Source organism: Harpia harpyja, chromosome 15 (assembly GCF_026419915.1).
Source record: "Harpia harpyja isolate bHarHar1 chromosome 15, bHarHar1 primary haplotype, whole genome shotgun sequence".
Lineage (NCBI taxonomy): Eukaryota > Metazoa > Chordata > Aves > Accipitriformes > Accipitridae > Harpia > Harpia harpyja.
The window spans coordinates 16,854,142-17,139,637 of record NC_068954.1 but is presented as its reverse complement, the minus strand read 5'-3'; the positions used below and the strand labels follow the sequence as shown (position 1 = coordinate 17,139,637).

General features: G+C 45.3%; 5 protein-coding genes and 1 long non-coding RNA gene across 9 annotated transcripts; 4 read left to right on the top strand and 2 right to left on the bottom strand.

The window, feature by feature from the left end:
• Window positions 1–47,099: 47,099 nt before the first annotated feature.
• Window positions 47,100–59,903, bottom strand: LOC128151728 (uncharacterized). The gene is made up of 2 exons (XR_008238458.1): window positions 59,827–59,903; window positions 47,100–47,323 (listed from the first exon to the last, which is right to left on the bottom strand). It is a non-coding gene; the product is annotated as an uncharacterized LOC128151728 (long non-coding RNA).
• A 14,993-nt stretch (window positions 59,904–74,896) lies between these two features.
• TAF1B (TATA-box binding protein associated factor, RNA polymerase I subunit B) lies at window positions 74,897–126,442 on the top strand. 2 transcript variants are annotated; one of them, XM_052809524.1, is made up of 15 exons: window positions 74,897–75,151; window positions 76,102–76,200; window positions 76,681–76,768; window positions 78,617–78,714; window positions 79,008–79,103; window positions 79,725–79,857; window positions 83,296–83,452; window positions 90,046–90,145; window positions 112,992–113,139; window positions 115,257–115,434; window positions 115,740–115,786; window positions 118,549–118,639; window positions 119,098–119,168; window positions 121,294–121,519; window positions 125,783–126,442. In XM_052809524.1, exons 1-15 carry the CDS (start codon window positions 74,915–74,917, stop codon window positions 125,973–125,975), a joined length of 1,962 nt encoding a protein of 653 aa, XP_052665484.1. In that variant the 5' UTR covers window positions 74,897–74,914; the 3' UTR covers window positions 125,976–126,442. The 2 variants fall into 2 exon arrangements, with proteins under 2 accessions (XP_052665484.1, XP_052665485.1); XM_052809525.1 differs by having other exon boundaries at window positions 75,030–75,117.
• A 7,831-nt stretch (window positions 126,443–134,273) lies between these two features.
• GRHL1 (grainyhead like transcription factor 1) lies at window positions 134,274–179,026 on the top strand. 2 transcript variants are annotated; one of them, XM_052810073.1, is made up of 16 exons: window positions 134,274–134,384; window positions 138,102–138,288; window positions 141,363–141,433; window positions 142,992–143,382; window positions 144,184–144,260; window positions 145,068–145,224; window positions 145,748–145,859; window positions 146,828–146,922; window positions 159,775–159,933; window positions 166,761–166,848; window positions 169,120–169,259; window positions 170,723–170,760; window positions 170,862–170,950; window positions 172,746–172,831; window positions 174,662–174,726; window positions 175,804–179,026. In XM_052810073.1, exons 1-16 carry the CDS (start codon window positions 134,365–134,367, stop codon window positions 175,916–175,918), a joined length of 1,890 nt encoding a protein of 629 aa, XP_052666033.1. In that variant the 5' UTR covers window positions 134,274–134,364; the 3' UTR covers window positions 175,919–179,026. The 2 variants fall into 2 exon arrangements, with proteins under 2 accessions (XP_052666033.1, XP_052666031.1); XM_052810071.1 differs by lacking the exon at window positions 134,274–134,384 and adding an exon at window positions 134,860–135,002.
• A 14,510-nt stretch (window positions 179,027–193,536) lies between these two features.
• On the top strand, window positions 193,537–203,636 carry KLF11 (KLF transcription factor 11). Its single transcript, XM_052809513.1, has 4 exons — window positions 193,537–193,633; window positions 195,965–196,219; window positions 197,573–198,566; window positions 200,594–203,636. Exons 1-4 carry the CDS (start codon window positions 193,592–193,594, stop codon window positions 200,896–200,898), a joined length of 1,596 nt encoding a protein of 531 aa, XP_052665473.1. The 5' UTR covers window positions 193,537–193,591; the 3' UTR covers window positions 200,899–203,636.
• A 6,219-nt stretch (window positions 203,637–209,855) lies between these two features.
• CYS1 (cystin 1) lies at window positions 209,856–225,146 on the bottom strand. Of its 2 annotated transcripts, none has more exons than XM_052809514.1 (3): window positions 224,775–225,146; window positions 216,001–216,053; window positions 209,856–211,234 (listed from the first exon to the last, which is right to left on the bottom strand). In XM_052809514.1, the coding sequence occupies exons 1-3, from the start codon at window positions 225,024–225,026 to the stop codon at window positions 211,126–211,128; spliced, it is 414 nt and encodes a 137-aa protein (XP_052665474.1). In that variant the 5' UTR covers window positions 225,027–225,146; the 3' UTR covers window positions 209,856–211,125. The 2 variants fall into 2 exon arrangements, with proteins under 2 accessions (XP_052665474.1, XP_052665475.1); XM_052809515.1 differs by having other exon boundaries at window positions 209,856–211,231.
• Window positions 225,147–253,821: 28,675 nt separating this feature from the next.
• RRM2 (ribonucleotide reductase regulatory subunit M2) lies at window positions 253,822–259,804 on the top strand. The gene is made up of 10 exons (XM_052810239.1): window positions 253,822–254,048; window positions 254,125–254,202; window positions 254,516–254,653; window positions 254,776–254,892; window positions 255,417–255,550; window positions 256,658–256,752; window positions 257,527–257,660; window positions 258,102–258,206; window positions 258,342–258,455; window positions 258,846–259,804. The coding sequence occupies exons 1-10, from the start codon at window positions 253,938–253,940 to the stop codon at window positions 258,996–258,998; spliced, it is 1,179 nt and encodes a 392-aa protein (XP_052666199.1). The 5' UTR covers window positions 253,822–253,937; the 3' UTR covers window positions 258,999–259,804.
• The last annotated feature ends 25,692 nt before the right edge of the window (window positions 259,805–285,496 follow it).

Genomic DNA, 285,496 nt, shown 5'->3' with positions numbered 1-285,496 from the left:
AAATATTATCCTGAATGATTAACCTCTAGCATGTTTAAAGCAAAATCTTAACTATTGGGTGTGGTTGTTAAGTAAGGAAACTTATCACTTTAAAATCCAGTCTTTTTCTGTACAACAGGATAACAAGATCTTCACATTAAAAAGTTGGCAGTTAAATTACCCTTTACAAAATGAAGTCTGGCAATAGCCAGGCCTGTCACTTACCCGGGAGTCTGGAAGCAGAAGCTAGTAAGAAACGATCCCCCATGCAGAGAACTAGGCATGGCATATTACCTTACTTTTGTCTGTCTCAGGAAGGGAGAGAGGAAGGAGGGAGAAGATCTTCAGACAAGAGAAAGCAGTGCCTGTCTCTGCCTGTGAGACTCCCCACCTAAAACCCTCATACAGCTGCTGGCCTGCAGGGAGCCGCCTGGCTTGCTGACCATGCCAGCCTCCCTCCAGCATCCTCCCAGGGACCAGGGCATGTGCCAGCCTCCCTCCAGCATCCTCCGAGGGCCCGGGACGGGCTCCCAAGGAGTCACAGCTTCATGTGCCACAACAATGTGGTCCAACTTATACAAATAGCAGGATACATGAGCCGGGGCCATGACATTTTTGGCCAGGCTAGAACCTGTCGTGTCCCATGTACTGTAGGGAGGGAAAGCGTGAGAGGCCAGGAGAAGCTCCTGTCTCAGCTGACTCCAAATAATTAGGCTCAGAAGGAAACAGAGCCTTCTCCAGGTTGCCTGAACTCTCCTCCTTATCCTGGCTAATGTCCCAGTGATACACTGGCAGCATTGCTGTACCGTTCAGCATCTCTGTGCTCACTTGTTTTCAGTTACAAAGAAGATTTCCTACATCAGGACCAAATTCAAAGCAATTCCACTTGCTTTTGTACTTAAAACACAGGTTGAAATAAGCCTTTTTTCTCCTCGATATGCCCACATAATGCTTGGTAATACTGCTAGTGCAAACACGTCATAGGTACCTTATCCATCAGACCACAGTAGTCTGTTCAGCCCAGCCCGCTGGATTTACACTGTGTAGTTGCTTATAGGCAGCTATTGCTCATCTAATGTCTCATCACAGTGATTCCCTGATCTATTGCAAATGTCCATTTAGAGAAGACTGTATCAGGTGATACTGGCATCATATTAAATGTAAACATGCTTCGTAACACATCCAAATTTTATAAGTAGTTAAGTAGAGAAAAACACATACTAAATATTTCCAGGCATTTGTTGGGTGAAAATCTGTGTGCTTTGAGCTTTGCTGCAGATAATTTTAATAGCATCCCATTTTAATAAGGTATTTATCAACTGGGAATAGCTAGTAATGACTTCAGTGGAAATGAGGGTTGGTTTTCATACAGCTAAGGGTTTAATATTGAAACACAACCTCTACCTGACTTACAAGATAAGTGCTGCTCTCATCCCAGGACCTCTTGTGGACTCCATTGTCTGTAGGCTTGTTTTCTTGACAATGATTTAACTTTTATTTAGCTTATCTTCCCTATGCTTTAGGAGGGCCTGACAAGAGGCTTTTCTCATTTAAAGAAAGAAAAAAACAAAAGTAACCTGTTGTTTCTGGCTCAGCTCTTTAATACATAGCTTCAGACTTTTTATTAGTTAATAATAATAAATGAAAAGGCAGTATACCTAGAGGGAAAAAAGAGGTTGTTCATGCAAAAGCTGTACCAGCCTAGGTCCACACTAATGAACAAGGAGGTGGATTTGTGGGAGGTGGATGATGCAGGGCACTGGCATCACAACACAGCCCCTCACTCCAGTGCTACTTGTCTGAACCCAGTTTGTGCTGCACGCCTCGAGATGTGGTTCCTCAGTGCAGCCCAGTGGCCAGTGGGTGAGTGATTAAATGCCAAACCAACAGCAGAATGGACTGGATTTTTGTTAGCAGAGTTGAACGCTATGTGGAAAGGCCTGTGAGCACCCTATGGGCAGAGCAGTCCCTGATGGTGGGTCCAAGGGGGCATGTGAGATGCAGAGGATGGGCAGGGACCTCACTGCCACTCACCATCTCCGTCCCACCCTCTCACAGTCAAATCCAATCCCATCTTCAAATTCACAGGTGTTTTTCCCCACTCTGCTCCCCTGGGGAGTCTCTCCAGACCCTCCCTGCTTTAATGGGCCAGAATCACCTTTTCATTTTCAGTCCAAAGCTGTTCCTGAGCAGAGCAGCCCTTTCGCTCTTGCAGCACAACTGCTGACACCAGCCCTGCAGTCCCCTTAATCATCATCCTTGTCCCTATCGTTTGCTGCACTAATGGAGATGACTACCATCCCCACTCTTCCCCCAATTTACTAGGCTAAATCAAGCTTATTTTCCTTGCATCGGACAGGCTTTGCCCCCTCAATCATCCCCAGAGCCCTTCCTTGAGCCTGGTCCACTTCAGACTCCTGTAGGACAGCCTGTCCCTCCACCGGGCTGGCACTGCCTCATCTGTAATGTCATTAGCTCACTCCTGCATTTCGTGCCAAGGTAATTCCTTAATATATTAAATAAGTTTGGCTCCAAGACAGTAAAACTGGAGAAGCCTCATTGCTTGAATTGGGAAGATTTGTAGACCAAGCAAGGACAGAGCCAGCCCTCATACTGTGAATCCAGATAACCTCATTGATTTCAGTAGGTTTATACTTGTTTAAACCTGTGACATTTCACCAAATTTACACATTGCATTTTTAAGAACAAACATTCATGCAAAAATTTTCTGGATGTCTGTGGATATTAAGGTAACCTCCACCGATAAGGTCTCAGGACCTTGAAGTCATAGGACAAATCACTTCTCAGGCAGCAAACAGGGACTGCAACAGTCAAAGGCAGATCTTTCTGTGGTGAAAATCAAGGTAATCTGCTGAAGCTGAGGACACCATACACAGCTCTCGGCTTTTACTGTGAGATTAAATCCAACTGTTCACAAACAATTAGAGTGCAACGAGGAAAAATTAGAAAGAACATGTCTATAAAGTGACAGTAAAAGCTAGCCGAGGATATTCCCCAGGAAGCCAGTCTGAAAGTCTGTATTGGAAAGTTTGTCTGGGCTATTATTCTGCTGACAGCCTTGTTGCAAGATCTGGAAAGATCTTGGATCCAAGCCCTGCGGGAGACCACAGTCCATTCAGTAATGAAAGAAGTTTGCAGTTTAAAACCCTGTAAAATTAAAAAAAGAACTGTTCCATAATCAAAAATTCTTGAGGTACAGGGTGGAAGGTTCAAGTAAAGAGCCTGCTGTGCTGCTTCTCCAAAAAAAAGTTGTTAAACATACTGTAGAATCACTTCTAGCCTGGGCTCAGTTTTCCATACTTTAGTGATTGATTTCCTAATGTGAACAAATATGGGATTTTCCAGGCATGTTGCAGCAGCACAACCCTTTCTCAGGAATTCCTGGCAAATAAGCCTGAAAGGGTTGAGGCCACATTCCCAGATAAAAATTCTAGGTTAGGGTGGTTTGCAGAGGAGATACCACTGATCTGGGTTAGTCTGCCTTAAAATCTCACTCGTGCACTGACAGCTGTGATCTGTTGGGATCTTCCTGGTGACTATCAGTTCCACATGCTTTTGCTAGCTTTGATACCTTGAAAAATAAATGCAGCCAAAAGGGAGTGAATGCCCACCTTGAGGAAGAGACCATGATGCAAACTTCTCTCATACGAGACATCAGTGAATCACAGCGAGGTTGGTTTTGGTGGGGAATACAGGACAACCCTTTGGGACCTAATGTTCTCCAGGAGGTGGCTGCGCTGCTTGCTTTGCCCTCACATCTCATCATGCCACCCCTTGCCTGGGGCACAGGAGTGTGTGTGCACACGCGTGTTCACGTGGTGGAGGTGGTGGGGGTCAGAGCAGGCTGAGCTCCGCTCTGGTGCTGCCCGTTTCTTGTCACAGTCATGATAAACACCTTCCTCTGACTTTCATAGCACAGCTGCATCACAGACCCAAGTTTTGCTCGCAGAAGACAGAAGAGGCCTTTCATATTGAAAAAGACAGAAGGTGCTGTGAAGCTGGGTCTTAAAGGCTGTTAGCCAAACTTCTCTAAACTTGCAATTTTGGCTCGTCGTGGGGTGGTTTATCGCTGCATGTAACCCAGACTGCTCTCTCACTGGTTTCTGGAGAGCATGAGAGAGGTGCTCTCTGCCTCATGACATAAAGCCAGGTGATCTACAAACAAAGCCTTTGGGAGGGGCTACAATCCTTAATTACACTGATTCAGCGAAGCAGTGCTAATAAAGACACAAACGGGAGTTAAATCCGTGCTTGTCTTACACTGCTTACTGAATCACAGCCCAAAGTTATTCTGGACCTACCCTGGGATCATAGAATCATTTAGGTTGGAAAACACCTTTAAGATCATTAAGACCAATCGTAAACCTAACACTGACAAGTCCACCACTAAACCATGTCCCTAAGCACCACATCTACACGTCTTTTAAATACCTCTGGGGATGGAGGCTCCACCACTTCCCTGGGCAGCCTGTTCCAATGTTTGACAACCCTTTCGGTGAAGAAATTTTTCCTAATAACCAATCTAAACCTCCCCTGGTGCCACTTGAGGCCGTTTCCTCTCATCCTATTGCTTGTTACTTGGGAGAAGAGACCGACCCCCACCTCGCTACAACCTCCTTTCAGGTAGTTGTAGAGAGCGATAAGGTCTCCCCTCAGCCTCCTCTTCTCTAGACTGAACAGCCCCAGCTCCCTCAGCCGCTCCTCATCAGACTTGTGCTCCAGGCCCCTCACCAGCTTGGTTGCCCTTCTCTGGACACGCTCCAGCACCTCCATGTCTTTCCTGTAGTGAGGGGCCCAAAACTGAACACAGCACTCGAGGTGCGGCCTCACCAGTGCCAAGTACAGGGGGACGATCACCTCCCTTCTCCTGCTGGCCACACTATTTCTGATACAGGCCAGGATGCCCTTGGCTGCCTTGGCCACCTGGGCACACTGCTGGCTCATACTCAGCCGGCTGTCGACCAATACCCCCAGGTCTTTTTCTGCCGGGCAGCTTTCCAGCCACTCCTCCCCAAGCCTGTAGCGTTGCATGGGGTTGTTGTGACCCAAGTGCAGGACCCGGCACTGAGCCTGGTTGAACCTCATACAGTTATCCTCGGCCCATCAATCCAGCCTGTCCAGATCCCTCTGTAGAGCCTTCTACCCTCCAGCAGATCGACACTCCAGCCCAACCTGGTGTCCTCTGCAAACTTACTGAGGGGGCACTTGATCTCCTCATCCAGATCACTGATAAAGATATTAAACAGAACTGGCCCCAGTACTGAGCCCTGGGGAACACCATTTGTGACCAACTGCCAACTGGATTTAACTCTATTCACCACAACTCTTCAGGCCCGGCCATCCAGTCAGGTTTTACCCAGCAAAGAGTGCACCTGTCCAAGCCATGAGCAGCCAGTTTCTCCAGGAGAATGCTGTGGGAAACGGTGTCAAAGGCTTCACTAAAGTCTAGGTAGACAACAACCACAGCCTTTCCCTCATCCACTAAGCTCTCTTAAGAGATCCTTTCTAAGAGGATTTAACTTCCTTTCCCTACCAAGATTTTAATTTTCTTTGAGTAGGTTGTCTCCCTGTTTGCCAGGAGAGCGCAGGCCACCAACCAGCTCAGACACACAGAATAATGGTTAAAACCATTGCTTCAAATTGGACGTTTGAAAAAGTGTTCTCAGAAACATGTAATCCTGATATTGTGAAACTGTAAGACACACAGGGCTCTGCATACATGGGGATGTTCACACTGGAAATTTAGCAGATGTGTAATTATGAGCAGTGCCTGGCGTATTATCTGGAGATGGTGGGAGAAGAACTAAATCCTCTGTCTGATATCTGAAAAGCAGAGCAAGAATAAAAGCACACCATTGTGGTGTGAACAATTCTGAAATTAGACTTGGTTGAACTACTTATTACAAAATGTATTCAGCACATATTTACTTCTCTTATGGCCAGTATATAGCCCATGAATCAGCTCTGATTTTCCCTAATTGTATCCACCAACCCTTGTTAAGCAGACTGAATGAATGACAAACTTTTAGCCTCCTGGCTTTCCAAAGTGTTTGCCTCAATTACGTCTGGTACAAAGCCATTCCCTAGCGCAGCAGCATATTTACCTGCAATTTAGCGTCTGTCCCTGGTATTTTTACAGCTACAGCAAGAAGATAAACCCTTAATAAGCAGAAAATGTTGTTCTGCTAAAATCAGGGAAACACCAGGACTTGTAAATGTGACATTAATCCTAGCAATTGTTTGAAACTGCTCTGAGCAGTTTTTCTCAAAATCCCTTAAACCCTCTCCACATTACAACTACGTGAGTAGTGTACATGAAATGCATAGATTATTCACGCTGATTATTTACTTGCAAAGCCTCGGCAGCAGCCAGGGAGGGAACCAGAAATGCTCTGCGTCTCTTCCAGCCAAGAATGTGGATTTTCTTGCTGTTCATCCCCAATTCTCCCACTTTATCTAGTGACTCAGCTGCCTGATGCAAAGGTTTGCAATTACAGCTTTGCTGATTAGCTACTGAAGTTGCATGCTGTGGTTTCTAGACATCACTTGCAATTTTGACAAACATGGATTTTACAAATTCACTTTTGAAAAGCACTTTTCTGTCCTATTTTGTGAGTTTTCCTGCTGATAAACCCCAACGACCTAAACATAAAAGCCACCTGGAAGCCAAGACACAAAAGCCAGTGATAGGGCAAACCAAGGCTCAGTTCTCCTCTTAAAAACCATTCGGTTGTTTGCTCAGCACAGGTGATAACGTCCACGCAGAAAGGAGGCTCCAAGCAAGCTACCTCCGAGTGCCAAAGAGCTGGAGACACCATTGCTCCAGCCCCTCTGTTTCCATCAGCTCAGCTCAGAAACAGCCTGCTAGCAGGCTCTGCCTCCTGTCAGGGGGTTAATACTCCACGGATGAAGCAGTAACTAAACAGCAGAGGAAAGTTCCTACTGTTTGTGCCTGCAACCGAAATAATCTCTCCCGGACCACGCCAGCTCAGCTGGAGGAAAGGCCCCGGGGTTGACATGGTCTCTGCTTCCTGTTTTTCTCTTTGCAGAGTAAACGGGTTTCTAAGGTCTCCAGAGACGTGCCTGAACCAAAACCTCTGATCTGAGCATCCTTGAACTTTTGGCAAGTTTGGATTCAGTTCTGGATGCAGAGATTGCAGGTCAGATGTATTTTTAATAATATTTATCCTCAGCAGGAGTACTGCTGTACCTGTGAGCTAACGTGAAATGTTAAAAGGGGAGGATAAATCTCAGCTTACCAAGCAGCTGTGCATTTTTTCTTTGCCATTGTGCATTATATGAACTACAAAAGTGTGTCTGTGTAAGTGAGGTCTGTCAAACCCCGGTTATGCCATGGGGGTAAGCTGGGGAAGGAGCAGCTCCTTCCTGCCTCCTCTTCGTAGCTTCTTCCAGCAGTGGGTGAAGCATCAAGAGCACATTTTAGCATTCAGAAAAGTAATTTCCCCTGAAAGTCTTGGTTTTACTAAATTTCCATTAGTCTTCTCTTTATTTTTAGATGTTTAATTTAGGGGATACAATCTTTATAAATGTAGATATCAAAATTAGTGGTCTGGTCTGAGACAGAAAATTGAACTAAACCACCAGGTTTTTTGTTAGTATTTACTGCTCTCCCAAGAAACAGTGCAAGTCAGTGGAACCAGATTGTTCAGCTGCATACCATAACTTTTCAGCCACAATTCGTACAATTTTCAGTTAGCCTCTTGCTCCCAGTGATCATTAAATACTGATTATTAAAACATGAATTAAGAATTAAGATCATTATTATTATCCTCGGAGCCTCATGGAAAAGGACTGCCTTGAGAAATCCACCCTCATTTTTCAAGCCCTTTAGCCTGAAGAGGGGCACTTTTCCTCTTAGAAATTAGGGCCTGAATAGCCATTTTAAATTTATTTTATTTTATTAGTGGTTTCTGTGAGCTAGGATGATGAGGTTGGTGTCCGGTCTGTGTCCTCACACATGTCCCATTGGGTGCCACTGATGTAGGCATAAACACAGCCCTACAGAGAGCAGTGTGGGCAACTGGGCTACCTGGGGGTTTTGTCTATCCCAGCTAATGTGCTGTGGAAAACTCCTTCCATTTACAATTTAGGCCACACATCCCATAGAAATGTTCAGTGCTGCTTATGCTGATGCCAAACAGTGCTCACAAGTGCTTTGGCAAGGCTACGTGCCAAATCCAGCCAGGACTGCTGGTGTCAGATGATGCTAGCTTGCAGTTTCCTCACGCTTTTCCAATTACAGCCCTAAAGTGTGCAGGTGAGGTTTTGGCATCCCCTTGCCCCCACATGTACAATGTCACTGTGTCTTCCAATAAACTACAGCTACGGGGTAGCCAAAAGGATGTGCAAGTTCTTGGGTGCAATCTCAGCAGTGTTCGTGTTTTCATGCCGACATGATGTCTTCCCACTGAGCTCAGGGAGAAACAGCTTCTGAGCCAAGGGAAAGCAAGGAGCTGAAGCCTCCATCTGCAGCCTCCCTGGGTAAGTGGGGCTTTCTACCTATTAAAACACCAATATTATTCCATTAAAGTAGAAGAGAGTTCCTCCACCAGCTAATGTGCTATTACTTATTCATGTAAAACCACCACCGTGCTGGTTAGTGAATTATCTATCTTCCTGCAACCACTTTTTATTTGTCTCACAGGGGTTACTTGCACTTTAGGATTTGTTGCCTGGGACCCAAAGCAGATACTTCTGGGCACGGCTATGAGCAGCACACCTTGCGGTCGAGCACTATGCCCTGGGGTAGGGACGATGCAGGACCGAGCCTGGACATCTTACCACTGCAAACACTTCCCCATGGGTGAGCTGCAGAGCCTGCAGAGGACACATGAATACAGCTGCAGAAAATCACTTGTGGAAACCCCAGACCAAAATATTTAGGTCTTTTGAAGGAGAGCTGCTTTTCTTCTGAATACATATACTGTGCTGGTGTTCTGTGTCCTAAGACAATTTCACTGCTGGTGAACTCATTGGAGAGATCAAAGGCTGAAGAGATGGATGCAGTTGAGAGAACAGTCATGGCTCAGAATCCTCGACCTAACAGCTGCTACAATGCAGGCTGCTCCTTTTAGTCACTTACTCATCTTTATTAATTTTAACTCAAATATCACTTCTCCCCACCCAAACCTGCAAGTTCTAGGGTGTTCCTATACATCGCATCTTATCTCTTGCCAACAAAATGCTAGCAAAGGTAGTTTCTGTGTTAATGCAAAGGTAGCATTAAAGACAAAAACAGAAGCAGAAAAAAATAGTTTACTCATGAAGAAAAGACTTCTAGTTATAACTACCCAATCTGCCCTCTGATCCAAGGTGGCATTTCCTCCTGGGTAAGAAGAAAGCAGGGATGTGTGTGTGGGGGGGTATTTTTTCTTATGCTTTGTGTGCTTTCACATGCATATTTGGGTATTCTGACTAATGACCCCACGTGAAAAGGGGTGTCATGCTCCCAGCGATACCTGGAAGCTAATAGCATTGTAAGAAGGGAAACTGCCTCCTAAGTAAAGGCATTAGGCGTATAGATAATGGCTTTTAGCTTTCTGTTTCCCAAATACTCTCTGTCCCTATGGGGGTTTCATAAATCACCCTCTCCAGAGCTGCTCTCAGGCTGGTCCTGGCAATCAGACGTGCACAGTGCTTTTGAAAGCGATCATGCGCAGAACTGTCTATCTATCTCACTTGTAGGAGAAATGATGCTGTGGGCTCTCGCTGGGAGTCCATACATGACTGGATGGGGAAGGCTTGTGCCTCCAGCTCAATGCAGCATCCATAGCCTGGGAGATCCCCTCCTGAAGCCCACATCAGCCAATGCTTTTCTGAGCTCAGGAAGCATCCCTAAGGACAAAGCCATTGGTGGACATGAAGTCTGCTGTTGCCAGCAAAGGCCATCTTGCCAAGGAAGAACAGTGGCATGGTAGGGAGCATGTGGCTGCTTTGGTGCTCCCAGAAAGCTCCAATGAAGCCATAGTGTTAATCAACTTTTTGGAATTAATTAACTGAATCTCTTCTGTTTGGTGCCTACCTTAACCTCTCCTCAGCAGAAGTAGAGGGAGACCTAGGTCTGCTCCTGTCTGCTACCACATTAAAGGGCTTCTGCTGGAAGTGCTCCTGCCCATGCCCCAGAGCAACAACCACATCCTCCAGTCATCTTCTCCCACACGTTGTTTAACCTCTTCCTGACCTGCTGCCCTGGATATGTTCTTGCCTCACCCAGGTGCCACTGCTGCTCCAGCACAGCTGTGCTCTCCCAGTATGGAGGTCTGGATCATGCCCAGTTCTGCACTCAGTCCTGCGTGGGTTGTATTGGATTGCTTCTTGTTATTTTTGTTACATACTGGCGTACTGATCCAGCAAAACACCCTGCCGATGTCCCCATAGGAAAGTCTTTAGAAAGTTAGCAATAAATAAAAGTCCCTTCTGTGGGGCAGCTCAAAAAGCTTCCATCATGATGTTGGTACTTTCCCATACAGCGATGCATTTCTTCATGTATATGATGCTAGTATTGCCTTTCTGCAGACTTTTGGAGTAAGCTTATTTGAGTAACCCTGCTCTGCTCTAAGGAAGATGGGAGAAAGTTGGGCAGGTTTCGATGTTGGTACTGATCTTTGTAGAAAATTATGTCACGAGGTGCCCAGAACAGCTCTCCCCTGGTGCCGAAGTCTGTGGACATCCTCCAGCCTGGTGCTGGAGGTATAGAGGGAAAGGAAGAGAGCAGCAGGGAGGACAGAAAGTGATGGCTGATGACATGTTATGTCCACTTGCTGTCATCTCCTTTGGCAAGCAGCAGTCTTTGCAACATGCCACGTATGTGCCAGCAGCTAGCAGGATGGAGAAAATGGACTCACATGTCTGGTGACACTGATACAGGGAATAAGAGATGGTAGATAGATACAGGCTGTACTCTGTCCGTAACAGCCTTATCACATTTCTTAGGTGAAATTGCTTGAGTGACCATAATGGTTCCAGATCGGAAGGTGGCATTTCAGCAGCCATGCCATATCTTAGAGTAGACACTGTGGCTGAAAGCTCCCAAGACCACACTTGCTATTGCTCTTGCCTGTGTTGTTGAAAATAGCACTTTAAGGAAAAATACTTTTGAAATAATATATTCCAGCCACCATAACATGGAAGGGAAGTGACACAGCAGGCTGCACAATAAATAGGAAAGCAGATAAATCCGGGGCCAGATTATCAAGCCACTGTTTTCATTAGTCTAAAAGAAGTGAAAAGCATACGCTAATCAGAGCAACAATATTTCATTTTATATTGTGCAGACTGCTATGCAGTGGATAGACAAGCAAAAGTTGGACTCAGCATGGCCGAAGGTTTTGGGGCACTGCCGTGCTGCAGGGTGGCATGGTCCTCCATGCCTTTTGCAATAGCCCTAATTCCTCCTGGGTCCACTGGTCCATGGGGCTGCCGGGGTCCTGGCATAGATGCAGCCTTGAGGATGCACACAAGCATGTTAAGTGTAAATAGCCTGCTGAGGAAAAAGCATTTGTGCTTGGGCAGATACACTTATAGCGGAGTTGGGCACCTATATGGGATTTTTCCGGGAAGGGCATGGTGCTGCGGGTGGCATGGGGAGCCCTGACGGTCTTATTTCAACAACTGTGATTCCTAATTATAATTTTTTTTTGCCTTTAAATTCTCCCTGTTACTCCATAGTGATCATAATTATTTACCTTGCAAAGGTGATGCGAGGGTTAATTAGCCTGGACATGCAATTTATTTAGGAAATTGAGAATGTTTCTTCATATAAGGGCTAAATATCATTAGCTCTAGTAATTGGAAGAAGGTACCAATTTCTTTCAACTAACTGAAATAAAGAGGAGATGATTTCTTTGACTATTGATTTAGCTCATGATTTTGCAGGGATTAAATTATAGGTGGCTCAGACTGCCACCTATAAAATACAGGTAAAATCCAGGTAAAATCCAGGCTGGTAGCAGGTTACTGCCACCAGAGCTGTACAGCTGCATGGGTGCGACCCTGCCACCACCCGACCCCAGACCAGGAGTCCATGGATTTACAGAGGGCTGGAAATGGAGATGAAAATCGGGATATGCTCCTTCCACAGTGCCTGCTCTTCCTAAAGCCATCGACAGGATGGACTTACATCCCTTATCTAGTCGCTAATAAAACAGTCCTGCTGAAATAATTCTTTAAAAATGTGGTTTTCCCTCTCCCCCTCTCCACTACCGCTGTAAGCGTTATGGCAACCCATTCCCATGGGCTTTTTCCCATCTGCTGGCACCCATTTCAGGGGACAGCCGGGGCACGGTGCAGCAGCCTATGTGCTCATCCCCCAGCAGTGGCTGCAGGGAGCTGGAGGAATCAAATCCTGAATCCTCTTGAGTGGAGACAGAAATACCCATTTCATGCTCTTATTTAAACATTAAATCACCAAATGAATCCTCTCCCAGTTCCTTCCTCTCTTCGGGTGATTTTCAGACAGAGGAGACGCTAAGCTGTAAACAACATTTTTTTTCAGCATCGGCTCACTCCATAAATGGTTATTCTGGCTGCGCTCTGGCAGGTTTTATTGTGTGATTAGGCTGACAACGTGCTAATGCTCTGCCCTAGACCTTCCACATTCCTTAGGCAGAATTTACACATCCAGAAAAAAATCAAACCACAAACTGAGGAAGCACTTTCTGTACTGGAAATTTTGACCCATCTCCATGCCTCAGTTTGCAAGGTCAGTCTCCGAACCTTGCAGCCTTGGTCAGCTGCTGCTCCAGCATCTCCTAAGCCATTTACTTGACCCTGAAGGCCTATGTCATCTGCTTCCCCCATACCTGTGGTCCCAGGTGACAAAAGCAGAGGAGGGCTGTCACCGGAGCAAGGTGAACGTGAAACGCAGCCTCCCCTTCCCAGGACACAATGCAGTCTGAGCGCAGGCACAGCAGTTTTGCATCTCCTGCCACTGGCAGTGGTTCAAAGGCAGAGGTGAGCTAAGGGATGCCGGTACATGGGGATCTCACCACGAACTGGTCCGTGTCTCTGTTCCACTTTGTATCCTCAAGTTTTTCCAGCTATCACAGAACCTAAGGGCTCTTCCACCCACTGAGGCATAAAACACAGACCTAATTTATTTTACCATACTTATTACCCTTTCTGTATCTTATCCCAGTATTCGAGCAACTTTGCACTGGGGTAAGCATGTCCATGCTTGGAGGATGAATGCTTTTCAGTGCACTGATGTGGTTAAGGCAGCGCAGCTCCTCGTGTAGACAAGCCCAGATCTGCCCTTCTCAGGCTGGGCAAGGTTAGACCATCCCTGAGTGTCACTGGAAAGCCTCAGCTGCGAGAGAGATTGTCTCAGCAAAAGACAGAGTTTGCATGGGAGGAGGACCATCACAAAATAACTAAAACTAGAACTTCTTGAAACAGTGAGAAAGAGAATTTTTCTCCCATCTTTTGCCAGTGCAGGAAAGAACGCACCAAGGCTGGTTAGAAAAACCCTCCCTATGCTCCCTTGCAGCTTCCCTTTTGGGCAAACCTTCTGAGTAATGTCTCCCCATTTTTTCTTGTGCAGTTATCATCTGCTGGATGTTTTTGCAGCTGTCAGGCTTGGGGGACAAAAGCCTGAGGGGTTCCCATGGCCACGGGCTCCAGCAAGTCTCAGGTCAGGGGAGACCCTGCAGCTTGTTCTGCACTGGCTGAGGACTGGCATCATTTGAAGACTGGTACAAAGATTGCTCTCCCCAATAGCCTGCAGCTACTGGTGTGGGAAGCATCTCTTTCTCCAGCTGATGATGCTTGTTAGGGTATTTTTTTAGCAATGCTAATTGAAAGTTGCTTGCTTCTGCTTCCCCTTCCACAATTTCCAAGAGGAATGGAAAAGCAGGGGAAGTGCCAAGGAGACCCATAAATACGTTCAGATCTGGAAATCACAGAGGTGCACTCCCTGGGCTGTGACTGGTGTTGGGTAGGGAGCGAGTGGGTGTGTGAGTGTGTTTTGGGGTAGGCAGAAAAGAGCTGGGGGGACCTATGGGGGTTTAGGGAAGGCAAAAGTGGGGGATATCTTTGGCATCGTTACAATGATAAAGCTGCACCTCCTTTCTTGAAGAGCATCTCACAGTCTGGGGTGGTTGCTCAAACCCTGGATGCTGCCATGAAATTTCTAGCTTGTTGATTTGGAAGTCTCTCACGGTGTTCCCAACAAGCCCTCGCTACAGGACTTGCCCCCAGCTCTCTCCAGCCTGGACATGGATCTGTCCGTGCCCGAGCCAGGGTGCCGTGCATCCTCCTCCGAAACTGTGGACCCAGAAAGGGGATCAGTGCCGGTGCAGGCAAAAAATGAATCCACAGATGAAGCCTGACATTACATCTCATGAGGAGGTGGTTTTGACTTATCCATGATTTAATCATAACTCTAGGATGGGAGCAGATCTAATAGGAGACAGCTTATTGCCTCTTATTGCTTCTTTCTTACACACCTCAGGCAACCATCTTTCCTGACAGTTTATTTTTATATTTACCCACACATATGCACTCAAGGGACTCATCTCACTGTAGCATCTCAGCTTCTGGTATGGCAGGTACCACCTTGAAAGCCAGGGACATGGGTAGGCTGTGCTATGTGGGTGTGCAGGATGCTGCCCCGGACCCCAGACCCCCCAGCTCATTGACGGGGCATTCCCCTCCATGTACCTGCCCTCTGCACCAGCATGGAGGGCAAAATCTTCTTCATGTCCTCACACCAGTGTGTCAAGGAGGACATGTCCTGCAGCATTGCAAGCAGCTGAGTACCTTGCGACATTTTTCTAGTCCTATAAAATGAAACACATCTCTGAGGTGGAAGGGAGGTCCTGAGCCCTTGCAAGGAAAAGTCAGCACAAAACAACAGCCCATATCTTGGGCTGCACCAAAAGCAGCGTGGCCAGCAGGTCGAGGGAGGTCATTCTGCCCCTCTGCTCTGCTCTCATGAGACCCCACTGAGAGTACCGCATCCAGCTCTGGGGCCCCCAACATAAGAAGGACATGGACCTGTTGGTGTGAGTCCAGAGGAGGGTCATGAAGATGATCAGGGGGCTGGAGCACCTCTCCTGTGAAGACAGGCTGAGAGAGTTGGGGTTGTTCAGCCTGGAGAAGAGAAGGCTCCAGGGAGACCTTACTGCAGCCTTCCAGTACCTGAAGGGGGCCTACAGGAAAGCTGGAGAGGGACTTTTTACAAAAGCATGTAGTGATAGGACAAGGGGTAATGGCTTTAAGTGGAAAGAGGTTAGATTTAGATTAGATGTAAGGAAGAAGTTCTTCACTGTGAGGTTGCGAGGCACTGGAACAGGTTGCCCAGAGAGGTTGTGGAAGTGTTCAAGATGGCCTTTAAAGATCCCTTCCAACCCAAACCATTCTGTGATTCTATGATTCTGTAACAGCTCAGAGCTGGATAAAAACCCCAAGCCTCCCTCAGCTAAAGCCAGATTTGAGCTTCCTTAGGTATGAAGTGTAAAAAAAGTCAAATACACTGTTGCAAAGAAGCTAGGAAAAGAGAAAGGCATAACATTTTAGCTAGACAACTATTTTTACTTCATTAAAATATTTCTACTTCTATGAATATATGTAGAAAACTTTGCTAAACTCAAATATAAGAAACTATTCTTCAAAATGTTATTGGTTAGTAAACCCATTTAATAGGGGAAAATAAACACTTTTTCTCCGGAGGCATGGCAATTTTATATGTGCATTCCATATTTTCAGGTGGTTTTTTTCCCCAAAATATGTGTGAGCACTTGTGTGCACAGTTATAACTCTGCAGGTGTTAATGGCCATCACTGGGAGGGGAAGGGTCCATAAAATTGCAGGTCTCATTAAGGTAGCGATGGATGTAAGCCAGCAGGAAGAGCAGCCAAATGCCTTTAGGTATTAAAACCAGCTGCAGACAAGGACCTAATGAAGGCATTAGGCTACCTGGCCAGAGCAGAGATAAATCAGGCGGATTAACAAGAGTTTTTCTGATTACAAAAGCAGGGCAGGGGCTGAAGGGGACCTGCCTGCAGGCACAGGGCTGAGCGGCCCCAGAGGGAAGCAGAGCAATGGGGCTCCTTGTAGTGCTCCCTCATACTCAGAGGGAAAAAAGGAAAATGCCTATTTTCTGGTTTGAAGCACATATCCAATTCACACAGGCTGCTCACCTGTCTGGAAAGTCTCCTTCCAGCCCTGAGTTTTGGCTGAGGACGAACCACGGTGCCTGTGCAGGGTGGCACAGGCTGCACGCATGGTGATGAGGATCAACTGCGAAGGCAGGGGAGGAATAAATAACCCCAACCACAGCGCTGGCCTGCAGCCAGCAACTCACTGGAGCCTGCCAAGTCCCAAACCAGTTCAAAGAGCCACCAATTGCATAGACAATCCCATCCACCTGCTGGCTGCTTCCTCTTCCTCCTCCTCCTCCTCTCTGCTGTTCAGGGTTCAGGAGCTGCTGCCCTCCCTCTCCACTGCTCCTGGTCAGAGAAATTTGGCCAACATTGGTTAAATTTAAAAAAAAAAAAATTCCAGTGTTTGGCTGGAAAAGGAGCGCTTATCCACTAGGAATGAGACAATCTGTGGCTTTTCAGTGCACGACAGAGCCCTTAGGGGCTTTGCACGAGCCCAGGATGGAGGACTTGGAAACCGCATGGTTGCAGATGCAGTTTTGCAGTGCTCCACCCATGTGCCTTTTACCGTTTCTCTCTGAATCCTGCAAAACTGCCCTCCAGGTAACCAGGTAACTAATGCATCAGAGTTTATAAACTGCTGTGTTTAAAACATTCCAAAATTAGCTTTTCTGCAGTCCAGATGGTGCATCGTGAATGCTTAATGGCATGGTATAAAGATTTTATTGGCACTCGTGAGGGATGATCCGAACAGCTTACTTGCGCCTCTTTCCTCCATGCGTAATGCATCTGTCGAAGCCCATGCTAGAAAAACTTTGCATCCCACCACTTTGTATTTCATGCATGCGTGTGTGTACATACAATTAGTAAATGACAGTAGATAATATTGAAAGAAAATCTCAGCAAGCCACACTTTACATTGATGCTATCTTGAATATTCAGTTAACTCTCTGTTTCCCTCCCTCGTGCTGACTTCTGCTCATTAAGTGTTTTCATCTCCTGCAAGTCCAGGTCTTCCGCTGGGGTAAAGCAGTGGTGTGGTGGTTGTGTTGTGGATCTGGTCCTTGTTGGGCTTCCCATTTCCCAAGGGACCCCCAGACTGAAGCACTGAGACTGCAGAGCCCTAGGGCGAGCTGCCAGGATTGGAGCAGAAACTCTGGCTTGAACCAGGGCTCAAGGTCCACCAGGTCCTGCTACCTCCTCGCAAAGCTTCTTCCCATCCACCAGAACAATCAAAGCTCCTTCCAACAAAACAGCTGCTCCCAAGGACTATTGAAGTGCTCTCGGAGCATCAATATTCACATCTCTCTTTTTTAACATTAATATACCCCTTCTTTTCTCGTTTTATTTAGCAAATAAAATCACACATGACCAAGACAGGGCACAGCAGTACTGGGAAGACAGTGGCATCGGCCAGCATGTGCTCAGAGCAGGTTTAGCTCTGCACTGGCCAGCAGCCAGCACAATGGAAACCTGGACTTCTCCAGTTCTCTGAACACCTCCACGAGAGACACATTGATGAATAGTGAGGCATGCCTGTTTGGGAAATGGTTTGTAACACCACTGCAAGAAATATCTCTGGGATGGAGTCCGCATGAGGACCCTGAAGCATAAAATAGCCAACCCTCTCTTCGCTGTACCCATCAGCATCAAGGTTGGAAGAATGCAGGTGGAGCATCTTCCTGAAGGAGAAAGAAGAGAGCGGCAAGCAGCCTGGTGCAGAGCAACAGGGCAGAACATGGCTTCTTAAAAGTGTGGGTCATGCTTGGGAACAGCAAGCGAGCAAGTGCAAGGGTGCATAAAGCAGGGACCATTGGATGCTGGCCTTTTCCAGTGGGCAAGGAGCCTGATTTTTGTATCTCTGGTGGAAGGAGAAGCTCAAAGCTGAGCTGCATGGTACTCACAAGTGCTTTGGGGCCAGTCTGATTTGCCTCCCGCCCGCTGCTGCAGCAGCAGCACCGGGGATGTAAAGCAAAGGCACATGGTTGTGCCTACAGCAATGTAATGGAAGATGTGATTCACCATGGCTGGTGCCACTGTGATGGATTGCACAGAGCCTAGCGGCCAGAGATTTACGTGGCTGGCAACAGAGGGAGCATCACTAGTTATGCAATGCCCACAAATTCTTATCTGTTGTTTTATGTTTATTGTGGTTTTTTTTCCAATATGCCACACATTACTGACATTTAAGGATAGATGAAATAAAAGTCTATTTGATCAAACAGCTTGTCAAGGTTGTATAAAAAACATGTACTTGGCCAGATTTAATAGGGAGGGCAGAAAGCAGCACCCCTGTGCTCCTCAGCCTCCCTGGCTCTCAGGGTTTCCATATGACGAGGAGAAGGTGCCTCAACAAATTTTCCAGTCCTGCTCAGCCACAAATGTAGATTTTTCATGGCGATCCTCCGAGGCTAGATGTGGATGGCCAAGGCCATGTCGTGTGACCCTTCATGCCACAGGGGCTGTTTGTCCCTTCCTTGTGCACGAGGACACAGGGGGAGGCTCAGGGAGCCATAACAGAAAGTACGGCTTCAGCTTCATTTTCAGTTCACGTTACATGGTATCCATGGAAACGAGGATGACTTTCCCATCCTTTTCTGGGGAAGGCACAGCATTCACTGCAATACAGTCTCTTCTACTAAAATTTTGCAAAGTAGCTCGACAGGGTTACTGGTTTTTGTCCAAAAAGCCTGTAGTACTGTTGGTTGGAGGAAGCAAGTCCCTTTTAACCCTCCCATGCAACATGGCATTTCTCAGCAGGGCTGAGGATCCTGCTTTCCAGCTGGGTTTCATGGGAAAAATCCCTCCTCACCTGGCTTCATGAGCAGGGTTGGTTTGGGGCCATTGGTGCTAAAGACATCACATCTGGCAGGTGTCACAAATACGTGATGCCAGGGGTTTGACAGGGAAATCTTGTTCTGCCTAGAGATGGAAAATTTCTGGAAGTTTTGAAGGCTTAAGGGGGAAAAATATTTTTCTGAAAAACCACCAAAACAATTTCAGTAGTTATAGTGCTTATCAGAATGATTCTTTTTTAATTTTTTAAGGGTAAAAAATGTTTTATGCTGTTAGCACAGCAAAGGAGCTGATGGATACATTTACAAAGCAGAGTACCAATTTTTTACCTTCAAACAATGAGAGAGGTCATCACTACACACTGAAGTACTTACGCATGTGTTGCCCACTAATACATTTCTAACTTGAGGAAAAATAAAACGCTGAAAATTAAAAGCAGCCATCTAGCTGTCTTTTAAACAAGAAAGAAGGCTGTATCCTACAGCTCAGTAATGGGACATCAACAGTGACTTAAACAGAATAGAGCAAAGGCTTGAAAAATGAACATTTGTTCTCTGTCTCCATAACCTCTGCAGGGTAGCTTACAGAACACCACAGTCAAAACCAGTGTTAAATTAGGTCCACAGTATTGAAGCCTAGAGTCTGTAAGCATTTTAATTGCCTAATACCATTCATTTCTGAAATAAAAGACCTTCGTTTGAAATACTTTAGTTACAGAAAGCATTTTGAAGAGCTGAGAACAGCAGAAGTAATGTCATGCTAAACATCTCTCTAACCTTGCTTTACTGTTCACTCTGAGCAAAATTAATTTACAAGGATGTTTCTTCTACATTTCTTCTCTAAGTATCCAGTTTTCCATATCAGAAAAAATATGGAATAAACAGGTTTTTTTTTTTTTCTTCTAAGTAAGTCCTGCATTTTTCCCAAAGTCTCCTGTCTCTCATTTTGCTTCTGATCCTCCCACATTTGCATGTCTGCACTGGATTTTCCTGGCAATCGAGGGAGTGGGGTCTTGTAACCAGATGTACCAAACCCCAGATTTTCAAAGCCATCAGACACTTTGCTCCCATTAATAACAAAAAGGATTTATGCACCTAAACAACTCGGAGAGATTTGGCCCCATCGTCATTCTGTGCCTGTGTACCATTAATGAATGAAGGAGAAGGACTTGCTTTGGTTCGTTTGCTTTCCTAATGATTTGTTGCTCTGGTTTCTTATGGAAATCTGCCACTGTACCTGCAGATCCTCCTGGTCAGCCGCCGGACCTGGTGGCCACCCTCTCCAGCAGTCGGCATCTGGCTAAAGCCAGCTGGGGGTCTCATAGGCAACAGGGACACAGGGTGCACAGGGGATGTTTCTGGGCATGTGGTGGCTGTAGGGCCTGAGACTTCATGACCCTGACCTCACTCCGCAGTGGCATCAGCCCCGCAAGAGGAGGGTGGGATGGAGAGGCCAGCAGGCTCCATGACCCCATGGCAGGATGCGACCCGCTGGCTCTGGGTGCCTGAGCCTCTGGCAACCCCTTTTGCAGCACTGCTGCCAGCAGCCACCGCAACCGGCTTCTACTGCAGTCCGTCTCGATGGGAATCTGCTTTTCTCTGAAGTATCATGTCCGTTAGCCGTGCAAAAAATAAAGATGCTTAAAAAGAGATCATGTGCTTGGGCTCCTGTGAAACTACCTCTGACGGCAAGTTTCTAGGTGGGACTTTCCTCTCCGATGCTTTGCTTAATTAAACTTTAACCCCGCTGCCCCCAAACCATATTCTCTGAAAACAAAAGACAGGCTGCCTGGGTGTGAACTCCCCTGCTATGCATGACCTTACTTTGCAAACACAGCCACGTGCGCGCCCAGTTCCCAGCTCCAGCAGCACGGCTGGGACTCCCACGACACTCACCGGGGTCTCGGCTCGTCCCAGCCCCTCCGTCACAGGCAGGGAAGGACACGAGGGAAGAGATTCACCATGTCTGATGCTCTTTGTCAGCAGGGCCGTCCCTGGTACATGACATCACACCACAAACCCCGCTGTAAAGTTTTGTCCCACCCTGAAGAAGATTATTTTCTTTCTCTCAGTGGGTCATTTTGGTAGACCTGGTGGCTCAGAACAACAAAGCAAAGCAAGGAATGGGAGACAACACCAAACCCACCGAAATCCCCGCTTCTCTCCAAAGCAGATTGTCCTCTGCAGGCTTTCTTCTGCACAAAACTCCTTTCATCGCGTCTGACATGGGATTCAGCAGCCAGACAGCAGTACAAAGAGGCTAGACTTGATGTTTGTTTGGTGGCTGCGCACAGCCCATGGAAACGTGCTGGAGGATTTTTTTTTTTTCCCCCTGTTCAAAGCTTTACCTGCTGGTGAGTCACTGGAGGGCTGGCTGAAGGAGTGTATTGTGCATAATTATTTGGAAAAGCAATCTGGCATGCTAACTCCTGTCACAAAATGTGCGATTCATAATATACGGAAGGACAAAATGCAACACAAATGCTTTAGAGGATCCCTTAACTCATTTAATTCCCCCATTGCAGTTTTAACCAAGAGGCAAGGAAGACATGGGACTCAACAGGCGCTTCCCAAGCGCAGTCCCTTGTGCTTTCCGAGCACCAGAGGAGCCGTGGCGCACTGGCGGGGAGGGAGCAGACACCTTGGTCCTTCCTCCTCCCCGGTCCCTGGAGCACGTCAGATCTGTCTCTCCCAGCCTTGGCAGCAAGCACCAGGAGGTCTGAAGTGACAGCCACAGAACTCTGGGATCAAAGGTGCTCTGTCTCCATCGATAACCGAGAACATAAATGCAGAAAAGCCTTTGCTTTCTACCTTCCTCTCTCGTGAGGAGCTGCAGGAAGGCAAAGGGTATATGGAGGATGCACAGACTCACCCACGTTTCCCTGTGCCTGGGGCATCTCTACAGCACAAAGCAAACACTCACTTGGTTTTCTCTGGCTGGGAGACTTGTCCCTGCCAGGGCAGCATGGCAGGACAGCATCCCTCAGCAAACCCTCCTTGGCCAGACACTTGCTGCTGTGGTGGTGCTGGTGCTCTAATGAGTGCTAATTTCATAGGAAATAAATGGCATTTTGATTTCAACTGGCGGCAGAGAAATAAAGGCAGGCAATAACACATAAATATAAAACCAAAATAAAATGTCAGCCTTTTGGATTGCCTTTTCTGGTCACATCAGGCTGACCCAACCATTCTCTGATGCCTCTTCTCCTCACACAGGGATCCAGCTGTCTTATGGTACAGCATCTTTTCGGCTGCGGGTGCTCACATGCATTACCTTCCCCAGCTAGAATGTGCTCAGAGTGATAACAGACCTGGTGTGAATTCACCTGTTCTCCTCTCCTCTGATTTATACATCTTACCAAGGCTCCCCCATTCTGAGGCCAGAGATGCCTTTCCCTCCCCTCCACGCTGGGAAAGTCTCTGGTTGTCTGAAAACCAAGCATAGGACTGGTGGCAGACTGAAAACCAAGAAGAGGGATGGGGAAAGGAAAGCAGAAGCTGCAGCTCCAGTGCAGCACAGGCTGGGAAGGTGATGGCCCAGAGCACCATGAAGCTTGATGCAGTTTATGATGATTTTGCATCTCAGGGGTTTTGCTGATGTAGTGAGAGTTAAGATACAGGTGAAAAGAGTTGCTTCCAGGACAAACCAATTTGCTGATAAAAATGCCCATTTTCATAAAAAGCTGGGTGCCTTAAATTTCCTGGGAAGAGATCAGGTTGATAGGATGGCTGGTTCTCTCCCCGTCTCACATGGTTTGTTTGCAGAGTGCTACTCCAAGGGAGGGCAGCTCTCTCGTGGATGCCGAGGTGGGAAAGGCTGGGAGTCACTGTTTGCCTTTCAGACAGTGGGGTGTTGCCAGCTTCACATCAAAAAAGAAGAAAAAGAAAGCAGGAGTCCACTTGTGACAAAGGTTGGTTGCTGGTGGGTTGCGGTGGAGGATGGGTATGGAAGGACGGGGATGGGCAGAAGGAGGTTTTGACAGCATTTGATGGGGAGTAGATGGAGAGCCCACACAACACCATTATTTCTCCCAGATCCTATTGCTGAAACGGGAGGGAGGGATTTTCCTAAGCTTCCCAGGGCATTGCAATCCTAGCACACCAGCTCCACACTACCTGCTGCGGTGCAACACGTGGCTAAAGTGCTGCCAGACACCCCACGTGTGCCTCACTAGTGAGCAAACCCTTGGAGGCTCTTGCCTGATTTGGGCAGCCCTCACCCTTGCGAGGATCCTCATGGCATGGGGAGGATTCCTGGGTAGGAAATCTCGGCTCCAGACAGGAGGGTCCTGCACCCCAGCACATCCCCAGCAAGCAAAATGTTAATGGGGTTTGCTTCCCTCATCGCCACGCAGAGTCTCCATTGCTCGTTAAGGCAAGTTCTTTAACCATACATTTCTTTCACTCGATGCTTTCATAAGTAGCTTCAAGTGGCCTTTTGGCAGGTTGGTGCTGCTCTACATTCGTTGGGAAATGGCTCAGTCCACCTTGTAGGTGTCCTTCAGCCAAGCATCCCTGGGAGGAGGTCAAAGCCCCTGCCCACATACTGCATCGGGGATGTGCACCAGCTGGCTTTGCTCTGGGCCTTTTGGGATGTCCATGGCCCAGCCTGCCAGCCTGCCAGGTCCTGGATGGTATTAGCTGTGTTGAGTTGTGCTCGGCCTCTAAGGGCCTCCAAACTCATGTTGCACAACGGCATCTGCAGCCAAATTAAAGGGCAACTCAACCTGACGCCAGCCGCTGGCCATTAATCGGCAAGGCCTATCAGGATGAAAGGCTGAGAAGCTGTAGCCTAAAGCTGCTTAAGAGAAATTAGGGTGTCTCTGGTTATTTACCGGAATAATAATAGAGAAGAGCAGGAGTGGGTCTTGCAGCAGCAGTGCAAGATTTGCCAGTGCTTGTTTGTCAAAGCCCGACCAGCTGATAGCAGCACACTGTACCGAGCAAAATGCCAATCCTTAGGGCTCCCCTGAGCCCTGGGAAACAAAATAAAATCCCTGTGAGTACAGAACAACGCCCACACCGCAATGAGCAGCTTTGAGTGAGGAGAGAACTCCAAGCGAGCTCGGCTATGAGCGCAGCTGGATGTTTGGCCGCAGCATTGGGAGCTGCCGGAGCTGACAAACATGGCTGCTGCCCGCTTGCCATGCTGGAGTTTCATAGAGTAACAGCCGTGAGTCTTCCTCGCAGGAATGGCAGGGCACCGACAGGAGGGAAGGGTATCATCTGTGCCCTGAGGCAGAGAACTGAGCGGGGATTTCCCTTGGGGTCTCACTGTGTGAAAAACCACTCCCCATCTGTATCACATCCGCCTTTGCTGCCTTTGGTACCCAAGAGGCAATGGGGATCGTGTTCTTCCTATGATGACGAGTTCAAGGACAACCTCCAGGCGGGCTGCTGCCAGTGCTTCCCAGCAAACTATGTCCCATAGTTTGAGGGGCATAGGAGTTTTGATTGATAGAAAACACAAGTCAGTTGTCCAGGCAGTTCAAGTTGCCGTGCTGTAAAATTCACTGGCAGCAGAAGCTGCACCAAGTCTGCATCCCTACAGGCAGGCTCAGGATCACGCAGAGGAAGAGAAGAGCAGAGCGATCTCTGGGTGCTTCCTCCCCGCAGCATCGACTGCATGTCATCTTCAGGAATAAGCAGAAAAATAAACAGGCAGGAGCTGCTAACTGGTGCTGCAACAAAGCTGTGAAATAAAAGGTCTGTGAACCAGAAAGAGAGATTGTTGGAGAAAGAGTTTATTGCAAGTGGCTAAGAAACTCTTGTATACAAGAGAGGGTTCAAATGATAAGCTATCTCCAGCCAGGTAGGTCTGGGGATGTTCCTGTAACCTGCATTAAGGTTTCTTACCCCAGGTATGTATCAAATCACTGTTGAGCACATAAAGAGTAGAAAACAAATAGTAATAAATCATTGTGCTGACCCTGTAATCGATGCCTTAGCAAGGTAATTCCTCAGTGGATTCCCTCCTCCAACCGAAGGTCAGCAACGCCTAGATGCCAGGTCTGCAAATTCCCTATTAACCCCAGGAGTTATGTGCCTGTTGCTCTTCTTAGTTAATGAGGTTATAATTAGAAACTGAAAATCCTACCACTGGTTAAACAAGCCAGTGCTGGATGGTTTGCAGCTCCCAGCAAGTGATGGGTCCGCTTTATTCGGAGGGTTATACACCAAGTCGTTCAGCCAGAAGCAATGCACTGGACTTGTGTCCATCAGAGAGAAGCCCAGTCCTGCTGTTCGAGGGCAAGGCATCTTTTTTTGTTGTTTCTTCATCTACATTTTAGTTTATGTTTCTCTTGCTACAGGGGAGGTGTGCAGGTACATGTGCTGCCATTTTGATGGCAGGCATCCCGTTGCCCATGCACCGGGCTGTCTGAATCTCCTACCTGCGTTCTGTGCATTGCCCTCGGTCTCTCTTCTTCATCATTTTTGCTACCATGAGCTTTTTTTTACCTTTCCCTCCCTTCATGCAAGGAGCTTTCTCCCCTTGGACTTTGAAGGTGACCAGATTTTTTCTGTAAAACTTGAAAACTCGATAGAGACCCCTTCCCACCGAAGAGAGCCGGGTGCCAGAGGGGCTCCCAGGGTGTCAGAGGGGCTCCCATCACGGAGATCCCGGGCTCAGCCTTCCCATGGGACCCCAGACAGCTGCCTGGGGGCTGCTGACTGACCTACACTGCTCAGGGATGTCTTTATCTCTTGCTGTGCACAACCTACGTAGCTGGGCATGGGAGCAGGGTGTGCAGGAGAGGGCAGGGCCCCACCGCTCCCAAAAAGTCTCCAACCGAGCTGTGCTGGCTCATGCCACTTGTGAGTCATCTGGGAACCACTGATGTGAAGGGGATGGTGCAACGTGCTCCTTTCCCAAGCACTAATCGTGGGGTCACTGCTGACTCAGGGACGATGTTTAAGGACTGGGATTCATGCCTGCCACGCAGGAGTACCTGCTGATGGCAGCGGGCAGCCTGCCAGCTCCTGCCCTTCAGATCGAGAGGGTGGTGACATGCAAATAGGGGAATCATGGAGATAGCACCTGCACTGATGTCAAAGGGCTACGTCGGCGATGTTTAAGGGATTGTTGTCTAGGTGACGTAAACAAAAACCACCCTCCCTGTCAGATAATGCAGGTCTGAGTTTAGATCGCAGAGGTGCTGCTCTGCTTCATTGAATTGGTCAAACAATTAACCTAATTTTTCATTTTCCGGACCACACACGTCCCATAAGAATTTAAATACTGCCAAAGAGCTAGTGCTGGATCCAAGGTTTAAATATGGCCTCCTGGTAGCTGATAAGAAAATAGGGGAAATAAATAAATGTAAAAGGCCTGTGTAAGTGAAGGCATTTTTGGAAGACTTAAAACAAGAACAGACCAAAAACAATCTGCGAGCAAAATGAGGAACTCCAGGGTTGATCCTGCAGTGTCTGATCCTGGACCGAGGAGGCTATGGAGGAAAACAAGCGTTTTGCTCTGTACAAAATAAACTTCGTTACAACTGGACCAGAGCAAGTCCCAATCTGCAGCCCTCAGCCTTGCGCCTGTGCTGTGAGCACCCCTTCGGTTCACCGAGCATCAGCTGAGGATCCCAAGCGGGATCTGGTACCCAGCACTGCTGACGCTCTGCACTCGGTGGGATGCTCCTCATACCTGGTGTTATTTCCTAAATCTCCAGTAGCGGGGTGGTGTGAGGGGGGGTCGTACCTCAGTTTCCCCAGAGCTGCCACCCCCAAGCTCCCAGGGAAAAGGCCTGCACACCCAGAGCATCCCCACCTCAGGTCCCTGCAGGAGCAAGTCCTTATGGCTGGACCCAATTTCACCAGGTTTTAACCCAGATCCAGCATTCCCAGAGCCAGCTCCTCCGCTTCCCTGGCTGACGGCGCAGCTCCTAGGCATCCAGCTTCAGTCACGTCGGGTCATGCCTCCGCTGCACATTTCTGGCCAGCCAGGACTTCAGACAAAAATTCTTCCAGCTGCATTATTCTGCCTCTCTCTGTCTCTCCCTCTTCCCTTCCCTCTGCCCTTTCCTGAGGATGTGCCTGGCAGCATATTCGAGTTTTATTACGAAAGAGAGCAGTTACTCTCCGGCATGCTAGCTTGGAAAGGGCTGGAATTTGCATTTTAGCTCGGAGGAAGGAGATTTGCTGCCATCTGCACCTGGTGAGAGAAAGAGCTCCACAGCTGGAGGCAGCTGCCAAACTTCTGCCAAACACCCCGCCTGTGAAATAAAGCAGGCTGCTCAGTTCTGCACTGGGTACAAGTGTTAAGTCTACAAATACATTATCAGGCAAAGTGATTTTAATAACAGAATATATTTGGATTGCATACAGCTGGATCTAGGCATGACAGAAAATGGCCATACACATGCAGAAAGAGGTTTTTTTCCATTTCCATAGTTTTAAGCAGTGAGATCCGCTGGGTTATTATCCCAGTACTCATGTAATTGAGTACTAAACACAATTCAGATCTCCTACACACATACACTGCAGAGTGGTATGAAACTTCTGGAAGTTTTACACCAGATACAATCAGTCTGTTGTCAACCCCATTACACGGGGCTGCTAAAAAAAAGGAAAACAAAATTGTAATGCTATTTCCTCATTGCATGGGCAAACACCCTGTATTAGGTGCAGAACTTCCTGAGAGCAAAGTCCAGGACTGGGAGGGAAATGGTAGATAAGGATAGGTGCAGCAGATGATGACATTGTGGTTCATGATGCCATCATACTGACTCACATAATCTACCTAGGTAGTTAAATATACATGGTGTTGGTTTTTCTAATGGTGAATACTTCTGGGCTGCAGCTGATGGCTGGTACAGATGAGGGCTGTGCGGGGGTTGCAGGTGAGCGTTTGGGCCAGCTGCTGGAGTTGCCCGTGGGGCTCTGCCATAAGCAAACCCCAGCAGCCCCCCGAGCGGTACCTCGGGGGGTACCGCTGCCTTCCCCAGCAACGGGGAGCTGGCTCCCAGGCTGAATTCAGGGGTGCACGTGGTGCTTTGTCCTGCCCCAGCTCTGCGAAAGCCTCCATCCTCGCCACCACCCTGCACCAAAGGGGTCTCTGCCTTTGGGCAGGGTTCACATCTCGAGGACAAGGTGGTCCCTTCCAGGCTGCCTCCCAGGGACAGTGGCTCCTGGCCACGAGCACGCCGGTGTGTAGGCACCTGCCTGCCAGTATTTGGGCTGGGGCCCTGGCCCTAGTTAATGTACCAGCACAGAGACAGCATTTCTAGGGGCTCAGGGCAAAAGCTGGGACCGCGGTTTTAGGATATCCATCTGCATAGTCCACTCGATACAGGAGCTGTGGGGCAAACCAGTGCTACGCTGCCTGCCTGTGGGGACAGCCCTGCTTTCGCTGGAGAGCGCTGGAGCTTGGTGCCTGGGTTTCTCACCCTGTGGGTTACCGACTCAATTGCAGAAAACCTGAGAACACTTAATTCCCTTCCCTCCTTACTTGTTTTTCATGAGTCACTCCATAACTAACTATCCAAGTGAAATGCTCAGCTGGGAAGGTTTTGGTGTGGGACCTACCACTACTGCTTTGCTTGTACTGAGTGCCAGCATACCACCAGGGAGAAGCCTGATATCACGAGCTGCAGATCAGTCTGCAGGTAGTCTTTGAATACCACCAGCAGTATAGTCGTTTGCTTCCTTGGACAAGCACAAATTGAAAAGGTAATATTTAATCAGCTTTTAAGTAAGCAATATAATAGCACATGCTCTTTGCTCAGACTTGTTTGTTCTAGTCCAGCTTCTATCCGACGGCAACTGAGATCTTGAGGGCTCTGCTATGCTGTTCCCAGTCACATCTTTACCTCCATGTCTTGCTTTTGGGGAGGCTGCACTGCAATTGCGCAGCTCTGCTTCGTGAGCCTCACCTGCTCCTGTTCGTCTCAGGCTGCTGCAAATCAGGAGGAACCTCGCTAGCATCCATGGCATCAGCATAAAAGCGATGAGAGAGCCACATCCAGCGTAGCAGGGTGATTCATTGCCTTGCTATTTGCAGGCTGGACTTGCATAGCTGTTCTGGATGCAAAGGAAAGGGAATAGCCATGGCTGGCCATTCCTCTTCCCCTCCCTGCCTCTAGTGCCATCCTTTTATCTGTCTTAATGAAGAGGTTTAGTGTGTCAGTGGGAAGGACATGGGCTTACACTGAATTCCTAGTGTCTTTTACTTCTACAGTTGTGGATGGTGCTTACCAGTTGGTAAAACCATGTAGGATCCTTCCATCCACACCCAAATATTTTGGTGTAGTATGGACCCTTCCAGTAAAGACTCTGCAGGGTGGACCTGGGGAGAGGCGGGAGGCAGGGATCGCTGCGGCTATGTGGGGAAACCACACCAGGATTACGGATGGGCTCTGGCACCGTGACCCAGGTCCAGCCCCGAGCGCCAGAGCAGTAGGACGTGCGAGGCCACGGCAGGAGGACCCGCAGGAGAGGATGGGCAAGCGCCGGGCTCCCACCTCTGCCTTCCTCCCTGACCTCTTCCTCTTTGTTTTCTTCCTGTTGCTCTGAGCAAGCTGCTGAGTCAGAGCAGCAGGAGCAGGAAATTCTCTATTTGGAGGGTGAGATCAGAGTGTTGTTCCTGCTAAGCAAAAGCAATTTATTTTGCTTTGCTGGCAATTTCACTGCAGTCGGGCCAGGAGGCTGGGCAGTGTGCTCCTCATCCAGCGTGCTTGCAGGCTGCTTATTTTCCTCACACCATCATGGTAGCACAGATTGCACATACAATTACACTGGTTTCACAAATTAAGTATTGCAGGTACTGTAATGAAGTGTGAGTTGGATTATTACGAACAGGTCATAAGATTTTTGCCACGCCCATTTTCACAATAAGTAATTATAATTATTCCATCCTGAGGACTCTAAATTTTAATTATATTTTAAACTGTTGCGAAATGCTTAATCTGACACGAGAGAAAACATAAGAGGAAAAAAAGAAGCAGGCTTTCATGTAGCGATGTTACAATGGTTAACAGGATGCATCTTTCAAATCTATTTTGTTTTAGAGGCTTTATTAGCTAAAAAAGTGGTTTGGGACTTTATATTCAGGAATGTAAGTTTTTAATTTAATTGTTTTTGGCTCTGAAGGCTTACGAACAGGTACTTTCACTGGGCTGCAAATGATATTTCCCTTACAATGTAGAGGATGCCTTGTGTCTGCCTAAATGAAAAGCACAATTCTGTTCAGGCCTTTCTTCATAAATGGTCCTTTCAGTAAGAGAGTTTGCATAGTAAAGCCCACAGAAGAGAGAGCAAAATCCGATTCTCTAAGAGCAGAGTCAGGATTTTCTCTCGTAATTTTTAGTGCAACAAGCAAAAAAAAAAAAAAATCTTAAAAATTTATGGCAGCACTGATTTGGCAGTGCCACTTTGGCCAATGCTACATTCGTTTGAAATGACACGGTTGTCCCAGATGCACATTAACCTCCCTGCTCCCTGTGGGTCGTGGCAGCAGACCCAAAGCCCTCACAATCCACAGTGTGCACATGTTAATTTATATTCTTAAATCATACCTAAAGTCTTCATCCTGTTTCTCCCTCTCTAGAAGTATTTAGATGAGGTACCCACATTTTTAATGGCTGAAATCAGGGGACGTGCATCTTGCCTTATATGAATACGTGAAGAGGAGCATGAAGAGCTTCCAGTTTAATTGGGAAAAGATTTAGAATTAGGTTTCTTTGGTCCCCTCTGAGTCTGCTTTGTGGCTTGGGCAGCACAAAGCTGTTTGCAATTCCACAGGTTAGTACGCTTCCTCCACCCAAAAAGCATCTCATGCTTTCCCCAGCTTCCCCCTCTGCGCAGAGACTTGGGCAGGCCCTGGTAGCACTGGAGTCAGGGGGGACATGGAAAGCTGCTGAGCTCTCTCAGCCCCTCCGGAGTGCAGAACATCAAAGGATCTGGCCCAGGTCTCCTGACTCATGCTCTTCTTCGACGCTCTTTGCATTGAGGCAGCTCTTGTTGTTTGCCCACAAAAAAGCAGCCTTGTTATTATTTTAAAGTTGCAGGGGGAGGATTGAGCATGCTTCGTGTTGCTGCTTTTTCCTAAGGCTATTTGTCAATTTGGAAAAAAAAAAAGCAGCCACTTTTTTTACCAGTGTGAAACACTGCAGCACTCCAGCACAAGTTCTGCTGGTGCCATCTAAGCACAAACCTTCTTGGGTGAAGAGACGTCTACTGGTGACATCCTCAAAAAGGCGAAACCTTTGGAGTTGGTCACTCTACCCCACGTGTGCTCTGCTTGAACACCCGAGGTCTCACCCCACCCACGTGCAGAGGCAAGGGATGAGCTGATACGAAGAGGAAGGAGCTTTGCATTGCCGAGGAGCAGGTAGCGCAGCTTGAGGCTGTTTGGTGGGCTCCACCTGCAGATGTCAGGATGTGTGGCTGGAGCTAGTCAAGCTGTTGGCCACTTTCACACTTCCACGGAGGTGTAGAGCAGGGATTCATCTTGGGTGAAGCCTTTTTGTGCTTGGGAAGAAAAAGCTTAACTAATGGACAGTGTAATTAAATAGTGGGTAATTGCCATCTTCATTTCCTGTACCCTGCCCTGGGAGGATAATAACAGGTTAGGCCATATCAGAATGTTCCTGAATACCTTCAGTGCCATGACAACAGAAGTTAACTGCAAAAATTTCTAGAAAATCATGGAGTCAGCAATATCTCTTGGCACTTGATAGTTCAGGCCTCACTCTAGTGAGGCAGCTCTTTGGAAGTGCTCATGAGCAATGGTTTGGCAGCAGATAGTTGCCATGCCATCTTTCTTTCCATTTGCTTCCAGAAAGACTGGGAAAACCTCCGCTCCTCTCCCTTAACAATGGTTACATGAATGATCCCACTCGCAGAATGTCTCCTTTTGCAAAGAAGTACTCAGAAAGAGGAGTATGGGGCTAAGCAAGCTTTTCATGGGCAATGCAGAACTGATAAAAATAGGATCATTGTCTCCGTCAGCCATCTGGTGATAAAATAGGTCTGTGCATAGCACAACTGGTCAGTGAAACAGCTATTATTTATAGAGTACTATAGACGAGCATCACGCTTCTCAAGGGCTGAATCTGTTATGGAAACTGGAATTCATTCCCTAAAGAAGTCACATCCCAGAGCAATCACATTATAAATGCATGGCCAGCAGGTGGAGGACAGTGGCCCGTGGCCGTGGCGAACAGAACGAGTGTGGTCACTTCAGCTGTTTGCTTATTCTCCTTCCTCCTGTGCCATTTCCCATCACTGTGATGCTGAGGCTGATCTGCATTGCCGTCGTGCCTACAGGCCAGCGGTCCTCACAGCCATGCATCGCACAACAAGATAACAAAGAAACTCTCCTACAGCTACGGGCTAACACTTTGGTATTTTCTACCCCACTGCTTCGTCCTTCCATCATATCATCTCAGCTCAGCAAGAAAAGCAAACCCAATTTTTAATTCAGGAGAATGGCTGTGACATTTCCCCTCTTGTGAGAAAAATAAACACAAATGTTGGCTGTACGTTCTCACCAAATCCTACTCACTTTCAGCCTGGTGCACTGGGAATTAGAGCACAGGTTAATAATAAATAAGGACACGAAAGATGCGTTGAGAGCTTAAAGCTGATTTTAGTCCTAACAGCTTAGCTCACCACAGAATAACGCAGCATTGGGGTGCTGTGTGTTCATGGCTACATGGGTCGAAGCACGGGTTACAGCAAAAGACTTGCCTCTTTTGGAGTGAAAATGGATGACTTTATATTTTAAATGGGATGTTTATGATGTGCAAGTGCCAGGCAGGATTGGTATGGGTCACACACACGTCAGAGGTCCCATACTCAGTGGCCCAATGCAATGTGTCCAGACAGTGGGGTGTGTGTCCCCGCTGCCTTTCCCACCTCTGGAGCCCAGCTCAGTGGCACTGTTGCACCCTCAGCTTCGCTGGCCCTGGTAGCAGCAACCAAAATAAAGGTGGACCCTGATTTTTTCCAGGGGGCTGGGGCCCTGTGTTTTGCAGCAGGATGGGCACCATGCTACCTTTGCTGCCGTGGGGGGCCAAGCAGCCACTCTTTATATGGTTGAATCCCAGAAGACCTTGTTAAGAAGCAAGCACAGTAAATGGTTGCTTCTATTAAGATGTCCAAAATTGATTTCCTGCACTGACCACAGCTTAACAAATAATGTTCCCAGCAAAGCTGAAGCTACAGGTTTGGAAAGTGATGTTGCTACAGATGTCCTTACTGATGCTAAATCCTGCTCTTCTTCACGCTCTGGCTGCTTTTCAGTGGAAGCTCTGTACTACACAGGACCCCACGGTTTTGACCATTGCTCATGTATAATTTTCTGCTGCTGCTAAGGGAGCTTGTATTATATTCGTGCTGAAAGCCGCATCTGCAAGATCGCTGCAGGACCAGGTCTGAAAAGATGACTGCAGAACTGGAAATAGCTGGGAGGGGAGGCTGGCTGTACGAGCTGGCTGCTGCTGCTGACTGCTGCCCACCGCTCCAGGCAGCCAGAAATCAAGGGGAGTTTTGACCAACGATGAGCTAAAGCACTCTGGCCCCTTGTGCTTGGGTTCAGGTCAGCCCAGCAGTGATCCCAGGTGTTTTATCTCACAGCAAAGCTGCCTGCCAACAGTGGCCGGGTGACTGCCTTGTTTTTCCTGCCTCCCCTGCGAAGCTCCAAGCTGCGATGGGCTTGTGGGGTACCAGCGGCAGTAAAACACGCTGACTGCTGGATCCCCACCTCCCTCTTGGTGTCTCCCCTTCCCTGCATCCCAGTCTGAATGGGTCTCTGGGATGGTGAGTGGGACAAACAGGAGAAGCTATCTGTGAAAAATCTATTAAAATAATATTCGTGATAGTTACTGCATTTGCATGTGTAATGGCCGAGGTGCTTTCCCTGGATTATGCCATCTCAAATTTGGGAATGGCCATAAGGCATGTCTGCTTGAAGCTATAGTGAGCAATACTGGAAAGTGCTGGGTGGAGCAGGGAGGGGGACAGCTATTATGTGCACATGGTCATTACACATGTAAACACGATATTAAAAATAGAGCTGGCTGAACAGTGCCAAGCATTTCTCTGACTACCCGTTGGAATTAAAGAGAGACATGGGTTTGGCTGAAGTCCCTGCCATTTTGTTCATTGCTCCTGTGATCATTTCAGTGTGAGAGAAAAATGCCTGCAGAAAACGGATAATAAACTCGTGTGTGTGAGTATTTACATGAGAAAGTTTTGTTCCGTATGGGCTGGGACAGTGTTCAATGCAGCAGCGGCAGAACAGGATTCCTGAAACGTCCTGCCAAGAATTTGCATCCCTCCCTTGAGGTGCAGAGGCTGCTGAGATGCAGTTGCAGTAAGCGAACACAAATCACGCTGGAGAGCACCCAATGAAGAGGGCTGCTGGAGGATTGATTCACACCAGGTGAAGAGTGAAGATCAGCATAGTCACTCCAAAGGAAAGCGATGCCCTGTAATTTCACCCATCATCATGAGAAGCTTTTCATCTCAGAGACAACATGGAAAAAGTGGGAACCTCTGGACTGAGATTTAGTAAACTGGGACAGGATGCGAAAGAAAATCTAAAGCCAAGGACCCTCAGGCTGAAAGGCTGAAATTGACACTTAGAGTTCAGAAGGGGTGAAGAGAAGAGCCAGAAAAATGTTTTGAAGGCTGGGAAAAAAGTCCTTACCTATGAGCAGTTCAGCCTCTTTAGTTTATGATAAAAAGAGAGATTGAGAGGTAATGTGATTAGGGTGTAAAGATACTTTCCTAGGGAGAAAGCAGTGCATACTAAAAAGGCTCTATAACCAATATTGTCTCCTTGTTTCCTTAGATTTTCCCATCTGTCTGTCATATAAACCCAAGTAATATAGCAGGAAGAAACAGAAGATAGAGCTGGGACAAAATTTTCATAAATTCATTTGACTTCGATGTCTGACGTGAAATTACAGTCACCGCATTTTGCACATAAGTTGCTATATACTGCAGTAGGTGCCACTCAAGAATGTAAAACCTTGCAAAGAATAGACTCCATTTTCACCTCTGAAATTTGGGACGAGGTGGGTCTGATAGAGACTCTCACCGGCCTGCATCCTCTCCTGCCTTCCACGTGGGGAGGCTCTGGCCCAAATCTGATGTTGTCCCAGGGTTCGGAGATGAGGGGACAGTCCTGGCACATGCCAGATCTCCTCCAGGTCTCCAGCAGACAAAACAAATCCGTGCTGCTCAGCTGGGGATGCTAGTGGGAAGGGGACTCTGAAGTGGTTAATGGGGTCATTCTCAGGCTCCTGGAAACCTTGAGAGGTTTTGAAAAGTAATATTATCCTGTCCCAGGAACTAACTTGCTTTGAAGGGAATTAGAGAGGGAGAAAGAAAAAGTAATATAATCTTCAGCTGTCACCTCTGTTCCTTGTCTTTACCTGAGGGATTAAGCTGTTAAAACCAAACGTGAAACAAATATTTTCCAGGCAAGTGATGGCAAGATACAAACTTACTTTTTTTGTTGCTAGAATTGACAGAAACAAAACCAAACCCATCCCCTCCACACTCACATGCACATAAAAGAGAAGTAACTTGGTCCTGGCGTGGGATATAACCTACAATGTGTTTCTATTATTAGAAGCTGGCATCGGCACTGGGAATAAAACGTACAGATTGATAAAGCAAATACCAGGTCAGCTGGGATGGGACCGCAGAGGGAGGGCGGTTTCTATGGCGATGGAGAACAGCCGTGATGGGAGGTATCCTGTGTAGGCGGCAGCAAACGGCAGCTTCGCTCCCAGCAAAAGTGGTTAGTTGCTTTGGAGACAGGTGCACACTCTGAAAAAAGCACCTCTGAGGGAATAGGACGGAGACGGGGGGGATCGCGGGATACCAGCCATGCTGGACGTGGGCTAGCCGGGAGGTGAACAAATGAGGTGGTGTCAAAAGCGATGCATTTTGGTCATTAAAAAGCCTTTTGCTGTGCTAAAACACCACAACTGCGAGCACACAGTTCAGAAATGGCACACATCTGGAGGCCAGCACCCAGGTGAAGGCAGAGAGAGTAGGGAAGAAGTCTACAAATTAAACGGTAAATAAAAGCACAACTGGTAGGAGGAATAAAAATGACATTTTAAAAATGAATGCACATGCCTTACTGAAGCCACTGCTGTAGGGGATCTCAGCACATGAGCTGATCAAGGCTCCAGGATCTGCTTGTCAGTCTCCCACGCCACCAGGAGAGGCCCACGGGAAGATGTCAGCGGGGAGGTAGTTGGTGGGATGGCTTCTCTGCTCTTCCATACAGTCCCAAGCTGGGAAAACACACAAGCAAATACTCAACCTAGAGTCTTCCTCATTACTCAAAGAGGGTAACTTCACATGGTGCAAATCATAACGGGTGAATATGACAACATAGCTCATAAAGTGCAGATGTCTTGCTCGGTGGACAGCCCATGTACAGTTGATGTTTGGGGAAGTGGTGGGACCATCTCTCTACAAGAAGATGCTCTATTTGGAAAACGAAGCTGTGAATGAGCATCCCCCCAACCTGTCCAAGCCTGAAGAGATCCTCCCATGTTTCTGTCCCTGCCTGGGTTGCAGCTGAAGAAGTAGAGGACTTTGCTGGGTCCGGACCCATGAGACACAGCTGAACTGCAACATGCAGAGACTCACATTTATGGATCCTCTATCAACATCCGTATGGCCCTTGTGACAGCTTCAGATGTTACGGAGGTGTAAGTGGTTAATCCTCACGGCACTCACACTGATTGAAGTTTGCAGAGGCACAGACGTGGACAGGAGTGGCTGCGAGCGCATGTGAGGAAGGAGGACATGTCTGCTCCCGTGCTGCCTGGGCTGGTTGTGGGTGCTGGGACTCACATAGGTTTAGGGTGAGGGATGGAGCCAGGGGGTGCTCCCTTCCTACGCGCGACAGGGTGGAGGACAGCCTGGAGATGCCGAAGGGGAGCAGCGAGGCCAGACCCCGAGCTCCCCCATGCTCCTCAGGGATGCGCAACCACACGGAAGGAGTGTGGGAGCTGTTCGCTGCCCATTCCCAGGTAATGAAGTGCCGCCATCAATCAGCAGTGACAAGGCCAACACTAATCCATAGCTTCCCCAGCTTCACATTAGTATCATGTTGCATGCTATGACCATTTGCACCATTGCATTAGCCATAGATGTGTAACCTTAGGTCCTCCTCCTAACTCACAGGGCTGAACAGCAAGACTGAAGCTACAGGATTACTAGTTACCATACAGGGACCAAAAGGAGAAGTTCCTCCATCATCCATCCTGGAACATGGGGTGATGATCATATACCCTAGCCCATTAGTAATAGGGCTTTAACAAGCTGAAAAAGGCTTGAAAAAGTAATTCTATTTTGAGAACTACACCTACAAAGTTTATTGTGCTCATGGGAATGTCATTCATATCCTTTGAAAGTCAATATAACTTACTCTGAAGAGAAAGTTATTAATTTTTTACTGGAAAAGTGGTTGCTTAATAGAAAAAGGAAGATTTATACAGATACCTGATTTAACCAATTTAAACATCTTAGTAAATTCATGGTACAATACCTTGTATATGCAAAGTTACACTCCTTTTTTTTTCCAGAATCATTCCCTTTTGCTGCCTAACACCATTTTTATTGAAAGGCTTTGCCAGCTGTGCAAAAGTGAGACTGAAATGGTGTGCTTGCCCTTGTTCCGGACCTGCTCCCTGCCCTGTGAGGGACGCAGATTTCAATGCACTGGAGCATCCTGCCTAGGAGGTCCCTGTCATGAGGAGTAACAAGAAATCAAACCTTTCCAAACTAAGGTTAATCCCGACTCTACCTCCTTTTCCATCATTTCAGCCACATTTGCTTTATTTTGGAGCCAGTTTCTTGGCGAACTTCCTCCAAGATGTGTTGTTGAAGTTAGTTAGTTTATCTCTGTAAAGATGCTAGCACTTATTTCTCTCCCTCAGTTATACCGGGATGGAAAAGGATTTTAAAAGTAGCTAGGCCCTCTGAACATTTTCCTTGAAGTTTTTAAAGCAGCCATTGCAAATGAGTCCTTTCTATAGCAAATTGTCACAGGGAGCTGAAATGAAATAACCTGAGCGTGATACAATCCAGGTGAATTTGTTATAGCATTTACAAGGCAACTCCTTTCCCATCAAAACAGAAGCTTTCCGGGAAAATAAAGTTGAAATAATATTGCTCATGCTCCTAAAAAGTTTTCAAGAGAGGAAATTAAAGATAAATTCAGCTTTATGAACAGTCATGCCTATTAGTCATTTGTCATTACCGCTGCTTGTGAGCAAGTGAGAGTGACTATGTTTCTGCTTTATTTTGTGCTTTGTTTTCACAACCTCTTTCCATTTTTCTCTTACAGAAGAGCATGGATTTTTTTTTTACTGAGGATGTCTCTTCAATGTTTCTGAATCTCAAGACTGAAGTTTTCTTAAGCTGGAATTTAATGCTGTACAACCCTGCCTACCTCCCATTCCAACTGACTTAAGCTATGCTGAGTCTCATGAGCTACAGGACGTCATCTGCAGGTGAAATAATGAGAACAGTCCTGGCTATGCGCAGTGTAATCACCAGAATTGGGTTTTGCTGGGGGCAGCACAGCTGTAGTAGCACATACTTACACCAAAGGAATTTGCAATAAGAAGCAAGTGTCCAGTTCTGTTTTTTTACCCAAAGGAAGATACTTGTCACCGCACTGGAATGGGATTAATTAAAGGCAATTTAACAAACTCATTTTCTCTGAGATTTATGGAAATGATTACCCATCAGAGCAAAATGTGCTCCATGAGCACTGTAAACACATGCCTGTAGTCGACAGGAGACCATGAGCTACTGGTAGAAGAGTGCAAATGCTCGAGACAGCTCCACGGAAGCAAAAGCTTCACCCTGGGAAGCAGAGGAGAGATCCTCCTGCTCTGGGGCCCAGATGAACTGTCCTGCTCACTTCTGAGCCTTCCTCAAAAACCTCCCAGCCACACACTAATGTCAATGGATCCTACTCAGTTCTGGACATTTAACATGGTCACAGAGTGAAGCGATTCATAGAAACCTCCTTGTTCTGGCCCAGTAACGAGTGTACATGGGTTTGGAGCATTTTTCCGCATAGCTATGCTGAAGTCTTCTAAAAAATGCATGTGCAGGCAGCTCATTCTGCAAATCCTATGGCAACTGGCTGCACCGTGGATGGTTGGCTGAATTCAAATGTGCAAGGCTTATACATTAAGAAATGTTATATTCAAATGGAGAAAACTTTCTAGAAATATTAATATTCAGCACCCACTATCAAGAGATCATAGGATTCCAACAAGATCTGACTGCTTTGAATTATTATTCATGTACCATGGAATATGTATTTTTTAAGTAGCATTGTAAATTAATGCTAGCAAAATGTAATTTGTAATTTAAATGTAAATCAGAATTGACTAAGAATATAATTAAGCTTTGAATGCCTAGGTAGTATCTGCAAACCAGACTGTTTTGTGGTGGTTTTTTCACTAAGATTTTAAAGTGTATTATTCACCCTGAATACCTCAATGCATATTATCTGTATATGTGTGCTATAAAAATGTAAATAATAATAAAAGATTAGGTTACACACTGTTGAATTCTAGATTGATACATTTCTGTGAAACTGAAAACTGCTTTATGCAGAGTTATATGGGATTCTTTATTGGTGCATAGAGGCTGACTCAGCCAGGGGGATGTCAGGAAGAAGCAAAGTCCCCCCATCACAAATGGTGCTTCTGCTGGTTGAACTTAGTATTGTAACAGAAGTAAAAACCATGATGTCTTTTATATTAATCAAACGTAACACAGTGTTACACAAATTTATATTAATATTTGCTTCAATACAAGGTAATTGTAAGTATACGTAGAATATATCTACCAGTCTATCTTCATACTGAAATCATCATGTGGTTGCATAAACATTTTGGTACTGGCCAAGCTGGCGTGCAGAGTTCCCATTGCTCACCCAGCCCACTGCTACCCCCTCCCCACTGATGCAACCACCTGTGGGCTGTGCTGTAATGTGGGACCACAGGTATTAGTGAAACGATCTCAGTTAAAAAACACCCTAAAGCATGTAGCTACACTAGTAAAGACAACTAACTGCAAGGCTGAAATGTAGTTTAGATTTTAGCATAATAAAAATATTTTCTTATGGAAACAGGGACTTTGTAGCAAGGAGCAATTGGCAAGACTATGTGCTGGAGAAATTTAGGATATTATCTTTAAAACAAAGATGAAGGACTGATCAAAATGAAATAAATGAGTGGAAGAAGGCCTGGACATATCTATATTTTTAAAAACAGGTGAGATGATTTAAAAATGCCTTTTTTGATCTATGCACTTGGGGCAGCTATCAGATATGAGGAAGTTGCTGCCATTCTCTCCCAGAAGGCAATAGGACCTCTTTGTTTCCCATCAGCACCTCTGTAGTCCATCAGCACAAGCACGTAGCTCATCGGCGGTCCTGAGGGTTTTCAGTATTGAATCTCAGCTGTGCTTTCCCACACTGCCTTGGCCATCTGTATGAAAGGGTCTGGATCCCCAATAGGCAATGGCTGTAGACTGCTTGTTCCTGAATATTAAGTACATAGATCTCTTCTTGTTCTTCAGTGGCCAACTATATGCATTTTGGAAGGAGAAGAGCACAAAGGGAAAGGGCGCATGGGAAGGACAGGCAGAGGCTCTGGGGACTAAGCGCAAGGAAAGGAGCATCTCCCACTTCCCTGTGCTCCAGCACCTACTCCTTGGAGATGACTAGTGATGTTGTCAAATGTGCAGTTTGACTGCAGTCTGAAGTTGCAATTAATTAAATCCAGGCAATCAATGAGTGGCCAACTGCCATGTTTGTAGGAAGGAAAGGCTGTTTTTAAAGCACCAGAATTGTAAAATGTTGGGTTTGTGCATCGGGTGACTTTACACGATAAGGTATCCGGGGCCCAAAGCCTGCTGTCAGACACGTGACTCCAACCCTCTTTGACAGGCAGAACTGAAATTATTACTGACAGCTGAAATTAAAATTTTAATAATTACCTGAGCTCTTCTTTGCATAGACCCAGCAGGAGAACATCCTACGATGTGCAGTGTGTCAGCCACTTATCTTGAAGTAAATGAAAGCTGAGGCTTTGCAGCACTGGAAAGATGTTCAGTAACTTTCAGCATTGGGCTCAAGCATGTTTTCTTAAAAGGAATAGTGGCTATAAGTTCAGCAGGAATTTCACCCTTGTGTGAAGGTGGTGTAAATGATGTTAAACACTGCTCAAGTGGAATAGAAGGAGAAAACAGAAAGAGAACAAAATGTTTTAGGAGAAGGTTAAGAGGAGAATTAGGATGATGCTTCTCCCTTCCCACACTTAGGTACTGATTTCACAACCAAAATCCTCCTTTCAGGGTTTGTATTTGACCGCATGCTTGTGAAGCCCTTCAGTATTGTTTTGATTTGACTGTTCAGAAAAGAAGATGGTGCAACCTTTGCACATGGGCAAGCCCTTAGTACGGCTCTTGCCTTCTGTAGGGCCTTTGTCCAAGCACAGCCTTCATCGCCAGGCCCTTGATGTAAATAAATCAGGTCCTGTTCCTGGGGGAACGCTGTCTGCTTTGAAGATTACAAAGCAATGGAGAATACAGTTAGGAAATCCTGATGCTGCAAGGGCGACCAAAGGTTGACTGGGAATGTACAGCCAAGGGGCCCTGGAGAGTAGGTGTCCTGTGTTGGTGACCGTTTCCTGTTCCTCGAGGAAGCATTGCGAGACAAGGTCTCTGGACCAAGACCCATCTCCCATTGTGGCACCTGCTTGTCTTGTCTCCTTCTCTGGAGTCGGATGCGCTGGCTGGAAAGCCAGCTAAGATTGTCTGCTTCTGTGGTTTGATCAGGCGATTTGGGGTTATGACCCTCAAACCTTAGTTTCTGCAATTGCTTCAAGAAAACCGTGGTTTGAACTCACCTGGGATTTCCTAAAGACGTCCCTTAAACCCTGTGTGGTTTTGCAGAATTACTGTATCATGGAAAGGTGGGTTGGTTGGGGGGGGTCTCTACTCCAACCTGCTGCTCAAAGCAGTAAAGCAAGCCAGCTACCACCTTCCCTAGCTGAGCTGGAAACCACCAAGGACAGAGACTCATCTCTGTCTGGATGCCTGCCCCAGCTCTGTGCTACCCTCCTGGTAAAAGGGGTTTCCCTCTGTCCAGTTCAAACCCATCCCAAGTGGTGGTCTGTCTAACAAGGAGACAGCTGCCATGGCTTGAGGAGTGTTTAACACCACTGGCCTTTCTGGATGAAGGTCTGTCATCTGATGTATGAACCGCTTTCACTGCTGCCGAGGAAGAGGAGTCCTTCCTCCAAGAGAACTCATCTGTGGCCATTCATCACCTCATCAGGTACAAGTTGTCTTCATCAAATCTGCTGGTTGGTTATTAATAGCTTTCCCACAGGTTTCAACTCATTGCAGCACATCTTGTAATTTCTAAGGGGCTTGTGACTTTGTGATCTTCACTGCACAGAAAAACTGATGATTAGCTACGTTCCCCTTGATAACTTAGAAGTGTAGGTGGATGCTCATCCAAACAGCAGGGGGTATTGAAGAAAGGGTAGCACATCAGAAGCTTGATTTTTTGCTTTCAGTGAAAATTTGCAAGAAGTCTATGTAGTACACAGTATCTAAATCTATAAATCACATATTTGAATACATAGTGTTATTGTTTATATGCAAATTCTAAATAATTCATCACCATAACAATCTCATCAGCTTATCTTAAAAACCTTAATTTAGGTCTACACACATTCAAATAGTTTGTTGTCCTGCTGAAACTATCTTCCAGCCTTCGCTGCTCACAGTCTTCTATGAGCCCAGACTTTCAAGAGCTCAGCTCCCCTCGGGGAGGGGAAATGCTATTTCTGCTTTTCTGTAGCTTCGAGAAACCCAGTGACTGAAAGGCACTGGCCACACCAGTAACTCTGTCATGTAACTCGGAGCACTTCGAGCTCAGAGGCTGAGATCAGATAAAAACCTGGCAAGCCTTCAGCTAACAGGGCAAGAGCAAGGAGAGGAGAACACGTAGGAGAACATAAACTGCTTTTCCATCGAAACCCTCTTCTTTTTTCCCTTAGCTTGTGCTTGGTTTTCTCTTTCCCTTTTCAGTGTCACTGATGTGAAGAAGGTGGGGAAGAGACAGAAAGAACAAATTTTTTTTTGCTCCCATGAAACATGCAACGAGAACTTTCCACCTCCATCCAGTACTGTCACCATTGCATGGGTCCTGCCATAGGGAAAGGTGGGGGGGATATTGCTGTGCTGTGAGTTTCCTTATACACGAGACACTGACAGATCAAAATACACCTTCGGTGTACCTCCTGAACAATAAATTTAAATCACCAACAGTTCATGCAAAATTTGACTGAGACCAGAGATTTCAGAGTAAAATCTTTTAGGACTCTTTGCACTTTTAAGTAAGATACAAAACCCCACTGCCTAGTTTGAGTAATGAAACCATTTTTATCAGAAACCTTTGGGGGTGGGGGACACACAAGGTGACTAGTTTTAAGATGAAGCTTTAAAAAATGTATGAATGAATGGTTGTTTTCAACAGAATCAACTTAGGGAGCCAAAAGGCCTTTTTTTAGTCTCGTATCCTGTGTTCCAGTGGAAATACTGCAATTAGGCAGATTTTAAAAGCAAGCTGGGTTGATTCCCTATTTGGGGAATGAGACTTCTTTCATACAGTAATATCTCAGGGGAGAAAGCAGAAATGTTGTCACTCAGGACATTTAAAACTAAACACAACCTAGAGAAGAATCCAGGCCTGGAAGGGAGAGGGGCAGTGTGCTGCATGACAATAATTTCCTCTCTAATTTCTATTATATCTGTGTTTTTCATAGTGGCTTACTTATTTGTGTACCCTGACTCATCTGGAGACAAACAGAAAGGATTCATCTTAACAAAACAACTCTCTGAGAGGCTGAGAGCCACAAAGAAGGAAGAGGGGAGTAAGCAAATTATAATGTGCTTTATAAATAATTTGTAGCTGGGATAAGGAACATTACACTCAACACTCACATACCTTTTCCTCTGTGGCCTCTAGGGAGTAAAACTGGGAATGCACTGAAGAGATGCAGCGAGAGTAAAATTAGTTTGTAGTTGGGTTGTATCTTGAGGACCAACGTGCTCCTGTGCGCCTGCCCCTTCTTGCAGGACATGGAGTATAGGCTGGAGATCATGAGCATCTTCCTGCGTGGGTTCTGTGGCTCGGAGTGCGCCAGCAGACTGCAATATTTCAGCTTTGCTAACTGGATTTACTGTGAATAGTAATTTCCTTGTTGGAAAGGCAGCCTGTCTGAACGATTCAGCCTTCTCAAGTTTGGGCACCACCTGGTGCAGAAACGCGAGGAGAAGGAAAAAAAGCTGAACGGACAGGAAAAGCTTATGAGAATGCAGAGTTTTGGCACAGAAAATCATCTTCATTCAAACAGAACATTTCCCCCCTGTTTAATAATGTGTGAACTTCCACAGCCTTGTTTCTAATGAGCTGGTGGTTACTGCTTTTCGGCTTGTGTTGGGGAGCAGGTCCCCAGAGCAGGCAGCAATGCCCAGCAAGGGCTGCTCCTCGCCCAGCTCCCACCGACCCATTGCTGGAGGTGGAAGCTGGAGACTTTCAGGTTTGGCAGAAATACACCTTCAACCACGACTCAGATGTCCTCCAAGGTGACCAGCTTCTAACATACTGTTTTGTTGAAACGTGCTCCTCTCGGTCTTACCAGGGATGGGAAGGTGGCACAGGGAGGACAGCGTTATCCGAGAGACCTTCCCCATTTGGGAGCATCCTTCTGGCAAGGGGAAACTGCCTGGAGGGAAAATCAGGTACTGTACTGCCAGATCAGCCATCTCAGGCTTAGTTTTTAAGTGATAAAAATATTCTTGATACAGCAGAAGACACAAATGGAGTCCTTCTGCAAGCTGAGGAGGGGAAAGAGAGAAAATATGGCCAAATTTCTGCAGAAGGAATCACAACAAACTAAAAAGTCTAATTTATCCAAGTGGTGCACATGAAGATCATACAGGAGGAATGATTCCCAGCAAGATGTGAGTGAAGGCAGAGATGCTGCACAGCTCTCTAAAGGATGTACACCCTGTTGCCCTTGGTCTGCAGCAGAAAAGGAGTAACGTGGAAGGTCTTGTTACGATTTCAGTAAGAGTGGGCTGACATCAGACTGGACACTGCATAACCAAGATCAAAGACATCACAATCTGGGTGATAGAAAATCTTCAAGCTTTGTGTCTGTTATGGTGTCATCGGATACCAGGTTTATAATAGCTTGAAGCAATTTGCATTTACTCTGTTTATAACAGTCATAAATGAATTGCTACCAAATATTTTATGATGTATAATCACAAATAATAATTCACAAATACTATAAATAATATTTCACAATGATTACCAATGAGTTAACCTTTTTCATACAATGAGTGAGAGAAGGCTGAGCTACTACACAGAAAACAGTGCATGTTTTGGGGTGGGAACACTTTTTGGTCTGTTCTGCTTCATCTCTAAAATATGTTAGAAAAAGAGGGAAAAGTGAAAATGTTGAGGGAAGGGAATCTCTGCGTTCAGAGAGACTGTAGTGCTTGGGCAAGGTGTGCTTAATAGCTAGAGGGAAAAGAGAGAGGGTTATAGGGACTTCCAAGTGATGCTGATCGGAGAGGAAGGACAGTGTACATTGCCATCACTACTGAAAGAGTCAGGTGACTTTCAAACAGACTGAAGTCACCAAACCCAATTTCTTCCACTTTTACCTGCAGTGGTGGTACTTTGCGAGCAGACCCATTTTTTTGGTTAACGATAACTGCACTTCCTTTTATCCCAAGGATGCTGTGAGGGTAAATATATTCAAATTCAAAGCCCTGAGCTGAGCCCTGAGCCCTGTTGGGGTGTATTCCTATTTCACCCTGGGACTGACACCTGTGTGGCCACACTGACAGCTGGATTAAGAAGCCAATACAGCTGAAAGTCAAAACTAACTGATTTTGGCTAAAAGTTTTGGCAGCTGTGGCCACTGCAGTTATGAAGCCAAGGAAATAATGGAAATATTAAATTCCAAATTATACCTTGTCTTAGAAGTTTGCATAGGGATATCTGATAACTTCGCAGCAAATCATTAGTCTTGAGAAAGGTATTTAAATGGAATACAACGTTGAGATGGGGAAAGAACTGTGTTTAGAAATACATACCGGTCAGGCTCCCTAAGGATGTTCCTCATTTCTTTTTCCTCTCCAATTGCACAATATCAAATACTCCATAATCCCAGCATGCATACAGTGTGCAATAATATACATTCATAATAAGCAGCACTTACAGTGCCTGACATCTTCAAAGGTCTCTACCAACCTTAGCTAATCAATCTGTTTCAACACCCCTGTGGGCTAAGTGTAATTATTCTGAAGAAGCTGAAAGAGAGAGGCTAAATGAGTTACTGCGGGCCACAGACAGCGAGGGACAGCAGAGGGCTGGGAGCACTGCTGCTGGCACCCTCCAACCCCATGCCTTTCCTCTTCATGCCCGTACATGCCACGGACTTTCAAATATATGTAAAACTAACAGAAAGTTAAGCAAAATCCACAGCATTGTTAAGGTTTTTATATGGTACTTATTTGGAACGACCTGCCGTTACTCATAGTTTTGTCTCCTGGGAGCAAGGTGACCCTAAAGTCACATAGAAGACCCTAAAGTGACAATAAAAACTGCTCGATAGCATCATTAATATTGCACATGGGAATCAGAACATTAAGCCTCAGAGTTCAAATCAAACACAAAATCCAGCGTACTGGTTTGGATTTGGTGATTGGATTTACAGTTTGGATTAGATAAGGTTGGAACCTATTTCCACAGCTTGCCACAGGGGAATTTTGTACCATCTCTCTTTCTGGAAGCATCTCCATGCCTCTACTGATTTTTATCTGTTGTGTTTGATGAAAAGTTGGGTTTTGATGCTTTTTAGCCCAAACTTTTTGATTAATGTAGATATACAAATTGAAGATCATATTCTAAACCTCATGCATTTTTGTTTTGGTGAATTGCTTATTTTAGGAGAAAAGGATATAAGATTTATTATCCATATGTTTTGAACAGAATGTTTGGAATTTCCAATCCTAATGATTTTCTCTAAACTTCCCCTTCATATTTATATTTAAATAAACGTGTCAAAGAACTGCTTTGCACTGACATTTGTCACAACCAAGGATGTATTTTAGAGGGATATTTCTGAACTGCCAGAAGCAAACCTCCTTTTGTAGATCTGCCCTGGTGACCTCAGCAACACAGATGAGATCAACATGCCATGGCTCCAGCGTGTTTTCATTCCCGTGCTTATACATCATCCAGTACTCTGATTTTCAAGGGTGCTTCACGCCTTGCCATCAGTGAGAGTCAAGGGTGCTCAGTTCCTGCAGAAAATAGGCACAAACATACAACAAAAGCATAATTAGCAGATGAGTCATTAATTCTCATTATTCCATGGCAGAATCAGAGCTGTTCCATCAGGGGGTAGCAGGTAGCTCTAACTGACTGTTAGCAATGTAAAATACATCCATCATAGTCACTTCGCTCCCTCGGGGAAGCATCAAGGAAAGAAAGACGAGGATGCTGGAGCAGATAAGCACTGTAAGGCCCTGATTCTGGAAAACACAGAAATACGGGCATTTCAGTCATGCTGACTTCAGCAGGCGGTGAAAAAAAGAATGGCCTTAGATACTCAGCATCAGCAAAATGCCAATTTATTAAGATAACAAGGCCTAAGGGAAAAAAATAAACACATTTCTTTAACTTATTACATGTATAATCTCCTGATGCCTTTTAGTTGTGACTGTGGTCTCACACCAGGCTTATAGTGTCGTAACCCTGTGGGTTTTAATGGAGCTGGTCCTCATTCACTGTGGGTGAGATCGGGGTTAGCCCACAAACTGAGCTCTGTGCCAATACCAGAGCTTTTACATATGGTTTCATAATCAGCTTTTTATTAATTTCTGCTTCAAGGTGCCTAGTTTAAAATAAGATGATTTTTCATTTTCTAGCCTGACACATCAAATATCAGAAGGGCAAGAGGTGGTTTTCTGCTTAATGCCTGGTACTGAGAGCCAAGGTCCAGCCCACACGCTGGGTCTGGGCATCTTCAAAGGCTTCCCAAATTTTTAGAAAATATTGTATCAAAAACATTGCTGTTGGTTAGGAGACACATTGACTGTGGCAGATCAAATTAAGCCCTGGTGTTACTTTGGCCCCATCAGTGGAATAATTCCGGGAATTACTTTAATCTGTTACCTTTGCTTTCATTTTCTATTAAATGTTGGTAAAAAAAGATCAATAGGGAAAAAGTGATGCACAGATAAAGCAAACACACAAGCAGAACTAAAAATAACCCGGTGAACTGCTCTCGCTGGACAATATAAATATTCCTTTCAGGTTAAAAATATTTCTTTGAGGATCCGGAGCCCTTAAAAACCAGAATAGATCTCGGACAATGACACTTCCTCACAACCAAGGGAGTAACGTGTTTTTGCCAGTAAAGGATATGCTCTGCTTTGCAGAGGAAACTCCTGTTGGCTAATTTCACCATGGAAACTCCAGGCCTCACTATAAAAAGACCAACTTATCTCCTGACAAATATCCTTATGATGGGAATAATAAAAACTAAGAGCGGATGGCGTTAATCCCAGGTAAGGGGGTAACTGTGGGCACAGAGCAGCCGCGGGGGGAGCTTGGCATGGGCTGGTCTGCACGAAAACCAGCGCTGAGCACCCAGCCATCTCCAAGTCAATAACAAAACCCAGGCTAAAATCAGCCTTAGCATCCCTCTGCCCAAATCCCCCATCCCAAAAGCGACCGACACATTTCCCTTCCACTTATGGAACAAACACAAATTGGCCAGATGTCAGAATAAGCCCCAGAGTTTTCAGCTTCAAAGGTATTTCTGGCCCAGAGCTTTCTCACATTGCTCCCTTGGTCAGTGACTCTCCGAGGCTGCTTTGTCTGAGGCGGTGGCAAAGCACTTGTGCAAGGGGACGAGCCGTGCGCTGGAGGTGTTTTGATTTCCTTGACCAGTCCACCGAGACCTTCAGGTTGCTGTTTGCTCCCGGCCCGGCTGCCTGCTTTGATGCATCTTTAACACAGACCTTTTCAACTCCCCCAAAGGAGCAAATATAGAAATACATAACATAAATATAATAATATTAATAATAATATTGGTAATATAATAACAAACAATAACACAGAAATATATAACATAAATAATCAAATAGTCTTGCTGATGATGGATTAAGAGGACCAATGTGGTCACTAGAATGTTTATTATGAATCCTTTTATAGATTTAATAGTTTCCAGGTTTAATTATGAGCTCTGTCTTGCTGTCTCTGTCAGACAGAGCAGTATTGAGGCACTGTGGGTGGCAGACCGATGGCTGATGGCTACACACACAGCTAAAAAAGAGCGCAGATAAGGGAAAGGCCAGTCTCAATAATCAGAAAGCAGACAAACTTGTGATAAAAGAGTAGCCAAAAATAACACACTGTCTTTTCCATGTAATCCCAACAACCACAGTGATTTATAGTACACCAAAGGCAGTTTTATACAGGTTTTATCTTTCTTCTCTAGAGCTAGAGAATTTACATTGGAAATATAGCCATGATTTTACTTTTCTATCACGCTAGATGCTGCCACAACATCTCTGGATGACCTGAAGAGTGACACTGCATGCGCTAATTGGTGTCCATCACCCCCCAGTGAAAGAACAGGCAGCATTTAGGAAGAGGGAGAACAGTAGTCCACAATGTCATGCACTACCAGGCAGAAAGATGCATTGTAGCTCTTGTTTTTATATTTCAGAAAATCCAGAAGAAAGGATGTGTTTTTCTTCTCTAAATTAAAAAACCCAAACAACCCCAAAGCAAAAAAAACAAATAATTTGCAAGTGTTCATGAGTGTTGAAAATCATTTTGGAAAGTGCTTTAGGCTAATTTTGTAAACCACAACAGAACTGTAGCGGGTGGAAACATCCTTTCATCTTATTTATTTCTCTCCATCTTTAAATGCTGGGTTTGTTAGGATAAGTTACTTTCAAATCTGCTCGGCACGACATATACTTTCTTGGTTATGAAGTGTCTGGCCACACAAGTACAGACACAGACATGCCCGATGTGCTTATGATCTTTCTGTCCCATATTAACATTGGGCCAAATTTGGCTTGGCTTTTCAGCCAAGCTTTTCACCTCCAATGGTGCAAAAATCAACAGGGCTGATTTTCCATACACCTGGGACTGTGTTTTTCTGTGCACCTGTAGCAAGATGGGTTAATTCATGCCAAAAATTGGGAGGGATGTGCTGTAATTTGCTGTATCCAGCATGAAGGCTGCTGGGCAGATGGTGTGATACGCAGGGTGTAGTACGGGCACTCAAGCTGGCTGAAGCACATGCGGGTTGGCGTCGTCTTCGAAAGATATTCAGTGAGCAACAGCACAGGTGAAACCCTGCTTCTGGCATCTTCAGGTTTTTAATCTCTGTGCCCTCTGATTGCAACCACCTCCCATGTCTTCTTCCCATGCCAAAGGACTACAAGTAGGGACCTCTAGTAGGGACTTGTATAGCTTTGAGGTCTCTGCTACTGTATTATTTTGCAACCCAAACTGGCTGGTGGGTTTAGAAACCCCAGACTTTCCCCTCCTCTCCTGGTCATCTTCCCTGCTTAGAGAATTTCTGGTAACTTCTGGGAATTTCTGGTGACTTCTGCAAGTGGCAGAGCGTGTGTGCCACAGAGACGAGCACCTCCAGAGGGAGCATTCGCCCCGTCTTAAAACACCACCTAAGCAAGGGGAGGAATCTCCTTTTGCAGTTTTAGCTGGTTGAAAGCAAGCTAAATGCATCCTACCTTAGCTTATAAGTGCCAATGGTTTCACTGGCTTTTCCATGCCAAAGCGTGTAGAATTGGGGGTGAGAAATAGTTCCTTCAATATTGTCAGAAGGTAAAGCAGTTCAGGAGGGACTGCAGATACCTGCATGCATTAACAGACGAGTGACAAGAGCGCAGTCCCTGCTCACCAGTGACAGATTTCTCACTGTATAACATATGAATTGAGTTTTGAGCAGTAACCAAGTCCTGAGGCGGAGTGTGAAACACTTGATATTTTGTTGTGTTGTGTAGCTGCTGAAGCACATACAGACTTGAGAACATTTGCAGGTCCAAGAGGCAGAGGAGTCCCTCCACAGGGGGTGTGGAGCTGCTCTGTACCATTTCTTGGCATTTCGGGGTGAGCTGCAGCTGGGCTGCAGACAGCCAGAGACCTGGGAGGTTACCAACAGGAGGGGCAGAGCAGTTCTGCAATATGTAAAAGTAATTCCTCCACAATTGGCACTTGTCTATATGTGGTGCTCACTTAGTCCCTCATACCAGTGACCCACTGTTAAATTTATAATGATGTCTTCCAGTGCCATAAAACATGACCTCCAGCTTCTCACTTTAGACTGAATTCTGTTCCGGGCATTTTGTACTTCACAGAAAAATGTGATTTGTTACACGTTTTTTCACAGTTTGGTCTCCAGTAAAAATATTGTTGATTTTGTTTCTTTATTTTTGTATGTTTATTTATGGGGAAAAAAGGAAGACAAGAGTTCTGAGTTCTGAGAACCGTCTGAGTTCTTCTGCAGTATGAAACGTTATTTAATAAGTAGTAGAAAGCAGGTGAGTTGGGATTCTGCAGCTGTCTCTTCAGCAAATTAGATTTAACTAGTGTAATGGCACGGGCATTCACTTCCAAACAAGGAGAAAGTTCAGTGTTATTCAGTGAACCATTTTTTGCTTTTCAATAATTGGGATCATGTGTCCAGCAGAACAAAAAACCCCAAGTTTTTATAGATTTTCCCGAAGTCCTAAGGAAATTGTGCTATGCTGTTAAATGTAACAGGGAAAATGTAAGCCTTTTGGACTGTTTTGTTATAAAAAAAGAGAAGAAACTTAAAAACGTGAAGACCCACAAATTTGGTGGTACAAAACTAGCTCAACATCACTGAACTGATTGATTAAACAAGAAAGACAGAAGATCCAAAGAAAGCCTTTTCCGATGTAGCATTTACATCTCTGCTAAACATTCACTTCTTCAGGGACGTCCACAAAGTGTGAGTCCATTTTAACTGTCAAATAGGTATGAAACAAATGTGTAAAACTGTCTGGAAGTACATAGCCTAAAACTGAGTAGTTGTGAGACCTCCCGGTCTTCCTTAACTTTGTCCCTTCCCTGCTGTCCGTCACCTCTTTGGCTCAGGCAAGAAGTTACCTGGGCGAGGAGGGGGAGAAGGGAATGACCAAACCCAAAGATGTCTCAGGCTACAGAGCAAGGAGGAATAGTTGTGGGGCTGGAGTCAGCACTAAGAGCTCTAGCTCCCACAGGGGCAGAGGAGGGGTGGGACGGCATGGGGGGTCCCCGTCACTTGTAGCTTCTACAGAAAAGGAGTGGGGCAGTGGCGGGATCTCTCTTCTTTCAAGGGGAGCCTGTGAGCCCCAGCTCTCCCCCTCTAAGAAGGGCAGTGCCACAACATGCCTTGCTGGGCTCAGTGACACTGCAGCACGCTCAGGAGCCCCTGGCACGCGATTCCCCTCTTTGCCAGACGACATCCTTTACTAGGAGACTTTCATGTGAGAGGTGGGGACCTGCGCAGGGCAGCATCACATCTCTTGTAAGAGCTCCACGAAGCTCTTCGGGAAAAATGCATTAAAACATCCCTGGGGTGCGGCCACAGAAACAATAGCACCCCGTCCCTTCCTTTTCCCATAATCTGCCCATCCATCGTCCTTCCTTGGTATCATAAAAAATGATAGGCCTTCCTTATGGCTTCTGATCATGTTTTATAGTTTAATAGGAAGTAATATCCTTCTTCTAACACAACCTGTTATAGCAGGCTTGTTCAAAAATACCAACTCCAGAAATGTTCTACAGAAATTATTATAAAAATTCTGTGGCTTCTTCAATTAGTTTTTAAAGAAAACCTGAAGTTCCGGTGCAGTGGGCACTTCCAGAGAATTTTGGAAAAAAAATTAAAATCATGATCTTGCAACTGAAAGTCAAAATGCTCACAGATATTCACAGAAGCCTCAGTTCTGCTTCCACAAATGGTGTGATTTCTCTGAACTTGGGTGGAAGCAGGCATGATAGCATAGTCCTTATAGCAGGGTTGGGCTGGGAACTATATAATTTAGGAAATTTAGTTAATTAACTTATGTTTTTGTAGAAACTGGTTCTGATCATGTTGACATTATTTTTAAATCCCATTCAAACGCATTAGAAAATACTGACTTCCCTGCAGATTGACCGCTTGTCCACTACCCGGACAACGTGAGTAAATTAAAACCTACTTTCCCATCAACCTAGATTACTTCTTTCTCGTCCATGCTGCATGCACCAATTTTCAAAACAAAGTGAATAAACTAGCATAAGCATTTAAGTGTGTTTCCACTGATTCCCATACTCAAATTAAACATGCAAATGAAAACATTAAAAGGAATGACTTATTCATGTTCTTAGGCAAAGCGTACATATTAAATTAACGTACGTGTATCAAAGAAGGCACTAAGTGCTGACTCGGAAAGCCTTGTGTAGGAAACTGTACTACAAACTGTTCATTTAATATTTTTTATTGCTTAATATGAAACTTCAGAAGACTGACTGTATTGATTCTATCTTAAATATTTGACAATATATACTCATTTAGAGCAACCTCCTCATTTCCAAATATATATTTAATGAAGCACATGCCATTTTAGGTAGACATTTAAAGTATAAGTTTCATCTCTTTAACATTTTAAAAGTATATGTCACATTAACAACCATACAGGGGAACAACTTCTTTGATGTAGCATGTCAGATGGGAAGTTATCAGTAACACAAAGCAGCTACAGAGGATTGCATATGCAAAGCTTCAGAAATACAGAAAAAAAAAAAATTAAGAATGACAGAGATTGGTTTTAATTTGTACCTTTTCTTTGAATGTTGTTTTTATTTGTTTGCTGCTCTGGTAGGAATAATATGTACGTGCATTTTTAGATCTCTTTATGCTACAAGAGGAGACTGGGGGAAAACAATCAGCCAGTGATGTTTTTTGTGAAGTGACTTCTTCTGTCTGCTAAAGAGGTGAAGGCTTAAGTGATCTGCAGTTCAAGCCTCAAAGTTCCTAGCAAGAAAAGGCGAAAGCATGTCAAGCTAACAAAACCAACAAATAGCTCAAGGACAGAGCTAGGAAGTATGGTTTCAGCACATTCAATTACTGGAAAGCTTTCACAGGAGGAAAATTGTCTTCAGTGGCTGGACTGCATTTGTATACGGAGTATCAAAGTGCTGGGGTTAAGGCTGGAACAGACCCAAGTTATGTCACCCTAGGTTAATACGTAGGAAACGCAAAATGGAATAAGTGAGGAAAAAGGTGAAAACCAGCATAGCCGAGATAGGAATCTGCAAAGCAAGGAGAAAACACAAAGTTATATTCACGAGATGGGTGGCCAGGTAAGCAAAAGGCAGTGGAACAACTTCGCTTGCTAGGGAATTGAGAGAGGTCGGGGCACAAGAGCTGACTGCTTGGACACTGTGTAATGAGCCCGTGCAGTGAGATGTAGGAGCAAAATCTTCTGGTGTAGGACCTACAACCAGGCATTTACAAGGCTGACAGAAACGTGGTGGGATGTCCCTTCTGACTGGAGTACAGGCATTGAGAGGAAGGCAGTATTCAGGACAGACGGACATAGAGGTAGGGGTGACAGAGAAGCACTGTACACTACTGATGTGGTAGCGTGTAAAGAAGCAGAAGCATGATACAATAAAATTAATCAAGGTCCATTGCCTTCTTGAAAAGCATTGTAAAACTACATGCTATTACAGCAGTAGCATAGATCCACTAAAGATCCTCTAGATAAAATCTGACTGTGGCTATGGAACAGTAGAATAGTATTAGAGAGTCAACAGGACCTGTGGGAGACCTCCTGTTCCTAGAGATAGATCAGAGCAGAATGATATCAATAATAAAACTGAGGCTATGGGTGATGACAGAGCTCAAATGTTCCTGAATCTGGACTGCTGACAGACCTTTTTTTCAACAAGATATTTGTTGATCCTGCAGGAGGTAGTGCTAATTTAGACATAGTGAGGATGTTACAGAAGAGGTGGCTATAGAAAATAGCCCCGATCAAGCAGATCATAGAGGATTTTGATTAAACTGAATGGAAAGATAAACAAATCTGCATTTTTCTGGGTTCTCATGTTTGGCTTTTTTTAATCTCAAAACAGTGAAGTCAACTGAACTGAGGAACTTGGGGACTTGACTGCAAAGGAGATTCCTGAAGTCAAAGATATATAATTGAGTCTGCATTTCGGGAAGGAGAAAAAACTCATGGAGAAGAACTCCAGACCCAACTGATGACAACACACCTTGAAAAGGATACGAGTAGTAGGCAAAGGCCCCGCAAGAAACCGAAAAAAGGGGCTGACTAGCATGGAAAATTGCATCTTGCAGGTCAGAATGTGTGGGGAGAAAGTGAGATCTGCCAAAAGCTGGGCTGTGTTAGACGTTGCAAAGGAAATTAAAAACACTTTGTAAAATGTTCTTTAACCATATAAACAAATAGAGTGCAAAAAAGAGGAATTTGAGGCTGCTATGCAGTAAAGATTGGGGGTGGGGGTTAAAGATAACCTAAGCATGGGCCAAAAACTAAATTAAAACTTTGCTTCAGTTTTTAGTAAGCATGGTGACATGTGTGGCAAAGACAGCATGACTCATGGGAATGAGAGAGCATCTGGAGCAGAAACAAAAATCTAAGGGCTTAATATTTTCAGACAAAGGCGGCAGTCACATCTTTACCTAAACCCCTGAAAATACCAAGACAGGAACCCACCAAAACATAAATTGCTATGTTAACTCAGGAATGGATGCTGGGAGAAGAAAAAGAGAAGCTTCTATATTCTAGGAAGCATGAAAATTTTGATCTAGCTAAATACCAACTGTTAGTTTGATTTCAACAGTCAGCAGAGGTAGACAAAAGAGAGTATAGTTTAGCACAGCTTAATCCAAGGTAGGTCACACAATACTACCCTGCTATGTTTCTCTGATAAGCTTAACTGATGCTTAGCAGGGAAAATGTCCAATTTTTTTCTCATTTTCAGCAAAGTATTTCATATGATGTTACTTTAGAAACAACTACATGAGGAACATATCCAAGGCAGGTGAAGAATTGGCTAAAATGGAAACGGTAGCTAAATAAATTACTGGGGTAGAAGACAACTATCTAGGGAGCTACTAAAAAGCTGATCTTGGAATCAACTTACTATTTTTATTAGTGAGCTTGACATAAGAAGCATGCCAATGCTAATGACATTTGTCACTTACAAAGACAGAATAATGAGAATACAGTTCTGAAAAACCTGAAGGGCTTTGAGAATTAGAAGAATAAGAAAAGGACGGACTTTTAAGGACAGGGTCATGCATTAAGATTTTTTTTTGGTTTTGCTATAAGCTTGGAATTAATCTGTTGACAGGCAAAAGACATGAGAGGATTAGCTGACCACTGGTACCTTTAAGTATGGTGAAGAAAAAGGTAAACTTGGTGTTTGCAACCTTAGGTTTCCTTTATAGTAGTGCAAAGAACTAGAACACTGTGCATGATCTGTGTGTGGGACTTACCTTAAACTTAGACAACAAAGGTTGAATGTCTGAAGTTAGGTTATATGAACCTTCCTGAGAAATATTTTGCATGAAAGCCCTTCTTTAAGCTGTATTTCGTCCTGTGTGGTGCTGCTGACTTTTGCTTGAAGCAGTTCATGGGAGGTAAGCAAGGCTATAGAAGTCAGACACCTAAAGTTTCAATTATTTTTGAAAGGACCGTGTCTCAACCCTGTCTTTGAAACGCTTTTGCAGTCTGCCTTTTGAAACTGGTGGTGGTGGTGACCTCAGCCCCAGCAAAGTGTTGCTGTGGGTGGAGGCCTTCCTACAATAATGCTTACTAGGTAAGTATGATTGCACTGATTCATGCCATGAATAGCTGCCGAATATTCTGCAAACACTTAGAGTTACATCACAAGAAGTCCCAAGGTTTGGGGTCATATTTTTATGCAGTCAGTGACCCCTACTGATCGCTGGATTGCAAAGATGAAAGTGCTGGACTCAGCTGGAAGTCCAAGGAGGTGCATTGGACACACAGCACAGAGGCTCTCAGATACATCCCAGGCAGTTGTCTCCGGAGGGATCAGTCCTGCCTCCAAGCTGACATGCAGAAACGCAATACAAGACTGTGACTTATCAATAACTGCTGGGCATTATTGATGGCTGAAGTTAAGCCTAAATTTGCTATTTGCTATTTTGTTGACTTTTTAATTTTCCGCTCAGACGTGTGTATAACACTGACGCAAAATTCCAGCAAAACTGTCTTTCTGCTCTCAGTTTTGTTTTATTTTTCTACTTTGTGCATTTGTCACCCAAGCCCAAGCTGTTGCTAGGAGACAAAATGTGTTTCAGTAGCATAACCCAATTACCCATGGCTGTAGTTCCCATATTCATTTAGAAAGCTGAAGTGAAATATTATTTTCCTGTTCCTGCCATGATTAGCAGGAGTTATCCATCTGCCTGTTAGAAGTGAGTATAAACACACACACTTACGCATGCTGTACAGACCTTTGTGCTGTACAGGTCTTCACGGTTCATGCTCAGGTATGGAAACAGTGACTTCCCTTGCCATTAGGGTCATTTCTGTTGATAGAAGAGGGTGAAAATAACTCCAGAGCATGAAAAAAGAGGTTCTTTATTTTGCATCCTCTTTCCCTTGGTTTATTGCTTTTTCCTAAGAAAACCAAGGTAAAGAGGATGCAAAATGGGGGTGCCACCAGCCTTCCTCATCCCATGCAATAGGGCCCACTGGGTGCTGGGAGGTCAGTTCGGGTTGCAGGAAAAAGTGGGGTGCATCACCCTCCTCTGCCATCAGCAAAGATTTGGGAGCTACCTAGAGGAAAAGTCTGGGCACTATTGCACAAAAAATTTAGTTTCCAGGAGTAGGTTTATGCATGAGGAGCAAATCCCCAGGACCCTCCAATGGAAAGCAATAAGTTGCTGACTGCAAGTCAGCCACAGCTACTAGACTGCAAAGATGGAAAAACTGTTCAGCATATACCACAGAGTCTTGGGAAATAAAGTCATCCTGGACCAAATCCCCGGGCACAGTGAAAATCCCTTGTAAAGACAGCTTTGAGAAGAGTTTGGATTTCCATTGCGGTGATATGGTTTTCTCTCCGAGCACCTGCCTACGTGATTAGGTGATAAATTCTGCCTTACGATCACTCATCAGGCCAAGTAAGACCAACAGGGGCAATTAAATGCTGGAGGAAAAGACAAGGATCACTAATCAACTTGCAAATCATCTAATCAAACTGTGCTGTTCACATCCCACTGTTCCAGTGGATTTATAACTATAATTATCCTATTTTAATTTTTTTCCCAATCAATTTTACATGAGTATTTATTTTTGTGCACTAAACATATTGTTCTCCATAGACTCGAGGAGTTTTTTATAGTCATGCTTCTTAAACAGCCACCTTGCATGGCAACTCTTAACCTTGACACATATACAGAGACAAAAAACATTTCTAGGGTATTGCTTTTGGCTAAAGTGCAGCATTTTATGGTGTATATATATGTTTTGCTTATATGTATTTTACTTTTCATTAGGGATTTTGTAAAAAATCTGAATATTAGTAGATGATTTAGCTGTACTATAAAAGATTGCAGGTTAAAAGATACACTGTAAAAGATTGCATACATTTTTTAGAATGCTTTGATTCTCAGAACAACTAAAATCCTCACATATTCAGTGGTTTAGTTAGACCCTGTTGTGAGCCTTGCCTTTTCACATCAGCTAGACCTAATATATTACATACTGCAAGAAGAGTGTTAATGAGAAGGAGACCATTAGCATATACTTAGGTTACCTAATATTTTACATTTTAAAGGTTTTTAAAGGAACTTTTGGAAGAGCTCTTTCTTTTCCATATGGGACACCTCCAACAGCAGTCCAGCAGTTAATATGAGGCCTCTCTAAGACTTCTGAAAAATCTCTTTTGACCTGGCGATGTTGAAAAAAGCCAAGGATTCTTTCCTTTTTTGTGTTCCCCAGGTCAGAGCCCCTCTATGTCTCAGGAGATGTGGTTTCAGGTGGATCCTGCCAGGTGGAACAGAAAAAGTGGAGCCCCTTCCTTGTCACTTCCACTCCCCAAATGTAGAGAGCATATTGGAAAGGCACTGCAGCAAAAGCCAGGCAGCTATAGGTTCAGGCATATACATCTGCTAACTGGCTTTAATAGCATCATGCCTTAATGACTTTCGATAGGATCTTGCAGATTACATGAGCTGTTGAATCCTGGCATGAGTTTTGTTAGGTAAGCACTGAAATTCTTGGCAAGAAATTCAGAAGCTTCACAGTCAAAAAAGGGGACAGAAGCCACTGAGTTAATGAATTATCCACGTAGGAAAACGTAGTCCTATTCATTGAACTGAGCCAATGTGCTACAGACAAAAATAAAATGAAACAATTATTTCTATATGTAAAACTCATCCAAAACAATATTAATGACAGAACGGTTATCAGGATTGCATGGTGTGTAAAGCCAGGGAAAATTTTAGTCGTTCTAATCACAAAGCTTTGGAGCAAAGAAAGGGATCTATTTTCCACAGCTATAAATGAATCTTTACCTTTATGCTGTACTGTTCAACCTGCTATGACAAATCCCACCATGAAAACCCTTTTATTGACCTAAGAATTTCAGTCCCCAGCCATAGCTTTCTCCATTGCAATAAGAAGCAAAGCAGGGCTCATCACAGCAAATATATGACACTCAGGAAATTAGAGAGCTTTAGTAAAAAGAAAATAAATCCCACCTTTTAAATCAAGAAGCTTTTGTGACCATTTATGTTTTCCATATGTGGTGATACTGTATGCTGAGCCAAGAACATCCTTACATCCGCAGTCTTAAAGCTTAGAGGTAGCTGTAACATATCAAGCACAGCTCCATGTTGCTACTGGAATAAAAGACTTCACCAAGCTGCCAAGAATAAAAATAAAACAAGCCCCCTCTCTAAAATGTATTCCTATATTTCAAATGGTAGCAAAAGATGACAAATAGCTGGCAAAAGCAGCAATTCATTGGATCAATAGATAAACTACCCAAATTCCAGAAGAAGCCTTGAGAATGGCATTATTGAAAAATAAAGCACAGCCACTGAGGCAGCTCCTGCAGTCAATCATACCACACATTTAAGGCAATTCTGCTCCTGCTGGGTTCAGGGAAAGTTGACCAGAAAGAAAAAAATCCCTGCAAGACGTACAAAAGAGCAGCCTCTGCAAGCCTGGCTTCAGGGCTTGACTGGGGGTTAATCCAGATCAGTGCTAGTGGACCAGAACTTTCTGGCTGGGCTCCTCTGTTGCAGTTTTACAAGCAGTAAATTCAGAAATATTAAATAAATGTGGAGGCTGCGTAGCCCATAGCTTCCTACCTGACTCACGGCCAGTGCAGTTCCCTGCTCCGTGGGATTTATCGTGTCTGGACCCAGCCGTCAGCAGAGGCTGAATATATATGGGAGACAGGCACAGGCCTGGAGGAGAGCAGTGTTCAGGACTGTGCCAGGCAAACCTCCCCCCGGGACCCCCCAGGGCTGGCTGTTGGGGTGCTGGGCACGCTTGTCCCGGTGCTTACTGGCAGCTAAATCACACTGAGCTCCCAGATTTATAACAGGATTATTAAATCTGCTCAAACAGTAACAGTTGATAATTCTGGCCAGATGTGAGAGTAATACCCTTTGTTTCTCTCTCTGAGTCCTGCTTGGAAAGAAGTCCTCCAAATCTACTTAGTTTGGCAAAGGTTTTTTCCCTGCAAGAATGACCGTGGCCCCTCCTTGATGATTGCCTCAAGAAAACTATGTGTAAACTGGAAACCGTCAAAAATCCTAAAGCTTCCAAACTTGTAAAGCAAATCAGTAAAATCAGAAGAAGTGGAAATCCCAGACTGATAAAAAGTCTGAGAAGTCAAATACATTAAAGAAGTGGCTGCTTATAGCTCAGCGTTGAAGCAGCAGATACAATCTCACAGTATTTAAAATGTGTGATGAATTATCTACTGTCAGTCTCTGTAGTACAATCCAGATAAATCAATGATATGTTTAATGGGAGACTGGTGTGAAAGCAATATTGGGATTCAAATAACGAAAAAAAATCAAGATGACAGTAGAGGATTACATTTCCATTCATACTTCATCCATCAAGGACTGGGATAGCTATCTGCACTCCAGTAGGCCCCTGAGCTATTTATATACTAGGAAGTTGAAATAAGTGAACCCTTAGAAACGCAACATTTGAAACCCCTATTCCTACAGAAAGGTCTTTGTTAAGGAAAAGCCATAAGATTTTCCAGAACTGGCATGTAAAGCTGTACATACACCTCAAAAGAATTTTAAAACATTTTGTCAAATGCAGGTAACACATTATCTAAGGACAACGAGCTAAACAGTGTGTTTTGAAGACGGTGGCATTGCATCAGTTAAGAATTCAGCCCAATTTTATTATCTGGACACATGACAAATGATTTATTACTGTAGCCATTAGCTTAGGGGCTCAATTAATAAATATTTATGCAGCTGTTTCTGCTATATATGGTTTATCAGCAGAACTTCAGTGGGTATGAATGATATCATTTAAAATCAATACATATTTAATGGTCTATTCAAGGATAAATTAACTCGTATAATGCAATGTATGATATTAATGTGATTCCATGATTTTTTACTGGGAGGCATCCAGATACATACATTTATTGGAAGTACAAGACTTTAGTTGTTAGATGGTTTAACTGCCACAGATTAAAAAGCAGAATTATTACGCAAAGCTTTGAAGAATGCATTAGTACTTTGTGATCTCTTAGGTGTACAATTTGAGATGGAAGAAGTTTATTTCTAAAAACAATATGCCATAAGCATCTTTATTTGTATTGCTTGGAAGTAACACGGTGTCATTTTATACTGAGGAGTGTGTTAGAAGACCTCAACCTGCATCTCTTGCAGGTGCAGCTCCCATCTCCAGGAGAGGTTCTCTTTTGAGAATAACCCCCAAAAGGTAGTGTCCTGGGCTCTCTCTGAGGAGGTGACTCTCAGAAAGAAGGACATGGCCTTTTCCATTCCAGTCAGCTAAGATGCTGGGAAAGACTTTAGCAAGAGCTGGAAAGGAACTGTACCCTGTTCCAAGCCATCTGGTTTGTTTGCCATCCTTACCACCTGAATCAACCAAAAAGGAAGCTGTGAAGAGAAGAACTGAAGCTCTCCTCCTGATGCAAATCTTACGCATCTTCTCCAAACACTACTTCTGCCCACCATTCGATATTCCCCAGCTGAGATGCTGGAATCTTGCCTTAATGAGGCAGCACAATTTTCTACCTAATTCACTATCTCACCATAATACAAAGGTGACTGTCTACAAACTGGATCCATGTGAGATGACGCAGCTCCATGAGCAGTAACTGTAGGAACTATTGTGTGCACACGGCTTCGTCACTCCCATCAATATTTTAGCAGGATACGTGTTTCTACATAGTGCTAAAATACTGATGTCATAGGTTCCACCACTGCTATTAGTCCTGGGGCTACACCTTTTTTCCAGCATGAGGAGAATGATTTATGCATCTTATTTTGCTTGTAGGAGCGAAACTATATAGACACTTCTTTACTGCTTCCCATTCTCTGAATTAGTTTTTTTTTCTTTTTTCTATTTTTTTTTTTTCTTAAGGCAAGCCCTCTGATCTCTATTAAGCTTTTGCTTCAAGAATGTCATCACCAGACTTCCCATAGCTGTTATTTATAAAGGACCAGAAAACACCGGTTGTATTGACGGCTCTGCAGCAGCTGATGGCCAACAGCCAGCCTTGCAGCTCCGCTCCAGGGCTGGGCACAGCTGCACGACTTGTGCAAACCAGGGCTACAATTGAAAGCCTGAAAACTCCTTTGCACTGTTTGTATTTGTTTCACCATATTTACTTGTTTCTAATTTGGCAATCAAGCATATAAATGTGTAGAAGTATAAACTGTACTGGAAGGCAATCTGTGTTAAACAAGGCAACATAATGATACCAGCCTCGGTGCAATACAACAGCCAAACCAAACTTCTGTCACAGCATAGAAAGCTTCCTAGTTGTTTTTTCTTGAGAGGCATTGAAAAGTGGTTTAAAAGTGTACACTGGGTATCCATACCGATGCTTTAGAAACTGTAATATGCAAAGAAAAACTACCAGTGTAGGGGATGGGAAGGGACAGGTTTAACAGCAGTCACTGCAGCAAGGCAGATGTAGAGATACAGCAGCAATACCTGTGCTGTAGCAAACCTCCACAAAACCCCGGTCTCCTCTAGCCAGCATTAAGGGTGCTTAGAAAAGGAAATGGGAACAGATATGAAAATCTTTTCCACTTTCTTAGACAGGGAACTGAGAAATATATTATTTTTTAAACTATCAGATGCCCTTCAGTATAAGCATGAAGGCATGCAATTATGGAAATATGGATAAATTGTTTCAGCAGCTCCTGTCACTTTGGGAGCAAGGCATGTTTATCACACTGCCTACTTTAGGCATCTAACCCAAATATGATCCAAATGATTGAAATTAGGAGCTTGACTTTATTATCAATGTTCCTGATAAGCTGAAATGAGAGGACTGGGGTGCACTTTCTGAATGAGGGTGCTATTGGCAACACCAAGAGCCTACACCCCAGAAATGCAAGTACAAGTGAATTTGGATGCAGCCATATCAGTGAGATCGTAAATACACCCGACACCTGAATGCAGCTGGCCAGATGGTTTCCTGCCTCAGCAGCCTCCTGCCATCCATGCCAGAGCGTGCCATCAAGTTCTCCCCAGCACTGGGATGCCGGTGCCTGTCAGCACTGCTTCTTAGCCACGCACGGCTTTTCCATGCAGCAATACCCAGGAAAAGAAGGCGAGAGATAAGAGGAAATAGGAAACTTTGCAAAGGGTTGTCAGCTGTTCCCAAAGGGTCCTATAGTGAAAATCCTGAGAGTTAAGAAATTGTCTCCTTCAGGTGCTTCAATTTGTGTCTTTGGGGTTAAAAGGCTACTGACCAGAGCGACCAGGAGAGAAAAGGAGTGAACACCCTTCTCTGGGGAGGGCAGGGAAAGTGAACGGGAAAAAGGGCCCCGTTTGGCATATGCATGCCACAAACGACCGGTTCCTGCCCTATTGCTGTGTACTGACCACAGCGACTGCACTTCTAACGAACCTCACACTCTCCTGATGGTAAGCATCCCAGACAGAAAGAAAGTGACAGACCCTGGGGTTCAGTGATAATCAATTCATGATTCATGAATAGACAGTTGCAAAAAGAAGTAGTAAACATGCACTTTTCTGTATCTTTCTGCCTCAGACAAAGACTTAGAAGAATGTTCTGTATTTTCTGGTTCTAGTGGGAATGTTCTTCGTGATATTTTTCTGAGCTAGGCATGGAGAATATTTAAGCTGTGTGTTAATCGATCCTCAAGCCCTGCTTCTTAATACAAGACATTCCCAGAAAGTGATGGTTGAGTGGAGAGCTGTGAGAATTGCAGCTACATATTAAATATACATATATATATATATAAATAGTTAAATTTTGCTTCTCCTCAGTCTCCTCACGTATTACTTTAGCTTCCTTAATGATGAAGTCTTTGGAGCAAGGAGTGCATAACAGCATTTGTCTGGAAAGCGCCTGGGAAACCCAGGGAGCAGCAACGTCAGAGCTCTGCCAGTCTGGCACACCCCAGCAGCATCTCCCCAGACACTGGTGTGTGCTCCGCAGCAGCTGATCAGCATCTGCCTGGGACACCCAGTCCGTTGACATCAGGGGAAGCTGTAAAAACCTAGATTATATTTTCCATCTTTTTTTATAGCCAGAACGTGTGTATGTTTTAGCCATTCTTTCTCTCGTTGGTTATACCCTATCCAAAGAGTGATGGAGACACAAGGATGGAGCATTCAGACCTGACTGCAGGTCTCTGATCTGTTTGCCAGGTTGGAAACTCTCTGCTACCCAGCAGAGAGCACTTTTTCCTTCACAAGGATAATTCTGGGCTAGACTGTTTTGTTTCCCTGCGTGCTGCTACAGAGCTACTCAGCCATGTATGTTTTCCTGTGTGGGTGGAGATAATCTCTGTGCCTTTGCCAGCACCTTCTTAACTCTTTTGAAGCTAAGGGTCACATACGAGTACTTTCTGTTGTTGTCAGCCTGTGCTTCAAAGTTATTTCAGACTTGCTTTGTGAATGGATTATTTTAACATACTTTATTGTATAATCTTGTTGAAAGAACCTTCCTGCAAGTTTAGAAATCACAAAGTTAACTAATAAATCATGTGCTGTTTTTTCTCATGGGTTTGTGAATGTATAAGGGTGGAAAATGGACAGATTTTCACTTCAGATGTTAACTGTGCACCAATTTCATGTATTCGCCTTGTATGTGCAGACCTTTTGTTTGCCAGGTGAATGAATGCACTGGGGTACAGTAGAGAGGCAAATATAGACAATTTCTTGCTACCTTGCCAAAGCTTGAGATATCTCAAGGACTGTCACCCCAAAAGGTCACAGCTCATGTGCCAGGCCCTAAGTATCAAGCAATGAGCCCCAATTTCTTTGGAGAAGAAGTTGTGGATTTTGATCTGTCTCTTGATATTTCCAAGACTTTCTTGTCCTTGGGTGTAGATAGGGGAGAACTGTGGTATCCCCCACACTTCTGGAACGTGGTCCCTGATGCAGAAGTTCTCATCCTACATCTGTTTCCCCTCTCCATTCCCAGCCCGTACACCAGCCTTCCTCTGCACACGCATCCGGGCCCAGGTGCGCTCCTCTGCCGACGCAGGGAGTCCATGAAACTTCAGACAGAGGAGAAAATACCGTAGGCTCCTTTATTCCACCTTCCCAGGTCTGGTGTTGCACAGAAAGACAAGAAGGAAGACAAATGAAAGCAACCCAGAACAGATGGGGTCTTCGTACTGAATTCCCGTACCTGAGAGGTTAACCAAGTTACGGCTCAGTAAGGACTGAGAGCAAGCATGGCCTCCGGTATCCAGGCCAGCAGTATCACAAGGATTGTGCCATTGCCTAATACTGTATGTTTTCACAGGAAAGTGGAAAAGATTGAAATGTGTGTGAGCTACAGAAAAACATTTTGACAACTTGAAGTGTATGTAATTTTCAACTTCCTAGCCTAGCAATTATTTCATTGTGGATTTTAAAAAATATTTCACACACAAGTTTTTCTTAAGTTTTTCCTCAACATTTCCATTTTTCAGCATCAGAAAAAGGGGAAAAACACTCCTCTGCCACCATCCCCCAATTTATTTTTCCAAACCTTCACATATCTACTTCTGCCTCATCTCTTCTCTCCCCACTTCCCTGCCTCTTGAGACAGAAATGCTGATCAGATGGTGTTTCCCTTCCAGACTGAGCTTTGTAGGGCTTCTCCCTTTTAGGAGACCAGGTCCAGTCCCAGCAAAATGCTATGAGTTACAGGGAAAAAAACAACCAACCAACAAATGTTGGCAAGACCGCAAAATACAGAGTGTGTCTGTAGGAGGAATATATTGTCAGGCTGGGGAAATACTGAATTTTCACAACATTGAAGCAGATAATCTGGAGGAGGATGGAATTTTTTCCCTAGCACTCCCTAGTACAAATAAACACCGCTGAGAAAACAAACTTGTTTAGGTGAGAGAGGGTTGAATTAAACAGTGGTATCCATTTGTGGTCACCTAAAGCTGCTTCTGTGCAGATCGCTTATCTTTGTTTACTGCTTTAAATTGCCTAAATGGTGTGAGCAATTCTGGGGATGGGTGTATGCTGTTTATGCCTTTGTTTGGGTTTGCTTGCCCTTGTCATATGGACAGGGATAAGATGAAAATAAGATTCCTGGTCTGACTTTCAGATCTCTTTTTTCTTCCTTTCCAATGATTGTGAAGGATACTTAAGAGTACATTAGAATTTTTACATCAGTAAATTATCCCCTCCCTATCTTGGGTATACTCTTGAATTAGCGCATTAAGTGTGTGGCTAAAAAGAAGAAATGGAATAAAGATTGTGAAGGCACCAGTAATTTGGGCACGAGGCCTTTTTACCACACATTATATTCATGTGAGAAAGCAAGCATCTATTTGGCTACTATCGAAAAAAATCCCCAAGTAAAGTCAAGCTCCAAATCCCTACTCCGTGAGGCCACATGATTTCACACGCTACCTTCAGAGTGTGATCAGACTACCAAGTGAAGGTGACTTTATTACACAAGTACGTGCTGGATTTTCCTTGGGGCGAGGGTGGGATTCCCAGAGCGCTCCATGCGTCAGGGATCTGCATCCCACCTTCCCGGTTTCAAAGGCTCTTCTGAGGACAGGTCATTTGAAGAGGTGCTCTAGGTAGGCAGCAGGAATAGGGCAAGAGAATTACTATTTTTTTAAACCTCTATAGCCAACATGAAACATTTTCTGTGTGCAGACTGACCCAAGAAGTGGGGGCTGTAAGAAAATTAATTACTTATAAGTTCTTCATGTGCCAGGAATAGAAAAGAAGGTATAAATAACAAAAACACAGCAGGGAAAGAAATCCCTGATGCAATAGTAAGCTATCACTCAGATTTACAGCAGGATTATGCACTGATCTGACTAAGACAACTCATGGTGTCCAGATCTACAGATCCATCTGCAAGTGGTGACAGCGATACTTCTGTTTCCCAAGGGTGAGCTAAGGCTAAGTATATTCTTCTGTGATAATTGCTACAGTACGCATACATACGCCTAGCCCAAGTCAGTGTCCAAGAGGCCATGATCAAAAATCCACTAAAATGAGTGAAAAATTTTCTACTATTTTTAATGGGCTTTGGATGGGATCTTGAAGCTTATACTTCAATGAACAACCAAATAGCTTTATGTTTAAAACCAGGAAAACAACTAGTGCAGGAACACAATGAATACTTTTAATGGCATTAAAAGGCCACCAGATGGATGATTTTCAATCATAATTAAATCACTGTCCTCAAGTAGAGACTACATTGTTTAAGAAGTCTTAAGATGAAAGATATCAATAAGCTGAAAAAAGCATGACGCATCCCTAGCTTTCCTCTTCTCATCCTCCCTGCACAAAAGCTCTTAAAAATTGGTTTCAGCGTTTTTCTCCTGATTATAATGCTTGATCCCTTTGTCACTGCTAAATGCATCCTCTTAAACCAAAAATTTGCCAGAACTGTACGGATAAAACAGGGCTGCAATTCAATTTGCCATACTCAAACAGGTCCTCAGAGAGTCTCAGGTGCATCTGAGCCCTCGCCAAAGCCCTTCTGCACTTTTGATGTTCCCATTGTATAATTGATACCTGAAATGAAGACAGGTGCAGTCTTCAGCATTGCAGGAGCAAAGCTTTCCTCTGAGACCTTTCTGTGTTATCTACAGAAGTAAGTTCTTTCAAGGATATTATGCAGGGGTGAGACAAAAAGGAACTGTCATGGCTCTGTCCCCTTGTCATTATGGTCTATTTAGTAACACCACCACCACAAATGGCCCAGTGCACAGGTGAGCTCAAAGCAGTACTGAACCTTGCTGAGGCACAATATATTCACGGTGGTGTGAAGCTATGTAGGTCCCATAGCATGCTGTAACCTACAGGCTTAACCAAGCTTTGAATAGGGATGGTGATCTATTCTTTCTTCAGAAAGGACACAAAAATAGATGGTGAGAAAAGGAGGGCAAAAGCCATTGGGGAAATGAGATTGTAGGTCAAAGCAGACCTATACCTCTATTTTACTATATTTTCATTTTTATTATTATAATAGCAATCACAACTACTTTTTCTAGCCCCCCCCCTTTAAAAAATAGTTCATGAACTGCAGGGGATCCTAGAAATTTAATTGCAATTTTTTAAATGTTGTAGTTAGAACAGAAAATAAATGTTTCTATACTTTCCTTTTAAATTCCACAATCCTTCATAAGTATTTACAATAAAAATTATCATAAAAGCTGTGTATTGTGGGTGGGGAATAGAAATTGAGAAAGGGAATTTTTTCTTTATTTTAAGGGTATATTAAATACTGTTTTCAGTTTAATTTTCTTTGCAGAACATTCACTTTGCCAGGTCCATGTCTAGTTTAGAACAGCACTTATCAAACATCTTTTGTAACCTTGAACACGCACGTTGGTTTTGAAGAGTACAGCATCCTGGCTAGGGTGATCCTACTGGTTCTTCTGGATTCTCCTGAATGCTGCTGCATTCTCCTCTTGACAGACACAACTTGGGAAGGGCAGACTTGAGTCCAAAGCTTGGGAACTTTCTGAAAATAGGGGTTTGCATCCTGTTCATTTCTATTGCTTCTAGATTTGGCTCTCCTTCACCTCTATGTATTCTAATATGGAATCATCTATCATGGGTTTTTTGGAACAAACATCGGAAACCTGCTCCCAGTGCTCCATGGATCTATGTACCATGGCCTCTTGGAAGCATGATGGAATGAAGTATGATAGGAAAAGGTGCAAGTATTTTTGAGATTTCCGTATTTTTGAGATTTCCATATTTTTGAAACCAGAATAGAAGTTGTTGGCTCCTTGCCATAGCCTTGTTGTGTCTTTTTATGAATTTTCTCCTACTTCCACATATCATCTTATATGTGGTTACATTTAAATTACTGGGGAAAAAATTAAACGAGTCTGAAGCAACCATTACAGATACCAATAGATATCTCCTGTTTACCAAAACAATGTCTGAACAAAAGGGAAAACTAAACTCTACTAAGCATAAAGGATATGCTAGGCTTGTCTGTTAAGACTTCACCTAAGAAGTATGACTTCTGAGGTTGCTTTCACATGCTACTTGCTTTGTAGCATGCTTTGGGATATTAACGATTGTTTGGCTAACAAGGATTTTGAAAGTGGTATCTTTTTTGAAATTTAATTTACCTTAGATCTCTGCTAGTGTGTAACTAATTAAAAAAGCTTCTGGAGCTGAAACTTAGCTCACTAGAAAATGGGTAAAAAGCATGTAAGACTGCTCAGTGTTCAAGTCCTGCCCTGGACTCAGTTGTGTCATGATTGAATAACCAGACTGATTATCAGCAGATTACCAACCATTTACCTCATCAATGGCTTCTCTAGCACCTGGAGAATGACTCCAGCACCACAGGCCCTTCTTTTTTGTGTGAGTTTCTTTAGATATTTAAGGTCTACCACTTAGAGAGACTTTTTAAAATTTGTGCTTATATAAAACACATTTTTAAGACAACATCTAATGACAGTATGTGCTGAAGATAAAGTTGCTGCTGCATAAAGGTACTGAAAAAAAATCAAACACCTCTTTTTTGGTAAAACCATGTGTCTGGTATCCACCTATTGGTACTGACAAGCAGTTCAGAGTTCATAATGAGAAATGATGGGAGAGAAATGGTAAACGAACCATTGTATAGCCCCTACTGCAACATCAGAACCAAGACTACTCTTTACTTCTATGCAGGAACAAAGACTAGAGAATACTTCCAGTTATGGATTATGTCCATCAGTGATCCCATCTTTGCTATTTCTCTGGTTATGGAGCATGGGCCAGTATTTGGGCTCTGGCAATCCTAATTCTCAATGTTAATGACCGACTGCCAGAGAAAATAAGCCTGTGACAGAAATCTGCACATAATGATTCCAAAACTTATCAGCACTTTTGAGGACTTAATTAATTATATGGTGACAAATGCCCTGTGAACACCACCACCCCCCACCAAGGCTGTTTAGGACATAACGGGTACATTACTTTACTTGGCTTTCCTGATTTTGCTGCTTTCTGCATTTTTCTGACAGTCTTACATTCCTGCCTGCCACTGCCCACAAGTATATTTCTTTGCTGCCCAGTTTTAGTCAGCAGATGAGCTGTGTGATGCACTATGCACTCACTGAATATGCGCAGACATGTGCATGTTTACCAGATTAACAACCTCCAGGATCTTGTTGGATCTGAATTCCTAGCAGTGAGTAGCTGTTCCCAGCAGTATAATTTGGAGCCCCTTCGTGAATCCCAGCTCCACAAGGTGGCTCTCGATTCCTTTAAAAATACCACTGCATTTGTGGATTAAACACATCCGAGAATGATCTTGAGGGTGATCTTCAGGGCTCTATAGATGCACAATGCTATAGTGGAACCCAAGATCCCTTTAGTATGCTGTGTATTTTTCTTCCTGTAAAGCTGGAAACTAGACAAAGTCTGACACTATTAAAGTATTACAATTTGAAGGAATGTTTCATGTTAGCTGCCCAATAAGAGGGATGCAACCTCTGCTAGTATGGACAGAGAGATAGCAGCTTGGTGCTCCTCAGGAAAGAGATCCCTCCTTTGAAGGCCAGGACCCACAATGAGGTCTTTACTTGACTCCAGCCAGGACTTCAGCATCCCCAGGCAGACCTCCCAAATAATTTTGTTGCTGACCACATTAGCATGGCTTCAGATCACATGAGGAGGCTGAACCCAAAGAGTTTTACCTCCTAGAGCAGCTCATCTGAACGTGAGGTCCTCCCCTGTGGTCTGTGTCTCCAAACATCCCTGGTTGGGTGATCATCACAGATGATTACCAGCTCTCTGTGGCATGGAGAGTCACAGGCGAAACTGGAACGAGACTGTGGCACTGCAATGTACCTGTCTGAGACAGGCTGGGCGGCAGCACATGTGCAAAGCAGAAGCTGATGGTGCAAACCCAGAACTTGGTGCATAAGACTGGATAAGTCTGCCCTCCCTCCTGGGTGCAGTATTGCTACTTTTGGTAGTCAAAAATTCAACTTCACGCTGCTCACATCCTAAGAACAGCTTAAGAAAACCTGAGTAAACTTTGGGAAAAAGTTATCTGCTTTCTGCCATTTTGGATGTTTGAGGTCATATTTTCAGGTTTTCCACAGCAGGGCTAGAAATGTATTTAAAAAACAAAATTTGAGCGCTGAAGCTGTATAATAAACACTATCGCAGGGCAATGCTGGGTGTGTCTAAGCTGTAACGTTAAATTCATTCTTCTTGTCGCTTCTTTCAAAGCTCCACAGAGCTCAGCCCCTCCCTGGTTATCCTCCCCTGCCGAGCTTGCTGCAACCCCTACGCTTCACTGCTGTTCCCACCTTTGTCCCTTCTCCTGCTGGCTCCTTGCACAATTGTCTCTCTGCGCCCTTGCCTCCACCGCACTTCTTCTGCCTGGCACAGCTTTCCCCCTTGACCCTTTCTATAGTGTGGTCTCTTCTAAAGATTGGTTGGAGTAAAGCCATGGGCGTCTTGTTTTCCTTATTTCCCTTCTGTTTTTTGTCTGTCTTTAAACACAAGTTCTTCCATGGAGAGATGGTGCAAAAATGAAATTGTGGGTGCTAATAACTATGTATATTTTCTATAAAATTGAATCTGGTAGATCTGCCCTGTGTTCATCTGCGCAATCTTTGGAGCAGTTGAGGTTGCTTTTCTGCTCTAACTCTTTGTAGTAGGTGTCTGACCATGGGTAAAGACTCTGGGGAGAATCTGCTACAGAAGTTCGTATCCTGGAGCCAGCAGAATTTCATGAGCAATATCCCGAAGGATTGGCCAAGGGACACGTCTTTCAGTCCAATATGTAGTTTTTTACATTTTCACATGTAGAAAGTCTGCAGTCAAGAGCCAGAAATGTGATATCAGCAATGGAACTCAGTTCATTAAAAATTCAAATCAATGGAAACAACAGGACGTATTATTTATCTAAGCCTTGAATCAATCTGACTACTATGCATAATGGTCTTAATTAGAAAAGTGAGCCAAAGCAGGAAGACAGTCTGTCTCCCGGCTTTGAAATTATCATACCCCTATCAGTATGCTTGGGTAACTTGTAATTAGGGACAAAGGTTACACATAATTTTATATGCTGAAAAACCGGTTTTATACATGTCATTTCAAAAAATATTTAAGAAAGAGGTATAAGACTTGCTACCCCTATTATGCTTTGATTTTTTGCTACTAGATTACTAGTCTGCACTAATTAGTTGATGGTCTTAAGAAATACTGATAGAAGCTTTGCATTTATATAGAACCCGGATACTAATAAGTAACTAGCTCTATCGGTATTAGTCTTTGTACAACTTCCCTTCCAAAGTTTGGTAGTTTTTCATATCTCTCTTTCACCTGCATGGAAAATGCAGCTCAGAAAAGCAGCGTGGGTTGTCCAAAAGCAGAGAGTAAGTGCTTGCCTGTTCAAAAACTTTATTGGCATGTTACACCAGTATGCCCAGAATTACAGCAATACAGTTCCCCGTGCAGTCACCCACACTTTTCTTCTTGTTGTGCTTATCTTCCTGCCACTGAATATGAAGGGTTCTGGTTTTGACAAATTGGCAGAGTCCTGTGATTACGCTTTCTTTAACAATTTTTTTGACCAGCACTAATTAGAAAACAGAAGTCCTAACTCTGAGGTCCTGCCTCATCAAAGCAGTCACTTCCACACTTAATTTAAACAAGTTCTTAAATTTCATTAAATCCACTGAGCAGGCCCACTGCCACAGTGTCGAGTCACACATGAGCACCGCTCTCAGTAGGAGCAATGCCTCATCTTCTGAACTGGAACACAGCTCTTCGTGTTTTGTCACAGATACAGCTACCCAAGGTTGCTACTTCAAGGTTGTATTTCATCTTAGAAATTCCTTAGAAAAAGATCAAACTCTTTCTGTCACACGAAATGGCCTTGCTTTCCCAGAACAGTATTTCCACAAACAAAAAATATGGAAATTAAAATCACAAGTAGGATCCGTTCCATCAAAGTATTAGCTACATTTCTGTGAGGTTGACAATCACCTTTTTAACATGTCAGGAATTATATGCGTAATTCTCTTTAATGGGTGTTACAAATGTTCATCCCACACTGAAAAAAGATCACAGTTGGTATGAGTAATAACTTTTTTCTTGAACATAAACAGTTCCCCTCTAGCTCTGTACATATCCTCCAACATCAATGTAACCACAGCTGTCAAGGCAGCCTCACCTCTTTCTATGTATATTTTAGCTTTAATTTTTTCCCATGCTTTCACTTAGTGGACTTTTTTTTTTTTTTTTAAGGGGCCTAAACCTGTTCTCCTATTTTGTGGGCAAATTCATTGCAATAACAGATCTCAGTGTTTAGACATCTTTAAATATTATTATTAGCGTGCAAGAAATTAGAGACCTACATCAAGATCTGGAGGTTTGGGTTTTTTTTTTTAATTGAAAGCGAATTTCAAATCATGGTTTCCCTCATTCAAGGATCTCCAAGCACTTTACACAGTTAAATGAGTTCTTGTGGCCTCCTTTTGTACAAGCAGCAGCAGTCCCCCTTCCCACAGCTTCTGCACAGCCTCAGCAGTCACCCGCCATGTGTAGCCAGCCAGGGCGATGCGAGGGCCAGGACGCAGGAGCTCAGCGCAGAGGCATAGCGGTGGGCTGGGGCTGGAGGGGCATGTGTCCCCTCCGGTCCCGGGGATGCTGCAGTGGGCAAGAGCCCCATGTCCCCTCTGAGGTGAAGCACCCATGCCCCTTCAGCGAAACACCCAACGTCCCCTCTGAGGGGAAGCACCCATGTCCCCTCAGTGAAACACCTAACGTCCCATCAGAGGTGAAGCACCCATGCCCCTTCAGTGAAACACCCAACGTCCCCTCTGAGGGGAAGCACCCATGTCCCCTCAGCGAAACACCCAACGTCCCCTCTGAGGGGAAGCACCCATGTCCCCTGGGTGCCCTGCTCTCCCCCCGGGGCCCGTGCAGGCCCCTCGGCCACTGCGATGGGCCTAGCGCCGAGCTCGCAGCACCCCCCCCCCCGCCCCCGGCGCCACCTCAAGCAGCGCCAGGGCGCAGAGGCCCCTCAGCGCCTTCCAGGCGCCCCGCCGAGAGCTCCCCGGTGAGGGGAGGGGAGACGAGACGGGACGGGACGGGGCGGGAGCCCGGGGAGCCCGCAGCGGGCGGGAGATGGCGGTCCCCCCGCCGGCGACAGGCTTGATGAACCGAGAGGCCGCCCGAGGCAGCCAGGCCGGAGGTGCCCGGCCCCGCGGCGGGCGCGGAACGCAAGTGCCGGGGCTGCCGTTTCCAGGCCGGCCCGCAGTTCCGGCGCTCGGCGCGGTTGCCATGGTGTGGGCCCCGGGGCGGCTGCCGGCATGGACGAGGAGGCCACGGTGGGGCCCGGGCGGCTCCGCGGCGCGGGGAACGGTGGGGGCGGCTGGTTTCGCTGGGCCGGAGGGAGCTGGCGGAGCGCGGCGGCCGCGGCCGCGTGGGAGGCGCTTCCCCGCCGGGCGTTCGGCGGCTGTGGGCTGGGGAGCGGAGCAGAGCGGGGCGGGGGGGGGGGGGTCCGGCGGCGCTCGGCGGCTCCGGCGGGAGAGCGGAGACACTGCCTGCCCCGGCCCGGCCCGGCCCGGCCCCGCCCCGCCCGCCGGGCACGACCGGGGCCCGGGGGCGGCGGGCGAGGCGCTGACCCGCAGCCCTCGGCGTGGCGGCCGCGGGGTCGGTGCTTGGCCGCCGGCGGTAGCGGGTGCGTTGTCCCCGGCGGGAGCCGGTGAGGGGCCGCGGGTGTGCCGCCGGGCGGCTGGCCGTCCCCCCCGGGCCCGAAGGGAGCTGCCCGGCCCCAGCACGCTCGCGTGGGGTGCTTCTGAGAAACGCTTCATTTTAATCTGTTGCTTTCTCTCTTCTCTCCTTCCTCCTCCGGCTTCTCCGGGAAGTCTCCCTTTCTCCCGGCACGTCTCTCCACCGCCTTGTGCAGGCTTTCTTCCACTGCATGTGTCTCTCCGCAGTTCTGGAAATGTATTTTTCTTTTCATCTCCCGCTCTCTACTTTTTGTCTCTGCTTCCGTTTCTGATGGGTGTTTTTTTTCAAGCCATGTCATGTGTGCGCTAGGTGTGGATTATTATTCCCCTTGTTCTAATGTTCACATACACAAGAGCTGATGCTTGCCAGCTAAAATTTTTGTTCACAGTTATCTACAACTGATAGCAAATGCTACGATTACTTGTTATCACCCAGAGCTCACATAAAGGGCATAAATATTCTCCTCTGTGAATAATCTCAAAAGCTCTGCAGTAGCCTAGTAGTAGTGCCATTTGTTTTACCTGAACACATGTGAAACTCTGTTGTTTTGTGGTGTTGGTTTTTTTTTTTCCTTTTAGAGAGATTTTAATGAACGCTGTGCCCAGTGTTCAGAAGTGAACTGGGGTCTCACTGATGGAGGCAGATTTTATTGCAGATCTTGCCACAACGTTACTGAGGTAAAAAGCTGAGCTACAGGCCTTGGAAAAGGTTTCTTTTGATTGCTGCTTGTATTTTTAGTAAGAAAATGTTAGATTTTTCTCCTTGGCATTAGGAGTTGAAGGCAGTATTGTGATTCTTCCTTTTTCATGCTTTACTTGACACCGTTTAAAACTCATGTTCCTCGAAATCACAAAATTTAAAATGAACCATCTTAAGATGCTGTGTTGCTGTAGCTGTCTAGATGCCTTAGAAGTATTACCTGGGCATTGCTGCACTTTAGTACAGTACCAGTGTAGGCAAACCCTGATGCATGTGACCTGTATGTCCAGGATAGTAATTCTCTATTTTTGCAATTTCAGAATGAAAAGTTCAGAATGTTCTGTCTCTCTTTAGTTTAGGAAATTTGAACAAGTTCCTCCATTATGTCTTATGATGGGGCAATCTGTGCAAGTTAGGCCTGGCTTTTTTTCTTGCTGAGATATATTCCTGTTTTGCAGAGAACTAGAGAAGTTGTAAACACTGATTTTATTTCTAATACAAGAGTCCAGACAATCTCCAAAGTTTTAAGAAAGCAGGAGAAAACTGGTATGTATGAGTTTCTCTCTGTATTTTGCATAAGAGTGGCTGTTCAGTCAGGGTTCACCTAGCCCATTATGTCTTTGATGGTGACCAAAAGCAGATAGCTAGGAAAGACTGTAAGAATGGGAACAAAATACAGCCCCCAGATGCTGTCACAACCTTCAGCGGTCACCTTCGGTGACTCCTGAGCCACAGGTGACCTCTGTGAGCCTGGTGGTGGGTTTTGGGGGATTGAACAGAGCTATATGTAACTTATTGCCATGTTGATTTGTGGAAGCCAATACTGACTGAAGATACCGGTGGCATGTATTCAGATGTGGTGATCCCTTTGTTCCTTCCTTGCGATGGCTATCACAAAACCAGAAAAGTTGTCTGTCTTCTTAAGTGAGATGTGACGGTGGTCCAGCTCTTAGAATGTCAGTCTGGCTTGCATTACAGGTACTTGGCCATGTAACCTACACACAAACCTGCATGGAAGAGATTTCACGCAGTTACAATAGCTAAACCAATATTGCATCTTTCATCCAGAGTCACTTCTATACTTTCAATTTCGTGATTCAGAAGAATAGTAGTCATTATGTATGATGATATATGCCATAAGGATATTATGGTAAGGCTGCTGCCGGAGCTGTGTATGCATACTGTGATGGCTGGATAGATGTTATACTGTTGTGGCCACTTCCAAAAAGCAAAAATGCATTACAATGCTAAATGAAGCATGGGGTTATTTTTGTCTCTGATATGCTGACCTATCTTTGCTCTACTGCGGTGGGATTAGTACATTTCTTTGAAAAGAACAATTGTGTGGAAGTGAAGGGAGGAGTGAAAAGGGGAACAACCTTACCACCTCCACTTGTCTTTATCCTGTATTGTTCCTAAAGTCTGAGCTGTGTACCACTTCATGCTTTCTATTTCTCCTGTTAGGAGGGTCATTAGCCAACCCCCAGGCTTCTTAAGAAATTCTTAGCTTCACCCAGTCCCTCCCGTGAGTGCAGTTACATTATACTATGGCAGCTTATTTTCGTGCATTTATAGGAGTAAGCTGTATCTGTGGTTAACAGTTAAAGCCAAGATCATTAACACAGGGCAGAAGCTTTGGGCAGATAACTTTTAAGATGGTGAGATGCAAGGTGTGAATGTAACAAAAAATAATGAACAAGAGGTGTGGAGGGAATGAAAAGGAAGTTGAGAAATGCAGAGAAAATTTCTAAAACCAGAAGCCTGTAGAAAAGGAGTTGTAAATATAGAGAGGTAAGGGTGAAAATTAAATGTAATCCAGTCTGAGGGAATAGTGAATAGATCAGAGCAGGCCCCCTCCTTATGAAATTCATGTTGTGCTGAGATTTGCTAGAAGCTTGAAGTAACTGAGAAAGTTTCTTTCATTTGAATGTGTATGATTCTGTGGGAGACAATGGTGAAGACTGTGGTGATATTGGTTGGTTTTTGCCTGACTCACCACCATAATGTGTTCCAGTTTTCTGTGCTGGGAATGGGAAAGAAATGATCGTATTTCTTTTTTTAATGACAGGTTCTCAGTTATTTTAAAACTGGTCACTTAACTCTCCACTTGATTACAAATGCTGCACTAGAAGTTATAGTGAAATATATTATTATTGGGAAATGTGTGGAGAACAGTGCTTGCTCAGTAGCTTTTCTTCTTGATTGAGACTGTGAACAAATGGAGTATTCTGTGTACCTGGTCTATGCTCTAGGATCTGAAATTATTGAATAGAGAGACATGTCTCTATCCTGATACCAAGAGAACAGAATATTAAGTGGAAATAAGTGTGCATAAGGTTAAAAAAAACCCCAAACAGTACAAACAAAAAACCATGCTTTTTTTTTCCCACTTAGATGGAGGCTGTGAATGGTATGTTTGTGAAGGCTTTCAGCTTGTACTCAAGAAACAAGCTGAAGCTTTAGAAGCATTAGGAGTATGTCGACAAATGAAGGTACGTAGATATCAGTGTGAGTTCTACACGCACTGTGTGTATTACAAGAGATGTTATTTTAAAAGATCGTGATTTTTACAGTGAATTGAACAATGCCCTCTTTAAAAACGTTGAGAATATGAAAACAAACTTAGCTTCTCTGGTAAGTTTAAAATGTAGTTTATAAATCACAGTTAATAAAATTAGAGCTGGAACATTATTCGGATTCCTGAGGTAGAAATTGCGCTCTGTTCTCTCAGCAATTAATGACCTTGTAAACTTTGTACTAATCACTATCCATTTGTATTTATCAGGATGAAATTCTGTGCAATTTTTGGAGGTGTTACCTTCAGAAGAGCAAACAGGCATATTGCAACAGACCAGCTGGGGAAACTGTCAAAGCATTATCAGTAAGTGAAAAGCTCAAATCCCATGAGATGTTGGGTATCTTTTTAAAAAGCAACAACAGAAACCACCTTTGTTCAAGCTACATACCTAGCTTGTATTAATGTCACTTCAGTATGAAGGATGCCTTCTAAACAGGGCTCCACGTGTCCATTTTGTTGTACGGTTTTTTTTTTCCTATTTTGGGAGACAAATACTTCTCTGAATACGGAAAACTGCTTTTTTAAAAATATTGCTTTGTCTTGGCATAGATAGTCAGTAGATAGACCAGAAATTATAATACAAAATGCATCATCAGTTACCATTCTTTCCTGCCGGCTCTCTTGAAGTTACTTATTTCATCAAGCTTTGATTCTATGTATTGCCAACTTTCTGGTCATTGTAGCAGATTGAAATGTAATGTCATCACTAGAAGTCTTTTTATCTTGAGAAATCCTTTAAAAATACTTTTTTTGCAGGGTTTCTTTACGTACTGGTGATTCATAGAGAAAGTAAAAATGTGAACAGTTTGGGTTTAAACTTCATTTACTGTTGATCTTGCATCTCTCATGCTGTATTTGGTTTCTTCGGATTGAAACAATAGATAATAACAGTAGATAATACAATGACTTATTTACAAAAAACAGGTATGTGATAGCAGTACTGATGCGGACAGTGAACTAGAGAGACCTAGCCTTCTTCACATGTTGTCTGTCTCTGAAAGTGAGGGGGATCTACAGACTGATTGCAGCTTTGCCTCATCAACTAGCAAGGTCTCAGGTAGGAGCAATGAACTGGACTATCTGGAAACCATTTTTGCATAGTTTTTTTAATATAAATAAATATATATAAAGTGTATTCATGTACAATGAGTTGGTGGTACTGGTTGGAAAGTGTAAAGTTTTCAGTCCTGTTTGCCACTAGAGTACTTTATATTCTACCAGAAATAGAAGACTTCCCCCCCACTACCCCAAACCCCACCCAAGGAGGTGAAAGTTGAACAGGACCTGGAAATACAATGGGAAATGCAGGAGGAAGTTCTATTTTATAGCGAGTTTGCTCCATGCCTCCTGTTGGGAGTGGGAAAAAATTGCTATTATATCTGCAAAGCCAGATGTTCACAAACACGGCAGCTTTAAAGAGAATAAGCACTTGTTTAGCTAATAGAGAGCTGTCAGTCATGAATTTGATGTTGAAAAACATGAGTTTGTTTGGGGGGGGAGGGTGTTGGGTTTTTTTCCCTACCCCATAGATATATTTAGCTTTCTAATTCTTTTTCCTTACAGTATTTTTGGTACTTCTGTATCTTTTGTCTCTGCATTCTTTTTACTACTTTCCCTATAACCTCTTCTATGAAAAATCTTCTTTTAGCATTCAATCAGTTTCTCCTTTCAGTTCACAATATCAACTTGAAAATATTTACAGAATGCTAAACATTTTTAAATAAAATGTTATAGAAAATTGGAGTGTTTGGTGCTACTGGGCAAGTGTAATGCCAGACAATGCTGCAGTGTCTGATATTGGAAATACATTTCAAGACACATTTGAAAGCTTTTGCTTGTGTTTTAAACTTCTGATGTTTTTTCTCTTTTGCTTTATTATTTGCTTGCCTCTTCCTTCTTTGTCTGTTTCAGTGTTTCTTTTTCCCCTGTTATGTACTATCCTCTTTATGTCCCATTTCTGTTCTTCTATGATATTGCCTGTCTACCCACAGAAGAATGCCATCTTGTTCTTTCATATTTTTCTCTTTATTTCATAAAGTCCAGAAATGGTAATAGAACAAGAAACTTCATCTGCAGCAATTAAAAAAATTAAGAAATTTTTAAACATCCAAACAGAATTAGAGAGGAGAAAAAGGTGCAAAAATGGTGACACAAATTTTTTTTAATATAACGCAAGTACCTTTCATCCTTATATATTAAAATAACTAAATTTTCAGGTAAAGAGTCACTGTGTGTTTGTACATATAGCAGATCTTGGGTGTTACACAAATATATGTTATACGAAGAGGAAATAGTTGAGTGAAAAATTTCTAGTGAAAATATTCCATTCTGTTTTCTTCCCCTTTTTGATGTCTAGAGAAACTCTTTTCTTCCTTGGTACTTGTGCCTTTTATAGTTATGTTTCTTAGAGTTCTAGAACAGCTAGATAGTTTTAAGATAGGCCATAATTTAATGTGTTCTTGGTCTGTTGTTTCAAAGATTGACTTCAGTTTTAATTAGTCATACCGATTTCACTAAAAGCACTTGAAATGAATTAAGAGTTCAGTGACACTAAAAGTACGTTTTGATGAAATCAAACAAACATAGAAATTGTTTTGTATATTTAAATTTAACACAAGTAATACTAAAAGTGTTGTAGTCAACTATAAATTCTTGTGAAGATTCATAGGTTTCCTTTTCTGTGTTGTTTTTACTGAGCTGTTATTGCTACAGACTGGAAACCTCAACACCCTTTTTTTCCTAAGAGGCTTGTCCAGCTGGCAAGCTTTTTTGTTGTTGTTGTTATTTTTGTGTAGGGTTCATGGCAAATTCCACTGAGTATAGCACTGAGATATTGCTAGAGAAGCCTATTAAACTCTTAAATTATTAGATGTATGTAATTGTGTGTTGTCATGCCTTGCATAAGCTGGAAGAAATAAAAGGAAATAGTGTGCCATCATTAAGGCCAGAAATATAATGAGGATTATTTTAAATTGAGTTGAATGTGAAATTAATAATGAAGCTGCAGTTGTGAAGCTGCCTTTAAGCACAAGTATCCATGTAAAAGGTGAAACTGTTGACTAAAAGGATTAACTGATGTTCCTGCTTTTGTCCTCTCAAGCATCTATACGTGATAGACCTTGTAGGATGCTCTCATCCAGACCTTGTCTTAGGCTGGACAAGGTGTATGTTCGAGCCGCTTCTTTTAACCTGTGGCTGTGTCCATAGTGCTACTGGCCGCCGTTTTAGGAGTCGGTAGGTGGCATCAAAGACCAGTTCTGGCTCAGGAACACGGTATCTGCAATGTTTGTCTTCATACTGCCTGTCAGCGGGTGCTGGACCTCTACCGCTGACCATTGTCACCTTGCAGGCTTGGCTATCACCTGCCAGCGTAACCATGGAGCTGCCAAGCTCTCTGAAGTTTTAAACTGTTTTTTGCGGGCTGCTTGCCATAGTCCTGCAGTTCCAAGCTGGGGAGCTGTGGATCTAGCCCTCACTGTTCCTGTCTGAACAGGTGAACAGTCTGTGGGGAAACACAGTGAGAAAGTCTGTATAGAACCTATGCTGATATTTTGTGCTGGTGTGCTTTAAATGCGTTTTCATTTGTCCTGCCTGGGTCATGAAGTAGGGAAGAGAGGTTTTTCTTTTTTTGGTTCCTCCTTTTCTGAACTCGCAAGTTTCACTGCTGAAAAGGTTCCTAACTCATAAATCACTCTACTAAATTAAATTTCTCATTGCTGCTTCTCTTAGTTTTTAGTGATTCATTTCAGTAAGGAAGCAGGGTGGTTTTAGGGAGGTTTGGTTGGTTGGTGTTTTTTTTTCTTTTCGCCCTCTTCCCCATTTGCTACATTTTTGTTCTAAAGGTGTTTCTTTCTTCATTGAATTTAGATATGTTTTTTAAAAGAATACCTATTTTTCCACAGTTAGAGATTATATGGCAGATGGATACACAACCTCAGTAAAATTTCTGCAGTGTAAATAATTTTCTCGTTAAAATCCTGACTGTTCTGAAATTTAAAACTCTGTGTTTTAATCGCCAGCTCTGAGGCATTGATTTAAGTACATCAAATTTTCCCTTGTTTCCCCACTGTTCCCTTATCCCTCGAATGGAAAATAGTATTTCCAGCTCATAAGTACTGTTAGTTATATGTTTTATAGGAGTTACTGTCCTTCTAGAACTCCAGGTTTAACTGTAGTTCCCAACAAAAGGTCTGCTTTGATGGATGCCAGAGGGAGTTTTGTCTCTTCATATGATCTGGTGTGTTAGTCAAGTGAAGCAGCAGTTTATGAAACAGGTGGTCTTCTCCTATCGTGGGAGATGAATAAATTAGAGTTAAGCTGTTTAGTAGAAAAGTACACAGACTATCCAACTACCAAAGTAATGATTTCAGAATATTGCTAGTTGCTGAACAAGGGTCCTTGTAGGTTCCTTTATTTTGATTTCTGTATACTATGGATTGTGTGTATATCAATTCAATTAATTTTTTTTCTTTTCTGTTTTTAACATAAACCCAAGAAAGCACCTCTCTGTGCTCTGGATCGGTAGATGGTGGCTTGTATTTAATGAAGAACCAAAAGGAGAAACTGAGGATGACGATGCCAATGACCCTTTCGTTTTGTTACATGGCATTACTCTGGTTGAGAGAACCAATGACGTTATCTGATCTCTTAAGGTATGAATAGTCTCTAGTGAAATATTTGTTGCTTTTATAAATAATAAATATTTTAAAAATTAGACCTGTACTATTGCCCTCTTACTAATTTGCTCAGTAATAGTGAGAAGTACTCTATATTTAGTTGTCTTATCTTTTCTTTGACATAAAAATTCATGCAGCTGCTTTTGGAGAATGTTCTCCTCTGTTGATCGAAATGAATCTCAAAGACCTGTAAGGGAGAAGGTTTTGGAGCTAAAGAAGCTTTTTATCCTTCTCCTTCAAAATTTCTTAAGATTCACTGAAGGTGTGTATGGTCACACTTTTGCTGTATTTGCTGTTGTCAGCATGCCAGAATTAAATGAGTAAACATTCTCCAGGACTTACGTCAGTGTCGTCATACAAACAATACCAGCAGTATATAGTGAACTGAAAGGTAGCTAAGTAGCTTCACGCAATGGAGTTGGGCACAGAAATTAATATAGGAAGTCCTTTTTTGTCTTCGTATCTTTGTATCTGTCATTATCAGAGTTCAGAATAATACAGCTTTTAATATAGTAGAAATAAAATGTTCTAATAATGAGGTTTCATGCTAAATGGAGACCGTCAAACTATTGCTGACAATGCAGCTCCCTTCTCCCCCCACAACACGGCTATGAACACTTTCCTTATTTACTTAAGGAATGAAAAACAATTCATCAACTTTTCTTGTTAGCAATAAATATTTTAAATCAGGCCCAAATAGTTTAAATTCAGGAATTCTTAGATTTTCTTTGGAAGACCTTTTGTATACTGATACTCGTTTTTAACAAGTATTGAAATATTGGGTATTTCTAAAAAGATGATGAAAAAATGTTACTTTGCCAAAATTTAAGGAACAGAAAGACTCAAGTACATTGAAAAATCAAATTGAAAACTCGGACCAAATAAAGGAAAAACTGTAGAAAGTATGGTAGATTTCAAATATATTTTTCAAATATATAACCTGTAAGCTAAAAGGCAAGGCAATGAGTACATCATCCCTCACCTGTGGTGTGTGTAACTAGTACTGCTGCTGAAAGTGTGACGAACGCAAAGGAAGTTTACCCCAGAGCCTGATCTTCCATCATGGCCTCTCTCCCCTGGAGTGCCAACTTCAACCTGCACTTTTCTAGCTTTGTACAAGCTTTCTGAGAAGGATGGGTATTGAAGAACGCTCTTTTTCAAGTACTTCTTAAAAAGGGGAGGTTTGTATGTCTCAAAGTGCAGTAGTTAATACTAGCTAATTTATTTCTATGCACAACAATGTTTAACCCTTTGATTTAACTTTAGGGGGTGGCTGTTGCCTTCATTGATTAGAATTGCACAAACCATTGCATATTTGCATGACTAGATATGCTGTTGCATAAATGATGCTTGCAAAATGTTCAGCAAAATGCCACCGTATTCAGATTTAAAACTAGCATCCTGCAATACAGAAGTATTTATTGAGTACATCAAGAAATAGTAGAACTCAAAAGTAGTTTTCAATAACAAGATTTATTACTGACTACTGTCTTCCCAAGGAAATTCTGTAGGAGTCAGAACTACCGTAGTGTACTCTGTATTTTTGTCAATGATTAGAAGATAAATATATAAATCCTATCTGATAATGTTTGTACATGGCAAAAATCCAAGTAGTAAATTACGATTACTGGGACAGAGCAAATGGTTCACAGTAAAGAATTATTGTTTAGCCCATCCTGTTTGGAGAGAAAACTGAATAATTAAATATCTGTTCTTTGGTTACTGTATCTTGGAAACTGTCTCTGGAAAGCATATGGGGTCATACGAGGCAAATACATCCTCACAAGTTCCTGTCTTAGTATGATGGTGTGGTTTGAAAAAAGACAACCAAACAACAACAACAAAAAAACCCAACTGTCAAAGTCGGCTGTTAAGAGGAAAGGTAATTGTGCTGTTTGCATATTAATAGTATATTGTTGTATTTGGCACTTTAAAAATTGGGGACTGCAGAAGAGATCCATGAAAATGATCCAGAACCTGGAGAACATCCTTCGTAATGAGATCCTTAAGAGCTGCGCACATTTGCTTGAAAGGATTTAGAGGAAACATGAAAACAGTAAAAAAAGCTGGAAAAGGAGAGAAAAAAAAAATCAAGTACCAAATATAGCACAGAAGAGGCATAATCAGAAACTAATTGAAATAAGATTATTTGAATGAGAAGATATCATGTAATTAGATACAATTTATGGCTTTAATACTTTTAAAAGTGGATAAATCGGAATGATTCAGTGACTTTAAATGCAGTGAACATATGAACTGAATTGAATGCAGAAAACGATGTTTAAAAGAATGTCATTTGTATTGCAAAGTTTTACCATGATACGATAGTTATATAAGGCCATAATTACATTATCATGCTTCCCTCCCTACGCTTAAGGTCTTTGCCTTTCACAAGTTTGATGAAGAAGGGAAAAGAATTTTAAATTGCATGAACTACCATAAAACACTTGTTTTCTAACTTCTGAATATTTAAGTTTAAAAAAATCAGACAATGTTCACATTTTTGCATGCATTAAGATACACAGATCAAAATAGTGACAGACCAGAGATGAAAACTATGCAGAGAAAACATTAAGTATTCAGCATTACCTTTTAAATCTTTATAGGCAAATTGTTTTATTTAAACCAGCTGAATTACAGTTGTGCTTGAAGTTCTGCCTTGTTTTTTCCTCAGTTTGGTTTTCTCCCTACCCTGAAGTCAGCTGACTACCACTCCTCCCTTATGATACATGCTTAGGCACCATGGTAGGGCAATCTGCCAGCTTTTAAAGGATTTACACCAAAAATATACTCCTCCTTGCTACTTGACATACTTAGCAGAAAAACACTACAATTACCTCCTCTGACAGGGACATTTTGGTTTAAATATAACATTTTTAACAACCTTCTACTCAAGTCTATGCAACACATTGAATTCTTTTCCATTGTGAATAATCTCACAAAACTCTATACGCTGTATATTATTTATCTAAATAATGAATAGAATTGTGGGCTTGTGGAAAAAGTTTCAAGATGCTAGACTCTGACATTGTGAGAACTAATGCCTTTCAAATGAGGTTATACCTAGCTGTGCTGGCAAGACCAAACTTGTAATCAGTTTGTGGCATTACTGTGTGGCTTTAACAGATGCATCATTTGCTCGTAGTATGCAGAGGACCTAGGATTTTTTTCATTCTTGGACCTTACTAATGCATCCTGCTGCTGTAATTAAAAGAACATGGACTGTGTACTGTATCTGCCAGTTAAGTTTTAAAGCACTTCACTGATACAATGTAGTCTTAGAAGTGTTTTGATCGTCTGCCTGCTAAATGAAAGGTTTGGAAGAACAGCAGACAGAAGAAACTGTTCTGAAGTGCTATTCCAAATCTGGGCTTTTGGAGTAAGTCTTAAAAACTTGTTAAAAACTTGAATCATTAGCACATTGTATTCATAACAGGGTATTTACGCTGTTTCATGTATTTTTAAAATGTAAAAACAACTCTTAACCTGAGAGAGAAGAGCATTCTTTAGTATGGAGATAGTGATTTCAGGCTAGGAGAGGTGTCGTTATTTTTTGAACAGTTGCAATGCTTTGACTTGGTACAGCCAAGTTAGTGAAAACTTCCTTTCTTTTTTATAAATCCATTTTGATGGACATTGCTTGTCTCTTGCAGTGTAAGGATGTGGTTCCAGCGTCAGTTTAAGCTGATCCAAGTTTCTGTTGCTGTGGTCCTGCATGAACATTCCTGCCCTTTCTCTTGCCCTGGTTACTAGCATTCATCCAGTTTATGGTGTATTAGTTGAAAGAAATAGATCTGCAAGAAACGAATTTTGCAAAAGAAAACTTCACTGGACATTTTAGTGTAGGTTAATTTGCTTCACCACAGTCCCTTTCTGCCATGTGCTGGCAATAGTGTTCCTGCAGTCAGCCAAGTCTGGAAATCTGTCTGGTTGAAATCAAACCCTGGAAAACAAAAGACTAGTTCTCAATCTAATCCTCTGTCTGAGAAGTCACACAAGTGCTTTTGTCAGCAGGGAGGAGTGTGTGGCAGAGGACTGAAGGGAGGGTGGGATTTCCCATTTCAGAGGCAGCAAGCTGTTAGGGTGGTTTGGCTGCAATCAGCACTACACCACACCCGAAGGAAGGTCCTGATTGTTTGTCCTCTTCCAGCTGCTGCTGTGCTGGCTCAGGAGGTTGCTGCTCTTGGTGTCTTGGTACCAGCTCTTCAGATCTGACTGCTAATCGTGTGATTGTGCCTTAACATGTGTCAGCCAAAGCTTATCATCAGCTGAGCCAGTAATGGGTCACTTTTGCTGAAAGAGGAAGGTCTTGCTTCCCTTTCTTCTCTCCTCCTGTGTGATGCATCCCCTTCCCTCTGCCAACTCTTGCACTTGTTGGAGCCATCTGTGAGCCTCCTCAGTTTGTTAGATGATGGGAGAAGAAACCCTTCTTTCTGGCAATAGGGTAACAGGTAGTCTTTTGCTGTTACGTTTGTGGAAGAGGATGATAAGCAGCAGGAGCACACAGCCAGACCAGGAGGAGGGAAGGATGACTAGTTATGTTGAGCTTTCAGGTTGGCTCAATCCATTTTGTGAAACCATCCCTCAAGTTTAAGTTTTTCAATTTAGTGCAGCTGACCTTGACTAAAATGAGCTAAGGAGCTGTTGTGCAAGCTGCTCAGCTGATCAGGCAGGATGGCAAGGACAATCAACTAGTGCTGGGTTTGGATGATAATCTCACTGTGCATGTGGACCAGTGGACATCTCTACTCAGGGTGGGGAAATACTATTTACACTGGTTGAGGAAAGCTACTGAAATTTCCTTAGCAAAATGTACATCACACAATTTAATTAGAAAGGATTGTGCAGCGACTTTTACCTCTTCATTTAAGAGACTAATATGCAGAGCTTCAGAATAAAAAGTGTTGGGCAATGTGTTCTTTCACATTGCTGTTATTTTTCAGAAATCATTATAAATGATGGGTTAATTCTAACTGAGAGGGAGTTTTGATTAAGAAATGCATTTATCATTTTAATCCCGGTTTGAATTCAATTTTTTTTAATTAAACTGAAAATTCAGTTAATGTTTTAAAAAAATTAGGATGTAACTGTAAACTTTGCAGTAACTAGCCTTTAAATAGAATTTTAGTCAACTTCAACAGATATATACTACATAACATGCAACAAGTGGTGATTAGGGCACTGGACTGGGAGAGGGAAGATGAGCTTGTGAATTGCCATAGGCTCAGGAGGGAGGTGAATCCTCCTCAACAGTGGCTGCTCTGTCTATGAAGACATTGTTCTGCCTTGGTTTTGTTCTTTTTTTTTCTTTCCTCCAGACGCATTTTGAATGAAAGTGGCAGATTGCTGTGCTTTATGAGGAACTCAGTGTTTCAGCTTGTGGGATTGGATCCAACTAAGTGATCAAAGTGTTTAGGTACTGCCCGCATTGGGAGCAGATGTAGAGCTCAGCCTTACAACCACTGTAGGAACCCAGGAGGGACTTGCAGAGTCATAGACCCAGAAGTTACTAATCTGTGTAGCAAGATCAGAAAGATACTATGCAGATAACACAGCTGGCAGGAGAGAAAATTGTTTTCAAATCTCTAATATTGTTTAAAGAACAGGGTCTTCTCTATTTGAAATATTAGCTTATTCAAGTTTAATGTACTCTAACAAAATTGTTTTGGAGAAGAGGAGACAGGAAGGCAGTTCTAGCTTAGTCCTATGGGAGACCACTAATATGCTTTAATTTGGAATGAGAGTAGTGTCTGTTCCCTTGTGAGGATCCCTGCTTGTTCAGTGCTTGCTTTGCCTGGTGTGAATGTCAGCTAAGATGCTAGATAAGAGCAGGGGTTTGGTGTGGTGGTGGCTTCTTATTGGTATCTGTTGTTAAGTCTCACCATATGTATATATATATATATATATGAAAAAGTCAAGAAAAATCCCAAATAATGCTGTCAACCACTTACCAAAGCCAGTTTTTAACAAAAAATGCTTTATTTGGGTGCAAATAAAAGAAAAAAAAATATTTTGTTTATTAGTATACAAAATAATTTCTATTCATACCCAAATAATACTTTAAAAAAAAAAATACAGACTTAATTAATGGGGTTTCAGTTCTGTGTATCTGCTCATCATTCTGTGACTTTCCTCCCTACCACATTACCTGACTCAAACTCCTCCTGCAGAAAGTGTGTGTTTTAAAAGTAAAATTTACTTAAAGCTTTAGAATTAAAAAAAAAATTCCATACCATTCAAAGGAGGCTTAAAGCAGTTTCAGAAATGCAGTAGCTGAAGAATGTGCAGAACAAACTCCATATAAGTGTGGTGATTGTAAGCTTACTGCCATAACATTATCATTTGTCAGTCATATCTGAGCTTGAACTTAAAGGCCTGTTAAATGATTGAACTGGTTTTTGTCCTATGGAGCATTTAGGGTTGTGTAACTTCAGATAGAATTGCTTAGGCAGTATAATACTGATGTTATTTCAAATCAGAAGTTGATCTGTATATTAATTTTAGAATAAACATATGCATTTGACATACTAAATACTATTTTGGTTTGGTCTTTGTTTTTCTTTATGCAGGTTTGTTGTTGAAGGTCATATTCCATATTTGAATGTTTTTCAGCATTTTCCAGAGAAGATGAAATTATGTGGACTTGACCTTAAGATCTTTTGTGTAGAGGTAATTTTTTTCATAAAGGGAAAGATTAAAAAAACCCGACCAAAACCTAGTAATCTCGTGGCTTTTTAATTTTTTTGGTAGCTGTACTAATAAGTTGATTAAATCTATTCTTATATTGTGGAGTTCATGTTTTGCGTTATTGGAGCCTGTGCAGAAACCAGTGCACTCCGTGACTTGGAGTGCTTTAATCTTTAACCAGTCTTATTAAGCTGATTACCTAGGTTAAAACGAAATCAATAAGTACTTGTGGAGAAAAAGGTATTCAGAACTGTTCTTGGAACACTCAGAAATAGGATTTGGCCTCATGTCTAAGGGCAATATATTATCCTTTTTGGTGCTTATTTAAAACATCTCTTGAATTTGTTTGTAATTCCAGATTCTTTTCATAGAATATGGTTTAGATGCTATCTCTTGTTCTGTTTCTTGCTGTACTGGTTGAAATATATCAAACCTAAAATCTACATAAGGGGTTATGGCCCTTCTAGAAGCTGCACAGTGATGGACAGTCTTGAGTAAAATGTAAATTTCCCATATTTAAGGTTATTATGTATTGTGGTAACGATTGCCCACAGGTGTTTTTGTTGCAAAAAAGAAGTTTATAATGGATTTTTGAAGCATGCAAATAAAATCTTAGCTTTTAAGAGCAGATAGCAGTAATTCTGCTCACAGGAAAAGCGAGGGTTTGGTCTGCTGTAAGGTGTTTGTAGCCCAAGCCCTCAGTAATGATGTTGCAAGTAATGTTACCGTTCTCCAATATGTAGCTTATATTCAGCACCTGAGTTCTTCAGAAGCTAATCTGTAGCTTTTTTTTTTTTTTATACTTCTGCTATCCTGTCTGGATAAATAATAATTATGACCTCAACTTTTAAAATCAGGAGATAAATTTAATACAAGACCTCTTGATTTCTTTTTTGGCCTTAGATCTTTCCTTAATAGAAAAGATACATTAGGTTGAAATGTGTGTGTGAACTTTTTTTTTTTTTTTTTTTTAACTCTCTTAATTCTCAGTGTCTCTGTCCTTCTTTGCCTCCATCTTTTGGAGTTGTTTTTGTCTCTCAAAAATAGTTACACAGAACTTCTATTCTGGCCTGACTAAATAAAATAATGCCCCCTCTTCCAATCCTACAAATCGCACAGGTAAAATTCTCATATGAATTGCAGCTGTGAAATTTGTACCATGCCTCAGAGTGGGAGATCTGGTTTGCAGAGAGGAGATGACAGTTGGCCTTGGAGGATCCTACTGCTTTCTTTTGGGATAGAGCTGTTCCTGGCATGCAGGATGATCTGATGCCAATCCTGAAGGTGATTCCATCAGTCCCTATTAGCTTATTTTCTCCCAGAGCTGTCAGTTTGGATTATTCTACTGTCCCTCCATAAGCACACTTCCAGTATGGATTGTAGCATGTCCTGATGTGGGAGCGGGACTTAACAATTTGAAAGCCACAAGCTGGTCGATATAATCTCGTTCCACTTTTGTATAAATAAGGAAGTCTAGCCACTTCACCCTCTGTCTTAAACACTTATATAGCATATATGCATTTTCCTTTTTTTACAAACTGGGGAAAAAAAACCAAATCCAATTTTTTTGTCTTAATATTGCTTATGATGAGTCTATCTAGTGTGGTCTGCTATTTAGTTTACAGGAAATTGCAGATCTAAAAGCTGAAATTGTGTAATTTTTGACTTCCATCTGGCTTGTCTGCGATACTGACATCTGCACCTCTCACTTCCAAAGTGTAAGTAGATATACATACTAATCAAGTCATCTCTTAACTTTGTTGTCATTGAGGTACATAGGTAAAGTTCTGTAAGCTTACTGTACAGTTTGTTTTCCATCCACTCCAGTATTATTGTGGCTTCCTCTTTCTAGGAATATCTGCTCCCTACTCTACCTTCAGTGTTCCTTTAGTAATGCATCCTCAGGTTTATTTAGTATTAACATTTTTGGCTACATCATTGGGCTGATAATTGCAAAAACCTTACTGGCTGTTTCCTGCATCTTATGTTTCAGAACGGATCTTGCTGCTCATTGCAGCACTGAGATTACCAATAGCTTGCTGTATCTAGTTTTGACATCTGAGTTTTGAGAAATTCGAGATGAGGTTATTGTCCTGGAGCAGAAAGTCAGATTGTGTAATACTCCATCCTGAAAATACAGCCTTCATTCTTTTCTCCTTGGTGTTCTGTATATAATATTCTATAGACAATTATCTTCAAAACCTTTATGGGATTATGACTGTTAATAACCAGGCAGGTCAGATGCTCTAATGCCATTATTTGTTGTGCTTCAAGTCTGGTGAACGTAAGCTGCAAACATGTTAAAAAATCTTGATAACTGACAGGACTATTCAATATGTCTGTTTTTTATTTTGAACAGATGTTTAGTGCATTTAATTGTGTCCTGTGATAATTCCTTGCAGCACAAATTTGAATCAAGAAGTAGTTATGTCACAGTAGCTTGAAGGATTTGAAGTCATACTAGGTATCATTTTATTAGTTAAGTACAGAGGAAGCCTAACTGGATAAGGCTTATCTTATATAAAAATATTCTCAGTGGCTTAAAGTTTTGGTTTTTTTCAGTAACAATTTCCCAGATACCCAAAATATACTGAATTTGTACAAGGTTGAAGTTGTTATAGCTTTAAAAAAAAATAAATGCAACAATTATTACAAGGTGAGTCACATCTACTTTCTCTCCTTCTATGTAGTGATGTGTGTATGTGTACATGCACAATTTTTTTTTTTTATGCCTTGTCATTTAGTAGTAACATTTCATATGCAAGGAATGTGACTAGTCTCAGGCTTTCCAGCTGATGAACCTCTGTGCTGTGTAATACAGGAATGGAGTCCATATCACTGACAAATTTTCCCTGTTCTGCATACAGTTTAGCAATTAGAGCTGATTGCAGCATCTGTCATACAAGGAGAGGCTGAGAGCACTGGGATTTTTATCACTGAGAAGAGAAGGCTGAGGGGTGATTTCAGTAATGTGTATGAACACCCGACAGGAAGAAGTGGGGACAGAGTCAGGCTCTCTTCTTGGTGGTGTGCGGTGGAAAGACAGGAGTCAACGGGCATGAACTGAAATACAGGAAATTCCATTTAAACATAATTTTTTTTTACCGTAAGAGTGATTGAATGCTGGAACAGGTGGCCCTGAACCACTGTGGAGTCCGCATCTTTGGAGATGCAAAAAACCTGACTGGACACAATCCTGAGCAACTTGGTGTAGTTGACCCTGCTTTGAGCAGAGGCGTTGGACTCTGTGATCTCCAGAGGGCCCTTCCAACCTCAAGTATGCTATGATTCAAATGGTATAGTATGCCTTGTATTCTATTTCACATTTTCAGTGTAGGTGGCAGATAAGCCCTTCATATTTTAGTAATGGAACAGCTAATAAGAAGGGCATAGTTCTTCATTCTGCCAAAACTGAACTTTATTTAAAATATCTGCCACAAAGGTTGTTGTATCTGGACACCTGTGTCCAGAAGTCTGGGAGCTCTGGGCATGACTGCCTCATAAATAAAGAGAAAAGTAGCTGCCACCTCTCTGTATCATCTTTATCATGATGGATAACTGTTAGACATGTGTCAGGTCCTATTTGGAGATAAGTACTACCTCACAAGTATTTTATGAAGGAGAAAAGTACTTTATAAAAGATCTTTGCATAAAATGAGTTGTTTATCTTCCATATGTGTTTATCTTTCCATTACTCCAAGTCTCTTTTCTAAGCCTTCACTTGATTAGTCATTCTATTTATCCCTTCCTCTATTAGTCATGTGTGTGTTAGCAGTTAGCCTTTGGTAAATGGGTTTTACCTAAATGCACAATCAGAGGATTCACAGGGCAAACAGCAGCCGTAGCAGGATGCTTCTGCTTAGTTGTTAGTTCAGAAGTTCTAAGTTCCCAATACAAGAGAAGAAAAGCAAGTTTTCATCTTACTCTGCAAAATCTCCTTTTTCTAAAACAAGTATTCTTATTGATCTGATTAAAACCTTTTTTTATGCATCAAAAAAGAGTAAGATACTAAAGTTTTGGGTTTTGTTCTATGCAGGAGATGAAGGTTTTTTTCTTGCTATTTGCAATTTGTGTAACTACAGTAAATCCCTGCTGATCTTGAGGCTTGTGCCAGTAGCCAATACATCTTTGATGAGCGCAGTCATCTTTTCTTTTAGGTGGAAGTCATCTTTGTTTCCTTTTGAATGTGCAGGATGTCTATTTCTTTGAAAGCCCACTAGTGTAGGAGTTAAAATGAATTTGTAAATTAGTAGTAGTATATATAAAGTTCCATGGCTAATTTGCTTTCAGCTTGTTTTATTTTTATTGATAGTATCTGTCCTGCAGTGGAGCTACACACAAATTCCCTCTTCCATTTCTGCTTGAAGTAGGGATACATCCTGAAGATACGCATCCTCTATTTTGCTTTTAGGGATTTATCTTTATCCTCATACAAAATTGATTAAAGCATCCCTTTTCTCTTGAGGTAGCAACAACTTGTCCTTGCCTTAGATCTGCTTTTCCTTACATTTTTGACTCGGGACTGTACACCTGATTTTTATGTAATTATTTTGTTTGTGCTTTAAAGTTGGTTCTGCTTTGCTGTCTCAAGTTTACCTTTAGCTTTCATTACTTTTTATAAAACTTATTACTTTTTGGCATATTTTACCCTTAATGCATTGTAGGTTGATTTTTTTTTTTTTTAATGTCCAAAAATAATTTTTGTTTTTGGTTCTCAAGTTCTTAACACACACACACACAAGTGAACTTAAATGTACATGTATATATAGGTAAGCACGTCACTCCCATGGCTGTTGGGCAACATGATTTACTAAAGTATTGAAGATAACAAACACGTCACTTTGGAGTATGTGCTGTGTGGAACAGGATAGGTGTAGTCTCATAAATATCTTTCAGATCCTGTTGTTCTGAAGAGCTTTGGGAATGGTCATCTTTTTAGATGCACAAGTATCTGAACTTGGCAAGGAGCCCAATGTGTGACCTCGGCGAAATTCCCTTCTCTCAATCTCTCCTCCAACTTCAAAATAACTCTTCTTCCTAAAGTTATTAAGAATCTCTTTTTTTTCTTGGCAGGGTGGGGGGCCTAGGAGAAAGTTGAGCTTGGTGGGTGTTAGATGAATTCTGCTCAGAATTGTCCACCAACATGCCCTCGAAGACAAATGGAACAGGTATTTGCTGAATTATCCTTGCTACTTCTGCCCTGGAGTGTGGTCACGGAATGGCTTCTCTATACAAGCCTTTCTCTTTTTTTCTTCTTTTTTTTTTTTTTTTCTTAATCTTAGATGGAAGTAGCTGCACAATTCCAAGTCTGTCTGAAACCTTCCGTCTTTTACAAGGCCACTGAATGCTTCAGTGTTGACAGAGTGTTGATATATCTTGCTGGCTAGGAATCTATATTTAAAAAATGTTTCCTTTTTTGTTTTAGGGTTTAATTCTATTCCTTTCTGTCTTCCTCTGTGGGTTTTATTTGGTGGTTGTTGGTTTTTTTTTTTTAATAGTCCACTGAATATTGCTGCCCGTAACAGGAAATGTACTTACTTAGAGAGCTTTGACCTTGCAATGTGAGAAAATTAATATCCAGGTTACTTTTTGGTTGTCTTAGTATACATTGTTATTTTTTTGTTTTCTTTTACATATCCTACCTCCATCTTAGCCATATTAACAGAAGCACTGCTTGAATTCTGCTCTGTATAATTTACCTATTTCCATCCCTAGATGTCTTGATTCTTAAATAACTCCTAGTGTTACTCCAGTTTTTTGCATGATACAGAAATGCTTTCTGAACTTCCAGCTGAGTGGGATGTTAGAATCTTCCTTACCTTTGCCTGTGGAAAATTCTTGAATGCATCCTGGTAAAGTGGCAGCAATATACTGTGCTTGTCAGAAATCAGTGTTGTGGACAAGAGGAGAAGAATCATGAAACACAAAAGTATGTGTCAGGTTTTTCTTCCCTTTCTCCCACCTAACTGAAAGGCTTCTTGTTTCTTTCTTCTCCTTGTTATCTTTTTTCTTTCAGGCTTAATAGCTTGTCATTCTACATTAAAATTATATCTATTTTTGTCTGTGTCAGATTAGGCCAGTAGCTCTGGGCAGCTCTCCATTGTGTTCAGTTTAATAAGAATTTCAATTCATGCTCCATTATGAGCTGATGTTGGCTTTGATGGGAAAAGGATGAGTTTGAAAAGAAATATTTGCTGCCCTAAGAAAAGGTCTAATTCATCCTTTTCCTTAAAGGTCTTACTTTTCCTTTGCCTGTGAGAGGTGTTGAAGTAGGTACCATAATGTGTTTATAAAGTAGACTGGAAAACTTCAGCTCTTTTGAGAATGTGCCACTTCAGCGCAGAGTGTTTTATTCTGTATGATGCTTTGGATTTATTTTATTTAAGTTGATTTGAGTTGGAGGAGTATATACCTTGCACGCATACGTTCACACACACACCCTCCCTAGCTTGGATTATTAAATTTCTTTCCTCTTTTATTTACGAATGAAAGGCTTGCTTTAAACATTGAGAGGAGATCATTCTTCTCTATGCTGTCTGGAAACTTTCCAATTCTTTGGTTTCTTCTTTTACAGTATTCTATAGCTTGTATTTTCTTTTTGTTCTTCTCTTCCGTTTCTTTCTTTAATCTTTTTTTTTTTTTTTTTAATTTTGCTTGATTTTATTCTTGGCAGCACTTTTGTATCTGTATTTCTCTGCCACTAATCCTTCTGCCACCCATCTTTCTGTGTCAGCTTCGATCAAATCTCACTTCTGCTGAGGATGCAAGAGATCCGATTTCTGAGATGAATTTGTCAAGATACTCCTCTGCTATCAAGGATGCTTCTGTTTTGCTCCTTTGTTCTGCACGCTTTGCTTTCCAGCAGAGCAGCTCTTGAATTTTGAGTACAATTATGAGTTACAGTCTTCTAGTGAGACTTTGTGGTAATTTTGATTTGGGTCCCCTTTAGCTATCCCATAAAGAATGAAAAAGGTTTTTCAGAGCAGCTCCTTGTGGGAGCTGGAGTTTCAGTTGGCTCTCTCCTCTCCTGACCTTATGAAGATTGCTTGACTGATGGGATATATTTAGCTTCTATTTTTCCCATTACCATTGTATTATTTTGTTCAGGATCTGTGCCAGGCTAATCATTCCAGAGTTCCTGAATTTCCCCTTTTACATTTTTTTAAATACTGTATATTAATTTGGAGAGTCCTTTGATGTTTAGAATTTCTTAAGATTATTTAAAAAACAACATTTGTGTTTCAGAGAGCTCTTCAGTTATTTCCTTGAAGCTTCTTGTGTGTAAATTATCTGGGCCTCTCCTTTGTAAAATACTCAGTTTTATCAGATACTGGTTTGCTTTTTTGCAGACATAATTTTTCTCTTCCTTACATATGATTTTAACGAGGTGGATTTGTATTTTTTTTTTTTTTCAGTTATAGAACAATCTTGCTTTTTCTTCATATTTGTTTCATGACTTACCCATTTACCTGTGGCATTGAAATTCAAGGTTTTGGATTTTGTTTTTTTAGTTTCCCTGCTGCTTATGGCTAAGTCGCCTTTACCTCTTGTTTCATTGCAGAATATCTATAGTGCTGTTTCTTGCCTCTTTTTATCCAGGAGATTGTCCCTGAGCACTATGCAGTCAAATCTCCCCTCTGCTTCAAAAGGGGGATCTTTTATTTGTGGTTTTCCCTTTATCCCATTATCCCACGATAAAAAGAGGGGTATGACAGACCTGTCTGGGAGTGTAGTGACCTGCTAGGACTAAAGCATGTGCTTTCATATCTAGGAGCTACACATTTTTGTATCATTTACTGTCCTACTTGAGAACAAGATTTAAAGTCGGGACTTGTATCCTGGTGCAGTACTACCCAGTGCGGGACTTGTCTTCCAAGTTCAAAATGATGATGTAATGTTAATAATTTATGTTACAATATGGCTAAATGTTGCTGAGTTTTACTATGGCAGGAAGGTTAAAGATACCAAACCTCAGATTTAGCCCCTCTTTCTGATTCTCTTCGTTACAGGCAACATGACAGTTGGAGTACAGTTATTAATACTTGCGCTGTATAGACGTTTTGTGCCTTGTGACCATCTAACAACTCAGTTGTTTGGTAAAAACTGGTTTAAATTAAATGGGGATGTGCCACAAAAATGTATTTGAATCAATTCAGCATTGTTCAAGCATAGTAAAAGCCATTTTGTTTTGTAAATTTAGCTGACAAGTTTAAGTGGTTTAAGATGCCTTCTGATTTTGATTTCCCTGTGAATGTTGGGGGCAGAAGAGCTGTCAAGTAGCCTAGAGGAAAAAATAAAATTGGAGGGTTTCTCATGGATTAAGAAAAGATGATTGCTCAATATTTTGACAATTACCTGGTATATACAACCAAAACTAGGACTTGGTTGTAGTCTTCAGCTTTCAAGGCTAATGGCTCAATTTTGGAAGTAATTTGGCATTCAATCCTCATTAATTTCTAATCGTGTCTGCCAGCTTGCTATAAAGTGTGAGGGTGTTCATGTAATTTATGCTGCTAGGATTGGTTGAATAATTTGGCTATGTTCTGACCAGAAGTAGCATCAGTATTACAGGTTTCTTGAAAACTAGTTCTTTGAATTTACAGTACTGAATAACACATGGAAACTGTCACTTCTGTATCGAAGTGTATTGCTCGGCTTATTCACAATGGAAACACTTTTTTGCATTTTCTTGTTAGATACCTCGAGCTGCTTCTGATTTTTTTTTTTTTGTTTCCTGCAGTCAGGAGCATAGTACAAATTGACAGAATATTTTACTGTGTTTGAAGTGCCTAAACTTAGATAGATAGGATCTTCCTTGGGAGGCTTTGAAAAGTAGCTACCTCTCTCACTAACTGAGAGCATTTTCATTAGATAAGTTAAATGTAGATACTGAAGAAGGATAGACAGAGATTAGCAGAGGGACTGTTACTACAGTATTGATGCTTCTCTCTTCTTGCCTACGCTCAGCTCTTTTCCTGGAAGGCTGGGCAAGCTCATAGAGTTTGCATGCTGCTTTCATGCACAGTGGTAATTCTTCCCACCTTATACTGAGAACAAAGCCGAAGTACTTTTTCATCATTCTTTCGAATACAGAAAAAATGAATCTTCTCACACAATAAAATAAATGAGCAGTGAACTTTATTGCAACACCGGAACGAGTGAGGTCTGTACTTAAACCATGGGGTGCTCAGGGAAGAGCATGATGTCTGTGAGGACAACGTTACTTAGGAATGGCTGTAGAGCACGCTGCTCATACCTGCCTTTCTCCAAGCGTAGAGCCAGGGGCCAGGTACTCTGAGTAAACTCTAAGCTTATATGAAGCTGTAATATTGACCACTGAAGATCCTTTGAAATCTCATGATGACTGTTTTTAGCATTGCTAAAAGTACAGGTGTTTGACCTGCTCTTCAGGCTAATGCCTCCCTCAGGTTTGCTGGTATCGTTCCTTGATTCGTACCCTAAATTGGATGCAATGTGGCTGAGTGCTTGTATACAGCAAATGTTATTTCATTCTTTGTGATTGTTTTATATCAGAGATGCTATTTATGGTACTATAATTTCATCAACTTAAAAGCAGAAGGATTAGCATTTGCTTTATTACAGAGTTTGGGTACGTGAATAAAAGTTTATAAACTTGACAGTATTTCTTAAGTGCTCCTGTTCCTGTAGTTGTGGGTGTGGATTTAGTCTCCTAATTATAGTACTCTTCTAGGAGGGGCAGATGAAGTGAATCACTGTTCTACGGCTTTATGTTTTTTGTCCCACTGTCTAAGGAGGAGTGAAATTCCTCTGTATACTTTTGTATTCTGAATATTGCGTGAGATTGCTGTACTGAAATTCTTACTGTGGAAATTATTTATACCATTTGGTGACTGCTTTAGTATACCTGATTGGGTAGGTGACAACAATGCATTCTCTAAACTGACATTACTGTTTTGAATGCTGATACGCCAAATTGTTTTCTAGTCTGAAGATGGTTTTTAAAATAAAATGGTCTGCTGACCATTTTTGATGAGTAACCCTTGTAGGAAAAAGTAAAATGCATGTCATTGATGCAAGACTACCTGTACTTGCAGAAGTCATTTTTAAAGAAGAATGATAATTTTAAACAAAAAATCCCAGTGTAAACAAAAGTATACCTACAAATTGCTTAGTCTTCATCAATCTATTCAGTCTCATTTTTTCACTTTTATTCTCTTCTTTCTTAATAAAATTCTTAATCCTATGTTATGATCAGTCTGGAACAAGTCTTGAAAAAATGCTACCTTCTTGATCAGATGGCGGGGGTGGGTGGAGAAAAAAAAGTGGCAAACCTTCCCCATTCTGCATCTTCTGAAGTATATAATCTCTGAGCTTCACGGTTATGAGAATACAGATGGAGCAAATACAGCCTGAAATTTCTCAAATTTTCTTCCTGTTCAACAGTTGACTTAAAAAAAAAAAAAAAAAAAAAAAAATCTTGGTCTATTTGAAGAAAATAGTAGTAAGTAAAGAAAAATTGAGTGGGAAGGAGAAGACCTTAAGACAGATACAATGCAAGTTTTGCAGTTTTTGTATGGCATCATTACAGTGGGTAAGCATTACAGGTTAGTTTTTGGTTTAAAAAAAGATAGTCATTCATTGACCCATGAGCTGCTATTAAAGCACACAGATACACTTTTTTCCCACCAATGTCTGTTTTGTGTCCGAGCATACCCACAGAGTACATGTCAGTCAACAGATTTGTCCATGCTATTATATTTGTTAAGTAGGAAGTGATTTTATTTTTAAAGGATACAGTTTGTAGCATTCTCTGAAAGCTGTTATCAATGCTGTTATGTTCATGTACCAGCCTTAGTTTAAATATCTGTGTGATGTTAAATATACATGTTTCTGTAATCCCTTCATGATGCTATTTTCAAACATGCAGTTGTTGTAGCCCAGCTACATTGGAATTATTTTCTAATAACTTCTAATAAAGGAATGGAGATCAAAACAACTTTATGTTAATGTATAAATCTGTTATGCACCCATATCTTAAATACTATAAGGAATTCTGGTTGGGTTTTTTGCTTTTCTTATCCTCCCTCTTCTCAAAGTTGCGGAAGAACTAAGAGGTACAGAGAGTCACAACAAAGATGATCAAATGTAGGGACAATTTTCCTACAAGAAACAGGTAATAATATCTACTTACCTTTCAATCTAAAGAAGAGGTGACTAAGAGGAAGATGTGGCGATAGTTTGTAGAACGTGTTTAGGAGGCAGCTGTTCAAAGGAGGTTCAAAGGAGCCAACATGGCTTCACTAAGAGCACATCGTGCCTGACAAATTCAGTGGCCTTCTACAGTAGGGTTACAGCATTGGTGGATAAGGGAAGAGCAACAGACATCATCTACCTGGACTTGTGCAAAGCATTTGACACTGTCCCACATGACATCATTGTCTCTAATTTGGAGAGATATGGATTTGATGGATGGACCATGCAGTGGATAAGGAATTGGCTGGATGTTCAAAGAATTGTGGTCGGTGGCTCAATGTCCAAATGGAGACCAGTGACAAGTGGCATTCCTCAGGGGTTGGTATTGGGACAAGCGCCGTTGTCCCAGTGATGTCTTTGTCGGCAACATGGACAGTGGGATTGAGTGCACCCTCAGCAAGTTTGCCAATGACACCAAGCTGTGTGGTGCGGTCGACACGCTGGAGGGAAGGGATGCCATCCAGAGGGACCTTGACAGGCTTGAGAGGTGGGCCTGTGCAAACCTCATGAAGTTTAACAAGGCCAAGTGCAAGGTCCTGCACATGGGTCACAGCAATCCCAAGCACAAATACAGGCTGGGCGATGAGTGGATTGAGAGCAGCCCTGAGGAGAAGGACTTGGGGGTATTTGGTATTGGTGGATGAAAAACTGAATGAGCCAGCTGTATGCACTCACAGCCCGGAAAGCCAGTCACATCCTGGGCTGCACCAAAAGAATTGTGGTCAGCAAGTCGAGAGAGGTGATTCTGCCCCTCTGCTGTGCTCTTGTGAGACCCCACCTGGAGTACTGCAATTAGCTCTGGGGCCCCCGACGTAAGAAGGACATGGACCTGTTGGAGCGAGTCCAGAGGGGGGACACAAAGATGATCAGAGGGCTGGAGCACCTCTCCTATGAAGACAGGCTGAGAGAGCTGGGGTTGTTCAGCCTGGAGAAGAGAAGGCTCCAGGGAGACCTTACTGCAGCCTTCCAGTGCTTAAAGCGGGCTTATAAAAAGATGGAGAAAGACTTTTTACCAGCTCCTGTAGTGACAGGACAAGGGGCAACGGTTTTAGACTGAAAGAGCGTAGGTTTAGATTGGGCATAAGGAAGAAATTCTTTACTGTGAGGGTGGTGAGGCACTGGAACAGGTTGCCCAGGGAGGTTGTGGATGCCCCATCCCTGGAAGTGTCCAAGGCCAGGTTGGATGGGGCTTTGAGCAACCTGGTCTAGTGGAAGGTGTCCCTGCCCATGGCAGGGGGGTTGGAACTAAATGATCTTTAAGGTCCCTTCCAACCCAAACCATTTCATGATTCTTCCAAGACAAGGATTGGGAGGTGTCAGAAAAGGTTGTTCCTTTGCAGGTTCAGAATCGAACAGCAGGAAATGCGGCTTTATACATTTTGTGGGTAACCGGTAAAACTCGTGTTAGGATGTTCTGGATGTTAAAAAGGCGAGATAATGACTGGACAAAAGCTACGAAGGTAAAGGGATCTAGAACTAAAAAATGCAGAGATGTCACTGCTGACTCGGTCACAAATGGTGTGAAGCTGGACAGACATTTGATAGTGTTGTGGCTTGCTTGGTTCATAAATTCCTCCCTACACATCTCTCTTGCTCACTGATGGATGCAAGGCTAAATAGATCTTTTTTTGGATTGATGTGGTACAGCCACATTTTTTTTGTTCTGGGATTTCAGTTAGGGTTTCAGTTTGTGGCTTTTGTGTTCTGGGGAGACTTTAAGATCGTAAAACTTCATTTTTCATTAACTAGTGATCTCACAACAACTCTTTTTTTAAGTCATAGTTCAAGCCTTTAAGTTGGGTGAACTAAATACCATCCTTTAAAGTTTCAGATTTAGAGATCTGGGTATGTTTCTTATCCAACTTGAAAAATGTTGATGAATGATTAAATGGTGAAAGTATGCAAAATCACTGCTTAAAGGGGGTATCTATAGCCTATGGCAAAGAAACCTCAGCAATGAAAACTACACAGTTTTCTTAAGCAAAAACTTTGCTTTTTGAAAAAAGGTTTTGCATGCTTGTATTTTTCTAGTGATCCTTTGATTTGTTTTGGTGGAGGAACTAAAGGAATGCTTGTTTAAAAACTCACAATGTAAAATTTCTTTCTGTTGAGTTGTAGCGATGATACCAATGCAAGGAGGAGGAAGAAGGAATTCTTGCAAGAAGTCTGGCCTAGAAATGTGGCAAGAGGAGAAATGTGAAAAGCCACCTAAGAGTAAATCAATTCTAGGTCATGGGGGAGCCATCCTGGAATGGCAGAGACAGCATCTTAAGGGTTTTTGCACTTTACCCGTAATATTCCTAAACAGCCTTCAGTTCTGTGTAATTCTCTTTTGGCCCTAAAAGTAAGCACAGGTCTTGGATTTGTAAATAGATTAAGCTAATACTATCTTTTCATGTCTTTGAATAGCGATTAAGATTTTAAAGTTAAGCATATGGAATTTAGGAATTACTGGAATGAATTTGCTTTTAGCTGAGACTGACGTATAAGTGTGCTAGGGTGTAGTCATTAATCATTTCATCTCATATTGTTTCTAAACCAAGATAGCGTCTTAGTTTAGCATGCAGAAAGTAGTGAGCTGCTCTGTAGATCTTTTCCTTTTCTTCATTTAATGTGGGAGTTTAAGCCTGCATTAGTGCGTGCCATGTGAAGCCAGCACAGTTGCAGAATATTTGGTTCTTTCTCTTCTTTTGATGCTGGTCATTCTCCCTCATCACGCGATGGAGCCTTCAGCTGCCTTGTGGCTGCTCATCCAGGGCTGGGCTCTCAGGGATGGTGTTGTGCTGCTCTATCACAAGGTGGAAAACTGGGACAAAGAGAGCTGCCTGAGGCAACTGAGTGGGTTTGTGGCACCATCATGAGGAAACCTGAAGATTTCCTAAATCCTGTAAAGTTGGCCCCATATTTCTTTTTTTTTTTTGACACTGGCTTTTCAAAAGGATTTCATATCACTTAATGATCTGCTACTGGCTAATACCCATATCTTCAAGTCATCACGCAGCTCATAGGAAACTGCAGCTGTTTGGATTGTCTCGCACTCCAGGTTTTGGTGGATTGCATATTTATATTTTGGTTTGGGTCTGATTCAAACAAACTAATTCCTGATTAAATCTATTAATAAACTCATGAATGCAGGTCAAAATGTTTGCTCTGTTTTCTCCCAGAGTGTTCAGACTGGAACGACAATGGCTTTCTGCTTCCGTGGAAAGTGTATCCACCAGACTGGCTTTTAGACACGTTCTTCTGTTTGCTGAGGTCCTTTTCTCAAAACATTCAAGGTCTGATGTGCAAGAGCTTCTTTTCCTGACTAAAACTTGAATGAGCTTAATTGCCATATGATTTTGATTTTTTTTTTAAGTGGTAACTATTTAAAGAATTCAAATTAAGACAGAAGCTAGTCATTCTTGTTTATTTTAAAAAAATCTTCTAAGAGGTATAAAATTCTAGCCATACAAATTCTGCTAATCAGCTATGCTGCTTTTACTTTCCAAAACAAGCAGTGATTCCTGCTTTGGTCTGCTGGTGTTTTGAGATACCTTGTAATCTTATTTTTGTTGGGGGTGGGTGTCTTTGTGGGATTTATTTTTTTCTGTCTAACTCTGTATTTTTTGTGCATATTAACAGGTGCATGCAGTACTAGTTCAGGATAGAAAGTAGTGCAGAATGGAAAGAAGCAAGGGTGAGGCTTTTATTTGAAAGAAAAAAAAAAAGCTGAGGAGGAAGTTCACTGCTGAAAGGGTTATTGTAATCAAGTTTATCATGGGAGCTTGCTGTTGTGTAACAGAAACTCTAGCTTGTCTATACCTGTCTTTAAGCATTACTTAATGAAGAAAGAAAACAAACCTACCAAAATATTTATGAAATTCAGCAAAATTTGTTCCCAAACTCTTAATTTTCAATACATTATGACAGTTCAGCTCCTTACTGGATTACTCTCTCCATTTGTAGAAGGACTACGTTTTTTAGAAAAGTGATATTTGCCAGAGTTAGCTTGTGAGCATGAACAGGCTAACGCTCAAGCACGTGTGTCTGTTGGTTTATTAATTTTGAAACTCATTTATTCATAAACCTCTTCAGCCAGGAATCATGTAATGAAAAAGATGTCTTCCTCTGAAAGTAGCCTATTGAAAGGTCTGCTATGCATCCAACAAAAATCATTAGCTTTGTCTCTTGTGTGTGGGTTGCTGGCTCAACCGCATGCCATCTTGAATTCTTAAGTAAAAACTGCCTCTGTCAATTTAATGCAGTCTAATATCCTAGCACACCTAGATTTTTTTTCTTTCAAAAATGCATAAACATTATTCATTGAGTTATCTTCTAAAATTAATCCTTTTTTCTATACAAAGATCCTTCTCACTTCCTCTGCAACAATGATCAGGAGAAATTTGGGAATTTAAGATGTAATATCTGTTTCAGCTGAAAGAGTTATCAAAGGAGAGAGCAAGAGAGAGGCTGCCAGTGTGACGACTTCTATGGTTTTCAAATGGCATCTTGAGTTTTTCTTTTTTTCCTCTACCCATTTGTTGCCAGGCAGATAACTTGGGCAACCTGTTTGCCTGTCTTCGAGGTGGACAAATTCATTTCATTTTCCTGTCTTAACCTTTCAGTTACCCTTCTGCTCAATGGCAGGCTTGTAAAGCAGCAGCTTTAATTGTGTGCTTGGTCTCTTTATGTCTTTTCTAGTGGAAGAAGTCTCATGAGCTGTGTATTTCTTAGCAGTTATCTAAATGGAGTTGTAGCAGTTTCACCTGTCTTTGTTCTTGTCATTTGGTTCTCTTTTAATAATTCCAGGCACACCCTCTCGCTGTTACATCAGCATCTTTAAGTGATTCATGGATATCAGGGTTTGAAGAAATGTATGTGCTCATTTAGTCCACATAAAAATGGCTGCACTGAGTCAGATGCGAGGCTCGTTGAATCTGGTCTCCTGTTTCTGATGGTGACCTAGGAAAGGACGTAGGAGCAGGGTGCAGTGGTTCTCCACAGTATACTTTCACACTCACCAGCAGTTCACAAGGCTGGGACATTTCTATACAGCAGTGGTAACAGTGCTTACAGTGTCATAGAATCATAGAATGGTTTGGGTTGGAAGGGACCTTTAGAGATTCCCTTTAAACATTGCGTATGTCTTTTCTGTATACCCTATGCTCTGGCAAAGAAGGCGTTCATGAAGAAACTACACAGAATCTAACTGTGCCACAGAGTTGACTACATTAGTTTTTTTCCAGCTAGGTTAGATGGCAAAAAATTTTTAGTGAGTGTTGCTTACATTCATAGTAATACCCAGTGTTAAAGCACATTTAATTTGTGTGTGATGGCTGTTGCATTACTTTGCTGCTGTTCCAGGTGGGATGATGATGGTTCCTGAGAGGTAGATAGAGGTTAGGCAAGGGGAAAAAAAATGTCATTTAAAAAATACACATCGGAAGATTCATCAGTGTGTGTTTGTATGGGAGGTAGCCAGACTGGTAGTACTGTGAGAGTACACAAAAAACATGAAAAAAACCAAAACCCTTTAGTAGTCTAGGAGTTTAGGCTTGCTGACCACATTAAGGATCTAGTATGTAACAATTGGTTCACAAGGTCATTTCATTCAGTTTTAAATACTAATTTGAGTGTAAATTTCACAGCTGATACAGTTATTGTCTTTACTGTCAATTCTTTTATGTAACCTGTGTGCACTGTGGCTGGTGTTGTCCCACATCAGGCTTATGCTGCAGATGACCAGATATATCTGAACCAGTTGAGCAGCGGAAGCAAAGTAAGGTGAGCCAGGCTCCATAGAGCACTAGACTGCTGTGCATGCTCATTGTTGGTACCTAATTTTACCTTACATAAATTTAAAGCTAGCTTGGGTTCCTGGGAATGTGTGTTTCAATGCAGGCTGCATTCAAAGATGTTTACACACATTAGGGCATCTATTTGGTTTATTACTTTTACAATAAATACCTTTTGTTTTATGGACATGCCTTGCTTTACTCAAGGATTGAACCAAAATTCTGGATTGTGTTGCAGAAACCCCTTCTCCAACCCTCATAACCTGATGTTTTCCAAACCTTCAAGTTAAATTGCTTTCTTAGTCCATTTCCTGAAAACATTGGTACACTCTTTTTCAAACCTGGTCTAGGTTGGATTTGTCATCTTAAAAATGATGAAGCCTTGCTGGTTTTTAGATAATTGCAAGCATGTCCAAACTCTAAATGTCAAAGATTCCCAGAGACCTACAAAAAGCTGATAATGAAAAAATGAAGTTGGACCTTATTAGATTCCAGTATTAAATGGTCATTAAAAACATCACTTGGGAAAGATGTCCACTGCTGAACATGAGCAGCACAGGTGAAGGTAGAGCCTTAGAGAATGTGCAGGCATGGGAAGAAAAAGTTCCCGGGATGGAAATTCGCAAGTAGAAGAATGATGAGGAAGGGAACTGTGCTGTGAAAAAAGTACTGAATGCGAGAGGAGGATGGAGGGGGGGAAATATAAAAGGGGGAATTTAAAACAATTCTATAATTAATTCTTTTCAGAAAGGATAGAAAATTATCACAATAAAATAAACTGAACTGTGAATATGTAAGTAATGCCTGCTGGGATATTGTCCTGATACAGGAGAAGGAAACGGCCTATACAGTCATCTAAGAAGAGAGTCAGGCAGACCACATTTAAAACAAGAAGCTATGGAGCCTGCAAATTAATCTAGAAAGCCAGCCAATGCACACTGTTTTCTACTTGTTGATCAGCAACATTCTGATATTGTCCAAACAAGTAGGAGAGGCTGCAATCTTGGCTTACCCAAAACAATTACCTGTTACTGTGATCTGATTATCATGCTAATAGTTTGGCTCATCTGCTTCTGAAAACCAGCTTGTTCTTTTCTAATACAGGTGAAAAATTCCATGTAACTTTGAAAGATAAAGGCAATCGATTTAAATAGTCTAATGAATATTTATCATCATCAAAATCTTGTTCTAGACACTTCTTCACCGACTCAACAGTGTCTATTTTGTTCTATGCTCAGCTGAAGTCAGTGGGGAGGGAAAGAAAAGAAAAAAGTGTTCTCAAGTAGTACTAATCTTCTGTCCTGCTTTCTGGAGAAGACCTGAAGCTACCTTATTTGTCACATGTGGGAATAAGATACAAATATTTTGAAGACAAAGCTGTTAAGAAAAGTTCTCAATAACCTCTGTTCCCAATCTAGACAAGTTATGGACTCTGTCAGCATTGTTCATCAGTCTTGAAGAAATCCCAGCTTGCAAAACACATGAAAAGGCTAGCAGGTGGCATAACTATAAAAGGATTTTCTGTCAGTCTTCCTGAAATTAAGTGCCCTCAAGGGTTTGTAGCTGAATTTTATATGTGGAGTGTTTCCCAGGTTCTTGAAACAAGGTGGGAGCTCAGTAACTCCACGTGCTGATGGACACGGGGGTTGTCCTAATATTTAGCACAGAAATACAACTTGAAAATATGTAACACAAAATTTTTTAGTTTATGATTGGATAAGTGAAAGTTATACTTGGAGAGTGTGTGGTGTATGATCTAACACTGTCCTTTCTTGTCCAAGTACTCCTCCCTTGGGGTTTAATCATGGGGTGCTGGAGGCAGAGTTTTTTCACCTGAAGGAGGGAGGCCCCAGATCCGGATCTTGCTTTCCCAGTTGATTTGCTGGTTGACTTTCAGTGCAACTTGTTTTATCAGGTTCTTTTCCTCTGGCAGAGATATATAGCTAGGCAGAAGGTGATAACTTTTATTAATTTGGGGGCTGCTTGTTTGCTCTATTTTGCTTTTTAATACTGTCCTAACATTGCTATGTTGGTTGTGTGGAATTTGGGTGTTCTTTCTGTTTTAATCCCCACAGTATGTATGAAACTTTGCTGTACGAACTCAGCTTTTTCAGAATTAAACAGGGTATGTAGTGACTGGTAAAAATTATCAGTGCTTGATTACTGAAGTAAGTCTACAGTCTCCTCAGTCCTCAACCTTTCAGCCTTCAGCCCTTTGCTATGATGTGTCCTACTGAGATGTGATCTTGTATTGGATCCAGCTTATGCTTGCACTTTACACTTCAAGAGATTACTGCGTATTTCTGGAAGCATGGTGTTCGGTTCAACTTGCATCGTCATGACTCAGTGCTGTGTTGTAGAAACACAAGTAATAGAGTGAATGTTTTTGAGCTTAGGGAATTAAGCCCTGGAAAGTAACAATTGATTTCGTTGATCTTTATGGTGGATTAGTATGCCCTTCCTAGATCTGCATGTCCCAATTGTGTTTACATCTCTTTATGAACACAGATCAGCTAAGAACAGTTTTTGTCTGTTAACACTCTTCTTAAAATAAGCCAAGTGATAGCTCTTGGTATTAATTTTTACTTGTAGTTTTTACAACACTTGTGTTTGCTCTTCAAAAAAAAAAGAAGGCATCAGTTGTCATTGCAAAGCAGAGTGTTTTCTAGCCATTTTGAAAAAGAACCAAATTGCCTTCTCTAAATTGCAAACAAAAGCTTTGAAGCAAAAGTCAGTGTTGGGCATGAGGAGGAAGGGATGATTCACTAGCACCTAGGATAGGAAAGCTGTCTCCTTACCTTGATACAGTGAGAGAAGCTCAGGTATAAGCTGATATAGGTGTCTACCTTGAGTCCTCCAATTAAAAGCTATAATCCTTATAGTACCTCTGTGTTAATTAGGCTGTTCAGATAGCTTCACTGGTGATAGTTCAATGTTTGAGAATGGGAATGCTTCAAATGACTGAACTCAGAGTGTCTTAATTTATTTTCATCTCTGATATATTATTAAGAAGCTACTAATTAACTGCTTTTCATTAAAGGGAAAAACATATTTCCTTTATATCTAATTAGGAATAGTATTTATGTAATGCTTTTACTTGAATTATCTGGGACTTTAATTTTTCCCCAAATACACTCAAGAGAAGTTACATATGATTCAGGTTTTGTTCCAAGATTGTTTTGGTATTCAATTTAGCACTGCTTTTTAAGAGGAACGGAAAGTACTGTGAGCCCGGTCTTCTGTAGAAGTCTGGTAATGCATGTTTTTCTTGTTTCTCAAGATAGTCCTGTAGCACTCTAAGCCAATTTTTAGACTTGCTGTTTAGAAACTGTTTAGAAAATATAATGAACATGATACAACTTCCTAACTGTTACAAAAAGTTGCATGTGTAACAGTAAGTGACAGCAGAATTATTCATTTGCTTAAGCATGTGTTCATGCAGTTAAGCAAGTCTGAACTGCAGTCTGAGGGGAGATCATTTAAAAAAAGGAAATGTTGGCAATCATTCAAAACAATAAAATGTGAGCATTGGCTACATAGCTTATATTAAAATAGATGAAAACAAATGATTGAATAAAAACACATTATTTCAGTCTTCTTGTTGTAAACATGATTGCTCTGTTTTTAATCTGGTCTATAAAAAACCCAGAAACCTGAATTCACTCTTGTTCAGGAAAGTTTTGAACGTGTGCACAAAGTGTAAACCCCTGCTAAATTCCTTTTAAAGGAAAGTACCTTATGCACAAATTGACTTGATAAAATATAAATACATGATAAAGTGCTCTGCTGAATTAGAACCACCAACTAAAGCAGAAAAAGCATTGCTTTTTATACATTTAAAATGGTAAAGTAGCCTGAAACAGTGAAAATTATCACTTTAAGAGGTAAACTCAAGTAATGATTTAAAATACAGACAACTAAGAATGTTTAATGAAACAGTTCAGGTATTAAGAAATGAGGGTCAAACCTTACAGTCCATACTTACGCAAACTTCAGGTCCTGTTGAGTTCATTATGAATAAGTATGTCAAAATCTGTCTGCAAGTTATATTCTCCTCTAGCAGGAAAACCTTGGTAGAAATTGGGAGAACTTTATTCATGCAGTCAATAGTTTTGAAAAGAGAATAGCACATTTAATTTCATGAATAAATATGCAAATATGGAATTAAATATTTTTTAAAAATGAAGTTATACTGAAGATTCTGTGGAAAGGTTCTAGACAATGTGGGCCTGCTGCTGAATGGGAATGGGGACATGGTCACAAAGACTAAGGAGAAGGCTAAGGTGATGAATGCTATTTTTGCCTCAGTCTTTGCTGATAAGAGCGGCCTTCACCAATCCCAGGTCCTTGAAACCAGTGGGAAAGTCTAGGGGAAGGCAGACTTACCCTTGGTGGAGAAGGAGCAGGTTAGGGAATATATAAACAAACTGGACGTATGAAGGTTCATGGGCCGTGATGGGATGCTGCCATAAGTGCTGAGGGAACTGGCTGGTGTCATTGCAAGCACACTGTCAATAATTTTTGAAAAGTCAGGGTGACTGGGGGAGTTTCTAGAGAACTGGAAGAAAGCAGACATCACCCCTGTCTTCAAGAAGGGCAGGAAGGAGGATCTGGGGAACTAAAGGCCTATCAGCCTCATATTGATCACATTCTTGTTGATAAATAGATAAATATATATATAAATATGCATTGCGTAATAACCACAGACACCAGCATGTGCTGGGCGGCTGACCGGCTGGAAAGCAGCTTTTCAGAGAAGGCCCTGGGAGTTCTGGTGGACAAGATGCTGTGAAGATGACTGTGAGCCAGCAGTGTGCCCTTGTGACAAAGACCACCAACGTCATCCCAGGCTGCATCAGGCAGAGCGTTGCCAGCAGATCAAGGGAGGTGATCCTTCCTCTCTACTCAGCACTGGCAAGACACATCTGGAGTGCTGGGTCCAGTTCTGGGCTCCCCAGTACAAAGGAGATATGGACATAGTGGAGTGAGTCCAGTAAAGGGCCGTGAAGATGATGAAGGGAGCGGAACATCTGACAAACAAGGGGAGACTGAGAGAGCTGCGACTGTTCAGCCTGGAGATGGAGAAGAGAAGACTCAGGGCGCGTATGACGTGATACCTGCAGGAGGGTGCAAAGGAGAAAAAACAGATCCTCCTTGGTAGTATCCAGTGACAGGATGAGAGGAAAAGGGCACAAATTAAAATACAAGAAATTCCATTTAAGCATAAGGAAAACCAACCTTTTTTCTTTTGTACAGTGAGGGTGGTGAAACACTGGAGCAGATTTCCCACAGACCTTATGGAGCTGCCATCTATGGAGATAATTAAAAATCTGACTGGACATGGTTCTGGGCAGCCTGCTCTAGCTGACCCAAGCAGGGGCTTGGACTCGATGATCTCAAGCAGTCCCTGCCAACCTCCACCCTTCTGTGGTTCTGTGATCTCTTAGCTCTTCAGAGAGTTCACCCTCAATTGCACCTGGGTTGTTTTTTTTCCAACACTCTTCCAATTTTGGAGCATCTGGAGATACACTGATCACTTCACAAAAAAGGTAGTGGGTTGGTTGCAGGTCTGAAGCAACTTTCTGTTTGTTCCTTATATGTTTCATGGGTTTTAAAACTAGCGCGTGTTTCTCTTTGCAGTACTGCAGTCTGGCTCCATTCTTTCATGTGTGTTTAGTCATAGAGAGTGCTAAAAGAGTCTGTATAAATAATTTGGTGTTAAATAATACAGAATTTAACATTGATAACTAATTTAAAATCATTAACAAATATGGTAATAGAGCAAATGTATAACACCCTCTAACCCTGTCTTTCAGTCGTGGCCTGTATATGAAGAAGTATACAACAAAATGCTTGAGCTTGCAGCGTTTTTAGACCTGCCTCGATTTCCAGATATAACAGACAGCTGCTTTCTTCATCCAGACATGTTGTGCATAAAGTACTTGATGGAAGCTAATTTACCTGGTAAATATTTTCCCAAACCCGAACTGATAAAATTTTTCTTTGGTTTATTAAACTCTAGCAAAAAGACTTGAATTACTACTTTAAAAGTGCCTACTCTTTTCCTTCTGATTTATACCCATTTAAGCTTGAACTGAAAGATAATTTATATAGAAAGCACCTTCATCAAACATTTAGAGTATGTATTATAGGCCCAGATATGCAGGGGCACTCTGGTGCTGGCTCTCTAAGGTTGTGGAGTGGATACTTCATTTCAAATCTTTCTGTATCCATGTGAACTAAGAGGCACTAGTTGAATTCATGTGATTTATTAACTTTAGCTAAATGATTCATGAAGTTGGGACCTGATTGCTTAGCACTGAATTGTCTCATATATAATATTGACTGTATATTCTATAATATTGCATATTAGCATTTATTTTGATATTAACAAGCAATGCTGTGTGACAAATCAGCTGCTGTCTTATTTGATTTTCGATTTAGTTTTGAGCTCATATATTGCATAAATATTGAATGTTTTTGTTTATCCTAAAATTAAGTCTTGAATACTGAATTGCCAAAGAAAGACTAGTAAGTCCTAGTATGTGAACTGTCTGTTGGGCTACCATAGTTTCTATCAAATACCACTGTCAGTGAAGATGACTTATACAGACAAATAGCCTGTAAATTAATATTATTATTTTTTTCCTCAAAGCATTCCAACAATTAATAGTTTGGGGAGTTTTATTGTCTTATTTTGCAATTAGTTATGTTGAATTAAGCTACTTGGCTCTTCTGTTTACTCACAGTTAAATGAAGAGAAGTTATCCAACAGATTTAGGGCTGAAATTCTGATTTTGTAGTTTTACACCAGTGTTGTGATCCTGTAGAGGATCACATTATTTTTCAGATTTTGAAGTATCAATTGAATCAAAGAAAAAGCGAGAAATTTGGCACTTTCAGATTTGTTAGAGAAATACAAAGCTAGGTACTCTTTGAAAATTACTGTGGAAGAAGAATATATTGTTCTTTACTTTTTCCTTGCAACTAAGTTTTTATCATGTAGAAGCATTCTTTTTACAAATTGAAAAAGGACTACTGTTGTCTAACAACTCCTAAAAAAATAAAGCAATGGATTGGCAATGTTTCTTAGGACACTAAATACTAATGAAAAGGCCATTTTAAGTATCTGAAATGAAAGAAAATATACTGACAGTATTTATAAGAAAATTTGGTTTCCAGATTTTTTTTAACTTTTACTGTTATATGCTAGAGGATTAAAAATTAGTTCCTACTGAACCCTTTGTAAGCAGCAAAAGAGTATAAAGTATAGCTGGATTAAGGTTGTACTTAGTCATACATTGCTAACCTTTGTGGAATCTGATGGTGATGTAATCAACTCCTGTATTTCTTGCTGAACAGGAAAGGTGAGAAATTTGGGGGATTTGTATCAGTGAAAAATGAGCATAGACTAATAAGAGACTGTGTAGATACTTTAGTACTGCTTTTGGAGCTGTAGTTCTATCTTTCTGACATAACCTGTACTAGCGGGTGCAATCAGGCTTTACAATGTAAAGCCAGTTTTAACCTAGGCTGGGATTGTCTGTACCTCAGCTGGGTTTTGTCAGGGTAGCAGCAAGCACTGCCCTGCCGTGATTAGGCTGCTGTTCATAACCAACTAGCTTCTTTAAAACTAGCCCCTGTTCCTCTTTGCAGTACTGAATCCGTCCTTGCATGGGTGTTTAGTCAACATGCAGGAAAAACGTTTGTGACAAGCTTTTGGCTTTTGGGTTTTTTTGAAACTATATTTATGTAGATTTAAGATAGGTTTTCCCACAGGAATGTTCAGGATGATCTAACAACATCATTCGATTAACATCAAAACACTATTAAAAATGGGGGGGGGGTTTCTCCATGTGAATATATAGTACGTCACGGCTGTTTTCCATGTAGGCACAGTGAAGGTTGCCTAGTATTTTTAAAAACACCCCAAAATACTTATCAGCGTGAAAAAAATTGCTGTCTAATGGTCCTAAAAGACTGAAGCATTGTTTTCCTCAAATACCAACATATTTGCACTGTAGAAGTACTTCTAGCTTGTCTCAACATACTCATTTTATATTTTTATTTGCATTAATCAGATGAATTGCATAATTGGACTTGTCGAGTGGTGAAAAAGATCTGTATTGGAGAAGCGGATTTCCTGACTCTTGTGCCTGGAAATAAGTCAACAAGAAAAGTGAAATATGATGTTCTTGCCGCAGCAGTTATCGTAGTTGTGCTCAAATTATTGTTTTTATTAGATGATCACTATGAATGGTAAGCATACAGGCAAATCTGTAGCAAAGCCCAAATTTCAAATAATGCAAATGATTGTCTTGGATCATTCTTTCTTTAGTAATATTGAATTTATAGTATTTGAATTTCAATTCAGTTCAATAACATAAAACATACACCTGAAGTAATTTTAGACATTAAATATTACTTATTTTTAAAAATCATCTGTTTGAATCTGAAACTTGGAATAAAATTAGGATGTAATTTTTGTTGGTTGTATTTGAATTTCATGTGAAAAGTGCAGTATCTGGATCTACAAAGTAGCCTGATTTTTATATTTTTTTCAGGTTACTTTCAGAGTTTGCTGAAGAAAGAAATAAAAATAACAAAGAAGGTACATAAATATTCCAGTAGAAGCAGTCTTATGATTTTGTAAATTAAATAACTTTGTAATCAGGCTTAGAAAGTCTTGTCTTATTGATCATTAAAATGTGTTGTTGTCATTTATTCTTTTAGGGAAAATCTTTATTCAAAGAAAACAGTAGATCCTGTTCATGAAAAATCGTCTCGGTTTACCTGCATAATTCTTATTGTACTGGGTAGGGGAATTTGGTACACATTTTGCTAGGTACCTTTCTGTTTCTCCTTGTGCATGTTTGCCTCTTGTTTTAGACTTTTATGCATGCTAGGTGAAGATGAATGGATACGCAGTAAAGAGGGAACGCACTTTGATCGTAAATAGCAGATACTTATTAGAGGCATCAAACCACATTTATGATAAAATCCAAACTTGTTTAGTCTTGTTAAATAAAATGTCTTAGTGTGTAACATATTTCAGATGTAATCTGTTTTCTTAGTCCAAATAATCCTGAGAGAGTGTCGAAAAGCTAGCAGCAATTAAGATGGAGAAGATAATGGTGTGAACACGGTTCTTTGAGGGCAGAAAGACCAAATCAAAGATTAGAAATCTTCAGGAAGATGTTCCATGGCCTGATCCAGATCACAGTTGAAGATAAGATCACAAATGTGTTACAGTGATTTATCTTCTATGCCTTCCATCCAGTTTTGGGTCCATTTTGACCCTTCTGTTACTTTTTTAAAATTTAACTCAATAATAAAATTGGTGTTAGCCATGCATGAGCACAATTACTGCTGTATCTAGAGACAGTCATCACTATTAACTAAAACCGGTAATTCTCATTTTCAAGTGGATACACAAACTTATTTTGGATCTTTTTTTTTTTTTTCCCTTGAAAACTTGAAGTACATAATAGTGACAAGAGTAGAAGTTGTGCAACTGCTTACAAGCTGAGGCTCAAAGCCATTAATGTCTTAATGGGGTTTCTCCCTTATTAACAAGTCTCATTGCCCTCGGGAATTAACAGCTCATTCTTTGCCCACTTTTTTACTTTAAAATCTGCTGGTGTAAAATGATCCATATGCTCTGTTATGTTGTCCCTATCCTTAAAATGTTGGGGTGATGGTGAGCAGCTGCACAGAGGAGCTGAGGTGAGAATTTCTGTTAGAGCACCGATTAGTGCCAGACCTTAAAACTGCCTCTGGCATTTTCCCAAAGTTCAGTGTGCTGAAATGAATAATGGTTAATACTGAGTTTTAAAGATCCCATTTATGTTGACTGCATTCTCGATTTAACTATCCTTTCTCTAGGTTTTTTTTTAAATAAAAAAATAGTATTTCAGCTCCTACAGTCTTTCAAGCCAGACTGGAAGCTGTACAGTAGATAGTTGTAGTTACCTAGTGTGCTTGTGTGTGTATGTTCTATGAACTGCACACATACACAGTACAGTTTATGTTTAAATAAGAATTGATTGAGATGTATATATGTGTGTGTATATCACAGAGCTGTGTATTTTCCAGTCAGCTCTGCTATATGAACATCAGGCTAGCAGTACTGGCCAGGTAAATGGTTATTATAGTGTAGCATCATGTCTCTGACAATGGTTTTGCTTGTGACAGATGCTTAATAATTCATAAGAAGTTTAACAAAAATTTCCACACCCTCCTCCCAGAAAACTGCCCTCCCAGCAGTTTAGGAGTACTTACTTAAACCTCTGGATTTAAGGAGTTCATAAAAGAAGTTGTGTCCACACCTTTGAATTTTAAGAACTACTGAAGGGTCTGTCTTTCCTTCATTTGTCTGTTGCTTTTTGAGTCCGTCTATATTTCTAGCATTTAAGACATCCTGTGGCAGGATAACCCCAATAGCAAAAATGCAGATAATACAATACGTATATAAGCTTGATTATAAGAACAGTATATTCACCTTAAAAATGGTTTAAACAGCTAGCTGGCAAAGCTAAGCATGATGCAAGCATCACATGCAGTGCAGCTGGGGTGATGGGGAAATGCAAAGCCTAGTTAATTCACAATGCAGATAATCCACCCACGGGTAATAAGAGTTGATTGTATTTTAAATATATAAATCTACACCATAGTTCTGTTTGGAATTCTTATACTTACTGTACGCAGTTGGTCTGCTTCAGTCCTGTGCCTCTTTGGACCACCAATGATAAATGTGCTGTTAGAATGCCATATGCCTTAATGTTTTTGCATGTGCTGGTAAATATTTTTTCACATATCAAGGAGTGAAGTTCCTGTGCTCAAAAACATGGGAAGCTGATAAGAAGTGAATACAATTGTCTAGTTTATCTTTCCAGCCCTGTAAGTTTTCATGGGTAGTAGGATAGTCAGTGGGGAGTTGATGAAACTGTTTGAAATTTTACATCTGAGCTTGTTTAGATCTTAATAGTTACTTTAATCCCTTGAAGTTGGCTTTCAAACAGGTGGAGGCCACTTTGCACTGTGGAGATCTAGTTCCTTTGGTAGAGAGGAGGTAGTTTCTAGGCTTAACTTTCAGAAAGGAGGGAAAAGGTTTGAATTGTGCTAAATTTATGAAGTCTATTCTAAGCTAAGGGGCTTCTTTGCGCTTATGACATGCTGTTCTTTCACTGCATTTCTGCATTTCTCTTTCTTACGGAATTGTTAGATCAAGTATCTTTTCTTTAAGCACATAGAATTCAGGATAGGTTTGTATACAGGTGGAAGACACAGGGTCTAACTGTGTGGAGACCACCTTCTGTGTACTACACATTTCTTTCACTTCTTCCCAACCTAAAATGTGTATGTTTTATTCAGGTGGTCCGTATTTTGAGTTCAAAAAGTGGTACAAGGTGATAAAATGTTCCTTGGATGTGGAGCAAAAGAAATTGGATGAAGAGAGAGCCAAGTAAGAGGTTTTTAAGTACTTTTTCTTTTTTAAGGTAGACAGTTTACATGAAATCCTGACCCCCACAGAAATTAAAAAAGTTAGGACTTTGCACCACATTTCTATCCATCAAGCTTGGGTGAATAGAGTGATTAAATCCCTATCTTAATTTTCTGTTTACACGGGTAATGTTTATCCAGCATATTAATTAAATGCTCACTTTCTGTGACAAGTAGCTTATACAGCTGAACAATTAACTGATTACAGTAAATCTAGGCTTACATGCCTCAGTTTGCCTACTCTGAAAAAAGACTTCCTAAATGTGTTGGGGGGGGCAGTGGCTTTTAATAGCACTAACCATTAGATTATTTTGATTTTTAATTTAATAGCTCTAGCAGTATTTGTAAGAAATTACTATTCTTTTACTTGTTTGCTTCAGCTTTCTTTTTCTTAACAATTCTTATGTCTCTTACTGGTAGGTATCTGTGGAGATGTGAAAAGCCACTGTTCTATTCAGCCAAGAAGAAATCTAAAGTTCTTAAGAGAAGACGTGAGTAAACTTTGCTTCTTCCCAGTGACGCAGAAATCTGCTCCAACTTTTCCCATCATAGAAAATCTGCAGCCCTGACTGTGATAACATTTACATCTTAAAATACTTTCTCTTCTCTCTTTCATCTCTGGGTACAATTAATGTAGTACTATTTTACAACCTGTGGCTGGAATTCTTCAAACAGACATCTTCCTCATGCTTAACTGAAACTGCCTTTCCCAGTCTTCCTAATGACCTACAGAACCACATCTCAGAATGAGTACTCTGTCCTCAACTTCATTGGTTTGTCAGCTGCCTTTATATAACTGTGATCTTCATGAATTGTTGTTGGTCTTCCATAGCTTTTCTGTCCGTTTTCTCCTTTAGTTTCTCATATCCTTTGGTATGGATATCCCAGTATGTGCTTTGGTAGACCTTGCATGTCCCTCTCCTCTCCCATTCCTTCTTGCAGTCCTCTATAGAAAGTGAGGAAGGCTTGTCTGAACGTGACTTTACTTGAATAGCTATAGCTATATGCTGTCAGAATGCAGGTACATCTACTTTATTTTAGTAGCTCTAGAAGTACTTACAAGAAGTGACTGGGGTTTACGCTGATGTAGAAGCAAACACGAAAAACAACAAAACCACTTATCTGTGGAAATATGGAAAACCAGAATTCTATTCAACCAAATTAGGTCTGAAGTTCTTCATCCTACATTTAATAGTATCTAGTAAGCAACAGATATTTGGAGAGAGATGTTAAGTGTGGCAAGTGATATTTTTCCCTTTATATACTCCTCCAGTTTCTGGAAGTGACTGGTTCAAGGACTTAGAAACAAGTTGTATAATCCTATTTGGTTTGAATAACTCACGTTGGATTTCTCTTTCAAGAATGCAATTGGGGTTTTTTGAATGTTCTTACTCTTCAAAATTCAGTAGGGGTGATCCTGCAGTCAAGTCATGTTCCATGGAAAAACATGTTTAGGTTTGTTTATTTCAAGCTGATTGTTTGCTCAGATGCCCTTTAATTCCTGCGTTTATAAGAAAAAGTGGATAATGATTAATTGTTCATCATTTCTGTGGCACTCTAGATTCCTCTTCTGGCTCTGCTTCTTTTCAAGCTAGAAGAGGACCAATTAGATTACGGAGCTTTACCACTGGTTGTTGCAGGCAGGAGTATCACATAATGCCCTTGTAACTGGGCAAGATTCATCTTAAAACAAATTTAAAATAGTAGAGACAGAGAGTGTTCTAAAACACTTCCGTGCCAGATACAGGTTTTCAGAAACCTTCCTCAGCCTTTGTTTTTGATGGTAGATTTTAGTGTCCTCTTGAAAGATAAGCTTCCCAGTCCTTGGATTCCTTTAGGATGTCTTTTCTCCTTTTTTTCCCAGTTTATGAATGATTTTATTCAGATACAGGTCATAAAAGAAGTTGAAGCTCCAACAACAGTGGTTTTTAACCTGCTTTTTACCATAGGGAAACAAGGCTTAGGTGGTCGTATTTTGTGTGCTGATCTATCGTCATACCTTCTTTCCCTTCTCAGCCTCAGTAACTTATGAAAGTTTGTCATTCTTTCACTAGCAGTGAGGAAAGGTGGAGTGGGTTTTTTTGTTGGTTTTTTTTTTTCCCAGTCGAAATTTGCACTATGAAAAGCTTAACCTTAAATCCATGTGTGTATGAAACCAGGCTTCCTTAATTCTGATACATAGGAAACTACTAAAAAAATCTTAGCCAGTCTGAGAGATAGCATACAACCAGGTAAATAATAGTGAAAGGCATCCTGGCCTGTGTTTTCTATCAGCATAAAAATACCAGCAGTATCAAATGGATTTTACAGATTTTACTTGGGGAAATGCTTTTGGTGTGCCCCAGTATTAATATTATTAGGTATGAAAGACATGGCATTTTGAATTATCTTTCAAAATCTTTCCCTAAAACACATGACAGAGTTGATTTTTAAATGGAATGGGGGAGAGAACATACAGACCTTCGAGGTTTCTCAGTATTCCACACAGAGGTTTAAAGAAAAAAAGAAAAAAAGATATGGCACAAATACCCTATTTTCTTCCTGTATTAATTGCCTCTAAACAGTATTCTAATACTTAATACTTTTGCCTTGTTCTTTTTGTTTCTATTTGTACAGGAATGGTTGTGAACTTACAAAATCAGTTTGGCAAGCTGTCTGGTTCAGTGCAACCTGCTGAAAAGCCAAATCCTTCAAGTTTTCAGTTAAGTTGGTATGAAGAAAACACAGATGGGAGTTGTTTTCACGGGCATAGCCTGAAGGGAATTTTGCAAGAAAAATGTGGTTTGCTTACCGCCATGAACCCTGACTATTGGCTGTGTACTGTTAAACTATGTACTGAGAAGTAAGTATTCAAATTTTTGTTAAATACATTTTGGAAAGTTCCCCTGAAAGTAAAGTGCCATATATATATTTTTTACAAATGACAAATATGGGGTGTGTGCACAGCTATGTATTCACATATAGTTAAAATCATTTGTAGAAAGGGGCGTGTGCAGAATGGTTAGTCTTGGATTGGGAGTAGACAAATTGTAATACGAAGAGTGATCAAAGTGAGCTTTTGAGAAGAGAGGAGATGAGACAAAATCAACAACTAGAGTCACATGGCAAGAGTAGCAGCTAGGTACAAATACTCACTTCACTTTCTTCTTCATAGTATTTTAGAAGAAACTTGCACCACAGCTCTCCAGAGAATGGAAAAACGGTTCCATTCCTCTCTCTCCCCTGGCCCCCCAAAAAGCATAGGAAATTAATTTTCTAAATCACTATACTGCTTTTGTGGTGGCCTTAATCAAAACTAAAGTTAAAATCAGCAGTCGGAGTTCAAATAAGCAGGCAATTAATGCCTCCAGAACATATTTAAAAAAAAATAATTACAAGTGAAAAGGACTTTACCACTATTTCATCTAAGCATATCGGCAATCAACAGTTGTATTTTTTACAAGTAGAAAAGTAAAAGAAGAAATTTATTTTACTGGAAAAGTAAAAGAAGAAATATGGGAAAAGAAAACATTTTATGCTATTAAGGAAGTTTAGTGTCTGTCTTACTAGAGAACTGTTCCCAAATCCTGCCTTCACAAGTGAAAGAGAATTTTTTTTTTTCAATTAAGGGTATATGTATTTGTTAGTAAAATTATTTTCTTTAAAGGACCTAAGTAGCAAGGAGAATGATAGCCCAGCTAATCCAGCCTTGTACAAAGTTATATGGATATTTATAGAATCATAGAATCGTTTAGGTTGGAAAAGACCTTTAAGATCATCGAGTCCCACCATCAACCCAACACCACCATGCCTACTAAACCATGTCCTGATTTGAGTATCTGCCTGGTTTGTGTCGAACTTCTCACTCTTCCTTTAATACCTTCTCCTCTTGCATCAAATTCTGCAAAAAACGGTGAGTTTTCTACTTGGTGGGTGCTGGCAGAGGACCATGGCCAGAGACAGACAGCAAAAGCCTTGCTGAGAGAGTGTAGGAGTTCAGCAGCATTTACTCCAAGGAATAGGAAATATCTAAAACAGTGTTTCTCGTAAAATCCCTGGGTAGCGTAGATATGGCTTCTGGATCATACACCAGATTTCGGTTCTGCCATTGGTTGTATCATGAAATCCTAATCCAAAAGAGGAAGGTACCGGTGAGTATCAGTGAAAAAGATGAACTTTGCAGATGGCTTGGATTCTCCTGAATTTCTCATGTGTGCAATTGGAGGGTGTTTTTTGGAAAGGAGGTCAGGTTACATTAATGTGAAATGAGATTTCATTAGTGCATTGAATAACATCTTAAATCTTTATCTGGTATATACTTCTAAATGGCATGCTTAAGAGAGCAATAGCCCCTACAGAGTATTAGCGATATGTTCCTGATTTTTTAAATAGTCCCCTTGAAAATAACTGGCTTTTACATGTATGCAGTCTTTTCTGTCTTTCAGTGGATTTATTTGCTTATCTCTATTTTCTTTTCACATTACCTTTCACATATCCACCATGACAGAAATGGGTTGGAATAATGTAAACACAGTGTTATATTACAAGAGCTTTGGTTGCATGGATTCATTCTTTTGTATGAATAAGAACTTTTTTTTTGAAGGGAGGAGAGGTAATAATCCCTTTACCACAAATTTGCGTAAATCTTATGTACACACTGAATGAGTGGATATTTCGGTGTATGTTTGTGTGAATAATCTTTCATGCAAAGTCTGTTTTTAAGCCTACATTTTCATATGTAATATATTAAAATGTTAATGGCAAACTGTCATAGCCTTCATGAAACAAGATTTGAATTTAAATTCTTACAAGTTAAATTTCCCATTATATCATTTGCAATGCAAGTAGTTAATTATACATCTGACACTTACTTAACTTTGGAAAACAACGTCTACTCCTTCAGATATGAGGGTTTATCCTATGCAAGTGTGTGTATGTGTAATAGAACTAAAAACAAACTTACAAATTCTCGTTCTCTAAAAATCAGCATGGTCTAACTGGGACTACTGAAATGCTTTAATCCTAGGACTAAAGCATGATTTCAGTGTGGGCAAAGCTGAGATCAGTCAAATCGTTGGTGAAATGCTCTTACATTTTCTTTTATTTTAGAACTTTCAGTATTAAACTGGATTCTAAATTGATTTGCTATAGAAGTGTTTAGGTGATAGGAGTTTTACGGTTGGACTAGATGAACTTAAAGGTCTTTTTCAACGTAAATGATTCTATGATTCTATATATGATGAGGTATTACAATGTGTGAAAAATGTTGAGAAAAATGGGTTTCCCTTATTACATCTAAATTTAAAATCACCTGGATTTTTTTTTTAACTCTTCAGATATGCTCTTAGGGTAAATAGCACAAAAATAGCACAAAATGGGGCAAAAATGTGTGTGTGTGTTTAGGTACTCTTGTGAAAAGGTGTAACTGCAGTTAATCAAATAGGTGCTTTACAGTACTGATGTAATTGTACATTTGCCTCAGAATATACAATATCACTCCCCTGCCCCCCCCCGATGAAAACTGAGATTTGACACCTAAACAGCCATCAGAGCTGTAGTTGCTGAGTCTTAGGGTTGACTAACCTGTAGCAAAATGTCTTAATTCATATTAGGCAAAAAATGCAGATTTGGTTCAGCCAACATTTCTCAATGAAGTTTGAATTTAGCCAACACATTGGGTTGTGGGGGTCAGCTAGTGCATTCTGACGCTGCTGAAACATCTGATTAAATTTAGTTTTTGTAAGAAGTCACTGGCAGCTTTCGGGGAACGTGAGATAGGCCATAGGATGGGATGTATGGCATGATAGTTTCAGATTTCCAATCTGCCAGACTTTGGGAGGCTTTAAACAAAGACTCCGCTCCCTGAAGTGCGGCTTGCATGACACTCCAGGATGGGTCTGTCTGTTCCTCCAGTTTGAGGTAAAATGTAAATGTTTGTTGGGCCAGAGGGAGCGAGCAAATGACTCTATAGTCTAGTAATTAGCACACTTGCCCATAAATTGGGACAGACAGATTCCAGTCCTTGTTCTGGTGAATATTTAAGACCGCTGCTCTGAATCAGACAGAGGGGAAATTTTAAACTCTGTTTCTCCACATCCCAGCAATACCTAGTAAGCTAGAACATGCATAGGACTTTTATGGTGAATAGCACCTGAATCCCCCTATCAATGTAAAAGATTTTTAAAAAAATCAAAACAGCTGGATTTTATACTATTTTAAGCTTACAACTTTTAATAAAAACAAATTTGAGTCTAACCCAGAACAGGATATTTTTCCAACCTAAGTTGCTGAACTTAATGTTTACAGAGCTGTCTCTGCAGTCTGTCCTCTGTGTCATCTTTTGTTCAGTCTGACACTTGTTACCAGCAAGTTCAGCCTGCTGTTTTTATTGTATACTTCACCAATAAAATCAACTCATCATTTTCATTAACATTTTCACTGTGAAAGCTACAAAATAATTAAGCAGAAGGTTGCTATAGCACTGATTACTTTCTGTCAATCTGGTCAATGTTTGCCCCAGTGTTTCCTATATTACTCCCTTGACTTGAACTCAGCTTTTCTCTCTTGTTTCTAGACAGGTGATTTATATTTAGCACACAGAGGCAATGGACAAGAAATGGATGGATTATAATCCCATGGCATGGTGTCAGGAAGAGGAGAGAGGGGACCCTATGGAGAATGTGGGCAAAGAATCTAGAAAAGAGCCTGGGGTGTCTGCATTGGATAGTCTTAGGAATTTTAAAAATAGGGCAAGTTAGCCATCTTCACACTTTGCTAAATTTGCTAAAAGTTGGCACAATGAACACTGGTTCAATTTAGTCCTCAGTGGCAAAGAATGTATTCTTTGCCTGGTTGAGTATGATCCTGCTTCATAGGGCAAGAAGCTATACAGGCTTTTCCTTCTTACCGTGTCTGCACCATCTCTGAACATGTCTTGGTCTACTTCAGGGTTTTGCAGGAGTGGATCCCTTCACAGAATTGACATTGTAGACCAGAATTGTGATTTATGCTGTTGGTAAAATGTAGAGTTTTTATCTGATTACAATTAAATATATTAATGCTAGCTAAATACTAACTAAATACACTTGTAATTTAGGGCTTTTTTTATTTTTACCTTTCTTTTCAGATTGTGTGGTCATCTGGCTCATTACAGAGAAGTGGACTTTCCCCAGAGTTACCATTTTGTACTAAGGTTATTCTCCTTTCTTCTGAGGATACAGCCCTCTTATATCCATGATGAGGTGTGTGTGATAGAACACAAACTTTTTAATAAAAAACTCTGTAAAAAGCCAAAATACAAGACAAGCCTAAGGAAGTAAAAAGGCCTAAAAATAACAGTATTAAAACCATGTAAATTAGTTGGTTGGATCCCAAACCATGGTACTACATCTGAAGTTGCAATGATCCTTTTGCCTGCATGGACATTTTTTGTTAAGATAGTAGTGCTGAGATCTACTACTGTACTTTGGTTGTAGTGTCATTTTATCTGTAATTTAAGTCACTGGTTTCCAGCTGGGAAAGTTATCAAGGAAACTGTTTATCACAATTTATTTCCTCAGAGCCAACAGGAAGCTATGAAATTACCATTTTTTGGGCATATTTGTACATACTTTGAGTGTACTGGACGGCACGTTAGCATCTAATTACATTGTGAGATTTTGCAATTGAAGTATTATCAATTTTTTTACCTACTGTTGTATGACAGCAAATATATTTCTAGAAAGTAATGTTTACTTTGTTTTGAAATAGTGTGTTAACAAATAAAAGAAGCAGTTGGTTGATGTTTTCACTGCAGTGAGTTTTTCAGTCATTGTTTCTAAACAGGCTGTTCTGGAGCAACTCTGGCAGTTTTCTACATTTCCTTGCATCCTGTTTATCTCCCCATCTCTTGTTATGCCTGAGCCTCTCATTCAAGTTACCACCTTTCAGGTTCATGTTCCATTCCAGGCTTCACAGATTTTGCAGCTACTTTTATACCTGCAACTGCCCATCCTATTTCTTGTGCAACGGTAACTGCCAGGTCCTCCTGTTATTCTTCTATTGCGTTTGAATTTCTTCTGACCGCTTTATAATCCAGCAGCTTGTGTCTCAGCCATTCTACCAGTTTCTCATGCTCAGTCGTATTTAAATTGTCCCAGACAACGTGTAAATGAAGTTGGGCGCTGCCACTACATTAAAAACACCATAACATATACATATGTTGAACAGAGATGCTGAGTGGATACCCAGATGAATAATGCTGCTTTCAGTTGAATGAAATAAAATTCAGCAACTCCAACTGTCAGTACGGAGTACAGAAGTTGCCAAATCTATTTGATCAAAACCAAAATCAACAGCAACAGAGAAAAATGGTGCCTGCAGACTTTACAAAGAGTAATAGCTACCTTCCTGAGCAAGGGCTTCAGTGAGATGTAATCTGGGAAGGTAATCAGTTCAGCACATAGACTCTGAGTATGATGGAAGGGTTTAAAATCTTTTGCAGTTCAATCCGTGAAGCCATTGTCTAAAAACTGGGAACGGGCAAATGGTAGGAGAGGAGATGTGCTGCCCTACCTGTCTGGAGCAAAGCGATAAAGTGGTATTTCAAGCATGGGTAGAGCAGACAGGACTGTTAAGTTGCAATAGTTACTTGGAAATACTGGCAAACCAGGAGGCTTCGCTGGCTCAGTAGAGGCAGGAGGTAATTAAGCGTGGTGTCCTGATTTAAGGTGACAGAAAAGACAGTTTGGGTGAAAGTTTTTAGTTTTTCAGATATTTTAAGTAGTTACTGTAGAACAGGGATTTAGAGCAATTGTCCCATAAAGTGATTGTAACACGCAGAAGAGAAGGCACAGTTCTAGCCATACAGAGCTAAACTGTGCTTGATGGGACAAGAGGAAAGAGCAGACTGAGTTGTTACTTGTTGTATGTGTTAGAGATTTCATAAGTCGGTACAGTTTAGTATGTCTAAATCTATTGGCACATTGCACTAGATACCTCAGACTTCTGACAAGATGTGTGTTGAACTGATGTTTACATTAATGGACTCAGAAAATACCAATTTGAATCTCATCTTGTATCTGGTGTTTGTGTTTTAAAATTAGCCATTATCTATTATGTTTGACCTCACCTGAATGAATTACTAAAGTTTGTAAATATTTGGTAAAATTATTGATTGTTCTTGTTCTAGATGAGTATTTGTATCGGTTAAAAATCTACAGAAGTGTAATACACATTGTCACTGTTTTCAACAGTGCTCGCTCAAGCGACTGAAAGTGTCTCATTCTTTTTACTATAATATCTGTTAAAGTTTTGAATTAGCTATCTAAAAGACAGCTTGTTATACACAAAGGATTCATTTAATTCAGAAGTCTTTATTTGAAAGACTTATGCATTTAATTATAGGTATACCTTTCTTTTAAAACTACTGTAGTAGTAAAATCTGAGCTTCATAAATTAAAAATACTGTACTCATTGTTACATTGTTACAAACGTAACAAAGCTCCCTTAGATGTTTGAATAAATTAAGGCTGTACTTTAATAAACAGGAATAAAGCTTGCAGTTAATCATCAAGAGCCATGTGCCTTCTGGACACATAGGTTAAGAGTCAGATTTAAAAGTAAAGGGTGTGCCCCTAAAATACTTAATGTTAGTTCTATCCAGTTTAATCAATCAACACTTATGTTGGAGTAACAATGTTTAAGAGGCTGACCAGCCACAAGAGTGCCTTATCTTCAGTGAAGTGTAGTTGAGCTCTCCTGGGACAACTACTTTGAGTCCAGTTAATATAACCCTGAGGTGGAGCCGTGCTGGTTGAACAGACAGCTACCGGCAGATAGCTGAAGGGCAGGGTGTCTGCCACAACCCAGCAGTTCCAACCACCTCTTCTATCTACTTTTAATTTACAGGTCCTTTCTGTAACTATTTGCTGAAAATGTTCAGGTAAAGCTCAGCCTTCTGATAGCTACTTTTTTGTACTTCTTCCCATGGAAATTTTAAGTAGAGAACTCGGTTTGTTTTGTTTCTTACTCTAAAAGTTGAATGAGAGTTCTTAAGTATATAGATAAAGTTAAGTGGGTTCTTTTTAGATTAAACTTTTAAAACAGTATATATTGAGAAGACTTATAATAGTTAAATAATTATTAACTTAGACAATAGCAAATTGGTTATTCTGAGACCTTGATGTGCCTTCTAAAGTGAATTTAAGGTTTTTCCTAGTTTGTGTGTTATATTTTTTAACACAGTTTTCCTATCTTTAAGAGTACAAAAGTAACCTTGCTTTATGAATTCTCCTAAATAATGCAACTTTTCTGTTGTTTCAGTGGAGAAATATGACGGATGTTTCATTTTTGTTTGAAAGGTACAGTCTTCAGCAGAATTGGTATTTTACCTTACTAGTTTTTCACTACCTCAGTGTGTCTGCGTTCTCAATATCAACTTAGTCAAATACATTTTTCTTTTTATATTTTTTACCATTTTCCAGACATGAAGGAGAGGTGTTTGACTTTCTCCTTAACCTTTTACCCAGAGTGAGGGCCCTGAACCTGATTTAACCAGAGAATGAGAATCAGCAAAGCCCAGTGCCTGCAAGCAATGCTAGTCTAATTTATTAGCCATAGTGTGTTGTATGGGCTTCACTGCAATTACATCTTTCCTAACCCATTTTTAGGATGACCCCTGAAACAATCGTGTTTGGAAGATTTGAGAAAGCTTCGTGCAATGTTGCAGGCAATGCAATGAATAACTTGCTTTCTCATAACTTCTTGGAAAGCTCAAAAGTTTGGGAGAGGTAAAGTCTGAAAATGTTAAATCCCTGAATAAGGTGTCTGCTCCCTGGTTCATCTGTCCTTTCTCCATGTCAGATTGAAAAAGCTTTATGCTGCTTCACAGGCAGAGAAGAGTCAGGATAACTCCATTTAATGAATCTCCTATTTTGATCCAAAATGAAATGGGCTTTCCAGCACATGTTGTCATACATATTTCCTGGCTGAGCGTTAGTATGTGGATTGGTCAAAGCAGTGTCTCACTGCATTTGTCCTTGCATTAAATGCAGGATGCTTGCTTTCCAATATCTCCTCCGCAGTTACTGATCTTGTTCCTCCTCACATGTGAAGCTCCTTTGTTCCTGGCCAGATTAGATGAGGGAGAGCATAAAGGACATGCCAAGATGTGGAAACAGGCGTACGTGAAAGAGCTTTCTTTCCTCACTGCTGCCTGTGCTAGGATGCTGCTGAAACGGTGAACACGAGAGTGAGTAAAGGCTGGCAGAACAGGAGATGATGAATGCTTGTGTCCTCACGTGAGGTTATAGCTGCCCTTGTACAACTGCTAATGGCAGCATTTCCAGAGCCAGAACACTCCCCAATCCTCAGTATCTACACTCTGCCTCCGGCAGTACATCAGGTAGTTTTAAAAGAAAATACAAACATGTTCCTCTGATAATCTCACATGGCTGCTCTGCATTGTAGAAGTATTCTGTGTCTGCTCATAGACTGCCCTCTTGTTCTAGCAGTGGCTTTGCCCATCAGCTGCAGACCCTGCCATTGCCTCGTGAGAACGCCACCAAGTGTGTTTAGTGTCTATGTTGTGATCTCATAGCTTGGTCTGGATCCTGGGATGCTTCTGTGCTGGCTTTTCATGGAGGATCCCTCCAATGGCTGTCTGATCGAGCATTGCATGCCGAGTAGAGGCTGCTGCAAGAGAGAAGGGTGAAGACGTCACCTCTTTACAGGCCCAGGGAAAGGAAGAGTGTCCTAAAACTACATCCAAGTGCCCCAGCTCTCAAGGTCAGGATATCAGACTGCAGAGCTAGCGAGTTCCTGGTGAGCTGTCAGCTCCTCGCAAGCGAGGCAGGCTTCACACCTGCAGGCAGGCTGGTTCCTGTGCTTCTGAGCAGGACTTCGACCGTGGCCCCGCGACATGGTGCAGCAGGGCTCCCCGTGACCGCCACTTGCAACTTGCTAGGATGTGAAGGAATCCACCCAGCCCTGGATCTCATCCACACAGTAAGTTGTGCTGCATCGATATAAAATTGTGACAAAACATTTTTGTTTACTGAACTGAGATCTGTGGCATTTGGAACTCCTAACTGGGCAGCTGGGTGGTTTCCATGCTGCGGAGCAAAGCGGATTAGGCAGAGAACAGCATGCAGCGAAAGAGCTGCACACGCTGTTCTCTTGCTACACCACTACCGGCCTGTGCGGCAGGACCTATGTACACAGGAGTCAAACCCGGAGGAAGCGCAATATTGAGCAGAGAGTTCAATGAGACTGGATAACATGCTAAAGATTTTATTGTCAATAAAATTCTAGGGTTCAGGCTGACGTTTTAAATATATGGGCTGCTGCAAAATTGATTAATTTACACTGTAGTAATTTTAGAGGGTCCTCAGTCAGGCTGATGGAGCTGCACCTCCTGCCCCTGAATAGTCTGTATGCTCTCAACAGCGTTTACATTATCTTTAGGGCTAAATACAGAATCAAAAGGGGAATCTTTAAGGAATGCCAGCAAGATTGCATATAGGGATATGACTGAAGTGAAAAGCAAACTTTAATTTTCCTGTCCATATTTCACACATTGTGCTTTTATTTATTTCTTTGCCCTTTTCCCCCCCAGCTTTTTCCATCTTCTCTTCCCTCCAAGGCATTTCCAGCTTCGCTTTCCACTGTCACTTGTCTTTCTATTTCTTTCCACTGTGCCTGCTTTCACCTCACTTACTAGTGAGTTCATGAACCTCTGCCTGGGCTTTTCTCTTTTTTTTTTTTTTTTCAGCCCTTTGATGCCTTCGGGATTATTCTGTGGGGGTCAGTGATCAGCTTCGGGCTTACTTTTCCGGCTCTATCGTTAGTGTCCACAGGCCTGTTGCAAAAAGAAAAGCTTGCCTGGTGTGCTGTGTAATGGAGAGTATAGAAGATTCACTGCTCTTTCCAGCCAGCTCTGCAGCCTGGCCCTCGCATCCTAGGGGTTCAGATTAAGTAGAAAGTATCTTGTTTTGACTCCCTGCTGCGTTTTGTGAAATCAAAAGTACTGTTACAAACTTGATGCAACTTGTTTATTACACAGGTGTGAATGGCCAGTGCATGTAGATGATAATTATCAGGTATGAGATTTTAAAACCTTATTTGTTAGGTAAGTCATAACAGTAACTAATCCTTGTCCAGAATAATTCCCAGTTTCTCTAGATAGCGATGTCAAAAGACAGACTAGGAAGAGGTGCAAGCATATTGAGACAGTGCTCAGCCAGATGGTTGCAAATGGTGTGTGAGTTTGGTGGGGCTCCTCGCGTGTTTTGAGTGGGATTAATTTAAAAGGAAATGAATACATGAAGAAGGGAAGGAGAACACTGAAGGCAGGACTGGGGCAGAAGGAAAGGGCTTGAGAGGTGGAGGAGAGCAGCGAGATTGAGGTGAAAGGGCTGAGCGAGGGAAGAAGTTGAAGGGAACGCCAGTCAGCGCAGGACAAGGGAAGTCGTGCCAGGGCACTGCCGCATCAGGCTGGCATGGCTTTATGCCCAAGCCAAAGCTCTGCTAAATCCCTTTGTGCTTCTTGCCTGATTTTGTTCAGCGATGATGCAACCCAGTTAGTGACATCACAGAAATACACCTACAAGTGGTGTTACAGAGTCTAGATTGTGACCGGCAGATTAGTCAGCGGTGTCACAATCCCGTGTTTATATCATTGTCTCCTGAACGTGGAAGTGATTGCTCTGTCGATAACTAAGTTTTCATCGGCAGATCAGGCTGTTAAGAAAAGCCATCCCTTTTGCAGAGGCAACAGCATTGATTTGTTTGGAATAAAATCATGGTAAATTCTAGTTACGTAGAAATACCAAGCGTGGCACATTACTAAGATTTTAGCAATTTGGGTGCAATGTAAACATGTGACTGAACTTCAGCACGTACTGCATCTGGGTCACTTACAGCTACAGGGTAGTATTATATTTTATTGTTAATGAAAAGTATGCACGAACAGAAGCAGGGAGCGTGAGGAGTGAATAACACCTGAGAAAGTTAGCAGTCCTTCCCAGTGCTTGCGAATTTGAGCTGGTTTTGTAATTTGTATCGGAAACAAAGCGAGTTATACTCGTTTGGAAAAACGTAACTTTCTGACAACTTAATCGAATGACAGAATTTTTTTTCCATAGGTGAGACCAGATAAGAAATTTTCTTCTATGTAGTCTCGAATTAGATTTTTAAAATGGGTTAAAAATATAGAATACCTTTTATCGCCATGTCATAAAGAACAATTTACATCAGTTCATTTCACTTTGTAGAGCAAGATTCTCCTTCAGTAATATTTATCTTTTGCCATCCTAGTGGCGATGTTTGCAGATCCAAACAAAGAATTTTGTATTTAGAATGCTAGTTGTAATCCAGTCAGAGGATATTAAGCAACTTTCAGGATTAGACCCTCAGTGAAAGTTTGTTCCCTTTAGTTTCATATTTCCTTTGGTTGGCTGCTTGAATTGTCCTTCTATAGTTTTGCACTGGAGTATATCCTGTACAAATAGGGAAGAGATTTTGACCTAGAAGGAGAGACCTCTTATTAGTGTGCATACTTTTAAATTACAGTAGCTATCTGAAGCATCTTGACATGCGATAGGTAGCACTGTTGCTATATGGGTTTGATTCAAGCTGTTACTTAAACAAGCAACCTCCCACCCTTATTTCTCAAGGAGAAACTTAAGATCTTTCTGATTCAAATTTACGCACGTCACTTTGGATATATCCGATGTATTTGTAATGTTGCCGCCGTTGTTAGACCGGGGGATTTAGACGTATTTCCAGCAGTAACTCCATCGTGAACCTCCCTTTCCCTCCGAACCCGCCTTCATCCGTGAGGCACGTAACGAGGCCGGGACCCACGGTGCTCGGGCAGTCAGCGCAGTGCTCCTGCCAATTAACGCGCCTTGTGCCGTCTGTAGACTTTCCTAGCAGTGGGGTTAGTACCGCAACAAGAAGCAAGGTCGTAGGGGATGGGAGAGGGAGAAGGCAGACCCAGTTCTAGTGCGAAAAGGGTCCCAGGGCGACTCCCGCGTACCCCGCCGAGAGCCCCAGCCCGGCGGCCCCTGAGGCCGTGCCCCATCCAGCCCGGCCCCGGGCCTCGGCGCGGCGCGGAGCGGAGCGGGACGGGCCGCTCGGGGGGCCCCCGCGGCCTGCGGCCGGGAGAAGAGTGCTGGGGACTCGGGGGCAGCTGCGGTGGCAGCGCCTTAGCCCCCGCGGACGCCGTGCGTGCAGGCGGAGAGGTGAAACCGGGAGGAAAAGGGGTTGGTTTGGGGTTTTTTTTGTTTGTTTTTTTTTTCCCTCAGGACAGCAGCCTTCTCCGCGGAGTTTTACTTGTCCCTTATGTGCGCCGTCCACCCGCGTTGTACGGCAGGGGCCGCGGCCGGCATCGCCCGGCCCGGCCCCTACGGGCCGCCTCAGCGCTGCCCCAGCCGCCGCCGCCGCCGCCGCCCGTCCCCCGCGGAGCCCCGCACGGGCGCCGGCACCGCCCCTCCCCGCCCGGCCGCCCAATGGGGGCGCGGCGGCTCCGCCCCCCGCTCCGCGGCAGCCAATGGGAAGCGTCGCGCCGGCGCCCGTCCACCTGCGGCTGCGGGAGCCACCTGAGCGGGCGAGAAAAGCCGACAAAACCCGTCGGTGCGGCGGGCTGCGCGCTGCTCTCTCCGCTCGCCCCCGCCTCGCCCTCCCGACCCGCCGGGCCAGTTCTGCCGCCCGCTGCCTCCGCCAGACATGACACAAGACTACGACAAGTGAGCGAGCCGGGGGGGGGGGAAGGGGGGGAGAACCGGGTCCGGTCCGACCGGTGCTGCCGCCCCGCCGGGGGGGGGGGGGTGTGTGTGCCGCGGCGAGAGGGGCTCGCCGCCCGGGGCCCGCTCTCCTGTGGGGCCGGGCCGGGGGGGAGCCGCTCTCCGCGGGGGCCCGCCCCCCTCCATCTTCTCGGAGGAGCAACCGGAGGCTGTGGCGGGGCGGTGCGAAATGGCGGGGGGCGGGGGGGCCCGGCGGCGCGACCCCGGCGGCCACCCCGCCCCGCGAGGCGAGCGGCGAGGCAGGGCCGGCTTTGAAACCCGACACCCGCGGCGAGGCGTGGGTCAGCGCCGCCGCCGTCCGCCCCCCGCCCCGCCGCGCCGCGCCTTAAATGCGGGCGGCGGCGGCGAGCGGGCCGCGCCGTCGGGAGGAGCGGGCGCCGCCGCAGCGCCGGGCTGCCCCTCTCCGGGGGGCTGAGGGAGGCGGGCGGAGCCGCAGCGGCGGGCTGTCCCGTCGTCCGTCCCCCCCGCCCCCGCCGGAGCCCCGCGCCGCTGCCCGGCGGCGGGAGCGGCCCCCATGGACTTCTACGAGGCGCACCCCTCCGGCAAGGTGGATTTCGGCAGGTGAGGGGGTCGGGCGGCGCACGGGGGGGCTCTCGGTCAGCTGGGCGGCAGCTGCCTCGTCCTGCGCGGACGCGGGTGTCCGAGGAGTTAGGACTGGGCCGGAGGTGCGTTTCGTGTAACTTCGTGGTGGGGGGTGCCGAGGCGGCTTCTTCGGACGGATCGCTCGCCGCGTTTAATGGCCTGGGTTGATTTCCAAACTTGTCACCGTGTCCGTCGGGAGACGGTGGCCGTGGGCGCTGGGAGCGAGTAGGAAACGGGGTGACTGAGGTGATTTGAAGAACCGATTATAAAGTTACTGCCTTTTGGGTGATCGGTGACTCAAATGCGCTCATTTCCTAGGGAAAGTGTAGGCTTTTTACAGATGGCTTTTTTTTCATATACTACTTTTTCTAGAAAGAGGACGCTGTAACGCAACAGCTCGCTAACTTCACCCTGTGATTAGGATTTTTTTATATGTATTTTTACCGCCGATGACACTTAATAGATGCGGCCACAGCGATTTAGGTACGTGCACTTCGCTTTTCTGGCATGCAGAAAGAAGCCGGCAAAAGAAATCTTCTCTGCTGCCTCAGCATTAAAGGCGTGCTCTGTGCAAGACCAGGTATAAAGCACAGTGCGGCTGAGGATCTCTTCACGTCTCGAGCTGAATTGCACGGTGAGGGAGTGAAAGGATGGGCTTTGGATCGGTTAAGTAAGCAAGTTAGAATAGTTTCTGTGATCTGAAGACAGAACGTTGCAGGCTGTGGGATCCTCGCAGGCAAAGAGAGGGTATCTGCTCTTTGTAATAGTCCTCTGCTTCTGCTTCTGTCACGCAGAAAATAAATTTCAGAAATTATTAAAACTGCAGTAGGAAACTTATTTCCAGCCTTTGCTGGACAGACATATCTACTACTTGGTGAGCAGATCCATGTGCCAGTAATCTTGAAACTTAAAACTTAGGAAAAATAAATGTTTGCCTTCTCTTATTAATAAATCTTCTCATTTTTCTGAAAGAAGCAGTGGTTCTGTTAAGGGATTGAGTTACTGCCAAACCCTGCGCTTCTCTTGATAATTCTGCAGATAATTCTTTCTACTCTGCTTTTAGGGGGGTAGGTTACCTGTAGGGCAATGTGAATTATATTTAGGTGTTGCAATGACAAATCGCACAAAAATACCTAGTTTTTGTATTTGCTACATTTCTGGTTAGTGGCTGCTTTAGTTCTCAGTATTTTTGGTTTTCATTTGGTTCTCTCTTTCCATGTGAGCATTGCGTTGCTGGAGGGAATCAGCTTAGTGGTCTTGTGAGTTCCAGCAAGGCTGACTTAGCCCTTCAGCTTGGCAGGGATGGATCAAGTGAACTGCACCCAGGTTACTTCAGTTGCCTTTTTCTTTACGAGTGACTTTAACTGGAGGATTTACCCATTTGCTATGGATAGTCAAGGTTTCTTTTATCACATTGTATAAGAATAGGAGGTTGTACCACGTCCCTAAAGAAAATTCTGCTTTGTCTTCTGCTGCTCGCCTCCCCTTCATAGAAAGTGGATGTCCTCCATACCAGAGGTATCTGCGTTTTGGTACATTGCATTTTAGTATATGCGTCAGCGTGTACACAAATATGCACAAAGACCTAAAGAAAGGGCCTGGTGCAAGAGCTTGTCTTTTTTGTCATTGTTGTTTGCTTTTTTCCAACTATGTAATACTGATTTATAGCCACAAAGTGCTCTTACAAGTCCTGGAAACTCCCACTCGCTTTAAGTGTCTTCAGCTCAGCCAAGCTGTCCTACTGAAGCTCAGCGAGACTCTTTGTGTAACCAATAAAGGATCGAATGCGTAATTTGCAAAGTGCTTTGCAATCTTTTTTGGTAGAAGGTGGTGATAAATGTAGGATACTGTTAAGCTGATTATAGTGATTAGAGTATTTCACAACTTTGTTTCACAACTTTTTGTATTTGTAGTATATTTCAATCTCTGCGTGCATCTGGGTAGATAGATTAAAAGAATGCTTATCTACCGGGGAAGGCGTGTGATGGTGGTGGGGAACTGCTTTTTGTGGGGTTTGGTTTTTTAAATTTATTTATTTATTTATTTTAAACTATTACCAATTCATTAAAAAAAGTGCTGAGTTTGGGATTATTTAAGAAAATAAAATAGCCTCCCTTCTCTCCCCACCAATCTGCAGTAAACTAATGTTACACTTGCACTGGAAGGAAAACTGTCTGAATTGGTTTAAAAGTCAGATTTAAACAACATTAGCTTGAACTCACTTGAAAGATGAAGCGTATATTTTACCAATAGAACGAAAATATATTAAGTTGTCTAAGCTGGTAGGACAGCGTTTTCTACAGATGTCCCACTTTCATCTGTGGGCAGAAGGTCCAAGTTCCCAGCAATCTCAAAATGTTCAGAGTAAATATAATTTTTTTTTTTTTTAATACTACAACATAAAGGAAAAAACTCCATTTTTTTTTTCTTCTTTCCCAGTCATGTGTTGAGGGTGTTTCAAACCAGTGTCACGGATTATTTCAACAGTAACCAGGCAGTAACTCTTTCATCTTCCCTTGTCAGAAGAATTCACTGCCAAATTGATTTGAGGTCCCTTTGACGAATTTCCCTGTGTAGTCTATAATTGGCAGCTTCTAGGTGGTGTTTTCAGATACACTCTGAGAGTAAAGACACCTTCTGAAAGCATTGGGGGAAAGAGATATTTTGTTAATTCATGTTTTCTACTTCCACATGGGAACTGGAGCAGGTTGCAGCTTGGTAGTGTTACGTGGGATGTGCTAGAGGTTTTGTAGGTGGTAGGTCAGTAAGCGTGTGTAACTCTTTCTGGGTTGGATTCAGAGCATGAACAGGTCAGTTGTGCTTTTAAACGGCTTTGCCTTTTTATATAGACTTGTGTAATCCAGCTGAGTTTGGTCAAATTAATCCTGATTTACACTGAGCGTGAGTGAGATCAGAATTAGGTTTCTGGGCTTTTTGTGTTGACTAATCCTTGCAGTGCACTGAATCAGAATATGAACCCTGTGAAACTGGGGCAGCTAATTTTGAAGAACTTTAGGAATGTTTTTCATGTGTTCTAACAGGTGGCTTTTTTCTTTCTTCTTTTTTTTATGATTCAAGTAAAAGACCCGTGTTGGTTCTTCAGAATGACTCTCTCTACTCTCAGAGACGTCCTTACACCAGTGAAGATGAGGCCTGGAAAACCTTTCTTGAAAATCCCCTTACAGCAGCTACCAAAGCCATGATGAGCATCAATGGTGATGAAGACAGCGCAGCTGCCCTCGGACTGCTCTATGATTACTACAAGGTAGGTTGGCGTGGGTATGCTCTGGCAGCCAGTGGAGCTCTTGTTCCACCTGTGGAGAAGGTGTCATTTGCTAGAGGATTTTGCAGAAGCTGTGTATGGATCACGAGGACTTTAAAGTATGTGGTTTTTAAATGGAAAAAATTCCACGTCCCTTCTTCTGAAAACTGGTTTATTTTTAGCTCAGTAAAATAAGATTCCCTGAATCTTAATGTAATGGATCAAAAGCTTCAGTAGCACTTTGCCTGTCAACTCCAGGTTCTGCAGGAGGCAATGTATTATAGAAATAGTCATGAAGGATGAGACTTTGGGAGCATGTCCCTGTCTGAATGTAAATACACATGGAGAAAGAAACTTCTCTCCTTTTGCTCATGTGATCCCTATTCTGGTGGGACCGTTGGCTTTTGTTGGGGCTTTGATGTGCTACCTTAGTCTCACCTGATACTAAGCTGTAACTACAGATTTTTGGTGGTGTGTGGGGCGGAAGTGTCCACCTGAAGGAGTTGCTGTCTGCATCCCTCGTTATCTTCAGTGAGCTTCAGCTGTTGTAATCTGTTAATCCTTTGACAACTGTCGTTGTCTTCCCCAGTGTTCATGGTCTTCTCCATGTACCTTCCTAGATGCTCACAGGTGAATTGAACAGTCAAACAGATAACCTTCTGGTTTGTGTGGGATACGTTTTGCTGAGCTTTCTTTCCTAAATACCAGAAGTCTAAGCTAGGGTAGTTATCTCCAGTCCATGTCCAAGTCAGTGGAGACCAGCAAGCGTTTCCAGGCGGGGAGGAGTCCTGCTCGGGTTAGATGCCTGCATTACAGTGGCCTAGCTCACCGGGTGGAGATGCCTTTTTTTACTTTTCTGAGCATGCAGGGAGGCCAGGAGGCTGACTTGACTCGCGTGCCTGACACTTTGGCTAGTGTCTTAACAGCAGTGAGTGCAATTGCCAGTGTCTCTATATTCTTCAAGCATGAGGAGAGGTTGCCTTGTGCACGCAAAAACCTTGCCTGCCCTTTTAAGAGTTGAACGTGTCTTACGTATCAAAATGTTCTTGTAATGCTTAATATGGAGATTAGCACTCCACACGCACACGACAGAATGCCACAAACTCACTGATGTGGATGATATTCAGCTAGTTCTGTGAGAAAACTGGCTTTCTGCTTTGTGCCTGTGCTTGCTATGCTTTTGGAAAAAAAAAAACACACCGCTTTTCACCAGAATGATTTTAATCCACAAAATCAGTTTTGATTTCTAAACCTGTAGATTACAAAGAGAGCGTTGATGTTGATCCTTCACGCTTGGCAAAGCAGAAGGGATTTGCTGTACATTAATGTCTAATTCGGGGTTTCCTCTTATGTTTGGGTATCAGTGGGTGTACAGAAAAATCTGTGGAAGAACAGGTATCCTGTACGCTTGCATGAAGCAAAATGTTTAGAGGTTGAAAGATTTATTGGGGGTTGTTACGAAGTAATGCTAGAGGGACAACATCTAGACATTTCTAATATGCCCCCTCTGCAATATTAAAGGTAGCCAATGAGATCACCTTTGTATTAAAAAAAAAAAAACAAACAAAAAAAACCCCAAAACCCAACAAAACCAAACAACTTGAGTTTTCTTCCACTTGACTAATGAGCTACCCTGATAGCTCAACTGTGGTTAATAAGGCCTTATAGGAAACAAATTTTTGATCAAAATCTAGAGTTTAGGAGTGTTGGCCAAACGCAGCTCGGAAGACCCTTGTTTTTCAGTGACTAGTAGTGTTGGCCTCCTAGCAGTTTCCAGCTAGAGGTTCTCCAAATTTTGCTGGTTACTGTGGAGAATCCAGCAATTCTGGTGTTACTGGAGATTCCAGGTTATGTGGAAGAGCCAGGACTTAGGTGTTAGTCAAGTGCTGTTTAGAGAAGTATGCTGTTCATGCAGGTAAGCCATCAGCCTTTGAGTTAGCAGTAAAGTGGTGGTTCCCTGCGTTGCACCCAAGCTGGCAAAGGCAGGCAGTCTCTGAGCAGGCTTCAGTGAAGGAAGGTGGTGGGAGTTTACTCCTCCTTACACCAGAAGGTGTTTGTTTTGCTCATTCAGGAGGCGTGTTGAGGGTGACAAAAGCCCTGGGCGCCATGTGTGGGTTTGCAGAGGAGCGTGTGTGGGCTTGCTGTGCAGTTGAGGGGACCTGAGCACCATAGGCTTGTGCCAGTGGTGGCAAGAGCTGTTTGGGTTGCTGGGGCACTGGCTTTGTGCTCCAGTGAACTGAGCTGCCGCAGGTCGAAGAGTTCACCTTCTTCTGTATGCCTTGGCCTTGCCGCGCAGCCAGGAAAATGGCATGTGTCTGTGTGTGGACGAGGTGGCTTGTGATCAGTGTTGTGGTATGTGGTGTTTTCAGGGCAAATCCTGTCCACGGCATAAAATATGAGGAGCGGTATTGAGCTGTCTTAAATCCAGAGCACTGGTCATTACCTTTTGTTTATAAAAGATTTAATACAGTTTGGGACAGGGTGTTGTATGTGGCTGTGCACAAAAATTATCTGTAGCATCCCAATACACTTACTGGACCTGAGCGTCCCCAAATCCCCTGGTCTCCAAGGAGAAAGGAAAGCCTCAAGTGGTCTTTGAGGAGGTGGCCTAGAGAGCACGTGTTCATGGGGAAGGGGCTGTGGAGCAGCGTCCTTTCACAAGCCTTGAGCTCATCCAGCAAGCTGAACCCTGCCAGCCTGCAGAGGAGGAAACCTTCGCTGCTGGAGCAAACCTTGGGGGCTCTGCGTCTGGTCCTGCTCACCCCAGTGCTGGTGCTCCAGCCAGGGATGGACCGTTTTCTGCACCGGTTTTCCCACCGCCTGGTGCTGGCAGGAGCCCAGGGCCGGCACAGCTGGCCAAGTAGTCTACACAGGGATCTGCAGGACATCGCCTGGGGTGGGCCCGGCATCCCAAAGCTCTATGAACATTGGTCAAACTGTAATGCTAATAATGACCGGTATCAGAGAGTGATGCTTACTTAATTTGACTAAGTCGCTGTGTTTTTGAGGAGTGGTGTTTTGGGGTTTTTTTTGTATGGGAGGAAGAACGCAATTACAGCATGTCTTGTATTTCCTAGGTTCCAAGGGAGAGGAGATCTTCAACAGCTAAACCAGAGGTAGAACATCCTGACCAAGACCATAGCAAAAGGTATTAGTTTTTATTATTGTTTGTCTGCTTATCTCCCTTCCCTCCTACACCACCAAAGCTGCTGAAGAAAAGTAACGTGCTGCACTGCAGCGTTGTGCTGGAAGAGAGAAGTGGTTTGCTTTTACTCTGTGCCCCAAATTCCTGCACTGCCCCAGGAACAGGATGGGGATTGGACCATGATGTGGAGAGCTGAGGCCCAAACTGCTGCTCATCGCCATCCATCTGCTTTGTCTGTACTGGTGTCATCCAGTCAGCATAGCAAAAGCTGGTCTTTTTAACGCTAGGCACAGCCTATCTTTTTAACACAGGCACCCCTTCCCAAGGCTGCAGAGGTGACTGGTGATCCTTTTATTTTTGCAGGTGGTTGCCTCAGTTGCTCACTGCTGACTTTGTTCTCAGCTACCAGCAGCATTGCTTCTTCATGCATGGGCTGATAGGGAAGGACTTCAAAGTGCTTGCGATTTAGTTTTGGTTTTGTATTGCTCATGGACTTCTTTTGTATCCTCTGGAACGCCTGCCTTTCTTCCTCTTCCTGCCCTCCCTCTCTTGTGCCTTCCAAGGAGAAGATGATACTGACTTAAGTAAATATTACGAATGTGAGGTTCATTCAAGCCAGGCTTCCCCTCCTACCATCCTCTTCCTTTGGACAGACTAGAATGCTTTAAGGACTCGAGGTGAGGTTTTGTGGTCTGGCTGAGCCCATTGAACAACTCGTTGTTGAGAAGAGCAGTCTGGTTCCCAGCCATGTGTTCCCACTGCTCCCCTTATACCAGCTCTGGTCTTCCACTGACCCATAACCTAGCAGGAAAAAAAGAGGAGGCTAGTTTTCTGCCAGTGGAACAAGCTGAACTGGCTCACCAAGGGGTTGGGGGAGCGTCAGAATTGGTGCAAAGGAGAGGGCAGGACCACGTTGTGGGGAGGGAGAAAGGGAGGGCAGGCTGACTTAGTGGCTGCTAGCTATGAGGTCAGCTCAGCCACAGATCTCGGTGTTGTCGTGGCAGAAATGAGTGTGGTGGGGTGGAGAGTGGGAAGTTATGCAAACGACTCCCAGGAGTCTCGGTGTGGATTTTCTTGGGGGTTTGTGCATGAAAAAGGGGTGTAATTTTCCTATTAGCGCTTCCCAGGTGGCGTGCAGTCCTAGGGCAGAGGAGCAGCAGCCTTGCTCTCAGTCCTTCTCCATCTGCCAAAGAGCAGTTTCATGGAGTCTGTGTGTGCCAATGTGTGGTGGGAAGGGCCTCAGAGTGCTTAGTTTTGGACTGCTGTTTTCCAAGCAGTGAGGATCTGGGCTGTGAACTCTCACCCTTTGCTCCAGGGTAATTCATCTCCAAGGTGGGGTTGTTAGCAAGTGGGTGAGGTGTTTTGTTTTTTGGTTGGTTTTTTTTTTTTTTTTTTGAATGAGTTTCTCAGCTTTTCAGGTTAGGATTGAGCTGTTCTGCACGAGCAGGAGAGGTGGTGTCAGCCGTCCTTGTCCAAAAGGCCGAGAAGTATTTCTAGCTCTTGTTTAATGAGAAAATGAGCTGTATAATTTATGCATGATTTTTTTCTTTGTCCTTTAAAGGAACAGCATCCCAAATGTAACAGAACAGTCACTCATTTCTGCTGGAGAAAACAGAGTCCAGGTTCTGAAAAATGTGCCTTTCAATATTGTCCTTCCACACACACCCCAGATGGGCATGGACAAGAGAGGCCACCTTACAACCCCTGACACGACAGTCACCGTTTCAATTGCCACGATGCCCACCCATTCCATCAAAACGGAGACGCAGCCCCATGGCTTTGCAGTGGGCATCCCACCAAGTGTCTACCACCCCGAGCCCCCTGAGCGGGTGGTGGTCTTCGACAGGAACCTCAATCCCGACCAGTTCAGTTCCAACACCCAGCCTCAAAACTCCCAGAGGCGAACACCGGACTCCACCTTCTCGGAGACTTTCAAAGAGGGCGTGCAAGAGGTACCAAGAGAGGCAGTTGCTGTGTGCGTGTGTGCGTGTCTTGATCTGGATGGAGAGATCCAGTTCCATCTTTAATTGTTCTTGCTACTTGAGCCAGAAATCTGTCTGGTAATTTAGGAATAGAAGACTTTGTCAGAAAGGTGCATAAGTTTAACTTAGTAAATAAAACCTTCACAACATGAAATCATTATCAAAAGCAAATGACTAATCTTACTAGTGACAGAGCCTTTGACTTGCAGAGTGTGGAAATAGGTATCTCGATCCACAGCACCGGGCCAGGTTTTGCAAGAGTTCAGCACTCTGCGGTGCCTTTGCAGGTACCAAAGTGAAGTGACTATGTCTGTAAGCTTCCTTACTGCTGGTTTCTAGGTGTGGTGTGTGTGTCAGTAGAAAACAGTCGGTGTATTTAGGGGCCTTGAGTGAGAGTTAAACCTGGATAAAAATCCCTGTTTTTTGTTTTATGGTACCAACTGAAAACAACAGCGTAACCGTGTTTTGATTTTTAAGCCAGAACTCAAGGAACTGTGTAGCTAAGCCCTTTCTTGGAGATTTGGGAAAGCTTTAAAATGTTGCCCTAAGCTGACTCAGAAGGCTTGTGAGATATTTTGCTTAGTTGACACCCAAAAGTTTTGGATTAAAACCCTGCTCAAGTGTCCTGTTTGTACAGACCAAAAATCAGTTGTTATCTGATGATCAGTTTGCCTGCCAGAAGTTCTGTGGTAATGAGTATCTGTTTAATCTTGACTTTTCTTGTTGCTGCTGTGTTAATTGTTGTGTTGTTTTGTTTTGTGTCTACCCCAGGTTTTCTTTCCTACTGAACTGAATCTCCGAATGGCCAACATGAATTCAGAAGATTATGTTTTTGACAGCATTTCTGGGTAATGCTTAAGGTCCCCGTTGGCCCGTATCCTCCTGTTCTCTTACAGTTTCCACGAGCAAGCAGTACAGCTCATGCCCTTCTGAAATGAGTCTCTGTCAGGCACGGGGGGGCTGTGGATCTCAAAACCACAACAATGTCTGCTCATTTGAGTTTCACAGTTGAAAATCCTACCTGTATATTTGAGGAAAACAACCTGCAGGGTTGGAAATACCACCCGGTTTCAGTCACTGTCCTTGTACCAACTCCCTGTCCCATGGGAAGATGCAGTGCTGACTGTCAGCTCTGCAGTGGTCTTGGAGTTGGCTTTCAGCTGTGTCCCTCTCCCTGGCCTCCTTGCCTTGCCCTCTCCCTGCTGGAAATCTACAGCAGAAATAGGAAGCATGAAACTCATCTGAACTCTAAGGGAGGGGAATAAATTAGTTGTTTGGTTAGCTGCAGTTGACCAAGAGGGAAGAGGAGAAGACCATGGCCACTGAATGGCTTATTAGCTTGTGAATTTAATTTAATTGCTAATAGATGCTTTTCTGTTCCATGAGAGCAGCTTGCTGCTCTCAGCCTGAATAGGGAGCTTCCAGTCTGGCCTGCTGATGTGTCTTGGGATGTAGTTTGCCAAGAACTTCTCTTAAATGTTCATTCATGAAGGAAATGGTTGAAAAAGGGGCTCATCCTGTTTTCCAACTTCCTTGCCTGTTGACGGCTTAGTGAGTCAACTAACGACTTTGGAATTTCTCCAAATTAAATGTGGAACGTTTAATCGGCTTTCCAGGAAAATGCCTTAGCAATCACTGCCCTCTTCGCTCTGTAGGAATAACTTTGAATACACTCTGGAAGCTTCCAAGTCCCTCCGACAGAAGCCTGGGGACAGCACGATGACTTACCTGAATAAAGGTCAATTTTACCCGATCACGCTGAAAGAAGTCAGCAGCAGTGAAGGAATCCATCACCCCATCAGTAAAGTCCGAGTGAGTGGGAGCTCTTGTGGTTTCTTGGGAAAGAGGGTGTGTACAATGGTAGCCTCAAACTCTCCCGAAGTGCAGTAATCTAAACCCGAGCATCAGCACTAAGGCCAGCTTACCTGCTCTCTTACGTCAATGTTCGTTCCTTTGCTGTCCACCTACTTCCAGACCAGCCCATCCTGGCTCAGTCTGTTAAGAAGTGGTGTCAGCACTTGTGTAAAGGTGATGCAACACCTGGAATGAGATTCTTGAACTCCAGTTAGGAGAGCAGTTCTGCTCATCTCTGTTTATGACCCAGAAAGCGCTGCTGTCTGTCTTCCTGTTTGGCAGCAGTGTGCCAGGTATACTGTCGTGTGTCAAGTTGGAAAGCCTAAAGCAGAAAACCTGATACCAACAAGAACTTCCAAAATAAATATAAATGTACTCTCTGGCCTTTTCTCTTTCACGTGTTTGTGGTGGTGGGGTTTTTGGGGGGAGGGTTGTTTGTTTTTTTTTTTTTAAATATTACTCCCTCCCACTCTCCTTTCAGAGTGTCATCATGGTCGTGTTTGCTGAAGACAAAACGAGGGAAGATCAGCTCAGGCACTGGAAATACTGGCACTCAAGACAGCACACGGCCAAACAAAGATGCATTGACATAGGTAAGGAACACTGTCATTGCTGATGTCAAACTCCAAACCTAATTCCTTGGCAAGGTTTGGTTTTCTGCTAAAGCTTTGTTATTTTAAGGGACCTTTGGATCGCGCTCTCTGCTATCCATAGCTTTGCTGAAAGCCCAGAGAGAGCTTTTGATTGCTTGGAGCTAATGCTGTAGTGTTAGGACTCCTTGAAGAGGCTGAATTTTGGAGGATTTTGGTTGGTGAGCAGGCCAGGTTCAGGGTTTTGCATTGGGAGAACCAACACGCCCCTCCAAACTACAGTTGCTCTGGCATATCCTGGTGCTTGTAGCTAAATCGCAGGTTATAGACTCTGTGGCTGTCTTAAATATTGTGTTTCTTCAAAGGACAAGATCCTTGTAGGAATACCTTGACACTAATGATCCTCCTTCCCACAGCTTCGCTCACAAGTGGTCTTTGGTACGCGTAAAAAAAGAAAACACTGCAAATTTCCACTTGCCTCCAGACAAGGCTGGGGCTGGCTGGCTTCCAGCCTTCTCTGGCTAAAGGCTGGGTTGTACTCCTTGTCCCTTCCTTCTGTGAAATAAAAGCAGGGATTAATCACTTGGCACTTAAGGCAGACGCGCATGCAAATCTTTGTTATTGAAGGAGTTTTACTGAGAGCTTATGCCCTTGCTGTAAAGGGTAGAGTTTCCCGCACATAGCAGGTTATGGTACAGGACATGCGATATTTGGGATGTCTGCCTTTCTCACTGGAGTTTCTAGTTTGGAATTTCTGCGGAGTCCCATTTTCCTCCTTCCTCCTGTTTGTTGTTTTTTTTCTGTATGAGAACCATTTCCAGCCTTTTTAATGATCCACTCATAAGCGCAGTTCAGCTTCCTTTGCCCCCAAGGGCTTGCTGAGGAGTTGTAGTTTCTAGCTGCTCTGTGTGATTAAGGACTCCAGATGGTATCTCCTCTTCCTCTCCCTCATGCATCCTTCTTTCTAACAGCTGACTACAAGGAAAGCTTCAACACCATCAGTAACATTGAGGAGATCGCGTACAATGCCATATCCTTCACTTGGGACATCAACGAGGAAGCAAAGGTATGTGGCCGTGATTATATTTCCTGTCCTTTTAGCAGATTCAGGGGCTGGGGGAGGGGAAGGGTGTGTGGCCTACCTGGTGATTAGCATGTAACAAGTTTGTTTACGCTCTTACATTAGGCAAAACCTTCTGGCTGTTTCTTAAGAGGGTTTGCATGTGCAACTGCTTCAAGGTTCTTGGCAGAACTGCCTACCTGACAGACAAGTACTGACAAAAGGAAGCGCTGAGCGTTTCCAGAGCAGATGAAGTGGTGCGGGAGGTGTGATGGAGCGTAGCTGGGCTTGGCAGTGAGCACAGTCTCCTGGAGGATCCCTGCGTGTGGCGGGGGGCAGCTTCTGAGGGACTTAGGCTGTGGCAATGGGCTTGCCTTTAGCAGAAGAGGGAGTAGCTGCTGCCGTTGAGCTCCCAAAGCATGCGTTGCTGAAACCACGGATCCCGACACCCAGTGACCTATTTCAAGCTAGAGCAGCCTCCTGGTGAACTCTGGTTTGATCTTTTTTCAGAGCTATGGGCACTGCGGTAGGTGCGTAAGTACGGGCAGCTTCCCTAGCTAGTAGCTGGGTGCAAGGACAGCAGGTCAGAGTGGAGTCACCTCGGTTCCAAAGGCATTTCCCACCGGCTTGTTGCTGGAGTCAAAGTGCAGGAGTTTTCTTTGGAGAGTTTCATTACTGCCTGGGTTTTCATTAAAAATTGGGAACAGTCTCCTTCAAGTTTTGGAGACCGGCTGTTCCCTTGCTAGTACATCATATGCTAGTCGCCAGCATCATGGGGAAAACTACCGACGGCTGCAGAGTGCCATGTCTAGGGAGAGCTTAGCTTGGGGGACAGAGGAGCAGAGAATGCAAAGGTCCTTCTCTAGAGCTGTGTGTGCTACTACGCTCTGCAGGGAGGTACGGCGGGTGGTGTCACTGCACAGAGCTCGCTGTCACCGTGAGCTTTGCTTTGTGCTGCACAAGGGCTGTGGAGAACAGACAGGGAGAGGTGGTGTGGGGGCTGCTGTTGTGTTTCAGCTCTGTGGGAGAAGTTTGGGATGCTTGGCAGGCAGCAACGAGGAGCTGTGTGTGCTGCTGCTGAAAGTGCTGCCTTGCAGCATGCATGACATTACTTATGAGGCTGGCGCTGGGTGCCAGGCTTCCCTGTTCACCAGATTTGACTGGATGACAGGGAGAGACGGATGGCAGGGAGGGCCTTACCTACTGGAGGATGCTAAAGGGCTGACATTATTTTTGAAGCATGAAGCACTTTGCTGTGTGAACAAACAGATGAAGCTTCAGAAGGGCTGTCAAAAGGAGGCAGTTAAGTATTCCCGAAATGTTATCCTGCTGCCATAGCCAGTCTGACATTCAAGGAACCTGGGTAATCAGTGTCTGCACGGTACTTGAGGGCTTAGGATTTGCACGCAGGGATGGATCATGCAGACAGAGCAATGATTTCAGGTCCCCAAGGAGTCAGAAGCACTTCACAGCTCCGCAGCTGCTTCTCTGCTGGCTGAGCCATCCTACAGCAGTAGGGACAGGCTGCTAACCCAGGAGCTGGGCTTAGAGCTGGTGCTGAGAACCCTGTGCCTGCCCCAAGGAAAGCCATCCCTTCCCACCAGGTGACAGAGCCCAGCCCTGTGAAGCAGGTGGGTATTGCCCAGGTACTCTACAGACCCCTGAATGAGTAGTTTCAGTCTATAGTGAAATCGCCAATAGCAGCTTGCAAAGGTCTAAGGACCCTCACGGTGATATTTCAGCTTGGGGCTGAACTACACAGGATGAGGTGGTGTGGGGAAGTGTGAACCAGACTGGGTTTGTAGCTACAGAGGCAAATTTGCTTCCAGATTCACAGTCTTAGTGTGTGAGATCCATATACTTTGAGGATTGGTTTGTATGAACCTGCAGAGGGTACTGTTGATACCAAGAGTGCAAGCCTTGGCTCCTGGGATCAGAATCATATTAAGACAAAAATACTCTGGACTTCAGTGTTCAAAGAACTGGCATTTTTAGCAAATGCTCTATGTGTTTAAGTGTCTCTCTAACTTTTTTTTTTCCCCCTAAGTGGATGCATTTTGTCAATGGTTGGATTTCTCACCAATAGAGCTGCAGTTCTTTCTCAACTCCAGTGATCTTATCAGGAGATGTCTGAGCCAATTTCAACAATTTTTATTGCATGGTTCATTTACCTTGCATGCTCTCTCTCTCTCTTTTATTTTAATTTTCTTTCTTTTTGTCTTTTTTTTTTTTTTCTCCCCAAACAATAGTCTTGAAGTATATGAAGAGAGCAGGGAATAAATAGAGCTGAGTCTCTGATACTACAGAAAGTCCTCCACAGTGATAAATACAGCATCTTATATTTAATAACAGCAGCAGTGCTGCATAGATGGTATGTTTAACCAGCCAGCAAGCCTTGATTGTTAGAAATTTGCTTCCTGAGCCCTGGAGTTACCTGGACCAGAGCCAGGTGATTCTTCTGCGGTTGCTGCTTCTCCCATTTCCCTCTTGCTCTTGCTCCCAGTTTGCTGTGGGAATGATTTGATCCTGTGCAGTGGTGTCAAATGGGAGGTGATGAGGCTCTGCGTCTGGGGCTTTTGGTGTAATTACTCATTTAGGCACCCAGGGCTCTGGGTGTGTGTTGGATTTAAGGGAGAAATAGCATATTATTACAAGAAGTTGCCCCTAGCAGCTCTGGGACCAGGTACTTGCTCTTCTTGTGCTAGCCCTCATTGTGGGGGTGTACAAGAATATTGGAACTCTGCTGCTTTGTCCGTGCAGGAGGGTGTCACCTGCCTGAGAGTGTGCTTTGCCAGTCCCCTTGGGGCACTTCAGGGATTTTGTAAAGTACAGCTTTCTGGTGAAGAAACACTGTATCCAGGTGATACCAGTCAAGTGCTCACTCTGTAGCAAGGAAAATGTGTGGATTTTGCAGCTGCAGAGTTGGGGGATGGAAAGGATGTTTGAGATGCCCTCAGCAACCAGAATTTCCCAGTTGTGTTGTGCTGGGAGAGCTGAGGGCAACGCCAGGGCTTTGGACGCCGGACACAGCAGGCAGGTCTGGCTCTGCACGGGTGGAGTTGTCACACAGCTGGCTGCATTGGTGTGCTGTTTGTGAGCCCATGTGTGTAGAAACCGGGAGTATTTCATGCATGACAGACACTTGCCACTCTGGGACCAGACAGTGTCCGTGGGTTTCAGAGCAAATGCTATGTACTTCTTTCTGGCAGCTCCTCTCTGCCCTCTTCTGTTGCTTTGGGACATCACAGGAGCTGCTAGGAGTGGCCACTTTATGGAATAGAGGTGGGTTTATTATTCCCTGAGTGTGTTCGAGCTGGAAGAGGACCCAGGATCCAAAGCCTCCTTGCTTTGCGACAGTGAAGTGAGCCGAGGGTGGGGAGGAAAAGACAGACTGCCCCAAAGTGAAGCTCCTGAGACTGGAAGTAAAGCAAGGACAGGGTAGAAAGATTGACAGGAGGCACTCCAGAGTGGGGGAGTGGTGATTCTGGGGGGCTTCCAGGTGTGTCCATGTTAGCAGTGGGGTCTGATCCCACCACCTGACAGATCGGGGTAGGGGAAGAACGGGATGAGGAGGTAATCAAGCTTTGTGAGGAGAAAGGGGGAGATGGTGAACTGGGAAATTAGTTGATAAACTAGTGAGTTGTTGAATTGGATATTTAGGAAAGCCAGCACAGCAACTCAGTCAGGAGCCATCCTGGTTGGTTGGAAGCGTGGTCTGATGAGTCTGACAAAGATGTGTGGCTGATACACTCACTTGCACTCAACAGGTAACGCTGGAGTTACCCTGAGGCTTGTGGAGACTTCATTCCCACTCTGTCCTGGATGTCTGCTGTGTTGGGCAGACAGTTGAGGTGGGGTTCTTCTCCTGCGAACAACTTTTAGATGTCTGAACACAAGCTCGTCATCCTTCACTTCTATGACGTCATTAGGGACAGGGTGTCTAGAGCTGGAGGAGCTTTCTCTGGAGGTGCCTGCCCCTCCTCATTGACTGAGCAGGCTTGGCCATCTTTAAAATCGGGGGATTTTAAAGGTAGGGAAGAGGAATCCTGTCCTTGCAGCCCTTTTTTGCCTCCTCCATATGTCAATTGGGAGAAGTGTTTGTAGTTTCAGGTCATGAGTTTTGAGGCTGGGAACCATCTCTTCCCAGGTCTGTACAGCATGACTGGTACCCATTAGAAATCTTTTAATGAAAATTGCCACTACGTGCATGGTTAAATGCACATTTTTTTCGAGTGTTTCCTGCTACTCTTCATATTGTTGGCCATTGTCCTGTTACCTCTGTTGTGTTACCCGTTAGGCTGTTAAGAAGATTCTCTATCCCTTAACTTTGGCCTGGGGACATGGCCTGCTCTCAGGTCAGTGGCAGTTGAACAATCTGGACGGATCGGTTTCCCCAGGGTTAAGTGGCTTTGCTGGATCCCGCTTTGCTCAAATCCTGTCTGAGCTCCTGCCCGGTAGATCAGGAGTGCTGGGGCCTCATGTCTGAGCAGGGTGAGTTGTTGTCTGCATGGTGATGACAAGAGCTTCTTTGACCGTTTTTGTAGTCCTAACGGTGCAAGGACCCTGCTGTTGTGCTGGGGCACCCCTTCCATGCTTGCCAACAGCTCTGTTCTGAAACGTAGTGTTGCTTCCAGCAGCTCCCAGAGAAGGGCCCCCATGGAGGTCTTCTGTCTGGCTTGCTTTAGGCAGGATGGTGAGACTGGAGCCAAAAATGATGTCACCACACATTAAGGGCTCTATTGTCCTCCCACTCCTTCCCTCCAAAATAAAAAAAAAAAGGCATTGTAAACCAGATGCTCTGTGTGAAAAGACCCTTTCTGCTAAAAAGGGTTACATGGTAAGGGTGTAACAGGGGCATTTAGAGCTGGAGAATATTGTGGTAGAGCTTTTTGCTGTCTTTCTACCAAAGGGAAGGTGCTGTGGTATCTCTTAGTGACACCCTCAATGACAGAGCAATTAATGTTTTTTTCCTGGTTTTTTTTTTGTGTGTTTTTGTTCTGGTTTGGTTTGTTTGTTTGTTTGGGTTTTTTCCAAGAAAAGTGGAATGGTCCTGTATTAAAATAATTTCAGGCTAATTTGGATTGCCCTTTTGAAATAGCAGATTGGGCAACGAGGGTGGTCTTCTGGCAGATCCTCATGTGTGCTGACTGCAGTTCTTGGGCAGGGTTTTTTGTTCAGATGAGCTCAATTTTTGGAGAGGGTGGATCTCTTGCTACAACTTGAAGTAAGGCTGGGGTGTACACCACTGATTTAAGAGTTTATTCTAGCATAAGCCTCCCTTGGTGTTCACTGTAGGAAGAATTTCAACTTTTTTGATTGATGAATATTGCACGCATTTATATGAATGCCATTGTAATGAAACAGCAGTCATATGCCTCATTAAAGAAGGTGTTGCCACCTTCAGCAGCATTGAGGAGGTACAGGTTTGGCTAGTTGGAAATGAAACTATGAAATGTGATGAGTCAAACATACTTAAAGGAAAGAGATTGGTTTGAAGCCAAGGCTGCAGACCACATGTACTTTGAGGCACAAGTACATACAGCCTTTGGAGCAGTGACATAGGAAAGTCATAGCAAGTATTGCTTACCTGCCTCTTAATGCAGACCTCTCCCTACTCTGTTCTGGGTTTTCTTAAAAACAAGCATGTGTTGCCCTTGATTTTAAGCGTTGCAAATTAGAAGCAGGTTTTCAACTCAGTTTTTCTTCAGAACTTGGTGTCCCAATCTCCACCATCCGTCTGCTCTTCCAACCAACTACAGTGCTCACAATGTGTTTCCTAAAGCTGGAAGAAACATCTTCCTGAAGTTAGCTCTTCTATAGAGAAAACTAGGTGGTGACTTTTTTCCTTTTCTCCATTCCTTTCATATCTGATGGCAAAACTTCCTTTTCAGCCATTTTTGTGCCTTTGTAGACATAATTCTTTCAGTTTTGTGTTGGGGTTTCTTTTTTGTTGTTTTTTTCTTTTTTGTTTTTGGGTTTTTTGTTGAGGTTATTTGGTGGGTGGGTTGGGTTTTTTTGTTTGTTTGGGGGGTTTTTTGGTAGTGTGGTGGTTTTCTTGTTTGGTTGGTTTTTTTAACATAAATTGCCAATTTTTTTTGCCAAACTGCTGCTTTTATGATCTTTGCAACCAACACAGCAGAAGCTGACACCTGGCCCCACGCCTTTATCTTATCAGAGTGTGGGGTGGGAAGAAGCACTGGTAAGACTGGGAACCTCTATCCCTGGGTTTCCCACGTATTGCGAGCAAAGGCATTCCTGTATTTCCTTGCCTCAGAACAGGTTGGAATAACAATCAGCATTGCTCTTTGTGAGCAGGAATACGTATTTTCCTTTCATTACCATTCATTTTTGTTTTGTTGATGGAGTGAACTTCTTGGGAGGATGTTCTTTTATCCGGGGCTGGGTCATGTTTCCCACTCGGCATTCCTTGGCGTGGTGTGGGACCTGCGATGTGTTTTGTGTCAGTCACCCACATTGGGCCTGGTAGGTCTGAATGCAAACTAACTTCCCCGGGCTGTGAGCAGGATGGTGCTGGGTCTGGCTGAGTGGAGCTGGAACGGATGCGGCCCTATCGCACATCTGCCAGACAAGCCTTATTTGGAGCATCCGATCCCAAAGGCAGGAGGTGGCTGGGGAGCCCACAGGTGTGTGAATTGCCCAATTTTTTTATCTCTCTTTCCTGGCTCGCCTCCTGCTGATGCAAAACCTGTGGTGCATGTGGGAGGTGAAGAAATGAATGTGAGAGCAGTAAGATTAGCCACCTCTCAGGTGATCTCTACCAAGCGTTTTTTTTTCTTCTTCTTCTAGAGACAGAACAGCCTTCCCAGTGCTGCTTTCTTAGGACATGCCTTTGCGGATGTGTGCAGGCAGACCTGTGCTTGCCCTGCCTGCACTGCAAGCTGCCTGGCCGTGACCCAGCACGAATCCTGGAAGCCGTGTAGCTATGTTAGCACAGCGCGGTGCCCAGGCTGACAGCTCTGCCTCTTGGAAGAGCTTGGAGCTGCGCTGATGTAATTAATAAGGCTTTTGGGCTGGAGGTCGTTTGCATCCAGCCAGCTCACAGCACGGATGAAGCACGTTAAGGCCTATCTTGTACACATCCATGTGGCCAAGTCTTTAGAAAAGACCCTTTATTTTTCCCTTTTATGTTTATATTTGTCCAAGCCTTTAGAGAAACCACATGCATTCAGCCATCAGCATTTAAATAACAACCTTTGAGCTTCTGGGTAATTTTTCTTCAGTGGAGGGCTGATAAATGACTTGTTTGTGGAATTCGGGCTTAGGGCTGCTCCTTCAGCTAGCCAGCAAGGAGTGCTGTGACCACATGGCTGCATACCCTGGAGCTGCACATGCATTCGTGGGAGACCAAGCAACCTGATGGCTGCTGGGCTTTGCATTGAGATTCCCAGAATTCCTGCTGGCAGCCGGGGTGGGGTGCGGCTGTGGCCTGACGTTGGCCGTAGCTGTGTAGCTTCCCGCTCCCTAGTGTTGGAGGGTACACGTCTTGGTTCTCCAAGGGAGTCTGTGCAGGCGGAGGAGGAGGGAGTTGGTTCCTGTCCTCTGGTCCATACCCAAGTTCTTTTACTTAGGTCTGATGGATCCTTTACCTTACTTGTTCCTCTGGTTTTTGATCTGCTGTTGTAGCCTCAAAGGCTCCTCTTCATGTGGGTTTAGTTGAGGGTTTCTATGACCCTTTGTCCTGCAAAAAGTGAAAATAACAGGTAGATCAAGTCAACTGTGCAGTGACTGCTGCCCTCCCCAGCCAGAGACCACAGGAATGGCCTTGCTGCTCTGAAGGAAGGCAAAGTGAGACACAGCGTAGGTCCAGTGGGTCCCGTTGTGCAAGGGCTGCGCATGGCCTTAGGCTGATCTGCAAGTAGGATGTGTGGTGATCGGTCCGCGGGTGAGACGCTGTGCCTTTGTGTTGGGGAGATGGTCCTAGGACACACGGGAATCCCTTTGCCTACTGTGCCTTGGGCAGAACATTGAACTTATTTAGCCAAGGTCAAGAAAAACTGTATCCAACTGCATTCCCTGGAAAGAAGCTCATTGCAGTTTAACCTGTGTTGTAGGCTCCAAACTCTGTATTCTGTACAAACACAGTAATCCAAAATCAAAAGCATCCTGACAATTTTAAGTTGAATATAACATTAAAATGAGAGGCTTTTGCCTACTAGTGCTAGAAAAAAGCTAAAGTTTTTATCTGAATTCTCAATAGAGAAGGGAATACCCAATGGACTTGGATTACTGAGTAATGTCTTTGTCCTCTGGGTACAAAAATATAATGGAGCATAAATATGAGGAGGTGAATTCAGTTTACTTGTCTTCTATTGAAATGCAAGCCATGTGGAGCAAGGTGATCAGACTGGAATAGTCCCAAGTCTGTCTGTGTAGGGTCTTGTCCAGAAGGACGTACAAGACTTTGCACGATGGGGAGATCTGTTACACGGCCATTACAGTCTTAACCATGCTTGTGTTTGCTGGGGACTGGCCAGGGCTTACAGTGTGCTAATACCCATCCGAGTTGCTTGCCTTTACCTGTGGCCACCCCAGACATTGTTGATGTGTACCTACATATCATTCCTTTCAGCTTTGCTTTGCAGTGAGTCAGAAGAGGCTTTACAAGGTGATATTTCATCCAAAGCTGCTGCATATGTACCCTTTGGACTAATCAAAATTGCTGGTGCTTTTTGTGTGACAAAAGAGCACAGCGTCCAAGATAAACTGAGGAGAAGAGATCTGGGTATGCAAGCCTTCATTTAAAATAGGCATCTTTCATCTCGCTGACAGCAAGGTTCCTGCAGCACTTTGATTGCCCTTTAATTATGCCTATTTTTCCTGGTTTGTTTGAAAGGCAGATCTTGTTAGAAAAAGGTGCTGTGTGGAAAGAACTTGGCTGTCTCTGCTGCCCTTCCTTGAGGGCACACAGCAGAGCTGCTGGATTAATTTTTTTTTCCTGCATTATTAAAAGGGAAGATTGTTTCTTGTAGATTTGAACGCAGGCATGGTGTGTTTCTCCCAAGTTAGGCAAGGAGGGATGCAGGTGGTCAGGTGGTTAAAGCAAATCGGCAAGTCATGAGGTCTGGCTTCCTCCCACATTGACTTCCACCATGATCCTGGAGGAGGTGCTTTAATCCTTCTGCCTTCAGTCTTCCATTGTGTGCAGCTGGGCTGCTGCTCATCTGCCCCAAAAGCTGCAGAAAACCCAACGTGGTGTTGGGTGGAGGAGGTTCTGTAGCGTGTTGGGGTGAATGTCAGATGTGGGGGGTTAGCAGCTCATACCAGCTCACAGGTTTCATGCTGTTTGGTGTTTTATCTGAAACCCTGCCATTGCAGAGCCATTTGTCTCAAGGAGAATCTCTGCTTTCATTAATAATAATAAAAAAAGGCATGAAAAAGATCAATGAAAAGGAAAATAAAGCCTGGCTTTGGCTGGAGAGAAAAGCCTGGAAATACGATTCAAATATAGACTAAAGGCTTAACTGCCAAGCAAGTGAAATAACTCGAGAACAGGTTTCTAATCCTTTTAGAAATCTCAGTTTTAAAGAAAATCTGCGTAACTTTTGAGGGCTTGACTCATGTTTGTAAGTGCTCGGGCTTGACAGTGCTCTATTTTTAAGTGCTGTCTTTATGTTGAATCTTGGGAGGAGAGATGAAAATGTTTTTTTTAAAAGTAACAACAAATCTTAATATAGCTGAGAATGCGGAACTGCCCTTAGAAAAATAGGTTGGACACATGAAAAGGAATCTTGCTCAGCAGGCTGAAGACGCAGAGCAACTTCTGCGGTTACGTTTTTCTTTCTTCTGGCAATTTTGGGGTGGGGATGTAGCTGGCGCAGTCACTTGGCCTTATGTTTCTTTTCGAACACAAGTCAAATCTTCCTGAACAAAAAGCACCTGGCTTGAAATTGTTTTATCCCAAACTGGGAGAGCTGTTCGCTAAACTCTGTTTTTTGTGGAACTTGAGGCAACCTGAAGTTGCTCAAAAATAGGAGTTACAGGATGGGTAGGGAGAAGTAGGTGATCCTTTTGAACTCAAATGGCTTTGTACGAACAGAAGACAGGCTGGCTTTCTGTTGCTTCAGAGAGGTGATGAGGTTTTAGTTGTCATCTCCTGCCCAGAGTCCCGAAGACTTAAACGGCATGAAAATGAAGTCAGCTGCTTAAAGCCAAAGCTAATCAAATGAGGAGACTCTAAAGTAGGAGGATCATCTTTGTCATCTGACAGGCAATTCCAAATTCCCATGGGATACCCATGCAGCTCTGCTGCCGTAGCGTGCACCTCTTGTGCCGAGACCAATGCTTCTACTTTCAGCCCAGCGTGCTGCGTGGGCTTTGCATGGCTGGTAAGCCATGAAAACTAGAAACGTAGACCTGAATTATCTGGTATAAAAGTGACACCACTTGCTAGAGAACTGGTGGCCAATGCTGCACATTCACACTGCTGGACACCAGCGGAGTCAAACTCAAACAAGGGATTTCATAGAAATTTTGAGGCAGGTGGACCTGCTGGCATGGCTGCTTGGGTACGTTTTCTTGAAGAATGCAGTCATTTCTTAATACAGACATGGGAGTTGTGTGTGAATGTTCTGTATGGGTAAATAAATATAAAATTAAAATTTAAAATATAAAAATATGCAAACACCAGAGCTGAGGCTCTTTTTTAAAAAACAAAACCCCTGCTCAGGGAACACGATTATTCAGGCTGTGCATACATCTGATTACCTAGCTCTGAAGTGGGTGAAAGCAGCTCTTCAAACTCCTTGAAGCTTTCCCCCGGGGTGTGCCAGTGCTGCAAGCAAAATGCCCTTGTAAAGCTGAAGGTAGCAAAAAGGGAAGGGGGTGGATAAAAGCTGACAAAGCCATCATTTGGGTTAGTCTGAGGAAGGCTGAGAAGAGGTTATTTTAAAATGATTTTCCTGGCTGCAATTTGGGATGTATTTAACGTTTCAAAAAAAGTTGTCTTGGAACAACGCGGGGTTTGGGATGCTGAGACACAGGCTGGAAGGCGAGCAGGCAGCGAGTGCTGGCTCACCTTCGGTGCCGCTGTCCCTGTGCCTTGTCCTGGCTTGGGCCGCTGCAGAACAAGCAGCGCAGCTTGGGGGGGCTGGGGCTCTGCCAGCTTGCCATGCTGGCGCGAGGTAGATGTTGTTTGACACATCTCAATGTCCCTTTGCACAAGCGGGACTCGGCGGTGGCGTTGCCAGCTCTGTGGGATGGTGTGTGCGCACAGGGGAAGGGATAGGGACTGTTCGCTGAGCTGGTGTGCCGGCAGCCGTCTCTCTGCTCTGGGGCAGCTGGTGCTCACAGGAGCTGCAAGAAGTTGCATGCGAATCTCAAATATTCAGACAAATTATTACGAGAGCAGACCCTTATCTATCCTATTTCCCCCCGCCCTGGCTTTTTATACTACTGTGTTATATATGGGGGGGGGGGGGGAAGCTTATATCCTTAATCTGGTGATAGTTATTACATTTCCATTTCCCCTCTTTTGTTAAAACTAGAAAAGTACCTTGCAGAAGCTGTACGAAGAAGCCCACGATAAGCACTTTGCAAAACCACAAATCTAACCCAAACCCTTAAGCTTTTCAAAACTTACCTTGAGACTTTGCAACACCGGGACAGCTCCGGGAGGTGGCACTAACTCACTGCAGAGGCTGTCAAATGGGTGCTTCGTGGTAGTAGTGCGATAAGTAAGTGATCAGGTAGTGGGATAGTGCTCCTGCAAAATCTCTGGCAAGGTGCTTCTGGCTCCCAAGGCTTTCATTATTTTTTAACGCAGTGGGTTCCCAGCCTTTATTCTTGAGGCAGAGAGGAGAGGAGAGGAGCCATTGCAGGTCTTGGTGGGTCGTAAATTCCTGGTAATTAATCATTGCAGCTTCTGAGACATGCCAATAATGAGGATTGTGCCTGGAGAAGAGCCTAGCACACAGCAAGCCCATGTTCTGGATACAAAGTACTCTGGTCTATTTGTTCATATCTGCACAAGGATATTTATTCCTTCTGTTAAGCAGCATTGGACCTTTTCTCTGGTTGTGGGGGTTTTTTTCTTGGTTTAGGGGTTTTTTAGGCAATTATGAAAATGAAGTTAGATATGTTCAAAAACACTCTTAATTCATTTTTCCCATAATGCAATTTTTTTATTAGAATAATCAAAATATTACTCTTTCCCTTTTGATCTGAACACTAACAGGGTGTTGTAGGTCTTACTGGGGAATATTCAAAACAGTGTTCATCTTTTTAAGTGTAAAGCCCAGAAACTCTTTCACTGAAATAATGGCATTATTCCTGTGTTTAAAGATAACGTGTTGCATAATATTTTTAAAAACCTTTTAATATCATTTACAAAAAAACAACAGAAAACCCCGAAGTAGTTTCAAGCATAAGCTGTGCTCACAGCAGCTTATGTAAAACTCACAGAAAGCTTTGTTTTAACCTGCCCAAAGTAATATAAATTTTTTGAAGCATGGTTGTGTTCTTACCAAGATGGTAAAACACTGGGCAGTGAGGACTGGGTGTAGGAGGATTTGTGTTGCTAAAAGTTTGATGGCAACATTTGAGGTCTCTTGGGTGGAAATATCTGGGAAAGGTGGGTGGAGTCTTCGTAAAGTTTGCAGAGTTTGTTGAAATTCATTCTGGACAAAGTGGCTTCGTCCCCTTTAATGGCTTATATAGGGAATTAAGAATGTTGTACCGTTTCTTGGGGATTTTACCTGATCTCTCAGAAGAAAGACGGTCCTGCTTGTAGTGGCAAGGACCAGCATTTAGATCTCAGCACTCACCGAGCAGTCCCTTGCTCAGCGGCCAGCCAGGAGTCTGTGTGTCACTACTGATGGATGCTGCTTTCCTCTTCTGCAGGTTTTCATTTCTGTGAATTGCCTCAGCACGGATTTCTCCTCTCAGAAGGGAGTTAAAGGCCTGCCCCTGAATCTTCAGATTGACACCTACAGCTACAATAACAGGAGTAACAAACCTGTCCACAGAGCCTATTGCCAAATTAAAGTCTTCTGTGACAAGGTAAGGTTGGGTGAATGTGCCAGTGACCCTTTCGGAGAGGCTGTTCCACAGCTTAGCAGCTCCCATGCCCCCCCCCATCCCCCCAATTCTGCCTCTGGCTATTTTGGCTTACTGAAAACTCCCATCTGTGTTCAGCCTTTGCAAGGAAAAAATTTCGACCCCTTCTACTTGGCTCATAGATGTTATGATGACCTCAGATAAATTTGCTGGTCTCAGAATGCCGGAGCGCTGGGAAGTGTTCCTGAGCATTGACTTTGGAGAAAGGTCAGTCAGTGGCAGAAATCTGACTGTCAGTACTCCAGACACTGGAAAGTCCTACAGAGTGCCTTCAGTAGGAGAAATCATTGCAACTGATTGGAGCAAGTGGAGGCTTGTCTTTTTGCCCAAGCTATGTTGTGTTGGTCCTTTTAAATTTCTTCGTGCATTCTTACTGCATTTGTTATTAAAAAAAAAAAACCCAACCCAATCACTTGCACATCTCATGAACAGAAAATGTTGCTGTTTTCATTGTACTGCTGTGAGATACAGCAGTGTAATGAAGCCCATTTACAAGCTGGGTGGGTGCTGTAATTTGACTGCTCTGCCTAATGCATTTAGTGCACAGAGAATTAACACCTTTCCCAAAGCCACTGTTCACCAGAAGCTGTGAAGAAAACATAGCAGGAGCTGAGCTGAAAGCAGTTGTAAAAGCTTAACTGAGTTTGCAAAGAAAAGACATTTCCCAATCTTTGTAACTTGTTCCTGCCTGAACAGTCTTTTGAAGGACCCGAGCAAGTCATGTGCAATGTTGCTATTTCCAGGGTGACCGAGATCTTTCTAGGCTGGGATAAATGCTGCCTGGACTTCCCCAGTCCTTCTTTTGATTGCTGTGAACCACACCAACTTCCTATTTTGCTAGCATCCTATTTGATTAGGGCCTCTCATTCTTTGCACCTGGACTCCATCTTCATAGCATGGATGCTTTGCAAGTAATATCTCAGAAACCTCTCTGTGCAGCTGCAGGTCTGAGACAGGCTCGTGACCCTCACCTGCTAGCTTTGTACCAGTTAGATACTGTGTGGTCTTGCCTTGTTGTCATCCCCCAGGACACTGCTGCAAAGATTAATCTGTGCCATTGCTCTGCCTCCACTGACCTCCCAAAATATATGGAGCCCTTTACAGTCTGCCTCTGCTGTAGCATTCCATTGACCCATCCCGCTACATTTTATTGTCCATCTATATGCTTTTAAATAGGCCCCTCTGCTTTCCTGCATGGTTGGGAGAAGCTGCCTGTAGCTGCCTGCCAGTGTAAAGCTACTTAGTCATCTTCCTTCAAGTGCCTCCTGAGATGGCTCCTGTTGTGATGATTGCTGCAAAGAATTTACCAGGGAATTAACAAATGCACTCTAGAGCTATCTTAAAGGCTTGCCAGTAAGCCTAAGAGGCTTGGGTCTTATGGGCTTTCTTCAGGTCTTTCTTTTTTTCTTTTCTTTTCCTTTTCCTCCTCTGAAATGAGACTGAGGCAAGTGTGTCATCTAAAGCTCTTTCATTATCTGGGAGTCTTGTGTGTTCTTGACCTGTATTCTCTACAATACCAGTGAGTATAGACTTGCTGCAGGGAAGGGGGACATCTTTTACTCATAAGTTGTCCAGTCAATTACTGATACTGTGCTAAAATTACTGACAGGCTTTTGCCACTGCTAATAAGACAAATTGGTTAATAAAAGGGCAGTCATGTAGTCAGTACATAGCTTGAAGGAAACCATTTGAGTCTATACCATAAATTTCAGCAAATCTATTGGTGCAGTAATGCCAGTGTATCTTTTATTTTCCTTTGGGATTTTGACCTTTCCTCCTGCTTTATTCCTCCAGATACTTTGCAAATTGGAGCTAAATTAAAAGGGGAGGGAGGGAAGGAGAAAAGATTACTTTTCTGTATTTAATCTGACTGTTGTTCGTTCTGTGAACACGCGGCCAATGTGAGGTTGGTGCCTGATGATTCTGCAATTTACACTTATAGAAATGGTGTTGAAGTTTGCTGCCTTTCAGATCTGGGCTGGGTCCGGCAATGAGAGCTGGGGATGGAGGCCGACAAGCTGAATACTGTTTGTCACCGCATTGAATCAAACTGTGTCTTCAAACACTTGTTTGAGGCACTGGGCAAGTGCTCCTGTGAGCAGACCTGTGTCCTTACAGCTGCGGGTACTCACTCGTAGACCCCAACGCTGGCCACCTTCTCCAGGCTTCTGTAAGAGCATTGGCATTTCAGAAGGAGCACCCATTTTCTGCCCTGCTTTGAATCTTAGGTAATCAGTCAGCTGGTCTTTAATGTTTACAGGACCATCCTTACTATAGTATCCACACGTATTGCAGTACTTAATGTGTTTGTCCTCATGTGGCCACTCTTACCTGTAGAAGTGCTGTTATCCATGTTTTCTCTGTGGAGGGTCAAGTCTCTACTGTGGAGGTCTGATGCTGTGGCCACCTAACAGGGACAACTCTGCATAGGTCCCCTCCATTCCTTTGTCCGTTAAGGCTGTGCTTGCATTGCACGCCTGAACTGACTTTGAACCCAGACACTGGCATGGCAGTCCTCTGCTGTCTCTTTTTTGTGTGTACAAATCGATAGATATCCTACGGAAGGTCAAATAGTTCAGTTAATGTTGTGTGGTGGCCTTTGCACGGGAAAGGAGTGAAAGAGGAGGGTTCCCATGCTTGGGGTGGAAGGGAAAGCTGCTGATACTTGTTTCTAGTTTTTGGCTGCTGCCTCTGAGACCAAGTTTCTTCATGTGTTTCTGTCTTCCCCTTCACGCTCTCTCTGTGGAAAAGGGAGTTCACAGGTGCGCAGGATGTTTGGTTTTCATCTAATACTATGCGGTTTCAAGACCTCGGTAAAGCAGAATGGGCTTAATGGTGTAATCCTGTGGCATGTTACAGAACAAGCTTCGTTCAGGCTTGGCCCAGCAATATTTGGGCTGTGTGGGGATGAGGGTGACCTGTCCCAGAGGAAGAAGACCTTCTCTTCTGTAAATGGCGCCTCAGCTAAGCATCCACATAGGGAAGACTAACTACAAGACTTCACAGGCTATAGCTAGTGTTGTCCTCTGGGACCTGCTGTTATTCTTGTAGTGATGGGCACTGCTGTGGGAAGGTTTTTATGGGGTGGTAGGAGCAAGCGGGTTAGATGCTGCTGGAAGGAGAGAGGTGGTGCAAGGCGGCTGGAGGCAGCATTGATGTGGATGGGTGGCAACACCGAGACTGTTACTTCTGTTGCATGATCAAAGGATGGTTTGGGTGGGAAGGGACCTTTAAAGATCATCTAGTTCCAACCCCCTCTGCCATGGGCAGGGACACCTTCCACTAGACCAGGTTGCTCAAAGCCCCATCCAACCTGGACTTGGAGACTTCCAGGGATGGGGCATCCACAACTTCTCTGGGCAACCTGTTCCCATGTCTCGTCACCCTCATCATAAAAAATTTTCTGCCTTATGTCCAGCCTAAACCTACCTTCTTTCAGTTTAAAATAGTTGCCCCTTGTCCTGTGTCGTGGTTTAACCCCAGCCAGCAACTAAACACCACGCAGCCGCTCACTCACTCCCCCCCACCCAGTGGGATGGGGGAGAAAATCGGGAGAAGAAGCAAAACCCGTGGGTTGAGATAAGAACGGTTTAATAGAACAGAAAAGAAGAAACTAATAATGATAATGATAACACTAATAAAATGACAACAGCAATAATGAAAGGATTGGAATGTACAAATGATACGCAGTGCAATTGCTCACCACCCGCCGACCGACACCCAGCCAGTCCCCCGAGCGGCGAATCCCTGCCCCCCACTTCCCCGTTTCTGTACTGGATGGGACGTCACATGGTATGGAATACACCGTTGGCCAGTTTGGGTCAGGTGCCCTGGCTGTGTCCTGTGCCAACTTCTTGTGCCCCTCCAGCTTTCTCACTGGCTGGGCATGAGAAGCTGAAAAATCCTTGACATTAGTCTAAACACTACTGAGCAACAACTGAAAACATCAGTGTTATCAACATTCTTCGCTCTGAACTCAAAACATAGCACTGTACCAGCTACTAGGAAGACAGTTAACTCTATCCCAGCTGAAACCAGGACACCTGTCACTGCAGCCGCTGGTAAAAAGTCCCTCTCCATCTTTCTTGTAAGCCCCCTTTAAGTACTGACAGGACACAATATGGTCTCCCCAGAGGCTCCTCTTCTCCAGGTTGAACAACCCCAACTCTCAGCGTGTCCTTATAGGAGAGGTGCTCCAGCCCTCTGATCATCTTTGTGGCCCTCCTCTGGACCTGCTCCAACAGGTCCATGTCCTTCTTATGCTGGGGGCCCCAGAGCTGAACGCAGTACTCCAGGTGGGGTCTCATGAGAACAGAGCAGAGGGGCAGAATCACCTCCCTTGACCTGCTGGCCATGCTTCTTTTGATGCAGCCCAGAATGCGATTGGCTTTCTGGGCTGCAAGGGCACACTGCCAGCTCGTGTCCAATTTTTTGTCCACCAGTATCCCCTGGCAGCTCAGCTGCTGGGGCCACAGGGTAGAGGAAGACCTCGAATGACTCGTGGGCTGTGTGCCAGAGCTGCATCCAGCACGAGAGGGTGTGCAGAGAGGGGATGAGGAGCAGCCCTCCGTCTTTGGAGCACATCCAACTGATGCAGCCTGCACACGGAAGCAGGGAGTCCTGTGGTGTCATGAAGTGTCCAGATCCAAGTGTGTCATGACTCGACGTCACATCCTCTCCCTGCATCTCTGTTGCTTATCAAATACATCACACCTCTCTGTGGGAGGGAGGGATGACAGCTCTCCCCAAAATGCTGCTTCCCTTTCTCAGCCCAAGAATCCGTTACACAACTGGAGACTTTGAGGGAAAGAACAACAAAAAAACCCCAACCCTGCAGCCTTTAACACAGAGACAAGAGTGTGAAATCCTGCTTTTCAGACTGTAGGCTGTTCTCTAGGGGATGAAGTTTGGAAAACTCTTTGGTACAAGCTTATTTATTTCATAATTGCAGAATACAGGATTCCCAGTGTTTTTTCTTCAAAAGTATCTGGTCCTGGCTGTCACTGAGCTCCACTGGCAAGGCAGAAAAGCCTATTATCAAGACATGGCTTGCTTTTTTTTTTTTTTGTGGGATTTGAGATGTTTTTACCTGGGCCCCTGTAGCCTGGAACAAGTTGACTTTCAAGCAGAACTCTGTAGGTATGGGAGAGCAGAGGTTTTCTCAAAACGTGTGCTCTTGAATGGATTGGCACTTTCTCCACAAGGAAGCGGGTACTGTTCTCTGTAGCACAGTGTTTGAGTAGCAGAACTTTATTATTTCCATGTGAAAGGTAGAAGACAGGGCTGGAGCCAAATCTGATCTTTCTGCTGTCAAGCTGAAATGTTGTGACTATTCTGGTAAGGGAAGTCACAGAGGAATGCAGGTCCACCTGTGCTGAGGTTTAGGTGGGATGTCTTCACTGTAATGGGCTGTATCAGCTTTACAGGGTCAACCAAAGCTGGCAATGGCTGTGTCTTTATTAGTAATTTCTTCTCTTTTTAACAGCAGCTGCCTGAAGCTGCTTGTGTCACTGCTGTTAGGTGGGAGAAAAGGTGATATATGTTAATGCACATCAAATAGCTAGGCTAGCTTTCCTTTTTATTGCTAGCGCAGATGTGCCTGCTGCTACCTAGCGGGCATAGGCATCCTGTCACCTATAGGGTATTGATTTACTGTGAGGTTGGGAGTGCTGTTCTGCTTTTTCCATGCTGTGGGTTAGGCACCATTTCCCACCCCATAGCCACATGCTTTTTGACATCGTTTGCCATAACTAATCCAGTCTTCCTCTAGCACCATGCAAGGATGTGGGTCTGTTTTGGCAGCTTTGCAGGGGTGGGAGTGAGAAATAATGGCTTCCTGTGGCCAGATAACTGTTACCTCTTACCCTGCTTTGCAGGAAGGTGTTGGGAGACGGGTAGAACTTGTGTATACCAGTTGGGGCAGTGATCTGGTGGTAGCACCGGGATTGAGTGTTGGGGATCTGCTGTGGGCTTATCACCTTATGCAACTGGCAATGTGACATTCCTGCCTTAACCCACAGTCACATGGGAGGTCTAGGCAGAGCTGGAGGAATGAACACGATTCCAGTACAAACCTTCTTCCTTCTTTCTCTCCATCATAGCTGCCTGCGCCTTGCAGAAAATATAGTTCTCTCCCCACTGCTGCTTGGTTTGGAGGACCAGGAACTGTGGCAAGAACCTGGTTAGGTATCTGTGGATTCCCCCATAGCCTGGCCCTGATAAAAAGAGAAGTAATGCCTACTTTACAATTACGCATGTCTTCAGCTTGAGATCAGTGAAGGCTGGTATAACTGCTGCCAGCTCCATGTGCAACATGCTGGAAAGTATCTTGCACTTGGTGATCCAAGTGTGGCTTGATTTTTATAGCTAAGGATTTAATGATGATCTAGTGAACTCTTAAATGGAGGGAACTTGCAAGTTTTTACTGCTTTAAACACTTAAGAGATATTTTATCTCACACTTCATACAGTTGTTATAGCTGTGGGTATCTTTTGTCATCATATCCCCATCTTGAAAGAAAAGCAAGTGTTTGCATCTTGGATGTGGTTGTTGGATTTCATTTGATGACAGGACTTGAAAGTAAACACTGGGCAGATCTCAAAGGTGGCACACTCTGGCAAACCTGCAGGTTGGGTACTGTGGAGCTGACCTCCACATACAGCTCTGGAAGAATCGGTGTTCCTGCCTCTGCAGCTGAAAAACAACCCCCAAAACTAAAAATACCTTCTCTCTCTCTTTCTCCCCCTTCCCCTTAATCTCTTATCTGGCAGGGAGCAGAGAGGAAGATCAGGGATGAAGAGCGAAAGCAAAGCAAAAGAAAAGGCAAGTGCACTGACCCCAGCTCTCAGCTGAATGCCTGTAAGTAGAATATTTCATCGGTATTTTGAATATTAGATCTCATTTTGGTTACAAATAATTTGTGCAGTAGAACTCTCCTAAGTCAATTTTTATCCCTTATGGAATAGTGTTTGTTTTAAGCAGTTGCCTATGGAGCCATTAATTGTGTTTTGCAACGTGCTGAGCCGCTTAGGACTTCACTTCTACCTAGTACTTACTGTCCAAAACAGGGTCCTGCTATGTTTACAATTGGGTATGGTCTTTAGCAGTTGAAATGACGGTGTGAGTATGTGATTTTGAGGCACTGCTGGAGCCCCTGCAGCTCTGTGTAGCAGCAAGTACTGGGGCTGTTCCAAGTGTTTCCCCCTTGATCCTAAATGTAGGCTTTAACTTACGTTAAAAATGCATTTATAACTGTGCAGCAAGGTGGTGGCAGCCTTGGGACTGAGCCTCCAGCCTCCCAGCCTTATGTTCACTCTTGTAGAGCAAAGTGGTCCTTAGTAAATAATTTCAGTAGAAGTTGTGAAGGATACGAAGGCCTCGGCACTTGTGGTATGTAAAAGCTGTGGAGCTGCTTCTGGCTGAGCATCTTTCCTTTAACTGCTGCAGATGGCTGCAACAGATCCTGTGTTTGGATGACTAGTTATTCACCAACAGAGCTGCTTAGAGGAACATATATCTCCCTGTTCTTCCTTTGCACGGGGCCGGTGTGTGCTCTCCCTGGCTCTGCTCGGTGTGCTTGTGGGAGCTGTGCTATTAACAGTCCAACTGGTTCAACAAGCATGCACCTCACGGCTTGCTGGGCAGGATTTTCCTGACACAGCAGGTACAGGCTGCTGGAGCAGCTTCAGAAGAAGATTATGCTGCGAGGGAACCCATTTGCTCAAGGGCAGTTGCAGAAAGGGCTGGGTTTTTGTTTTTTTTCCCAAAGTACATGGTGAAAGGCAGGTTTAGCACACTTAGCATTTCACAAATGTCCGTAGCCCCAATGGCTCCCAAAAGATTACTGCTTGCAGCCCTTTGTATAATGGCTGGAAAGTGCAAACAGTTTCAGTACAGATTTCCAGGATCTTACGATTTTACAAAAGCTGCTTTCCAGTGTGAATTTCCTAGGCTTGGGCTTAGCCTGATGTGACCTTTATTTTCCTGGAAAGTACAATCCATTGCTGTTTAGTTCTTGTGTGGGAAGTTTTTGATTGCTCTAAGCCATAAGCTGTTATACCCACCTCCAGAATTACAAATGACACATGCACGTGGACTCATCAACAGCAGAAATAGTTTGTGACTTCTGGACAAAGTTATTTTTTACAGGGATTGAGCAATCTTTAAAAAATCAGTTTTGCAAGGGGAAAAAAAGTGTATTTTCCCCTGGGAACATGAGAAGTGAAGTGTTTTGCTTGCAGCTGGTTTGACCCAAAATCGAAATGTTTCCACTTCGTAAAATGAGTGGAAGTCTTCAGCTGGGGTCAGTTTGACATGAACATGTCTGAAGTGCAGTTTAAGGCACCTCTTGCCTCACTCTCTCCCAAACAGGTCTTTGTGAGTGAAGTCTGTCCACTTGGTCGCTTGTGTCACATCAGCTGGTGTGTCATGAGAACCCAAGTGCTCTGTGGGAGATGGTGCTGGTCTTAGTGGGGGATGAACTGGGGTCTGGTAGCTTGAGGTGACCAGGATGAACAATGAGATGAACAAAAATATAAAATTCAGAAGTGTGGAATCGAAATGTATCTCTAAATGGAGCATCTTGCAAGAAACAGTATTTTTACCACCTCTGTAGTGTGGTAGTGCTTCTGTGGTGTTTTCTGTTTAGGGAGGTTCCCAGCTGGAACCATGTCAGTTGCAGGTTGTTTCTGTCTTCTTTCTGCCTGCCTGGTATGGGAAGTCAGCAACCTTTTCAGGGAATGGACAGGGAGAAGAGGGGACTCAGACTAGCTTTTGCCCTCTGTTTGGATGGTTTGCTTGGTATGTGGAAGACCTGTGTTTCTCTGCTGGGGTGAGTGGCCCGGCCATTCTCCAGCCCAGTTTAATATCTGAACAAAGTCAAGCAGCTCACTTGGAGAGATGGAGCAAACTCCTACTCCTCTGTGAAATGAGGTGTTCCTCAGGGTCCAGGCCCTCATCTGAGAGGTAGACAACCCAGCCTCAAACTCTTCTACCACAGGAGCTTCTCTGTTTGACCCTGACTACAGAGTACCCTTGTTCAGCAGCATATGTGCCTCTTCAGTGATGTAGGAACGCCACAGCCTCATCAGTGTCTTCACTATCCTCTATTCCAATCTTTGGTCTCTGCAGTTTCTGATGTCAAAGTGCCAATGCTTCCCTCACACAAACGTACGGACATCACCATCTTCAAGCCCTTCATGGATCTAGACACTCAGCCAGTCCTTTTCATTCCTGACGTTCATTTTGCAAATCTTCAGCGTGGTGCTCACGTAAGTAAAGCTCGTGGGTGTGGGGATGAGGAGGGCTATGGGGTGTATTTGCAAAAAGCCTAGGATGCTGTGTGTATGTATATACACATGAAATGCCAGACTATCTGCACTGAGGCTGTAAACAAATACAGGCTGAGTCTCACGTGAGCAAGAAAACATTGCTCCTAGTCGCGTCGGCTGGAGCTAACTGGGGACATTCTACGTATAAATTATTTGCCTATGAACTCCTGTTTCCATGAACCTGTAATGATGTTTTGGAAGTGCCTCCAGCCGAGAGTTCATTGAATGAACTGCAGGCTGTTTTTCTCCTGTAAAATCCATTGGTTTCCTGCTGTGCTGCTGTAGACCTTGGGCTCCTCCAGCCTGCTGCTGCAGGGTGAAGAGCCGTTCTATGGCACTGGCAAGTGTGTCAGCTCTGTGATCTGCTGCCAGAGTGCCCTGCCTCAGCGTTCCTGGAAAGTCCCAGCTGACAGGAAACTGGAAGGAAAAAATTAGAGTGCAACCAAGTTTCAAAATCTTGGAACTTTCCTGTGCTGGGAATTCTGCCATGCTCTAACAGAATCTAAACCTTACTTTTTAAGAGCAGTGCCTACACTCTTAACAAGGATGGAGAATAAACTTGTACCTGTAATGCTGACTTTTCCGCATGTTTTCCTATGAAGGCTCTAGTGCTGAGCTCTGTCAGAAGACTCTATGCCAGTCCAGATAGAAAGCTGGTTAGCTCTTGTGTGTTCCTGTCTCTCTCATTTGAGATCCTTTGATTTCTCTTTATGAAAAGAGGTAAAGGTGATGCTTACTGGCTTTTGGAAGATTGAGCCAAAGTGTCGTTTGATACAGGGTTGAAAGATAATAAGAGGAAATTAATTCTAGTTCTGGATAAAATTTTCACAACCCTAAGCGCAAGTATTATTTGTATATTAAAATGAAGGCCAATGTTTATTGCTTGGACCAAAGCATCTTACTTCTAATAGTATAGCCGTGGCTGGCTCCCCACTTGACAGCCTTACTTTCCCCTGTCTTGTGCTGATGTGCTTACGAGTGAGTTGGACGGGTGAGCTATCTGCCTGTCCCTTGCAGCTCCGGCCAGGAGCTCAGGGGTTCCCTCTGCTTTAACTTGATGCTGTTGGACCTCTGCTCGTGGCAGATGCAGCAGGATTGTTGTTCCATGCCAGTGACTCTTTAATGCAAACAAAGCTATTGCTAAGTTGCTATTAACAGGTAGCACTTAGAGGGATGGGGAGAGCGTTGCTTAGCAAGACCATGTTATATCAGCTAATGGGTCTGTCCTTATGCAACTTTGTTTTGTAGCGCTCAGAGCCCTATGCAACTTTGTTTTGTAGCGCTCGGAGCACTTTGTAGAGTTTTCCAAGGACTGAGTACCACATAAGGTTCTCACTAGCTAGCTAATTGAGCGTGTGTTTTTCGGCATGTATGTCAAGAAAATCTCCCCTTTGTTTTAAAAGGTCCTTCCTGTTGCTTCAGAGGAACTGGAGGGTGAAAGGTAAGAGCTGTGCTACTTCAGCCTACTGAAGTCTTGCCCCCAGACAGAGGGCTAAGTCCCTGTAATTGTACTGTTGCTAACTTTTTGCCTTGCAATGACAGCTCCAACCTGAAGAGAGGAGCATATATTGGTGAAGAGGACTTTATTGCTACTCCAAATAAGATGGCCAGAATAGAAGAGCCAAAAAGAGGTATTACTTTCTTCTTTCAGAGACTAAATTATTGGAGTATTTGTCCGTCATGAGAGAGATGCATCTGAGGTTAAAGAATTGTTTTAATTTATTTTGGAGTATACTTTAGCCTCATTTTTCTGGCTTTGAGTAGTAATAGAAAGAGTTTGTATATCAGGATGTAGTTCAGCTCTGCAAATCTTTTAGAGTGTTAGGATTTCTGGGTTTTTCTGCCAACTCGGACACTAATTGGCTCTGAACCTGTAAGGAAAGAGACTCAGAGGAGGTGAGCAGTTTACCAATCTCCTTGGTGGATTGGTGGAGAGAATTCATCACATAATCCACTACAAAATACTTTGGACATCTTCTCTAGGACTTTAAACAATGAATGCCAAGAACTGGTTCTGGGTGTAAAACTGTTGCATCTTTTATGGTGCCAGAAAATGGTCTGTTCACTGCTGAGAGCCAAACTGAGAGAATATTCTGCTTATTTTTAACCTGTTGTCGACCTTTGCAATTCAATGTGGGATTGGATGTTGTTGTGGAAGGAGATGAGAGGTCCCTTTGGAGATGGTGTAGAGGACTACCTGCCTGATGAGAGTCATGTGTGGAAGGACCATGAAAAAGCTTAAAGGATTAAAAGAGGAGGAATAAACTTGTGATGAGGCAAAGGTTAAGTCTAGCAAGTCTGACCTTAATGCAGCCATGCTTTTGTAGTCTGGATAAACTAGTAAGGAAGGATGGATTTTATAAGAGGAAATTAGGCTTGGTTTTTCTTGTTGCTATATGCTATAAAATGAGACCCATGGGATTCTCTCTCCTTTGGCTGGTATGTCATCCAACCTGTGCTGTAAGTGAGAGTGTGTGTGCTGTCTTCATTTTTTAAATCTACAGTCCTTTTTTAAACCTGCCTTTAGCAGAGGAAATCATCAAGGGTGCTGTGCTGTCCTGAGTTCACCTTGTTCAATTAGATATGTCAGTAATTGTTCTTTGTTGCAGGTGTGTCAAAGCTGTGGCTGATGAACCCTTGTAAACAATCCAGGCTGCAGTACCTAGTCATTAGAAGATGGATTAAAGACAGTAAAGCTGTTGAAGTCCAAGCTTTCTTGCTCTCATGGCTTATTCCTCAGCCTTAATGCAGTTTTTAATGAGGCTGACGTTACATACAATGACTCTCTGCTAGCTTGAGAATGCTAGGGATGCTTACCTAATTGGGTTTCTTATTCTTTTGTGCCCCTCCTAGAAGGAGACTAAGTCTGCATTGTGTGTCAGGTGGGGTGGTATGAGTATTACTGAAACATGGCAAGGGGTAGGAAGAGAGATGAGACAGCATAGAAGGAGCAGAGGACTGTACAAATAAATTATTTAAAAATGAGGAGGTGTCTAGGATGGCTTCCCCTGCTGTGGTAGCATCTGTCAAATCATTTTATTGTGCAACATCTTATGGCAGATGACCTGTGAGATACAGATACCCAAGAGTCTTAAAGCTGTGTGTTTTGCATTCCACCTTTCTGTGTTTCAAATATAACCTTTTTTTCTTTTCAAATAGAGAAAATAGCAAATAGCAAAAAATTTAAAAGTATTTTGACAATAAAGATATTTGAGCATGCAGTATTTCTGTGTGCAAAAAGTATGTTTTGAGCTAACCTAGCTATGCATGTTTGTGATGCAGTCTTCAATGTATATTGAATGTATGTATGTATATCTCTCCATGAGATCCTCAATGTATATTACTCTGTACTTAGCCACTGTCATACACAGATCATTTTTGAGGAGCAATTATGCAGTAAATTCCTCTCTCTGATTTGCTTTTCAGTGTTGCTGTATGTCCGAAAAGAGTCAGAGGAAGTCTTTGATGCACTAATGTTAAAGACACCGTCTCTGAAAGGCCTAATGGAAGCGGTAAGTAATAAGGCTGTTTTATAGTCCTTTCCTCCAGTTTGAGAAAAAAGCGAGTGTAGTCCCTGGCTATCCAGTCCTTATACACTGGACAGTCACAGGAGCTAGAGTTTCAATCACAGGTTGTGTCCCCATATTCCTGTTCTTGTGGATAAGAAATGTGAGGCTGATTTCCTTTCGCTAATGGAAATTAATGTGGTTAATGCTTTAATTCATTATTAAGGGACTTCAGAAAGCTTCCTTTTTAAGTACCTTACCTCACATCTCTGGGGTTTGGGTGTAAGAAAGTGTTTCTCAGCCTTTGTGAAAATCCAGGTGTGTCAAGCTTGATGACTGGATATCCAACATAGTCCCAAAATGACAGATGCTTCTGGAGAGAGAGCCTTCTAGGCTTGCTTCTTGTGCGGGCTCTGCTTTGGCCAAGCTGCAGAAGCAGCTGTGTAGGTCTTTTCCTACTACATTCCTACTTTTTTTTTTTTTTTTTTTTTTTTTTTTTTTTTGTCAAAAAATGGTCAACAGACTCCCGCTGTGGATGTTTCTCATGTCAGAAAGGGTATTTTAATTAGAAGATGGAGTGATTTCCAGCCTGTGTTCAGTAGCTTGGGTTTATTTCAGCCTTTCAAATCCTTGTTTGGGGCCTCCCCTCCCCCTTCATAACCTGCTTATGAAGAGCTCCAAGTCCCGGCTTCTGAGTGTGCTTGAAGAGTTTTATATATCTGTGCACACGTGCATGAAATTGCTCTCTGGTACTTGACTTTCAAAATAGCCTTCCACTGCCCCTGCTGCTGCACTGCTGCAAAGGAAATACAGAGTTTAACTCCAAGGAATGGTGTAATGTTTGGCACAAGCTCAAAACTGACGTTTCTGGCTGTCTCCTTCTGTGACTAATGCCTTGTCAGTGCTCAGAGGACGGAGGTTTTGGGGCTGTACAGCCAGGTCTTGCTGTTAGCTTTGGGACCCAGAGGTGATTCTGTAACCTGAAGCTCACTCCTGGCTGTGGAGCTTTGCCAGCGCAGGCAGGCTGGAGGTGGGGGGCTAATGGGGAGGGCGATTGAAGGCTATGAAGTCGTCCCTTATCCCATGGTCTTGAAGTGAAGCTGCACCTTTGTTGTTTCACTTTTGGCTTCTTAAAGCAAGGAACCAAGAGCTCACAACTGTAGCTTGGAGGAAGCCCCCTGTGCCTTTGCACCCTGAAAACGGCATATTGGTTTGGTACTTGCTGTCGGTGTGATAGAGCAATTTGCCAAAGTAAACCAGGCTTAGGTTACTGACCTCGTGACTTTCTGAAGGTTTGTATGGTGAAGTGCCAGGGCTAGTGGCTGTGGTTTCACACTGAGGTCACCCTGCTAGGCAAGGGGGACGTTTCTGATCAGCTCGTGTCCTTAGCAGCAGAGGTCTTTGCTCTGTTGCTATTTTCTTCCTGCACCAGCCACTGCGATGACTAGTTTTCACCTGATCCCTTTGACACTGAATTTAAAAATGGGTTTTGATATGCTAAGGCAACAGAGAGCCAAGAGAGGATGAGAGCCAGAGTGTGGTGTGGTTTTTTGATGCGTGGGCTTTTTGGTGTGGGGGTAGGGGGTTGCTGTATGAGAAGTCAGTGGCCAGGTTTAGAGCATGATTCAATTTTTTTGCACGGAAGTTGGCAAACTGCAGAGGAGGGTTTCTCATCTACAGGCTTATGTTATAGTTCAGGATTTAGTATTGCCTTTATAGGGCACAGCAGTTGTTTTCATCTGCAGACCTTTTTTTGTTCCTTTCTGTAAAATAGTAAGTGGAAGACAATGCCAGCAGTCTCCTTGCTTCGCCAATGCTTGCTTTCTTTTGTTGTAGATATCTGACAAGTATGATGTTCCTTTTGACAAAATAGGAAAAATCTTCAAAAAATGTAAAAAAGGGTGAGTATGTACCTGTGCAGTGACTGTCTGAGAATATGAACTCCTTTTTTCAAGCCTGCAGGCAAATCTGCTTTATAATTCCTCCACGCACTGCACATACGCAAATGCCATTCACAGATGCTTGTGTTTGTGCATGCACGCAACGTACTAATCCTATTCCAATGTCATTCATAGAGCAGAAGACTGGAAGGGTCCTATAGAAATATGTAGTCTGACTTCCTGGGTAAATACAAGTCACAGGACCTCTCCAAGTTAATTGCTATTTGAGCCAGAGTTGATCGTGTCAGAGGAAGAAGGGTTCAGTTTGTTTAAAGACTCCCAGTGACAAAGAACCTGCTTTAACCCATGTTAAATTGTTCCAGTGGTACTCGCTATGTCCATGTTTGGGTACAATTACTACACCTGCTTGTCTTTTTATGTGCTAAACTGGAGAGAGCTTTACTTGTGAAGTACCCGTTCCCCACAGAGGCCACGCTCCACAGTCCTTTTATTTTGTAACATAAATGGTCAAGTCCCTGAACATGTCTGCTTTTGGTTTTCCTTTTAATCTCTCAGTAATTTTCTTGGTTTTTTTCTCTAAAGTCACTTCGGTGTCTTAGCCCCTTCCCCAAAGCCCCTCTGGCTGGAAAAATCTGTCCTTTCATCACTTTTGGAATGTAGTTTCAAGGCTTGTGCTTTCATAGCAGAATTAATCCACCAGAACAACTGGAAGAGGTTTGAATTGATGATAGCTAAACCACTGGCTGTCAGACAAACCAGTTCAGAGCCCCAAGGTTGCCCAGGCGTCTGGAGCTTCAGAAGGATTTCTGCCAGTTCTGAGATCTCCCTCCCTCCCTGGTCCAGGAGCCAAGACTTAACCCTTTCGTTCAGATCCTAGAAGCACGGCTGCAAGCCTTGATGGCAGGTTTGGGTAGGAACAGCTAAATCTGCTATAGGAAGCAGTGGGTCAGAGATGATAGGTGAGCGGGCATCTTGCATTACCTCTGGGCAGCCCAGACTTTCTGAGACTTGAGGGCGCCTTTGCTGTCTTTAGCATTTAGTACTGTAATATTTCCCTGACTTACTTTATTTTTCCAGAATTCTGGTCAACATGGATGATAACATTGTGAAACACTATTCTAACGAAGATACCTTCCAGTTGCAGATTGAAGAAGTTGGAGGATCTTACAAGCTCACTCTCACTGAGATCTAAGATCATGGATCCTCTGTGGATTTTAAAGGTCTCAAGTGAACGTTTTTCTCATAATTTAGGATGTTGGGCAAAACACTAATCGCCTTCTCCAGAAGAAAGCCAGGTGTTGACTTGTTCTGGGGAACAGAGCAGTGGTTTTGCTTAATACATTTGTGTTTCTGTTCTTTCCAAAGAACATTGCAATGCTCATGACCTTATTTGCACTTGAAATGAGCGAACAAAGATCTGCGATTAGAGAGCGTGTATAAAACACTAGTAAATAAGGGAGGGGAAAACTCCTGGAAGGTGGCCTTTTAGAATGATGATATCTTATTTATCTATTCAGTATCTATGTTTGAGCCTGTTATCAGCTAATACCATTTTATTGGGCTGTTTTCTGCTAGGTAGAGCTGCAAAACTACTAATTGATACTAGTAGGAATTGCGTGCAGGTTGGAGAAAAGTCTTTATAATGTTTACTCTTGAACAGGGCAGACTTGTTGAAATCACTTGTGTCATTTGGGGGGGGGAATGTAAAACTGCCTTGCTTATGAAGAACTCGCCTTAGTAACTGTGTGAACTCTCATCAGATGAAGCTACATTGTATATAAGTGCAATATTTTTTTGAAGGTTTGTAAATGTGTACATACAAGTGATATATAATATATATAAAATATGGTGTTCTGTATATACCGTGAATATATGCAATGAAGCCCATCTAAAAGGATGCCATATACAGAGAAAACAGATATTTAATGTAGCTATTTAAAAACAGACAAACCCTTAACACGCACCAAAGGTGAGCACACGTTTGTACTTTCATAGAAGGCACAAGAGACCTGCTTGTTCAACATGGATCTTCCTGCATGGAAGGAAAAAGGTACCAGCTCACTCCTAAACCCTCCTGCACAGCCAGGCGACAGCAGTCCTGGCTTCTCCTATGAACTGCCAGTTTGACCCCTGAAACAGCTGCGTACGGCTGCCCTGGGAGGTGATTTGGGTTGAGTCTGAGAGCTGGGTCCCAAGAGGAGCTGAGCAGATGCAGTTTCCTTGAAATCTCACTTCTGGGGCTCAGGAAGAAGGTCTTCTGGAGGGTGGATTTTTTTCCTGTAGTAGTGTACTTGCGGGCAGCATCCAGCTGAGCCTTAACAGCAGTTCAGGCTGGATGAACCCATGGGTCGGAGCCAGCTTGCAAGGTCCTACCTAGGATGTCAACGACTTGGAAGTGCACAAGCAAGGCTTTTGAGAGAGGAAGGTGGCAACCCGGCACAGCAGGCCAAGTGTTAGTGGGAACTAGGGGCTGCAAGCAGGTTAAGCTTTCCTGGTGTTATGTACATCGTTGGGCATTGACCCGCTGCTGAGGTGGAGAGACAAAATGGGCAGCTGGTAGCAGGCATCCTGAGCCTAGCCCCAGCTGGGAGTGCCAGACACCTCCAGAAAATACTGCTCTGCAGTAGATTGTACAGTATTTACTCATCACGTGCATGTGCTTATGAAGGAAAGGCACCCTCTGGTTAGTAGCAAGTGAGAGGGGAACACTTAAATAGCAGCACTTGGCTGTAAGGCAAAAACCTGCGTTACAGGGTGAGCAGATGAGTGTGAGTACCAGGTCCAGCGTCACTTAGTGCTTTTGTTAGGGATCTGGATAATGAAAGAGAGGTTTATAACATTTTCAGACAGCACAAAGCTGGAAAGAGCTGCACGTGCCTCACCTAGAATGTGAAGGTCAATCTGGATAGGCTGGAGAAATAGCCTGGAAAAGTAGGATATGATTCTACTTAATGGTTAACGATTCTACTTAACGGTTAACGAATTGTAACCGAATGTTGTTCAGCTGTGTCATGCTGCTGTTTGGAAGAAGGAGGCAAATGCCATGTTGAGTTGATAAACAGGAGCATGGCCTGCAAGAAATAGGAGACCTGCCTTTTGCTCTACTTGGCATTGCCGAGGCCTCTGCTGGAGCGTTGTGCCCTTCCAGCAGAGCCCAGTCCTATCGGATGTCCCCGAGAGGCCAGACCGGCCAGTCCTTCAGCCAGAGCTTGTGGCTTCCGAGGAGGAAGGGCTGGATGAGTTGCCTGGTGAGGGGTCATCTTCAGAAGGGAAGGTTGAGGGGAGCAGCCTCCAACACGTGGGAGCGTTCTCCCGGTCCATCGCAAGCACAATGAGAAGTAGTGGGCGTAAACTGCAGACATTCAGGCTAGGTGTCGAGGTGGCTTTTTCTAGTAAGAAGAGCAAGTTGCCCAGGGAGGCATTGGAGTTTGGCATCAGAGGTCTTCAGAGCCAGGCTGGGCAAAGGTATCTCTGGACTTTCACAGCTATAGTTGATTTTCCCTTGGTGCTGAGACTAGGTGACCACTTGAAGTCCCTCCCCACCATATTTTTTTAATGATTTATATGAAATGCAGTATTTTGGGATTTGTGTTTGGACCAATCCTGAGCTGGTTCATAGACTGCTCCATTACTCCCTCCCTCCTCCTCCTCCATTGACGGGCCCCACGGAGTATTGCCAACGCTCTGGGTGCCGCATGCTCCCCTCTTTGCTCTGTGGCCAGAGTCGAGCAAACTCCACATGGATGCATCCACAACTGTGGGCGTGTGGACGGAGCCCGTGGGCTTGAAGCCAGAGTGCAGTATGGCACTGAAGAGACTTGGCCGACACGTGCCACCCCGTACAGGAATCCACCGCCTGCAGAGCAGCCACGGGACTCGTACCCAGCCAACACCAGCCCGCCGCTTGGGCTTCCCTTCATCAGTCACGGGAATAATGTTACTATGGCAAGGGAATTTTTTTAAAACCTGATATATAGAATACGTATATATATTTACACATTTTTATTGAAAATTGAAGTTTTATTACAGAAACTCAGTCTAGGGTCAGGGAAGTAGATTTAGAGTCTCCATAGAGGTAAGATTGACATGAATGTTATTTCTTTTTACTGCTTAATGAAGTATGTGAACTAAATCTGACGATTATTTTCCACTATAAGATATACTGGGACACGGGTCTTTTAACAGTAGCAGCAATGTCATGTATGTTTTATGAAACAGATTTTTTTTTTGTTTGCCTGCTGTTTTTTAATTGAAAATGTATTTTAAACCAAGCTATTAAATTTTATATGTTCATTTCTAATGATGAGTCTTTTCTATAGTAAAAGCATCTGCTCTTACCCCTTTATTTTTCCATTGACAGGGGATCTATAAAACAAAACCCCAGTGATCATTTTCTAGTTTCTCTTCTCTTCTTTGCAGAAGAAAATAATCCCAATGCCAGCCTTGCTGTTATTCCACATAAGAAATGCTTAGTCCCATTCTCATTCCCTGCTTGATTTCAACAGACTTCATTCACTTTTGGTGCGGGGAAGCTGTGTAGCATTTTGTTTCCATGGGACCCTTTCCTTTGGCAGTAAACCAAAACCAAACAGCCATTGGTAAGCTCAGATGTGTAGTGGGTCGGTGATGCCTGACGGTCTCTGCTGGAGGTTGAACAAAAGCATGGGGGGCATTGCTGCCTTCTGCGCCCCGTGCAGGGGCGGATGGGGTCTCCCATGCCTGGAGGGGGGAGCTGTGGGCTCGCAGCGGTGCCAGCGGCTGTCCCTGGCTGCCAGGTCCAAGGTGCTTTGTGTAATCACCAGCCCGTGATCGCAGTGGGTGTCTTTCCAGGAGGAGCTGGTCATAACTGGCACTTCCCAGGAGGTGCAGGGGACCACCGGTGAAGCTGCAAGCATTGACTTCCCTGAGATGAAAACACTCAGTTATAGTCCATGCTAGTTCTCCAGAAGAATCTTAACGCTGCTGTTGCTCTAGCGTCTGGAGAGGTGTTTACCTCCTCTTTTTCACTGTCAGAAAATGTCTCGACAAGCTTTTGCTTTAGCTGGCTCCCCAGTCCCTGCAGCGGTTGCAGGGTGCTGCTGTGGGGCAGCTTCTGCGCCAGCACCTTCCCAACTGCTGGGTTTGTGTCGGCATGCCCGGGGCTCAGTGGGGAGCAGCGTGGGTGGCAGAAGATTTCTGGGCTAGAAGGCGGCCAGTAACGCTTTTTATTTATTAACTTATTTATTTCTAGTTCTCATATGGGCTGCGCTTGCAGAGTTTGTGTCCCAGATGTAGGAAGATGCTGCAGGATGTCACCCAGCAAGTCCTGGGGTGCACTGGGTGATGCAAAAGTGCTGGGGGATGCTGAGAATCATCTCCACCTGAGTCGGTGCCCGCTGGAATTTTGAGCAGGGTTTAGCCCCCGTACAGTCGGTTTGCAGCGTGGTAGCCATCTCCCAGCAAGCCTCGGCGTGAGGGTGGATCTGCTGTCGGGCCGGCTGCAAAATGGCTGCTACCCCCTCTCCTCTGGGCACGCGATACCTTCGTCTTCCTAAGCCTTTATGCGGTGTGTGCCTGCCTGCGCCTGCGCCAGCCCTCCCACCGCCTCCTGCCACCCTGTCGGCTCTTTTCTATTCAAGTGAATTTAAAGTGTGTTTTTAAGCAGGTCTTATCTGCAGCAGAGCATCAGTGGATGAAAGGTGAACTCCCAAAGATGAAGCTTTGAACTCCCAAGCCAGGCAGCCTTACAGGGAGATCCGTGCTGCTTCCCTGGGGTGTGGCTCGGGGCTCTAATATCACAAACATTTAGTTAAGCTTTTAAGATCTGATCTCTTTTCCTATGGGAAAGCTGAATTCTGCAGCTTCTTGATGGATCTTTTGTCTGTTAATTGCAAGAGCTTTTTCTCAAGGCTTTGCAAGAGCATAGAGCTTACATGCTCCTCTGTTTGGTTTGTTTGGTATTTTAGATGATTTATTATTAAGATTAAATTATTTAATATTAGATAATATTTAGATGACACCTCAACTAGATGAATTGGTCTAATGAAAAAAATAGGAGCTTTTATAATTTGTTTTGCTCTTTGATCTTGGACTACCCTACCATACCACCAGTGCTGGCTACATTTGCATAGCTCACAATACTGCAGAAGCCATATTTTGGCTTTTCTTTTCTTCTTGGCTAGTTTCAGTAGCTGCTGTTGCTGGGGTGGTTGCGGGGTTTTTGGTGCATCTTGCAGTTTCTTGTTTGCGCAGGGCAATGCTCCGTTACACCATCGATCTGTTTGCCTGCGCACGCAGCTTGCGGGTAGACGGCATGCCTGCTGGCTTAAGCATTATTTATTTTGCCATCTCTCCAGCGCGGACGTCCTGCAGGCTGCATACGCGTGTGCAAATACCAGCTGGTGACCAGTGTCAATGGGGTTGAACTTGCGTGCTCCCGCTGCAGCGCTGGTTGTCTTGGGCGGCATCCCGAGCCTGGCGCTGGCCCGCGGGCCCGTCACCTCCTCCGCAGTTTGATGGGTGGGAAGCACGCGCTGGGCAGAGGAAAGGTGCGTGGCTGAGGCCGGAGGCAGCTCTGAAGAGTGGGAACACGGTGGAAAAGTGTTTGTGCCTCTTGGGGGTTTGATGCCTGGAGGTGGGGACGGCCCCAGGCTCAGGGATCGATGGCAGCGAGGGATGATGGAGCGTGGCGTGTGGGTGGCTGCTGCCACCAGGCTGGAAAAGATGGTGTAAATTGGAGTGAAATCTGGAGCGGGGGCGAAGCGATGTGGGGAAAGGCTGGCGAATCGAGTCCTGTGGTTCCCCAGCACCAGGGAAATCGCGTCCCGTGGTTCCTCAGTGCCTGGCGGATGAGGGGAGCTGGATGGAGCCCCGGCTGGGCAGCGCTGGCCCTGCCAACCTGTCACGCCCGCACCTGCCCTTTCAGGGCTCGATGGCTTGGGGCGGAGAGGGCGCAGTCCTGCCGCCGCCAGGCAGCCCGGCTTGAACCAACTTGCCCGCTCCGGCCGTCGGCGCGTGCCCGGGCAGAGCCCGGTCCCCTGCCTGGAGAGGCGCGTTGGCTGGAGCAGCTGCTGTCATGGGGACTGCTCCGTGGGGCGATGCTCAGCCCTGCTCGGAGGGGTGACGGATGCCCCGGGACAAGAGCGCGGGGACTGGCGTCAGCTCTGCCAGGCAGCTGTGCTGGCGGCACTGGGGTTCTTGCCAGCGCTTGGTTTGGTGCCACTTTTAATTCTGTCATGATAAGGTTTGCTTGGGTTTTGGTTTTTTGTTTTGTTTTGGTTTTTTTTTTTCTTAAAGTAAATAATTACATGAGCTTTGCAAACATTAATGAAGTAAATAAAGTAAAAATCACTTGGTGGTCAGCTCTGCGGGTCATGTCTCCACAGTCTCTGCTCCGTGACTCTTCTCGCTTGAAGTACTTTGCTTTGAGCATGTCAGCCAGTGCTGGCCAAGGGGAGCAGCAGTGCTAGGTCCCCCATCTTGTGGGAGTTGGGGCCCCAAACCAGCTCTTGCTCTCCCACTTGCTTCTGCTCTGCGTGCTTAAAAAAGAGCCCAGGCTGCAGGCAAGAGGCTGGTCAAGACTTGCCGTGTACAAAGCCCCAGGTCAGGATCATGCGTGAGACAAAAGGAGACAGTTATAAAATCAGTGATGGCAAGCTAAAAAACCAATCTGTTGCTGCTTCAGTCACCCCTTGCCATGCCATGTGGCTGTTCCTAAATGAGCTGGCACCTCATGGCAGTCCTGTGCGGAGCTTCGCCTGCGAGTGACCCCCAGCCCGGCCCATGGGGACGCTGCATGCCTGTGGGCTTCCCCTGCAGCAGGGGCGATGGTGTTGGCAAGAGAGGGGCTCAAATCCACCCGATCTCTGTGGAGACAGCTTGTCCCCACTCATCCATTTGTGCTGCAGGGCTGGGGGCCGTGGCATTGCCCCATCCATGGCCAGCAGCACCCTCGGGACCCCGTGCTGACTTTTGTTGGTTTTTTCAAGGAAAATTTTGAGCTCTCCTCCAGGACTGTAGAGGGAATGTGGAAAAGGACGGTCATGGCTTAGCCCCAGCTGGCAGCTAGGCACCACACAGCTGCTTGCTTGCCCCCCCCCCTCAGTGGGATGGGGGAGAGAATCCAAAGAGTAAAAGTGAGAAAACTCGTGGGTTGAGATAAAGACAGTTTAATAGGTAAAGCAAAAGCCATGCACACAAGCAGAGCCAACCAAGGAATTCATTCACCACTTCCCATGGGCAGGCAGGTGTTCAGCCATCTCCAGGAAAGCAGGGCTCCATCACAATGGTTACGTGGGAAGACAAACGCTGTCACTCCGAACGTCCCCCCTTCCTTCTTCCCCCAGCTTTATACACTGAGCATGACGTCATATGGTGTGGGATATCCCTGTGGTCAGTCGGGGTCAGCTGTCCCGGCTGTGTCCCCTCCCAAATTCTTGTGCACCCCAGCCTACCTGCTGGTGGGGTGGGGTGAGAAGCAGAAAAGGCCTTGGCTCTGTGTGAGCACTGCTCAGCAATAACTAAAACATCTCGGCATTGTCAACACTGTCTTCAGCACAAATTCAAAACATAGCCCCATACCAGCTACTGTGAGGAAAATTAACTGTCCCAGCCAAAAGCAGCACAATGCCTCAAGAGGAAGGTAAATGAAGAAGATTGTTATGACCCTAAATTACTCTCCTTTGCTTTTTTTTTTTTTCCTTCAGGTCCATCTTCCACTTCCTAAATGCTTGGGGTTAATGATGCTCTTCAATGCCATCAAATTTTGCAATATTTAATTTCTTGGCAGAATTTCCCCCTATTGCCCTACTTTGACAACTCTTTCTCTCCCACTGATCCTCAAGGTTTTCTTCACGCTGTATTACATCTATCCATTACCCCGCTGTTATTTTGCTCCAAAGGTATATTTCGAGGCTTTTACGAAGCATATTCAAGCTCCCTGACGACGGCACTCGGGCGGATGTAATACAGTGTGACAGACCATGTGAATGCCATAAAGTGCAGAGATAGCAGGTGGAAATCTGGCCGGCGGGGGCCTGACTGGCTGCAGTGACTGGCATTTCACGCCCAGGTGAAGGGAGAAGGAGAACCTGGCCTGAGACTGGTAGAGCTGGGTAAAAAATAAGTCTCAGCCAGTGAAGTCTGTCTGCCACTGAAATGGAAGCACAAACCTGCAGGTTAAGGTATTCAGGCAGGGTATTCACAGCTCAGCTTGTTTTGGTCAATCACTTGGCTTGGGAGAAAAGGAGGGACGGTGCTTGTGGAGCAGAAGGAGCTGTGGCCAGGGCTCAGTTTGACCATGAAGTTGGGAATTACTGCGTGTGGGGAAGGTTTGGGGGTGAAAGCAGTGTTTCTCCCCAGTATGTGGCCTTTCCCATTCAGCAGAACTGTGAATGTTCATCCTCAGGCTGCTCTTCACAGGGTCACTGCATGGTTGAGGTTGGAAGGGACCTCGGAAGGTCACCTGGTCCAACCCCCCTGCTCAAGCAGGGCCACCCAGAGCCATTTGCCCAGGACTGCGCCCAGATGGCTTCTGAATATCTCCAAGGATGGAGACTCCACAGCCTCCCTGGGCAACCTGTGCCAGCGCTGGGTCGCCCTCACAGTAACAACGTGTTTCCTGATGTTCCGACGGCACCTCCTGTGTTTTGGCTTGTGCCTCTTGTCTTGTGAAGGTATGTGGTGGGTCTCCTGCAGGAAACGGTACCAAGAGATCAGAGAGATGAAGTGGTGATTTTGTTATAAATATGAAAATAAAATGGTACCTACTGGTACCGGGGTGTCTCAGAGAGGACAGTGGAGACTCGGAGAATGGGGTGGTGAGCGCAGCTAGGACTGAGGCTTGAGCCTGAGTGGGAGGTGAGACGAGGAAGGGGAGCACCCTTCCTTGTGGGTGAGACAGGAGGCTTGAACATGGGATGCAAGGAGAGGACCAGCAGCCGGATGGTGATGCTAGGTACTGGTGTTACAGCTCCATGCCCAGACAGCGTGCTGTGAGCCCTGCAGCATCATCCCACGCGCATCCAGCAGCCTCAGAGGCTCAAGTCCTGCGCAGCCCATCGGTACGTCTTTACTGAGCCACAGCTGAGTGCCGGGCAACCCCGCGCTGACACCTGGAGCTTAGCCATCTCCCAGTATAACCATTTTCCTGCTCCAGCCGCAGTGGATTTTAGCCAGAGATGGGGTCCACGTTACAGGTATCACAGAGATCACAAGATCAAGCTGTCCTGGAGGTGAGAAGATCCTGGATCTCGGGGCTTTGCTCTGGGCAAGTCTCTTATGCTACTTTCCCCTTTCCAGCTTTCCATTTCCTAGGCTAAAACACTGAGTGCTGAGGGAAGAGCTTGGTATCGAATACGATATAAATGGGTTTTACTCACAAACTGAATTAAAACTAAGAAAGCTGGGAGAGGAAAAAAGCAATCCTGGAGCTGGAACAGCCCAAGCAATTGTTTGGAGTGGAGTAAACCATCCGATGTTAAATGGCGTATTTTGTTACCAGGAACTCAATCAAAGCCAGTGCGCTTCCTCCTGGGCAGCATCCCAGCAGCACGGGATGCTCACTGAGCAGCGAGGAGGTCTTGCTGTGCCCGGGAGCAGTAGGTTATTTCTAACGCATAGCGCAATCAAATTTTACAGGGAAGGACAGATACTATGTGAAAGCTGAGGGGACAGAAAACCTGTAGTGGGAAGAAGGTGGCTGAAGCTCCTTCAGCTTGAAAGCCCTGAGACCCATTTCTCTGCTCTGCTGGCACCATGGAAGGATGCTCGAGGGGAAAGAAATTCAGTGTAAACAGTGTCACCCATACTCGGGAAGGGGAAATAGCACAGCTACGAACCAGAAGAGACGCAGCCCAGAATTAGAGCCTGAGCTTATTTCACATTAGTTGTCTCATTGCATCTTAACAACCTGAAGCACTGCAGTAGCGGAGGGGAAGTGCACACCCGAGGCTGACGTAAGGCTTTACCAACGCTGTGAAAAAAATGGGGACTCCTTGCCCTTTTTATGTAAACAGTGTAAAACTGAGTGGGAAAGTGCCTTCGAAGGGGGGCATTAGGATCTCCACTGTGCAAGGGGAGTAACAGCAAGTGAGTCCAAGCAAGCACTTGTTAACGAGAAAAAGCATCAAGTCACATTCAGCAGCCCACCCTGGTGGGATACTTTATCCAAGCAGCAAGCGGGGTATGTTCTGCTTCTGAGCGAGTGGGTGGAGGAGATTAAGTCATCTGTGACCAGCAATACTGCTGGGGAAGTACCACATGGGCAGGAATTTCAGTTTTCCAGCTCCTTAGCTGGGGCAGGGATGGGATGTGGACATCGCTGGTGTGAGGCACCCCCCTTAGACACTAGGACAGGGGTTTAAACTGTTGAGCGATTCAATTGCTACTGACTTTTCCCCCCAAAGGCTCAGAAGAACATAGGTGGCTTTTATTTATTCAGCTCTTAATGGAAAATGTATTTGTCAGCAGTAAAATCCCATACTTGATTGTGTCTGCGTAATATATACACTTAATTGTAAAGCACGATGTTAATTCAGCATTATAGATATGGAGGGCGCAGAACATATAATTATTAGTTGTATAGTTTGAGGGCTAGCGTTGCGGGGGGGATATTACCCTTGCAAGCAATCCTGTCCCCAGCTCCAGCCTTCCTCTGCTTTGGTGCCATTCAACAGGGACGTGTCCTTGTCCCTGGGTTTGCCGTCCGTCCTGCGGCGTGCAGCTCTGCTTGGGCCCCCAGCAGGAAGGTGGCATTGGAGAGGGATGCAGAAACCCCCTCACCTGGGTGGGAGCATGGGCTGACTCAGCTGGAAACTACATGTTTTTAAGAGCACTGCTGTTTTGGCCACCAAGCAGTGTTTGGGGAGGCAAAGGGAGGTGTGAGGTGCGCGCGGACGGAGACCCCACGGCGAGGAGCAGAGACAGGAGTGGGCACAGCGCGGTCCGAGGAAACTGGAAGAAGGTGGTGCCACAGCCAGAAACCACACTGGCTGGTGAGGAGTTTATTTACAAATATAATGGGTTAGCGACCGCATCTCGGTTTGGATGTCAGTGTATGTGACAGCTAGCTGTCATGGGGAGGATTTAATACAGCAAAATTCACGGTGGCACTCACTCAGACGTTATTTCAGGCATTTATGTTGTGGAAGGAAGCAGCAAGCGAAGCTGAGCGTGCAGAGCAGGGGTAACTCAGCTTTTGTCTCCTGCTGTTCTGCTGCTGCAGACCCCGTGCACCTGCGAGCGTCGAGGTGGGGAGGACCACGCTCCCGCTGCGCCGGTGGCCCCACGGCCAGGTTCCTCAGCCCTGGCCGGGAAACGTCCGGAGGCAACCAGGGCTGAGCCTTGGTGTCTGTGAGCACATCCACGTGCAGGAGGGCAGCAGTGAAGGCGTTTGGTGCCAAGGTCAGTCGCTTGAAGGTGGTCATCTCATCTGTCCCCTTCTCCTCCACACAAGCTCTTGTGCTTACTTCTGCCCAAGGATGCCCTGGCTGGTCTCCTGCCCCTCCCGGGCCCTCTCATCTGTCTCGTTTTCAGTGATGGTCATTAACTCCAACCCAAGATAGTTATTTTTTTGCATGGATGTTCCTTATTCTTAACGTTTTGCCAGGATAGGGCCAAGAAGGTAGAGGGAGAGGCTCTGCAGGGCTGGGGAAGGGAAGAAGGGAAGGGTGGGAGACGCAGCTGCAGGGAGGAGCAGGAGAGGCTGCAGGATGGGTGATGCGGACTAGGGACGTGCGAGTGATTAATTCCCCGGGAAGCGCAGGGTCAGGAGTCACCGTGGGGTGGAGGGAGAAAAAATACAGATAAGGCACTAGCCCAGAAGTAAAATGGACTCTTATTTTAAGGTCTGCTTAGAGACGTGACCCAAGAGGCAGCAACCATGCCTGGGATGTCATGGCCCTTCCCAGGCCCATAAGAGGGGCCCCTTCCCAGAAAGGGGTGTTGGGGGAAGCCTTTGGAGATGCTCAGTAGTGTCTCAGGTTATCAAACGTGACAGGAGACAGAAGTTGTACATCTGAGCCATGCAGAAAGCCCCTCTGGTACCAGCTGGGTAATCCAGAAGCGTTGTGAGGAATGGGAAAAAATGCCCGGATTTTTAACAAACCTCATTTGGTGTCAAAACAGATGACCCTTAGTGAGCTGCCCGCAGTGGCCAAACGGAAAGACCCCATCAACCATCTCTTCTGACCACACATGGACCTTGGCTGAGAGCCGGCGAAGAGATAACTAAACACCTATGACGAGACAGCTGGATGCTGGTGATCAGTCAAATCCCCCCACCCACAGACCTCCCTTGGGCTTGGCACCGTGCTGTGCTCGGTGCTGCACCAGTAGTCCTCAGGTGCACATGGGCAACGTCCTAGAGGAGATGGCAGCGTTGGTGCTGGACAACCTTCTCTCTGACTGCAAGGAGACCATCGCTAATTCTGCATGTGAGGCCACTCCTGCCGGGTGGAAGTCTGTGGTACCAGTTACCCCCAGCTGTGAGTGTGTGAACGATGTCCGATGGTCCAGAAGTTGGTCTCTGGTCACACGGGATGTCTTCCCAGCATCCGAGTGCTGCATGAAAACACTTCAGACTTAATAAAATGTGAAAGATGACTCAGGATGAAACACATGTTTGCACATAGGCTTGATACCTGCCCAAGCAAGTCGTGAGATGACCGAAAGAGGGGAATATCTGTCAGCATTGCTAAGGCTTTAATATACTGTGTGTCAGAAAATACGCGTGGGTTTACCTAACAGTAATATTGAGGTCAAGAGAATGGTGAATCCAATGAAGACATCCACTTAAGCAGAACAATAAATAAATAACATGTCATTTTTATTTTTGCTGGTATTTGAATCCATCTTCTGGTGCCACTAAAATAAGATCAGGGCACGAATAGCAGCAGTAGAAAAACCAGATGGTGCACTTGAGCGAGCAGATGGTGCGCTAGTGTGTCATACTTATTACTGTCACTTACTTTATTATTTCTATTACGGTGGATCTCGGGACGGTCCTCACCTGTAATCAATATTTGTGGATTGGGTTTTTTAATTCAGTAAACATTATGTTTCACATACTCAGAAGAAATCTGGTCGAGTGGTGATTTCCCTCTGTAGTACTGCCAAGTCTCAGGAAGCGTTTGATGCAGTCAGAATTTCTTCAGAGAGAAACGTGTTTTGGGGAGTGGAGAAAAAAAAAAAAAATTGGCAGCGTGTGTTTATTCTATAAGCACCCGGGGTCCAAAATAAAGTGGGAAACAGTCCGTGTGGCTCTTCTCTTAAACCCTTCCCTTTTGCCGTAACCTGGCTATGTTTCCTTATGCTGTGCTGGCTGCTCACCCGCTCCTTGGCTGCTTATCCACATACTGAAAGCTCAATCTGTTTCTGAAAGCGAACACGAAAGATGCAGGCGACGACGAAGTCGACTTTCGACTCACACCGGTTGGGGATGGCACGCAAGGACCGTGTTTTTCGTCCTCCCTTTGGGCAAAGGCTGCTGTGTCACAGCCCGTCCCTGCTAGCAGACACGTACGCAGTTTGCCGGGGAGGGCTGGGGCTCCTTGCCCAGCGGCCGGGGGGGATTTGCTGTGCTATTCGATAGCCCGCAGCGATAAATGAGATCTCCCCCCGGGCAGCTGGCCCACACGCAGCACGACAGCGCGGAGGGACTGCACGTTTGCACTCCCCTTCCCTCCAACGCGCTGTCGAGCACCGCGCTCGCTCGCCGCTCGCTCGCTCGCCGCTGCCGGCACGTCGTTGGGAGCGTGGCCCTTCAGCTCCGCGATGCTGCCAGGCACGGCGACAGGCGCGACAGCAGCCGAAGGCCGGACGGCGGGTACGGCTGCACCCGCTCGCTCCATAGGGAAGAGGCAATCCATCAAAACATCGCTCGCACAGACCCTCGCTGTCAGCCGGGGCCAAAAGCCCCTGGATTTATCATCGCTTTTGCATTCAGGGATTACTCTAGCGAGAAATATTCCTCATTGGTCTGTCTGCTTTTTTTTTTTCTTCTCTTTCTCTTCCTTTCCCCTCCTCTATTCTTCATGGTTATCCCTTATACCCCTTTCCCCCCTCTATTCTTCACTGTCTATAACTCTCTGACTATAAATCCCTTCTGTAGCTCCGCTATTCCCACCGAGGTCGGTGCCTTCACCCCCTGGGTGAATCCCTCCGGTCCCGCTCCTGCCCTCGGCCGGGGGCTGCTGCAGCCCTTTCCATCAGCTGGTGACAGGCACCACCTGGCAGAGCTGCTTCATTTGCTCCGTGGTGGGGAGTTTCTCCTCTGGCTGCTGCTGCTGGTGGCCCAGCAAAGTGTGTTTTGGGGCAGTTCGGGGCTGCGGCAGCTCTGACTGCTCCATCCTTCAACGGTGGAGGGAGAGGGGATGGAGGGACGCATCCTGCACATGCATCGCAGTCTTTCATTTCTTCCGATGTATCTTCTTGTGTCTCCTGTACAGGAGCTCGGATTGTCATCTATATTTATTTAATCCCGCCCCATTTGCTAGGCTATATGTGTTCGCTACAGTAGCCTGCTGCTGTATTCGGCCAGACCAGATGCTGCTGCCAAATTGCACTAACTCTAAAGCTGCACCCCAGACAACTGCTTTGGTCTATTTTTAACTGCTGGTAAACATTAGGAAAACTGTCTGAGCCCGTAATATTCTTCCTCTAGTCTCTTTTGAATCGTTTATTGCATAATTATCTGCAAAAAGGGAATGGGGGAGAGCTGCCTGTGTGCCCTTTTGTTGTTTTCAGTCTACAGTATTAAATATTTTCCCTGCTACTCACATGCAATATTTGATTCTTTTCTTGTCTTCCCAGCCGAAAGGATAAGATAACCCGAGCGGAGCCTTCTGAACCCTCCGCCGAAGCAACTTACATCTGCTCGTTCCTACATCGGAACAAAGACATTGTCTATCTCGGACAAAGAAAGCTTTTCTCTGAAGTGTTTGCCAGCAGTCTGAGTTAAATAGGCCTTTATAAAACCAAATTGTACTCGGCGAGCCAGATCCGGAGGATGCCAGAGCGGCAGCACCCACGGGAGGGTCAGGCTGCCGGAGGACGGCTCGGCGGGGCTGGGGGCCGCACGGCCGCAGCCAGGTCGGGCCGGGGCACTGGCATCCTGTGGCCGCCGACCCCCCCAGCTCTTCGGAAAGGAGTCTTGGGGCTGTTTGGGCCCTGTTCCAGGTTACTAGCTTCAGGAGGGAAACCACAGCCAGCGCGGATCATCCCGATGAGTGGTCGGTCAGGAAGCTGTGCTGCTGGTTGAGACCCGGGGGGAAGGCGGTGGGTGTAGGCAGGAGTGCAGAGGAGGAAGGTAACGTTACCTGCACTAACAGGCACCTTAGTGCAGCCTCGGGAAAGGGGGGAGAAGCAAGAGGGGGGAGAGCAGAGAAGCTCTAGGCTGTTAGGGCTGGGGGCTCGGGCTCTGCGGGGTTCACACCCGTGCTCTGCGGCTGACATCCCATGCGAGGATGAAGAAGGTGCTCCTTCCTCGTCTAACACTGCCTCAGCTGGCAGCAGCAGCACAAGGCAGTCCAGGTGATTTTGACAACAGCTCTGAGGATTTATATTAAAAACCTTAGTTGCCATTTTTAGCTCAGCAGAGGGAACGCAATCAAACACGTTTTCCCTATGGCGCAAGATGGGGTATGAACATGTAATGTCACTTCTTTTAACTGGCCGTGCATCCGTGTGCTGTAGCGAGGACCCGCGGTCCAGCAATTTCCACCTGGGGTCTCAGAACACGTAGGCAGAGTCTGTGGTATGTGACACGGGAAAACATCCCGCCAGGAGTCGGGAGAAGTGATCCGCTCTGCTTCCCTGCAACCGCTTCGTCACTGGCGAGGTTGCTGTGCTGCCTTCAGATGCTATTGCTCAATTAAAAATCTGCGCTGTAAATGACTAAGGCTGTGCGCGTAAGCGTTTTAAGCAGAAACTGCATGTGTTTCAACAAGCAGCAGAGACAAATGCAATTGCTTCTCAACTGCAGCAGAACTGGAGAAAACACAAAATAGAACGGCGCAGTATTTTCCTAGTTTTACAATTCCCTACAGGTTTCCCTCGAAATTGGACGATGCGTGTGGCTCTGGTCTTATGAGGAACAGCTCATGATTTATAGAAGAGGCACATACCCTGTGCCCCCACTGTGCCACCCCCCATCGTGCTTTTTAGTCGCTGACAGCATTTTCCCCAAATTTGTTTCATTCCCTGTCACACAACTGATTTCCTTTTGCGAACCCAAGTCTTTAAGGTTAGAGCTGGATTTGCAGTTTGAACGATCAGCGTTTTTCTCGCTGTCACAAGGCACGGGGTCCTGCCGCACAGGCTACGGCTCCAGCGCGGTAGGTACCACGCAGACACGGACAGAAAGCTGCTCGCAACCCAAGTACGGCACCAGACGCCGGGCAGAGACACGAGCCTGCAGGTTGCAAGCCGCGGGCAGGAACAACGGCGTGCAGAAAAAAACCTCGTGGGGCCTTCAGGGGTGAAGGGATCGTAGCTGCGGCGGCTGCCGCCGTCCCCGTGGGACCCCCTGCGTGGGGGGACGGTGGCGGGAGACCTGGCAACGGGAGAGAAAGAGAGATGAGGTTAAATACGGGAGGCACCGGGGAGGGATGCAAAGAGGCAAGGGGAATGCCCGGATGGACGAGCCAGGGGAATCATTTTAATTTGGTGTTTGACGGGCCGGGGAAGCTGAAGGACACGAAACGTGCGGCAATGGAGAGCGGAGACGAGCACAGCGCGGTGAAGCTTCACAAACTACGTGACAGCGGGGAAGGACCAGGGTTCAGAAGAGCCGTAATGGAAAAAACGAGCCCCAGCGGTCAAGCGAAGCGAACAGCGAGCGGGGATGAAAGGCTCGCGACGATCCCGTCCCACGGCCTCCCCACCGGCGAGGAGGATGTCCCGCCCCGAGAAGCGAGGAAGGAACAAGCGGAGGGAATCCAGCAGGAAAAAAGAAGATGCTTCTTACTGCCTGCGTTTCGCTTCAGCCGGCAGCAAGGCACCCGGCCAGGGCCGGCCTGGGCAAGCGCTGGCGTGGCCAGTGGCCGCCTTTGGGGACCGGAAGGCGAAAAAACAAAGAACTCGCGGTTTTTTTGTAAAACCTATGTTGCCCTTTGAAGACTTTTTGGAAGACGGGTGTTTCCCCCAAAATCCCGACCCGGCGCCGAGGGCGGGGGGGGGGGGAGGGCTGCCTGCGTGCCGCCCCGCACGCACCGCGGGGGAGGGAGGGGGGAGGGAGGGGGGAGGGAGGGGGGAGGGGGAGCCGCGCCCCCGCGCCGCGCCCCGCCACACCCCCGCGCGCACGGGCATTCCCGGCCGCCGCCCCGCCCCCGCCCGACCTTTCCCCCAGTTTCCAGCGCGCGCTCCCCCCTCCCCTGCCTCGGCCTCGGCCCCGCCCCCTCCCCGCCTGCCCGCCTTCCCGCCCGCCGCCAGCCGGGACGTGCCCACGCGCCGCCCTTCCTGCCGGCAGCCCCGCGGCACGCCGCGATCACGCCGGCCGCCGCAGCTCATTGGTCGGGCTCTGGCCGAGGCGGGCGGCGATTGGCCAGAAGCCGCCACCCCCAATTCCTCCCTCCCTCACCTCGTTCTCTGCCGCCCCGCCCTGCCAGCGCTGTCTGGCGCGGGGAGCGCTTCCCCCGGCGCGCGGGCCGCTCGGCTGCCGGCGGGCGGGGGAACGGGAGAGGCAGGAGGAGGCGGCGCCGGCGCCGCCAGCTGCTGCTGCTGCTGGTCTGTCTGTCTGTGTGTGTGTGTGTGCGTGCGGCTGCTGCTGCTGCTGGTCTGTGGTGTGTGTGTGTGTGTGTGTGTGTGTGCGTGCGCGCGCGCGGCGCTGCTGCCGCTGCCGCTGCCCCTGCCCGGTCACACCGCCGCCGCTGCCCGCCGGAGCCGCGCCATGCACGGCTCGCCCTGCTCGGAGATGGGAGATGCGTCCGCGGTGAGCATCGGGCGGGCCGAGGGAGGGGAGGGAGGGGGTGTGCGGCGGCGGGCGCCCCCCGAGGCGGGGGCGGCCGGGGCCGGTCCGGTCCGGGCACGTGCTGTGCGGCGGGTAGGGTCGCGGGGACCGTTACCGCCTCAGCGGGGGCGGCGGCCCCTCGGGACCGTTACTCCCCCCGGGGAAGGGGTGGTCGGTCGGGACCGTTACCCGCCGCGGGGGGTGGTCGGTCGGTGCCGTTGCGCCGGGGTGGGGGGAGGCGGGGCGGTCGTGCCCGGGCAGAGCCCTCGGGGGCGGGTGTTGTCCCGGTCACCTGCGGGGCGGCGCGGGGGGGGGGGGGGTACTCCCGCAGCGGCTGTGTGGGGGCGGCGGCAGCTGCCCCCCCCCCCCCCTCCTCCTCCTCCTCCTCCTCCTCCTTCTTCCCTTCCCGCCATCCGCCCCTCAGCGGCGCCGCCCGGCCGGGCACCCGCCGCCAGGCGAGGAGCGGGCGGGGGCGGCGCGGCCCCTGCGGGCGGGAGGAGGCGCTGCCCGGCGGTGGGGGGCCCGCGCTGCCCGCACCGGCCCTGCCCGCCCTGCCCGCTGCCCGCCCTGCCCGCGCACGTAGGGCCCCGGCAGCCGGCGGGGTGATGTGAGGACAGGCGCGGTTAGCCATTTCCCTGGTAGCGGGAGAGCCTGGGCTGCGGCGCTCGCCTTGAGAAAGGGCTTTTTTAGTTTGGTGGGTTGTTTTGGGGGTTTTTTTTTCTTGAAGCGGGGTGTATTTTTTTTCATGTTTCTTTAGCGAAAACTGCTCTCTTGAAACGTAGGGTTGGAAAAAATACATCTGCTGGCTGGGTTGCCTGCAGTCACACTTTGAGGAACACTCACAGGCTTTCTGGCTGCTCAGTGTGGAGCCTGGCCTGGTGTGGCTCCTGTTTGACAGGCGGTCTAGGTCTAGGTCTGGGCTTGCAGGCGACATCGTTTTTTTGCCCTCGTTCCCGTTCTCAGTGGAAATTCTTGGAAGTGTCTCCGGCTTTAGAGTGCTTTAACCCCTTCCTGCCCCCCCTCAATCTTGACATCTCCATGCCTGGTACCTCATGTTTTAGGTGACAGTCGTCCATAAGTGCAGTACTGGCATTTCGGATCCATTACGTTTAACCTGTTTGCCACGCACATCCCTGTAGTGGAGACAAGTCACGCGGCTTTGCATCTTTGTGACACTGTTAGGCCCGGATCATTCCACGTTGCTTAGTAGCAAAACTCATTGACTTAGGTGTGTAAGTGATGTCACCCGACAAGTATAGTTCCCTCCAGGGCTTTAGGCCATGCTAACGGTGAGGTGGTGCTTTTTTAGTTAAAACCCTTTTGCTGCAGTATATAAGCACGCCATATAACAGCAGTAGGCTCAAGAATCTTGGTCCATGCTTCCGAATCCCAGCCTTCACAGTTAGCAGGTGTGCCTGAAGACTAGAAGAGTTTGGATGCCTAGTTAAGACTGAGCTGGGACGTGAGCGGTAAACCAGCAGCACAGCGTAGCTTTTGGAGTATCTGCCAAGCGCTGTGAGAGCTTTAAGAAGTTTGGGTATCCTTTTGCAGAGAAGTCAAGTGTTTTGCATGCATGCACACACACACACACAAATTTTCTGTGGTGCTTGCAACTGGAAACAAATCAATATGTTTACATTTGTCTTCATGTTACTCCTAGTATGTTTTGAGATATCCAGCACCTATCACACCTTTCTAAAGTACAATACAAACAATTCCCACTGCACTCTGAAGACTATTTTCCTTCCTTCCCCCCCAGCCCCCGGCTTCCCTATTGGTAAAAATATTAAAATGCTTCTGCAAGGTGTGGTACTCTGAGTCAGTGATCATACCTTAAAGCATCTTACTGTCAGCTGAAATTTATCTTCTAAATGTTACCAGAATGAGATTAGTGCTGAAGAGCACTCGTATTTTGGGTCCAGGAAACAGCCTTGTCTAAACAAGGTTGGAAGTCAGGATTTTTTTCCTCTTTTTGCTTGTATGCAAGCATGGGATGTCTTTATTCAGAGCAGTGTAATCCAGGAAGTTAACTCTGGAAACATGAGCCACACACGTAGCTGTTACTTCCCTGCAAATCACACTTCCGCACTTCTTTCTGTTTTTTTTTGTTTTTGTTTTTTTTTTTTTCCAAGAGTAACAAGGGTGGGGAGACGAGCTGGTGGGAGGAGGGTAAGAGTTGAGCTGGTTGGTAAAAGTCTTGCTGCGGGCATGGGATCTGTTTCAGATGACCTTCATCGTGAGCAGACAGTATGTGGGTGGTGTTGGCTTTGTATTCTGACTTGTCCTAATAGCCAGTAATCCGATTACATTTAGGTTGACATTGTGGACATCTATGAGTCTATCCGTGAAAGGCAGCGTCATGACAGCGAAAGGTCCACCTGCAGCACCTTGGAGCAGAACGACATTGAAGCTGTTGAAGCGCTTGTTTGTATGAGCTCCTGGGGTCAAAGATCGCAGAAAGGTGACATATTAAAGATAAGGCCACTTACGCCCTTCTCGGATTCTGGGGATTTCACAATGCACACTGAGGCTACGTCTGAATTACCAAAGGACTATTTATCTACACTGGTAAGAAAAACATGAATGCAAAATAAATATGCCTGACATCTGGATGTTACATCGCTGCAATGTTTTAACTGGGCTGGAAAAGATACCTTGCTCATGTGTCCCCGTGTAGAATAGTTAGAGTATAGCCAGTGCTCTGTGTGTGTACATAGAATAGTGAGGTGGGCGTGTTGATTTTGGGTTTTCCTGCTCTCTCTGGAATGGCAAATGTAGGTGTTTGATCCCTTGTTAAATCTAGATGTGAAAGCCCTTGCTGGCAGGTTATTTAATGTGACAGGAGCACTGAGGATGCTCTCAGGATGGCTGTTGTAGGTTTCTTGGAGCACTCTGAGTAAGAGTGGCAGAGTGAGCCTCAGTGATTCGGCACCAACGTATCTGCAAGCACTGTATGAAAAAGGCTCTTGATGACATTTGGCTTTGCTCTGGTTGTTATAAGAGAAAGTACAGGTTACCATTATGAAATAGACAATTTAATTAGTTTCTATGCTATGTGTTTGTACATGTAGTCTGTTATTTCTCCAGAGCATTGGTCTACCCTGGCTGACTAATGTCAGTTGAATCACAAATTATTTTTTTTCATTGCAATTTATGTTGTAACAAAAGTAGGTATTAAAAAAGGGCTTGGTGCTGTTCAGGTTTCAGACGGTTAAGGCCCATTTCAACCAGTAGGCTTCTAGTATGCACTTATGTCAGGAAAAAGGGGAATAATAGAGGAAAGAGGCTGAGATAGTATGGCAGCTGTTTGACAGACTTCTCTCATACTTCTGCTGCTCAGTGCTGGCACTGTCTCTTGAGCAGCACGGGAGATAGGCATGAGTTTTCAGTGGTAAAGGAGGAAGGAGACGTGGTGGCAGCAAGAAAGCACAGAGAGAAAAGGATGAATAAGAAGGGAGAGAGCAGTTCTATTTGTCTTTATCTCAGAAGTAGCCACCAGCTGATGGGGTAATCATTGATAAAAGATCTAGGGCTTGCTGGAAGCTTGAAATTGAAAGGGTACAGTATCGCTATCTGTTGCTAGTCTGTTTTCTGTGAACTGCAGAGCGCTCGTAGCCTCTTGCAGCTGCACCCATTGCTGAGGAAAAAGGAATGAGAGAGGTTTTTTTGTAGTGCAGCAAGTAGACATGCAATGGTTTATGCAGGTTTACAGCTGCCTCATTGCCTTCCTTTTATTAATATGCTTTTGAACATATTCAGAATGGCCATCATGTGAGGCAATGTATGCTTTAATCAGTTTGTCCTTAGAGGCAGGTTCTGAGATTCTGGGGAGGGGGTGTAATTTTATTTTTCACAGTAAAGACAGTGAAAAATTGTGCTATGAAATTATAGTGCTGTAAGACGATGTTTTCTTTTTTGCAGTGCATGACCCCTCCGCACAGCCCTGACTTTGTTGAGATATCAGCTGCTATGCTCCTCTCCTCACAAGTCACTTATTCCAAACCAAGGACTGTCATGGCAAATACAGCTGCCTGCTCAGTCACATCGGCGACTGGTGCCTCTCCCATAACCAAGTCATCTGTTATCAACATGGAGCGACAGTGCAGTCAGAAGCCAGTGATGTCTGAATCCTTTGCCCCTCAGCCTTGCAGAGCCATGGCAACAAGCGTCATACGTCACACAGGTGATAGTTCTGCTTACCATCACATTCCTGCTGTGCAAGAGAAAACAAAGGTAACTTCAGGCTACGGCACTTCCAGAGACTGGTGTGGAGTGGATGACCGAAGACATTCCAGACTGCCACAGGACACATGTGCAGCGGATGATTTAATTAACAAAACCTCTCCAGTACATCAGCCTTATGCACATGACTCCAGTGATGTTGTGACCAATAAAGGACAACTACCAGTCCGGCCCGTTTTGCCACAGACCCACGTACCAAAGAATTGTGAGAATGACTTGCAAAAAAGAGCTACCCCTGTGACACCTGCCCCCGTTTCAAGCCCCCAGGTTCTCTGTCAAATGATCCCTTTAAACGGACAAAGCAGTATGATCAATGCCTATGTCAAGCCTTCAACTCCAACAGTCTCAACTCCCATGAAACCTATTTTACCGCAGACAGCCCCGCTCTCTCAGCCTGTACTCATGGGACCTTCTGTGCCTCAGGGGACCGTCATGTTGGTTCTTCCACAGACTGCTGTCACACAGACACCGCAGTGCCCGCAAACAGTAATGACTGTTGGAAACACCAAGTTGCTGCCCCTTGCCCCTGCTCCTGTGTTCATTGCTTCTGGTCAAAGCTGCACCCCCCAGATGGACTTTTCTAGACGGAGGAATTATGTTTGCAACTTTCCTGGGTGCAAGAAAACCTATTTCAAAAGTTCCCACCTCAAAGCCCACCTTCGCACCCATACTGGTGTGTATGACAGGGCGAGTCCTTTGTTGCTCTGGCACTGGCTTGTGTTGGGGTGCTGAAATGCACAGGTTTGGGGGGGAGAGGGTGGGAAAGGGAAGAGGCAGGTGATCGGGAAACTTCTGCTCATCTCGGAGAAGAGAGGAATGTTCATTCTCTGTGGGCAAGCAAAACAAGACAGACTTTGTTCTGAGACCTCAGCTGACCCCATAGTGTTAGCTGAATTTCACATGCTTTAGTTGGAGCAAAGCTTTGCTATCTGTGTGTGTGTTTAGATTTGAGGGGAGTCCTGCCATCTGGACTAGATTGAAATGAATTGTGCAAGTCCCTTTTTTTGGGGCATGGAGAGCTCTGGTGTAAGCAAACCATAGTACAGGTAGTTGGTCTTAATTGTTACACGAGTAAAAGAAAAGAAAGTCAGAAACTGCAAGTTTTTCCAGAGTTTTATTTAGGCTAAATGGGAATGCATTGAGATTTTGGGCTACTGTGTTAGGAGGTAGAGCTGCTAGAGGAATGTAGCAGTTTATTCAGTTACAGAAAGGGAATTTTAAAGATAGATGAAAATTAATTGTAATTAATGTGAGCTGATTTGCTCCATAAAATCTGGTCACTGTGGAGATGGTATACATGTGTTTTACTTATCCTTTTTCTAGCTCTAAGATCCTGTTAAGTTAAAACTAACTTTGAGTTCTCGGGGACTATTTTTGATGTCGAGGGGTAGGCATAGTGGGAGATTGGTACAGAATAGCTCGTTCAAAAGTCTGTCTAATTTTGTTTTTCCTTGGCTTTTTTCCCCCCCCCTCCCTTGCCCCCCAGATGCTGTGGTTTATTGGATGTCAGCTTCCCTGGCAGGATTTGCATCAGTTTGCCAGCTTGTCTTTATGTTTTCCTTTGGGGAAAGAGCTTAACCCCGTAGGAAGCTGATAATCCTTGTAAACCAGAGCTCAGAGGTAGAATGATGCTTCTGCTTCTGGCTTGAGAGTAAGTGCTGCAGGCAGCTGAGTTAACCTGGCGCTACAGGATAAACATGGACTAGCAACAAGTGTCTCACTTTGAGCATGTGCTGCTGCTGATCCACAGGGAAGCTGTGTGTGTCCCTGTATCATGATTAAGACTAGGACATCTATGGGAGGTGAAGCACACTGACCCCTCACTAGCCGGTCCACGTTACAGGATCAGGAGGCAGAGTAGTTCAGCTTTCTTTTCCTACCTTTTACTTGCACAGACAGTAGCTAGGCAATATCACATATACCAAATGTAGAACTTTAGTCTCAGTATCTGAAATAAGAACAGCGCTTCTGCGGGGCTTCCTTTCTGCTGGACACTTTTATTCCGCTCCAAAGCGTTACCATAAATTTGGGTCATGTGGTAGATGTTTCTCTTGAGCTTTACGGGGGTTGCAGGCAGTAGATCACTTTGTTCAGGATAGGTCTGATATTAAGCAGTTGCCCAGGATGAGCAGAAGCTGACGTGGACAGCCTTCCTGACTGCTGTCATTCCTGGGCGTGCGGGACCCCCCTAGCTGTCTGGTGGACCTCCAGCTGCGTGGGGATGGCAGGACAGGCCATTCCGTGGCAGTACTCGCTGGGGCGGTGTGTTTGTGTGTAGGACTGGATCACTGGAGCGGCAGGACTCCGAGCCTCGGTTCCAGGCTTCCTGTTTGCCCGCAGTATTTGCTGACAACATGCAGCAGCCGTAGAACTGCAGTCACACAGGGATGGGGGCAGGGGTTGCTTCTAGTTCAGTCAGTGGTTAAGGTAGCTTTATGAAGAATCTTTAACCTGGGGTTTTGGAAAATTGAAAAAATAGGCTTGATTAAAGAATATTTAAAGAGAGATGAGGGAATAAGTAGAAACGATACCTATGATTTTTCTCTGGAACACAACTTGAGCTTAAGCTAATCTTAACTGCACACATGAGCACTTCTGTGGAATTCACCAGTTTTTGCAAGGCAAGATTTGAGTTAGTTCTTTGATAAAACTATAACACAGCTTCTCAAAAGTAAGTTATGCTTCTTTTATGTCCTGCAGGAGAAAAGCCTTTCAGCTGCAACTGGGATGGCTGTGACAAGAAGTTTGCCCGCTCAGATGAACTGTCACGCCACCGTAGAACTCACACGGGAGAGAAGAAGTTTGCTTGTCCTGTGTGTGAGCGTCGCTTCATGCGCAGCGATCACTTGACAAAGCACACCCGCCGCCATATGACCACAAAGAAGATCCCCAGCTGGCAGACAGAGGTTGGCAAACTCAACAGAATTGCCACAGCAGAGAAACCGAAAAGTAGCAGTGCTCTGAGTATGCTCATCCCTGTGCCATCGTCTGTCTGTCAGGGCTAGTGAGAGAAAGCTCCTTCTCTGCAAACTTCCTGAAGGTCAGGAAGAGCTCTGATGGTTGCAACAGAACTGACAATGTGTTTTTTCCCCATGTTTGTGCATACTTAAGTTTCCTTCAGTTTAGGTCCTCTGTTAATAATCCTGTGTGAGAAATCTTATCGTATCTTTCCTCATCCCTTCCCTATTTGTTTTTTTCAATACTTGGGCAAATGCAATCACCAGCACTTCAGGAAAGCAGAACTTTTTGGAAATGATTTTGGCAATAGGTTAAAAAAAAGTCACTTGTAATGCTTGCTGTTAATATTTTGATGGACAGTAAAACAGGGTGATTTTTAATTTTTATACTAGTATTTTCTATACCAAATATATTTTGTATTTATTCATTTTGGTCTTGATATGCAGGCAGATTACTTGACCTGCATTAGTAGGGGTGTGCAGGATGAGACCCAGAGTTTTGGAAACTCCTTTTCAGTAAACCTAAAGAATTGCATTCAGAGCATTTTGTAAACACGTAATATTTGATAACTCATAGTGGTTGAGATTTTCACACTTGCAGATCCTGATTCTGCAATGGGCTGGTGCTGTTACACCTTCCTTACACAGGTGATGTTGGAGGTTTGAGATCAAAATGTGTCATCATTTTTGAAACAAAGCAAACCAGAATGACTTTCTTTCAGAAAACAAGTGTTGAAATCCTCAACATTTTATAAATTCATACCCTTTGCAAGTGGAAGCCATTGTGACTTTTGGTAGAAGTTTGACATACTGGGCATTCCTGAGTCCACACTCCACTGGAGCAAAGTTTGGAGGAGCCAGACTGCTCTGATGGAGGTAGAAGCACAAACACTGTTTAGAAATTTTGACACTAAAAATTACGCTTTACTTTTGGTCCTACTAAACCAGCATATCAAAATCTTCTGACAAATGCAAAAATGGAAAGATAACCCGTGAATAATTAGCTGGGTCTCTGTTTATATTTTTTTTGAGTACAGAAGAAATAGAAAATTAAGGTTTTTTTATGTATCATGGATGCTTGTGCACCTTATAGGAAATTGTTCAAGGCTTTCATTTACCTGTATCAAAGCACCAGAAGAAGTACTAATTGTGTCTTGACTTCAGAAATAGCCACCATGTCAACTTGATGATGCTCTTCATGTGGCCTTATACTTCTCCGCAGTACTTTGTATAAAATCACCCTTTTCTATTAAATGAGATACTCTCCCTGTTGAATGGATTTTCTTTTACACCAAGTGTAAATATGGCTAAGAAGTGGAATCACTGGCTGCAGGAGTGCTGTGTTGTAATGGCATGGTATGAGTAATAAACCGAAGTGCCCGTAGCACAGTTGGACTGCTCGGTTTCTGTGGTACGGAATGATATCCATGCGTATTGTAGCAGAGTCGACAGTAGAACTGTTGTGCTGTGAAGCACCGGGTGTCGTTTTGCTGGGAGACAGCTCACCTGCTGAATGAAATATTTCTGTAGCGTTTATTCCTTCTGGATTCTTCTCCCTTGAGCCACTCCCGCACTGAAGCTTAGCTGAGCACTGAGGAGGACTGTTCTTCCTGGATGCGTGAAATGTGGATAACTAGGAATGCACTCTCTCTTGCACTGCTTTGTTGTTCTAAAATCCTGGTCTTGCTTGCTGGTGTGGGCAAAGCATGGTTCTCATCTACATAAGTGCAGACTTGCTCATCTCAGCTAGCACTCCCCTGAAATTGGCAGAGACCTGTTTCAGTTGAAAGCAGAATATGTCATTACTTTTACACTTAAGTCTGTAATTATAATTAACGGTAGTAAGTTTTCAAACTGCACTAAATAGGAGTATTGTGCTAAATGTACTGAAGTTTTTGTGCCTGACCTTTAAAATGTCCACACCCTGTTCACTCGACACGCTGTAATCCCACGGACAGCAGCATACGTGCTGGTGAGTGTGCGTATGCAAACCTCACTTTGTGCTCTCCAACAGGCTCAGTCAAAACTCCTCTTCCTGGTAAAGTGGATGCTTGTAGTGTTGCTGTTCTCTGTCGATACCCAGTTTTCCAAATTCATGTGGTGAAGAAACAGACATTGCTGCTCTTTTTTTTTTTTCCTCCTCTCTCTCTCCTCAGAAATCCCTTAGAACAAGAAGTTTGACTTTTGGATGCCATTTCAGCATGCTTTTAACTGGGGGAAGAGCATCCTGTCTCAGTCCAGTAGCCAATTTAGGACTTCATTTTTTTTACAGACTACCCTTTTATGCTGTTTACTTGAGCAAAACAATTTGGAAACTTGTGCCATAGTTTAGTAAATTGTCATGTTAGTTGTTGCATCGTGGTGGGGAAATGATGAGCTGGAGAATATGGAATTGCAAAAAGTGTGTATTGCGTATGTGTGTCGTGATGTGGAAAAGCGACGGCTCCCTCTTTGTTAGGTTTAGCTGGCCTGCGATTCCTCACAGCCTGCTCCTGTGAGGTGTGCGCTGCCTCCTGCCACCCGTGTCTGGGATGTGCAGCTCTTTCCCTTGCGGATGTGCATGAATAGCTGAGCTGCACTGTGGCTGCTCTGTTTGCTCTTTCTGTTCCTTTCTGCTGTGTAAGGGTTATTTATGGATTAAGCATGACTGGGATAGCTGCTCTCTTTGCACTTTACTGCCTGAACTCTTGTTCAGTCATCTTATTTTGAGCCTATATTTTAAAGAAATGGAATCACATTTTTGTACCTGTTTTTAACTTTTATTAAATAAAAAGTATGTAATGTGACTGGTTTTAAATCATCAAAAAATTGTCAATTTTCAGGTTTCATACACGTCCACTTCAGAACTATGTAAATCCGTCTGGATTAGGTTACAGATCTAGGCCAGTGGGAGACTTTGGGACTTGCTAGTTCACTTAACCTGTAAAGGCAGGACTTTTTGTGTCCTGTTGTAAATTGACCAGTGCTTGTCCGTTTACAATTTTACACAATGCTTCTTGTGTATTTGCTAGAATGTGTACACCACTGCCAGTGTTTGGGGTTTTTCGCATGCGGTCGGAAAACATGAGTCTCGGGGTTCATAACTGTTCTTCTAGCATGGCCTCCAGAAGCTATCAACAAACGGTGGTGGTCTGAGTGCTGCTCTGTTAGTGTTGCAAGCTGTGCGTGGCGTGAACGCTGGGCGTAAAGAAGAGATGAGAATTTGACTCAAAAGATGGCTGCATTAGCCCTCCTTCTTCCCGTTCCCGTGTACCTGTGCTCTGGCGAGGAAGTGGCTCTGGCAGGCTGGGTGTCACCTCCAGGTCTCAGCTGGGAAAGAGGTGTCCAGCGATGGTGACAGCAGCAGCAGCAACTACTTTAAGTTTTTAAGCATCTCTGCTGTTTCTTTCCCTCTGACCAGTTCCTAAACTGCAGCAATGTTTATTTCTAGCAGGGTCATGTTTTAATGGAAGAGAAGGGGAGGAGAGGGTGTAATGACACCAGCTTTCTGTCACAGCCTTTCACTAAAAGGTGACAGTCTCTGCAGTCAGAGCCCTCGGAGAGCGAACTGGGAGCAGTGACTCAAGGCTTTGTCCACAGAAGAGCACATCGTTCTTGCAAGCGTGTGGAAGATGGGAAGATCCCGTGGATGGTCCTGCTCCCCGCTCTGCAGAGCAACTGGAATGGAAGGCTTTACTGTGGGATCAGTGCTCTGGCAGAGCAACACAAACTCTTCAGCCCCTGGGCTCTGCAGGTCTCCATAATGCTTTTGTCTCCCAGGGGAAGATGTCCTACCTGTCTGTTCTAGTTACTATTTTTCAAGGAAGATTTTTCTGAGCATCAAGTCATATCCTAAACAATACCTGTAATTTTTTTGCTGATTTTTGTATTGTCTCCCTCACTTTGCTTATGTGAAACATGACAATGGATTTTACAGTTCTGTGCTCATCTTTCTGCTTTTTCTTAGAACCAACCTGTGGCCTGAGCAGCCAGGAGGTGCAGTTGGTACACATCCTGATGGGGCCGGAGAGTCTGCAACAGCTTCATTCTGAGGGAAAACAGTTTGCACGTGAGAAAGCCTTCCCAGCTACCCCTGTGCTAACACAGGCATTGTGCGGGCAAAAGTCCTTCTATCTTGTAACCATTCTAAATCCATGAAAACTAATAATTTTCTAAAGAAAAATGCATGTGCACTCAAACGTGTCGATTGGTTTAATGCTACATTTTGCAGTTAGACCAGCATTGCTTTCCTACATGTGATTATACAGCCAAACCTTCAGCTTAGCATCAGCTTGCCTCATCTTGCTTGCAAACTGATGAGCACCGATCCACTTGCGGTTAGGATACTGGAAGCGTGAATACGTCCTGAAGCTGCAGTGCTGGGTGGGCAGAGGTGGCCCGTGCTGCCGGCTGGTTTCACGCTCGGTGTGCTCCTCTGGCTGAGGCTACAGCTCTGGCTAACTCTCCATTTCCAGCTGTGAAAGCTGTGCTCAATGTCCTGTGAATGATGAAGGTGGCACTTCGCTCACAAGAGATGACAGATGGAATCCTGCCTCAGGGTTGCATCTGGCTTGAGTTCGTCTGCTGGGATAAATCTTCTAACCAGTTTTGAAGTTTAATCTGTGAGCCTATCTGCCTGTTTGCCTGCCTTTGGTGTCTGGCAAGGCAGCTTGAGGCAGGCAGGCTATGGCCGTGAGAAGGCAAACTTCTTCCATGCATGCAGAAAGAGTAAATCATGACTCAAAACCCAGCAACCTACAGGCTAAGGAAACGGTGAGATGGTTCAGGAGGAAGCTGGAAAGCCTCAGCCACGTCTGCTTACAGTCCATGCGGTCTGTGGGATTACCTTCCCTGCAGTGAGTGTGTTAGCACTGAGGCATTTTCTTTCCAGATTGCTTTCATCCTCTGTCAAATGGAGCCTTCCTCGTTTTCTGCTTTGGTCCTTGAGTGCTGGAGGAGGAAATCAGGTGACTTTTACATCCTGATGTGTGCAGAAGGCCATGGGCACATTGTACACATGCAGAAAACTTGGGGAAGCTGGAGCATACTCTTTTCTGGGAGAGTTTTTCCTAGATGGGAAGAATACCTTAGGTTTAATTTGCCTCCCTCGTAGTGTCTCTCGAGTTCAGAGCAATTTCTTTTCTGTTGGTTATCATTGTCCAGATAAACCCACTTCACCCTGTGCAAATAATTGCCGTGTCCTGTGTCCAGAGCGGGGGAAAAAAAACAAACCTTCTTGTGGATGCAGCCTGTGCCAGGCAGCCGGTGCTCCACCTGCCCTGCCAAGTGCGGTGGGGAGCTCTGCCACGGTCGTGTGGCACAGCTCCAGGGCTGCACCTCGTCCGGGGCAGCCGCTCTGTTTCAGCTCTGGGGGGGAGTGTGTGAATAGTTTGGCTGAAAGCTTGTTGGGGTTTGATCCTCAGAGGAACAAGGTTGGAGAAGAGCATCCCTGGGGGGGTGAGGGTGCCACCTTCCTTCCTCTTCTAATGTGAAGGCAAGTAGCTGACAGCAGGGCGCTGGACATGATGCATCAGGGAACTATTAGTTGCTCTGCTCTCGGAGGTCTTGGCAATGGGATGCTGGCAGATATGCAGGTACGGGGGCCATCCTCGTATACACTGGGCAAAAGGACTGGCATTTGGGGTCCCAGAGCCAGAGATGGACTATGAAGACCTCCTATCCCAAGGAGCTATGGTTATAGTGACCAGCTGTTCTTCATTGTTCTTTCCAGGCATCTCACCCAAGCCTGGATCAAGTCACAGCTTTGTTTTCCCCACTCAAGTCTACCTACAGGTCCCAACTGAATTCCTGAAGCTTGTGGGAGATTTTACACGGTTACATACCAGGTAAAAGACAACTTGCTTCCTAAAACTGCTCCATCACTGATCTGTTTTCTTAGTTGCTCTTTGGGAAAGAGTTCTGCCCATTTTCTGGGCTACTGAAAAGGCAGAGCTCTCCATCCATTGCAGTGCTGCCAGAAAGAAAAGGCATCTACAAAGAAAGGGGAAAAAAGGATTCAAAGTATTTGTTTGCACATGAAAAACCCAGATTTGAGGGAAACCAAGAGTCTAAGTAAGTGTGCAAATCGGTTCTGTAGTTTCAGGTTCATTGGTTTTGTTTTTTAAGATCTTGGGTTGAGTAATTTAAAAAATACGGCTTTAATGCTTTCACCATCAGAACCTTTCAACTGGAATCTTGTTGCACAGCCAGGTAAGAAACCTCCAGAACTTGTGGAAGTCACTAAGTTCAGAAGTGGCAATATCTGTTTATGCACTAAAGAGTAATTTTTCATGATTAGCTGAAAAAACGACCCTCTTCAGTCTTCTCAGCAACTGTGGTTTTGCCTCACTTAAAAACCAGTAGTAATAGGAGGTATATATAGACAGCCAGCTCGCCAGCAAGGCTCTCTTACTCCTTTTGGACTGGTGTAAAACATGGTGTGTAGCGTTTGTCTTCGTTAGCTGAATAATGCAGTAATTTGGTTAATATGCATGGCCTCTTGCTGTTTTATTAGTGGGGATTAATAGCGTCGGCTCAAAACCTGTGCTCAGCTACCCTATCTTATGCTGTGTGTATCAGACAGGAGGGTAGTTTCTAAAATGATGAACCAGAGACTCTCCAGAACTGTATTTAAATACAGCAGAACTGTTTTGGGGAGAGGAAGAAGTACTGGCAAGCCAAACCACCTTTTGTCTTACAAGCCGTTGTGATTTGATGATGGTTATAGAGGAATACAAGGAAAAGAAAATAAACTTTCTGATAATTCAGCTGGTGGGATGTCAGGATTCACTGCCTGAGATGTGACAAAGTGATCTTTGTAGTGCCATTGTCCTTTTTTGTTAAAGAGCAATTAATTCAAGAAGTTTCCCTTGAAATTAGTAGTGGGCTCAGATACTTCTTCAATATGATTATTTACCTGCAAATGATCTAGTGTTCTATTTTCCCCGAGAAAAGGATGGATCAAAAGAAGGGTTACACTGAGACCAGGTAGTTAAGCTGTGCAATTGTGCCTTCCTAGGTACCAACCCCACTGCCATCCTCCCGGTTTTGGTGCACTGTTTGGCATGGGTTTGACACAGGTGGAGGAGCACAGTCCCTGACAATTCCTGGGCAGACTGGGGAGCTGGTTTCATACCACCATCCCCATTCTGCATGGTAGGAGAATAAGACAGCTGGTTGTGAGTGGTTCTGTGCTGACTGGCTCTACGGTCAGAGCACAGCACTGAGCGTGCATCATTTCACAGCACAGAGAAAGCCTGCGAGACCGTAGCACAGTTTGAGGCACCTCTTTGAATCCCAAAACTTCTTTCTCCCACCTTTTCCCTGGTGCAGTGACTGTCCCAGCTGCATCAGTCCCTTCTGGGCCTTCCCGTGTTCCTGCGGCTCCTACTTTTCTCTCGGTGATGCTGAAAAGGTTACCTGTGAAACCCACTGCACCTTAGCTCCAGGTGCAGAAATGTGCTTGTCCTTTGGCTATTCGATAAGCTAATTTTGTAATGAAGCTTAGTGGTTTGCTGTGTTCAGTCAAGAGAGATTTGTTGCAGCCTAGCAAAAATATGTTCAGTTTAGAATTTTTTTGGATAATCAATTTCTGCTAGACTGTTAATACTTAGGCTTTCCTTTAGGAGAGCCTGAAACGTGTTGTAGAGCTGTTATCCGGGCTGGTCACCAAACGCAGCCTCAGAGGGAGAAACTCTGGGAGGGGAGGCAGGGCGCGGGCAGAGGGACCCCGGGGGCAGGCAGAGCCCCAGTGCCTGCCTGAGCTGCCCGCTCTGCCTGGCGCGGGGGCAGCTGCCGCGGTGCCCTGCCTGCTGGCGTTGCAGCGTGGTCTGACAGCAGCATGGCTTTCCTTCTGGTTTGCTGTGCTGCTGGAGGCCACCCAAAAGGATGGCGATACGCGATGGGGGAGCTGCAGCCGTGCTCCTTCAAGCATCTCCCCGCACGTGCCCGAGACTCCGGGGACCTCGGCACAAGGAAGGTCCTGGCCAAAAGAATGAAATCCAAATTGAAGGGAAATCTAAAACAGTGTGGTGATTAAAACAAGACAGGGTATGGAGTACCATAGTCACCTATGGTGCTGGAGTCAGCAGGTCTCCCGTGTTTTTCCTGCTCTCCACAGGCACGTTCTGCTCACGCCAGTAGGTCTTTGAGAGCTGCTGAAAACTAATACAAGCTCTGGGAGATGTGGCTGCTGACACTTGACACGCTGCAGAGAAACTGTGTTCCTGCCACAGCTCAGCAGCATTAGGAGGTCTAAAAATGACTGTTCCTGCCAAAAATTAAACCGCTATCATTCAAAATTGGATTTTTTTCAAGAGGGTTGGAGAGCCCTTGCTCCGGAGGGCCCACTTGACTTCCCCCAAGCTATGCAAAGGCATCTGCTCTCTACTCTGGCTACTTCTGGGCCACTGAAGTATTACAGAATCATAGAATGGTTTGGGTTGGAAGGGACCTTAAATATCATCTAGTTCCACCCCCCCTGCCATGGGCAGGGACACCTTCCTCTAGACCAGGTTGCTCCAAGCCCCCTCCAACCTGGCCTTGGACACTTCCAGGGATGGGGCATCCACAGCCTTTCTGGGCAACCTGTTGCAGCGCCTCACCACCCTCATTGTAAAAATTTTCTTCCTTATATCTAGGCTGAATCTACCCTCTTTCAGTTTAAAACCACTACCCCTCGTGCTAACTAAGTGCCCAGGCCGCCGTGCTGGCAGCTCTTGCCTCCAAGCTTGCGCAGGTTTGCGGGAGGCTGGCTCCCTTTCTGCTGCCCACCTCTGTGGGCGGCCTGGCACCTCCTGAGCCCTCAGGCAGAGCGCAGTGGCCAGCCTCGCTGAAGGCTGCTGCAGGAAAGACAACTGGAGCGTGAGTATGTGTGCCGGGGGTGTAATCTCGTGTCTGCCTCATGGCATCCCTCCTGCCATCCTCCAAGGATGTGTTTTGCTTGGTCTCTGCAGGCACGGTAAGACAATTCGCCATGTAAGCTGGAGAACCTTTTTCACAGCAACACGTTATGCCTTTACTGAGGGTTACATAGAATACAGATGCATTTATTTCTGTTTCACAGATACCGGGAATTACAAAGAAGTTAAAATGCAGCATCTTAAGACGTGTCCTGCTATTCCCTCTTGCATTTACCCAGTCTATGTGAAGATTTCATCTGATCTCTTTTATGCTTCAGCTGAAGACAGAAATAAGGTATTTTTCTACTTCTGATAATAAGCAGCTAATACGTTAAGATGCAGGTAAAATAAAGGCAGAAACCCTAAAATACCAGGCTTCCCTGTCAGGGAGCACTGAAAATAAACCATTTTCTTTGGAGAGCCAACTTTCTGTTTTACTTTCCAGTCAGCTAATGGTAAAATGTAGTGATTTTTCTTCTAGGTTACCTACAAGAAATAAACGGGAAGGCCAGGATGGATAATTCTGAAAACCGATCACAAACAGCTGCTCTGCAATAGCGTGCAAGTCCCTCTCAAGATGGATGATCGCTGCCCGCAGCGAGGCAGCACCAGGGACGTGCCTCCTGCTTTTGCTGGAGGATCCATGCCAAGGAGCCCTGGGTACCACGCCAATGCTGGGATCCCACCCCAAAGGGACTGTACAAATCCTATGCTCCCTGACGGCTCCCAGGAGCCTCGTTTGCCTAAGTGGTGGGATTTCAACTCTGGGATGACACTGCGTACGTGCTGGATGGTGGGCTCATTCCCCTTTTCATCTTGTGTCCCATGCTGGAGAGAGGACTATGTTCGAAGAGACAGTGCCAAATTCAGACCTGGACCGGAGGCTTGCACAGGACAAGGAGTGAATTTGACCTGCTTTAAGTGGCAGGAACATGAATTTCATGCAGCTACCCCTTAAGTGAGATCTGAGTCAAATGATTTTACTGCATTTTTTTTCCCCTGCTAAGACAAAACAAGATCTTCCTTCAAAGCACTATGTCTCAACACTTCTATTCTAGTATGACACTTCAATTCTAGTATGTCTTAATTTGTAAATATCATTTAGAAATGAGCTTCTAAATATTGATTCGCAGGACGAATGGGTCCCTCTTCCAGTGGCACCGATCAGAAATCAGCAGTTGGTGAGGATCTTCACGCTCTCACTCGGAGATGGTCAGGAGGGGTTTTCTCTTCCGTGCTTCCCAAGCAGCCACACTGCCTCTCACGCTTCACCTCCCTTCACCACCCACCTCTCCCGTGCCATCTCACTGTGCGAGGGGTTATTTTGTCAGCAGCAGTTTTGCTCCAGCTGGGCCTCCAGGAACGTGCTTGACGTTCTTGTGACATGGGGTTGGGATCAGCGGCAGTACTCCCGCTCGATGCTTGCCATAAGCTCCTCCTCTGAGTAATCGTATGATATTGTGGACTTTCCCGACGGCTTCTTGCTGTTCCTCTGTGGGCATCTGCCGGGGAAGGGAATGAGTTATTGGTGTCATGAGAGAGAATCAAGCTCTGAAGGCATAAGGTGACCCGTACTTAATTTTTTTGTGAATGGAAAGATCAAGCTGCATGTGGCTTGCTGAGACACAGATACTCTGTCACGTCTAGTTCCCATACCCCACAGGCACATCACTTGCTGACATTTGCTATCACTTGGCATCTATTTTAGTCTGCGAGTTCATTACAGTACAGTCCTTACAATGCTTCAGATCAAATTCCCAGAACCTTTCGGTGAGTGTAGGTTCAAGGCCCAGTTAAAGCACTGCCTAACCTTTACTCTAGTTACTAGTTCTAAGCTTTTATGCAGAAAGGGATTTTTTGTTTGTATCTGTAAGGAATTGGAGTTGCAATCAAAATATGAACTCGGCTACCTCAAACTGCTCTTATGGTTTTTATTTATTTTCACATCAGCACAATTCTCCCATGAGTGGGAACTGATGTACAATTCAAGGGACAAAGGGAACTGGCATGGGTTTTATCAGTATTATCAGAGGTGGTTTATGTTGGGTACGAGGGAAATCTGTCCCTAGCTGCCTGAGGGAGGACAGTGAAAAGTCTTCTGCAAGCTTTGACCACTGTAGCTCGCACTACCAAATAGGTCTACTTGAGCTTGCCCCCCAGGACTCAAGAGAGGAGACAGCAGCTGACAAGTGAGTGCTCCTCCTTGACCTTGTACAGAACCGGGAGGTGAGCAAACCAGGCCATCATGCTCGTCTTCTCTGGAAGCTGGGGCATGTGGCTCCATGAAATGGAGGTAACGGTGGGGTACAGAGCTAAGTGGAGCTGCTCTGACCTAGCTGCGTTAACACCGCACTCCCTGTGTGTCAGAAATAGTTTGGTGTTTTTCCTGGAGCCACCTGATGACCGGCTGGCATGGCAGCTGGGTCATGCGGGTGTCCTACACTTCTTTACGCTGCACCGTGCCCTTGATGGCAAGTTCTACTGGCAGCAAGTTGGATTTAGCAAGTGGACTCTTCTGCTTAGTCCTTTTGTTCATTTTTCTTCTTCTGATGGACCGTGAGCAATCCGGTTTCCACCGCAGTAAATGAGAGCTGGGAAGAAAGCTAAAAGTCCAAGAGTTTGAACCATACACCAGTAGCTATAAAGCAAATTCTTTGTAAGAATGGGGAAAAGGACATGTAGAAATCTGGCTTAAATGCATGATTTATTGATTTAAATTCTGCACTGTGACAATCCTTGAACTAATTTTATATGATGTGATGAATTAGAAGCAGAGCTCTTGGCAGCTTGCTTGCAGGCCCACAGAAGAGTCATTGTTTCTCTTAGCGGTTACATAATTTCCCACTGTTAATTATTCTTGACGCTTTGGCTTGCTTGGTGACCTCCAAGCATGGGAGAAAATCTCCAGGTAAAATTCAAACTCATTGAAACATAAATGTGCTTTTATAAAAACAAAAGCAAGCCCCCCTGCCATGCACAGCCCAGAGCTGAGAGGAAGAGAGACGGCTGTGTTTATTCCAGGAGGAAAGTAAAACTGAGTTGCTGCTCATGTCCTCTCTCTATTGTTGCGGCAAAGTTCTGTATCATTTAATATGGAAAAACTGAAATAAATTAAAAAATGAACGGTTCAATCTGGATAAAAAGAGAAACTTCTGCACCCTGAGGACAGCAGGCAGAGGAACAGGCTGGGGCTGCACAGGCTCCATCCTTGGAGGCCTTCAAGACCTGATGGGACAAAGCCCTGAGAAGTCTGGCCTGATCCATCTTGGAGCAGGAGACTGGACTAGAGACCTCCTGAGGCCCTCCCAACCTGAACCTTCATCCTAGAGGCACGTGGCTGCAGCTCCGCTGCCAGCTGTTTCTGCTGGTCCTGGAATTAAGTGAGAGGCTGTAGCGGGGAAATCCCGAGCGCGGGATGTGGGCAGGACGGGAGCTGGTGGACCACGAGCCTGCTCCTGCTCTCCTCCAGCTGCTCCAGAAGGAGAGGAAGCCCCTCGCTGCTCGCGTCAACACGCAGCCAGGGCTGCAGGTCAGGGCCGGCAGTCACGCTGAATCCAGCTGAGGGCTGTTAGGCTTTCCGATTCGGAAAATAACTTTTCAAACCCTAGATGTTCTGGGGGAAGAGAGAAACCTGGAAAGGAGCAATGCTGAGAGGGAAAGAGCTAGCTGAAAAGTGTACGAGAGGGGAATTTGCAGCACGGCAGGACAGCAAAGAAAGAAAGGCCAATGCAACTCTGTCAAGATTACTGTGCAGACTTCGGGGTATCTCATTACTAAAAAGTTATTAACAGCTTGGAGGAAGTTTAGAAAGCAGCAGTAAAAGTGATTTAAGGGGCTAGAGTGAAGCAATTTAGGAATGAGGAAAGCAAGAAATGGGCTGCTTTTCAGCTAAAGGCCTCTCTGTTTAAAGATTATTAAGGGAAGGAGGAATTTATTTATTTTTTTTAAGGGAAAGACAATGAACTATGTAATCAGGAGAAGGAAATGCGAAGGGCAAAATTAGACCGAAAGTGAGCAAAAAACCACCTTTGAGCAAGACATCGGGCACGGTGTGCCAACCTCCCCAGCATCGGGGATGGCTGGCAGTGCCGCGTCCCCGGTGTCAGGCAGCTGCCTGGTGCGGGGGAGAGCTGCCCGTGGGCTCTGGTGACAACGTCCCTGGTGAGTGGCTAGGGTGACAAGCTCTGAGGTAGAAACCTGAGTTAAGTGACTGAAAATTAGGCTGGGGTGAATCTAGGCCAGTGTTTTTTATCGTTTTGCTGAAGATGGGAAAGTCCAGGGTTAATCATTATGATGCCTTCTGCAAGACCTTGCAGCTGAAAAATGGGTCAAAACAACGCCCCAGTAACTCTGCCAGTGACATGAGCCTTGGCAGCAATTATAAGATCATTACAGCGTTCCCGGGCTGTGTCATCTCACCCGTGGACTACCAGATGCCAGAGAGCAGTTCCCAAAAGAATTGTAGGGGGAAAGAGAGGTAACACAGCACAATCAGGAACACATCCAGCTGTGTTCCCATGCGCATCGAAGGTATTTATTAGGGTCTGGTTTAGATGCTTATGTGGTGTCACGCAGGCATGTTTGCAGTACAGGAGGTGTACACCTACAGCATCCATCTCGCGTGACCGCTCTCTTGGCAGATAGTATTAAGTCTCCATATCTAGTTTTAATTCTCCTTGCTTGACATTTCTTTCTTCTTTAATTAGCTTTATGGGAATTGCTTCAGTCAGCAACTCTATCAAGACAAGGCTGATTTTTGCTGCTTGTAACGTGAGGGTTTATCTAGAATAATTCTAGCTGCAGAAACGTGAAGGATGTGAACCTACACACATAACTGCTGTTTCTGGGGCTTGATTTGATCCGATTTCTTCAAAATGCAGTTTTGCTGTGTGCTGGACCATTTCCAAAAAAATGTTCGCATGCAATTCCTGCCAGCAGAAATTGCAGCCCTGCTTATCATGGGCAGCCCAGGCACTTCACATGTGAGCTGCACTATGGGGCTTTGCAGTGGGTATAAAGTAAATGTTATCTAAATGAAAATAAGCTCCTGCTCTGTCATCCCAGATCAGAAACCAGTTTCTGCTGTCTCAAGTCTTCCCTTTGCGTATCAAAGAGGGAGGGAGAAGGAAAGCCTTGGCAGGGAGTAAAGGGCCAGCGGGAGCCTGGGGCTGGGGAGCTCAGTGGGGGACTGCAGCTGGGCAACCCCAGAGGAGACTGCTCAGTTGCCATCGTAGCCCAAAGCCCATCGAGGATGCTGGAGAGCCCAAGAGAGGTTAAGGTCCCCTTGAGAGTGCCTGTATGAGCCTCACTGTTGGGAAAGCCGAGGGCAGCCGTGTTTTCTGAGCACTCCCAAAACCAGCAGCCTCGCCAGGTGAGCTCCCTGCCAGCTGGGAGGGAGAGGAGGAGGGAGAACGGTGGCTGGCGCCTGGGCTCTCCTGTCACATCTATCAGCATTGCTTGGCGTTAGGAGGTCACACAGCCCGACGGCCAGGATCTGCAGATTAGTCTGCTCTCGAGTGCTGCAGGAGCAGTGGGGCTGGATGACAGTCAGAGCGTAATGTTGAAGACAGTTGCTCTTTAGTGTAAGGAGATGATATTTTAAGATGGTTTTTCAAGCCTTGTTGTTTCATCTGTGTTTTTTTAACACGTGTCAAACTGTTCCCATTGCTCTTGGTGCAGGCAGACTGGGAGGTGCAGACTGCTCAGTAGCTTTTGCTTGTGGAAGATTTCAGATTTCTTCTGTTTGGCGCTCAGTGCAGTACGTCCCCACCATTCCCCTGTCCCTGAGGGACACTCATGTCTCTAACTGGTGTAGCATGGGAGTGTCTCCTGGGATTTCTCTCATGATTCCTGGGGAGCAAAGAGATGCTATTCTCCTTTTCTACATGCTGCAGAGCCCACAGATGACCTGTGGGTGAACCAGGGCCTGAGCTACTCATTGGAGCAATCTTCCCCAGCTTTTCACAAGCTCCTTCAAGGTGCCTCTCTGACATGTGGACATCCTAAATTCTGCATTGCTCATGACCAGGAATGAACGTCTATACTGTACTTGAGCTGGACCCTGAATCTTCTCAGGCGGCACAGCTCCTGGATTTTTTTTAATTGGCAAACAGGTAAAGGACAGAATATTTAGGGCTATAAACCATTTCACATCATTCCCACCTCTCTTTGGCACAGTGGGAGGCATGCAGGAATAACTTTCCCCTTTATGCTCCCTTTGTTCCAGCTGCTTTCTCCCCCTGAAGACATAACGAAAGCACAGGGTACTCACTGATGGTCAGCGTTGTTGTTCTCTGGGCCTGGTGGGCTTCTGGTTGACAAAGCCTGGGAAAGAAAAAAAGTCACGTATTTCAGTTACAACACTTTAAAGTCGAGGGAGGTGATTCTCCCCCTCTGGTGAGATCCCACCTGGAGTCCTGCGTCCAGCTCTGTGGTCCTCAGCACAGGAAAGACAGGGACCTGTTGGAGTGGGTCCAGAGGGGGGACACAAAGATGATCAGAGGGATGGAACACCTCTCCTATGAGGACAGGCTGAGAGAGTTGGGGTTGTTCAGCCTGGAGAAGAGAAGGCTCCAGGGACACCTTACTGCAGCCTTCCAGTACCTAAAGGGGGCTTATAAAAAGATGGAGAAAGACTTTTTACCAGCACCTGTAGGGACAGGACAAGGGGCAACGGTTTTAGACTGAAAGAGCATAGGTTCAGATTAGACGTGAGGAAGAAATTCTTTATGATGAGGGTGGTGAGGCACTGGAACAGGTTGCCCAGAGAGGCTGTGGATGCCCCATCCCTGGCAGTGTCCAAGGCCAGGTTGGATGGGGCTTTGAGCAACCTGGTCTAGTGGAAGGTGTCCCTGCCCATGGCAGGGGCGTTGGAACTAGATGATTTTTAAGGTCTTTTCTAACCCAAACCATGATTTATTTCTAAGAAACCTATTTCTGTCTATAGCGGGCTGGTTTAAGCCCCCAAATAACCTCTGTGGAGACAACACAGGTAAAAGAGAGTCCCCTTTACTAACCACCATTCTGCTTGCTTTGTTTCAGTGTTCAGGGCAGCTGGGTGGCTGCAGGCTACAAAACCACAATCACTGAACATTAACTCATTAAACCCCCCAGTTTTCCCATGAATATGCACTGCCCTACCAGCTGACAGGTAGCAGCATGAACAAACCTGCTACGGAAGGAAGTTACAGCAACATGGACCCAATTCTTTTCACCTGACAAAGCCGTTTCTCTGAACTGATCCATCTGGAGTGAAACATCCACCCTCCCTATGCTGGAAGCCCACAGGTTTCCAATGGGGCACCAGGGGTGCAACCAAAGCCAAACCTAACTGCATTTAACATGAGAAGATGATGGGACCCTGTGTCTGTCTGAGCCCCCAGCTGGACCAGTAATAAAATGAACCCCCTGCAGCCACATGCTACTGAGAAGAATATGACTTTCATCTTTTTCTACTTCTTCAATGTACTCTCACAGGGAAAGGGAGGGGGACAGGGACAAGGGCTGTGGCTTTGCACAAAACTAGACCCATTTTGGCTTGCCATTATTTTTTCTGAGCTGCAGTCCTAAAGCTGGTGGGCGTCCTCCATGCAAGTTACCCTGAATCTCATGATGACACTAACAGATGTTAAACGGGTAGCACACAGAAGCAAAGCAAGGACTGGGCTTCCAGAAAATAGAAATGAAAAGTTATTTCATCAGCGTGGAAAAGAGGAAAAGATTTTTCTGTACAAGAAAAAAGGGAAGTGAAGGAACCAGGGAGCGGTGTGGAAAAGCTTGCAGTTCAGAGCCATCGCCTATACATCTGCTGTGTGGTGTTTTTACAGGGCTGGACGGGATCAAGCAATCCCTCAGTAAGATCATGTATCTGCTCTTGAAATAGCTGAAACTTGCGCTGCCTCGAGGTCCAGCAGTGCACGAGACTGGTGCTGGTAAGTGTGGGAGCTATGGAGGGGAGATACCCCTCTATAGGCAGTGCCGGTAGAGGAATGATGGCTTCATGCAGTTTTGCACTGATTTAAATTGGTTGGTATCAGTCAGCTTGTATGTGCCGTCCACTGGATAGAAATGTCCACCTGGGTGTCTAACTGCTGTTATTGCATGGCACATGATTTTCATTTCAGAGGAGATATTTTCACTGCACTCCTTCCTTAGCTGCTTCACATGTGGACGGATGGGAGCTGAGGTTTAAACACAGCCGTCTCAGACACTGCTAGGCAGGTAGGTGCTCAGCAGCAAACTGTTCGGCTCTTCCCTGCTTCTTGGGTGGGCTTTGTGCTGCCGTGGTCACCTTTGGCTCCCATGCTTGAGCAGGTGAGACGGGGGCTGCAGCGAAGATACCTCTCATGGCGCTGAGTCAACACCCCTTCCTTAGGCGAGCCCTAAGCAGCTTCCATTTCTGGGGCTGGGAAAGGTGTCTGCTATCCACAGCCTTTCACCTCCTAGCTGCTTGCTGAAAATTATAAACTAAATCTCTGTGAAAGACTTGTAACATCTTTTGATACCTGTCAAAAGGCACTCAACTTCCTTTCAGAAGAGCCCCCGCTCTTTGGCAACACTTTGTTTTCTCTGGAAGAGCTTGAACTGTTCTAGAAACAGCTTCTGGGTCCAAGCAGAGATGAGGCTATGTGAGAAAGCTGACGGTAAGGGAAGAGAGTTCCCGCCTGGTTTTTTAGCATTGTTTCTTGGCAATCTCCCACAAGCGACAAGAGCAAGCGGCAGTGCCAGGAGGATGCTGTGCTGAGCTCCGAGGCTGACTTCTCCCGGGCGCACACCCCACAACGCAGCCCCTCATCCTCATCATCGCCATCACCCACCGGGCTACTGCTGCCGCCCCGGTTTCCTTCCACCAGGTGAAGAACATTATTCATCCTCAGCACCAAGGGGAATACAGTTCTCCAGGAGTGCTTTGATGCTGCTCTTCCCACAGCGAGAACCCAGCTTCCAACACTTCTGGGCAAAGGATAGGTTTGGATCATTGTAGGGAGGGGTTTGAATTGTACAGTAGGTTGTCTTTTTTTCTTCCCTTGTGGCTGACTCCTCCATATTACGAGCTGTACGTGTTGTGTGGGTGGAAGACAGAATTAATTAGTCATCAGGATGGAGCAGCTCTGGTTAGCAAAATCTGCTTCTCTGTGCAAAATCAGCTCCCACCTTCTCCAAGGGATCTGTCAGCAGCAACGCTTATTTCCCAAGAGAATTCAGCATTGGCGCAGGTAGATCTCTGCTGACATTTAATCCGGCGCATGAGGAAAAAATGGTGGCGAGTAAAAACAAAAGGCGCCTCCAGCCTCTGCCTTTCCACCGCCGTCAGAGCCTCCGCGCTTCAGGAGCTGCTCCTCGTCCATCCGGGTGAACGACGCCTGGCTCCGCGATGCCGGAGTGACACCACGCGCCGGGCAGCGGCAGGATGCGGAGCACCGGCTGTCGCAGGCAGCGAGACATAACAAAAACTCACCCCACCCAGCCCCCTCGGGATCGCTCTGATGCGTATGTTGCAAGTTCAGCAGATAATTAGTATTAGCCCTTTATGTGGGTTAAGATGATGCGCACGTCACGACACTTCAATATTATGGGTTCCTATCCTACAGCTAAATAAGTAATTGCTGGCCTGGTTGGCCTATGCCCTGTTAAGAGATAAATGAAGTCAGCTTCTCCTTTCTGCAGCTTGCAGTCATCTTTTTATTACTCATCCAGACCGCAGCGTGCCTCCTTGTTTTCCACCCTGTTCCCAGCGTAGGCATCTCGTGCTGGGGTCTGTTGTGCTGCAAAGCCCCACATCGCCCCCTCCTCCAAGTGTAAAGGCTTGGATATTAAGCTCACCCAGCACGTGCTTGGGTTTAATTTAATGTAATGAGATGTGAGGCGGAGTGGTTCGACAGCCGTTGCATACACAGTTCAGCCATCCTTTGCGTTATGGCAGCGGCTCCTGGGAGCAAGGCAGAGCGGAGAGCTGGAAGCAGGAGCTGTTCCTCTCTACCGTGTGCATGAACCAGCGCTCCCGGGGTGCAGCTTCCCACTACCCCCAACCCGCTGCAAGCTGTGGCTGGTGCTCCTCTCGGTCCTGCCAGCCCTTACCCGCCCCGCTCCCTCCCTTCTCCCGCTGTCAGCTCTAGCGGCTGCGGGTGAGCTGGGTGAGAACACCCTCCCCTGGGACCCGCAGGGCAATCTGGAACCGTGCACCTTCAGAGGCTCTGAGATGTCCCCGAGCTGTGTTGAAACCAGTCAACTACAGTTTTGACTATTAAAATCACATCGTCTCCACAACTGGGTGGCCCAATTCAAGCTGCCTCTGAGGGATGGTCCCTGTGCTGGCCCCTGAACTATGCCGAAGCATTATTTGGGAGGCTGCAAGTTGGTCCTGGCAAAACCATGCCAGCTCAGAGGGGCAGACCAGCGTGGTCCAATGCCAGGCAGCTCCTATGGTAGAGCTTACCAGTACAGATGCAGCCTTGAGATATTGTGGCGTAGAGACATAGACCCTGAGTGGTCCCATCATATACAGGGGAACCTCGAGAGTGGCTGAGCCACCTAAAATGTCTACAGGGGAGCAATGTGGTCCCCTGCCAGTGCTCATCCACTGGGGTGCGGTTTCATAGCGTGGCTTTTCTGCAGGATATAAGCTAGTACCTCCTTTCCTGCTTCTGCTCCTCTCAAATCCCTCTTAAACACCCTGTGAAGTGGACCAGGGGACCGGTGTGAGCTGAAATGAAAATCCCCCCCACCCTTGGAGAGGAGGGAGGCGATGTCAACCAGAGAACGTCGCAGATGCAGTTTGCAGCAGAGCTGCAGACAGCTGAGCTGGTACAGCAGAAGGGCAGCACCCTCCAGCGACGCCAGCAAATGATGTGGGTGGCTGAGCCGGTCATCACTGGCAAAAACAGCCTCTCACAAACCCACAGCTGGAGTTATCGCTGGCAAAAAAACCCCTAGCTTACCTAACATGTCAGTAGGTACCAAACGGGATGTATAGCCCCAGCTGCATCCCAGGCCAAGCACTCCCAGCCTTGCTCCGGTCTGCAGCAACATCCTCTGGCCAGCGAAGGAATTAGGAACAGGCGGTGGATGGGAAGTGGGCAGGGATGCGGGGAGTTCCCACGCTTCTCTTCTCCTGCCAACTAAAACACCAGCTCCCAGCTATTCTGCGCACGCCCTGTGCTTAGTTTTTAGATCAGGAATGGTTTCAGGGCAAAAGCGACCCATGCTCTGCCAAGTGATATGGGGGGAAAAAAAAAACTAGTCAGCAGTTTTCCGAGTCCAGCTGCAACACAGCTGTGCTGGGAGGGTGACACTGGCTGAGGGGACAGCACAGCTCACTGCTTGCTGGGCTCTGGTGAAGTTTCAGGTGCTTTTTAAAAGACAAGGAACATAACGTGAGAGAGAGGGAGACCTTTTGCTCAGCAACCACCAGATCCATACCTGGACATTAACTGCAGAATCTGAAAATAATCTGACTTTTGACTTTTCACCTAGTTGCTTCCCTAGTTTGGAGTTCAAGGAGTCCCAGATATTCAGCTGGAAAAGACCTTTTCTGGAGCACCCTGGCCAGTGGAGCATGGCTCCCTCCACAACTGTAGAACATCTTGACTCGAGGGCATTTTTGACCATTAATACAACCAGGAAGAAAATGCTGAAATAAATTTCTAACAGCACTGAATTAGAAAGATCAAATTTCTGTTTGGGGGAAGCACATTTTAACAAGAGGAGAAAAATAAACCTATCTGAGTAAGAAACTAATGGGGCATGACATTAAATGTCCCCACAGGACCCTACGTGTTTGCAGCTGGGACCAGCCAGCCACGAGATGACGCTGCGCCACATCAATCTGCAGAAAGAACATTTATCTGGCTGAAAAAAAATCAGGCAAATCTTTGAAGACCTGGGTGTTTTTAAAGTATATGATAGTCCCTCTAGAAGTCGGTTAATATACCCGCTACCTGTGTTATTCCCGCACTGCGGCTGGGGTGATGGGCTTACTGTAATCACAACCCGTCTCCAGTCAGGAAGAGTGATGGCGCCATGGAAAAAGCTGTTAAAAGCAAGACCCTAACGTGTCTGCGTGATTCTTCCATTTCAGGAAACCAGTGGGGAAATGCCTGAGGCTGTGGCCTCTCCCCTGGTTTCCACCAAGAGCTGCCACCCTGCTCTGTGCTGCGGCAGCACCTGCAAAACCACAAATACTTTTTCTGTCTTGAACAAAGAAACAAGGAAAAAGCACGTACAACCATCTGGAATTGAGGCCAAACCTGAAAATGGACATTTGATGCTGGTAAGGAGGTGTTGGGGTCTGCTCCAAGCTGGGTTCAGGTTCCCCATCAGGATTTGGTTCCCAGCCCGCTGCTGCGATGTGCTTTCACCCTTCTCACTCCCAAGCACTATTTGAATGCAATAGAGGCGGCTCAAGCCTTTAAATGCAGCCACATCCCTCTCCACCAGCCCTTGCCGCCTGGCCCGACTGCCCGTTGGCGCTGCCAGCTTGCTGCTGGATGACCAAGTGCATCAGGGTTCAGGTGTGAAGCATGACATTGATGCACATCACGCCCAGGAGAAACCCAACCGTGACAGCAGAGACCTGAGTCCTGCTTGCAGGCAACCGCTCTCTTCTGGCTGGCGGCAAATTCTCCTCTCCTCTCCTCCCACTGGCCAGAACCTGCTGCTCCTCCACCGGCTACTTCCCATCAGGCTTTTCTACTGTAATATCTCCTCACTGCCTTTCCTCCCCCCCCCATCTTTTCCCCATTAGCTCTGTTGAATCAACTCGTCCTTTCTTCTCTGAAATTTCTTTGCTCACCCTCCAGTTTGCACAGCTGAACAGGGCAAAGCAAGCAAGTTCCCACCACAAGACAGAAATTACAAATGACTGGTTGAGAAGCTGGCAAGACCGAGAGAAACTGCCCTCAAAATTCCTAGCAAGGAACTAGTGACACAACGAAGCTGGTATCCCTTTCCAGAAACCTCCTCCGCCAGCCTCTTGGAAAGGGTGGGACTGCAGTTTACACAATGACCTAAAAGGCTAAATTGCATCCAGTAAACAACCAAAACTTGGTGCTGCAAACAGTTTCCTCCCTCCTTCTCTCAGGCTAGTGACTTTTTAGGCCTTGAGGAGTCAGAACGGTAAGCCCATGACTGCTGTCTGTACCATGGCCACCTCGGGTTCAGGTAAAGAAAGTGCTACCAAGAAGAGCTTCAAGTTTGCCCTGAAAGTATCTAAGACTTCTCTTGTATGTCTCTGCTATCTTTGAAAAATACTGGTAATTCCTTCCTGTCTTTCCAACAACCTGTCTGGGTGCAATCAGAGATGTGAACTTCCTTCCCAAACAAGAGGTATCAGCAGCAGCTGGACGAGGAGACACGCAAGATGCTCGGCATCACCGTCGCCTCACGGGTGGCATAGCTGCGTGCTGCACCCACTTGGCCACAGTGGGCGACCGAAGCCCCACGTGCTTGCTTCAGGCTGAATTTTGAGGGCCCTCACGAACATCTCTGTGCTGCAAGGCGTGGCGGCGTTCCCACCCTGCGGTTGCACCGGGTGTGACCGCAACCCGGAGCAGACAAGGTGATGCTGTGGGTTCCTCACCATCCTTTCTGCCAGAGGAGGAGGTCTGCAGCAGGGAGCTGGGCACGGTGACACCCCCCCACCACCCCAGGGGCCACGTCTTAAATTCTTCAGCCTTTCTGGTTTGCTCCTTGTCATTAGTTCATTAGTATCTACTGCCATGGTATACTGTCTCTCTGCTGATTTTTGTAAAGAAAGATGGGGGCAGTTCCGTTGCCTTTCTGATATGTAATTACCCAGTATATACATCACTTCAGAATAGAGCTAAAATACCTCTTTATGCACAGGACAATTCACAACTGGTATAATTATTATTTTTAAAGATCCAGCCATGATATTCACGTGTGGAAGCAGAGGGGAAATGGACACCAGCAGCCTCTATTCCCATAATTAAAGATAAAGGGGAGAAGTCAGGAGGACTGCTCATAAATGAGAGTCCCTCAGAGGAAAAAGCAGTGCTGGACTGAGCTCCAGTTCATACCACAGGAGGGCTGGGAGTTAAAACAGCAAGGAAAAAATATCACAATACATGACCTCTGGTTTTTTTCCATTTCCAAATCTTACTTTCTTTGAGGTTTTTCTTTAAAACTTGTCTTAAGAAAAGGGTTCTCATACCGAACGCTGCCAAGTTTCCTAATGGCAAAATTATTTTGTATTAAAGTCATCCTTACCCCATGGACATGCAGTTCGGCAATGGAAATGATACACTTCTAAAGAGCAAAACTAAGGCATGCAAGGCAGAAAGTTCCTGGGTCCTAACGATTCGTTTCTATTTTTACATTTATTACTTTAGTCTGACGACTTTAGTGCATCTGCAGAGAGCAGCGTTTATCTAACAAACAACGCACAGCTTCCAAAGCCAAGCTAAGATGAAAGAAGCCAGTGATTTTTGACCTCATCACCAGATGATATAGATGCTGCTGTGATTTTTGGATGGGGAGGGGAGAAAACTCTCAACTTCCTCAGAGGCAAATCCATTATTTGTTAAAGAGAGAGAGACTGAAACGCTTCTCCAGGAAGAGCCAGACTGCAATTGTAGCGGATTGGCAAACACTAAACGGCACTTCGTATTCACGTTTTTAAACGCCTGTTTACAAGCCCGACCCAGGGAAAAGCAGGAGCCGCGCTCGGTGGGGCTGAGCTGTTTCCACCAGGCAGGAGAAGGACCTTTCCCGTCGCCCGGGGCAGCGGGAGGACGGGACTCCCGGCCCTTCCCGGGACGGCGTCTCCCTCGCACCAGAGACGGAAAATACGACGGGCGCAGCCAACGGCGTCCAGCCTGGTTTGCCAGCAAAGAGAAAAAGCGTTTCGGGCCGTTCGTATTTTGAGGCAGCCGCGGCTGCAGCAGCCACCGGCGGCTGTGGCAGGGCTCCCCAGCCCGGCGGGGGGACACCCACCCCGCCCGGCCGCCCGGGGGGGGGACGACGGGGGGTCCCGGGGAGGGTCCGGCCGGTCGCGGGGTCCCGGCCGGGGCCGGGACGGGCACTTACCGCCTGCTCGGGCGGGGGGTCGCCGCCGCCGCCGCCGCCCCCGCCGCAGCGCCCGGCGTCCCGGGGCGGGAGGATGCCGCCGGCGGCCGGGGCTCGGCGACCGGGGGCGGGCAGAGCCGCCGCCGCCGCCTCCTCGCACTCGGCCAGCACCGTCTCCAGCAGCTCCCGGTTCTCCGCCGCCGCCGCCGCTCTGCCCGCCGGCGCCGCCGCGCTCCCCGCCGCCGCCCGCCGCCGGCTGCTGCCGCTGCCCATGGCCGCCGCCGGTCCCGGAGCCAAGGGGCTGCGCCGGCGGGGGGGGGCGGCGGGGAGAGCTGCCGGGCCCCGCCGCCTCTCCCGGCCGGGGCGGACGCGGTTCTTGGCCGCTCCCCCCGGAGCCTGGGTGTCCCAAAACCTTTTATGATTTTTTTTTTTTTTGGGGGGGGGGAGAATCCCACCCAGAAGCGCCCCAAAGGCCAAGAGAAGGAACTGGTGACGCAGGGGAGGGATGCACGGACGTTCCTAACCACGCTTTTTGAGCCCAGAGCGTGGGCAGGCTGCCTCGCCCCACTTAATCCTTCCAAAACCTTCCAAACCAGCCCGTTATCTCAAAAACTTTCAAAACCAGCCCGTTATCTCAGGCCTCCCGTTCCTTACACGCATCTCCTGGAGCTGGAGGGGGAACGTTGTCATCTTCAGGCACCGTGCAGCAGGAACAGCAAGCCTGGGCTCAGTTCAAGCACACCGCACTCAGGCGGGTCTTGCAGACCTTTGGAGAATAACGTAGCCCGGAGGATGTCATTTAGGGCAGGTTTTGGGCACTGAGTGGCAGTTCGGGCAGTGTTGCTGGGCCCGGGAAATTTTCTGCCCTCGGACTAACTAGTGAAAGGAGAGGAGTTTCAGGGAAGCCCCCGTGCAAAGGAGGGGATAGCTGGGCACCACCTCAGCCCGTCCCCACAGATGGAATCGCTCTCTGCTTCCCAGCAGCTTGTCGAGCCTGTGGAGCAGATCCCCTAGCCATCCTCAACTGCTTCTTTCTGTCTTTCCTTCCATCAATAAAACATTTGCCCAATTGTTGGACACTCCGGAAGGTATCGCTCAAATTAAAAAGCACCTGTTAAAGGCAAGGCTGTCATTTCCCCCCTGTGGGGGAGAGCAGGGGGGTAAAGCAGCTGTTTGGTTTCCAGCCCCTATCTGCAGTGTGCAGGTCCCGCAGGGCTGCTGCTCCCCTCCTTCCAAACTGGAGGCTGATAAAAGCAGGAGGGGCAGAGGTGTGACTCCTTTTGCTGCTCCTCATCATCGATTGCAATGATTGCATCTACCAGTCATTCATTCTGCCAGTTCTTCCTAAACCACCAAGCTAAAGCCCAGGAGTTTGTAACAGAAGGCCTAGAGGAGGGAAGGCAATGAGCAGTCAGATCATTGCCAGAAGGAAGAGCTTATAAGAATAGGGGGCTTGTAAGAAAGATGAGGACAGACTTTTTAGCAGGGCCTGTAGCGATAGGACAAGGGGTAATGGTTTTAAACTAAAGGAGAGTAGATTCAGAATAGATATGAGGAAGTAATTTTTTATGATGAGAGTGGTGAAACATTGGAACAGGCTGCCCAGAGAGGTGGTCGATGCCCCATCCCTGGAAACATTCAAGGTCAGGCTGGACAGGGGTCTGAGCAACCTGGTCTAGTTGAAGATGTCCCTGCTCACTGCAGGGGGGGTTGGACTAGGTGGCCTTTAAAGGTCCCTTCCAACCCAAACTATTCTATGATTCTATGAAGGATGTTCTGCAGGAAGATGATCAGCTGGGAGTCTGGGGATGTGGTGTCACAAGCAGAGCCTGGCTCCGGGGCAGGGGAGGTGACAGATAATATGGATTGGATCTGAGGCAGGTGTTGGGGAAAGGAGAAGCGATGCGGCCTGCTTGTTGAGGAGGAGATGGCAGAGCTGAATTAAATAGCCCCAAACAAAATGCTCAACATATGAAATGGCTGAAGGACGCAAGGCGAGGAACTGCCATCGTTCTGCTCTGACCTGGCAGCACACACTTTATGAAGACCTTCCTCTTGGCAGGGAGGCCGAGGCACTCTCAGTGGCAAGGTGGTCGTATTTACTGAGCGGTTAAAGGCAGCCCCGTCTCTCCCCATGCACCGCGTGGCTGCAGGCACTGGCACATCTCACATGCATTAGTGTGATGGGCTGTTCCAGCTGGAGGAGAGGGGAGGGACAGGAGAGGACTTTTGACATTGGCCCTGCTAACGACACTGAGGGATTTCAGTCCCAAGCTTTAACTCAAGCCGCTTCCTTGAATTAACCCAACCTACATCGTTTCATTGCTGTAGTCGTATTGCTTTTTGGATAAGATGTAAGCATCTCTGAAAGCAGAGGAGGCAGCTGGGGCTTTGGGCTGGGGGGGAGCAGAGGTGTCGTCAGCTCCCATGGGCTGTGGCGGGGCTCTTCCTCGGGGCTCACCGGGACATGGGGCTCTGCCACCTTTTCCTGGCCTGTTTTCTCGGTCTGCGAGAGGTAGCGTTTCTGAGCTCTCCCCAGCGTGGGCTCCTGGGGGGCTGCGGGTTGAGATTCACTGTGTGTGGCACATCCCTCCCCAAGGGGAAAAGCTCTGCAGGCATCAGGGGCAAGAGCATTCTCAACAAGAAGTGAGCAAATTCCTCCTCCTCCATCCCTGTGGGCTGTCTCTGAAGGACTGGAGCCTCCTGGAAAGTTTCATGGCTGCCCCCACGGAAACAGTTCATTCCAGGGCAGTCCTCAGATTCACTTGGAAGAGTTGCTGGCTCCATAAACTTGCTGTCAAAACAAGCCAAATGCCTTGCGTTTTGAAGCAGCTCGCTGCTGGAGCCAGGAAAGCATCTGAGCAGTGGTGACCCCGAATACTGCTATGGTTTAGCAGTGACACTGAAGGACTCTGAGGCATTTCAGTGATATTTCCATCCTGCGAAGACTTTAGGACTGCTGAGAATTAAAGAGAAGATTTTCCAAAAGCTAAAGGCCCAATAAGCACATGAATTCTCAGGAAAATCAATGAAAATTGGCTATCAAATTCCTCTTTACAATGGACCAGTGGCTTTTAACACCATTTCCCGGAAGGGCCAGTGGATAATATCGTGGCTCATCTTCAAGAACAAGGGTTGGAAGTGTGCAGTGCAAGTGCCAAGTATGGCATGTGGATCAATTTTGGATGGCACCCAGCCAGGCCAGCAAGGAGCCAGGAGCCTTTGCATCTGAAGCACAGTGTTGAGAGAGCCAACGGCACCGGCTCCCGGCTCCTCCCGAGTCCTGCGGGAGCCCAGGAGCTCTTCCGGAGGACGATGCTGGAGTTAGATGGTAGCTGGCCTCTTCTGACTCTTGCTGTGCTGGCACCCTCAGCCTCTCCTCTGGGAAAGAAAAGGATGTATGCTGTATGTGAAAGGTTGCCTACCTCTGTTAGACAGCACTTGTCAAACCTAGCAATCATTTCTTCTAATAAAAGAATTAATTATGGAGATATATATATATATGCATGCATAGACACACACATCTATACTTACCCATATTAACACCCAAGTCTTGCCCAAACCATCATGTTTATTTGAGGAACATGGGTTTATTTTAAGATTGCTATTATCCATTGAAGCCACTAGTACTGATCTGTCCTGCTGCAGTATTTGACTGGACTTGCAAGAGCAAAGGCCAAAGTGGAGTCGAGACATGCAATTGCCGGGACAAAATGTGACTTTCAGATCTTATTTTCAGATTGCTCGTTCCCCAAGTATGAGAATAAACCAGACTGACTCTGTCTCATCCCGTATCTCATCTTATCCCCAGACTACAGGTAGGACTGTCACTCTTCTCTCTCCTGACAGTCTTTCGCCTGTGAAGGAACAGGGCACGTGAAAAATTGCAGGCAGCTCCAGCCAAGCTGGTTGTTCCCTGCCTTGTCCCCAGCCCCTGGTCGCTGTGGGGTGGTCTCACAGACCTCATCCCACACCTCATCTCAACCTCAGAGTAGACTCCATAGTCCCAGGCTTTCTCTCTGTTGAAGCCAAGGGCTTGTTGTTCCTCTGCGATCCAGAGCCTGAGCTTTTTGCTTCCTCAGGCCTTTGCTCTCTGGCTCCAACCCCTGAAGCAACCCCCTGGCCACAGGACAGATCTTCATGGCTTTAGCCGGTGCAAGGACCAGCACAGCCCATCCCTCGTGCTTGGCAGCATTGGTGCGAGGAGGGGATGGAGAGGATAGAAGAAAGACAGATGCCAACACACCCTCTGCACCACAGACAGGTTCCCCTGGCAGGAGCAACACCCTGAGAGGGTCCCAGCACCAGCATTTGGGAGGGGGTGTTGTGCCTGGGCTGTGTTGCTGTTCACCCCGGCGAGGCATGATAGGCAGCTGTGACACTACCAGTAGTTACTATGAGAGCATCAGAGAGCAAACGTATGAGGAGTTTCCTTGCTGGGTAAAATAACAGGCTCCCTCCGATATAATAACCAAAACAGAACCTGGGGAGCTCTGTTTTTTCAGGTTTTTGTTCCCACCAGAAATTTTCTAGGCTATTTGCAGTTAGTTCACTGAAGGAGCTGATCTTGTAACAATAAATATCACACCACATGTGTTTAGGTTTTGTCTTCTTTCCTAATACTTGCTGTATTTTCAGCAAGTCTTCAACAGAGATAGATACGGTCCCTCGGCATAAGACCTCTGGAAAGCGATGAGGCTTTTTGTGGTCATCTATACTAACCACAAAAAGGATTACAATTCAAAGTTAAAATCGATCATGTCAGAATGAATCTCTCCCTCTTGCTCACTGACTAAAAGGGTGGTTTCTCCTCTGCTGTCCAGGCACCCCAAGGTCTCCCCGCAGGGCACCCGCTTCCCTGGGATGCAGCACGAAGAGATGCTGCGTCTTCCCGGCTGTCCCCTACCACGGCATGGACGCTGGCCGACCACTGCCAGGACCTGGACACTCCTGCCTTGCACCATGAGGACCCGCTGGCAAGTTTGGAGTGAGCCTGGAGATCTTGGTACAGATTTTTACTTGGATTTATTAGAAGCAGCCCAGTGAATGTGCATTAGAAGTTTGTTTAGATTTCAAACTAGCTTAGGCAGCTTTTGCCGTGCTCTAAGAAGAAAATAATAAGATTTGGTCTCCAAGGAGCAAGCAGGAAAACCTTCATCTTTCCCAATGCAAACTGCTGGACTGGTGTTACCCTTCAGTGAACAGGTTTATTTATTAATCTGCCTTTCTAGCATTAACATGTGTGTAGCAAAGGCAATGTGTACATTGCTCAAAGCAGAGCCAGCCTCTATCACCTGGCTTTCCAAACCTTTTCCCAGATATCATCTTCACTTGGGTTTTTCTACAGTTCTGACCCAAAACCTCCTGCAAAAATTTATTTCTAATTTTGACAGTTCTTCAGGCCTTTGCTTTGATGCAGAGACCTCACGTCCTGTGAGTCTGAGCCACGTCCTGACCTGATGTGCTGTGAAATACAGCGCATGGAAAAAGCGGCGCTTGAGAACAGAGCACAGAGCCAGCGTTGTCTGCTTGGGGACCCAAAGGGGGAGCGGGAGGAGGGAGTTGGCTTTGCTGCCACAAGCTGTCCAGAGAAAAATAACTGCAGGAGAGGGGCCAGTGAGACACAGAGAGGAAAGGTCCAAGAGGCTGAGTTGGAAGGTGATGGTTAGGAGTTAATGTTCCTAAGCCTGCTCCATCTCCATTGCTGCTCAAGGTGCTGCCGCATGCTGAGCGTCCCTTTCAGTGGCTGAGATGAGCTGGAAAGGTGGGTGCTTCGCAGCAGGGGAGACCGGTTCCCTTGCTGAAGAGCCGTCCTACAGCAGAACAGGGCCAGGACACAGCGGGGAAACCGCAACTAGAGGAGGGATGGAGGTTGCCCCTATGTAATTAGTGGAGCTGGGCTTTGGCCCAGGGCTGGAGTTTGACTCATCTAATTTGCAAAAAAACTGCTGAGAACAGATGTTTAAATATAAAAGCATCTTTTTTAGGAGTGTCCTTTTAACACATCTTGGATTTTACTGCACCCTAAGCATTGTCAGTAAACACTTTTTTTCTCCCTGCTCCCCACATTTTAAGGAGAGGGCTCTGCTTTGTTCAAAAAAATGAGAACAAAGACCTGGCCGAGGGAAGAGTTACATTTTGTGTGTCTCACCACTCTGTCTTTCTGCGGTCTTTCCTTTGGGAGCGTGGAGGGCTCGTGCCGTGGGAGCGCTTCCGCCAGCGGCAGCTGCAGCCGGCTCCTACCCCAGCACCTCTGCGCGCCGGAGAGGCAGCTGTGACACAGCTGGAGTATGACGGTATGTCCCGTACGAGCGGCTTGCGTGCTGACAAGACAAGCCCTTTCTGTCGAGTCCCTGTGCGAGGCTCAAACTACGGCCAGATGAGGAAAAAGGCCAAAATCCCACTGTCACCTGCGGTAGGGGAGGGATGCTCTCAGGCATCCTGCGGGTGAGGTGCAGCACCGTGCGGATGAGTTAGTGTCCACCTGGTAGTGCTGCGATCCCAGCAGTGACTTACAACTCAAACTGTGACTTCAAGTCGGTGACCACAGTACGGATGTCGTTACCAAGGTGGGGGGATGATTCAAGCTGTCTGTGTGGTGTTTGCACCTCACTGGTAGCATAAATGCCCCCCACCCCGGCCCCACTCAGCTCCTTCGAGTTTGGCCCAGCTTCCTTGTTTCAAGCCTGGCTTCCTCCGGCCCTTCCCGGTGTGACTCCCGACCTTGCCGTCTCTCTGAACAGGGATGCCCTGTGGACCTCGCACCCCTGCCCCATCCCGGGTGGGCTGCTCTTCTGCAGAGCCCTGCTGGGCTTCCTGCTGCAGCTCCCCGCCCGTGTCCATCTCCTCTCCTTGTCCTGGTACTCCCGGTAGGACTTTGTGGGTGACCTTTAGAGACGGCTGCTTCTAACTCTGTTGGGTAAACACAAGGGTGCAGGGAAGCAGAAGAGCTCTGCAGAGATCTTGTGGGTGTATGAAGCTAATCGGCAAGAGGTGAGCCTCCCCTTCCCAGCAGAAACTTTGTTCTTGTTCCAGTTTTGTGAGATCGTTTCTCGTCCTCAGTGTGGACAAGGTCTGCGAAGTCTATGAAGACCGGCTGACCTCAGAAAGCCTAACGTCCCCAGCGTCCGGCAGGCTACAGGATTTCAGCTAAGCAAGGCGCTATGTCCCGACTTCGGCAGAGTCAAATGCGCTGTAGGATTGCTGGCTTGGGCCTCGGCAGGCTTGCACAAGCCTGGGGTGACACCAGGCAGGGCGTAGGTGAGCAGGCAGGTGACACCCAGCCTGGCTTCCTATGGCAGAAGCAGCTTTGCTGCCTGGGCAGCACCCAGTTCTCCTGCGGCTTTTGCCCTGTCCCAGCCTGGGAGAAGGCAACCGGCTGCAGGAGTGCTTCCCCGGCTGCACGCTCAGCACAGACGTGCCGCAGCCTGGTGATGCTTTGTCCGGAGAGCAAAAGGCAGCGGTGGCATCAGGGAGTCCTGTTGGTCCCCTTCACCAAGCTGAGGTATTGCAAATGTCTCTGACCAGGCACGTCTCTCCTCTCATACCTCCACCTCTGCTTTCTGTTCCAGCCTGATAGCCGGCAGCCCTGCAAATGAGGCGATGGGGGATCAAGGGCAAACGTAAACTACTGTGACTTGAGAAACTGTTAGGTTTGTTGGCCTCCAGCCCTGCACCCTTTATCACCACCTAACTGGGACTCCTGTTATTAAATAAATATTCTGCTGTTCAGTTCTACGGAGCCAGGGCCAAGCCTTGTTTGTGCAGGGAAGTCTGACAGAGGGAGACCACCAAATATAGATGCAATCAAACTGGTTTAACTTGCACGGAGGAAGAAAATGGCCGAGGTAAGTGCCTTACCATCAAGCAATAATACTGGCCTGGTATTCAGACATACATCTGAGTTATGGGAGCTGCCAGGGTTATCCCCTGACAGCAGGGCCGTGCTAACTGTCCCTCTGTGCCCTTAGCCCACTTCAGGCTTGAGCTAAGCCCATGTCTGACAGATGAGCTGGGTTAAAAGCATGCACTTGGGTAATGTCAGGTTTTATGGCTCAGGCCATGGAATAACTTGATGAGTGGCTGTAACGAGCTCTTGCCTGGTCCCTTCATGGTATGCATGACCTATCCTGGTGCTAGCAAACCCGCGTCTCCTAACAAGCCCCAGAGAGGAGGCAGGTTTGTAACAAAGATCTCTGAAGCTGGCCCGTGATAGAGCATAACCATCTCCTGGGTGGGGTGGAGGGGGGACCACAAGCCGGGTGGCCTGACGGCGAGGCAGGGTAGGATTTTCCAGGGCTTTATCTGCAAAGGGCAGTGTGAACGGGATCGGATCCCCCTTGTGCTGGCAGTAACAGTTGTGAAGAGACCTTCCTTTCATCTACCCTGGCTTTAATGTGCAAAATCATGTGCTTTTACCTCGAGGGGAAGCCTTTGCATTCCTCTAGTTAAAAGAACTTGTACAATTTTTGGTATTTCACATGTGAAGAGACTAATGGCAGGGAAGTTTTTAAAAGCATTTCCTTTATAAAAAAGTCGACCCGTACAGCATGTAGCTAATGTACAATATACCTTTCAGAGTGTAGTTAATGATGTCAAGCTGTGCTATTCCAGAAGGCAGGTCTGAGGTTTGGGAGCACAGGGATTGGCGTTGCCTTCACCTCTGTGCTGCTGGGAAGTTACAAAAGCGAAGGAGGAGAGCCAGGATTGCTCCCTTGATCTCCACCAAAATATGGGTCACAAATCCAAGGGTTTGGGTCTTATAAAGTCAGTGACTGCATCTTCTCTGAGAGGCAAATCTGGTAACACAGAGTAGTCTGACTGGGAATGGAGATGGGCAAATCGGTACTGCTGGCAAGGAAGATTTTTGCTTTTCCAGCTCATGGAGGAGCAGAGACTCCAGCAAACTATGGTTCAACTGAATCTCCACATTGGAACATAGAACCATTTTAGATGCCCTAGAGATGTCCCACCTGGAAGGGTCTCTAGTCCAACTCTTTGCTCAGTGCAGGGCCAGCTGGATCAGGCTGCTTGGGGTCTCGTCCGGTTTTGAATATCTCCAAAGATGGAGACTCCACATCTTCTTTGGGAAACTTGCTCCAGTGCTTGACCACCTTCATGGTAAAAACTCATTTCCCTTGTTCCAATGTGAGGCTGTTGCTTCTTGTTCTGTTGCTGAGCTCCTCTGAGAAGTCTCATGGATGTTATGACTGAGTAAAGCACCGATAGCAGCCTATGTTTGGGCAATCAAATTCTACCTCGGGAGGGATAGTGTATTTTTGCTAATGTGCATGCAGCCTGTCTGCATGGCAGGGAAGAACAACACATGGCCCAGCTTCTGACCTGTGGAAACAACTGAACTAAATGATAATGCTTGCTTTTTTGCCTTTCCCACAAGTGGGCTACTGAAACTCTCAGGTTCTTTGCTCAGGATTATTGCCAGTACTCACTGGCATGACCACCAGTTATTAGTTCTCTCAAAATGTCCATGTGACATGTTGATGGACACGCTGAAGCCATGATCTAGCAGTGTTGCTGAAGAAGGGCGAGGGGCAGGTTGTGACCGCCAGTCCCGAAGCCAGCTGGGCCAGTGTGTACCTGAGGAGCACAGGATCCCGCTCCCAGGCTGCCCACTGGGATGTCTGAGCTGCATCTAAGATTGGGGAAGTAAATCAGGGTGGCAAATAACCACTGGCTGGAGTGGGAGTGCGAGGGCAATCGGAGGAGAGCACCAAAGCCTGATTTCCTGCACAGTGGTAACCGTGGGCCTGGAGCAGGCAAACACCACAAGGCTCTTTCCACCTAAATTTTCCTGTGACCCGGTACTGGGTTTGCCAGGGTGTTGTATCAACCGTAGGACACAAAGCTGCTGGGTCTTGGTGGTAAAGATCTTCCTGCTGGGAGGAGGAAGAGGAGGCAACTGCTGTGCATCCCTGGCCCCCAGAGTGCCCACCCGTGGCCTGGACCAGCCCCACGCAGGTCCATCAGCCCGGGAAAAGGGTCCAGGAGGCTTTGGGGAAGGGGTCCTTCAGGTCACTCTGCCACAGCCCCGCTGCTTTTTGGGAGCCTGTGCCTGCCTCAGCACACGGGGGCGAGCCTGAATGTCGTCCCTCTCTGTCCCCTCCACCAGTGCCGGCCGAGTCTGGGCAAAACTTGTGTCCCTGGCGTTGAGCTGTGGAGGCAGCTGTGTGCTCTGGGATGGGTCTTGGGACTTGGGAAAAATCTGGGAAATGTTTCCTCTGAATTCATCCATACAGGTCACCCTCTTTCCTCCCATCTGCGCCTCCCCCACTGCTCGGCTCAGGCCAGCCCCGTACCCACACTCCCTGCAGCTCCGTCCTTCCCTTGGCCTCCACCAACGCTGGGAAGATCAGCTTTGCACCCACACCTCTCCGCCTGGAGACTAGCGTGAAGAGACTGGAGCTGTAGAGAGGTGGCCAGGCTGTGTCAAGTGGCCTCTGGTCATGGACAAGCCCCGTCTAGCTTTATTTACCAGCACAGATGGACTCTCTGAGTCTTCTCTGGAGCCAATGGAAAGCTGGAGGTAGATGTAGATGTGTGTAAATGATAATCTTAGTGGATTTGTCACCTATGTGTGGCTGAAGATTGAAAACCTGAGCAGAAGAATCGGGGAGATGGGGGTACTGTATGGGGGCAGACCCCAGGGAGCAAAAATGCTCTGCATAGAAAAGTAATTTCAGACAAAACTGTGGGTTCTGTCACATGATGTACTCGTTACCTTTACTCTCACATGTGATTTTCTTCTGCCATTACTCTGCTTTTCTATAGGCCCTAACTGTTTATTACCATGATGCCAGGCATGACCCCCTTAAATGACCCTCTATGCCCTTGATTTTAAAAATCTGTGTACAATACCACCTGGACATCATCTCTGCAAAAATCCTTCCTTTTCTTGCTCTAGGGCTTTTGCCCCTGTTTAGCCAGCTCCCGGATGGTATGAAATGTTAGCAACAATTCAGTAGTGCTGGCAGTCAAGTCTGTGTTTCCAAAACACGAGGAGAGGTTCCCAGTAGAAGGAGGTCAAGTGCTAGGAATTAGTACTCAAATGACATCTGGCAGTGATCAAAAGGAAACACGGTTTTGCCCAGGAGATATCAAAAGTTATATCTGCTGAAGGCCTTTAGTGGTCTTCATTAGCAGACCATATGGCAGACTGTTGTCACATCTGCTCTTTTGATCAGTTGCCCTGAGCCCAAGAGAGACCAATGCCTGGGGTCAGTGAAGCATTGCAATGAAAGAGAATTGCAGTTATAACTCAGGTCTCACAATGAACAACATGGCTTTGGACGTCTCTGTTGACCAGTCCTGAAAAATGTATTGGTTTTAGCCCAGAAGGCACCAAATAATTTGTCTTTCCTCCACTCCTGTGTTCAGATAACCATCTGAACCAGGCTTGTTTTCAATGAAGGTAGAACATCTTTTTTTTCTTTTTTCTTTTTTCTTTTTTTTTTAATAGTGGGGTAAATAGTGCTCACTCCATCAGAGACAGTTAAAGTAAGTTGATTTAATGTCACTGAGTCATGAGTGAATCAAACTTTTGCCTACTACCTGTTTCTTCTGAGACATGTCAGGGCATCTATAAGAGCAGAGCATACTTAAGTGGGAATAATAGGTTGCTCAATAACACGGATTTTTTTGCTGAGCTTTGTGAAGTGCCCCTTACACAGACTAGGTATTAAAGTCCTGGAGACACTGCTGTAGTATGTGACACTAATTATTACAAAATGAAACTGTAAACACGTGGTTTCCCTGCGAAAGCATTGTGTAACCATCAGTTAATTAAGCTTCCCTGCCCATGTTGGGGTGGATGTGGTCACCTCCGCTCTGCAAAGGGCAAAACAGAGAGCACAGAGATGGTTCGTTGACTGCTATAAATGCTTCCCACATCCCCAGAAGAACTTAATGCTAAATCTCCTGATAATGTGGGTAGGTTTTGGTTTTGAAGTAAGCATAGACTTATTTAATTAAAGTTTTGTGGTTTTTTCCTTTAAAACCGCAGTTACAAAGGCCATAGAAGAGGCTGCCCTCACTTCCCTTAGCTAGCAATGTGCTGTACAACTTAACGACTAGATAGCAAGTTCTCGCTTTATGGAGGTCTGGAGCAGTGGTTGTTAGTGAATGTCCATAGCATTTCTGCAGTATCCTCACTTAGGCGTAGTTACAGGCAGAGTAATTGTGTCTCTTCTAAATGCACATGGTTAATGGATTTAACTGCAAAGCTTTCAAAGCCTGTGTATAACAGAGCAGTGTCAATGTGGTTTTTGTGCTATCGTGATATGGCTTCCCGTAGAGCAAGGCAAGGATTTATTAACCACTGGCCCTTGCAAACCAAGTGGTCTCAGTCTGCTGGAAGAGTAAAAATGTGAGAAGAGTGGGAAGCCAGGGCAGGGCTGCGCTATTTCTAGCAACACAGTGCTCCGAGCAAGAGATGGAAAGGTGAAGATTTAATTGCAAAGTGCTAACGCCGAGGCAGGCTGCAATTGTTTTCCAAGTCCGAGTCGTTTGTATGCTGTGGAGCAGGGTGCGGGGCTAAAAATGAGTATAGCTATTAGCATGCCAACTGTTGCTGTTTCATCTTCAGGATCTCATTTGACACCTTAGTGTAATAAGGATGGAAATAATAAATTGTGTAAAACCTTGTGTGTGGACTCACTTTGTGCTGACAGTGGCACATTTCCCATAAGGCAGTCTAATGCCATGCTGCTTTTAGCTGAGTCAGTCCACGGCACTGGCAAAAGCCTTTGCTCAACAGCTGGCAGCGATTCAGAGGCTGTTTGGTTGGATGCAGCACATCTTCATGCTCCCTTTTGATCTGAGGGGTCCCCAGAGGATGTTTATCTCAGAGGTGTGAGCCTCAGCCTGTTGTGGCAGTAGGTTTAGTTGACTTTTGAAGACCTATTGAAAGAGTACGAAGACTTTTGGGGTCTACGGAAAACATGCAGTGGAAACCACCGGTGGTGGGTCTCTGGCCTTGGGGTGAGAAGTTTGGGTTTTATTCTTCATTCTGCTGTTGACCTCCTCTGTAACCGAATTTTTCTTTCTTTCTTTCAGCTACGTGCTCCGTGTACAGCACCAGGCAGAATGGGTCCTGCTGCGCCCACTGAAGACGTGGTTTGAGCGGTGCAGCTCTTGGTCACGCAGGGATCCGAGAAATGTCCGCACGCTGATTTTGGTGCCTGGGGATTGCACACGTGCTAGACCACGCTGCCCAAAGCACAAGCAGACTATGCCAAGCACGGGACCCTGCTGCGTGCTCGTGTCCATCCCTGCGTGCCCAAGTGGTCCACCCGCCTGAGAGTAACTTTCTCATCCCTGGGTTACTATGGGGTGTGACTGGCGTGGAGTGCCCTACCCCAGCACAGCAGCTGGACGCTTGGGCTAAGACGTATGCTTATAGCCTCAGCCACTGTCTCTGCCTGCTTTTTGCCATGTTTCTAGCTCTTCATTGCAAGAGCAAACCAAATGAGGCCATAATCTGAATAATCTACCACCTCCTGAGATGGAGAAGTCCTAGACCAAGACTGCAGGTCCACACTGGGGAACACCACCGCATTCCTGCAGTGCTTTGGATGCCTCTGCAGCAGGATTGCTTACAAATCCTGTAATCCATTAACACTGACTGCTTTAATATTGCACCAAAGTTACCTTGATTTTATTAGCTATAAGAATGATGCAATGACTGCTGTTACATTTGTATCCTTAAATTGTCATTTTAAGACATCGGGGAACAAAGCCCTTTTAAAAGTTGGATTCAATAACTTTTTATAAAGGAGAAATAAATGTATGTCATCCGGAGAGACATGAGAACTTCTCAGTGCTTTGATTTGTTACTTAACTACATTGCTTTCTTTACCTTTGTTGTAGTACTCAGATTTCTATATGAATGTCAGACACAGCTATTTCATAGGCTTTATTTTAAACACTTTTAATCATACTGAAGCAAAATCAGAGGAATCTACATTGTGCTACAAACACGAGCTGGTATCAACAGGCATCTTACTGAGGATTTCTACTGCTTTTCATCTAGCTTTATTCAAAAAATGGGAAAACAAAAGGAAAAGTCTGGTCTTTTAAAATAGTTGTATGATGGCTTCGTCCTGTTAGTTTTGAATATTGGGTACAGGCATCTGCAAAAAAGTTGTTGCTCTTGGAGTCTCAATTTACTTAATTTTCCTCTTATCATAAAAGAGCCTTTTAACCCTTAAAGACCTGAGTCTGCTAATAAATGCACGTAGGCTTGGTATTTGCACATGGTCCGAGCTAAGGGGGAGTACAAAGAAGGACTCTTCACAACACAGAGGGTAAGCGTAGCAGCAGAGTTCTGCTTTGGGAAGGAGGAGGATATGATTTCTTCTCTTTTTTTTTCCCCGAAGTTTGTTTTTACACTGTTTCCAGAAGAACTTCCCATAAAGAAGTTATTTAAGTTTGAAACGAGGCTTCTGTTAGCTCACCAGACAAAGCTTTCCCCCAGCTCATTTAACACGGATTAGACTCAAAAGCAGACTTCTGAAGGCATTTTAAGTAGAATAATAATCATCTTGAAAGGACTGTGAGTGGAAGACCCTCCGCCCTCCCCCTGGTGAATAAAACACAGCCATTTAAAGCTTAATAGAGACCAGTGAGCTTTTCTGGATTAGAAACTTGTTTTTTCTAGCTCGCTGCCTAGAGGCTAATTTGGCTTTAGGTCCAAAAAAACCCCAAAGAACCCCCCAACTTCACCGTGTTTTTTCTCTCTCTAAACCCAAACTGTCCAGAGTCTTTTTTTTTTTACAATGCTAAATGTAAATGAACCATAACCAGTTGTACAATGTTATAACAGATTGAACCAGCTTAAGCAAACAGTGAGAAGAAGCTATCTAAAAATATGCTCATAGAATGTCACTGCTGGAAGCCTGTGAAAAGGAGATAACACAGAACAGGGAAACGTTTGTCCAATTTGGTGACAGAAGTCACTGTTTTCAGTTACCTCAGTATATGGTGATTTTTATGAGCATCTCTCAAACAGTGAACATCTAGAGTGTGTTACCTTTTGGAGTCCGAAGTAGACCCCAGGGGTGCAGCCATCAGTGCTTTCACCTCTGACACTACACAGTTCGAAACACAGACCTACATGGAAATTGGCTACTGCTTCAGCCAACGTCAGGCACTGAGGGAGGGTGAAAACCTGATGGTAACAGTGGTGTGTGTCTGGGAAACCCCATATTTATCACCAGGACATGTCACCAGTGGTACCCAGGGTGGCTGTTGCCCAGCACTGTCCCTGACACAGAGCCTGGATCAGACCCAGGAACTCAAAAGAAGGGATGGAGAGGGATGCCCAGCTCAGCAGCACCTCCTTTTCCATCACTCTGCCCTCCCGCCAGGTCCTGGTCCCCTGGGAGTTAATGCCATTGCTGACCGCTTTTGTTGCGTGGTTTGGCTGTGGCCACCCAGTTTTGAAGGCTGTCCCCCCCTGTGCTTCTTGTATCCCCTCCCGTGCTTCTTGTAACCCCTCGAGGATGCTGTGGCTGCAGCCTGGGAAGCGGCAGGAGGTGGAGGATCAGCCTTGCAGCTTGCAAGGCCCCTCACCGGCCCTGCCAACTGGAGGGCTGCTCTCGCTGCTTCTGTGCGGGGTAGAAAATCCCCTGCTCATGGGACTTGCCATTGCCTGAGACTTCAGAAGTAGCTCAGAGGTTTGCAGCCTGCCGGCTGCTCCCAGCATGGGTTTTAATGTGTGCACACACACACTGCGTGCAAGCAGAGCATCGCCGGACGCCTGACGCAGCGGGGACGTGCCTCCTCCTGCCTCAGCAGCAACAGCCAGGGCTGGTTTTAGCCCCTGCCCTAAATTGTAGCTGGCTTAGAGTAATTAATAGCCGGGGGGGTGATGTACCCGCATCTCACGACAGCTGCGAAAGGCTTTCCAGGGGTTGCCAGCAGGCTGTAGCTGAGTCCTGTGGTCTTTGTTCAAATAAAGCCATCTCCATGAAACCAGAGGTGGGAGACCAGCGTTTGGCCGAGCGCTGGCACCGGTCCTGCCTGGCTTTTGCAGGGGCGTGATGTCCCACACGTCTCTGCAAGCACATAGGTGAGCCTGCGGGAGGTCTAATGAGGAATAAGGGACTCAGATACCTGCTAGGAAAAGTTAGTTCTCCAGACTCCCGCTGGGCTGGGTGTAATACCCCCACGTAGCAGGGATAGCTGATGGGGGAGGTTTCTTTGCTCTCCTGCCTTTGGACGCTGTGCTTTACCAAGGGTTTTTTTTTCCCCCCGTTGGTTTGAGGTTCTGCTATTGTGGGAGGCTTTTCAAAGAGCCCTGAAAACGCTTTGCAGCATTTTCTAGAGACGACCACATTCACCGCATCGCCTCTGGAAGTTAGAGATGCTTTGTTCCCAGCTCTCACCTCGACTCACTGAGCTGTAGCTTGCAGGGGGACTGCAAGTCGCCCACTGAAATCTGGGCTCACCCCATGAAATTAGGATCAAAAGCCCCAGCTGACTCTGGAGGCTGAGTAACAGCTGGTGGAGGGAGGTGTCAATGGCTGCGCTGCGCTCCTCCAGGCCTGGACCATGGTCAAGGCAGGCAGCCACATGCTTTTTCTGGTGTGACAGCAGGGTGGTGGTTACTCTTTACATCGTCAGGTACTTGTATAAATGCCCAGCTGCTAAACAGGTCTGGGTTTGCTATATTTCTGTTCTGCCTCATCAGAGCAGATGATAGCTGTTCACCTCTCTGCAGTAAATGGGAGCAGGGCCAGCTTAGCACCACTGAGAGAGGTAATAAACTTCTGAGCCGTGGTTGCTCCTCCTGTGCTTGCCAGGCAAGCTCAATCCAGCTTTCTTCCCGATTTAACAAAACTTTGCATGATTTGTGGCTGCAGTCAGTTGGACTGACTTGAAAAATGAAGCCGTTGTGGGCCCTCCAAAGTTATGGACTGCATTCCTCACGATCCCTGACTTCCCCTGGAGGTAATGCGCTGGAGAAGATGCTGGCTTGATGCATTTTTGAGTGATGCAAATTGAAGATGTCTTTTTTTAATGTTGAGCCAATTGACAAATAGAGGCTGAGAAGAGACTCAGCAGCAGACTCCTGCCAGCTGACGTGAGCCACTTCCGAAAGCCCACCGGTGCATGCTGCAGTGCAGACGTATATCGTCAGAGAGCTGCTGCCACCGGCACAACCCCAACCTCTGCTTCCAGGAGCAGAGCGCAGATGTCCGAGTTGCCAAATAGTTGGACAAGAAAAGCTGATTCCCCTCTAGCGCTGCAAGAAAGGACACACTGGACTGACTTTGTGTTTTTATTAGTGCTTCCATATGAAAGCAGCATGAGCACATTAGGAAAAGGCATGTTCTCCTCCCAGCAGCGGTGGGAGCAGGAAATGCTCGGCCAGAAGTTAATGTATATTTTCCCTGATCACTAGCACTACTGTGGGAGACAACAAAGGCCTGCTCTTTGCTCTCATCTGGCGAGGACCACTCCTCTTGGCATTTAAACGCCTGTGTGAATATGCATTTGTTTGGTGGTTAACTAATTCCTTGTGATGGCAGGGACCTGGGAAACTGGTGATGGCCCTAATTCCTTCTGCTTTCTTCCCATGGCACATCTTTCTCTGGGCTTTAAAGTTATTGCTATAGATTATTTACAGGGTATCGAGAGGTGTTTTGTAGAAGCAGTGTGATGGGGCACATGGGCCACGACCAGCGCCTTGTTCACCACGTGTGCCAAGCCAGTGGCTTTGAATATACAAGATATAACCAGGCTCAGAGTGGGTGGCGAGTGCTTGTGCTGAGGTACAGCATCATGGCAGGCCCAGGGCAGGAGTGGGATGGAGGGACCCTCACCCTCAGCAGTCCCATGCCCGTGTCCGACCCCTAGGAGCTGTGAAGGATGTGCACCCCCACCCTCGCTTCGGCATTGCTGATGCGGGACCCTTCTCCCTGGTGGTTCAACCCCACAAGGGAACTAGCTGAGCTCTGGCTCCCAGGATATTTTATCTGTATTACCAGTTTCTTGCTTTCTTGCACAGTCTTATTATCTCCCACATAGTAATAAGTGCGATAACAGGGGATTGCTTGGGAACAAAGCTACTGATCCCCAGCCCTGCTCCCTCATGTCACCCTGTCCTGTAGCCTCTCCCAGAACCCGCTGGCAGACGCTCTCCTAGGTGCCCTGACAAGCACCCGACTGCAGTATTGCAGGACATGATTTGCTTGAGGAAAATAAGGGTTAGAACTGCAGGAAAGTACTCAAAACATGGTCAGAAGAGCAAAACCCTAGGAGTGGTCCTCTGTGAAGCCACAGGAGACAGGCTGGTCTTGCAGAAGGTGGACAAGGCAGAGCTATCAGCAGAGACTTCTGTTTGATATCTTACTGTGATCTGAAATATTTCCTTCTCCCCTAGTGGCTGCAAATGATGTCACCTGTGAAGGAACCAGCTGAGAAATTCCAAACCACCATGTTTTAATAATATTAGTATTCTGATGTTCCCGAGGGAAGGGAAGGGCTGCGACAGGAGCAGCTGTGTAGTGCCTGTTTGCAGCTGGTGCGGCTGAAGTCAACTCAACTTGGCTAGCAAGGCTGCAGCTTGCACCCCTTTGGCCCATCAGCGGGGGAAAGGGGACGAGGTGATATGGAGAACAGAAACCTGAGTGTAGGGGTGTGTGAATTTAACCCAGTGCTTACCTCCATCTGGGGTGTTTCCTTTGCAAAGTGTTTTGATAATTGCCAGCACGAGATGGGGAGACTGCGTTCTGCTCAGCGCCAGGGCAGCTGCTGGCAGGAGCTTGGGCCATTTTAATGTTATTTCTAAAAAAAGGCACCAGGGTGCATGAATTTCAGGGATACCAGAAGAAAGAAGGAGAGCAGCTTTTATAACCCTGGGCAAAATACATTTTATTTATTTTTTTTTTTGTCTCTAGGGGATGAAGGATTTTTAATTATTTGCTTTTCCTTGCTCTCTGTGCTATGTAACTGGACACAGCCTTTACAAAACCCTGCCATAGGCTGTGTAAATCTTCACTGGAGGTGTCTGTGTGTGTGCATGGACCAGTGATGGTCCGAGGCAGCTGCAAGCAGCCTGCAAAGCCACTGACACTGAGCTCTGGAGAGCTTTCTGGGCCGAGTGCTGCCTAAAAGGGGCTTGGAATGATAAGCAAAAATACCATCTCTGGTTCTTGAGATTCTGTGTCCTCAGCAGTGGGGCTCCAGCAGAGATATTCAAGCCTGATGCTGATGCTGGCACTGCTGATGTTTGCAGGGACTCCGAGGGGTCTGCAGCATCCTCTCCTAGGAGACACGGGACCTGGCAGGGAGTGTTTATCCATCTCCTCCCAGGGCCATACATGACCCACCCACCCCTCCTGCATGGGCAGCCCCGTCCCAGACACTGGGGTGCCGTGGAGGGACAAGGGGTGACAGCATCCCCCGGTACCTTCCCCGTGGCAGAGGCGGTCGGAGGCCTGCGACCTCTCTTTCCCGTCCTGCCCGGAGGGTGCCCGCTCCGGGGACAGGCACTGGTAAAATGTTCTTCCCACACCTGCATTCCTGCAGAAGTGCTGGAAACCTCCTGGGGAACACTTGTCTCTGTCATAAAATCACTGAATGGTTTGGGTTGCAGGGGACTTTAAAGATCATCTAGTTCCAACCCCCCTGCCATGTGCAGGGACCCCTTCCACTAGACCAGGTTGCTCAAAGCCCCATCCAACCTGGCCTTGAACACTTCCAGGAATGGGGCATCCACAGCCTCTTCCAGTGTCTCACCACCCTCATTGTAAAAAAATTCCTTCCTTACATCTGGTCTAAATCTACCCTCTTTTAGTTTAAAACCATTACCCCTTGTCCTATCGCTACAAGCCCTACTAAAAAGTTTGTCCCCATCTTTCTTATAAGCCCCATTTAATTATTGAAAGGCCACAATAAGGTCTCCCCGGAGCCTTCTCTTCTCCAGGCTGAGCAACCCCAAGTCTCTCAGCCTGACTTCACAGGAGAGGTGTTCCAGCCCTCTGTCTTATTGCTGCTCTTTCATTTCTGGTTTTTTATACCATGTCCAGATGGCTGACTTTAAAAACGGATGATCTGAACCAGGAGAAACATCTCTGCGTTGTTTTGCTTGCTAAAAGAGCAGTTACTGCACATGGTGTCTGGAACCTGGAAGACCAAAATGCCTCCATCTGTGCATCCCCTGGAACGTTACCCTGGACTCCTTAGAGCCCTGAGCTGAGACCTGGGGCTGTGACTGCTGCCTGTCCTTGCTGCACTCCGGCAAAGCCTCTGATGCCTGTGCTCTGGTGTCTTCTACTCCCACTCCCCACCTCATGTGTCTGGACTGCTAACCCACGTGAAGTCTTGTTCCCCCTCCAGGCAGTGCCCAGAGATTGCCAAGAAGGATTACAGCTTTATTAGACTGGATTATGGAGTCCAAACAGCGCAGATCCTCTGCACCCTCTCTCATCTCCTCCGTGCAGCTCTGAGGTCTGTGCCTGTGCTCATTAGCTTTGCAGCTGAACATTTCTGAGCTCTACAGAGAAGAGATGATAGACAGGCTTGTAGTTGTGGAGCAGTCTCATCCCTTCTGTTGACTTTGACCTTAGGAAACCACTTCAAGCCCAGGCTGTCATGTACCTGTGTCCTCACTGCATGGAGCTGGAGACATCAGGTCTTATGATAAGGGATGTGTACCTGGGATGTCAGGTCTATGGCCGGGGAAGGGATGTGTCATGCATGGGGTACATCCCGCTTTTCAAAGCTGCTTTTGACCTGGGATCTGGGATGGGATTGGGAGCTGAGGCATTGGGCCCTGGATTTGGGGCAATTGTGGAAAATGAGGCTGGAAGCAGCTGAAGGAGCCTGGTGCACAGCGGGGCCAGCTCAGGTGTGAGCCCCAGGGCCAAGGTGGGGAGGGGGCAGGATCCCAGGGGAAAGAGGGTGCAAATTGTCTTGTTGCGAGGAATTCATGTGGTAGCACTGGAGAAATGGGAACAGATGGGAACTTAAAACTAACACTGAAAAATACCAGAAAAAATAGAGAAGAGATGGAGACAGCCACAGGGAAGGCAACTATTGCAGAAAACTGTGGAGATGCAATTCCGTAATGCAGTGTAGGCAAAGAATGGTCATATAAAGTCTTGCTATATCCATCTGTGATTGATCTAGGATGCTTACATAGTGCAAGCTTTCCCGACTCCTGCTAGGAAGGAAGCAGCAGTAGTAATTCAGCTCCAGAAACATATCTGTTAACAAAACAAAATAAACCCTCTTCTTCCCCAAGGACTGGTGTGGGAAAGGAGGAGAGCATGGGTCTGCTTAAGGGTTTTAGAAGGAAAGGAGTACGGGAAATGCTGTATCCTTTAAAGGAGTTATTTGTGTCTCAGCTTCACTGAAAATGCTAGAGGTCACTGAACCCCTGAACGGGAGATATGGCAATATGTGGTGGAGCCGGTACAGTGGGTCTCTGTTGGCTAAGAGTTGTCTCCTGTTTTATATTTTTTTCTGCGGAAGTTACATAAGACCAGCTTGTTCTGCTGAAGCAAAATGTCAGTGATTGATTTATTGACGTTTTCATTGTTAAAACTTTACCTTGAAGATTGCCACCCCCCCCACCCCCCCTTTCTTCAGTTGAGTGTGCCAACAAGCACAGCTGGGGAAACTAAGCTCCTGGTGTGCCCTTGAGCTTGCTGTGCAGTGAAAGAGCATCTTGATGGATGCCAGACAAAAGGACTAATAAAATAATCTATCCTAATCCTTTTACTCCCAGCGAAACTTGCCAGTAACTGCTGAGCAAATCATAATGTGACTGAATAAAACTGTCACGTGAAGTCTTGAAATCACGACTGGGAACTGAGGAATCTACCGTGTCCCCAGGGAAGCTGGTTCAGTGCATGATTACTGTTGATGAGAAATATTTCCTTTCTGAAACCCATGTTCTGGTTACTGTTCAAAGCTGTAAGATCTTACGCCTTTTTTTTCCCCATTGGTTGATTACAGCAGCACTTGGTCAGGGTGGTTATCTCATCGCTCCTCAGCTTTCTCTCAGTAGCACCGAATAGGACAGCTTTCCCCAGCATCCTGCTCCAGGGCAGGCTTTTAAGCCTCCAGTCTGCCCTGGGGCTGTCTTCTGAAATGCTTCCACCTTGTCAACACCCTTTCAACCCTCTGCTGCTGGGACTGGGCACAGTGAGTGTGTTCAGTTTGAGATAATGGCAACGCATTTAGATATCCAGAGGTGGGTTTGTCTCTCTCATATCGGATGGCTTGACTCAGTTGCCTAAATATGGACATTGGTGCCATTTTAGAGGCTCGGGGGGCAAGATATGTGGCTGGCAGGGGTGACGTGGGAGGTATGAAAGACCTTTAGGGATCAGTGAGGGCAGGCAGGATGCTTTAGGACGTGTTGGGTACCCTCAGTGCCTACACACCCCACCCACGGGTAGACACCTGCCTTTGGGTGGCTGAACCTTGAACTGCCCCCCCCCGGGCTGCCCCATGGGTGCTCTCTGCGTGATGCAGGAGGGAAGCGGTGTGCCTCCAGCTGCGGTCCCTCTGCCTATGGAGCGGAGGACCTGATTTGCCCCCTGACCATGGGTTAGCCTGGGAGGTGCTGATGGAGCTGCTACGTATTGTCGCCCAGGAGCCCCTCTCTGCAGGGGCAGTCCAGCATTTCATAAGTGCGATCTGCAGTTTTCTTCCCTAGTGCGTGATCTTGCATTGAGGCTCATTAACACCAAGGATAGAGTGAGACAGGCCGCTTTTATACACATTATTCACCACCCACCACATCTGCCACGTGAAAACATTGCGGACAATCTCAGGACACTGAGCTGGTAATGATATGCCCCTAAAATGACTTTCTAAAGTCTACCAGTTAACCAGTTTTAATCCTCTCAATGTCACAAAGCAGTAAATCAAATGTGCCTTTATAAAGCAAGGGATTTTGTTTGATCAGTGTGACTGTACTGCCGAAAGGATAATGGATGCCAATCTTTTTTTGTCTGCCATGTCCCCATACAGGCCTCTATGTCATTAAATATCAGACCTGCATCAATTTATCCACCTGTGGTTGCCCCTTTGAATGCAAGTGCAATATAAAACCACTTTTCTGTGTTTTCGTGGTCCCTTGAGTGCTGCAGGCACTTGCCTCTATCTTTCTAATTTCCATTTCACCTCTATTTTTCCCTAGTTACAATTCCTAGGGTCAATTCCTGCCTTTATAGGCCTATCTCGCCTTTCACTTACTTGAATGTATTCGGGATCTTTCCTACTGCTGCCTGTTTGTGCATAGGGACTGACCAGGTAAACAGTCTCTTGCACCTTGTCCTATCACCATGGGGTCACTGCTAGACCCCACAACAATATTTGCCCTGGCAGAGCAACAGGACACAGCATGGAAGGAGCCTGCTTTTCCCAGTCCCTTTTTTGGTATAATTGCAATTGAACCCCGACAAATACTGAACCTTCTCATGCTCTGCAGGGAAGCGTCTGGCAGATGCCACCAGAAAAATGTACAATGGTAAGTTTCCCTGTTTTCTCTGCCCTGCTGGAAGAATGCAGATGTCATGGGCATCTGGAGCAGAACAGGGCCAAAATGTACTGTCCCAAAGACAAAGAGGCAGGATCCTTTCTCGGTCCTTTCATGCCAATCTTGACTAGGTGATTTCTTGGGGTAGGGATGCCAGCACACACCAGAAAGTCTGGTTGTAGGAGGTGTCCACTTTGTTGAAGATACTCTGCATCTTCCAGGGAAAAAAATCTCTGCTGGGGAAGAAAAGGTCATTGGGAGCAGATAGAGCAGGGATGGGGGGTACCTAGGACCCAGGACTTCCCTGCAGATGAGTAAGGTTTGGGTGATAACCAAGCTGTCCGCCACTGACCTGGTTAGGAAAAATGATTTGCAGTCATGCCTTTGTCTCCTCAGTTATTGACTTTCGTGGTTTAAGGTTGGTTTTCTTTGAAATCATTCAGAAGTACAGGGGGGCTCCTGGCTGCTTTGCTCAGGTGGCAAGCTTGTTTTCTGCAGCAAGAGGGAAAGAGTAGCTCAAACCCCTTGATGTGTGCGGTGGCAATGAGTGAGAAACGCTGCAGTGCAAGAGCCCTGCTCAACATAAACAACATGAGCCTGCCCAGAAATGAGAGACCTGGGGCGGCCTTCCTCACCTAGGCAGTTTCGGGTGAGTAAGGGCTGAGGAATGTAACCCTGAGGAAAGTTCACTCTGTGATGACTGACAGGCTGCTAGAGCAGCAATGACCTGTAATTTTCCATGTGTGGCAAGAAGTCAGCCACAGGCTCCATGATCAGAGCACAGGAGCTGAGACCAAAACCTGCTTGAGGCAAGCCAACGGTGGGCCAAAAGTCTTCTGCTGGTGCCATTGCTGCCTTCTGCTGCAGGAAACAAGAAGGTGGTGCTACCAGAACAGAAGAGTGACAGCCTTCTTGAGCGCACGTCTGAATGCAGTGCTGGGTCTCGCTACTCCAGCTCCACGATGTGCTCATAGATCCTGACGAAGGCACTGAAATCAGCGGTGCTCTTGCCTATTACTGACTGCTGATGACCAGCAAGTGCAGCTGATTGGAAAACTTCATTTTTCCAGCTCTTGCAAGTCTTTTAATGCTGGTTCCTCTACTGGCACTTGTGGGACTGTGTCTGCCGAACTGTGCCCTGCTTCATGAACAGCAAAGAAACAACACGTCCAGTTACACCGTTATTACCCCATATGTGGTCATATATTACCTGCAGACTTTGTCCTGAAAGTTGTAAATGGTGGGTAAGGACATGGAATAGGCGAGAATACCGTTTTAAAAAATTAAAGACATTGGGGATGCTAAGCATGTGAGGGCTTTGCTTTTCAACAGCTGCTCATTATCTCCAGAGAGGCCGGTCATCAAGTAAGCAGGCGGCTAATGACGGTGCTCTCAAACCTGCAAATTAATGGGCTGCGTCAGCAAGTGTGATATCCAGCTAGAATCAAGCTAATAAAGACTTGTTTTGTTCTGCTCTAGATTTCTCAGTGAAACTGTCTGCTAAAGTGCCTTGGCTCAGCAGGCAGAGCCCTGCAGCTCAGTTTTTGCAGAGTCCTCCCTTGAGTTATAAACGCTTCAGCGAGTGGAGGGCAACCACCTCTAAACAGGGAGGCAAGCTATTTGGGCAAATTTTTCGTTCACACTGTTGAAGTTTTGGTCTAAGTGCTTATGGCTCGGATTGTTTCTGGGGAGATGAGGAGCATCCTTCTCCTCAGCACAGCTGGGTGGGCGTGCGAGGAAATGCTGAGGGCTACCTCCAAACCCGTTGGAGAAAGTGGTAGCCATTGAGACCACCGCTTGTTATCTCGGCAGTATTGGCTGATGGCCTTCTCCTGCTCACCTACCCTGTCTTAGCTTATATTTAGAGTACTCAGATTTCTTTTTGCTGCACGTGGAACTCAGGCTTTGGGATTCACAGGCCTAAGCAGGGACCCTTCAGCATGATGCTCTATACAAACATCAACCCTGCCAGACTGAGCAATGGGTGAGGATTTCAGGATTTGGCACGGATGAATGTGGCTGGATGAGGCCGTGCAAACAAATCACCTTCCTCAAATCAGGGCAAAACGGTCGGCAAACGCTGTGTCCTCAGCTAGTGATGAGTCAGGCCACGTCTCCCATGGAGTTACCCGCACCAACTTTCATCAGTTAGACCAGTCGCTGCAGTGGTGGGAGGCAGTCAGCAACCTGGAGTCACTGTCTCCCTATCCCGTAGGCAATAGGCATTAAAATGGAAGAAAACCAATCCTCTGAGCAAGGAAGACCCTGCCCGGAGCATTACCCAATGCCACCAGGTAGGTCAGCTGAGAGCCAAGGCAGCACCCACCACGATGAAGCAGACGTGTGATGGCGACGTGAGGTTTGGGGGCCGTAAGCCGTGCCTGGTGGGAAGGGGCTTTGCCGTGCTGGCACTGAGGATACGGCAACAGGAGTGGCTGGGGCAGAGGCTGCTGCTGAGCTCCACCTGCAGCTGGTGAGACGTGCCGGGGCCTGGGCGGAGGTGGGTGCTGGGGTCACTGCTCTGGCTGGGACCCAGGGTGGGCAGTCTGGAGGGGGACCTGTGCAAACAGCACGGTTACACAGCACCCCACCTCCGCCTCGCCCAGCCGCCCCAGGCTGCTCTTACTTCCACCTTTCTGAGTGTCTAAATTCCTGTAAACAAAGGCGGCGTGAAACTAATTTGAGTTTTGGGTTGTTTTATTTTGAAACACACAGTACTCCACTCCAGGCCAGAAATCAGAAGAGCAGAGCATCCTTTCACACACCCGAAGAGAGGGCACGAGCCAGCTGACATCCCCTGGTGTGATGCTGAGCGCTGGCACCTCAAAGCAGGGCAGCAGCCTGCTGCCTTGAACCCGGCTCTGGCAAAGGAGCTGGCTTGAAATTCCTGGTCCCAAAATGCAGTTGCAACATGGAGGAGGATGTGTGTGAAGGGGAGAGGGCTCCTCATGCTTGCTTTCCTCCATGACACCACTTGTAGGTACACGGCTAAGTACTGTGCACAGCACGTAAACCTTGGGGATGTGCCTCGAGGAACAAACGTGATTGGGTTAAACTGCTGTAATAGGAAAATTCAGTGTGGATGCTCACTCCCAAATAATGTTTTGCTGCAGCTACAGCAGCACAGAGGTGCAACGTGCTTCCTTGCAGGCCCTCTCTGTGCTCTCCCTGGCATTTTCTCTCCCTGCAGAGCCATTGTCCCGAGGGCAGGGCTTTGATCCCCTGCCATGGGCTTCTGAGAAGAGCGGCTGAGCTGCAGTGATAGCACGGCCGTTGCATCATGACGGCCCTTGGTGGCAGCCCAGGACTTGTGGGCTGGTGGCTTTGCGGTCTTTTACTGGGGTGGGGGGGTAAATGAGTTTGGCTAGGGTGGGGAGGTTGCTGCTGTAGCTCTCTGCCAACCCCTCCAGCAGCTGCAGAGGTGGCAGGAGATAGTAGGGCACTACGTGGGTGCTGGTGAGCCTTCTGGGAGCTGCCTGGCACCCCAGCCCCTGGGACCTGCTTTCCTGGGACAGAGCAGGAGCATGTCCATGCCTGTCCAAGCAGCCCGCTAGGATGGGGTTTTGCAGTGCTCGCTCTCCTGGGATGAAGATGTACATTTAGATTTGTATATTGGGATGTGTATTTAGCACAGAAGGTCCCACAGAACATCTCCCGGGTGGGTGCCTGCATCTGTCCGATGTCCTAAAGGGGACCAATAAATACCACAAGCCTAATCTCTCTGCTGGCAGTTTCTGATATGTCCCAGCTGAGGAGAGCTCAGACCCAAATTTGTGACCTTGACACTGACCTGCTGAAATGAATAATCAACCTGAATTTACAGTGTCAGAGGTGATGCCAGAGGGGAGTACTCTTGTTCTTCTTCCAAATCCACTCATTACAGCAGTAAATTTAACTTAGTATCATTATACAGTCGAAAGGACCCTATTGAGTCCCCTGAGGGGTCAGTCTCCTGCTGCCTTCCTGCCCTACCTGCTTCTCTTCCAGCCAGGCGCAGTGTAGTGCTGGGCCGTGTAACTAATCGTCCCAGTTCCCAGGAGCACGTGCTCAGATGACAGTGACCACTTAGTGTCATTCAAGGACACTGTGCATCCCACATGGCAGAAGAGCCTCAAATTCTCATTAAGCTCCTGGTTTCATTAAAACTGCTTCAGGGAAAACATTTTGGTTGACAGGAGCAGATCCTTTGTGGAGTTGGATGGGGGAAACACTGTTGTTCAAATAAAGGCGATTTAATTAATGTAAAATAAATGCTGACTTTTAAAAGAAGATGAGTATTGTCCTGGTTTTGGCTGTGATAGAGTTAATTTTCTTTCTAGTAGCTGGTAAAGTGTTATGTCTTGGATTCAGTATGAGAAGAATGTTGATAACACCCTGATATTTTCAGTTGTTACTAAGTAGTGTTTATACTGAGTCAAGGATTTTTCAGCTTCTCATGCCCAGCCAGCAAGAAGGCTGGAGGGGCACAAGAAGTTGGAAGGGGACACAGCCAGGACAGCTGACCCCAACTGGCCAAAGGGGTATTCCATACCATGTGATGTCATGTCCAGTATATAAACTGGGGGGAGTTGGCCTGGGGGGGGATCGCTGCTGGGGAGCTAACTGGGCATCAGTTGGCGAGTGGTGAGCAATTGCATTGTGCATCACTTGTTTTGTATATTCCAATCATTTTATTATTATTATTGTAATTTTATTATTGTTATTATTATCATTATTAGTTTCTTCCTTTCTTTCTATCAAACTGTTCTTATCTCAACCCACGAGTTTTACTTTTTTTTCCCTGATTCTCTCCCCCATCCCACTGAGTGGGGAGGGAAGTGAGTGAGCGGCTGCGTGGTGCTGAGTTGCTGGCTGGGGTTAAAGCACGACAAATATTCACCTCTTCTTCTTCATACTTGTATTCTCCCTTTCCTGTGCTATTTATTTAAAACGTGGAACCAGGTGGCACACGGAGTCAGTTTCTCCAGGAAGCCAATTTCTGTCTCCAAATGCGGGATAGAGAGATCTGTCTCCAAACGCGGGAACCGGTGTTGAAAGTGAAAATGAATCGGTAGGTAGGAGGGACCAGAAAAGAGAGAGGGAGAGCAAGACAGGATGGGGGCAACAGGGCATTTCCAGATCTCTACCTTAAACCCAGATTATGGCCATTCCCGTGTCTGGAAACAAATTTGCTCCTTTCCCGTCGCACCCCGACCTTTTAAAAACAGGTATAATGAGTACGTGGGACCCGCGGCTTCGCGTCTCTTTGCAGGAAGCCTTGCATGCTGCAAGCGATCCCGGCTGCGTTTTGTTTGCCCCCTTCTCTCTGCCGGCCGCCGGGCCGGGCAGCGCCGCTGTGCCCCCCCCACATCGAATTCCGCGCCAGGCCGCGCTACACCGGGGGCGGGGCCTCCGCGAGGGGCGGGGCCTCCCCGCTCTCCCGCCTTTTCCGCCGCTCCGCCGGCGCCAAAGCAAAGGGCAGGTCTTTCCCTCCCGCCGCCGCCACAATGGAAGGCGGGGCCACGGCCGGCGCGCCAGCCAATGGGAGCGCGGGGGCGGGCGGCGGAGGGGGCGGTGCGGGCCGTGAGTGGTCAGCCGGGCGTTCTGGCGCCAAGTTCGAAGGGGATATAAAGGGGCGGCGCGGGGACGCCGCGCTCCCGCCGTTCGGTGCCGCTCGTCTGGCCGCCGCTATGCTGTCCGCCCGCGCCCCGCTCGCCGCCCGCCACGACCAGCCCCGCCTGTCGCCCGTGAAGAACCTGTCGCCCATGAAGGACCTGGCGCTGAGCGACAAGGAGAACACGGTGAGCGCCCGCCCGCCCTCCCGCTCCCCGCCCGGGAGCGCCGCAGCGCTCTCACCCTGCCCCTCTCTCCCCGCAGCCCCCCGCGCTCAGCAGCGCCCGCGTCCTGGCCAGCAAGGCGGCCCGCAAGATCTTCCAGGAGGGCGACAGGAAGCCGGTGAGTGCGGAAGGCCCGGGCACCGCGCCCGCCCTCCTCCCCTCTCCCCTTCCCCGGCGGCTTATGCAGCCCCGCTCCGCTGTCCTCCTCTCCCCCACGCGCGGTCTCTCCTTTCTCTCGTCCCCGCCGGGGGCTGCCCCCGCGCCCCTCTCCCTCGCGGGGGTCTCCTTGCCACCCCCTCCCCCGGCCAGCCGCCGTCCCTCAGTTTCCCGCCAAAGCCCGGCGTCGCCTCAGCCCCCCGCCCCGCCCCCGCCGCTGAGGCGAGCCGAGCCCGAGCCCGATCCCGATCCCGAGCCGCTCTCCGCCGCTCCAGGTGCCGCGGGGCGAGGAGGAGGAGGAGGAGCCGCTGCTGCGGGACAACCCCCGCCGCTTCGTCATCTTCCCCATCCAGTACCACGACATCTGGCAGATGTACAAGAAGGCCGAGGCCTCCTTCTGGACGGCGGAGGAGGTGAGGGGGGCCGCGGGACCCGGCTGCTCCCGCCCGCAGACCCGGCGCTCGGGAACCGGCCTCGGTACCCGAAGCCCCGGTCTCTTCGTTTGTTTCATCGCTTCTTTTTTGCAATGCTTTAGGTGGACCTTTCCAAAGACATCCAGCACTGGGAGTCCCTGAAGCCTGAGGAGAAGTACTTCATTTCTCACGTCCTCGCCTTCTTTGCCGCCAGCGATGGCATCGTCAATGAAAACTTGGTAAGTGTTTAGAAACGGTCCTGACAGAAACATCACTTCGTGAAGATAACCAGATAACTAACTACACGTTGGACATGCTTCCTGGCTGATCTAGCTCGTTTGCTAGATCATGTAGTGTTAAGCCTTACAGCATGTAATGCTGTCTTATGCTGATTAGCAAATGGGGGTTGCTTTTGTAATCCACAAGTTTGCCCACTCCCTGTGGGCCACTGAGCGTTGCCTTACAGTAACGCCTGACTGGTTCAGAGCCCTTGTTCTGCTTCTACCCTCTCAGTGCTCTTCTCCCTAATGGGGGTGAGCAAAACTAAGAAGTTTTACCATTTCTCTCGGGAGTAAAGAGTAACTTACAACTTGGAGCTGTGAGGGGTTACTGCTTTTCATATTGCTGTTAATAATCCACACCTCTGGATTTAATCAGAAGAGGATTCTGTGGGCCAAGCAGGAAGTGCTAAAGACAGTGTCAATGCCTCTAACCTGCAGCTGAGTTATAAATGCTTTTGCAAACACTCATTTATTTCCTCTAGGTGGAGCGGTTCAGTCAAGAAGTACAAATCACAGAAGCTCGCTGTTTCTACGGCTTCCAGATTGCCATGGAAAATATACATTCAGAAATGTACAGTCTTCTTATTGACACCTACATTAAAGATTCTAAAGAGAGGTTCGTATTGCTCAGCGATGAAAGGTTCAAAACTTTTAAAGTGTTGAGATCTAAATGATGCATATCAGTCACTCTGACTTTAAGGGTAATTTTAGGTTTTAAACTAGATTTATATAAAATACCACTGCTGCTTAAGAGCAGCTTTACTTCTGAATATCTTTCTTTTCTGAAGTATATGAGCAAGAACTTGCTTAGATTAACAGTGAAACTGAAACCACTTAATACTGAAATAAAGGAATGAAACCATATAAAAGATGGAGCAGTCAAATAAGGGGAGTATATTACAGTAAGCACTCATGGAGGACCCCTGCACCTAGTAGAAAGCTATGTTGGAAAGTTTGTCTGAGAATGATACCACTTTTATTCAAATGTCATCTCTAAAACCCAGTGCATTTAGTTAACAGCTAGCACTTTTACATCACATGTGCTGCCCTTACTCACTTGAGTATTTTGCTTGGGAGGAAAAAAGCATGTTGCATTTGCCAAAAAGTGGCTTTTGGTCTTGACTAAAACTGAAACCAAAGGGTAAAGTTGTCATAGCAAGATGAATCATTTCAAGAATGGTACCTTAAAACTAAACACAGGGCTTTGAGCAGTCTGGACTGAGTTATTCTGTTGTTCTTGTCAGACCAACACCCTGTTGAGTGAAATGTCATGTGGAACTGCAATGCTATTTGCAGTCTAGATATATCTAGTTGCTGCTACTTTGTAGAAAGCTGACCATGGCATTTCTACTCTGGGAGGATTAATTCCAGTAAATGTTTAAGGAAGAACTGCTTACATGAGAGCTCTTGTGCTTTGCTACTGGAAAGTTGGAGGCTGGTCAATCTGTAGTTTTGAAAGCCTTGTTCAAGTACAACGCTTGATGAAACGGTATTCCCCTTGATATTGTCACGGAAATTCACGTGAACTGGTGTTGATGTGGTGGGTAGGTGATGAAAAAGTAGTTGATGGGTACAAATAGAGCTAGATTGCTGCAAAATAAGATGGGGAAGGAAATTATCAGGGTGAAGGTGCAGAGCACTTGTAAGTGAACAAGGCCATCTATGGTATTGAGTGCTTATTGTAGTCGTGCTGATGTCTGATCCTAATGAGTTCTATCCTCAGGGAATTTCTTTTTAATGCTATTGAAACATTACCATGTGTTAAAAAGAAGGCTGACTGGGCCATGCGCTGGATTGGGGACAAGAAAGCAACATATGGTGAGTACATCTATCGGAAGCAAAGTGAAATTCCTTCCCTAAAAAGGTGGAACAACCACCATTTCTCAAGACTTCACAGTTCACAGGGATTGTTGTCACAGGGACAATAAGTGCTGTCTGGTATAAGATATTGGTATAATTCTGGAGATGGAGAAAATAACTTTCATCTTGCAAATGAGCTACTGACATGAATCTCTAAAATTGCTGGCATTTTGAATAATAGTAGCTCATGTGGCAATCTTCACATGCCTGGCTATATGATCAAATTGTAAATTGCCATCACGTGTCCAGAACTCTACTTGCCATCTAGCAAGTAGACATGTGCAGTTGGAGGCTGTAGCTCCTGCCTTACTGATTCTTGATGTCTCACTTCAAAGGTGAGATGAGATGGTACAGATCATTATTTCACTAGTATTAAAGTATTCTTCATGGCTGAAGTTCCTTACTTAATCAAAGATGAGCAGACACTGACTTAAATCAGCTGCTAAAATGACTGTTCTTTTTCAGTGTGCCATCTTTGAAAAAGGATGGTATTGATGGTTAACCTGGGTGAAGGAGCCTTGGCTTCAGCTATTTAGTAGTGACTCTATTTTTACTTCCTCTCATGTTTATGAACCTTTTCTGTAATAGCTTTTAAGGACAGGCTATAGCACACTTGAGCAGAAACTTCTCCATCCTCCTTGGAGGATGTAGTTCACTGGTCTATTTGCAACTTCTAGGTATTAATCCTGGCAAGTTTTCTGTGTGATATTACTATCAATCTTTTCTTAATAGGAGAACGTGTAGTAGCTTTTGCAGCAGTGGAAGGAATCTTCTTTTCTGGCTCTTTTGCATCAATTTTTTGGCTGAAGAAAAGGGGATTAATGCCTGGACTCACTTTTTCTAACGAACTCATCAGTAGAGATGAGGTATGAATCAAATTCTAGCAGTTAAGATGGTAATGTGCCACAGTAGCATGAAGTAATGATACTCTATTGCACCCTATATTTTTAAACAGGAGTATGTTTAGAAACAGGCAGTCTATAAAGCTCACTAAAGTGTGTAAACATGTGTCATTGTGGGTCTTACAGTAGAGAACGAATGAACTCAGCACTTTACTTCCTGTAAAGCAGTTCCCACCAACTCTTGCACTCGGTATACCTTGCCATTTGGAGCAAGTGCAGCTGGTACTGGCTGAACTCACTTATGCCTCCTTCTGGTTATGCGGAAAGTTGTCTGTAAATAATACTAAATAATGTGGAAAGTGTGAAGATGGTGCCTAGATATTGGGCTATTTATTCTGTGCTTCTGATTTGAGTGGCTCTTCTAAATCAGTGTTCCTGAAATAATTTTCTGAAACTTCTTTCCAGGGCTTGCACTGTGATTTTGCCTGCCTCATGTTCAAGCACTTGATACGCAAACCATCAGAGGAGAGAGTAAAGGAAATCATTATGAATGCTGTTCTCATAGAACAGGTAATTGTCTGCTCCTTGTTTAGGAACTTGATCACAATTAAGCAGAAAGCTGGGGAGCTGTTGGGTATAAAATTAACCTAGATGGTACAGAGTGAATACCAGTTTCTGTACATAAAGTGCTTCTATTATCTGCAGGAATTCTTGACGGAGGCACTGCCTGTAAAGCTGATTGGCATGAACTGCACTTTAATGAAACAGTACATAGAGTTTGTAGCAGACCGGCTTATGTTGGAACTGGGATTTAACAAGGTAAGGCTCTAATACGCTGCATCTTTCATGGGGAAAAGATAATATTAATTTCCTCCAGAAACCTGAATCCTAAAATGGCTGCAGCAATATTGGTATAACTTGTAAAACCATTTAGAAGTCTTGCTGCTAGATCCTGTTTGGAGACTCACAGAAGGAAAAACAAAAGGATGCTATGGGAAAACAACTACATAAGAGTTGCCGTGCTTCTGTCTACTGCAGCTAAAAGGCAGGAACAATTACAGTAGAGGAGGCTTGGGGCAGAGATTTTTCTTCACTACATAGTAAGCCTGCTGATAGTGTCATTAGACTCCTTCCAGCTGATCTCTAATGCTCTTACATATTTGAGATGTGAACACCTGTAGTGACTATAGAATTGCCTTTGCATTTCAGATATACAAAGCAGAGAATCCTTTTGACTTCATGGAAAACATCTCTCTAGAAGGCAAGACCAATTTCTTTGAGAAGCGAGTAGGTGAATATCAGAGGATGGGAGTCATGTCGAAGCCCACAGACAACTCTTTCACCCTGGATGCGGAATTTTAAATGAACTGAGACTGTATGAGTTAGTGTGTATGCTCCCCTGTTTACAGGGAAACATTAAATATATCAAGTCACAGTGTGACCTGATTCCTGTACCAAAATCCCACTCTTGAAAAGTGTGGTGATATTGGTACTTTTCAGGAGGCTAGTGTAGCTCCAGCAGTAAAATCCCTTTTTATTAGACTTTGCCAATGGTGTTAATTCATAGAATGTTTAGATGTATCTCTTACAACATATGCTACTGCATTTTGTGAAAGATACATGCATCTTCCTTCTGCAAGATGGGATGTTATGGGCAGTGACCACTAGCTTCTGCCTGCTGTTCTCCCCATAAACAAAGGAGCAGTTGAGAAATTCTGGTCTTAAATTCACTGAACACTCTGCAGAAAACTCTGGAGGCAACTACTTGACCTCACTGCTTTCTTAGCAGGTTTTAAGTTTACCTTTTTTACTATTGTTTTAATAGTTTGTATGTAAACCTGGCACTTTAATGTTTAAGATAAAGAACTGTCTTGTAATACTCGACAATGGTAAAATGCAAGTCTAAATCTTTAGATTTTTGTAACTTAACCTTTCATGACTTGTGCTTCTTTCTGGGTATGTAACTTACAAATGGTGCTGTGGATCAAACTATATTGATTTTAAAATATGTTGAACAGGAAGAAAGTTGGTATGGAAGGTGAAGAACTTAGTAAGTTGGATATTCTGGGTACTGAAAAGTAACATGCAGCTGGCTTATGGACTTAATTGCTTTTTCTTTAATATCTGGGAACAGTATTTCATATAATGGTAATAAAGAGCTGGTTGGATTGAGTGTTGTATTGGCTTCAGTGCTCCAATGGGCAAAGCTATGTGATAATTTCCATCTGAATTGCAGACTTTCTGAGGAAATGCAAGTTCTCCAGGAAATAGCTGCTTAATCATGTGGCTGGTAGATGTCAAGTGAAATTACGCTTAGCTCTGACTTTCAGATGGACTGCACTAAATGGATGGTGTTTCAGGGTAAATTCAGCTAATTCAGGATGGAGCAGTGTTCTTAGCTTCTGCATCATGCAGTTAAGTTTTGGTTTTAATACATAACAGTAGTGAAAACAGTATGTGCTGCAACATTTTTATTCCACACTAAACATGGAGTAACAGGAATGGGTATGCTTAATGTAACTTTGGTAAGGGCGTGTGGTCTGTGAAGGAGTTCCCTATGGCCTGAGATTAGAGTTCCTGCAAATGATCTGCGGTGAGATTAAACAACAATGGGATAGACTGAAATTAGCTACTGCCTTGATGTACAAAAAGGAATTTATCCCATGATCTAATCTAACACCTAACTAACAAGGACTGCCCTGCAAGTCTGCCTTTCTTCCTCAAGTATAGTTGATGTGGAAAATAAATTTTACAGAACTTAAAGCATTTCCTTGAAAGGAAAGAATGCTGGAGTTTGCTTCTTTCTGCTAAAGTGCTCCCTCTTTTGAAGTATAATATATATGGTGCCTCTTTGAGACATGCTGCCTTGGTATAAAATTAACTGACTTGCTGGTCTTTCCTCCTTTGCTCTTGATTGCACTGAAGGTGATGGTGTGAGACTGTTCCTCCCCTGGGTCTGAAGCTAGCAGGATGTGCATGTTTCCAAGGCTATGCTAGGGAGAAAAAACATAAATAATTAAAAAGTCCCAAGCCCCAAAGTCTGGGATTCAAACTAGCAGATACAAGACTGTTTAACAGATGGCTCTCTAATGCCCCTGCAGCACTGATGTTGGTAACAGGTCAGTGATTGCAGTGGTCTGAAAAGAATATATTAGGAACTGGAATAGGGACATGTTAAGTTGGATAGCCAGACATCATTTTGAAGCACTGAAAGTTAATGCTTGTTTTTAAAGTTAGGTAGGTTTCTGGCTAAGTATCAGCATTTTGTTCTCAGCAAATTGGGCTTTGTGCTTTTCCTTGGCTTCTCTTAGCAGTCAAAGCTTTGATCAAACTAAGTCTGATACAAAGCATGAGAACTCATGGTGCAGGACTACGTTGTTTAGAGCATAAGATGGTAATAATGTACTGAGATCAATTTGGACCTAAGTATGATTTAGCAGCATTCAATTTATTTGAATCTGTTAACTATATACTTTAATGTAGAAAAAGGGTAAGACTAATCTATGAGTAGGGTCTAGCTATATTATATAGCTATCTCTTCCCACGTGATTCTTAGTATGTGCCAAGGATCAATACATGGAAATGATTAGGGTGGAAAGCTTTAATTTGTTATCCTTAATTCTGGGAGATATGAACTGGAGAACTGTATTTTCAACATAATATAGGAGGACTGCTTGGAGTGGATGTGTGATGGCCAAGTAATGATTTGTAAAGGCAGGTAGGAAGAATGTCCCTTTTGGCCAAGCATTGCTCTTATAGGGTAATAGATACTGTAGACATGGATGCATTAGAGATAGATTAGATAGGAATTAGAAGTGATTCAACAAGAGAATAAGACTTGCTGTGGCTGGTATTAATCTTATCCTGTTGCCACTGATATCTAAATGCCTACTCAGTTTTGGTTTATGTACATGCTATAATGCAAATCAGTTTTTAATGTATAGTCTGGAGAAAAGCTATACATCTGGTCCCACCTATTTTAATTCTCAGTTCCCACAAATATTTAAATGTCTTGCTGTTGCTTAGGTTGCGTAGGTCATGTCCAAGTCTTGATAAAATACTTGTTTCCTGAAAATGGATTACTTTCCAATTCGACTGAGATGCCAGTTGTTTTGACACTTGATCCTCTTAGGCATTGAGGAGATAACAATCTTTTATTTCTTTCCAAAAAATAAAGTAATACTCTGAAAAATAAGTTTCAGTAAAAATTTAACTGACCCTTTGGAATATGTTTTGGAATGGAGTTTGGAGAGCCAGGAGAGATTTGAAGCAAAGCGATGAAAGTGCTGATTTTTTTTATCCCTGTATGAATTGGAACAGCTGTCTAGTAGGGCTTCTGGCACAGTAATTGCTGCAAGTGAAAAGCGATTAGGCTAGTAAAGTAAAAAAAATACTGAGGGATAAGTAAAACCGGATATATTTGGTGGTGCAATACTCTGATGTCTGTTGTTAATTTCTACAGAACTGATCCCCAGCTATTCCCTGTGTTTTTATTGCTGTTAAAATTAATGGCTTGTGACAGCAGTAGATAAAGTGGAAGAACAGTAGCCTCATCATAGTTTCTCTTGTTATATTTATTTCCTACTGTAATTTGTTTTAAAAAAATAATAATGCATATGTTCAGGTAAGAAAGCTACCATAACTCTTCAATTGACACATTTTTCACTTCAGGTTACATGTCAAATGTTGAAAACTTTAGGCAATGTGGAAGACTAAGAGCAGCAACCTAATGTCAGCCTTGTCCTTAGGAAACAACTACAATATTAGAGTGCAATGACAAAAAGAAAATGCCCAGATTTCTCAAATTTCCTGGAGTGATTACAGCAATTTTTGCCCAGAAGAGGTCAGAGAACAGTTGCAGCTGCTCATGCCTGCAGCAGGGCATAGCCAGCCTGCAAATCTGTAGGCACATTAACAGTGTGGTGCGATTCCTAAAGGGTAACTGCTTCCTCTGCACCAGTCAATCAGAAACTTTGTCTGGCAGAGAGCAGTAAATGAGTTGCACTCATTCAAAGCCTACTTTTCAGTTGGCCATGGCTTGTTTTATTTTAAGCTGTTGATTACCTCTTGGTGCTTTGGCCTCTCTTTTTGTGCATAATGAATTGTGAGAAGTAAATGCTTTTGTCAGGAAGGATTTTGAGAGTTAGAGAGCTAAGTCTTGTGTCCTGTTTGCTGATGGACAGCTAGCTTTTTGTTAGGAATTCATCCCTTGGGAGTGTTACTGAGATCCCGTGATCCGCACAGCACAGGCAGTTGTTTGGTTTCTGTGGTAAAACAGTCTTTACATGAAGAATGGCTGAAAGATTAAGGTAACGGGGAAAAAAAGTCCAATATGTCTCAGATCCTTGTGTCATATAGTAGTTTTACTTTTACAGTTATGCCCAACTGATCTTTGAAGTAATGATAATATTGCCATTTCCTGAGCCTGCAGAGAAATGGGGGGAAAAACTTTTTATCCCTTTAGGGTGTATCGTGGGCTTCAGTGATTGTGATCTTACTGACATCATTGATCAGCAGAAAAATGGTGGTGTTTGGGCATCTGCTCTTAGAGATAGCTGTGGGACACTGGGTGGGATGAAGAAGGAATACCAGTTTTCATTCCCACAGCTGGGTGTTACTGGTGCTCTGTTGGGTATCGGCCGAGAAACCTGTTGTTGTCATGATCCAGAGGTAAGGCCAAGTGAACAGCAAATCCCAGGGCATTGACTGGCCACCAGAGCTGTGGCTTTGGCTCCTGACTTTTAGGTTTCTCCTATACCACATTGTGCTTCTGAATCTGCCGGAGAAAAGAGTTTGAAGGTGAGTGCTTCATGCTCCAGAAGAATGGGTTTTATTAAAGCCCTCCCTGCTGTGGATGCTTATCCTCTTTCTGCAAGTACCAATTCTGAGGTGCATCAGGGGTGGTGAAGGAATTTAAAATGAATACCTTTTCTTCCCCCTGCTGTTAGTCATTCTTTTTAAACTTCAAATATATAGAGAAAAATACCTTAGCAGAATGGCTTTGCAATTCTTTCCAATAACCAAATCCTTCTTCTGCTTTTTCATTGGTTATAATACAGTGTGTAGTTTGTGCTACAGGCAATGTTGCTTTGTTCATCAGATGAAGATTACAGTGAGTTACTGGGAGATGCTTAAGCCATACAGCACTTGTTCAGCATCAGGCAAATGCTCCCACTTGTGTGTTGAGGTTTTTCTTTTGGCCTAAGGGTGAAGACTTTGGCGTTGAATACACACTGGTGCTTCCGAGATGCAGACTGGGGAAAAAAGCATCCCAGGCCAGTTCCTGCTACCAGTTACAGGTAAGTAATTTGTATTTTCCAAGTATTGTAGGATTTAGTTTAAAGTAGGGGGGAGTTTGCAGTTCTTGGGTGTCCAAATCTTGGGAGTGCTGAGCTTCCAAAAAAGTTGAGCTGTGTGTTTCTGTTCTCTTTGGGGTTAGGGGATGCTACTACTCCTGTTGCAACCTTTCATATTGTGAAGCCATCCAGGATGGCTTGAATGGTTTTTGCTCCACCTTGGGTCAGGCCTAGCAGTGTGGTAGAGTATTTTTTGCTAGATTCTCATTTTAATGAGGATCTAGCAAATGGATTGTCGGGTAGGTAAATAAGCCAGTTCACGGCATCCAAATGAATTGTGGGCTAACTAAGCCAGTCTAAATCAGTCATTTAAAGATTGAGTTGTTGGGCCCCAGAGGAAGGTACTTGCAGGTATTTTTTGCAGATGGACTAATATTTAGGCAAACCAGTTCTTGCAGTGTAAGTATGTCCTGGGTATGTTCCTGGAGAAAGTGTACCTCCAGATCCCTGGCTCCAAAGGTGCTTTCTGCTTGGGCTAGAGCACCAGAGAAGGACAGTGGAGTGACTTTTCCATTCATTTCAAAGTCTCACTTGATGCTCATCTGCATCTTTGACCACTTACACGGCATTTTATTTCATATTTTGCTGGCCTTCTCTGGCACCTTCAGCCACAATGCCAGGCATCTTTCCTATCCTTCTCCTAGGTAGGGAGCTGCCTACCTTGCTTGTCCTTTTAGCTGTCAGAATCCAGCTCCTAGATGCTCTCCAAGGTGTTACCCCAATGATCTAGGTTGGAGGCAGTTGCAAGCTTATCTAGATCTAGGTCAGGCAACAGCAAATGCCAAGCCCTGCTTTGCCTGTGTTTTCTAGCATCCTTCTGTAGCCTTGTGTGCTGCTCTACTGCCAGGGACTGCAGTGAGTTTGCCTTGTGACTGGTGTTGGCCGCAGCTTTCCTGCTTTCCTTTGGAAGACGCTACTTCATTAAAATTAAAATATTGTCGGAATTTATCTCGTACTCAGCTGGCAAAATCCTGATGTGATTCAAAATCAAGATGAAGCATTTGGCTTCAGCAGTGTTTCTTGTGGTGACTTTATCACTTCCTTTGTGCTCTTTTATGTAATGATTTTGTTTTGATGTGATCCAGGAGCTTTCAGTGTGTGTTTGTGTCAGTGCTTCAGAATGGATCTCCATCCTCCTGGCCCTGGATCTCTGCTCTGAGAGACATTGAAATGTGTTTTCCCAATTCAGGACAAAAATAAATGGCAGTCTTGTGTTGCCACCTGCTTTAGTTTAATCTTGGTTCTGTAAGTAGCAGAGAATATGCTGACAGCTGGATTTCCATACACTTCTGTCAACTTGGTACTTAATTGAATGACTTATCTCTTCTTTGAATTTATTTTCAGGGTGATGCTAACATGACACCCCCCCCCCCCCCCCAAAGAAAAACCAAAACCCCTACATTTCTCTGCTTTCAAAGTTAACAATCAGCAGACAGCAATGACTTGGCAGGGAAGCTGTGGAGCAATAAGCAGTCATTAGATGAATGTGAGAAGCAGGGTTTCAAGGCAGGGAGTGTATTAGAAATGAGTATTTCACAATAGAGAAATGTTAGCTGGGCCAAGCATTCAGTATCTGTTCTGGCTGTAAATTTCTGCAATGCCACTTAAATGCAGTCTCAGCTATAAGGGGGACTAAAATGTAATTCAATCCTAAAAGTAATAGAAATATTAATTGTATATTGGATTCTGTAATAACTTTAAGCAGAATGCACTGTAGATTTATTGAAGGCTCAGCAATAACTTTGCTGTTAGAATTTTCAGAAGCAGTAATTGAATGTCATTCTATTGATGTAACTATTACAGTTGCTCTTGATTATACTGTAAATATGTAAAAATATACAGACTTTGGAAAATTACTCTGATCTGGGTTTATTTGTGTGTGAACTAAGACTGGCAAACATTGGGCAACCTAACAGGATTATTTTTTAATACATGTTTCCATAAAATGGTTATCCCTTGTCAAATTGAAAAGCTATTTACTATGCTAAGTAGGCTAATTTTATGATAAGTTTTTAATCTTGCCACCTTTGCATTATTTAGCTGTGATACTGTGTTTCCCACTACTAAATCCCTGGGGTTATATATGAAATAGTAGGATGGCTAGGTTGCATTTAAATTAATTAAAACAAAAATGTTTCAAATAAAATGTTAAATATTGCTGTGTAGCTATTCAAGAAGCAGATGTGATTTCACCACTTATATCCCCAAATAACACATGCAAAACCAGACTGAGACATTTAAATGTGCCTATACACTCAAGCATAGCTCTTCAGGCTCCCCAGGGGGGAGTGAATTTTGTGCAGCTTAGGGAAAGTTGTTCACCACGATAGAGTAACTTTGCTCGAAGGAGCCATTTAGGAATGGGCTTTCCAAAAACGATCATCACGTGACTGGTCCTGGTGGTCGTGTTGAGATGAGCAGGCAGGGGCTGGTTGACAGGGAGCTGCTGTGCCCCTTGGGGTGGCACATCTGGTTCTGGAGGAGATCTCTAGGCAGATGGGTGCTCCCGTGACCTGCCATCCGCTCCTCTTGCCTGTACGCATACTGTTTCTCTGCTAGCTCAAACGTTATTTCTCTGAGTTAGGTCCCTGCCTCAGCAGTTAATCTGAAAGTCTATTTTGGAGTAATTTGTGCTGGATTGCATGTTACCTATTGCAAGCACTACACCTGGCTGTCACCAGGGGGGCTCCTTGGTAAAGAAAGCAACAGCTGCTCCAGCAGTTCAGGTGATGGTGCCGAGCACCAGTGGTTTATGAAGTGCCAGGTGACTGTCACATCTGGGGGCAAAGCTGGGCTGCTGGGGCTTTCCCTCCCTATGTGAATATAAGTATGGTCCGTATTCGTTTTCTTACTGAGTGCCGGGCAAGAGGTTACTTGTGCAAATCCTGCTCTGCACAAGATTTCGTAGCAGGCTTTCTTCTTCAATGTGGTACAGGCTGCAGAGTGTTTCGGGGGACCTGCCTGTTCTTCAGCATGGGTGCTTCTCTTGTAACCTCACAGACATGGGACTACACGGAAGTGTTTCATATGTGCTTAATTCACTGCGCAACATGACAGCTGAGGATGGGAATGGTTTTCTAGTAGGTGTGCCATGTGTTTTAGTGAATGCTAGAACTCTGTTAATGCTCTCCTGCACCCACTGCTCTGGGTCCCCTTTCTGGACTGTGCTGAGATCTTTTTTGGGATGCTGGGGTTGTAGCAAATGAGCAGTATAGCTCCTGTAGAGAAGGACTTCTCAGGCTGCAACCACAATTGCCCTCAGCAGGGAGAGATTCTAATGTCTGTTAATCTTACCACAATTGCCCTCAGCAGGGAGAGATTCTAATGTCTGTTAATCTTGACTTGTTCTCTCAGGAATCAGGGTCATGACTCTCCTCCCAGCCTTCAGCAGATAAAAACAATCCAAGCAGAAAGGTGGCTTTAATGGGGTGAATGGGAGGGTGTGATGAAAAGAGAGCAGAGAAGGGCTCTTCATTTTGTCCTGCAAATCCTTTAATTGAGGTTGATTCTCAGCTCAGGGTAGCGTCAGTCCAAGAATAATTTATATCGGGTGCAATCACACAGTGAACTGAGGATGAGGTGTTAAAGGTGGGTTTAGTAGGTCTGAACATTGGTGCATGCCCTCCCTCTGCTGCTGAACAAAGCACTAGGTGATATTTAACTGAGGTGGAAGGCAGTTCTTGTTTCCAGTGGTTTCACCTGAAGGGTGCATCTGACTTGCTGAGAAAACTGAGTTAATTTGAAATGGACTGTGCTATAAACTGAGATGTTATATCTTCTGAACAACTGCAGGGGGTTCCCTATGGTGTGGTTACCTGGGTGGCTTTGAGCACCAAGCCTGCGTTCATTCAGGTGCTGGCAAAGGGTAATGCCAGAGCTGTGGCTGCTAGCAGGGGATGGAGCCAGCTGCAGCGTGGTGCCCAAACTCAGCTTTTCCTGCTGCAGCCCCACCACACCTGGGCACAGCAGCATCTGCCCTCTGGATGTGGCTTGTCCCTACACTTATCCAGGAAAAGCACTCCAGCAGCCAGCAAGTGTGGTTCAGAGCTGCCACAAATGCCTGGCTCTGGAAACTCTGAGTTTCCGCTGGCTTAGGTGAGCCCTTTAAACCATTTTATTTGGGGTCAGTTGTACCCTGCTCATCACATACCAAAAACATAAAAGGTTTATCTTGCATCCTACACATGCAAATGGGCAAAATCCAACTAAAACTGCCATGGTAACAGGCGGAAGCAATACAGTCTGCAGTGCTGCAGGTGCTGTGCTTACAGCTGCCCTAGGTAATCACTATGCTTTGTTGACAAAGCATGGGGTTGTGAGTCTCACTCTAAATATTTGCCAGAAAGTTTGCTTGGTAATGGTGAATAGTATGACACAGGATAGCTAAAAATAGAGGTTTCACTGGTAATTTTTTGGTACTTGGTTTCACAGTGAGATGTGATTTTTCAGAAGAGCTGTACATCTGTTTGCCTCCCCCCCCCCCCCCCCCGCCCAATTCAGTCACAACATCTTTACAAATCAGGCCTTTTGTGCCTCCCAAAATCAAGTTCTTAAGTAGAAGACAGAGTGATGGAAAAAGTAGACCTTGAAGTCATACCAGCAAGGGTACTATTATGGGAGCTGTTATGTCCCATTCTTCATCTTAGAGCTCACTGAAGGCAGATTAGAAAGGATGTCTCACCTTTGTGTAGGACTCCGGAACTAGATTCATGGGCTTTTCAAGTTGTTTGTGCCAAAGAGAGACAAGAGACTCATCAAAAGGAACAAGTGGGCTACTGTGAACCACAAATGACTTGATCCTGCCCTTGCTGAAGTGAATGGCACAATTTGGTATTGCCTGTTATGAGGGTGAGAGCAGGCTGTGAGGCTCTTGCAAACCCTACCCTAATTAACTAACTGCTGCCCTAATGTTTCCCAGGAGCTTGGGGTGATACTCTGTTGTGTGCTGCAGGAGCCCTCTTAGTCCTGACACTTTGCAAATCCTGTTTGAGACCTCCTGAGAGGTGAGTTAAAAACATTACTCTTCTTTTATAAAAAAGAAAAGCCTTTTTTGCTTTGGGAGCCCTGAGAGCCTCATGGTAAGGAGGCTGCTTCTTGCTTTGTGCTGGAGGCTCTGCTGAGGCAGAGGAGAGGCTCAGCATCATTTTGCTATGGGTTGGCATGGGCCAATCTGTCCTCCTGCCCAGCTGTTTACCATGAATATCTTTTCACCCTGGGCACAAGGGCCCTGTTTTCATGTGGAAGGGTCAGGCTTTGAACTGGAAAGGGGTGTAGCACCCTTAAATTTTTCTATGTCAGTTCCTTGGAGCCAGGAGCCAACCAAGTGGTGAGTGAACTTCAGGCAATTAAGGTTTGAGGGCATCTGCCTGGATGGTGTGGGATGCAGATTTGGGAGATGCAGGGGTGTGTACCAGCAGCTGGTCCCATGTGCTGGGCTGAAGATGTGTAGAGTCACTCCATCTTCAAATGCTTGTCCCACCTGGCCAGGCATGTTACATGGGCTGCTCTGCATGTGCAGGTCACCTGTGCGGGGTGGGAGATCATCTCCCCATCTGCAGGAGGCTCTTCCCAGATAGCTGGGGGAACAGGGACAGTGGGGGTCTGGGACATGGGATTCACTGTGCAAGATGCTAAACACTATGTTTTGTGGGATGTTTTGCAACCTTAGCATTGGCTCTGGGAGGTCCTTTGCTCCTGAGGTCTGGGCCTCTAAGTCTGTGCTTTAAGATAGTACTAACTTGCAGGAAAATTTGAGCCTATGTGTCAAACAAGCAAGACTTTCTGAACTACTGACCTTGCAAGGGTGGCCTGGAGGGTATGGACTTCTGAGTCACACTTGACTAACGATGATCTATCTGACCATGTAGGATAACCTTGCTGGAAGCATGTATGGGTGGGGAGTTAATCTGTCTCTTCCATGTGAGAGATGGATGGATTTTTTTTACTGTTGTCTTTCAGGGAGTGGAGATTGTAATAAAAGCTACTGTCCCTAAGCAGAATGCTGTATTTCTCTCTGCATGTCGTTATTTATTTTGATGGTGTTTCAGTAACTATGAAATGCCAGGTACTCTTTCAAAATAATGGTTTCTTTAATTATTTATACCTTAAGGATCAAAGAAGGTTTTGTTTTGCCTAGTTATGGTAACAGCTGGATGAGTCAGAAGAAAATTGCCAGTGCCATCAGAGGAACCTTGATATTTCTAACAGGAAGTTTATAGTTAAACTGAATCACCAGCATGTCATTTGTGTTACCGGACCCACATGTCCAAAAGATATTATTAGCCTCATCTTGCATTAAAGGGCTGTGGCTCCCTCCACAGAGCTGAAGGTTGCTAATGCTTGGTTTTGTCATTAGCTCTGCTTGTGGTGCTGATGCCTTGGAATAGGACTTGAGGTGTGGAAGCAGCAGGTCAGTGCTGAAGCATGATGGTATGTCCTTAGCTGGGGTTTCAGTGTGGGTACAGCCTCTCTGTATGATACTTTGGGTACAGATTACTGGAAGAGTCAATTGTTATGCTTTCTTGGAAGCCCATAAGAAATGCCCCCAGCTCCCCAGTATCTTCTAGACTTTTTCTCAAAATTAGGCACTTCTTGTTAAGTCTTCACTTTTCAAGAGACTTCCTGTACTGTCTGCAAGAAGAGTGATTTCCCACAAGGCAGCCACATTTCTTTGGTGTTGATCTTAATTAGGACAAGTATATGACAAATAATATTGCCCTTAAAACTTAATGAATAATATCCCTGAATAGTTGTTAATTTCACATAAAGTCACTGCCCTATGGCCTTCTGACATGGTACAGAAGATCATAGAATCACAGACTGGTTTGGGTTAGAAGGGACCTTAAAGGTCATCTAGTTCCAACCCCCCTGCCATGGGCAGGGACCCCTTCCACTAGACCAGGTTGCTCAAAGCCCCATCCAACCTGGCCTTGAACACTTCCAGGGATGGGGCATCCACAGCCTCCCTGGGCAACCTGTTCCAGTGCCTCCCCACCCTCACAGTAAAGAACTTCTTCCTTACATCTAATCTAAACCTACCTTCTTTCAGTTTAAAGCCATTACCCCTTGTCCTATCACTACGTGCCCTTGTAAAAAGTCCCTCTCTGGCTTTCTTGTGGGCCCCCTTTAAGTACTGGAAGGCTGCAGTAAGGTCTCCCTGGAGCCTTCTCTTCTCCAGGCTGAACAACCCCAGCTCTCTCAGCCTGTCCTCATAGGAGAGGTGGTCCAGCCCTCTGATCATTTTTGTGGCCCCCCTCTGGACTTGCTCCAACAGGTCCATGTCCTTCTTATGCTGGGGGCCCAAGACCTGAACACAGTTACTCCAGGTGGGGTCTCATGAGAACAGAGCAGAGGGGCAGAATCACCTCCTTCAACCTGCTGACCACACTTCTTTTGATGCAGCCCAGGATGCGATTGGATTTCTAGGCTGTGAGCGCACATTGCTGGCTCATACTCACTTTTTTAGCCACTAATGCACCCATGTCCTTGTCTGCAGGGCTGCTCAATCCACTCATTGCCCAGCCTGTATTTGTGCTTGGGATTGCCGTGACCCATGTGCAGGACCTTGCACTTGGCCTTGTTGAACTTCATGAGGTTTGCACAGGCCCACCTCTCAAGCCTGTCAAGGTCCCTCTGGATGGCATCCCTTCCCTCCAGCGTGTTGACCGCACCACACAGCTTGGTGTCGTCGGCAAACTTGCTGAGGGTGCACTCAATCCCACTGTCCATGTCACCAACAAAGATGTTAAACAGCGCCGGTCCCAATACAAACCCCTGAGGAATGCCGCTCATCACTGGTCTCCACTCAGACATTGAGCTGTTGTCTGCAATTCTTTGAGTGGGACCATCCAGCCAATTCCTTATCCACTGAGTGGTACATTCATCAAATCCATGTCTCTCCAATTTAGAGACAAGGATGTCGTGTGGGACAGTGTCAAATGCTTTGCACAAGTCCAGGTAGATGATGTCAGTTGCTCTTCCCTTATCCACTGTCCTCGTTTCAGCTGGAATAGAGTTAATTCTTCCTAGTGGCTGGTACAGTGCTATGTTTTTGAGTTAGGTATGAGAAGAATGTTGATAACACACTGATGTTTTCAGTTGTTGCTAAGTAATGTTTAGTCTAAAGTCAAGGATTTTTCAGCTTCTCATGCCCTGCCAGCAAGAAGGCTGGAGGGCACAAGAAGTTGGGAGGAGACACAGCCAGGGCAGCTGATCCAAATTGGCCAATGGGGTATTCCATACCATGTGACATCATGCCCAGTATATAAACTGGGGGAAGTGGGGATGGGGGGATCACCACTTGGGGACTAATGGGGTGTCAGCCAGTGGGTGGTGAGCAATTGCACTGTGCATCACTTGCATATTCCAGCATATTAGTTGCTGGCTGGGATTAAACCATGACATCCACCGATGCTGTAACCCCGTTGTAGAAGGCCACCGAACTTGTCAGGCACGATTTGCTCTAAGTGAAGCTATGTTGGCTGTCACCAATCACCTCCTTATTTTCCATCTGCTTTTAGCATAGGTTCCAGGAGGATCCGCTCTATTGTCTTGCAGGGTACAGAGGTGAGACTGACTGGCCTTGTAGTTCCCTGGGTCTTTCTCTTTTCCCTTTTTAAAAATGGGGGTTATGTTTCCCCTTTTCCAGTCAGTAGGAACTTCCCTGGACTGCCATGACTTCTGAAATATGGTGGATAGTGTCTTAGCCACTCCACCTGCCAGTTCCCTCAGGACCTGCAGATGCATCTCATCAGGTCCCATGGACTTGTGCACCTTCAGGTTCCTTAGAAGGTCTTGAACCTGATCTTCTACAGTGGGTGGTTCTTCATTCTCCCAGTCCCTGCCTTTGCCCTCCGCATCTTGTGCAGTGTGGCTGCAGCACTTGCCAGTGAAGACGGAGGCACAAAAGTTGAGTACCTCAGCCTTCTCCATATGCTGGGTAACCAGGTCTCCTGTTTCCTTCTGGAGAGGGCACATATTTTCCCTAGTCTTCCTTTTTTTCACTGACGTACCTATAGCTTTACTTGTTGCCCTTGATGTCCCTGGCCAGATATAATTCTAACAGGACTTCAGGGTTCCTAACCTGATCCCTGGCTGCTCAGACAGTTTCTCTGTATTCCTCCCAGGCTACCTGTCCTTGCTTCCACCCTCTGTAGGCTTCCTTTTTGTGTTTGAGTTTGTCCCAGTGCTCCTTGTTCATCCATGCAGGCCTCCTGGTGTTTTTGCCTGACTTCCTCTTTGTTGGGATGCATCGCTCCTGAGCTAGGAGGAGGTGATCCTTGAATATTAACCAGATTTCTTGGGCCCCTCTTCCCTCCAGGGCTGTATCCCATGGTACTCTACCAAGCAGATCCCTGAAGAGGCCAAAGGCTGCTCTCCTGAAGTCCAGGGTAGCGAGCTTGCTGTGCGCCCTCCTCGCTGCCCTAAGGATCTTGAACTCCACCATTTCATGGTCACTGCAGCCAAGGCTGCCCTTGAGCTTCACATTCCCCACCAGCCCCTCCTTGTTGGTGAGAACAAGGTCCAGCATAGCACCTCTTCTCATCGACTCTTCTGTCACTTGGAGAAGGAGGTTATCATCAATGCATTCCAGGAACCTCCTGGGTTGCTTATGCCCTGCCGTGTTGTCCCTCCAATAGATATCAGGGTGGCTGAAGTCCTCCATGAGGACCAGGGCTTGTGAATGTGAGGCTGCTCCTCTCTGTCTGTAGAGGGCCTCATCCTCTCGGCCTTCCTAGTCAGGTGGCCTGTATATAATGTCACCTGTCCCTGCCCTCCCTTTGATCCTGACCCACAAGCTCTCGGTCGGCTCCTCACCCATCCCCAGGCAGAGCTCCATGCACTCCAGCAGGTCACTGACATAGAGGGTGACACCCCCTCCTCATCTTCCCTACCTGTCCTTCTAAAGAGCCTGTATCCTTCCATTCCAACACTCCAGTCATAGGATCCATCCCACCATGTCTCTGTCATGCCAGTAAGACCATAGCCCTGCAGGTGTGCACACGTCTCTAACACCTCTTGTTTATTCCCCATGCTACATGTGTTTGCACAGGGGCACTTAAGTTGGGCCCCGATGAAGCTGACTTACTGGCTGGAGGGGCTGGAATTCCTTTGTGCTGCTCTTCAGGTGCTCTCCTGCTGACCTGTGGTCCCTCTCCAGGCTCTGGGCATCTATTGCTGGCACTGGCATCAAACTGGTAGGAGTGGGATGGATTGAGGTTCCTGTCCCCTGGCAACTTTAGTTTAAAGCCCTCTTCACCAGCTTGGCAAGCCTATGACTGAAGGTGTGTATTTTTAAATATCAGACTGTCAAAGGGATATTTATTCATCTTGGGCAAATTGTTCCTGGCATGTGGTAGTGTGACAAGCAAGTGCCACATGTGAGTTGTCCTGGGATTAGTTTCATCTAAGTTTCCACGCCTATGGCAGAGAAATTTGTATCTGGGCTGGTAACCCCAGGCTCCCATTAGAGTTGATGAAAGGGAAGGGGCAACTCCTCTGACCAGTGTCAGACACCAGCTTCCAGAGGGACGGAAGGTGCCTGACAAGTACTTGTTTCTTTCCATGGATGGCACAGGCAATATAGGTGATTAACTCCTGTTCTGCCATTTGCATCTGGTCAGATGAATTCCACCTTTACAGAGCTGGAATCACATCATCTCCCTGATGCATCTGAAGCTTGTGGGCTTTGTAAACGGTATTCTCAGTGCTGCTGGGCTATTGGTCCCTCACATCATGCTGGGTCCAGCCTGTCTTCCTCTGGTTTCCTCTTTTGTGCCTCATGCAACCTTTTCCAGACCTTTGAGCAGGCACTCTGTTTGCTGCTTAATCCCTGGCGTTATGTGATTGCTAAAGAGTGATGAACCCAAGGATGGCGGCTTACGCTAATACATTGGACTACGAGTGGCAGGCAGGAATGGTGCAAGCCCCTACAGACAAATCCAGCCCTGCCCATCTGTCAGAGCTGCTCTCCATAGACTCACAGGCTATCATTGAGTTTTGAAAGGCTGCTTCTTGTCCTGGGCTGGGAGCAGCCATAGCCTGGTTTCAGCAAACGTAAATAGAGGTGCATAGAGAAGGCATTCGTACAACAGCCATTTGGATAGGAACGAGAGCATCATAATAGCTACTTGTGTTTTAACCCCAGATGGCAACTAAGCACTGCACAGCCAATTGCCCGCTCCTCCCTCCCCCCTGGTGGGATGGGGAGGAGAATTGGGGGAAAAAAAAGTAAAACTTGTGGGTTGAGATAAGAACAGTTTAATAACTGAAATAAAATATAATAATAATTGTAATGAAAACGAAGATAACAAAGAGAGAAATAAAGCCCAAGAAAGACAAGTGATGCACAATGCAATTGCTTACCACCTGCTGACTGATGCCCAGCCAGTCCCAGAGCAGTGATCCAGCCCCCTGGCTAACTCCCCCAGTTTATATACTGAGCATGACATCCTATGGTATGGAATATCCCTCTGGCTAGTTTGGGTCAGCTGTCCTGGCCATGTTCCCTCCCAGCTTCTTGCGTACCTCCTCGCTGGCAGAGCATGGGAAACTGAAGAGTCCTTGACTTTGGCTAAGTGCTATTTAGCAACAACTAAAACATCAGTGTGTTATTAACATTATTCTCATACTAAATCCAAAACTGCACTGTATCAGCGACTAGGAGGAAAATTAACTCTATCCAGCTGAAGCCAGGACACTACTGAAACCCAGTCATATATGGGCTCCTTGCATCACTTTGCCTGTCAAGTTCATGAGTGCCTGTCTCCTGAATTTGCCTCTTTTGTTGCTGATGTCATCTGTTATGCTTTTTGTTTTGTGTTTTTATTTCCTCTTTGCATGACCCATTTTCCTTCTGTCTCTCCCCTGCGCTTGCTCCCTCCTACCTTGCCCTGATGTTCTGCTTGATGTGGCATCAAGGCAGCTGAAATGAAGAGTGCAAGCAGTGTGATGTTGATTTTTTTTTTTTTTTTTCTATTTGATGCTTGCGTCTGCAAAATGTGGCTGAAAGAAGAGAAGAAAGGGGTGTTGGAGCATCTCTGCTCAGTTGGGCGCCGGTAGTCCTGAGCTCGCATAGAGCAGATCCTCAAGCTGTGTTTGCATTCATGCAGGCTGGTACCTGAGCTGTGCAGCAGCCCCTTTGGGAACAGAGACCACCTATAGGAACTATAGCTCTCTAAACAAAACCTTTCTCCTGCAAGATCATGTGAGAGAGGCAGACCAAAATTTAGGTCATGCTTAATCTGTATCAAGGATTAACTTGTTGAATGGATCTTCATAAGTGTGTCATGGATGTGAGAAGCATGTAATAAAATCAGATGGAAGTAGTAGGTATTATGGATGGACATAAACAATTTATTTACATGTTAGTTTATGTATTTACTAACATATGTAAACACTTATGTATTTTGTGATCATTATTAACCCCTTACATGAAGACTCTGAACAGAACCTTCATATAGACATTCCTTTAGTCTAACAGTGGCCTGCTGCTTACAGAAAAATGTGTTTTCTGTGCTTTCCTGCACAATGTTGTACTGTCTATCATTCTCTGCTTTTGTTGTTTGGGTTTTTTTTTTTATTTACTCACTTCTTTGACAAGACCTTAGACTGAGAATTCCCTCTGTTCCTTGGCTGCTAATGTACTTGACGGGTCCTTGGAGGAAAGAAACTCTGAAACTTGATATTTTTTTCCTTCTGCTGACAGGACCAGTCATGAGGACAAAGACTGCCCTTCTGATCTTATCTGCTGCTCAGAGATGCACCCTGTTCCAAAAATGGGCTTCCTTTCTGCTGCACCTCACTCCAGAGTTAGACCTGAGACAACTGGGGACCCTTCACTAGCAAGCTCTGTGTTTACAGAGATGCCCTGGCTTGCCTGTGGGACAGCATCTTTCAAGGAGTCTTGCAGGTGGAGCCTGGGCTGTTTGGGAAGCATTGTTCTGGGCAGCCTGATGTGTGGAGGGAGCAGCAATTTGCTGACAGCGTTGAGGATCTAAAATGTAAGATGCAGCAAATTTATTACCAGGCTGTTCCTTGCAACAGCTTTTTGCAGGGTGAAGAGATGAAGCAGATGATTAGATTTGTGAAGAAACAGAATGGTGATGCATAGCCTTCCCTAGGGTAGGAGTTAGAAAACCAATCGAGCACATCTTTTCTGTCTTGCAAAATTAACACGCTTCTCTCATAGATTAAAGGACCAAGCTGGCCTGGCTGTGCTCTGCTATAGCTGCTTGGCAACATCCAAGTGCCCTGGTATAGGGGAAAACCCCTCCTGCTTAGTTCAGTCTTCTGAAAAAGCTGTTTGCAGTCAGCAAAAGGGGCTAGAAATGACTCCCCACCACCCATGTTTTATCCACCTTCTACAAAGCAGCCAGAGGCTAAACCCGCTGGAGCTGGCCCTCAGCCTGTACCTAAAATCCCAGGGTATCCATCCTTCCTACCAGCCAGATTTCCTCAAGGCTTGCAGTGCTGGTAGCAGCAGCAGTGAGCAGCTGGTACCTGGCTCTGCTGGTCCCCACATGAGGTGTCCCCCTCTTGTTCCCCCTGCCAGCTCTCATCATGGGGCGCAGGTGATGTGCTCCTCAGGGATTTTGTCCTCTGCCTGTCAAACTTGTTCCCTCTTAGGTTCAATAACTGGGTGTTTGCTGGGCCAAGGAAGAGCTTTTGAATGTGCATCCATACTTCAGTGTGAGGGTGGCCAGCTTGCCACTTGAAGGCAGCCTGGCTTTGCTCAGCTGCTTCCAGCAACCAAGTGTCGTGGCCTTCAGGAGCCAGTGCCCCCTCTCATCCCTGCTCTTTGGCTTTCTAAGGCATGTGATGTGTATTTTGTGGCTTGGCTAGCTAGAAGCAGAAGGTTTTTTTGGGTAAAGGAAGCTAGCTGCTCCTCATGAGTTAAGAGCCTGGTGGGGGTCACCCATTCCCAGCTGGAAAAAGGGTGACCAGAGCAGGGAAGTGATGGAGTGAGCCCAGCCCTGAGGGACCCTGGAGCCTGGGGTTAACTTAAGCAGCAAAATTCAGGTGCCAGCTCAAGTACCTGGGGCAGCTGAAGGAGTTGGACCAACTCTCCCGTGTTCCTGATAAAGCTTCCAGCTACTGCTGTATAAGAGACTCTTCTTCTGTCACCTTTGGCTGGGAAAGGTGGCAATATTTAAGGTATGTGTCGTCTTGCCCAGTGCCTGTCTTATTCAGAGCCTTCCATGTGTGTTCAGTCGGTGCTTCATTATACCACTAGTGGCGTTATCGTTGGAAAACCATGCTCAGGTAGGACATACAACATATTTTACATTACAGCAAATCTTCCCATCTCTCTTGTAGCTGAGCCTTGCTGCTCGTTCTGCCTCCTCCTCGCCCCAGCAGGTGACCCCCTTGCAAAGCCCATCTGATCCTGCAGTAAGAGAGAAAACAAAAGCTGAATTAATTATAGGACTGCGCCAATTCTGTTGTGGTTATTGAAATGAACAGAAGCACCTGGAATTGGGTGGAGTAATGGATAAAACCAAACAAATTTGAAGAATTACTAAAAATACTGAGTTGTTCTGCAGTGCTTTAGTAATGAGATTAACAGTGAAATTAATTGAAAGATGTGAAAGGCAAGTCAGCCTGGAAGATAAATATCTCATGATCTTCCTCTATATTTTACTGAGTTTGCCTTTGAGACTTGCATGGAAGAGAGCTACAGTGAATGAAATATGCAGAATATAAACAAACACAGGTCATGTTTTATTCAGCTTAAGGAGAGACAAGATTTAAATTATATGGGCTTGGATTCTGAATCTGAACCTGGGAGCAGCAGGTTCAAGGATGGCGTACTTTAATGCTATATTGTCATTCAATGATATTTAAGCACTTGCAGTCCACAGGCAATATTTTTTAATTGTGTTGTGGGCGTAATTTAATTCAGATTATCCAAGTCATCTTCATCAAGATAAGGTCAAATCCCAAGGTGGGGAAACCTTAATATTTTAGTCATTACAGAAAGATGTAGATAGAAAAAAACCCAAACCTGTTTTTGAATGTGTAAGGTTTAGCAGTTTTTTCAAGTGCGAGTGGTCTCATAAAGCCTTAACAGTAAGAAATGTTTTTTGTTTAAGTATATAAATATGATGGTTATGTTGAAGTATGGTTTCTAGCAATGCCATTTCAATTTTAGCAGCTATGTCTTAATGTTTGCTTTTCATTCCAGTAGGTAGATTGTTGGGCATTTTCCCTTCGGATGCTCACTTGCCTGTGTAACGCTCCAGGGCTTGTTAAATTCATAGAGGCTTTGTGATGATCCAGGGGGTTCCTCAGGTTGCACTTGATCAAGGATCACAGGACACATTAGTGTCCACACATCGCTCTTAGGTTTATACTTACCTGTTCGCAGGGAGGTGGTGTGCTGGAGGAAGTGATTGCCTTCCAGCTGAAATCGGTGGCCAAGCTCTTGTTAGCCTATTCAGACATGTGAGTTTTTATGCGTAATGGTGTGGTGCAGCTAGAATGGCTCTTTTGATTCCTAGCCTGGTTGTATCCACTTACGACTTTGCTGATGGAGAAATGTCTCCACTATCCATCTAGTCATGCTTTGACTCATGCCTCTGAGACCGAAACACCGTATGCCAGCCTTTCTCCTCCTGTATTCCTCTCAGCATTAATCTTTCAGTCCTCTTGTTTTTGAGACTGTGCTGTTCTTGCTAGTGAAGTTTCCACCTGTGTTTTTGGTGGCTTGTATTACTCTTTCTCACTGACTTCCTTAAAACCCTTGTGTGCATGTTTACCAGTGAGCAGGTGTGTTTCTTCTGGAGAGTCTGCATTGTGCTTAGGACTTGTCTGCATGGGGGAGATTTACTTTTGTAGTAACAGCTCTATATGAAGTGGCAGGCCACAGCTATGTCCCAGACAGCCAGTTATCATTTCATAGCTTTCATTTTGCATGCTCTAGGCTGCTTTCAGAGTACCCACCACCAGTGCTGAGTGTGCACCGTCCTCTGAGCTGCCACTGGGATGTGTGCACCATGGGGCTGTGATCCCCAACAGCCTGGTTGGGTATCTGGAGAGTGAGTTTCTAAAGATGCCATGACCTTCTTCCTGGCCTTTCCATGGTTGATGATGACTTAATTTAAAAACCTTACTAGGTCTGGGGAGACCAGGTGCCTCTCCTTGTTGCAGCTCTGGTCAGGGGATGTACCACGTGGTCAGATATTTGCCTGTAACCTGTATAACTGAAGTGCTGTGGTTTCTGCAGCAGCAGGAGATATAAGCACAGCTTCCTCCTCTTCAGACCCATCAAGCTTTGTGTGCCGCTAGTGACCTCCTTCCACACAATTTCTCTGGGAGGTTATTCGCTCATACACTGTACCTCGGTGCCATCCTCCTCTCCCCATCACTCTGGGACCTCATATGTTGGACATGGCTCTGACCAGCAGTGAATAGTGGATGTGGCTGAGGAGCAGGCTGCAGGATCATGCTGCTGATGGGGGATGCTGGGTCAGTGCCAGCCACAGCCCTTCATGCAGACAAGGTCTCTGACATGGCTGGACTGGTGGGTCCATAATTCTCCTCTTCCAGGCTTTGTGACCTTCCTTTTCTTTCTCTCAAGAGAAACTCTGATCCTGTTTATGTATGCTAGAATTAAGACAGGTACATCCACAGTTGTCACTGCTGGTTGCAGGGAAGAAACTCCTATCCTTATTAAATAAAAAGAGGGAGGATAAAAGATGAAAAAAAGAATGAAAAGAACACATGCGACTCCACTAGTTTGGATTAAAACCCAGACAAAGTACTCTTGCTCTTTGTCTGAATGACTCGCTTGAATGACTTGGGGGGGCAGGGGAAGAAAAAGTTACTCTAATGCTGTTCTGAAATGTCACTCCTGGCTGTTCACATACCACATTGCACTAAGGCTTGTAAATCACACATAATTTCCTAATTAAAAAATGATGAGTGTAATTGTTTTTTTTCACTGCTGCGGCAGAATCTCACACAGACAGGCGTGCTCCCAGGGTTTCAGCTGCCGGGTTGTAATCTGCCATGTCTACCTCCTGCTTTCCTTTTTGGAGCTAGACTCGTCAAGGAAAGAGGTTAAGCATGTGATGGATTTTCATTACTGGCAAGGGGATGCGGAATGACCAATTGTAAAGAAAAAGCCCAGGAAAGCATATTTTCTCTGTGCTAAACCATAATTTTGATCAAAGTCCAGGCATAAGCTACTGCTACAGTAAAGTGCTGAAGAAACGTGGGCTTTCTGGCTCTTGGTCTCTTTGAAGACATTGCACCTGTATCATTTGATTTAGTGTAGCCTTGGGTTTCATAGTACCAGTTATAAAATATCTTTCTGGATATAACCGTCCTGAAAAATTTTAGAAGTGTATTTTCTGCTTTGGTGTAACTCTCCTCCACAGGAAAGACATTGTGTCTGCATATGCAGAAGAGTGCTTATAAATTTTATGGGCAGAAGTTAGGCATTTTTGGTTTAGGCCCATAGTAGGCATTTCAAATAAAGTAACAGTGACTGTTTTTCAAGCTCTGGCTGTATTTTTTGGTCTCCTTCACTAATTAGAGTAATGCGTGTTGCTTTAGTTATCTTGCTGTGAATAGCAATCCACTTGGGGGAGAATTAATATTGACAGGAGCTGTTAGATATTTGAAATTTTTTTGGGGGTCCAACGAGGTAAAAGGGCTTGTGGACCAAGCACAGCACAAGTAGCTGGGGTCTGCCATGGAGTCTGCCTGCTGCCCGCCCTCTGGGACCTCAGCAGCTCAGAGCTTCGCGTGCTGCCATGATGGCACTTAGCCAAGCTGAGCTTCCCTGCTGGTGCTGTTGGCTTCTTTCTGCTCATATTCCTTTTTCAGGTTGTTTAATTTCTTCCCAACGAATAAGTGAGTCAGTGTGCTGGTGAGGTCAGGTTTGTTTGGTCGCTGCTGGTGTTGAGAAACCGGCCAGTGGGTCTCCTTACCAACCTGCAGCCCAACAGGCAAAAGGAGCATCTCTTCCAGGTCCCTCGGATGTCCTTCCCAAGGGTCTGCCTCAGTCCTGGTCAGCAGGGCAAAGCCCGTCCTCGTGTGGTCTTGAGTACATTTCAGAGCACGATGAGAGCTGCTCAGTCTTTGGATATCCTAATGGAGAGGTGATTCAAAGCAGGCATGGGTGGTTTTCCTCCGGGCCTGGGGTCCAGGGCCCCATTCCACACCTGGGTGCAGCCATAGAGGCCAGGCCTCCAAAGGGACCTGCAGAAGTCAGAGGCCATCCCTCGTCCCAAGACAGGGTGGGCTTCGCCTGAATTACCTTACCTTTACTTACATTCACCAAACAAAGACTTTATACCTTAACCCCAGGCAACCTGCTCTAGGTCCTCACTATCCTTACTGTTAAAAAATCCTTCTTCTTGTCTACCCTAAGTCTCCTTCTGACTGAAACCTTTTGGTTTTGCTGCTAGAGAGGATAACTAGTCCTTTCTGCTTGGTAGCTACTTCTTACATCTTTAAAGGGAATTATCAAGTCTCTCCTAGGCCTTCTCCCCCGTTACCTGCCTAACCACCAGTTAATCCAACCTTTCCTCTAAGGCCATATTTTCATGGTCACTGATCGTGCCTGTTGGTCTCCTGGGGTGTCTCTTCAGTTGGTACACATCTGAAACACACATCTAAGGCTGCACTTGGTTTTCCTGATGAGATCTTAGAGCTGTTGATTCCTGGCTGGTACTTACTTCCAGCCCTCCCAGGTGTTGTAGGATGTTTGCTCATTCTGCATGACACACATCATTCTGATGCACACGACGCTTGCAGGGCACTGCTGACTTGTGATTTGTGGTGATGTTCTGATCCTTTTCTATTAGCTTGTTGCTTTACCATCTCCTCCTCATCCTGTATTTTTCCACTGTCCTTCTGAATTGCATCCAATTTGTTTTCAGATTGACTTTAGGTTTTTTTTCTTGCTTTGCTTCTCATCTAAAAATATAAGCTATATAGCCTGAAAATGTATGGTTATGCTTTACGTAAGGAAACAGTAACACTTTGTGTGTCACTCTTACCTTTCAACAGATCTAGACAACTGCCTGTCTTCTCTGAGGCTGCATGAAATTGCTGTTAACCATGTGGAATATTCCATCAGAATGGTGCTAATTTCTTTCTGTAGCCTCTCAGAATAGCTGTGTTATAATACTGGGTAATTAAGCTGCACTTCTATTGCCCTTTTAACCAAGGGTACCATAACCTTGCTTTAAACTGAAAATTCACAAGGAAGGCTTATACCTGTGTCCTGGCCTGGCAGAAACCCAGGTGAGGTGCTATTGTGATGTAGTGATACTGGGACCAGTGCTGTCCCGTGGCCCATGTACTGTAAATACTGCTCTGGTGGGGGAGATAAATAAAGGGATGCTCAGCATAGACAGATCAACCTTGGGCTGTGTATCATGCCAGAGGGAGAAGTGTTGCTCTGCAGACTCCTGGGTCTGTGCTTGAATTTCTGTGGTTATAAATACCTGTTTCACTATGGAGCTGAGCTCAGTATCAGAGGTGTCTTCCCAGTGATGCAGTGGTTTATAGCACATGCCGTACTTTTCTGCTTTTCTCCCTTGGTAGATGCTCTTTAGTTTTTTTTCAAAAGATTTACATGTGCTGATGCACTGATTTGGGCTACCACAGCCCATAATGAGCTGTTTGCCACATAAACATGTGGGGGCAGAGAAAAGTACGGCCCAGCAGGCTGCACAGCCCGTACGCCGGTGTCCACTCCACGCAGCGTCCGGGCTTGCCAATGGGCTGCAGTACCACTGCTGGCAAGGTGTGGGGGTAGCAGACAAGCTGCTGGGGGGGTTTTGGAGATGAAACCATGTTAACTGGGGCTTCATTGTCCCAGGGAGGGCACTAAGGCAAGTATGGATGTGTCTTGCAGGAGAGGACAACAGCAGAAGCACCCAAAGAGATGGGCACTGAGCAGCGCAAGGAGCCGGGTCTCCTTGGCAGCCCCTTCTTCAGTGCCTCTAGGCATTTAGCGAAGGGGACCAAATCCCTGGTGTCTCCTATGTCACCACTGAAGCGAGACAAGCAGAGTCTTCTGAGCAACAGTCCAGCCTGCAGAGACATCCCACGTTTGCTTTCGAGGCCGGTATGCTTAGCACAGCCTCAGAGAGGGGGAGAGACGCGGCAGATGGAGAGGTGGCAGCTCCCGTGCTCCCGCTCCGATCACTTCAGGGTCACGGAAATGCCGCCTAACTGCTGCCTCAGTTTCTTAAGCACGTGCATTTCCCAGGGGTGTGGAGGGACTTAACTGTTATCGAGATTAAAACCGATACATAAACAGCAAGGGTTAGAGTGATGCGTCTGTTCAGCAGAATGTGGGGTCTGGCAGGAGGCACAGAAATGGCAGTTTTAATTATAGATGAATTTATAATGCAATTTGCACTTAATACTTCTGGCACAGTATTTTTCTGTGAGAACTTCCAGGATGCTGGGCTGAACAAATTGAGTGCAGCTTTTGCTAAGTTGTACTAAGTTGCTCTAAACAATTGCATTTGTAATTCAGGAAATTCCTGACCTTTGCTCAGTGAATAAATTTGGACAGTAAGATGAGCATACACACAAAGTTGCTTTTTGCTTGACATTTAGATACCATTAATGAGCATGAGTAAAAGAATAAAATTCTAACAAACGCAGGTTATTTCAATTATTGGAACAGTAATGATTCAAATTTAATTGTATATTTACCAGTTAATCATTCATGTGAAGCTTTCTAAAGAAAGCTGTAGAGCCACGCACCAAATTAAAAGTAGTAGGTTGGCTTTTTGTAAGGAACACTGCCTGGAAATAACAGGAGAGGAGAATTTTATAGTCAGCCCATAATTTCAGGTTTCTGGGCTCCCCACTGAGTCGTTGAATTCCAGATAAGAAGATCAATAAAGTATTGTTCCTTTCCTCTGATTTCAAATCCAATTCTGGTTTTGGTTGCTAGTGATGGCTTTTTTTTTTTGGGTGTGGGCATGTTCTCGACACTGTGCCTGGTCAAATAGCAGCTCTCAGGATCATGCATCATTTCAGAGGTCGCTCAATTGAGGTCAGGGACTCTGCAGAATGTTTTACCAGCTATCGACCTGCAGAGAAGTACTTTGTGTTTGCTGATTGTATTCTTTCTTTTCTTTTTTTTTTTGATGGATGGAAGGTGAAAAAGATGCTATATATTTTCATCTCATATCTTTGACCTCTCCCCTCCCAAAAAGTTAAGCTGTAACAGAGGGTATCAGAGAAAGATGTTTTATCCAGATCATCTCTCTAGAGATGGTGTAATTCCAGCAGGATATGGTGATTTTTTGTCGTTGAATCTACTGACAGTTTCAACAGGGAATGAGGTGTTTTTCGTGCTGCTGGAAAAAGCTGGTATGGTTAATTATAAGAAGGAAATGAACAAAAAAATGAGGAAGCAACCTCAACTGTTCATCACATTGGGAAAGCAGTGAAGCAGATGGAGAGAAACAAGTGCTTGAATATTGTTCACAGAGCAGGTTAGTCAGTAAATAACTCCATTATCTG

What these genes read in the sequence shown, in the direction of transcription:
- TAF1B (XM_052809524.1), top strand. Translation starts at nt 74,915, where the DNA reads ATGGCGGTCCCCCCGCCGGCGACAGGCTTGATGAACCGAGAGGCCGCC. An exon ending in GCTCCGCGGCGCGGGGAACG is followed by an intron (nt 75,152 to 76,101) that starts GTGGGGGCGGCT and finishes TTTTCCTTTTAG; the next exon opens with AGAGATTTTAATGAACGCTG. An exon ending in ATCAACTAGCAAGGTCTCAG is followed by an intron (nt 79,858 to 83,295) that starts GTAGGAGCAATG and finishes CATAAACCCAAG; the next exon opens with AAAGCACCTCTCTGTGCTCT.
- CYS1 (XM_052809514.1), bottom strand. Translation starts at nt 225,026, where the DNA reads ATGGGCAGCGGCAGCAGCCGGCGGCGGGCGGCGGCGGGGAGCGCGGCG. An exon ending in ACCCCCCGCCCGAGCAGGCG is followed by an intron (nt 216,054 to 224,774) that starts GTAAGTGCCCGT and finishes TTTCTTTCCCAG; the next exon opens with GCTTTGTCAACCAGAAGCCC. An exon ending in AACAACAACGCTGACCATCA is followed by an intron (nt 211,235 to 216,000) that starts GTGAGTACCCTG and finishes TCCCTTCCCCGG; the next exon opens with CAGATGCCCACAGAGGAACA.
- GRHL1 (XM_052810071.1), top strand. Translation starts at nt 134,956, where the DNA reads ATGGACTTCTACGAGGCGCACCCCTCCGGCAAGGTGGATTTCGGCAG. An exon ending in ATCTTCAGCGTGGTGCTCAC is followed by an intron (nt 169,260 to 170,722) that starts GTAAGTAAAGCT and finishes TTGTTTTAAAAG; the next exon opens with GTCCTTCCTGTTGCTTCAGA. An exon ending in TGAAAGGCCTAATGGAAGCG is followed by an intron (nt 172,832 to 174,661) that starts GTAAGTAATAAG and finishes CTTTTGTTGTAG; the next exon opens with ATATCTGACAAGTATGATGT.
- RRM2 (XM_052810239.1), top strand. Translation starts at nt 253,938, where the DNA reads ATGCTGTCCGCCCGCGCCCCGCTCGCCGCCCGCCACGACCAGCCCCGC. An exon ending in ATTAAAGATTCTAAAGAGAG is followed by an intron (nt 255,551 to 256,657) that starts GTTCGTATTGCT and finishes TTCTATCCTCAG; the next exon opens with GGAATTTCTTTTTAATGCTA. An exon ending in GGACAAGAAAGCAACATATG is followed by an intron (nt 256,753 to 257,526) that starts GTGAGTACATCT and finishes TTTTCTTAATAG; the next exon opens with GAGAACGTGTAGTAGCTTTT.
- KLF11 (XM_052809513.1), top strand. Translation starts at nt 193,592, where the DNA reads ATGCACGGCTCGCCCTGCTCGGAGATGGGAGATGCGTCCGCG. An exon ending in AGATGGGAGATGCGTCCGCG is followed by an intron (nt 193,634 to 195,964) that starts GTGAGCATCGGG and finishes GATTACATTTAG; the next exon opens with GTTGACATTGTGGACATCTA. An exon ending in CCACCTTCGCACCCATACTG is followed by an intron (nt 198,567 to 200,593) that starts GTGTGTATGACA and finishes TATGTCCTGCAG; the next exon opens with GAGAAAAGCCTTTCAGCTGC.